The 283,823-nt window shown below is 46.1% G+C and overlaps 5 protein-coding genes and 1 long non-coding RNA gene across 18 annotated transcripts; 4 read left to right on the forward strand and 2 right to left on the reverse strand.

Annotated features, from left to right (window-relative positions):
- Window positions 1–29,530: 29,530 nt before the first annotated feature.
- On the forward strand, window positions 29,531–53,009 carry LOC112986669 (GDNF-inducible zinc finger protein 1-like). 10 transcript variants are annotated; one of them, XM_026106046.2, is made up of 9 exons: window positions 29,531–29,584; window positions 30,744–30,900; window positions 35,334–35,487; window positions 40,987–42,294; window positions 46,523–47,461; window positions 49,632–49,726; window positions 50,243–50,410; window positions 51,208–51,365; window positions 52,272–53,009. In XM_026106046.2, the coding sequence occupies exons 1-9, from the start codon at window positions 29,546–29,548 to the stop codon at window positions 52,515–52,517; spliced, it is 3,264 nt and encodes a 1,087-aa protein (XP_025961831.2). In that variant the 5' UTR covers window positions 29,531–29,545; the 3' UTR covers window positions 52,518–53,009. The 10 variants fall into 10 exon arrangements, with proteins under 10 accessions (XP_025961831.2, XP_025961833.2, XP_064365970.1 ...); XM_026106048.2 differs by lacking the exons at window positions 29,531–29,584; window positions 30,744–30,900 and adding an exon at window positions 31,652–31,895; XM_064509900.1 differs by lacking the exons at window positions 29,531–29,584; window positions 30,744–30,900 and adding an exon at window positions 31,652–31,895 and having other exon boundaries at window positions 35,334–35,371.
- Window positions 53,010–53,634: 625 nt separating this feature from the next.
- On the forward strand, window positions 53,635–67,182 carry GZF1 (GDNF inducible zinc finger protein 1). The gene is made up of 6 exons (XM_026106058.2): window positions 53,635–53,769; window positions 57,211–58,577; window positions 60,556–60,650; window positions 62,194–62,361; window positions 63,560–63,717; window positions 64,225–67,182. The coding sequence occupies exons 2-6, from the start codon at window positions 57,232–57,234 to the stop codon at window positions 64,579–64,581; spliced, it is 2,124 nt and encodes a 707-aa protein (XP_025961843.1). The 5' UTR covers window positions 53,635–53,769; window positions 57,211–57,231; the 3' UTR covers window positions 64,582–67,182.
- A 7,158-nt stretch (window positions 67,183–74,340) lies between these two features.
- LOC135327992 (maestro heat-like repeat-containing protein family member 2B) lies at window positions 74,341–90,057 on the forward strand. Its single transcript, XM_064510187.1, has 37 exons — window positions 74,341–74,518; window positions 75,097–75,218; window positions 75,397–75,699; window positions 75,942–76,107; window positions 76,499–76,597; window positions 77,335–77,453; window positions 77,906–78,049; window positions 78,185–78,349; window positions 78,553–78,622; window positions 78,735–78,848; window positions 79,025–79,098; window positions 79,333–79,464; window positions 79,661–79,768; window positions 80,398–80,557; window positions 80,959–80,999; window positions 81,292–81,436; window positions 81,645–81,697; window positions 82,152–82,259; window positions 82,590–82,709; window positions 82,912–83,007; window positions 83,169–83,321; window positions 83,704–83,826; window positions 84,187–84,257; window positions 84,443–84,578; window positions 84,708–84,803; window positions 85,296–85,400; window positions 85,573–85,696; window positions 85,965–86,074; window positions 86,303–86,361; window positions 86,422–86,578; window positions 86,697–86,906; window positions 87,520–87,686; window positions 88,306–88,443; window positions 88,637–88,748; window positions 88,849–88,995; window positions 89,296–89,478; window positions 89,629–90,057. Exons 1-37 carry the CDS (start codon window positions 74,341–74,343, stop codon window positions 90,055–90,057), a joined length of 5,037 nt encoding a protein of 1,678 aa, XP_064366257.1.
- A 7,103-nt stretch (window positions 90,058–97,160) lies between these two features.
- Window positions 97,161–111,077, reverse strand: LOC112986663 (uncharacterized). Its single transcript, XR_003260095.2, has 2 exons — window positions 110,730–111,077; window positions 97,161–110,454 (listed from the first exon to the last, which is right to left on the reverse strand). It is a non-coding gene; the product is annotated as an uncharacterized LOC112986663 (long non-coding RNA).
- Window positions 111,078–111,226: 149 nt separating this feature from the next.
- On the forward strand, window positions 111,227–186,367 carry FBXO11 (F-box protein 11). 3 transcript variants are annotated; one of them, XM_064509904.1, is made up of 23 exons: window positions 111,227–111,758; window positions 148,631–148,758; window positions 148,893–148,974; window positions 155,363–155,522; window positions 156,930–157,059; window positions 158,258–158,341; window positions 158,423–158,555; window positions 163,787–163,893; window positions 163,987–164,098; window positions 169,227–169,333; window positions 169,418–169,555; window positions 177,709–177,926; window positions 178,248–178,333; window positions 178,455–178,549; window positions 179,657–179,779; window positions 179,890–179,975; window positions 180,352–180,428; window positions 180,551–180,694; window positions 181,534–181,644; window positions 182,807–182,914; window positions 184,293–184,401; window positions 184,848–184,946; window positions 185,030–186,367. In XM_064509904.1, the coding sequence occupies exons 1-23, from the start codon at window positions 111,650–111,652 to the stop codon at window positions 185,157–185,159; spliced, it is 2,676 nt and encodes an 891-aa protein (XP_064365974.1). In that variant the 5' UTR covers window positions 111,227–111,649; the 3' UTR covers window positions 185,160–186,367. The 3 variants fall into 3 exon arrangements, with proteins under 3 accessions (XP_064365974.1, XP_064365975.1, XP_064365976.1); XM_064509905.1 differs by having other exon boundaries at window positions 155,378–155,522; XM_064509906.1 differs by having other exon boundaries at window positions 155,381–155,522.
- MSH6 (mutS homolog 6) lies at window positions 186,334–201,829 on the reverse strand. Of its 2 annotated transcripts, none has more exons than XM_064509903.1 (10): window positions 201,324–201,829; window positions 199,775–199,977; window positions 198,266–198,444; window positions 194,272–196,816; window positions 192,578–192,843; window positions 191,841–191,958; window positions 188,158–188,247; window positions 187,380–187,534; window positions 186,983–187,182; window positions 186,334–186,503 (listed from the first exon to the last, which is right to left on the reverse strand). In XM_064509903.1, the coding sequence occupies exons 1-10, from the start codon at window positions 201,566–201,568 to the stop codon at window positions 186,416–186,418; spliced, it is 4,089 nt and encodes a 1,362-aa protein (XP_064365973.1). In that variant the 5' UTR covers window positions 201,569–201,829; the 3' UTR covers window positions 186,334–186,415. The 2 variants fall into 2 exon arrangements, with proteins under 2 accessions (XP_064365973.1, XP_064365972.1); XM_064509902.1 differs by having other exon boundaries at window positions 194,272–196,819; window positions 201,324–201,828.
- Window positions 201,830–283,823: the final 81,994 nt, after the last annotated feature.

Consider the following 283,823-nt stretch of genomic DNA (forward strand, 5'->3'; position numbering starts at 1 on the left):
AAAGATTGGATGTTTCTTCCTACACTCTAACATTTTGCAGAGGAATAAAATTCCCACCCTCACTCTCATAATTCATGCCACCTTGCAGAATGACTGGTATTACACAGCTTCTATGCACCTTGTCCTGGTGCTGGCAGATCCGTAATGGGCTTATAAGTAGGAGAAAAAGGCAAGGAATGTTAGTGCAGTCTAAAAGTTGGTGTTTACTAATATGTGATTTCTTGGTTTATAAGTGGACGTTTGCTTATATCTCAGTTCTAGGTGTGTGTCTTGAATTCTCAACCTCTTGATCTAAAGAGAAAAGTGCTATTTGTAGAGTCACATTCATAAAGATTCAGTCATAAACTTTTCCTTAACTTCTGCCTATGAATGCACAATTCCCAAGAGGAGTTTTACATGTCATGTTTCACACCTGTAGCATCTCCTGACAGTACCCGAGAAGAGAAGGTTCACTATGGTCAGAGGCATCCTTTCTGTCTGTGAAGCCATGGGCAGCAACCTCTTAGCACATCCTTCTAAAGAGGCAGGAAAGAAATTGGACCAGAAGAGAGAAAGTCAGTTAATGAAAGAGAGAGAGAGAGGCCAAGGAGAAAAGGTGAAGCATATGAAATCCAGGAGAAAAGGAGAGCAAAAGGTGAAAACAGAAGAGAGGAAAAATAAAGAATGAAAACAGAAAACAGTAGAGAAAGAAAATATAAGATAAGAAGCTAGTCTTGTGCCAGCCACTGTACAGAATAACAGCCAGTCTCCAACTGAAATGTCCTCCACCCGATCTAGACAAGACACACTTTTTAAAAAATGGAAGGATGATGTCCAGGGAGCTTAAACAATTTGCCCAAGGCTATTAAGTCTTCAGCAGAGTAGAGTAGAGCATTTGTGTGCTTAAACTGCAGTGCCTCTGCTCCCAAAGCATTTCTCCCCCAACCCACTCTTCTCTGGGGGGCAGAGACAGCGTGTGCACCATGGTGACATTTTCCAGCAAGAACAAGGCAATCCAGGGCGAGCATGTTGGTTCATTAGGAAGCTAGCATATTGCTGGTCGTAAACAGTTAACGTCTAAGAGGCAGCCTGCCCTCTGGGGCTATGAATAAATGTAAAAAGAATCTGTGGGGAAAGATATTTCTTGGCACCATTATTTGTTCAAGACAATTATTTATTTACATCCTTTCATGTGGCTTCACTGAGGAGCACCTTGTAATTAACGTTTCTCCCTAACAAGTGGCTGCTTTCCCATCTTTGTAATGCCATCCTGCATCATGCAGATAATAATAGGATGCACATGACAGGTTCTAATTGAATGAAATGTAAAGGAAATCATAACCGTTTATTTGCCTTATTTGTTTAATCTTGCTGAAAAGCTGAGGAAGGATAGAGAGCAGATACTAAGACAATGAGAAACAGGAAGATGCAGCTTACTACAGCCTAGAAAATGTTTGCATTGTCTGTATGCTCAAAAACTAGCAGATTTGATATAATGAGGTACCATTTGCCCTGAGCAAGAAACTCTACTGAAGTTTACTTTAGCGTGGTTTCCCAGGTACTAAAGGCATTCTTTACTGCCATCTACAGACATGATGTTAGCAAAAATCAAAGACAGTGAAAGTAATGATGCCTAAAGTTAAGATTTTTTGGTGGCTTCCTTCCCAAGGCATCATTTTCTGTTGCTTTTAATTTTCCTCAATTTTAGCAACCTGGACAGGATTTTTCCATATTGGGTGTCTACCTCAGATAAATATTTTTTGAGTATTTCACCCAAATGAGTCAAATTCTTTTCTAAAATGAGATCAGGGAAAATGATACATCAGGAATGGTTGAGAAAATCTAGCACTACAAAGCCTTGGCAGAGAGACTTGAATCAAACGAGGATGTTTTCTACCTTCTTTGGCCAAGCTGTGATCTTCTAAAAAACTTCATCCACTCAGTTGTGGTTTGGTGACCAAGGAGCAGAAGAAAGAAAGCTTTGTCCAGGGCTACATGGCCCAAACAAATGTTTGAGAATATTGGCTCCTCTGGCCGTGACCATAGTGCCGAGAACAGGGATGGGGGGCAAAGACTTGATCTTTTCAGGGCTCTCTTTTCTCCTCCTGTCAGCTGCCTAGGAGAGAAGGAGGAAAGAGGCATCATGGTGGGATGCAGAAGACAACAGGAGGAAGAAGCCAGTGAAACAGAGCAGGCAACAAGGAAAGCAGAGACAAGGATGGCCACTTGAGATACAGCATTGAAAGGAGACATGGGCTGGCACTGCAAAGCCATTCAGAGCCGGCCATTTGTCAGAGGGACTGGAGCAAGGAGAAGCTTGGAGTGCCTACGGACAGATGGGACAGACTGGATGGGAGAGCAGCAAGCTCTGCAATTGCATACACACAGGGGTTCCCAAACTTTGGGGGCCAATAGACCAGGCAACCCTCAAAATTTCTCATTCTCATGCTTTGTCTTCTGCAGACAAGTGTGCAAACACTGCTGTTTAATACAGTCAGATCCTAACACTAATGTGTATACCCCTCACAACTTGGAATAACATCTAGAATCTCCTCTCAGCATTTCTGAGTTGTCATTTCCGTGACCTACCTTCACTCCCACTGCAGAAGGCCTTTATGAGATGGAAGGGAAAAGAAATCAACTTATAAGGAATAGGCCAAATCTGATTTATCCCATTTCTTTCAGAAAAATGTCAAGGGTCTCTCTAAAAGAAGCAAATTGATGTTCAAGAGCAGGGAATGCCATTCAAAATGAGTGAGTTGTCAGTTTTCTTTCCTATTCAGTTTACAGTGACTGTACTAACAGGACATGTATTTGCTGATTAGGAACTTAAATTTTGTGTCTTTAACATACTGCGACAAATTATGCTCTCACAAGTCCCTAGTTAAGCTGCATAAAATCATGGGATTGGCTTAAAAAATCAGTTTTGTGTCTTTTTCACTTCCTTTTGACTTCTGAGTCTTGGTAGGGCTTTTAGGTTTTTGCTAGATTTTTCTCTGAAATTTTATAGATATAACCTATCTTTTTTTAATGGATGGATTTTTCATGTCTTCACATGTCTCTGGAGATAAGGCTTAAAAATGCAGAACTATCAAGAACTTTCACATAAAAATTATGAAAGATCAAAGTTCTGCTATTGAAAGGATAAATATTAAGGAAAAACTATACCCTTAGCCACCTCAGCAAGACAAAACAACACTGTATCCCAAGTATACTTCTCCTTCCAGTCTCCACGTGTAGTCACACAGGAAGTCTGTGGCTGACCGAGGATTTAATGCAGAACTACATGATCCCAGTCCATTACTTCTTTCTCTGTTTTGTTTTCTCTTCATCTTATAAACGATGAATATACAGGAAAATGTTCCTTTCTCTGAAGTTGCCATCTGATCTCATAGTTTTTCCTGAATCCATAGTCGCAATCAGATCAGAACCTAGATCACGACAGGAGGATCTAGTCTGAAAGCAGGAGTCAAAATTTTCTGAGATCTTCATGAGCAGAATTGGGAACCAAATTAATTTCTGCTAAACCATTTTTAAAGCAACATAGCAGAAAGAAGGAAAAAAAAAAACCCACAGCATATGATACAAGAGCAAATTCTCCTGAGTACATTGCTATACATTTTATAAAAATAGTTGGTTAAGTGCTATACCAGCATTTGTACTCTTTCATCCCTAGCGACTGTGCAGGCATGGAAACACATGCACAACCAAAATGATCTATTTGCACAGGATGTTATCTCGCTCTCACTCACAAATGGAGTCTGGGGACTATGGAGCTGCACTGACCTGTGACAACAGAGATTTTGGCTAGTTGTGCATGCCAATAAGATGTATATTTACCCACCTCAGTGATTTGAAAAGCAGGGACCAGGTTTGCTAAATGGTCAGCGCAGCAAGGACAGCCCTTTACAGCAAGCTGTGCTTTGCTTGTGGTCTAAGGTTGGTGGGGAGGGCACACAAAGTCGCATTTTAAGACCTCAAGTCTCCAGACGAGAAAGAGGAAATGTGGATTGTTTAGAATAGTTGATCTGTCTCTGATTAGAGAAGTATTTTGTATATTCACCCTCCTGCAGCCCATGGGAAGCAGGGGAAGGCCACCCATCCCAAAGAATCAGGACACAGAGAGACCTGCCCAGAGTCACGCAGGAAGCCTGCAGCATGACTGGCACTCGCACCACCAGTCCACCCTTCCTCCCTTTGGATGTGTCTCACACAATGCCATTGTTCTCGTCCCTCATTGTCGGGGGTCCCCTGCAATTTGCAGCCAATTGCACACAAAGCAGTCCCTCTGACATCAGAGCAAAACTGACTGATAAACTAGCAGGGGACTTTGAAAAGGAAAATCCTTTAGCAGAACTCATAATGAATCCTTTTCCTTTCTGAAGTGAACATGCTAATTATTTCCTCTGCTTTCTAAAAGCAGTCCCTACCACCAGTGATCTTCAGAGATCCACTGCAGAATGATGAGGAATGGTAAAATATAAAGAAGCTTTGTTCGCTCAGAATGACACGGCTGTGGGGTTGCTGCTTGCAGCGCTTTCACCAAGACAGGGAAGCTGCAGCATTTCTCTGTGCCATTACACAGCATTTTAAAATATCTAGAGATGGTGAATTATAGATCACTCACTCCCAGATGGTTTTGGCCTGCTTTTATTTCCGCATGTGTAATGCATTATCCTACATTGAACTATACTGTATCTTTTTATAGGAACCCAGTAGTAGTCCAATTAGACCACACAAGGTCTAGAGCTGAGTCATTATGCTTTATCAGAACCAAAATTGCTACATAGCAACAGTGATAGTAAGTTTGAAAATCTTATATTAATTGTTTTATCTTCAACAAGTAAAATGTCTTCTGAGGCATCAGTATTAGTCAGCCCCAGGGTGGGTGGATAAGAGAAAACCTAGCAACTGAACACACAAGTGGGATTCATATCACCTCACTTGTCTTTCAGTAGTATACAAATCATCCAGGATCTGTCTTTGAAATGATATAACTCTGTGTAATGTGTTATTGCAAGTGGTGACAGCCTGTAATTGCTTCAGATATGTGGAAAACTCTTGTGATGCTAAAGCATTTTTGCAGTTCAGTCATACATACAGGAAGGTGACTAAGTTTCCCTTCTTTCCCAGCCAGTCATGGTTTTGAAGGGAATATCCATGTGCCAGATCTTTTTCCTCCATTGTCCTGTGAAGATGCCTCACTACGTTAGGCTGAACACTTTGGGGATGCTCACTGTGGCTCCAGACACAAGGGTATTTGTGCAAGCCCAGGACCAATTCTTCCTGAAAAATCTCTGTTGTCTAGAACAGTGATTTTGTAATGTTGTGTTGGTAACACATGGGTATTGCTGAATGACCTTCCTCGCTTGGCCTTTTACATGCCTCCTGTCACATCCCCAGCTGAACTCCTGCTAGATGCTCCAGAGTTTGGCTTTGTAGTCACATACTGGGCTGGATCTGGGCTGGATCTGGTCTTGGGCTCTTAGTTGTACTTTTGGGGTAAAAGCTACTGAGTATCATTTCTGGGGGACTGGATTCTGCAATCCAGCTCTCTTTGAGCTTAGATCCAAGAGGTGGAGATCTGTTTTTTTTTTTTGTATCAAGTAGTTCCTCAGATCATCCAGGAAACCTTAGATACTGCTCAGAGGAAACTCATGAACAAAATTCAGGAGAAGCACAGAAATAAATACATGTCTTAGACATTCTTCCACTTTATTTTCCTGTCCCTGGAAATGGCAAGTCCCTACCCCTGACCTGCTGGTTCAAATTTCTCTTTCAGGTCATGAATCCTTCTCCGCTTCTTCTAACAATCTCCCCCCAGATGGCTCAAGAACATCAGTCAAGAAGTTTCCACTACAAGCATGCCTCTTCTTAACAGCAGCTTCCAACACTTGCTCATTCATTCTCTCTTTTGTAGGCTTCAAACAGCAGCTATCACTGTCATTCATGGTCCAGCTGGGCAGGACTGATCTTCCCCAGGCTGCATGCGAATTGGTCTGAGATTCAGGACTCTCAGCTCCTGCTGTGGCACCTCCCTAGTCCAGGCTGGGGATGCATGTGGCACCATACACTGAACATGGACAAGCCTCCCAAATTGTCACAACCGCCCTTATTCTGAGTCACTAACCATCACTGGGCTAACATGAAGCATCCTCCCCATTTTGCGGGTAGCCAATCGAGACACTGAGTGTGAGTGGCTCTTTCAAAGTGACCCACAGGACTTTTTTTTGGCAGAACAGGGAACTAATTTGGGCCTCCTGGGTGTTAGGCCTGTGCAGTGGTCTCAAAAATGTTTTCTTAGAAACTACCTCTGTACAAACCAAAAAGAGTTTTTACCTTTGACACCCTCTTTTCTGGCTGCAATAGCAAAGGCCATGGAGGAAATCAGGGAAAGGATTGGTGGGTGATGTGCAATTTTCCCCTGCTTTTTAGATCATTTTCAGTCCAGCTTTTCCCAAATGAGAAGTGACTGGTATGTCTGCATGCTAAGTGATATGAAATGAATTGTTGCCTTTTTTTGGTGCTAAGGCAGGTGTGGTCCTGTGCCTTTAGAAAGACCGTATGTTGCCATTGGAAGAGAACAGAGTAATGTTTCACCCCTGCCCCCTCAGTTTGTTCTGAACATCCCAGACTAGGAAAGGGCCTGGGCAAGGTCATTGATCTCACAATGCTTCACCAGAGTGAGTTGCCTCATTTAAGGAAGGGCTGCTCATGCAAGGGAAGCTGCAAGACTGGTCTCAGAGCAGACAAGCTGCAATGAAGCATGCTTAGATCACCAGGCACCACATACCGGGAGAACATGCCTTTGCAGCAGGGAAACATGTCTCTGTGGCAGCTAACCCCTATGGACCTCATCCCCTGCCAGTGCAGCACTGCTTCCTGCACTGACCTGGGGAGCCCCACAGGGCAGCCCTGCAAACAGCAGGGCTCAGACCCCTTGGTGATCAGCACCCCCACTAAGGCCCCGGAGGGACTATGAAAGAGAAAGGCATGGCCGTAACTTATTGCCGCTCTTGGCATCTGCTAGCAGGAAGAAAAGAAGAGTGCCACACACAGGGGAGGGTGAGTGGAGAATTTTGTGCTAGAATGGAGCAAAGCACGAGCACTGCTGCATAGCAAGCACTCATGCCAGCAGGCAAGCACCTAGGCCAACAAGATGTGTCAGCAGGGAGAGACAGTTCTGGGACAACCGTCCAATATAGCAATAGCTTCTGACTCTGCCTTGCATTTTAGGTATAATCCTGCAACCCTAACTCCTGTCACATGAATTCAATCTGATCTGGACTCTCTGCAACACCGGCACGTCTTTTAAACAAATAATAATAGGGCTGCATATGTGGGAGGGGCAGGCATTCAGAAACACTCATTTCCTCAGGACATTTCATCGGGCTGGAAGATAAACAGGGCTTTGTAAATCTTTTTTGAATCCTTTGTGTAAGTGCATTTGAGATGCTTTGGTACATCCATAATAAATATAATTACATTAGCGGTAGGGGCCTTACCTACTTGAAGTGCTTTGCAAGCACGACCTAATTAATCTTCATTACATTTCAGTATCATAGGTGAAAATTTTCTTCCTCTACATAAAAATGTACTGCTTCCAAAACCTGGAGAACCTTCTGAAATAACAGCAGCTCAGTACCAACAGAGGCTAGTTGTTTATAGGGTGACAGCACTGTCTGGCAAATCTCCATTTTGATATTTGTTTGCTCCTGAAAGTACAGGTACATAGGGCCAGATCTCTAACTGGTAGAAAACATCATGTCCCCATGTATTTCTCTGAAGCTGAGGACTGGTCTCACAATTTCTGAGCAATGAAAACAGATGCACAAGGTTTCACCTACCTTTCTCCAACCTTTAAGACATTGGTGGGGACCTGATCTCTCTGTCAGTGGGATTATCTTCCAGAGAAGGAAAGTTTTTATATAAATACATATCTTTTGTCAGGCCTGTGTTACTCTGTAAGCCAGTATAAAACACATTTTTCCCCCTCCAGTGGTTTCACTGTATCGTCCAGCTTCTACAGGAACTGGTGATTCAAGCTGATTTGTATAAATTCTTAATGTAATTCTTACAACTTTCAAATAATGAGATAATTACATTCTCCAGGACTGTGTGGCAATTAAAAATAATTTTTTAAAATGACATGATTGCTCACAAAGCCTACCATTAATGTCAGAATAGTTGATTGTTTATGTGGCTAGAACATTGTCAGAGATTAGTGTTAGAAAAACAACCAAAGCTTAATAATATTTAATCAGAATCATCTGTATTTTCCCCAGTGTTGAATGAGCCCAGGCAAGGAGCTTTAGTGCCCGTGTGGCAAAGCACATCTGTTTCCATTCAGGTGTAGACAGGATCTATCGAGAGAGATGTAGGTGGTGCTCAGGGCCTAAACTTGGAGCAGGACCACTAAGGAGACTGAGGTATTTGTCTGGACCTATTTTCTTAGTAATTCTCTACAGCTTGAAACCACATCACAGCAGAGTCCTGAATGTTTTGGGGGCGGCAGCTCTGCTGTGCCGTTGGGCGTAGAGCACATGAAGGAATATGGGTTGGGGGAGAGGTGGACTCCAGCACCGTAGCCGCATTTTCCCCCGTCGTTGAGGGATGGAATGGATTTGCTCTAATCTCTGAGGTGGTTGTGAGGGGCCACTGGCAAAGAGAGAGCTGGTAAAGCACAGTACAAGCCTTTCACATTTGCGTCCTTTCCTGCTATTCCACTTCCCCAGGGCTGGCCAAAACCCAGCTGAGATGGCTCTCCACTGGTTGGGATTACTTCTCCAAGCTAGGAATGCTGCCCTGGCATAACATCCTAGGCACATCACCCTTTTCCAGCAACAAAGCAGCACAGCAGGGCCATGGTGCAGTGACAGAAGCTCCCGCTTTAATTGTTTGGTAGAGTTTTCCCTAGCTCAGTGTTTGAACATACTCTGAAAAGTAATTTTATTACCGTTTGAAACCATCCTACCTAGGATTCACGCCACTAATTTTAGGCACTTAACTATTCTTAGACATTGTGTGGTCATCCTGGTTCCTTCCACAGACAGAAAAACACCGGTTAATCCAGACAGCAATTTAAACCACTTAGATCTTTTTCTCTAAAACCACGGTTCTTAGGATATAAATTAAATTGAGCAAAGATGATGTTAACAGCCAAGATTTTTCTTGTGTTGCAAAAGCGAGCAGCTCCATTTGAACTGAGCTGACATAAATGTGGCAAAGCTGGAGAAGCAAATTGTTGATTACATGTGGGGGGCAGACGGGGGGGAGCATTTGCTGAACCAAAGTAATTGGGCACAGTTGAGATGGGGACTAGCGCTGGCCAACCTTGGCCAAAGGCTGCCCTCAACTGCACTCACTCCAGGTAAACTCTGTGTAGTTGGACAGTTTTCAGTGGTACAGAACTGGGGTCTGCAGGTCATCACAATTTTTGAGCATTTTCATTTTGCTCTGTGAGCTTATGTGAATAGTGTTCGTTATTGAAGGCGGTAACCAAAGGAGACAAACAGATCGCTTCAGCCTAAAATTATAAATGAGAGAGACAGTCTTTGCTTTATTTCATAACTTCTGGCAGGGAGCTTTATCTTTATTATTTTATGAGAACAATAATATAGAAATGAAATAAACCACAGTTATGAACAGCCACAAGGCCAAAGCTAATTTCTACCAGCACTCATATTAAAGAAAGTCTTTCCACACAGTAGTGTCTATCATGCTGCAGTAATGTTTCCTGTGTATATAAAAGGGATCATGTTCTCTCCCTGCCTTTTTGCTGATATCTTCAAGCAAGCTGTGCTGATATGTACATGCTCAGGAGTTACGTTCTGTGTTTCAGTTTTAAGGTGCAGTGCCTATTCTCAGAGTTAATTTCCAGAGATGAGAGTATCTTACAACAAATGGTAGACACATTACAGCTCACATGCAGCAATGGCTCTTTTAGGACCTGGCTGTCTGGTGATGACAGTTATTCTGAATGTAATCATAGGATGCCACATATCCCCAAGCAGGGAGCATTTCTAGAGTAGCACCACTGCAAGACTACTTAACTGTGATGCTTGTTCTTACCACGATTACAGAATATTTTCTCAGAAGTCAGAAACTTGAACAAAACAAAACACAGCTGCAGCAGCAGTACTTCAAGATGCATTAGTATGTCTTGCTTCTTAGCCACAAACTGTATCGTAAGAGGAAAAGCCTCAAACTCTGTGTGGGATTTTGTTTCACTGAATTATTTAATTTCTTGCTACCCATCACATAACACATTCCCATTCCCGGACAGAGTCAGTGTTAAGTTTTTAAAATGCATGGGTAAGTGTTGGCATTTTTTACAGGAAACAGGGCAAAAACCTCAGCTAGATGCAACCTAGTATTGTTCCATTTAGCCTCACCACAAACATGATTTATCTGTGTTTTTCTTGTATTAGTCAAAAAGTCACTAGATTCTAAGTAACGGTTGCTAGAGGATCAAGGCAAATTTAAGTCAGCATGGCAACTTGGGAGGGAAGTACTGCTACTTTGTGCTGCCATGACAGTCTGTTTTCAAAGCAGTGTGGGTTCCCCTCCCTGCACAGTGATGTGTGCCTTGTGCCAAAAGCTGGAAGCCAGACGATGGTAAATTTAAGGTTTGATTTCAAGCCGCCAAAGTTCCAGGCTTCTATTTTGTGGGGCTTTGATCCAGCTTACAATAGAAATGAGAAGGTTGTGCAGAAGTGATTCCAGAGGTAGATTTCTGTGCCAGCTTCCTGCACACCTGGAGCGGACAGGATGTAGGTGGGAGATCTGAAGACACTTGTCCCCATGCATCAGATGCAGAGAGGCAGCCGACTTCACCTGGTTGCTTGCAGCTTTCGTAGCAGGCTTCCCACTCACCACCAGCATCACACACATCTTCAGGCTGGGATGTGCGTCCACAAGAGCTATTTTTCCAAGAGGGCTTGGGCTCTTCTAACCAGGGTAGCTGGTGTGTTATAGAGAAGGAGCGATGCAATGTCACTGCCTGGCTGTGGATATTTGTGCTGTATGGCCACAACTGGAAGGGGACAGCTGTGTCACACCAGCAGTGGATAGACACTAATAACAAGACCTCAGAACATTCCAATCATATGGGGTATATTGATTTATTTTCCAACTGAGTAGAGCAGACTAACAAAATAATACATGTTATATATGTGATAGGGAACTTCTTGTTCATGACCTTGTTGGCCAGATTTCTAATCACTGGACAAAGGGAATTTCTGCAGTTTTTCTAATAGTTCTGCCTTCAGACCCTGCCTGTGCTCAGCCCCTCTTCTTGCTGGGTTTTGTTTCCAAATTACATTATCAATGTCCAGTTTACTGTATTTAAAGATCCTTATCATGGAAGAATGCAAGTAAAACTGGTTCTGTACGTTTTTTGACTTTTTTCCTGAAAAATACAGCATCTGCAATGTCATGTCTCCTGTCCATTGTCGCATCACTAATACCATTGTTTGACATTGTCTCACATCTGCTTGTTTGCAGTATCCCAGCCGTAGCAATCAAGAGACTGACTGAATTTACATCTTTTTGTATTTCTATGAGAGATTAAGAAAGAAACATAGGTAATGTAGTACTTAACTTGCTCAGTTATGCAAAATTTTTTGGGGGGGGGAGGTCTCTCACCTGGATGGTTCCTATTGCTCTCTGCTGCTGAACTTGGATTACAGCAGTGTAGTTCCTCTGGAAGGCTTAAGTTCTTGGCCAAGGCTAAAGTTTTCACAAAGCAACCATGAATTTTTTGATTCTGCTTTGTTTAGGCAGCCACTTCAAAAATTCACATTTTCTGAAACGCCATTAAGAGTCAGTGGCAACTGCAAGGGATGGGCACATCTCCCACCAAGCAAAAGCCATGCAACTGAACAGCAGCAAAAACACTGCTAGCAATCAGAGCATCTCACTCCCAGTTCTGCTCTAATCCTGCTTTTCCATATCAGCCCTTTTGGGGATCAAATCCTCACCTCAGACAGACAGGCTCCACTCCCCTTGCAATCCAGGGAAGCTGTAGTAAGCTGCACATATATAGGCAGAATTTCTCCCTCAGGTACAAAAGATTTACACTTTCATCACCATTCCTGTGATATTGTATGTGTGGTAACACTGTTTACTTCTTTCTCCGCAGTATTAGCTATTAGTCTTATAAAGAATAATGAAGTATGAATGAAAAAAAAACAGTGCACTACGGTCTGATATTTTAATTAAGGTGAAGTAAAATTTTGTAAACTTGAATTCTACCCAAAGGCATATTTTCATTTTCCACTTTGGGATTTCTATAGCCCTTTAATTTTCACATTTCTGGAGTTCTGCACTCCTTAAATATCCTCGAGTAAAAGCAGGTGCTTTTAATAAAGAATCCATGGCCTGAATGAAAATCACCGATTCTATAAAAAAAGGTGTATGGCTTGTTACTAGCCCAGTCACTATACTGGAATATATAGTGCAATTTTTTTATGGTACTTGGGGAAAAAAATCTTTTTCTAAAGTTCAGATAGTTGTCTGGAAATATTTCTATGTATTTATTTTGCATATCTGAAGAAAAAGGTGGCCATCATTCTGTAATGCAGAACAGCAGGTTTCAATCCTGCTTACACTTCATTCTGCTTCCCGCATTGAAAATTATCTCTGAGTTTTAGAACCAAGTAATTATTTGAAGTAAGCACAAAGCTGGCAAATCCTTGTGACCATCATGAAGAGCCTTACAGCCCTTCTCCTCTTTTTTCATCTGGACTTAATAAAACGCCAGCCTCAGACTTGGATTATTTTTGATTTTCACAATTTACAAAGCAAGCCGTATATTGACAAAAACAGATTTAAAAAACAGTCCTCAGTTCAAGTTGTCCTTCTGCCTGTTTTGTCTGTTAACTCATGCACAGACATTTCATTTCACTGACCTATGTTAATCTTCTTATACAGATCAACCCTCCTTTTCATTAATTATTCTTATGTTCAAGCTGTAAGAATATATCTCTATCTCACTGTATTTTCCATACCTGCCCCGCAAATATATTTTCCTACTTTCTGCTACCCCCTTCCACATAATCCCTTTCCACTTTCCTTCCTTACTCTGAAAATCCTATTCTGTTTTTTCTTTTCTCACTTTTCCCTTCCGTATGAAAGACCCCAAACGCTGTTACATGTTTTCCTCCATGCACCTGCTCCTGTAGATGTTGATCACAAATTTTGTAAGTGACTGGTAGGTTTGTGTGCACAAATACCTTAAAAATGACCAGAAAATACAGAGCATCTGCCTTCTGAAATGAAGGCTTCATTAGGGTATCTCATGTCAGGGTCCCAGATCTGAAATCTCAACACGCAGCTGTTTCAGAAGTCGTTGGTATCCTTGATATCAAACCCAGTTTGACACTGAAGGCCATATCCTCATCCTGGAGGTATGCCAGTTTATACCAGTCTCTAGATTTATCACTGGGGAGAAAAGGGAGTCTGCATATCTGTTGGATGTTTTACATTTCCCTTTTTATTTTTTCCCCAATTGGTTATTTCAAAATTTCTGAAGCTGATGTTGATATAACATGTATAACTCTGTTGATGGATGATGAGCAGCTATTCAAAAGCAGAGATAGAACATAGCAAGTTCTTGGCAAAGCAAGTGCCATTTGCTGACCTGTAAGATAAGCAGTTCTTCAGCCAAGGATATGAGCTGTAAAAACAATAGGAAAAGTGGTAAAATGAAAGCAGAGCTTGGAGAGACAAACAATTAGAGTTCCCTTTATAACCTACTCTTTTAACCCTGGAGTTGACATAATTCTCTCTGAGTTACAAAAGGATGCACCACTTTCAGGATACAGATGGAAAATGCTAGTCACAATCATTCTGCTTGTGTCGTCAGCAAATGTTTCAGTGGTGTTACTTTAACAAAGGTCAGTCTCTAGAAACAGGCAGTTTGACCTTCACAGAAAAGCAGTGTGCTGTCATACTTGTTAGAGGTCACCAGGAACGATTTTTTCCCCAAGTGCTCAGAGTGGGCTTGGGTCTTTTTGTTTTTTTTTTCCTTAAGGTATATAAGATCTACTGATTGCATTTGTCAGTGCCATTTGGAGGATTTTAATGTATTATTCCCGTTAGTTGTAATTATTAAATCTCCAGATTAGCTTCAAACACCTCAATCAATATACACATCCCATCTGGATTTAAACACAGTTTCATTCCCACGATGTGCTGCAGTCCTGAAAAACCTGGGGCAACACCCCTTGCCACCTCCTGGAAACTGTAATATAATTTAATATAATATAATATAATATAATACAATACAATACAATACAATACAATACAATACAATACAATATAAATCCTAGAAATGGCAGAGTTCAAAGGGACCTCCCAGGATCACCAGTCCCCTGCTTCCTGGTGTTTGAGATGTCTGCTGCATGTTCAGCCACCTTCCTCTTCTCCTGCACCTCACAGATTTGGGACACATTTGACCACCTCTAATCACTTTCTGTCTGAAGCACTGCTTTGGAGCAGGTGTGTTTTTAACTTTGGGGAAGACAGAGCAAGGCATTTATTCCAGAACTTATTGCTGGTAAGTATGGGTGCATTGGTTGGACAGATCCTAAAGTTTAAATATAGAGCCCTTTGGTAATATTTTGTAAAGCACTTTTCAAACAGAATAGCAAAATGTACTTTCAGATGGGAAGCTGGCAGGAAAATTTCAATCATGCCAATTCTTGTTTCCATTATATGTTGGGAAAACATGAATGACATATTTTGTTTGGGGCTCATGCACAAGGAGACATTTCAGTTCATTGAACCAATCCAAAACCACAGTGGTTTGCATGACCCTGGTTTTGTCTGCATGACCGTGATGCTCCGTGTGACTGTGTGATGTTCACCTTCTTTCTGACAGCCTGAGTTTGGTGATGTGGTGACACTGTCCTCAAAGTTCTTGGGATAACTTTTGCCTAGAGGGTACATGAATCAAGTTTCCATAAGGAAAATACAGCCGTAAGATGCTCAGACTATGCCTATACTAGCAATTTAAATATGCTTGAGACCCCTCCTAGGACTGAGGCATGGAGCGGCCTGCATCAATGTTGTTAAACTCTGTCTCCCAAACAGGTGGCCATTGTGGCACTTCTAAGCATCGTCTCCCTTTTTCTTTTTTTTTTTTAACCTTTTCTTGCAATGCAAGAAACATTTATTTCCTTTAGTCCTCTTCGCTGTTATTTTATGAGCTAAATAATTAATTATTTGCCATTCAAACATGGAGTCTTCAGGACTGGGAGAGAGGGCAGGCAGGGCTTAAAGGGAATGGAAAACTCTCTGGTATGAGTCCAAGAATAACTAATTTTTTAGCTTCCAGCACTTACCTCCTTAATTTCTGTGCTTAATGACTATGCAGGAAACAAATATTGATGGTTGAAAAGGGATTCATGCTATTTTTGATGAACTTTAACATCTCATTTGCACAGAAACTGATGTGTGCTGTGGGCTATGCAGAGATTGTGATGACCTATTAGTATTTCCTATTAGTGGTTACAAATATGTATCTTGGTATAGCAATTCACTGTGATCTTCATACAGGACAGCTGGATCTAAAGGAATGGCTAGAGGCAATTGAATTTTGAGATCACTCCTGGGAAAAGCTAGCAGAACTCAGTTAATGTCACTGAGAGTGGAGGCAACTAGCTAAGTGCTAAAATGTGAATACACCCAGGGAAGAGAAAGGGAAAAGGAGCTTGGGATGGGGGAAAAATCAAACAAACCTGTTTTCCAAAGGAGATAGATAAAATAATAGAGAGTACAAATGGTCTTATAATGAAGGTGCTGTGCTGGAATTCAAAAACAAGGATGAAGTGAAATGTATGTGTACAACTGGCTATAGCTGGAACAGTCTTAAAGAAAGAGTAATTGAAAACTTCTGAAAATTCCCCCTTCATTTCTGCCCAGCTTTGTTTGCCATCTGGAAACTGTGGTTAATATCTAGACCTAGCTACAAAAAAAATCACTTCAGAACATCTGGAAAAAAAAATCCTGAAGTCTTTGCTATGTGATGCCCATAGTAGTTATTATCATTAGGCAGGAAAAAGGCAATGGAGACAATCATACAATACACAACCACCATGTTTCCATTCCTTGTGTCTATACCAGGCTGCATTTCTTCTAGTGTGAAAAGACATCCTCCCTGGCATAGGGGGTTTCAGGCTGATAGCTGCAATGCATCATCAAAGAGTACTTCAGCAGCAGGTCCAAGTCATTATAGGGGAATGTTTCTCCCCGCCTACAGTTCCCTCATGACACTGCAGCCATAGACTACCATGTGGCAGTCAACTTAGCCACAGTGGCATTTCAGAACCAAAATACTGTAATTTGGGGACTTTCTGATACAAGAAAAAAAACCAAAATTTTCTGAGAAAGGCAGATACATTTTGTAGAAATATTTTGGGGGGGTCAAAGTTACCATTTCCCATTAACAAAATATTTAGTTATAGCCCAGTTCAAGCCCACCCTACTAGAATACTCTGTATTGCTCTGTCTCGACTATTTATTTACAATAAATAGCATCTTTTTCAAAGAACTACTAATCTCTGGAATGTGACTGTACAACCCTTGATACAAAGGAGACCAATTCACAGTGAACATCACTGATATGATGTTCATTCTAGTTATCAAGTGTTGAAGATGAAAAATCATACAAAACCAGATTTAAAGATAAAGGCTGTAGGATTTTTAGATGAAATGGAATTCACATCTTGAAAATATCAGCATTTTTTACTCTGATCTGAAAAGGCTGGGAAGGCTGATTCTGCATCTAGTAAATCTAAGTTAGATTTTTCATGTCAGTTAAGCATTGCAGATAGACTAAATGTGTAATATACTTCCGTTTATACTAGTCTACTAACCTAATAACCCTACAGGAAATATGAAACCAATATTATACAGGTTGTCTAAACAAGTTTTCATGTTTGTCTCTCCTTTTGCTGTTTGATATCTGCCAGATAATTATGCCCAGCGCTGTAGTGAGAGGTCTTCGTAGTATCAGAGAAGATTGCAAATTACAAAACCTAAATTATTAGACTCATTAGATAATGTGATGTATCATAGAAAACCAAAATAGAGGCTAAAAAGGTGTTAGCTGTTTGGTAACTATGTGAATCACATATATTTAAAAGATATGCTTCATTCCAAATCAAGTGGTGGTAAATGTGCTTCATGAGCAGCCACCACATGAAACAGCAATTTGTTACCAAGAGTTCCTATTTTCTTCTTGGTACTGTGACTGTAATTTGCTATAAAATTGAGACTCTGAAGTGAGAAACAATGTGAGAACTTGATTATCTGGAGGTTTACAACCAGCAAGAGCATCCTCTGTGTCTGACAGCAGATGTTTCTTATCTCCAGTTGCAGCTCTGAGATGATAGATTTATCTGACTCAAAAATGTCTCATGTCAACAAAAATTGGGGTAGGCCTGGTTTTCAGACTGCATCTCACTCATTCATATCTGGCTGAAACCCATAAGCCCCACCTACTACAGTTTTCCTGAGGCAGCAAATCCAGAGATGTTATTGGTGTATAAATGCAGAGTTTATTCCTTCAGATCAAGTTGCAGGTACCCTTGTTTGTCACCCCAAGGTGGCCGCTGTCACACATGCATGCAGCTATGTGCACACTCCTGTGCTGCAAGCTACTAGTTGTACCTAGGAAGCACTCATCCAAACTCTGATCAATCCAAATCAAGTTTTTTCTTTCACCCATGTACCAAAGACACAGGAGGAAATGGAGGTCAAATGAAAAACAGATCCAGTGCTTCCCTCTCCCCAGACAAACCAGCTGCATAAAAGATTCTCATCATAGTTTTGTGGTCCATGGTTCACAGAGTCACAGAATCGTTGAGGTTAGAAAGCAACTTTGGGGATCATCTAGTCCAACCTCCATGCTCAAAGCATGGTCAAATAGCACAGGTTGCTCAGAACCGTGTCCAATCAGGCTTTGAGCATCTTCAAGGATGGATACACCACAGCCTCTCTGGGTAAACTAATCCAGTGTTTGACCAACTTCACAGTAAGAAAAAAAAGGGTGGGGGTTGTTTAAAGGGAATTTCCTCCATTTAAATTTGTGCCCATTACCTCCTGTCCTTTTACTGGGCATCACTGAAAAAAATCTGGCTCTGTCTTCTTTATTTCCTCCCATCAGGTGTTTATACACATTGATAAAATACACTCCCTAGCCATACCTCAAGCCTCCTCTTCTCCACGCTGAAGAGTCTGAGGTCTCTCAGCCTCTCCTTGTATGTCAGATGGTCCAGTCCTCTATGCAACTTCATGGTCTTTTGCTGGACTCGCTCCAGTATGTCCATGTCTCTCTTGTACTGGCGAGCCCAGCACTGGACACAGCACTCCAGATGTGGTCTCATCATGCTGAGGAGTAGTCCATTGCCCTAATTTCTGTCTTTAAGATGTGCGCTCAGAAGAAATGACTGCGAGCACTCAGGCAGTACCTGTGTGGGGTACTATGGCAAATGCCATGTTCACCATTTGGTCCTACATGTTCAGTGCACATCTGCATTCAGTGCTTACCAGAGATGGCACTTCGTGATCTAACCTAACACCAAAGACTGCTGTAGGTTTAGCACCAAGAGTGCCTCATGTCATTTTGTATTTACCATAGGAAATGTTCCCAAAGATCAGCTCACATAGGGCAGGGTCAAGGATTGAGGTTGTATTCAGCAAGACATCCAGCACAACATGTTTAGAGAGGAGAGAAATGAAGGTTAGTTTGATAGCAGTGCAATACCTAAAGTGAAGACTTACATGACGATGTTGATCAGATGCTTTGGCTTTGTGTGTCTGCTTTTCCATAGGAACTGGGCTCAAGGGCAGCAGCAGGTGCCTTCCCTATTTCTTGCATGCAAAATTCCCCTGGAGCAGACTTTTGTTCCCCTTGGGAGCTAATTCTCCTGGAGAAGAAGCCAAAGGGTGCACACTGCGAATAGGAGTGTGTTCAAGAGAACATCCTCCCTCTGTATGGCCAGTCACTAGCTCTGTGCCTGGCTCTACTGTTTCCTGGTATCCCGTTTGCCTTTCCACAGATGTCACATGACTGAGACCAGGCTGACAGGAACGCCCAAGGCTCTCCTTGGAAAGCCTCAACATGGCTTACCATGAGGACAGCAGAGTACCCAGTGCCTCACAGCACCTACAAGACAGAGAAGCTGGAGTTCAGTGCATGGTGACATGACTCCAAAAGGTGGGGGGAAGGCATGGATCACCAGTGAAAGTTTTATCAGGGCAGTTTTCTTTTGAGTGTACTGGCTGAAATGTCTTGCTTTCAATTTATCCCTATCTTCCTGTTGTATCATCTTTTTCTCCTGTTACATCTCCTCTGTGTTGTCTCTTCCTTTCTTCTTCTTTCCCCTTCTATAGTGTTTCTGCTTGTTTATTTGTATTTCAAAGTTTATGTATCAGGTTTCTTGGATGAAATCTCAGAGCTCCACATGTGGCTACTTGTGCTGACTTTAAACCAGATTTCTGCCCAAATGAGATCCTGTTGCAGGAAGAACTTGCTGCTGCAGTATCCTGATAGTTATGAGAGGGGTTTGTCCAAGTAACTGAAAGGAGATAGGCACCCAAATTCCACTGACATGCCACAGGATTTAGTGATTGATCTTTTTATACTTCTGCAAAAATCCCAGCTTGAGTCTGCATCATTTGATGCTCTTGCTTCAGTTGCCAAAGCTTCTCTTCTTGACTGTACCTCCAGAGGAAGGTATCTCAGACATGCTGTAAGGTCCAGAAGTCATCTGCCTCCCAGGTCTCACAGGCCTTTGTCTGAAACAGATACCCTGGGAGATGTTGGATGAAACATTTAGCCCTGTTTTCTCTAAAATGGCAAAACAATCCTTCCTTTCCCCATCTGGTATCTCTGTTGCCCAAGGAAACTGGAAACTATTTAGGTCAGTGCTTCTATACAGCAGCTAAGAAAGGCTAAGATCTACCTTTGCATTCAGCTTGACTTGTGAGTACTTATATAAGCCACAAACAGCAAACAGGGGCTGATGGCCTGGGGTTTTATTCTAATTCAGTGACGTGTTTTCCTGGAAAGACAAATTACACCCACCAGCAGCACACTAATTACTGCTTCCAGCTCAGCATTTCTGACATCCATAGGAGTGTTACCACTCCCTTCAGAGGGAGCTACTCTGTATCCGAAGCAATCCCCAGATGACATTTCAGATATTTTTCAGCAGGTAAAGTTCATATCTGCCGTAGGGCTGTGAACTCTGATGTGCATCAGCAAGTTCTTAAGCATATGCTTAATTTTAAGATTGCAAGAAGCCCTACAAAGGATTCATGTGTTTTGAGTTAGCTGTACATTCAACACTAGTTCACTGGTACCTTACAGAATCAATCCTCACCTATTCCTGGGGATTCAAGAGCTGGGTAAATTGCTCACATGTAAATTTCTGCGTATCTGTTCCAACCAACAGAGTCAATCCATCAGTTCTAAACAAAGTGTTGCTTGTGATAATTTCTCCCCCAAAGCTATTACCAAATTATATAATAAAGGAACTTCTTTAGACCAGCATCCATGCTTGAGAAACAAGGTCACGCTACTGTATAAAACATGTTGACTAAAGATGCAGCTTCAGAAATGCCCTGCACGATACAAGTTAAGAAGCTGCAACATGACCTTCACAAAACACATAGACAATGACTAACCATGAAGTCTCAAAAAATATTTTGCCAGGTGTTTACTTCACAAGGCAGCTGTCTTTTGCATATTTACTCATCACACGCTAAGATTCCACACCCAATCTGGTAATAAAAAGGGCATTTTCTCATCACAGGCAAGGAATAAGCACTAGCTGTTGGAGTTACAAATAAGCCCAAGGCGAAAAGTTCAGAGCCAGATCATAGCTCCCTAAAGATACAGAGGTCCCACCCTCTCCAGAGAAGGAGACCAGATCCAAACTTGAATTCTCATCTTTTTTTTCCAAAGAATTTGGATTTCTAGATCATAATGAGGGCCCATCACCACAGAAAATACTGACTGTGATAAAGAAAGATTATCACTGTGAAGACAGGAAATACTAACACCAAAAAATGCATTAGCTAATTTAGGTATATAAAAGTCAATGGCCTTATCTAAGTTGATGTGGAGGGAGGAGGCCCTTCCCAGGTTGCGGGGTGGATTCTCTTCTTTCGAGTTGGGATACATTGTCCTCTGGTAATATATCCATCTGCTATACATGAAGCACCATTAGCTAGCTCAGGCTAGCACTGAGATGGTTATGTGAATATGAGATGAATCCCTTGATAAGTTAATGGATGTATATTCATTACACTGCATGCCAGCTCCTTTTGAAAATTTGTTCACTATTATTTCAGTGGAAACTGCTGGGATAACAGGCACAGAAGTATGGCAAAGCTTGAACTCCTTTGAAAATGTTGCTGCATGTGTCCGTCTTAGACTGTTCCTAGACTGTGGGCTTTTCAAACCAACGTCGAGTATATCTAATACCCAAATCCCAGTCCCTGCAGTAAGAATTTGGCTCCTTAATGCACACAACATGCACAGTATGATAGAAAATCATATGCATTCAAAGGTAATTGCTGTTTTTGGTGCCTAGTTTAGTATGAGTTAAAATATTTTGCTTCTCCCAAAGGTATAGGCAGAAACAGAAGTTTACAATGTGCCAACAGTTTAAATACATGTAATAAACAAGGGTATGTAACAAATGAGCTGTGCAGAGGATTTATTTGGTAACAAAGGGAAACCATCAGCTGATGCACTTCCTACATTTCATTTTCCATTGACCTAACACACCACTTATCAAGAGTATGGTGTCAAGATTGTAGTGAATCAACTCAAAAGCAATCCTCTCTGAAGCTTAGGGAATATATTGTATCACAAATGCCTAAACACAGGAATGAGCTAAAGAGAAAAATTATATAGAAAAGTGCTGCTCTGCATCAATAATTCACATACAAGAGCCAAAATTGCAGACGCTCTAATGCCAATCAGATGATGCTGTCCTGGCAAAGTTCATTTCTAAGAGATCTTGTCTGATAAAGGTCTTGCTCAGAGCCCCTTGACCTCAATGGGAGCCTTTCCAGTGACTTTTATGAGATTTGGATGAGTCCCCACACCAGTAACATTAGCTTAATATCAAAACTGTTAGCTCAGTTGCACAGGGGAATAAGAAGTGTTGAAAAGACCTTTTCACACCATTCCAGCACACCAGACCTTTTTTCACAAACCCTGTACAAAAGGTATGCAGTTGGATCATTTAGCAACTTTTTTTCAGCATCACTTGGTAGTTATTTTTCTTCCTTTGCATCCTTTTTTGCAACAGAACTCAAAACTTTTTCTTGCATTGGTCAAAGTAAGCAGCATGTCAGGTATAGGCACTCTTTGGGTACTCCAAAGTCGAAAGGCAATAAGCACGGTTATGTGTTCTAAGTGAAAACTTAGAAAATGAGTATTGATCATCTTGTTACAAGACCCAGGCAGAGCAGGAGGGCAGTGAGTTGAGGACATGAGCCTTGTAAAGCCCCAAGTTCTCATGGTGGAGCCAACAGCTATGGTAACAGGGATGAGCAAAGCAGCCAACAGGGACTGGACCCCCTGTACAGGGAGGTCAGGGATCCAGATTGCCAAGCCTCAGGCAGGAAGGGATTGCAATGTTAACCAGACAGATGAACTGACCCATCTGTATCACAGGCTTGGACAACGTCATAAATCTTATGCAATCTATATAATTTGTAGATTCATAGACTTTTAAAGGCAGAAGGGGCTGCTAATCCATCTAGTCTGATCTCTTGTATACCACAGACCATCTAATGTTATCCAGTTATTGAGTGCCGTTTCTTGTGGTTATCTATAGTTTCCCCTCTGGAAGGGCACTTGTAATCATCTGGAGATGAAGAAGCCACTAGTACCTTTTGGTTTGTTCCAGTGACCAGTCTCTCTCCAGAGGAACAAACTGCACCTTGCTGAGAATTAAATTGTGCTTTTCTGTAGTTTCTAGTATCTTCCTGCTTCAGATGAAGGTATGGCCCTGTTGAACTTAGAAACAGAATGTCTGTTCACAGCAGATGATGACTGGCAATTTTGTTAACAAATGTAAAGAAATTGATGTTTCAGTAGGATCTTATGCTAATCATTTTTCTACTGAAGTTATTTAATATATTTTTGTTGCCTTAATTTCAATATTGTAATATCTCCTTTTAAAGAAAACTGGAAGGGGAACTTCTATCAATTCATATATTTATCAAGTGACAGCAAGAGCTTGGAATTTTTTGCCAGAGTATATATAACTTCTGCTTCTTGAGACAAACATATAAGCAGTTTAAGAGGGAATGTGTATGGTATTTCTGATCTGTAGCAAAATCATATGCCAAAATATATTATGCAGAATTGCAATAGAGGCTAACCGGTATGCACCATTGACCTACAGACCAAGAGTCTGTTTTTTGTTTTTCATTAGGATTCTGTCTGGAATTTGCATTTTTAGACTATGCTGAAAGCTCTGTCTCTGTTTTGGGGACAGCAGTAAGGTTTGCTGGGTGGTGGCTTGGCTCTTATTCAGGAAAGCTTTCAAACTCTTCAGTTCCATCAGCTCCAAACTTGGGAAAAATGTGTTTTGAAGCCCCCTCCTCCTCAAAGGCTCTGCACAGAGCCACAAGGTCAGATTCCTCCTTGATGTAAGACTTGGCCTCTCAGTTAATAGCACTAGGGATGAATTTGTCCACCAAGAGAACTGTTCAAAGCAACTTTTTTTTCTTTTCTTTCCACTATATCTTCACTCCTGGCTCCTTAACCATTTAATTCATCGTTTTCCTTTTCCTTTCTTTTGAAAGGGGCAGCCCAGCACCGACAGACTGCTTTCCTAGTGAGAAGTTGCCATTTAAGGATACCCTTAATAGACCTTCTCCACTCTGCTCCATTCCCCTTCTCTATGCTAGGAATTTGGCAGGAACCCCCTGCCTTCCTGGGATTCTGACAAAGCCGACAGCACACCTGAGTGTTTGCCAAACTGTGGTAGAGGCCAAGCCAACAAATCACTGGGCAAAGGTCAGTGGGAAATGGCGGTAATCCTGAGCAAAACACCGAAGGTGAAAAACATTCCCCAGCATCAAGGTGAGCTTTTAATTGCCTGTGCACTAGACCGAAAATTCTTTCATCTCTCGTGTATTTAAATCTTGCACACAAGGAGGCTGAAATTATATGTCAGTGAGCAAACCGTTACAGGTTTCTAGCTCCTGAAAATGATGAGCAAAGCTGCAGTCCAGGCAAGGCTGAGCTGTGAGCTCTTTCCAAAGTCTACAGCATCCTCTAGTGGACCCACAAGGAAAAGATTGCCATCCAAGAGAGAGGCCTGGTGAGGTTTTGTCTTACATTATCAGGGCAGGGTTTGAGGCTTCTAGAAATGTATTCCAGCTTCACTCATTTACAACCTGACCGGGAAGAGTTTTGAGAACAGATCTTCTTTGGAAGATTTTCATGCAAGTGCTGGGTCTTGCCAAGCATGAAGGATCTTACAAATCACTTCTCGTGGCCAGTCCAGCATCTCTCCTTTCTGACAGATTCAGGAGCCCAGCTTTCTTCTTGTGCTCAACTTTGTTTATGGGGAGTTACTCCATGTGCTTCAGAGAGGAAGAGGCAGCCCAGCAATTAGCTGAGGATTTGGGAGATTATATTTCTATTCCTTGCTTTGCTACAGATATACAGGGTGGCCTTGAGCAAGCATCTACAAATGTCTAGCAGTTTAGTGTCTGCTCCAGGAGCAGAACCTGTATTCACAACAGGGTGGGGAATCATGTAACCCAGCTGGCAGAGATGGCCACAACTGAGCTGGTTCTTAGTCACTGAGATCAAAGCCCAAGGCATTTTTTCACTCCAGGGTGAAGAAAATACTCAGATAAAATCTGCATTCTCGGGCTGGAATTTTCTCCTGGACTTTGCAGGCAGTGTTTTGGCTTCTAAAGCAAGTAAGTTTTAAAGGGCAAAACAAGTTGTTGTGTTCTGTCTTATTACAACAGTCCAGCATCTAGATCACTTATCCCAAGCACAGGACGCTTGGGTTTAGTGTCTTCTTCCCCAGTCTGAGAGGATTCAGATACCCCTTCCCCACCTCCCAACTATTTCATCCCTCCTGTTGAAACTGAGCAGAAAACAACTCCTGATTCACCAAGCCAGAGAAAGAGAATAAGACACCCTGCCCTCCCTCTCTCGCCTCAGTAATTAGGGCACTGGTCAGGGAGGAGGGAAATAGTGCTTGATCTTCTGTTCTAAGAAGCTATGCAGAAAAATTCATGAGTAATCCTTGAAATGCAGCTTAGCACCCAGGACATTTGGAAAATCAAGTTCACTTCCTCTGGCCTGAGAAATCCACTCATGGCAGAGGGTAATATTGAATCCAGCCTTCCCTGTTCCCTGGAGGAGTCCTCTGACCACAGGCTACCAAATGGAAGATGAGCAGCAACTCTCAGTGCATACTGGAATAAATAATGCTGCTATATTTCATAGGAGCCAGCACCGACATGTGAAAGGAGAGTTCAGAGAATACCTTGTAAGTAGAGCCACAAAGACTGACACACAATACAATCCAGTGTAACAGTGTTGCCAAGTTTTTGCAGCAATTCATTCAATCTTTATGAAAGCAAGACTACATTGGATAGAAGTCTGCACTTTATCTTCTCTCCCAACTCCTCTGGGTGAAAATTGTTGAGTAGAACAGGTTTCAGATAAAGTAAAAGCAAACACCATTCCCTTGTGATAATATATAGGAATATTATCCTGACATTTTAGAATGAATCACTCATATTACCGTTCATTCTTTCTATTCCTAGAGCTTTGTCTTGACAATAGAAACGTTCTCTGAATATAAACCAAATAATCAGTGTCGAGAACCAAATTCTTGTGGAAGCATGCACTTCTCAATGGGAACTATCTGTCAAGCTAGATTTGGCTCTTGGTGTATACAAGTCTAAACAAGTTGAATCTGCACTAGTTATTTTTATTTTAACTATTTTTATTCTGTCTTTCCTACAGTAGCTTCATTTTCACATAACTGTGAGATTATTTATTTTATATATCTGGCGAGTAACCTGATAATTATAGGATCCAGGTTCAAATTTGTTTAATAAAACTACAGAGAAGAAAGGTAAACACCGTAATAACTTTAGATGATGTCTATCTCTTCTTGTTTTTTTTTTAACTGAGGAATTTCTTTTACTTCACTTTGGGGAATTACAACTATCATCCAAAATGTTTATAAGCCAGAAGTTAAAATTTTAAAAGATAAAACCTGCATTTAAATATAAATGCTTTCAAGAGGGGGTTTCTCATGTACTTGCCAGCCCACAGAGTGACTTGTCACATCCATCAACTGTTTAAAATCACTTCACATGATAAATTACAGTGTGCAATGTGAGTGCCTATCCAGGTGATAATAATACTGGGTTACTAATTTTGCTTCCTGGGAGAGAAACGGTGACTTATTTTGCAGGAACGGTGGTTCTTTGAGATGTAATGCCCATGTTTGTACTCCTCTTGAGCCCAGATTTAGACTGGAATTCCACCAATATTCGGACTGAACTTAAGTGAGGTGCTTGGTCACCTTAAACTCTGTCTAATCACTGGAAACTCTCTCTAATCACTTTCCAAAGGAAATGTCGATCTCAGATGGACTGAACAGTCCAAAAGGAGAGCTTGTCAGTCCACTGACTGTAGGGCAAAAGCTCAGGGAAATACATTCCTGAGTGAGGTTCCTCTTTTAGAGGGAAACTGGACTCTTACACACGCATGCTCTACAAATATACGCCTGGGTCCTTTGAGCCAAGACTGTAATCACAGCCCACACTAGTGCCTGGTATGTCCCTGTGCTCTGGTACTGGGAGATTTAAAGGCCAGGATATCCCTGCATCCCAGGATGGTCCCAGGCTGTGTAATAGTAAGGACAAGGAGAGGTTGTATGTTCACTGCTACATAATGATATTCATGCTTGAAGAGCTGTCCTTGTTTAACATATGGATAATTTCTTGGCCTTTGCTTTCCCACAGTGCCATATTTCTCAAGGTTCAAAACCATCCTACCAAATCAGATGTGTGAGTGAGGATAACTGTCAACCAGAAAGTAATTCTCTTCCAGCAAGTCAAGCTTATGGAGTCTCTTCTACAGTTGGCATTAATTTTTTTCATTTCAGGTGAGTGTATACCCTATCTGAGTGAAATCAGAAATCATTAGAGCCCAGAGCCACTTAACAAAGACACTGTCCTGGCGTCCTCTAGAGCCCAACCTGCAACTTGTTCAATGTGTTCTGTAGCATAGAGATATTTTGGATGGGCCTCAGGAGAGGAATCCGACTGTTGATGGTCACTTGTAAGCAGCCTTCTGACCTGGAACCACAAAACATTTTGTGAGTTAGTAAGAGAAGTGACCTGAAGTAATTTAGAGCAATACAGTGCTCTAAAGACTCCCAGCTTTCCCTAACAAAGGAGAAAGTGGGGAAGATGTGGATTTTTTTTCTCATTGTCTACTGATATACAGATCACTGTGATAATGGCCATCATGAATCACTGCTTTGCTGCAGTTCAGAGGGGGAAGAGATACAAGGTCAAGGAATAACCTGTTTGTCTGATTTGTTTATATACACCTCCAGCTCTTAGGAGTATATAGGTCAAGAATATTTGAAGAGGACCTCATGGTGAGCAAGGCTCAGACACTTCCAGAGTTTGACTCACAGCCATAAAGAAGCTGCCTATTTTCTAGAAAGAGAAATCTTTAGTCGCTGAAGTTACTGGTGGCAAAGAAAATCCAAAGTTGAATGCCCAGAGATCATGACAACCAGCAGCAAATATATATACATACAGACAAGTACTTGCATATGCACTAGAGATGTGAGTCCTGATCCTGGAAGCTGGCCGTATTGTCCAGAGCAGAAAATGTGTCTGGATCTTTGGTTTCAAATGCTTTAGCAGCTCTACTTGAGCTAAATAAATCCTTTTTGTTATGCACAGAGACAGCAGCCATCTCCTGAACAGCACTATGCAAGTAATTGTCTTTTCATGTGCCATTCCAAAAAAACAGACAGAAAAATAATTTGCTTAGGTGCTGGTTTTGAGTTTGCTGTGGTTTGTTTTGGATTTTTAAACAGTTTTAGGACTAATAGAATAAAATGGCAAATGCAATGTTTTGGATGTGTTTTGAGCAAAAACACTGAAACACTTTACACTTTTTTTTTTTTTTTTTTTTTTTGCAAATGTGAAAACGTTTTGCCTTGATTGGATTTCTTTTTTCAATTTTGTGGAAACAGGCAAAAGCTATATAAATTCATAGATTTTTTTCAGTCAGCCCTGTTAGTGAAGATATAGATTGATCACAGGAAAAAAAAAGTCACCACAGATATTCTTAATTTTGCTGTGGTTCAGCCGGTAGGCAGAGAGAGACAGCAATGCACCAAGTAACAATGAATTACAAACTGTTAGCCAGCTTGAATCAGTTTTCGGAACTAGGGCCCTGCAGCCTGATCCTGTGGAAGATTTTGATAAAGCTAGCTTTCTTTCTCAGAGGAACAAAACATTCAGCCCCTTTCATGCAACTTTCAGAAATACACTGCCCAGTTACCTGTAAGAGTAACAAAGTATTTTACAGTCCTGTATTTCCCCATTTCCCTACTGCCTATCCCCAAAGAGAGGAATCATCCATCTCTTGTCCTCTCTGAACAGGATGGTACAGGGCCACCTGAGGATCTTTCTCACATGAGGAAACAACAGTAAATGATGCATTTCTAGTTTCCCTGCAAAACAGCCAGTAAGTAAGCTCTGGCGCTCATAATCCCACCTCTGCCTGAAGTAGATACTCTTTGCAAAAGGGATCTACTGGTTGGTCTATATAATATGTAAGAGCAGGGATTGCCTCATACTCTGTGATATTCTTGATCATGGAGCTCTGCTTGTGGGGAAATCTTGCAGTTTCTTGAGCTCAAATATTTTAAAAGCACAGCAGGAGGCCTTCCACATATGTATGTAAAATAACAGGGAAAAAAATGACCCATGTCTGGAATTTTGAGGAATTCAGTGGGGTCATGCTTGGGATGCAGCTGGAGTATGTTACATTTGAGTTGAAACTGCAGAGCAAGAGACCTAACCATTTATCCTCTCTCCCACCAGCATATTTTTTCTCCCTATACCTGAAGAAATATTTGCAGGTCTTGGAATGAATGAGCATGGAAAGTTAATCTGCATCACAAGCTGCCTATTTCTGCTGATGGATGGCAAACTATTTGGCTGAGCTGTGTGCATTCCTGTTCCTGAGCTCCGTGACAACATTGCTGAAACATTTGTTGATCCAGTAGCCATGGAATTAAGAGGACACCTAAAGTAGGACTGTCTTTACAGATGCCAAAGTGCTGTTGAGAACTGCAGATGTACATGCAACTCCTTATTGTGCAGGCTTTGACCCTGGACTCTACGCACATCATTGGTTCTGAGACAGATAAAGCTCTTCTCAGCTTATTAACATCATTTTCCAGCAAGACTGACCTTAACCTGCTGTCTTCATCTATTTATAGATGTGTGAACTATGATGAATCATACAGTTTCCAGTTCTGGTTTACTGACGGTAAGCTAGCGCTCAGGGTCAGCTATTACCTTGAGGATAGCAAGCTCCATCCCCACCAGAACTTTTTAACATGCCATAAAATTATTTCCATCTTGCACTAAGTGCAGACGGCACACATGCCAGCACAGCAACACTATGGAGTAAGGAGTGTATAGTGGAATAGCAAGTATACTGCACCTGTCTCTTGAGATCCCCACCAGATTAAAAGCGTTAGAGCCACCATGTATGTTGGTCTCAGTCTGTAGAAAAGGCTCCCTCAGAAAAGTCACTGCAGGTTCAGCCAACCTCTGCTTTAATCTTGTTCCACATCTACGTAAGCATGACTCGTCTGACTACATTACAGCTCCCTGCTCGTCCTGGCATGTCTTTAAGGTTAGAGAGGAACTTAAACCCTCAATTCCCAGCTCTGGTTACTCACCCCCATCTAATCATTTCTGCTTTGCTCTGAAAAAAAGGGGTATTTCCAATCACATTCCTGTTCTCAGAGTTACATTAAAATTCTGAGTGATGGCCACACTTCCTAGAGACTCTGAGATCCTGCTGAACAGCCCTGTACTGAAAACCAGCTGATCATCAGAAATAATAATGTGGCACTTTGGGGAAGGTGAAAGGTTAATGCACTTTGGAGGAGTTGCTGAGTGGCAGGAAGATTCTGGTTGAGCTGATAACATAGTTGTATGTTAAACCAGACGTACGGGCTCCTTCCTGGCAGATAGGTCCTCTCTGAGCAGTGAGAAAGGTGCTAATGTGCACAGCTTATTGAATGGAAAGAGACCATGGCTGAGGCTTGGCAGATAATGGTTTTTGAGGGCCAGCTTTTAGGCCCTCAGAGCTGTCATTTCCATTCTCTGTAGCAACCAGAGTAAATGTACTGTAAACAGTGATGGTGCTCCACAATGTATGGAGGAAAAGCGTGTGCTGCTGCCTCTTCTATCTCTGAACAGTTTGGTCCCTTGCTCTGAAAATTTGCACTTGGGAAATAATTAGATATTTATTTGAAATGAACCCAAGACAGGGATTTTTTATTTCATACGTAATTTTTTCATCTAGTAAATATTGATGGTGATTAAAACAGAACAATTGTTCTTACTAAAAAAAAAAAGGCGGGGGGACAATTTCCTTCATGGGTTAGTTTTATAATGCTCTCTGTGTTTTTCAGGTTTATATTGCTTGGCTCTATTCCCTAGCCTGCAGGTTTCACATTACTCAAATACTAGCAGAAGACCTCTTCAAGAGAGGACCATCCTCTCCAGGGCTGAGTAGCATATCTCGTTATGGATCAGAAAGAATACTTGAAAATCCACATGAAAACAAAGGTATGCACACATACTCTGTGAAAGCAAGCTGCTGAGAAATAGTGCTTGGGGTCCTCAGTGAAATGCTGTTTACATCCATGTATTTGTGAAGGATGCAGCCTAATTTAAAGGACTAATTTAAATTTAAATGATCATGAAAATATATCAAAAAGTCAGTTTAGGCAAGGGGCCATCAAGCACTCATCTGAAGACAGAGGGGATAAATAAGGGCTAGGGCATTTTCCTTTTTCCAGGGACAGGGAATCCCTCTCCCTGCCAAGGGCTGTCCTAGCCCTTGAGGCAAAGGCTGCCAGCTGGAGGCCCCAGGGCTGGAGCTGGTGTTGGGGAAGGCTCTGGGGCTGGCATTGGGGAAAGCCCTAGGGAGGGTGTTGGCGTGGGAAAGGGAAACAGGGATCTGGTTGCCCTGTGCTGTCGGCATCAAAGAGGGGACGAGCAGGACCTGCTGACCGGGACATTTTGGTCAGATAGAGCCCCCTGGCAGAGGGCAGTGGGGGCACTGGCGTGGGGCAGCTCCCCAACACGCACCGCCAGGAAGACACCTCAGCCTTCACACATTGCAGGGCACCGTTTGGGGGCTGCCCTGCAGATGCGCAGTGTGGGAACCGCGGCACAAACGCCTCCAAGCTGAGCGCTGCCAATCTGCCAAGCACCCAGCTGCTGCGGCGCGCCGCGGGACACCGACGTGGCCCCACAAGAGCTCGGGGCGGGGGGCGCCCACATCCAAGATGGCTGCTGCCTATTGGCTCCCCTCACTCAAGATGGCCCCAAGAGAGGCGGGGCACGGAGTGAAGCGCTGAGGTGGCGAGGCCGAGACGGCCGTGTTGCTTTCGGGCGGGAGGCCGGGGGGCGGCCGACGCGCGAGCGCCAGCGCCAGGCGGGCCGTCCCCGAGCCGCGCCGCGAGCCCCAGGGGCGTCCCGCCGGCTGCCCGTGGCGCCCAGCCGGGAGGAGCGGGCGGCGGCGGCTCGCGCGGGAGCGGGGCGCCCCGCCCGGCATGGTAAGGCCGGCGCAGCCGCGGGGCGGGGCGGGGCGGGGCGCCCGTTGGAGGGGGGGTGGCGGTTGCTGCGGTGGGTCGGGGCCTGTGGGGTGGTGGTTTATATCCTTTTACCTTTGATTGATGCGGCTGTTTATCTTCTGGGCGTAAGATGGGCCTTTGCGGGTTGCAGAGGGTGGGTGTACACGTAAAGTTATGTCGACTGCATAGAAGTAAATAGTGTAAAATGGGGGGCAGGTCTCGTTAAAAGCGCTATGGTGCCTTGTTAGTGACTCGTGGAATAATCTGGGTACAGTATCATTGTTTGTGGGTATTAAAGAGTGTCCTTGAAATGTGAGTATTAATGCTGTTCCATCTATAAAGTGCTATCAGATATGATTTTCTCATAGGAAGACCATTTTGAATCAATTTCAAGTATTTCCAGTTGTGTCTCTAGTGTAGTGTACTTGGGGTTTTTTTGTTTTTGTTTTTTTAGAAAAAAGAATTTAAAGTTCTGTGCAGAAAATATTTTTTCATTACATGACCCTAATATCCAGCAGGATGTAAATAGGCCAGAAGCTGTGGCAGGAGAAGTGCAGTTGTTGTTTTTCCTGTTTACTAGGAGTTCTGATATACAGACACCTAACTTTTTATTTATCTGAATTGTGTGGGAGTTTACGTGAATAAAGTCAATTTTCCAGATGATAAATACAGCTGAATAACTCCAATGGTTATTTATGTCCTCTTTTACCACCATGGTAGCTCATAGTCATTAATATATTTTTATCATCACAATATCCCTGTAAGACAGGGAGATGTAATCTGATTTCACAGAAAAATAACTGAAGCAAAAATCAAAAAAAGAAATCATATGTAGTCTCTGGCCAGTCAGAGAACTGAAACTAGGTCTTATGAGTCTAGGACAGTGAGTCTTACTGCCCTCTATCATGGCAGTTTCTGTATTCTCAAATATTTTATCTACTGTACTACAGCTTTGACTGTATAATCTCATCCTTTCAGTGGTTCCTTTTATCAGTCAGAATTCGGGGGGGGGGGGGGGTTTGCATTGCTGTTATGATCTACCCATGTTGGTCTTATTTTGCAAAGTTGCAGAGGTATTTGGGCAGTTTCTGCATGATTTTTGTTCGCTTGTTTTCTTTTTTCCTAACACCATAAATATTTTCAGTGTTCCCATTTTGACTTTTGCCAGGGCCCTCCATTGCACATATACATGCAGCTATTGTGAGTTTAAAAGAACACTCCCTGGGAAAATGAGTCATGTTAAGGAAGAAGTGTCTTCTTTTCTCTGAAGAGAAACTTAAGATCTAATTGAAAAGGCTTAGGGGAGATGAAGCAACTAAAGATTATGTGCACTTTGCAAAAAGCAGGGCATATGTATGTGAAAGAAATTGAATTGCATATTTCTGAAGAATTCTGTTCTCTGATCTGTTGTGCTGCCGCCTCCTCCTCCTTCCTCCCCCCCACCCCCCCGGCCAGTACTTGGGTGTATAAAACCACTGCACTTCAACTGCCTTCATTTCAAAAGGGCTCTGGCTCATAGAAATTTGAAAGTAGATGTGAATAGCTAAAGTCCAAGAAAAAAGTCTATTTTAGAAGTATTTACTGTTCTTCTTATAAACCCCGTTTTCCTGTTTTCATTTACTGTGTTAATTATCTTGAATTACAGACTTGCTGTTGACTGCCTCCTTGTGTCATAAAAGAACTGTGCTCTTACAGCATAAATATAAATCACTTCTTAGAGATTGGAAGCCACTATTAGGCTTTCTTTTTGAAAAGAGCTGGACACATTCCAAAAGCTGTATTAAGTACTGTACTCGAATTGAAATATGCTTTGCCTTTTGCAGTGGTTCTGTTAGGCTAATTATGTTTTTCCATAAATCCTGCTTACACGAGAATTCTCTTAAATACGCAGGCAAAAAAGAGTTGAAAGAACTTACAAACAAAGCCATAAAATGCAACATTTGGAAAAAATGTTGTTCTTATACTTAAAACTTCCTGCTGAGGAGAAATTGCCTCAGAGAACTTGCTGCTTTATTTCAGAAGTAGCTTCAGGGTACAGCAGAATGTATTTATTAAGGTTGTTAACCCATAACCAATTCTTTTTTGCTAGCTGGTTTCATGAGCAATAACTGCTTCAAGATGATCCATGATGATTAGTGGTGTCTTTCTCACAGCAGGGTGTGAACTCTGCCACCTCTCTGGAGAGGCTCAGAGCCTCAGAGAGCCTTTTTGAGGCTGTGAGAAAATATCAAGAGAGAGTGTGGAGCAGCAGAGAGTACTTGTCTTGCTGCATTGCACTTTTTCTGCCTTCATAACCATCCTGAGTCACCACTAAGGAACTTGTTACGCCAGACTGCCAGATTAGGTTGGCATATTTGAAGAACAGCAGCCGAGAGAAGTGCTGATCATTATGAGATTGGGTCGGTTAGAGTGATGGAGGGCAAAAGAAACAGGGTGCAACTCTGGGAATGCTTGGTTTATGGATGAAGTTGAGCACCAAAGTTGGGTTTATGCAGTCCTGGTTGTCTTGTCTTTGGAGATGGAGGGACAGAATTAAGCCTTATACTGACAGCAATGTTACTGTTATTTTTCCTATTCAATTATTAGTTGTTATTTCAAGCCAAGATTGACCTGTAATTCTTCTTACAATAAAATACACCCTTCACTTTGGTTCAATAAGTAAATGATTTACTGCAACATTTGTCATCCTCCTTCCGGTTGCTCTGCTTTGGAATTCCTTGAGCATCTTTTCTTATCATTAAGTTTTAATGAAGTATAAAGAGCAAGGCAGAAACAGCTTTCCTAATCCACTGTGGGTATGAAGCTGTCCAATGCCCTGTTTCCCCTGCTCTTGAGTAGAGCAGAATTTGTATACTGAATATATCCAGAGTATTAACCTCTGGATCTACATTTCTTCCTGCAGCTTGCAAGTGTGCTGTAGCATCTGTTATGTCTCCCCATAGCTGGTGTGCACTGATTAGGAATAGTTGTCAGATCTTGAGTTGCAAGCATTTTGAAGATGCTGCTTAGTCTCTTGGAACAAAGTGGTCAATTCACTGTTTCCTTTTATAATATCTGACACATTCAGACTGTGATCTGCTGTCCCCTATATGCTTCTGCAGTGTAAATGATAAGTAACAGATACAGCTTACAGCAGTTTGCAAAAATTCCAGCCACAATGAGGTGCAAAATAAAAATGCTGTATGCATTTACTGAAAAGATTGTCCTTGTTCTCAAGAATATATAAGGTGACTGTGTTATTTATTGTACATTTGTAAGCATTTGGAAATGAGCAGTCATTGGTAGAATTTAGATAACGCTATTTTACAGGCTCTTCTCAATTTCTAGCTTCTATGGGATATTTCAACACGTCTCTTTATTCTTTTACTTACTTTTCTGAAGTTTTTTCTATAATAACATTTTTGTTTCCTTTTCTTTGAGTGAACATCTCTGAACTCACCAGCAGTGAGGAATATGGGGTAAGGAGGTTCTGTACCAATCAGATGAGAAGGCTGAGGTCCCAAGCAGTCCCACAGATTTGGGTGAGACTTCTCACAGGATCTCATAGGGAAGAGTACTCTGGATCAAACTCTGAGTTAAGTACAAATATTTAAGGTTCTGTATAACTCAAATTTACAGACATTTTATGTCTTGTGGAAGTCACACCTGTCTCCTATGAACATGTCATGTGTACTGCTAATGGTGTCATTAGAAAGCCTTAAAACCAAGAAGTGTGTACAGTTTTAAAACTTTAAATACAGTTTTAAAACACGATTTGGGATGTCACAAGTTATGAATTACTGATGTCTTGCAAATTAAAAGATGATTATCCTTTGTGGCACTTGCTGCAGTAGCTTGTAATAGGAAGAGTATTCTCAAAACTATCTTTTAAGCTTGCTCTTCAAACCTATTCACTCTATATTATGTATTGTATTGACTTTGTGGTACTGTAAGTTGAAGACAAATTTGTCTTCTCACTCACACAGTTTATATGTGCTTAGGAATGTTTGTAATATAATGTCAGACTTGTAATTCAGATGAGAAATGATGATATTGCCTGGTGTAATTCTCCATCACCTGTTACTAGTGTGAGGATGAAGTACAGCAAGTCAAGCTTAAACAGAGCCTTATGTAATAGCAAGCTACTTCGGCTGTTTATTTTAGCTTAATGTTCCTCCCTTGGTTACAGAACTGTTGTAAACATGTGCTAAATAACAGACATTTAAAATATTATGCTAGATCAGGAGTACCAGCTTTGGGGGAAAAAATTTTCTTTCTAATTATAGTATATAGAGTAGGTGTATATATTTAGGATTCCCTACTCCTCCCAGTCCTTAGTGACTCTCTCCCTGTTGTTAGTGGCAGATGAATACAGACAACACAGTCTGTTCCTAATGTAGTCACTAAATAATTTATGTATGACTTTTATTATTGAAGTGTTGTTCGTCAGTCACTGGATGGGAATATGCGAGTTTATCGTCAGGATTATCACAATTTCTGTCCTGCTCCCTTACTTTCTCAGTCCTCCTTTCTTTCAGCCTTTTCTTCTTCTTATGTCTTCTATTGTCATTTCTCTGTGTTTCCTCCCAATGTACATAAACAATAACGGGCCTTTCTGTGGTCATCATCTTCTCCTTCTTCTCTATGTTATATCAGTGTCATATGTGACAAAGTAATAAATGGTGAGTAAGGTATCATTACGTTCAAAGGTCAAACTCCCAATAAGATGAACAGCAGTGAAGAAATCTACACCTCTTAGTCATTGCTTCAGGTCTTTTGCACATTCACAAAAGTGGCCCTGAATCACCGATACAGGTTGGGGCTGCATCTGGACAGTTGATTTGGCAATGGGCTAGCAGTTCATGCTCATTTGTAACAAATACTTAGCCTGTGTGGAAATTAAGTATGGTGGAAAAGTAACATATGGTAAGTGGACCAAGCTTTGCCGTTAGGAGAACCCTTGTTGACTGAATTATCTTCTAGTCAGGAATTTGAAGTGGATAGGATGTTTTTTACATGCCATGGCTCATTATAGAGAAAGGGGTATGTTAGCCACAAGAGACACAAACCTAAAATTATCTGCCTTGGGATAGGATTTTTTATTTATCTAGCATGAGGAGTAAATGCGTTGCTGTAGGGAGGTAAAGTTTCAGATGATGACACACAGCTTCAGTAGTTCACTAAATTCTCCCAGACTTCAGTACACCATAGTGGACTAAAGGTTGTGAAATCATGTGTGGCTGAAGCTCCAGAAAGCCCAAAGAATATATGCTGTAGAAGACTGCCAAAATGCAGGCATTGTGTTACATTGCTCATATGTAATGGAAATACTCACAGAGTTATGCTGTTTAGGACTAGGTCATGATACGAAATCATGCTAGTTACTTCTATTGCTTTGTTGTTAGATTTAAAATGCTGTTCATTGTGCATAGACATATAAAAACTGATGCATCATTGTCTGCAGTTAGAATAGTTCAATGCTACAAACTACTCCTTGGAGGTTGTTGTGTGAATGGCATTAAGCCTGTTGAATGGGGAGGGAGATGTTGAAGGGCCATTACAGTACGGATCGGGTCACAGAATTCACAGTTTCTCCCTCAAATGAAAGTGATTATATGGATTAGAAAGTAAGCTATCAGAGCTTGATACATGATTTCCAACTTGTTCTGGAAGGGATTTGAGACAATAGAGGATGAAGTAAGAAGATGAAAATCAGATGGAAGTAAAAGAGTCGCAGTGGAATAAGTACATTTTTGTCTATATGTAGATCTTGGTCTACAAGCCAAATTCTGGTTCCTTCACAGTTGGTGTATATCAGGATACCATGGAAGTAACTGCAGGTATTCCAGACTTTTATTGATTTAATTATCAGAATACAAGCTCCTCTGGTAGCCACTTTCATTCCAGCTGGCATATGTAAAGTCTAAGAGAAATAACACAAAGGCTGATTCTGTACTTCATATAAAACATGCAGTGAAGAGGCAACATACCACCAGCTTACTGTGGTACTTTTTTACACTCATTTTGCGTGGAAATAACTCAGTAGCTACACAGGCTCCAAGGCAAAAGACAGTTGGGGCTTCACTGTTTGAATTCATGTAGGTTCCCTGTACATTTGCTAATGAAATGAAAGTCCCTCACACAGACCCATGGTCAAGTATTTTACTACCTACCTTTTTGGAACCCCAGAGAGCATGTGCGCACACAGCCTCTAGCTTAACCCCCTGCAGCACTGGGTTTCAAGTAGCTCTCCCTTAAGGGTGAGATCTTTGGTATGGAGAACAGTGCTCCCTGCAGCTGGTCTACATCTAAATCTGTAAGGGGTGAATATTTCCTAAAGATGGAGAGAAGGGTTTTCAATGAGCACTCATCCTTGAAACCTTGCCTTAGCAACTGCTAGGTTGGGTTGCTACTGTCCATTAAGCTCTTGGGCACTGTACTGTCTGGAGGAAGTAAGGTAATGCGAGGTTGTTATATGGATACAACATAGCATGTTGCAGCAACACAGCTGGATCATTGGGACCGTGCTGTGCCAAATAGTTAATTGCTTTTTTGATATACCTGAGTTACACAAATACACCATTGGCGTACCTTTACTTGCTGCAGCAGGAAAACATATTTGTGTGTCACTGTTTCACCGCACCAGCCTGTGCCGTGTTTTGCCAGTGTTATTTAAGTGACTGACAGCTGACTGGGGGGGGAGGAAGAGCGTGGCCCCTCTCAGATAATCTCTCCTTGTAGATTTTTAACTGAACAATGCACCAAAAACTTGCATCCTGTCTCAGGAAAGTGAGAAGCTAGGTTTACTAAAATAGCTTTTGAAGCAATGAGGAACAGAACAATATCTCTAATATTTGTTATTCTTAGGGTGGATGTGTTCCTAGCTAGTTGGTTTTGTTTTAAGGGAGGGATCTTCTAAAGTGCTCAGTGTTGTCTGTGTTGCTGCTGAAGTCAATCCAAGCCTGGCTGCATATCTCCAAGGCCTCTAGTTCATGTGGAGCTTGGGGCTGTTTCTGCTGTCTGTTTCTCAAGTATTAATCAGGAATATCTCTGCTCAGCTCATTGGAGTAAAGACTGTTTTGTGTTGCAGTAAGCAAACAATAGTCCCTAGCTGTGTATGCTTCACTCATGTCCTTAGCAAGATAGGGTGGGATTATCTGATTGAGTGTAGACAGTTTACATGTGACCTAGTCCCTGTAGCCTGACTTCATATAGAACAGCAGTTTAGTCAAAGGTGTGCAAGCATAATTCCTCTCATTCTACAGTAGATGTATAAAATACATTAGATGAATTGCACCTCAGAACTGCTCGTTTCTGTCCATTCACCATGGCAGGAGCCAGTAGCAATGAGCTTGGAGGTGAGTCATTTACATTGTAAATGATAAATATTTTGGAGAGTGGATCCTGTCCCAGGTAACCACAGAATGATTTAATACAGTTGCTTTGAACTTGGGTTAAAAGGAACTTGGGTTTTTAAAACAGCTTGCAGCAACTCGCTGGCCATTGCAGTGGAGATGTCTTTAGGATTTCTCTGAACAGCACACTGAGAAAAGCAGAATCTGCCGTGTGGTCTTGCTGTGGACCCCCTAGGAGACAGTGATTTTTCACCTTAGAGGTGCCAGTTTCTTCACATTACCTAAGAGGAATCAGGATGACTAGCTCAGGTGTATAGCTCTATCTACTATCACAAAAAAAAAAAATCCCCCCAATAAAAGTGCTGTGTGTCTCTGACTCCTACAGATGTTTCCCATGACAATGGTATCTGGAGTTTGAGCTTTCACTGTTTCCTTGTCTCCATTTTTTTTTGAGGCTGCAGCTCAGTAAAAAGCATCCCACCAACAGTGACTAGTTCGGTGTTTCTTTTGCTGAGATGTAGCATGCATTGACTGGATTTATATAAAATATTCTGCCTTGAAGAGGTAAAAGCCCCCATTTTATCATTTCTCCAAGCTCAGTTACCTAGTAGGAGCATACTTCTAATTCTTCATTAATAAAACTTCTTAGAGTGGAAGTATACTAAAGGAGCTGTTTGCTGCTGAATAATAATAAGAGACTTAAACAAAAAATTGGACAATATTAATAAGCATCTGTTATTATGGAAATGTCTAAAGGCATCAGTAGGGCTTATAGCATCATTGTGCTTTATAGGCAAGGATAAATGAGCCCTCTTGTTACAGAGGTATAGATGTCGTATATGTGTTGGGAGAGGAAAGCCACAGAGCTCTCAAGCATCTGTTTTCTTGGAATAATACTTAGTGTCTGTATCTAGAGCTGGCTAGAAAATGCAAATTTTTCTTTTGAAAATGTTTGGGGAAAAACTGGTTTTGGAAGTCAGAAGACCTTTGAGCCCTGTATTTGTTGATTGAAAATGAGCAAACAGTTTTGAAATATTTTTCAAATAAAATACTATTACCTCCTCAATAAATTCTAGCTATTTCTAGATATGTCTTTTATTCTTGTATATTATCTGCATTTCTTTAAGTGACCAAATACAATAGAAGCTTACTAAGTCGTCTTATTAGCCTCCAGGTATGATTGTTTTCATGGAAGAAAAGAAATAAAAATGAATGAGATTTATTCACCTATTCTGGCACAAGGGACAGCTTAGTGCAGTGAATAGAGCTTGGGTGCGAGACTGTGAAAACATAGGCTCTATTTCTAACACGAGCTTGGAAACAGCTGGAGGCAACATACTATGCTTCAGTTCCCCTATCAATACAAGAGGTATGGGGAAAGATGCTTGTTTTTACTATAAATTGTTGTGATCTTTACTGTTGAAAAGTGTTTATAGGAAGAGTGTTTTATTATTAAACTGGACCAATCGTGTTACATTTCATTACTGTTACCAGATGTGCTACAGAATATTCACTCTGAAGGATTATGCTAGAGTGTAAATCTAAATCTGTGACAGTAATAAAGTAGCTGCCTTCAACAAACACACTTTAATAGAAGTCTTTGCTATGGTTTGTAAATTTGAAATTAGGGCACAGATCTCCACTGAGCCTTTTAGATGAGTGATTGATGTTATATATGAATGAAAAGATAACTCATGGAAGATGGAGAACATTCAAAAATCTGTCTATTTTTCTGGCAGGATGGAGAAAAAGAAAATTCTAATGAAATCCAAGGTTGCTGCTTCAAACCTCTTACGGGCACTGCATTCTCTGTACCAGTTTGGTCACCTCTGTGATGTGACAGTTCACACAGAATATCTAGGAATTCAGGAGGAGTTTCTGGTGCACAAAGCTGTCTTGGCAGCTTCCAGCAATTATTTTAAGGGGCTTTTTCTGCATGATGAAATGTTGGATACTAAGAATTGCACAGTGACTCTACAAGACATTTACACGGAAGAGTTCACCTCCTTTCTGGAGTTTGTTTACACTGCAGAGGTAGAGATTGAAGCAGAAAAATTGCACCGGATGAAAGAAATAGCTGAAAGGCTGGAGTGCAAGGATTTGCTTGATATTTGTGAAGAAGTGAAGGCAGAGGGCAAGAAAGGTTTAGATTTTAGCCTCCACCTGAAAGGACAGCGATGTGAAAATGGTGGATCACAGTGGACTCGCATTCAGCAAGAGGAAGACCGCACACTAAGTAACTCTTCCCAAGTTGTGGCTATGCCCATGCAGAGGAAACTTTGGCATAGGCAGAAACATACAAAGTTGCTGGCTGGCTATGAACTCATTGAAGGCCAACCAGCAAATCTTGAGCAAGCAGGCACTGCTTTTCCAGAATCAAAACCTAGGACAGCAAAGTTACCAAAATGTAACAAGACAGATACCAAAAAGACAATCAACATGGACATCATTAGTCTTGAAAATGAGACTAGTCATTCTCTCTTAAGTCAGACTGACTCAAAGGAAGCCTGCATAGTAATTAGAAACACACTGCCTGAGCAGTGGGAAGATGAAAACAGTTTAATTTCCAAACTTGCCAGTAAAACTGGACATAGGAAATCATTGCGGCATGTGGCAAAAGTCTTGCCACAAATTGCATGTGAGAAGTGCAATGAATCATTCCATTTCATCAAGCAGTATCGGTCACACATGGAGCTCAAGCATGACATTAATCTTGCTGTCAAGTACAGCTGTAACGTATGTGAGCAGCTCTTCTCCAATCACCGGAACCTCAGGCAGCACCAGCTTACTGTTCACAGTGATGAGCGATGCTTCTCCTGCATGTGCTGTGACAAGAGGTTTAAGCGTCAGAAGGACATAAATGACCATATCCGGAGAGTGCATGAAAAGAGGCAGGATCCTCAGGCTTGCCCATACTGTGACAAAGTTATCAGTTCCAAGTGTGGCCTGACAGCCCATGTACGAACGCACACGGGAGAGAAACCTTATAAATGTGAACAGTGCCCTGCAAGCTTTGCTCAGAGATCTGCTTACAATACTCATGTAAGGTACAGCATTCTGTGTGTGTGTGTGTGTGTGTGCATGCAAGAAAATGTTTGTTCCTGGGCACCAGGATAAATGTGTTTTTGAAATCTTGATTGCTTCAGTTCCAGAAGTTCTTGGACCTGATCAGAAGTGTGTTGAAATCAACACAGATTTTTTCCACTGACTTCATCAAACTTTCAGTCCAGAATACTGTGCTGAGGTTTCCCAAACTGCATCTGGAATTTAGATGAGTATTTCCTGTTGAATCAGAGAGGACTTGTGCAACCAGAACTCTTGAGGTGATTTTTTGCAAGTCTCAGATTTCTGTTTTTAAATAGGGGCTTGAAAAGAATTGGCATCTGTTTAAAATGAACAAGAAAATGCCCCTTCCATAAATGAAAGGGCAGTCTGGTGCTTTTCAGTATGTTTTTCATGGGCCAAGTATCCTGCATGCCGTTTTGTTAGGTAGCATGAGCTTCTATATAGGCTTAACAAGTAATGCTTGCCTGAAAACAAGATGTTGAAATTGCACAGTGGTTTCCAGAGCTGCAAAAGCTACTGCACATGTCAAAAGCCTCAGTACCCTCCCTGTGTGGTATAGGAGATGTATGGCATTTTACTGGATTCCAGCTTCCCTTTTAAAAATGTCTAAAAATCATTGCTAGTTCATTTCAGTAGCCAAAAGAATCTTCCAGATATGTCTTGAGTGTAATGGATATAGCTCTGACTTTTTGCCTCATCTGTAGGCCAAGGTTTAAAAGTGAGAACTTACCTGTCCCCATTATTTTCACTGAGGCTTTAATATTTAGAAAAATGTCAGCATTAACTATTTGACTGGCAGCCACTGTGTTGTATGGAAGGCGTGAGACTTATTGCAGCAAAGACAATAGATAGAGAGTGTAAAGAGAGAGGGAAGGGATGGGGGAAAGGACAGGGGATGGATAGATTGGGAAGGAATATAGTGTCAGTATATAAAAATGACGACACTGGGTCAGACCACGGGTTCAGCTAGCTCAGCATCTTGACTGAATAGTGATTGAAGCCTGGAGAAAGAGCGTAGGAAACCAGGCATGTATACAGCAATATTTCCTGCCTTTCAAGGAACTAGCAAAAATGCAGAATGATCTGCACTGAAGATGCCTGTGAGTCTCCACTGTCTTCTCATTTGAATGAGTAAATCTAAGCAGTATCTTTCTGGATGCTGTTTTAGGCTGTGGCTGATTTTCACTCAAAGCAAAAATAAGGTCCATGTGGCATTTACTAAATCCCAGCATTGAGAAATAGCTTTACATCAGCTTTTTGTACCTTTGCAAACCATTCTTTCCTAAGGCCAGTTCAGGGCTAGTTTAGCCTCTTTCATTACTTAAAACAATTGGAGGTATCCTTGTGCTGTGTTGCATGAGAACAGCACCCCAAGGCTAATAGCAGTGGATCTAACGGCAGTGATTTAGCTGCCATTGTACGGCCAGGTTAGAGCAAAGGGAGCAAGATCTGAGGAACTCTTTGCAAAGCTAATAAGACATGACCCCCTCTCTCCCTCCAGTTCTCTAATTGGAACTTTATTAGCAGAAAGAAGTTCTTTGCTTTCCAAGACATTTTCAGAATATTGGGAGCTCAGGGGAAAGTAAATTAGGTTCCTTTCTTCCTTTATTTTCTTCTTGAGTTTTCTCCCCATAGTTTAGAGAGAATAAAACATTTCTTCCTTCCTGGAATGTGTGACCAGCTTCGGTAGCAGTTTCAAGGATTGCTTCTGTAATCTAGGTGATGTGTGTGAATTCTTGCTCACAATCTGCTGTAAAATACCCTTGTTTCATTTTGTGTAGATCCCCAAGGTGAAGCATGAAGGAATCTGAGTTTGCAGATTCCCTCTGCAGAGGCTGCACTGATCCCTGCTTCTTTAGCTGAGAATTGGCCCTGAGAGTGGCAGAGGACAGTGACCTTTTGCATTCATGAGTAGAGCTGTAAAAAGCTGCTTTGCTTAACAGCGTTTGAATTCTTGCAGTATCCAGCTAAGGGACCTCATTCCTGATGTGCTGCTTCTCTCATTCCTCTGCTCTTCCCTCCAGATCGCGATCTTATCCTCACATCATCTAGCTTCTTGAAGATTCATTCCCCAGAGGATGACCTTATTCTTATAATTGTATCTGATATTAGGGCTCCTTCTGACATTGAAGCTGCAGCCTTCAGCTTCCACAGCTGTGGGAAGAACTGTGGGAAGTGACTGCCCACATAATTAGGAGTGTTACTGAATGTGACTTTTAGACATGTGGTGATGCACTTAATTCAACTAAACACCAAGCAAACATGTATTTCCCAGACAAATTTCTCATCTTTTCACATTACTCTCAAGGTATTAAAGTTTATAATGAAGAGACGAAGCCCCAGCTTTGTCCTATACATAAGCACCCTTGTTTCTAGTGAGAAGAAGTTCTAGAGCTGAGCAGTGTCTGATACCTCCTGGAGAAATCACATGGTATGCAATGAAATCCCTAATATTTCAGTTAAAGAGACACATCTGTCTTTTTCTCAAGTAACTGCAGAATCTTGCCTGTAGTTAAGCAGTATTTGGTCCATTTCAAAAAAAAAAATCTTCACTTTGTGGCCCTCTTTGACCTGTAGTTCAAATCTGTGTTTTTCTTAGTTTGAGAGCTGTTTAAAAAAAAAAAAAAAAAAAAAGTGTTTCTAAATCAAAAGCAGAAAGTAGAATTGCTTGTTTAAGGAGTAACTAGAGATCAAAGACTGCATATGTAAAGCTGTGACACTCCTTATTTATTGATATCCTAGAATGGTTGAGGTTGGAAGGGACCTCTGGAGATCATCTAGTCCAACCCCCCTGCTCAAGCAGGGTCACCAAGAGCACATTGCCCAGGATTGCGTCCAGACGGCTTTTGAGGATCTCCAAGGATGGAGACTCCACAACCTCTCTGGGCAACTTGTTCCAGTGCTCAGTCACCCTCACAGTAAAGAAGTTTTTCCTCATGTTCAGACGGAGCTTCCTGTGTTTCAGTTTGTGCCCGTTGTCTCTTGTCCTATTGCCAGGCACCACTGACAAGAGTCTGACACCATCCTCTTTACACCCTCCCTTCAGGTACTTATACACACTGAAAAGATCCCCCCTCAGTCTTCTCTTCTCTCTCAGCCTTTCCTCATGTGAGAGATGCTCCAGTTCCTTGATCATCTTAGTAGCCCTTTGCTGGCCTTGCTCCTGTGGCTCCATGTCTCTCTTGTATTGGGGAGCCCGGAACTGGATACAGTATTCCAGATGTGGCCTCACCAGGGCTGAGGAGAGGGGGAGGATCACGCCCTTCAACCTGCTGGCAATGTTCTTCCTAATGCAACCCAGGATACCATTGGCTTTCTTGTCCACAAGGGTGCATTGCTGGCTCGTGGTCAACCTGTTGTCCACCAGGTCTCCAAGGTCTCTCTCTGCAGAGCTGCCTTCCAGCAGGTCAGCCCCCCAAATAATCAAAACCCCCTGATAATAATCTAATAATAATAATAATCAAAAGTTCACCAGTAGGACTTCAGCTGTATTTGGAAAAATGCATCTGTTAGTCTCCAATCACAGAAGCATAGAAATAAAGTCCATAAAAGGCCTATAAGAGGTTATACAGTGCATCCATATACACTGAGATGGTATCAGCTGTACCTATGTTATTCCCACAGATTTTTGTCTAACTTGTTCTTAAAACCTCTGCGGTGCATGTTCCACATCCTGACTAGTGGTAAGCATAGTTAACCAACATAGTAGATTGTTTATAAGGAATTCTGCTTTATTTTTCCAGGTAGATGTTTAATCTAAATTTCCCTTGTTTTAAGGCCTTAACTTCTTGTCCTGTCTACTGCAGTCTTGGAGGAAAATTTACAGTCTGTGCTATGTTATTAGTCAGATGATAAATATGTATACCTGAGAGTCTCCATCCTTGGTGAACTCAAAGACCTTAAAATTTTCTCTGCAGTCTTGTCAGCAAATGTCTAGTGTAACATTCATTGATGGCTGGAAAAAAGAGAAAACCACTCTTTGAGCAATGTTTTTACAAAATAATTTGCATAAGACATTTTAATTTTCTTTGTTTATCGGGGCCAACACTCTGCAAAATTTTCCTGGTGTTTGGTTCTCCAGACACACTCTTAATTCCCTAAGTGGCATGAGGAGCAATTAAAGAGAAACAACTCTTCCTCTGAGACGCACAGGTATGAAGCGAAACAATTAAACATATTAAAGTTGTTCTCTGTTGTTTGTTTTAACAGAAAAATCCATGAATCTGGGCAAGAAAGGAAACTTATGCCAGTCTATTGGATGGTAGTTCCACCTGCACATAGACCAACTGCAACAAACTGTGAAAAAGATTCTGGCAGAGACATGTGGGATAGGGCACTGGAGGCTGAACTACAAAGGTGTGCAAAGCACAGAGAGGCCACCAGTTGTGAGGAAGAACCTGCAGGTTCATCTGTCACTGAAGCAGATTGTAGCAATGATCAAGAAGAAAACAAGCTGAAATATAAGGAAGCTGAAGGAAGAAGGGGAAAAGGGAATGAAGAAGGGAAGGAAGATGAAGGTGAAATGAGTGTGAAGGGAGAGCAGGAGGGAGATTCTGAAGCAGGGTGTTCAGAAGTCGAAGACGGTAAAGACAATGAGGAGGTCTGTACTGAGGAGGAGGATGAGAATGATGAATATTCTAATGAGAAGGAAGCTGAAGAATATAAATCAGATGAAGACTTTAAAATAAAGAAGGTAATTAAAAGTGGGGTGAATAAGAAATCTGCCTATGTAATAACATGTGATAAATGTAATGAGCAATTTGTTTCCCGAAAAAAGTATGTGGATCACTGCAGAGATGTTCATCAGTGCTTGCCTGGTAAAGTTTATCGGTGTGACATCTGCAGCAAGTCATTTGCTAGTTACAACAGCTGGAAAGAGCACCGAGCCTGTGTCCACACTGAAGAAAGGCAGTTTGCCTGCACCCTTTGCAATGCTACTTTTAAAAGAAAGAGAGATGTGAGAACACATTATATGCGGAAGCATGAAGGCAGAGTCAAACGCCCTCTCTGTTCTGTCTGTGGGAAGATCCTCAGTTCCCGAACAGCACTAGTGTTTCATATGCGGACACATACAGGAGAAAAACCTTACGAATGTGGCATTTGTCATTCAAAATTTGCACAACCATCACAGCTTAAGATCCATACCAGGTCAGCCTGAAGTACTGCTTCTGCCCTTACTACATCCTGCATGCACAGTGTACTTCAGCACTTTTCTCCTCTTCTGACTTCCCAATTCTGAGTCATTCCCCTTGAATGTCCTTCTAACAGGAACTCTGGAATATAATTTGATCTGTCATATCTGTAATTAATTCTTTTATGTAAAGGCTTTGTCTGCATCTGGTCATTACATCAATTTTGGCAGGGATTTTGAAAAAGGCTCTCCATCCAAACTTATAAGCAAAAACCAACTGTTTGAAATTGAGACTTAAAAATAAGATGGTGGCCTTCACTGATGTAAAGCAGCACAGGCTGAAGAATTAGCCCAGGACCTCAGAGACCAAGGTTTAGAGCCCTGCTCTTTCTTTATCACTCTGAGCAAGTCATCGAGTGTGGGAATTCATTTCCCCTATTGTATTTAAAAGCCGGACATCTCATCTGGGCACCCTCTATAGTCATTGGAGCTAGATTGGATGTATTACTCTCTGGCAGTATTTATGTTAAATGCATCCTATCCCAGGAGAATATGAATCATACCATGGAATTTCCCATCTATCTCTAAACAGGGAGTCTCACAGATAGCTTAGAATAGGGCATTAACTGTTGGAGGGCTAAATCAGGTGAGAGAAATCCCATCATTAGACTGCAGACCCATAAAATGGGGACAGTAGTTTTTCTCTAGGTGTTCTTACAACGATTCAAAAAACCTGTGAGGTATGCTGATTCTGTAGTGGTAAAATGTCTGAAATATTAAGATACCTGTCAGCTGAAAAACAACAGAGCTATGCTCACTTACCTCACTGTAAAATGTGACCTGAAAATTCAGAATAACACCAACAAAGCAGTGACACATGGGTTTGTGTTCAGTAACTGGCTGTCTCCAATTTGCAGCATTTTGCCCAGCGATTCAAAATCATGCATTATTTTAAACATCGTACAATCTGGGTTGGAATAAGGAAAGTCAGCACAGTATGAAGATAAAATGTTAGGATCCCTGGCTCAGACTTTCCCTGGTTTGAGCTAGTTTAAAATCAGGTTTCCAGCATGCGTTCTGAAACACAGCTTACCTTTCTGTAGTGCCTGTAGTCTTAAAAATGGGAACATCATACTCTGCTGAAAATTGCAGGCCAAAGGGTATGGGGCTGAGGGATTTACAGAAGCCAATATGGCTCAGAATGTCTGAAGAGATCTGCTGTTGGCATCATGCCGGAGACAATCTGGATGTGCTTTCTGTCTTAACACAGCAGCAGCTTATTATCTTCCCCACTTATGCCTCCAATGCTTATGCTATGATCTATAGCCTTCAAAAGAAAAGATAGGTTTTGCAGGGCCTGAAAGTGAGGTAAAGTAGACCCTTAAATGGAAAACAGGGAGTGACAATGAATTTTTTGAAAGCCAATATTGCAGCCATGATCAGTCAGCTAGCTTAGGACTGTAACCAAAATTCACTGACAAAACTCTGCTGACCCTAAGAAGCTGTACTGGATTGCATTAGCTGAGAACAAATGCTGGGATTTTGTTTTGTGAGATCAGAAATATCCATCAAATGGATACCTGCTGATTTCAGTGGTTCATTTTTCTTTCAGAGGCAAGCCCAACAGTCTCTTGTGAGTACCTCTAAATTAATTGGTATCTGGAGTATCACAGACAAGTAGAATATGGGCCTCAGCTGACAGCCAGAATAGGACAGCGTTTACCATCTTTTGGCCATAGTTTGAGGCAGGAAGGGGAAAAAGGAATGGCTTGGAGCAAAGTGTGGCTTCACCAGTCCCCTTAGAGGACCCGTTCCTCAGTTGGTCTGACAATTTAATGGAGCTACCATCTTTCACTCCATTTGAAAACTAACATATTCAGTCCTAAGTAACTATCCATGCTAAAACTTCCCCTGCTTTTTTTAGTGAAGAGGAATGGCTTAGTTCTGTTATAAAGCAACAGAGAGTTACCCACTGGATCTGGGTCTGCAGAAATCGTTAGTGTAGCACATACAGCAGTAAACACTCCATTTCCTGACTGAGCAGAACATGATTTTTTGCAGTTCCTTCATTTAAAATATGCAAGTATGCTGCCCATAATGTGCAGAATATAATTTTAGATGCAGTATTTTAAGAACAGCATATAAGAACTATTTTCTCAATAGTCATTTGTGTTTCACTTCATTTAGGTCCCATACAGGGGAAAAGCCATATATTTGTGAGGAGTGTGGGGCTTGCTTTGCTGATAAAGGCAAACTCACCGGCCACAAAAGGACCCATACAGGTAGGCATTAAACATCCCTTTTTCTTCTGTCTGGTCCTATTGAGTACATCCACAGAGGAAAGAACCAACTTGATTCCTGTTACTGCCTGAAAAGAACTAACAGGGAGTTGAAGATACGTTTTCGTAACTCACAAGAGAGACTTCAGGTATCAGGAATGAACTTTCAGGGATAGAAAGACATTTGAAAGGCAACTTTGAAGTACAAAATTGAACAGAAAGATAGTATGGAGGACTGGAGAGTCCTGTGCACTGAAATAGTAATTATGGGGTGAGTGAGTGAGGTCACAAGGGACGCAGGGTACACAAGAGGGTTAAGGACAGAATCAAGGGATAAACAAAGCCATATGAAAGTCAAAAAATTAAAACTTGTATATAATTCTGGAGGAGAGAAATATTCAAATGTGTTAAAAACGAGGAGATAAACATGCAGGAAAGAACCTTTTAAAACTTGGTCAGGAAGAAGTTACAGGGAGAAACTAACGAAAGAATTTAGAATGCCTTTTCCTTTCTACTCAGGAGAACGCCTTTTTAAATGTGATGTGTGTGGAAAACACTTTGCTACCAATGAATACTTAAAATGCCACAAGCGATGCCACATGGGTGCGAAGCCATACAAATGTGAGGTTTGTGGGAAAACATTTGGATTGAGAGCCTCGCTAGCCCAGCACAGTAATGTCCATGCAGGTAATGAAACCAATTATGTTATGGAGAATATGGAGAATAAACAGCACTGGAAGTTTTGGATATGACAGTTTGGGTGCTAACTTTTTATTCCAGAACCACTTTATGAGCTCCTTGAATTAGGTGATGAGGAGAAGCAGGGTTCATACCAATCCTGACGTATTAAACCAGGACGTGATACCATCTTGTATCATATCATATCTTGTTTATATATAGGTAGATATTTTTATATATCAAACTGGATTGTCTCTTTTGATGCAGGGTGGAGAATACATGTTAACTGGACCAAATGTACAGTGAGGAAGATGACTTACAGACTGTGAATCCCCCTAGAAGGCCCTGATTCTGCAAATGTTTTTGTGCTTGTTCCCCTCAAAGCGTGGCTAAAACAGTCTGGGACCATAAACCCCTCCTGTTTCTCTCCTCCATGGCAGTCAGTGCCGGAAAGCATAATGTCAGAGCAGAAGTCAGATGACACTTGCCCAGAAGACTGAGGCCTGTTTTGTGCTGATAAAAGATGTTAGAGCAGACAGCTATTATAATTGCTGCTATTTGTCCTGAAAGATCAGGGAGCTGTTTTCAGGCTTTCCTTCACAGCCAAGGAAGACTAGGAACTTTTATCACGTAACTTTAGAAACCAAGGCCTCAAAGCATGGATCTTCCTATGTACACCACTTTATTCCAATACTGTTCTTTTCAAACTTCTTGTAGAAAGTTCAGTATACTGTTTTTGTCCATTGAAATCAGGACCAAAAGAACCTGTCTGAAAAGTCTGAGATTCATTCCCCTTTTGTTTTCAGAGACCCGTCCATACTTCTGTGAACAATGCGGAAAAACATTCACGCAACAAGGTGCTCTGCGACGCCACCAGCGTATTCACACTGGGGAAAAGCCATACAAATGCAGAGCTTGCGAGAGAACCTTCACAGATATGTCCACCTTGCGGAGACATGTGTCGGTAAGCTGCCTCCCAAATATCTTTTTGGCAATCAAAGTATGGTAGTGATGTTTAACTATGGGCTACACTGCTCTAGCTGAAAGAAGTTTCTTTGCTTACTGAGGGTTCATATGGGTGCTTAAGTTCTGATCTTTATGGAAAGGAAATTATAGGAGAATGAAGATTGGGGCTGAGAGATTAACCTACTAGCTAGGTATGGCTTTTAAAAATACATTTCTGAAGTGTGCAGAATTTTCCTCAGTGAAAGAGCACAGCAGTTCCTACAGTCAAACCAATCATTTCCAAAATAATTGTATCATTGTTTTCAAAGGAAAATCTAATCTTAGGAAAACATATGAGGAAGGACAGTGGCTATTTAAAATGTTTACTACTAATTTAACAAATAGGATACTATCACGTTTTGTATTACTAAGGTTTCTTCAGTCTTTTAAGCCTCCTATTGGAGATAGAAAGGTCGTAACGTGATGGTTTACAATGTCTTCATATTGTACATGAATATGATTTTACGTATTTTCAGAGTTCCAATACACCAAAAAATGGACTGCTGAGAATAGCTGTTTTCAGAGACCTTTGGATTCTTGAAGTGATTGCCAAGCGAGAACATACAGGTTTTTTTCCAAATGCAAGTTTTTAAGTCTAAGGTTTGCCCATATACTAAAAATCTACTTTCTTTTAGAAGTGCTTCCTGGCAACAGAGACAGAAAAGCAGGCCAGAATTAGTAAAACAAATCTGTTCTTATATTTCAAAGTTCAGCTTTTGCTTTGCTTGCGTTAGCACATTCAAGCACAGTATCAGAAAGTTAACATTAACACTGTTAGATTTTGAGCTTGATTAAATCCTCAGTTGTTAAGAATACTGTGAGAAAAATTTCATCCAAAATCTTTTCTTTTTCCCCTTTATCCTAGATTCACGACAGGAATGCTCACTGGAGAAGTTTCTTAATAGATCTTACAACCAAAAAAGACCATAATTGGTCTAAAATAGAAACATTATCAGAAGCCTGTATGGGTGAAGACTCAGCACCTGAAATTTGGTCAGTTGACCAAGGTAAACTTTATAAACCAGAAAGCATTATTCTTAAAAAAGTAGAACACACGCCATCTAGCGTTAATAATCCACAAGTCACTGATCATTCTGTTTTATACCTATAACATCAGTTTTTCACCAGAAAACTGTACAACCTCTCCATGTTATAATAGGCTAAACTATTTCAAATCTTTGTTTATTGTAACTGCCTCATTAAGCTATTAATATAGTGCAGTATCTTATTTATACAAGTGGTCTGAAATTATATACATTGTAGTCAGAGACAGGATTCATAATTCTTATGAAAAGAATGTCAGTTAAGATTTTAGATATATAATTTTATTTTTTACGAAGTCTTGAATACATCATATGATAAAATATGTTTATGAAAGCGTTTTGTGTTTGCATGTGTGCAAATATACACGTATTGTTCTGTTACTGCAAATTACTGTCTCTTTTAATAAAGCCATCTTCATAACATAAAATGACCATCCATCCTCTAATTTATTTGCATGTATTTGACTGTAGAATATTTTCCCTGATAAATATGAAACTTGCTAATGTTGCTGTGGAATGTTATAAACTGACTAGAAGTTAAATGCTTAACTGGTGATACAGCTGTGGTGTATATTGTTTCTGTTCACTTGAGTCAATATGGTGATCTTTTCATTTAGCTTTTAAACATAATTCCTGTGTATATTCATAATTCTTCAACATTATTTCTTAAAAATGGTGGACATACAGTACATCTACATGTATAATAAATAACAAATTACCAAATTATTGGCTTAGTCCTGCAATGCAAAACACTGAATTTACAAGTTTGATTTGGTCTGGATAGATGGCTGATGTCTAGTCAAGCATGGCTGCTAACTATGAACTACTAATGAGGGAAATAGGGTTCTCATGATTTACACTGTAGCTGATGTAGACTGTCAGCACCTCTGGAAAAGAAAAATCAGGGTTGCTGCCACGATTTGTGAAATACCCCCTCTCTGGCTGCGGTAACGCTCAGCCACTGGGTCAGCAGCCTGAGGCGGGCAGGCAGGCGCCCCTTCTGCCGCAGCTCAGCCGCGGAGCCGCCGGGCCCCGCCCAGGGGCCGCGGGGAAGTGGCGCCGCCGCGGCCCGCCCACTCGACCCCCACACACACACACACTCCGCGGCGCTGGGCCGCGTTGCCCGGCAACGCCCTTCCCGCAGGGCCCTGCTGCTGCGCGCCATTTCCGCCGCGCCGCGCGTGCGCTGTCGCCTCCCAAAGTCCCTTGTCGGAGAGGGCGGGGCGGGGCCAGTGCGCGTCAGCGCTTCCGGCCGCCGCCGCCCGGAGCTTCTGCGGTGAGGAGCGGCCCGGCCCCCTCGGGCGGGTGCGGGGCTGCCCGGTGAGTGCGGGGAAGGGGGGGGGGCGGGCCTTACCCCCACGCGTCGGGAGCCGGCCGTTAGCGGACGCCCCGCGCCGCCCCCCCCGGGGGTGTGCTTCCTCCCCTTCCTCGTGTGGGTGAGGGGAAGGGGGGACGGGGAGGGGGTCGGCCTGTAGCCTCGCTGCCCGTCCTTGCTGTTACGCCTTCGGGGTGCCGCTCTGTCCCGCGGCGGGGCGGGGGCGCGGGGTGGGTGGCTGCTGAGGAGGAGGGTGGCTGTGTCACGTGAGCTGCGGGAAGCCATGTGGCAGTGCCCCATCCTTGCTGCCTGCGGGAGTTTCCGGAGCCGGTGTCCGCGCACCGCGCCGAGTGCTCCTGCCCTCCCGGCGGGGCTGCCGGCTCTTCACAGAGCGCTCTTGCCCGTCGTCTCAAATGTCGCAGCGCGCCCTCCTTTGCATTATGGGTTTAACTTCTGTTTCCGCTCTGCGGAGCATGCGTGTGGCTTCTGTTGCTGTGGTACCGTTATCGCAGCTCCAGTAGTTGGAGCAATCCCAGGTAAGGCAGGTTGGTGCATAGCAGTGATTTCTCCTGTTAGACTGGATGGAACTGTTGGTGCAGAAAGAGAGACAAGTTTGGGGGTTTACAAGCACTTTTAAATCTAGCCGATTTAATTTATTTCTGTCTCTTCAGCTAGTTTTGCCTTTAGATGGGGACACTGCATCATGGCAGATGATGAGTGACACAATAAGCAAGAATCACTCTTATTCAAATGCCGGTTCTGCAGCTTGGTCCATGTGAGTAGGCTCAGTTTGCAGGTTTTCAGGCCTTGTCTTTTTTATGATGAGTATTTAAATAAAGATATTCTCTTGATGGGATTCTGCCAATCCAGTGCTCATCACTCTAGTATACTTGCCATTGGAGATAATTAGGATTAAAGAGTCTTCACAGTGTAATATATATCTCATTGTACATGTTGAATTGCTGTTTCTTCTTTGAACAAATCCCAAAACAGTGTAAGTCTAGTGATGCAAGCAAGTGATGTATTCTTACAGTGGCTTTTGCTGCTTTAAATATCTTGGTGGGAAGAACAGGAGGCTTCCGCTTTGCAGTGTTAATAAAAATGGACTGGCATAATGCATCTGTTATCACGTTTGTGGTCAGCTTCTGAAACAAATAGCCTGCTGAGTACAGTTAGGAAGTTCATTCACTCCAGTGAAAGAAGTTTGTGGTTTGGGTTCTCGTTTCCTGCTAGGGACCACTGTTGTCTATATCTAAACAGCTTTTGCTGTTTGTTCAAATAAAAAATAGATGGATATTATGAAATAACATGATAACTTGTTTTTTCAATACAATTACCTTAAACTATTTAAGTTCTGATATCATTAAATGCTTTATCTGAAATAATCAGTCTTGTCTTAATTCACCCTAAAATACATGGAGTGCTAATGTGTCATATGACTGGGAGGAAAAATGTCTGGGTAAATATAGAGAAAGGAAAATGAAGTTTAGACAGTGTTTTTTATACATATTAAGAAATGTCCAGCTTTCAATTAGGAGCCAAATCATGTCATTCTTGGTCATTGAAATTCCAGTCAGAACTGGGAGGTGTAGAATTGAGTTTTGTTTGTTTAAAAAAAAAAAAAAAAAGCAGATAATATTCTGAGATGCTTGTCATGCTCTGAGCTGGCACAGGCAAGAGGTGAATAGATTCATCTCCTCCCTGAAACTTTTATTTTAGGTGTGGTAAGTGTAACTCCGTAAGAGGGTGGGTTTTTTAATATTTGTTAGAATAATGTTAGCAGACCTACTTAAATCTTGCGTTAAGCTTACAGACATAAAGAATCAAAGGTTAGGAAATAGGAAAGTTTTGGTTCTGAGGCCGATCTTTTTCTATAGAATCTAAAATTGTGGTTTGGGTGCCTGAGGTGGATTGTGTTTACTGTTCTGTCACTTGCTTGTTGCACAACATTGGGAAAACCTTTCTTACTTCCCTCCTGTCTCGTCTGACTTTTCTTGTAAGCTCTTTAGGTCAGGGACTCCCTATGGCTTCTTGGCTTGTGTAGAATCAAGTCCATCAAGCATTCATTTTATATGACTGCTAATAATCTCTATGAAGTTGGGTATTTGTAGCTCTCCATTTTACAGCATAAATATTAGAATATTTTCAAGAAGCCCTATCAAAACTGTTTTAACAGAAAATTATATTAGGATGTGAGCTTGATTTTTGTTTTGTTGAAATGAGTATGGACTAAAACTTGAGTTTATAGCAATGTTGAGTATTGGGGGAGGGGGAAAGAATTTGTTGTTTCTGATGCTATGAACGTTATTCTCATGTCTCTTTCTCATACTTAAAATGGTTTCCTTAATGTTATATTAATATAAATTTTCTTCCATTTCTATACTACTTTTTGTTTTTATCTTTCTGATCAAGATTTCTAGTGTACCATGTATAAAAGGCTTCAAGTCTACCGTAGAAGAGATTGTATGAAGAAAAGAAACTCTAGTTGATTTTTTAGAAAGTGGAAAGAAATTCTTCAGATTCAAAATGGGTGTATATGTCGTTACTATGAACACAGTAAAACTGAATACGTTGCCAGGGAAAGGGTTTTGCTCGGAGCTTCCTCAAAGTCCCACAGAAATTTTTTTTTCTTTAATGTTTGATCCCAGAACAAACAATAACTTAGCTATGAGAGAGGTTTGTTTTGAAAACTTGGGAGTAACTTAAAACATCACTTGGAAGTACAACATAACCTGAACAGTAGTGAAAATGATGAAGACCTTGTAGGGTACAAATGGACATTCAAAAAGTTAGAGGCTATTAATTCATTTTGAGTGATGAATTAAAAAAAAAAAAACACTTTGGAGGAATTTTAGGTTTCTTAGGTTTGCAATTTGAGGATATAATTGTGCAGTCTCCTGTTTCTGCAAGTGAAACATTTAGAATTTTATCCAAGTCTTGTTTAAAAATCTTATCTCAAAAGCCTGTTTAAAAGAAGCGTTTATTTGGGCTTGTCAGTTTACCTTTACTTAATCTTCCCTTTCTCTTATCATCTGATTAGGAGAGAGAATAAATTCTTAATTCCGTATACCTTAATGAGAAATTTTTTTTATCTTCCTGTTGGCTTTGTTTCTATGACACTTTATAATAGTCTCTCTCTAGTGTCCTAGCTAAAACTACAGTTGAGATTTAAAATCAAACTAACTTCTGAGAAATTTATTCATACAACTGACAGCACATTTTTAAATATTACTGCATAGGGTGATGCTTCTGAAAATCTTTCCACACTTCTAGCCAGACTTTTCTCAGTACACCTTTGAAAGTCTGATCAGTTAAGCTCAAGCACCTTAAGTGCCTAAATGTCTAGTGAAGCACTCTTGAGAGTCTGGACATGACTTTTGGCTGCTAAAATCTTTGAGTTTTGCTAGCTTCCGTGGCAAATTACTAATGTGCAATGTTGTTAACAGTTTTTTGCAGGGAGAAGAAAGATGGAAAGTAATGCAGTTTTACTGGAATCCAAGTCCTCTCCCATCAACCTTCTGAATGAAATGCATCAGCTGCGTCTCCTCGGCCACCTTTGTGATGTGACAGTTAGTGTGGAATACCAAGGTGTCAGGGCAGAATTTGTTGCTCACAAAGCTGTATTGGCAGCAACAAGCAAATTTTTCAGGGAGGTGTTTCTTAATGAGAAGAGCATGGATGGCCCAAGAACCAACGTGTTCTTGAATGAGGTCCAGGTTGCTGATTTTGCTTCATTTCTTGAGTTTGTCTATACTGCTAAGGTAGAAGTGGAGGAAGACAGAGTGCAGCGTATGCTGGAAATAGCTGAAAAGCTGAAGTGCTTGGACCTCTCAGAAACCTGCTTTCAATTAAAGAAGCAGATGCTTGAATCGGTGCTGTTGGAGTTGCAAAATTTCTCTGAATCACAGAACTCTGAGGAAGAGAGTGCTACCCAGCCAAGCATTTTGCTCGAGACAAAAGCAACTGCTGTGGCAGAAGCTGACCAGGCAGACTGTCCTCTGGATCTCCCAGACTCCCCAGTAGACAGGCCTAGCAATGGAGTCGCTCTGGAGATGCCAGCTGACAAATCAAAAGAGAAAATAGACAAGAAGAAGGAGATGATGAAGCCTCCCTATGCCAAAATCAGAAGGGCAAGTGGGAGGCTGGCTGGGAGGAAAGTATTTGTGGAAATCCCTAAGAAGAAATACACAAGGCGTCTGAGAGAACAGCAGAAGAATGCAGAGGTTACTGTTGAAGAAAACAAATACCCACAATACCAGAGCATGTGTGATGCAGAGAGGGAGGAGGAGCAAGCAGAGAACAACATTAAACCAGAAAGTGAAGAATGTGATGGCAACTTTGAATCAGAAGAAAACCTGAAAAAATCTGAAGAGGATAAAAAGAAACGAGGCAGTAACTTCAAATGCAGCACGTGTGAGAAGGAATTCCTATATGAGAAAAGTTTTCTCAAGCACATAAAACACAGCCATGGCATTGCAGCCGAAATCATTTATCGATGTGAAACCTGCAGTCAGACCTTTGCCAACCGGTGCAACTTAAAAAGCCATCAGCGCCATGTCCACAGCAGCGAGCGCCACTTCCCTTGTGAACTCTGCGGTAAGAAGTTCAAGAGGAAGAAGGACGTCAAGAGGCACATTCTCCAGGTTCATGAGGGTGGTGGGGAGCGTCATCAGTGCCAACAGTGTGGAAAGGGGTTGAGCTCCAAAACTGCCTTGAGGCTTCATGAAAGGACGCATACAGGCGACAAGCCTTATGGGTGCACAGAGTGTGAGGCTAAATTTTCTCAGCCTTCTGCACTTAAAACACACATGAGGTATGAACAGACTTAACTGGCCTTGTTAGATTCTGGGGGGAGAAGCAGAATCCCCTGGAACACATCTTGAGCCTTCAAGTGAAGTGGGGATGTAAAACATGATTGACCAGAATGTTTCAGTATTTCCTTTTTCATAGCTTTTTTTTTTTTTTCTGCTTTTCAGGTTAAGGGAGTTGATGTATTTCCCTCTAAGCCAAAGTGAAGGTGCATGGGCCACAATCCTGCTAATGCTAAAGTGCACCGTTGACTTTTCTCATGGGAGTAGACCTACTGAGAATCAGTGGGACTGTTTACATGAGAAGGGCTGCCATGCTGAGCTATTTGTAGGATTGGGTCTGTAGTGATTTCAGCTAATTTGATACCTCTACATTTAATAGAAAAATGTTTTGCAATAAGTATGAAAATATTCTAAAAAGATTTGGCCACGTGTTGGATCCAGGAACACCAGATGTGGGGTGCTAAGCCTAGAAAACAGCTTAAATTTGGCTAGAAACAGACCTGCCTAGTGGAGGCAAGCGAAGCGCAGACAATACCCACAGCAGAACTGATGAATTTGATTGTAGCAGTTGTATTCCAGTGAGGCTTGAAGTTGGAAGTGCAAACACAAGATCTTGGAAGTTCATCAGAGAGACATTTTTATGAAGGCAAAAATCCTGCTCGTTAAGGGCTTGATCCTGCGGGTGTTGAGCAGTACTGGCTTCACTCTACCAAAGCAGTGCTTTGAAAACAAAGTTCAGACTGTAGACATGAAGTAAGCGTGGATAGAGAGGTATAGAACCAAATCTCAGACTATTACTTCTCAGATCCAAAAAGAGAATGCAGTAGTGTCAGCATATTCCTAGATGGCATTTCATGCAAGGTACAGAGAGTTCATTAAGCACTGCTTTGTCTCAGTAGCCCTTTTGAAGTCAATGGGTTTACTCCCAGTGGCAAAAAGCACGTCCAGAAGCAAACTTCTGCTGAAGTATTCATATATTATTGCTGATGCAGATACACGGAATCTCTTTTTCATCAAGTGTTCTTTTCTAAGCTGAAGTGATGCTTTGTGCTTCTTAAAAATAATTTATTGGCATAATTGAGGATACAGTTTCTCCTCCTTTGTGTACCACTATGAATATTTCATAAGCCTGTTCCTTAAATGCTAGATACTCAGTGCTGTTAACTTGCATATCATGACAGTTTGTGGTGAGAATTTCTCATCTTTTCCTATATATTTTTATATCTAAGCTCCTCTTCTTGACGTATTACCATGAAAACTGGCCTACTGTTGTCTGTGTCTGCAACACTATGTGAAAGATTCCTGAAGTTTGCATAGGCTGAAAAGTTATGATAGAGGAAACTGAAACACTGGTACAGACAACAGTTCAGTAAACTGTTCTTCATGTACACACAGTCTTCCCTAGGAGATCTCACTGCAAACTTGGGGTGAAAGTAAGAAAAATGTCTGTCTAAAAATGACATCTTTTTATTCTGCTCCTTGGGTGCCACTGCTTTAAAATGTAGCCACTGACTTATTTTTCTATTTGATGACCCTGCAGAAGAGATGCAGTAGTAGTGTGCCAGGGAACACAGCAGTCATATTCTGAGTGTGGAATACTTTATTGATAGTGTCAGCTATATAAAGATAATTGTTTTATTTCAGATGCCAAGATGGTTACATTTTTTTTTCAGTCTCTCTGTCCATGTGTAAGTTTTCTAAGCTCTACTCATTTTTTAGCTTAAAAAAGTCTTTTTCCCATTAAAAAAAAAATCTGTATCTGGGCCTTGATTATGCAGCACATTAAAATAAACCCAGCATTGCATAAACCATGATGCAGAAATGGGCCCAGCTGAAGTTATTTTTTTTTTAAAGACAAAAAAATCTTTTGCAGATGCATAGTCACTCTTCAGAGAACAGACACGAAGTAAAGATGACTTGCATTGTGCTGCAAGGGAGAGACATGTACCTTGGTATTTTATTGTTGCTTTCTTATTTCAGAATCCATACTGGTGAAAAACCTTTTGTCTGTGATGAATGTGGTGCCAGGTTTACTCAGAATCACATGCTTATATATCACAAAAGATGTCACACAGGTAAGACTTTGTTTTGCAGTGTACTGTGTGTAGGAGCAGGCCTGCTGTGAAACTAGATCCTTTTTTCATTCAGAAGCCAAATGCTCTTGATAGTTTTTGGTAGTAAAATGGTGTCTAGGAATAAGAAAATCTAATTTTATGAGAGAGGTTTTTTGCTGATCCAGGTTGCTAGATTTAAATAAAGTTGCAAGAATTATTTAGTTGGAATTTCCTTAAAAATATTAATTAGTTTTCAGTGAAATACCAGCTGTATCATTCACGGCACCCATATACCACTAGACCAGAGCTTCTGTATGAGGTAGATGTATTTTTTTTAGAAAATCCTGCTTTTCTGTAGCAGTACTCTGTACAGTAGAAAAATTCAAGCCGTTAATTAATGGTCTACTTAATTGACAGCTGTATGAGTATTTTTAAAAATAGGGTTGCAGATAACCACTACTTTTTTTCTTAATGTGCTGTCACTTTTTTAATAAACTAAAATGTGCTGTTTTTCAGAGGCCTAGGAAATCCTCTTTCTTTACTAGAGTTCTCAATCCTTTTAAAAAAAAAAAGACCTTTGTTATCATGGTTTCAATTATGCAGCACTTCATGCAGTCCTGTTGGCAGGGGGTTGGTTGGTTGGTTTTTAAGTCCTCCTCCATTGGGCTACTCAGATCTCAGCTTCTTATAGGTGGATAGGCAGATAGTAAAAAGAGCAAAAAGAGCTTATTCAAGAGAAAAGAAGTTTCCTTCTGAGTGAGATCCAGCATCTAAAGTGTGGGTTGAGGCTGCTTTGGAGCAGCTGCTTTTGGAGTTATTCAGTCAGTTCTATCATCAGCAGAAGTTCTAGTTGAAATCCTTAGAGAAGAATAATTTCTCTGTAAGCCTGAAATAGTTAACCCAATGAACATAAAAGTTTTCTTGGCTTATCCTGATTTGCAAAGAAACTTTTTTAAAGCACATCTCCTTCTTCAGAGTATACTTTGTAGTCTAAATAAGTATTTTGAATTGACTGTTCATGCCAGCCATATCATATGTGATACTTCCGCATTTTTAATTGAGCTGTCATAAAAGCGTCCACCTTATCCCTGTGTGACATGTAACTAAATGCAGCTGGTGGACAACTTTAAATTACAATGAAATACAATTATAAGAACACTGTTCCAGAGCCTTCTAACTAAAATTGGCTTCTTTCAGGTGGAGGCTTTTCATCAGAGGTGTGCAGTGTTGTATTCAGTATGACAGTGAGGCAGAATACCACAAATATACTGAGAAGACTCTGAAGATCTGGCCGGGCTTTTGCTCATACTATGTAGAGATATTACTCTACTTTTGGATAGTTATAGTTACCCTTGCAGTATGAGTGTTTTGTACAGATTTCTTGTAGGAAAATTCTGTGCCTTATGCAGAGGTCCTTGTCACTGTGTTCCATTCAAGTCCTTTTTTTGAAGTTGGCCTCTGGTTCGTTTGTATCTAATAATAGCTTTCAGCTTTTGCATCTGACTGTTTAATAGCATTCTCAAATGCTACTTTGTTTGAATTCTCCACTCCACCCTTGCTGCAGGGGAAAGGCCTTTTATGTGTGAAACATGCGGGAAGAGCTTTGCCTCTAAGGAGTACTTGAAACACCATAACAGAATACATACTGGATCCAAACCGTTTAAATGTGAAGTTTGCTTCAGAACATTTGCACAGAGAAATTCACTTTACCAGCATATTAAAGTTCACACAGGTAGGGGCCTTTTTTCTTTTTTCTTTTTTTTTTCTTTTTAAGCAAAACATCGTGATTTACAGACATGCATCTCTGTTTCATAACACAGACAAGGAATTTCTCGACTAGGATTTTCCATTTCTTTAACTCCTATTCTGTGTGCAAGTTTTTATTCTTGATGCAGTGTATTATTTCATGTACTTCTCTTAGTACTCCCTGTATTTCTTGCTGACTGTCACAGCAGTTCTTTGAAGTATTTCCAAGAGCTATGCCGATGTTGCTAATAATGTTGATGCATTATAAGAAATCGGAGGATTATTAGTGACTAAAAAACTATGTCCGTTTCAGCTCTGAGCAAAGCACTGCAGAGAGTTGCTCTCTTGTCTGTTTGTCCACCTTTCATGTTTGTATTCTCTCCCACTTAGATTTATTCTTCAGTCTCTGTTTCATTCCCACCTGCTGCTCTGTTTTTTGAACTGAAAACAGTGATCATAGGTGCAATAACACTGACTTCCAAGTAGTGCCACCTGGAGCATGTTAAGCATTGTGTCAATGCTGGAAGGAGGAGAGAACAGTCACTTTCACTATTTGAAACCCTAGCATTTCTACCCATTTTACATTTTCTCTTACCCTGTGCCTTTTAGAGAAATAGAACTCTGGTTTCTTCATAATGCTAGCTCTAAATTTCAGCCCTCCTGAAATCTTAGTTATGCTTTCTCTTTCAGTTTCCTTGTCTGCTCTCTCAAAGTCCACATTATTCAGCGCTACAATTTGTAAATATTCATGTCACTTTGATAATGTAAAAAATAGCTTGCTTTCTCATCCAGTGCTACTCAGTTTACAATATTTGGAGAGAATCTAGTGGCTATGAGAAGTTCTGATATTCCTGCTCACACAACATATCCTGTAAATTGGAAGACTTGTATTCTAAGACAGGAGTTCAGTTGCTGATGTAAAATATATGCAAAAAAATTTGGCAGCTTCAGCAGTTGCAAAGATTTATGTAGGCTGTGGATCTAGCCCTTAAGCTATAAGTAGCTGTTTATTCCAGATGTGCCAAAACTTATCCAACTGTGAGAGTTCTGAAAGCATCTCAGTGCTTTTTGAAGATGCTTGTGCTTGCCTTATCATTTAATGAAGTCTAGGAGTTACTTGAGGTTACCCTGTTACACTCTTAATACATCTATGCCATCACTTTAATGTTGTGCTTTGCTTTCAGGTGAACGACCCTATTGCTGTGACCAGTGTGGTAAACAGTTCACACAGCTCAATGCACTGCAGCGTCACCATCGAATACACACAGGGGAGAAGCCATTCATGTGCAATGCATGTGGGCGAACCTTTACTGACAAGTCCACCCTCCGACGACACACTTCAGTAAGAATCTGTAGCTCTAGAGCCTTGTTCCATGTCCAGGTACTGACGTGTAAACTTTGTCAGGCCTGAAAGGGAACTTTCTGTCCTGTTTCTGTTGGTTTTAGCACATAGTCCTTTGCCTAAGTTGGCATAAAAATATTGGAAGGGTTTTACATTCAGTCCTGCATCTACAGTGAAGCCATTCTTAATTCATTATGGCATAGCTCACATAGGTCATACCCAGAGACTGTTCAGTCACAGGTTTGTTCCTGATATAACTGGGAAATGATAGGAGGCTTCTCTTTCTGTGCCAGACTCTCTGCTGGGTCAGTTTGATGCTTTAGGAAAACAGAGGAAGGAAACCCACCAGGGATACTGATTAATGCCTTGATGCATACCAAACTAGTTCTGGGATTCTTATGTGGGATGGAAAGAGAGAGCTTTTCTTCAGCACGCCTGTATGAGCTGGGTTCCAGCTTTTGTCTGCCTAGTAGTCATTGTATGCTCAAACTTTTGTTTTGCTTTCAGATACATGATAAAAACACTCCATGGAAATCCTTCCTTGTCATTGTTGAAGGAGCATCTAAGAATGATGAAGGTCATAAAACAGAGCTTCCTGATGAAGAATATGATGTGTCACCTAAAATACCAGAGAAGCTGCTATCTTTCTCTGAAAATGGCCACTATCAAAACTTGACTGCTGTCCCAGGGAGTGTGACTGTACTGCATGATAATGGTTCTACTACAGGGACAGACTGTAAGTCAGATGGGACTCCGGGACCCCAGGAAGCCCTTATAGCTACCACTTTAAGTGAGCTGACAGTACTACATGCACAAACAGACTCTATTCAGCCGCAGCTTCATGCTTTGGTGAATATGGAATAATTTGATATTTACAAACCAATTTAAGCTGCACCCTTTGTATAGTCCTTTGACTTTGCCAGTAACCTACTGAGGGAACTAGGAGAAGCTATAAAAAGGAAACAAGGCTAGACATGAATGACATCCACAGGATTTTCCTGAATTTCTCCCCCAGATTCATTATCCATCTCCAGTGTGTACAGCTCCATCTCCTGAAGGCAGGGTAAAATAACACCAAATATAAATTGATTTTATCAGCTGATATAAGTTTAGATCCCCATAACGTAATGGTGGTGGAGGAGACAAAAATCCCAGTAAGTTTATTTCCTAGGAAAAGAAGGAGGTTGGAAGTTGGTGTAGTTCAGATCATGTGGCTTGCACTAGCTGTTCTGCAGGGAAAGGAAGCACCTATGTTAAAGACAGGTTATGAAGAAGGTATAAGTTTGCTTTGCGGTTGATTTGATTGCACACATGTACAATCAAGAGAAATAATGTTGTGTTTCTTGGCCCAGTAGTTAGATTAATTGCATTTTCCCTAGCAGAATTTGTACATAAAAAATTTCTGCTAAATTGCATTTCAGGAAATGTTGGTTTATCTCTGCTTTTGCCAAAGATCCAAGCAGTGAGCCAGCTCACTCTTTGGAAATAAAAGTGGGAGCAAGCTTTGGAAAGACTTAGAGTTTCATTCAATCAGTTCTGATTCTTTAGTAGCAAAAATGAGGCAAATGCAAGCAAAGCGCTGTGTCTGTACAGCTGATGGTATTACTACATTTTAGTAAAACTTGGTGCAGCTTGGCACTTATTCAGTCAGACATGCTTCATCTCTAACTGCCCTAGCCTACGTAAAACTTGGGAATTAGAGGCCAAAAATCTGTCTTGTAAAAGTGTTTTACCAAAAATAGTGCTTGAGCTCTCCCGAAAAAGCTAGAGTAACAAAGCCCCTTGTAGAAGACGACTTATCAGCATTTTCCTGTTAAAACATATCTAAAGAGCTTTCTGTTAGTCCACATGTATCAGCAGTGCTGTGTTCTCTACCATCACTTAAAAATCACTGTTGTTCAGAACTGCAGACCTCCTTTTAAATCAGTAATACTCTGGTGGGGAAAAGTTAATTGCTGTTTTGCTGTTGAGTTGCTACAGCTAGTTCCACTAGTACGAGTCTCCAGGGGTAGATTCTGTTGCAAATGGGAGATGATAGTGCTCATACGAGTAATGGAATAAAAATACGCGAGTAAGTGAGAAGTGTGCTGGACGGTTCAAGGGGTTTAGGCACCTAGTTCCCAAATTGTGATTACCTTGTCAAGAAGACTATGGTGGAACCTGAATGGCAGTTTTTGGCTAGTATCTTTTTAACTGTCCCAAGTGAGGCAGGTGTTAAGAACATAAGTTATGAATAAACTTAGTTCAAAGACTTTTCCTGATTAGCATCTGCTGTTAAATTTTAGTAGAATAACCTTTGTGTTATTGTTAATGTGCCTCTTTTTTTTTTTTCTTTAGTAAGGCGTGTGGCAAGGTGAGGCCCATGTTTTTTCAGGCACTGAGGGTCCTAAATATGACTTCTATTCAGCCCACGCTCTAAAACCTCTATTTTACACAGCCTTCTCCATCGTCCACTGGATTTGGATCCCCCCAAACACCGATCCTTAGGAGAATCCTGCTTCTATTTGGGCATTTCTCAGTGACACAAGATCTTCCCTGTACATATACCCGCCCTTCCCCAGGGAGAACATACCCTTGCTCTCCCCAGTCATGTCCAGTAGCTGAGAAAGCTGTTGTACAGGCAAAAACCTCTGAGGCAGTTTCTGCCCATGCTAAGCACTTTGTGCATTTCCTGAAGGTCAGCTGTCTGTCTTGTGTCAGTTCACCTCCAGTGTCAGCAAAGTTACTGTGGTTGACCCAAGGTCTAGCTGGAGTACTCATGAGAGTGTTGGGGTTTTTTTCCCATGGAAGAAATCAGGAGAGCTGTCTGTGAAATAATTTGCCTTGAGGAAAAAAACATTTGACTGGGCCAGCTCTTGCTTTTGGAAGCGGCTGTTAATCAAAAGCAACTTGCTGGTATAGTTAACTCTTCAGACTCAGGGCCAGTTTCCTAATGCCGCCATATGAAAATCTTGAGCCTTTCTGATTCATTTTTCTGTTTTGCTTTTCTCTTTCTCCTTATTTGAATATGAAAGTGGTATTTCCACAGAAACGTTCTCATCTGAAGCTTTGAGAAAAGCTTACTGAAAGATTGCTTGTAAAGGTAAGCACAATTGAGCCTTGTTATGGCCCGTTCTAAGGCTTAGGGGTTGGCAAAGCAATAAAGATACCTGAACTGTGGCACAGAGCTATTTTTGAACCTTGAAGGGATGTCTGATGTTACCATGGAATTATAACTTAATCTACAGAAAGGGATTTTTTTTTTTAAGAGAACATTTCCAGGAGGTTATATTTGAAATATTTATTCAAGCACGATGTTACTGTTGAAGCTCAGTATTCCCAATGACCAATGTAAAGAGTTTGTAGATATATTTAAGTCTGAGCATTAGTACTTATAGACAGGGAAGCTTTTGTACTCCATGAATGTATGGAAGTGAGTTACTTGTATGAATTGTTCTTATTAAAATATTGAAATCTTTACACTGACCCTGAAGTGACTTGATTATTGTGTCAAATGTTACTATATCCTGTGCTTTCCTCTATGGGCATTCACTCCAAGTGTGGGAGTCTTGTCTCATCTTAAAAGGTGTGCTAACATGGGGCTTTCAAGTTACAATACCTAGGATAGAGTCTATGGAAAATAAGTGATCAGTCAGAAAAGAAAAAAAAATTGGGAGCATACCAGGAAGATTACTTTTTGGTTTTGGGGGGTGTTTTTGGTAAGCAAGTGGTGAATAAAGTACCACTCTAATAGTACTGAAACACGTAAGGACTGTAAGCCAAACTGAGTTGTACTTCAAGTACTTAGATTAAAAACAAATTGAAGATGAGTGTGAAAGCCAGCATACCAACTTCTGGGGGCGTCAGCAGACCCACGTGATGTCTGTGGCAGTTACTGCCTGGGGGCTGCTCTGATTAGGGTGATCTGAAGGAGCAGAAAGATAGGAAGTGACAACTCCTGCTGCCAAATTGCATGGGACCCACTGTATATAAAAAGGTGGTAGGTAGCTTAATTATTTCTAGATAAACTAAGCATCACACAAAAGAGCCTGGGTTGTCAAATTCAAAACCTTGTTCTTGGACAGGAAACTTTGAAGTCTCTATGTTTTCAAAGCAAGCTGGACCTGTCGGTCACCCAGAGGGCCAAGGGTGCGCTCTGGCGGTGGGGCCCCTGCCTGGCCAGGGGGACGCAGTGGGGCAATGACAGCTCTGTGGGGCAATGATGGCTCTGTGGCACGCCCCCCCAGGGGTGCAGACATGTGACTGCACAGGAGCCATCCTCTGGCCCCTTTGTCCAGCCCTGCACAGCCCTGTTCCTGCAGCCCTGCTGTGACTCACTGTTGTTTGCTTCTGCTCCACATCTGAGAAACCTCCCCCAGCAGGGGCTGGGCTCCTCCAGAGTTGCTAGCACCAACAATGCTGGGGGAGCTCCAGCTGCTGCTGAAGGTGCCTGCAGCCTGCCCTGGGCAGGCAGTGGCTTTTACTGAAGGGAGAGGGGTGGTGGGAAGGAGCCTGACTGCCTAGTTTGGCCATTGGGATGGACTGCCAGGCCAGGCCAGAGCTGGATGCAGCAGGCTTGTGTCCTGCCCTAGCACTGCAGCCCTTCCTCTCCTCAAACCTTGTTCTCTTACACTCTGGCAGAGCTCTGCCACAGGCAAACTGGGTTTGGGGTCCCAGGAAACTCTCAGCTCCTAACATGGGCTTTCTGCTAGCTCAAGTGAAGGAGCAGGAAGACCACTGAGGCCTGTGAATGGCGCAAGGAAGAGGAGGAAAGAGGTGAAGATGACATGTTGGCTGTGATCCCTGGTCTGTTGGTGAAGGACAGACTCCCAGGGCCAGGCCCACAGGAGCCTCTCTGGGGAGCAGCGATCAATTGCTCAGGATCAATTGCTTCATGTGCTGGGGGCACCTGGAGCCCCAAGCCAGGCACCTGTGGCCTGCTCCCCTGCAGCTCCCCATGGATGCTGCACCAGCAAAGGCCATGGGTTCAAGCATCTTGAGCTGCCAGACCTGCCACATCCACCAGTGCCAGGAGAAGCTTTTGAGCTCACTGGAGGTGAAGCGGGTGCTCCTTCTGCATCAGGTGGGCGGGCTACAGTGCAGCAGCCAAGCCTGGCACTGCAATGCAGTGGGGCAAGCAGGGAGGGAAAAGGAGCACCTTGCAGCAAGGCTTCATGGCCTTTGGGATCTTGGGGTTGTTCTCTTGGGGTTTTAGCTATGGAGATACTGGAGCAAGTCTAGCAAAGGGCTACTAAGATGATCAAGGGACTGGAGCATCTCTCACATAAGGAAAGGCTGAGAGAGCCAGGACTGGTCAGCCTGGAGAAGAGAAGACTCGGGGGAATCTCATCAAGGTGTTGAAATATCTGCAGGGAGGGTGTAAAGAGGATGGTGTCAGACTCTTGTCAGTGGTGCCCAGTGAGAGGACAAGAGACAACGGGCGCAAACTGAAACACAGGAAGCTCCGTCTGAACATGAGGAAAGACTTCTTTACTGTGAGGGTGACTGAGCACTGGAACAGGTTGCCCAGAGAGGTTGTGGAGTCTCCAACAAGAGACAGGACAACAAGAAGTCTCTGCAGATCCTTGGAGATCTTCAAAAGCCGCCTGCACAGGGTCCCGGGCAAGCTGCTCTCAGTGACCCTGCTTGAGCAGTGGGGTTGGACTAGATGATCTACAGAGGTCACTTCCAACCTCAAACATTCTAGGATTCTCTGCCAGCAGGTGCTTTGTCTTGTGGTGCTTGCTTGTCTTCTGGCGCTAAAGGGCATAGTGCAGGTTAGAAAACTTGTTCCTGACATCAGTTCCTGGGTTTGTGATCTTTGTCCAAAAAGGATCCCTTGGGGGTACAGGCCTGCTGTTTTGGTGGCAGTGGGAAGCTCAGCTCACATCCGTGTTAGTTGGCTTAGAGCAGGGCTGTCCCTCTCCCAACAGAGCATTTCTTACCAGAGTGCTCCCCAGAACAAGCCTTGTAGGAGCCCATTTGTGCCTAACTGGAGCAGAAGTGGCAGCTGGCACCACGTGGGAGGGGCTGGGGCTCAACATCTGCCCCCTCCGCTTTGCAGGCTCTTACAGCACACAAGATGCTCCTGCCTTTCGCAGTATGCTCTGTCTGGGTGCCCTCCTGGTATCTGCCAAGACTTTACACAATACATCTAGGCTCTCCTGCCTGTGCTTCCAGTGCATGCTGGGCTATGGTGCCAGGAGCATGCGTTGCCGAGCTGAGCGCTGGCATGAGCCATCCCTCCAACGCTTGTCTTCCCCCTTGGGTCCCCATCAGGAGACTCTTGCTCAGCCATGATGGGGAGCAGGTGCCAGGCAGCCCACGAGCCTTGACACAGCTCCTTGCCATGGCCACACAAGAGTCAGCAGCATGGTGATCTCCAGGCTGATGTGGGCCCGGTCAGGGAGCACTGGCTCCCATGGTTGCATGTGCCGAGATCCGCTTTGGGGCCCAGAGAAATCTCCCCCCCCCCACCCCCACCCCTCCATGTCTCTCCAAAGCTGCCACCACTGCCACACCAGCTGGCAGCACGGCCTCAGTGCCTGGCACTGTCAGAGCACAGCCAGGCTGCAGCATGGCATGGCCCCAGTAGATGGGGCACCCCGGGGTGTGCCGGCACCAGGCCTCCCTCACACCACCCCTCCCCGTGGTGGCACATGAGCAAGCCCTGCCCTGCCTGCAGGTGCTGGCCACAGCCCCGCATTGCCCTCGCTGCAAAGCCTGGCCGTGCCCAGCCCACAAGCAGTGCGGGGGTCTGCTACGCTCAGGAAAAGGGCAGGAGGAGCTGGGACCCTGGTACAGCCCATGGGTGCCCGACAGCTGCCACACACAGGCTCTCATCTCCTCGTCTTTCTTGGTCTGGTAGTGGCCTTGCACACTCATTTTTAGGCCTGCTCAAGGACAGCAGTCCTTGGCCACACTGGGAGTCCAGGGAAGAGAGGCCATGAAGCCCTGCAGGGACCACAGGCACTGGTGGGGTCAGTGTGAAGTAGTGGGGAGGGGGAAAAGGACAAGGGGTTGGTGGGGACGATGGGGAGCAGGAAAGCTGCTATCCTGCTCCGTTTGGGCTGCAGCTGTGCCGGATGTCAGCTGTGGGCTGTGATTAACGCCCATCGGCTGGAGCAGGAGTGGGAGCCGAGTCTGGCCCTGCCCTGCCCCAAAAGCCCAGGCAGAGCACCAACAAAACCTGTCCTGCCAAAGCCTGTGGCCTTGGTTGTGGGTTTGGGGATACCTGGGCACTGATCCCTCTGCTTGCCTGGGCCTGCTCTGGGTCAGCATCTGGCTTGGCCCTCCTGGCTCTCTTCGGAGCCTGAAAAAGAGAAGTAGACTCTCTTTCGAGACCCTTGTCATCAACCACACCTAAGGACCAGAGCTGGGCTCAAGGTGTCATGCTGGAGAAGCCCCTTTCCTGGTCCTCAGCCTGCTCCCGACCAGAGCTGTGGCTTTCCAGCAGCAGCTGTGGCCCGAGCCACCCTCTTCAGCTACTATCTCCTGGCCAGCAAGCTCTTGAAGGGCCTCAGCCCATGTTTTGGCTGCAGATGCTAAAACGCCTCCTCCTGACAGACTACCCTGGCCCCCACCAGGATCCCTGGCTGTGCACTGAAACCTCCCCAGGAAATTAAAACAGGTACCTCCTCGGTCCCGTCCCACCAGCTGGGTCCAGCTGGTGTGGTGCCATGGGCAAACAGGAGCGCATTTTGGGCCCCAGTCGCCTTGATGTGGGCATCTCATCATCACTGCAGAGCTCAGGTGTGCCCCCCTGGCAGTGCAGTGGGACCTGCTGCACTCAACTCAGGGCCCTCACTCGGGGACCCCAGGAAAGGGGACAAGGGGCTCTTCCTGGCCCAGAGTAGGCAGCACTGCTGGCACATCGCTGCAATGCTCGGTGCTGGCGTGGGCATGGGTGGCCCTGCTGCCTGGTGGCTTCCGCTTGCCCCTGCCAGAAATCCCCCTCCCCAGGGCACATGGCACTTGGTCCCCCAGAGATCCCCAGCCCCATGCAAGCCCTGCACTGTCCTGTCCCAAGCCCTCACCAGTGCGGGGAGCTCGTGGGGTGCAGGTGATGCCTGTTGCTGCTTTGCAGGGAGACAGAGAGAAAGAGGGAGAAAGGGAGAAAAAGAGATATAGAGAGAAAAATAGAGAGGGAAAGAAAGAGTGAGACAGTGGGAAACAAACACAGAGAAAGAGAGACAGGGAAAGTGGAATGAAGAGGGAGAGAGAGAGAAAGAGGAAGGGAGAAACAGAATGAGAAAGAATGAGAAGAGAGGGAGAAAGAGGGAGAGCGAGAAAGAAGAGAGGAGAAAAGGAAAGGGGGAGAAGGAGAAAGGGGAAGAGGGAAAGAAAGAACAAGACAGGAAAAGAGAAGGAAAGCATGACAAAGAGAGGGGGAGAGAGAGGGAAAGAGGGAAAGGGAGAGGAAAAGGGAGAAGCAAAGGGAGAGGGAGCAAGAACAAGAGAGAAAGAGGGAAAGCATGATAGAGGGAGAGAGAGAAAAAAAGGAAAAGAGAGGGAAAGAGGAAGGGAGGAAGGGAGAGGAAGGAAAAGGAAGAAAGAACAAGAAAGAGAAAGGGAGAGCAAGAGGGGGTGAGAGAAAGGGAGAGAAACAGAGGGAAAAAAGATGAGGAGGGAGAAAGGAAGAAAGAAAGAAGGGGAGAGAGTATAAGAGAATGAAAGAGAAGAAGAGGCAGAGAGAGGCAAACAGAAAGAGACAGAGAGAAGGATGGGCAGATAGGAGAGAAAGAAGACAGAAAAGCAAGAGAAAGTGAGGTAGAGAAAGGAAGAGGGAGAGAGAGAAAGGGAGAGAAAAAGAGAGTGAAGGAGAAAAAAGTGAAACAGAGGGAAAGGGCATGAGACAAGAAGAAAAATGCAGAAGGACAGAGGAAGAGAAAGTAAGAGAAAGAGAAGGCAGACAGGAGACAGAGGGAGAAGAACAGGAAAGGAGGCAGGAGAGAGAAAGAGGAAGGTAGAGGGAGAAACAGAGGGAGGGAGACAAACGGGAAGAATAAGCGAGCAAGAGAAAGAAGGGGAGGCAGAGAGGCAAAGACAGGGAAAGAGATGGGGAGAGAAGGCAAGAGAGAAGAGAAAAGCAAGAGAGAGAGAAAGAGAAAGGAGAGAGGAAAGGCAGGAGAGAGAGAGGGAGGAGAGAAAAAGGGAGAGGAAGAAGGGAGGGGGCCATAGAGAGAGAGAGAGAAAGAGAAAGGGGGAAAGGAAGAGCAAGAGAGAAAGGGCGATAATGAAAAAGAGACAGAGAGGGGAAAGAGCAGATATGCTTTGTGCCAGTAGATTGACATTTACAACAGGGGTTTCTCTGGAAAACTGGGAGCGCTTCTGTAACTTGGGGAGCTGTCAAAAGGGTAGTACTGGCTGAGGGGGGGAAGGGGATGGACTAAAGACCTTGAAACCAACTCTATTGCATATCTCCTTTGGATCAACTCGTGGAGACAAGGAGGTGGTTTGGCAGCACGTTCAGTGGGACAGTTCCTGTACTTCTACACAAATCCTGGGAGTTGAAGAAACAAGAAGCAGAAAAGGCTTAAGAAGCCTTGTGTGCTTTTCTGGGAGCCTCCTGAGCAAACCCAGAGAGCAGGCAGATGGTGTCAAAGCTATCATGGCTCATCCTTGTAGACAGAAAAGAGCGCCTCAGTGGGGATGGTGTGAATCCCCGAACGGGTCCGTGGCCAGGAGCCCCTAGGAGGTTGCTCAGAAACATGCCTGGGACAGCAGCACTGCGGGCTGCATTGCTGGGAGGCGATAGGCAAAAGGGGCAGGTGATGGGGGTCTCAGGGCAACACAATCTGGGCAAAAGCTGCAGCCCTCCCTGACAGCTCGGGCTGCCCCCCATTCCCCCGCAGCAGCTGCTCGGGGCCAGCCCTGCTCTGTCTGCAGCGGTGATTCCCTTGGGACCACGTTCCCAGGGAAACACCGCCTCCCTGGAGAGCAGCTCCATGGCTGTTGGGTCCCAAACAGCCCCATCCACAGGTTTCCTATGTCTGGGTCTCCAGTGAGCCCCATGCTCAGTGCACACGTCCTCCTGCGTCTCCCCCCACGTACGGAGAGTGTGGCACCGTCGGACAGGGACCAGCTTTTCTTTGCCTTTGTCCAGCGCCGAGCCCAGTGACCCCCCAGGTCTTTCAGAAGGGCTCCTCAAAGCTACAGGAACACAACTTCTAAATCCAGGAGAGAAAGGTGATAATGTTGCCTTCCATCTGGCACCAGCTTTGATTCCACAACGTTGTAATGAATTAGTACTGCTACACTTAAAAAAATGCTTGTGTTCTCAGCTGGCCTGGGAACTGGAGAGCAGCTTTGCAGCCTGTGTGACCTGGCGACTCGTGGCCTCATGCTGTCAGGCCCCGGGTGCCAGCGAGGCTTCCTAGGCAGCCGAATGACCCGGTGCTTGTGTGAGCAGCGCCTGGCTCCCGGGGCCTCTCTGCTGAAGCAGTTCCCCGGGGGAGATAGCGGAACCTCCTTAGATTTTCCTTCAGGCTCTGGCCCAGGTCTCTCTCCTTCCCGTGTCATCGGTTTCAGGCCAGAGCTGGGATGGTGATGGGTTTGGGGTTTCTGCCCAGTTCTGTTCTGGCTGGAGAAGGGGAGCAAAAGTCCTTGGAGGAGAAAGAGGGAAGGGCACCCACAGGCACAGGCATGGGCCATGTGTCTGCAGCAACCTCCTTTTTTGGAGGAAACCAGGTGACGCACCAGAGAAAAGCCCCCGAGAACCCCCTGAGCCCCCTTCCCCTTGGGTCCCCGGAGGGGGCAACTGAGGGGAACGGGGCTGGGGAGATAGTCACCGCTCAAAATGGCTGGAGGTTGACGAGAGACCGTGAGTGCTGGAGCCTGGGGTAGTGCCACGTTTGGGGCATGGGGTGGGGGTGTGTGGGGGGGTCCCCGCTGCGGCTGTGCCTGGCTCCCCACCCCGCATTGCCGGCAGCCCTCTGTGAGGCGTCGGGGCCCCCTGCGGGTCACAGTGGCCCCCGCGGGTCCCTTCTCCCTCCCAGGGCTGGCACTGGCCCAGTGGCTCGCGGCTCCCGTGGAAGGAGGTGCTGGTGGAGCAGTGTGTCCGTCCAGGGAGCCCTGCCGCAATGGGGTTGCTGCGAGCGCTCCGAGGTGGGGGCTGGCACCGCGCTCGGCACCCTGCCTGCCGGCACGCTAGGTGGAGCTGACCTGCTGGCACCCGTGTTCCCGGCTCAGGGAGAGCCGGGGTCACATGCTTGGGGCCAGCCCCAAGCTGCCCCCGGGCTGCTCTTCTCCAGGCTGCGCAGAGCCGCCTCCGCCAGCCTCTCCTGTCGCCCCATGCTCCGGCTGGGGAGATGGTTGCCCCGACTCGGGGCCAACCCCCACGGCTGCCAGAGCGATGCAAACCCTCCGCTGCTTTCCTTCCAGGTTTCTTCACTTGTGTAGGTCCCCAGTCCGGACCTGCGCATGGTGAGGACGGCGGCAGGGTGGCTGGGTCTGTCCCTGCAGCCATTGCTACCTTTGCCGCCATCGTGACTTCTCTGTTGGACTGGCTGCAAGATGCCAAGGTGAGGCGCAGGCGCCCCATGGGGGTTTGAGGGCTCCCTGCAGCACCCTGGCTTCCCCAGGTGTCGCGGGCCGATCTCGCCCGACAGCGCCTCTGCCCTCCCGCTGCGCCTCATCCCAAAATGCGGATCCTGCCGGTGGCGATGGGCAGACACTACCGCACGCCCTCCCTTCCCGCAGGAGGTGGCAGCGTCCCCGGGGTTAGGGTTAGGGTTCAGGTTAGGAAATCCCAGCGCCAGATTCTTGCCTGCTCCCGATGGCTGTCCTGAGCGGTGCTGGCAGCTCGTCCCCGGTGTCAGCGTGGCGGAGCTGCTGTGGGGGCAGCAAGTCCCATCGCTGCCGTGTGCGCTGTGTCCGCAGGGTGGCAGAGCAGAGACCTACCGCGAGCTGGAGAGGGTCTTGTGGGGTGATGAGAGCCGTCTGCAGAGCTCTGTCGTGGACAGAGTGATAGCGGTGGCATCCAAGGACTTGCGAGCGGCCCAGGTGAGCTTGTTCTCTCTGGGGGTGACCCCGGACACCGGCACCCGGCACAGCAGGCTTCGGGACAGGTCATCGCGGGGGCTTGGGGCGGTGACCCAGAGCTGTGCAGACAGGGGGCTGCAGGGCTGTTTCTGAGTGAGAGACAGTTGGAGTCAAGTTACCGGTCCTTTGTCCTGCCTTAAGGCCGTGTCCCGTGGAGAGACATCCAGGCGTGCTCCTGCCACACAGGAACTGCTGTCTTTCAGGGTGTGACGGCCGCCATGAGGACGGCCGCTAGTGACGACCTGGTGGCGCTGGCCCGCTCCCACTTGCGCGACGTGGTGTCGGCGCTCCAGGGCCACCTGGAGGCCCTGGACGAGATGTCGGAGGAGGTCGTCCTCATCACCCTGCGCAACCTTGCCGCCCGCTATGGTACGGCCCCCCCCGGCCTGCTGCTCCGGGTTACAGTGGGTGACAGGCCGGAGACGGGACTTCTGCCCCTGCCCAAAACGGGCTGGGCTGGGCTGGGCTGGGCTGGAGGGAACCTGCCAGAGACCAAATGCGCCGGGCTCTGCCCTGCACCGTCCTCCCCATGCCGCAGGGCTTCCCCGTGCCCCTTGAGGAAGGCAGCCAGCACACGGGTGCCCTGGCAGGAGCCCTCCCTGCGCCGGGGCCTTCCCCAGCGCTGCAGCAGCTCTCCCGTCCCCCTGCCCTCTGGCACAGCGCCGCGGCCCTGCAGCCCTGGCCCGGCAGCGCTGCTGGGGGATGGAGCCTGCGGCCCGCGGCGGCTCTGGATGACTGTGGCCATCCGCCACCTCTGCAGCCCTGCAGTGCGTGCCCTTTGCGGAAACAACACTGTTGGCCCTGAGCCGCGTGCTGAGCATGGTGGGGAGCGGACGGACGCTGTGCGCCGTCTGTGGCGGTGAGTGTTGGCGCCGTGGCCAGGGCCTGTGGGGAGGGGAGGGGGCTGGGGCGGCCCTGGGCGCTTCACTGGGGTCTCGGGGTGGGCACGAAAGGGCTGAGCCCACGGCGAGCTCCGGCCTCGGCAGCCCCAAACTGCCCTGAACATGCAGGAGCTGCAGGTGCCACCAGGAGTGTCTGTGGGCAGGCTGGGACAGCACTCAGTGCAGCTGCCCCGAGGAGCTCCTGGGTCCCTTCCCGGCCTCTGCTCCCACGCTTGCCTCACGGTTTTATCTGCCTTTGGCGGAGCTCTGCCCAGTTTTGTTCCCCACCTTCTCCTCCCTTTCCCCCAGGCAGGGCAGCTTCGTTTTGTGTCTGTGGGCTTTAAGGGAGAGCACAGGAGAGAACTGCAAAAGCCTCCAAGCTTGTGCTGAAGGGCCAGTGTTTGGGAAGGAAGAGGCAGGGGCTGTGGTGGGCAACGGTGGAGGGAAGCAAGGCTGTGTGGAGGAAAAGGCGTGCTGGGGCAGAAGAGGGGAGAAACAAGGCATTGGCATTTCAATTCAGGCATCTAAGACCATGGCACAACATGCCCCTGAAGCCAGATCTCCTCCCAGCCTGAGCCCTGGCAAGCCTGGCCTGGGCTTAAAGCAGGCTTGGGGGCCGGTGCAAGGTCTCCTGCCGGCCAGAGACTTTGATGTGATCCCATTTCCCTTCCTGTGCTGCAGTTCTGGAGCAGTGGTGCAGAGGGATAAACATGTACTTCCGCCAGTGGGAGAAATGTGCCTTCCCTCGCCTGGGGGCAGCCCAGCTCTGCGCCCCCCGTTTACTCGCTCTTCTGCTACGTGAGCAGAAACTGGCAGGGCTGTGAGGAGGAAGAGGTGAGCATTGGTGCTCTTGCAGCCGTGGGCGGCAGCAGCACGGACGTCCGCGGGGGCCAGTGGTGCTGTGCATGGCACCGCGCGAGGAGCTGAAGGGAGCAGGCTGGCTGGCCGCGAAAGCACCCCGAGCCGGAAGCCTGCGGGCAGCATGCTGGGGTGAGCAGTGCCGGCCGGCAGGCAGGAGCGCAGCTGCCCCTGGCAGCCCCGAGCTGGGAGCCCGGAGGCTGGGGGCTCCCTGCCAGGAAGCGGCCAAATCCTGGGACCAAATCCGGGCAGGGCAGGCTGAGGGTGCCAGGAGGAAATGCTCTCCATGCTGGCGAGCAGGCCCTTCCCGCCAGGGGCGAAGGGGAAGGGAAAGCCCCCTGCGCGGGAAGGGCAGGGTGGTGTCTGGGAGAGGAGAGTGCTGGAGAGACCCTCAGCCTGCGACGTGACATGTCGCCGTCCCTCAGCAGGTCAAGCAGGCTGTTCTCAGGGCAGTGGGTGCCATGATGGGTGTCCTCCTGCACACGGAGGAGCACCGCGAGCACGCCTGGGAGCAGCTCCTCTGGCTCCTGCACCAGTACCGGGAAGTCCAGGACCCCTTTGGGGTGACCACGGTGAGGGGTTGCGAGGGGCACAGCGGGGCCAGGGGCTGTGGGGGGTGCTGCAAGGCACTGGGGAGCTGCGGAGTGCAGGCAGGAGCCGGGGCTCCTTTAAGCAGGAACAGGGGTTCAGGCGGTGACATGGCCCAGCAATGCCAGTTTCTCCCTTTCCGGGCGGCTCGCGGTGACAGCCCCCCTTCCCCACCCCACGTTCCCTTGCAGAGTCTCCGCTATTTCCTGGGGGCTGTGGTGGGCGTTCAGACCCGCGTGCCCTGGGCCAAGCTTCTGACCATCAATGCTGCTGTGCACCAGCAGGTAAGGCCTGACGCGGCATCGCTGGCCTGGGGCTCCTGGGCAGCCTCAGCTGCTGCAAAGCTCTGCGTGTGCCTGGGGCTCTGGGCTTTGGCCGTGGGTCCATGCCCAGAGCTGCCTGTGAGACGAGAGCTGACAGCGCAGTTTCTTCTCCGTCCCTCTCCATGCCAATCCGGCTTTCTCTGAAATGCACGTTGTTCCCACAGCTCTGTAACAAGATCGAGCCACCCAGCCCAGAGCACAGAGCAGAGCTGTGTCACTGCATCGTGCTGCAGGGTAAGGAGAGGAGAGCCAGCACCGCACCACCATGTGCCTGCAGCTCTCTCGCAAACCTGCCTGTGTGGGAAGACCCTGGTCACTAATGCCAAGCGTGATTTCTTCCCCACAGCCCAAATCTGCCCGGAGGAGATGATTGTCTTCCTATACTGCAAGCTGAGGAGTGGCAGCAAGGCCAATTGCGTGGCAGCCGTGGAAATGCTGCAAGCTCTGGTCTGCTCTGACGGTCAGTAACACGGGCCGGAGAAATGGAGTCCCTCTGGGATGCTGCTACTTCCTCTGACATCGCAATCTGGCCCCACTTTTCTGTCCCACTTGTGTACGAAAAGCCAGGCAGCTGTGACAAATCCCTTTGGAAATGGGGGCTCAGCCTCAGCACATGCCTCTCCTTGTCTCCTGTAGCCCCTGATGTGAGGGAGAAGCTGCCCCTGCTTGCAAAGCTCGCGCAGTCTGTGTGCCGCGACCCCATGGCCCAGGTGAGCTGGTTTGGGCAGGGCCGGTGCCGCCGCGGGGGGCAGAGCAGCCCTTTACCCGGGGCAGAGCCTGGTGAGGCCCTTCTAGTAGGCAAAGGCAGGGCCTGGGGCTAGAGGCCGGTGGCAGCCACAGAGCGAGGGCTGCTGCTGCACCCTCGTCATCTCCGCCTGGCCAGAGGGGCTGCAGCGCCGCAAAAGCGGCTCCCCTTGGGCTTTGGGACGGGGTTATAACTGCAGCCTCCCCGGCAGGTGAGAAGGGCAGTCCTGCGTTTCATCGGGGAGCTGCTGCACTCCGGCACCCCAGGCTGCTCGGCGTGGGACATGGTAGGCCACATCTTCAGCGAGTTCAGCCGGGCCTCGGACAGACTGGTAAGGGCAGAGAGCAGCGCTGGGGCTGTGCCCCATGCCCCAGCAGTGCCACACTGCCGCGTGCATCCCTGGTAGCGGGGAGCCCGGTGCAGCAGGATCAGTGGCGCCAGTGCCATGGTGGGAGCAGCCTCCCCGTCACTGTGCACCACGAGGTCTGGGAAGGGGCAGTGATGGATGTTTCCCACCTGTCTCGCAGGCCACGGGAAACCTTTGTGCAGTGGAAGCCCAGGAAGAAAGGGCTATTCAGCGCCTGTGTGCGCACATTGTGGGCACACTGGACGTCTCTGCCGGAGCAGTGGCCAAAGTAAGTCGTCTTCTGCCTGCTGCTGCTTCTTGTCTGGGGACACTTTTCCACACTTCCCCACGGCCCGAATCTCTCCCCTGACGGGCTGCAGAGCTCACGTGGCTCACAGAAATGCGCCTGTCCTTTCCGTCTGTGAGCTCCATGAGCCATGGGGTTGGCGGTGCCCGAGGCTTTCCTCTGTGCATGGGGACCCCCCATCTTAGCCACTAAAGCAGCCAAGAAGAGCTGGGGTTGAGCTCTGTGGGGCCGGACTTGCTCCTTCAGCGCATGCTATGGCTGAATTGAGCACCGCTGGGCACATAGCTTGGCTGCATCCCATAAATGAGATGTGGGGGCTGCTGGGGCCTTAGGGCTCCTGCATCCCCTTGCAGTGGGGAGGTGAACTGCCCCTGGGAGTGAGCTGTGCCGGCAGCTCTCACCAAAGAGGCAGCCAAAGGGAGGGTGGAAAGGGTATGAAGCAAGGTGGGTGAAAGGGAGAGACGGCGGAGGAGGAAGCCAGGGCGAGACTGAGTTAGGGAAGGAGCGAGGCCGAGGGGCTGGGCCGGTGCTGGAGAAGCACCAATGACAGGGGAACTGGGAGGGAGAGGTGGAAATGCCGGCGTGCCAAATGGCCTGGTTCTTGCCCACAGCTCCTGTGGCCGAGGCTGCTGCGGTATCTGGTGCCAGCCCAGTACACCGGCATGCTGGTCCCGCTCTGCCGCTGCCTGCGCACCATGGCTGAGAGACAGGAGAGAGCAGAGCACGAGGAAGAGGAGACGGCACCCAAGGCCCTGGAGTCCGAGGAGCAAGGTGGGGAGCAGAAAGTCCTGGCGTGCTGGGCTGGGCTGGGTGGGCCCAGGGCAGTATGTGTCCCTGTGTCCCCTGCCAGCCCCACGCAGGAGGCCCCGGGCAGCGCAGAGCAGAGCGGTGCCCTTTGCTGGGTGTGAGGGCTCTGCCCCCTGTGCCCCTTCCCCGGCGGAGCCGCCTGGTGCTGCTGTGCCCAGCTCTCGCCGGGGTCCGGGGGCTGGTTCCTGCCGTGCCGGGGCTGCCTTCATCGCTGGCCGTTCGGCCACGGGAGCCCAGCAGGGCCAGTGCGGAGGGACCCCCAGCGCGGCCGGGGTCCCCTTCAGCCTCCCGCGGTGTTGTGGGACATGGCGCAGGCAGGCACAGCGGGGCTGGGTGCCTCACACAGCCTTTTTTTCTGCCCGCAGCCGCTCTGCCGGCTCCCCAGGCCCTGCTGGCTCACCTGCTGGTGAGTAGCGGGGCCCTGGGGAAAGAGCTTTTGTGGCCGGGGTGAGGGCGGGAGAGATGGTGCCCAGGCCAGTGCCGGGCACCCCAGGAGGAGACAGGAGCGTGTCGGAGGGTGCCTGAGCCTCCCCTGCGTGTTGGGGGCTCCTACTCCTCCCGGGGGACGGCAGCGCCCGAGAGAAGCCGTCACTGCCTGCTGCGGCCAGGACAGCACCGACCTCCCTGCCTGCCAGCCTGCGGGGCAGCCATGGCTCCTGGGGCAGGTGTGAGCCCATCTCTTTCCTGCCCTGGCCTAGGTGGTGGCAGCGGTGGCTCCACACGCGGGCGGTGGCCGTGGAGCCACGGCCCTGCGGCTGCTGCAGGCACTCCCCGGCATGATCCACGGAGCTGTGGGGGCAAGGTGGGCCGCAGACATCCCCCTGATGCTGCAGCACCTGGCAGGTAAAGTGCTGGCAGGAGGGAGAGGCTGGGGGTGGAGGGGGCAGGAAAATGCCTTCGGCTCCCCAGCCTGGCAGAGGGCAATGGTCCTGGGGTTGCCAGCCCGATGGCCTGAGGCTTTGGGGAGTCAGACTCCAAAGGAGACAGCCGGGCTCTCCCGTGGTGCTCGCTGGGATAACAGCAAGGCCTTTTGCTTCCTCTGGCTTTGCAGGAACGACTGCAAGCTCCCTGGACGTGGCCGGGTGCGAGAGCCTCCTGCTGAAGGTACAGCGTCCCTGCAGGGGCCCCAGCTGGATGGGGTAAATGGGGAGCAGGAAAAGCGGTGGCAAAAACCTGGGGGCTCCCTGTTTGGGCACCAAGCAGTGCGGGCACTTCCCAAGCACCCTGTGCCTGTCCTGGCTGTGGCTGCTGCCCACTCAGAGGAGCCGCTCTTGGCACGTGGGGCACAGCTGAGCACCACGGCAGCTGCAGGCCAGGGCAGAGGCCTCCGACGCGGCCCTGTGCCATGGCACTGCCCGCTTCCAGCGAGTGCTGAGCCCAGGGGGCTCGAGTGGTGCGTTAGGGGAAGAGCGAGAGGCAGGTTGCAAGAGGGGCAGGCGGGGAGAGGGACTGTCGTCAGGGGGAGCTCTGCCCCAACAGTCTCCGGGGCCACTTGGATGCGCAAAAGGCCCTGGCCAAGGGCAGGGAGGCGTTTGCTTCATCTCCCGCTTCACCCTAGTTCCTGCAAACATCGCTGGAGCTCACTGAGGACAAGGCCTGGACCGTGGGCCTGAGCCGGGAGCTGAGCCAGCAGCTGGGCAGCTCTCCCCGCCTCTCCTGGGAGAAGGTTTGTTCCCTGCGTGGCGTCACTGCTGCTCGCACGCCCCAAGGGCTGCATCGGCAGAGCCCTGGGACACTCAGCCTGGGGCAAAGGCTGGCAGTGGCGCTCTGCCCCGCGGGCTGCTTTCCCTACTGCCTGCTCTCTTTCCCCAGGAGGGTGCTCGTGCTCCCCTCTGTGCTGAGCTGGCGGCGGGGCCAGGCTGGCCGCTGGCTGCTGTCGGGGCTGGTGCCGCAGGCGCCTCGGCAGGTCCTGGCACAGTGGGGTCTGCCGTGGCCTGGCCTTCTCCTGCCAGTTTGGGCTGTCACCACAGCTGGGGCTTGGCCTCTTCTCTTGCAGCGGTTCCTGTACAAGGCTCTCGGCACAGCCCTGGCAGCTTGTGGGTGTCTCCACCACGTGCAAGAGCAGACCCTGAAACATCTCAAAGCAGCCAACTTCCTGGAGCTGTGGGAGGCACAGGTGAGGTTTCCTTGTGGCGCCCTGCTTTCCTGAGTGCCACCTGCATGTCCCCTGGGTAGAGGGGCTCTGCGTGCCCTGCTCCAGCCCTTGCTGCTTTTCTGTTTGCTGCCGTTTCCCTCGGGAAAGGTCCTGCCTGGCTGGTGGAGATGGGCAGGGCTGGGCACTGGGGCCGGAGCGACTCCCCGTTTCTGCTGTGTTGCAGGGAATGATTTCAGTTGTGTCCCGCTGCGCCGAGAGCCACTTCCAGCTGGCCTTGTCCTTGGTGCAGGAGTTCACGTGGACTTTGAAACACCAGAAGGTAAAGGGCCCACGATGTCGTTGTGGGGAGCTGCCAGGAGGTGCGCGGGGAGCTGAGCCACCGGTCGGGTGCGGGGCAGCTCCCACCTTGGGAGCGCACAGAGTCCTGGGCACAGCGGGGCTGTGGGCTGACGTCTCGGTGCTTCTCCGGTGAACCCCCAGCAGAGCCACACGGTGAGCACCCGTGCTGCTCGCGCTGCGTTGATGGTGATCTACGGCAGGATGGCGCTGCGTGCCCCCAGGGAGCAGATGCTTGCCCACGTCGAGAGAGACGTCGTGGGGAATGTCCTGTGGCTCTACCGAGAGGGCTGCCAGGTGGGTGCTCGGGGCGCGGAGCAGAGCCGGCCAGGTGCCGCCAGCTCCAGCCTCTCCTTGCCCTTCCTGCGCGCACCTCTCCCGTCGCAGCCGCACCAGCAAACCAGCGGTTCGCCCTGCTCCCCTGGGCCGGGGTCTGCGGGGTCTTTCCAGCCAGCAGCCAAGGCAGCTGCTTCCCTCCCCGTGGCAGCCTCCTTCCCAGGAATGGAGAGGAGGTTACCTTCCTGGGGTGCAGGTGCCAAGCTGGGGTCCACTGGGCTCCCGGAGGGTGCAGTCTCCTCCCCACGCTGTGCTTGGAGGCAGATTCCCCCCAGCCCCACTGCTCTTTCTGCCCTCAGCCCTTCAAAGAGCTCAAAGGCGTGTTTGTCTCCCCTGCGATCAGGATGCACAGCTGAAGCTCTCCCTGGTGCAGAGCATCACTGAGATCAGCCTTGCCATCCAGGCTGTGGGCGCCTGCCCCAAGTTTGAGCTCTGCCGCAAGCGGGAGCTGCTGCAGACACTACTGGTGAGTGCCCGGAGCCGGCGCTGTCATGCAGGGGAGCTTTGGGCTCTGCCACAGGGTGGGTTTGCACTGAGGCGCGATGATCTTCCGGGGCGGTGCGAGAGCTCCCGAGGGCCCCGAGCCGTGTCCCCAGCCGGCAGGGCGCTTGGGTGCTGGCGCTCGGGGCTGTGGCGGGGCAGCGCAGTGCGTCCAGGCGCTGGGGAGCTGCTGCCTCATCCCACGGGACCCTAGTGGGAGCCATGGGGGTGGCGGGGCCAGTGCCTGCAGGGTCTGGCAGAAGAGCCTGTGGCCGGGGCGAGTGGGAAGGCTCTGCCGCAGCCCTGCCAGCTGCCTACTTTGCCTGTGTCTCTCTGTGACTTGCAGGAGGTGATTCACGAGGAGCCCCAGGAGTCCCCAGTGCACCCCCGGGCCATCGAGGCCATCAGGCAGTTGAGGTAGGGTCTGTCCCCTGGGGCTGTGGCAGTCGCTGCATGTCCCAGCCCAGCTGGCTGGTCTGGCTGGGGTTGCGGGCGTTGGATTTGGGGCTGTCGATTGGGACAAAGCCAGTCGTCCTCTGACTTGCTCTGGAGAGTGCTAGTAAGCCCCCTCTCTGCCTTTTCTCCCTTTTTTCTCCTGGCAGGAAGCTGAAGCCCCATCTGAGCAGGAAGGAAAACTGCAGCCTCCTGGCTCAGTGCTGCCAGGGCATTGTGTGCCTTCGTCGCCCGGAGCAGATGGAAGCGAGAGGGCAGATGGCAGCAGCTGCTCCACGCGCACCGGTACCTGCCGGCCCTTCTGGGCCGCCCCTCGGTGGGGGCCCAGCTCCAGGCGCCCTGCACTCTGGCAGCTGCTAGCTGCGCTGGCATCTGCTCGGGGTGCCCGGCCTCAGTCCCCCTTTCTGGTGTCAGGGTGTGCAGGCGCCGTCCCTGCGAGCGCTGGGCCAGCTCACGGCAGCCCTTCTCCACACAGAGCCGGCCCCCATCTGCCTCAAGGACATGGTGCAGGTGAGTGTCCCCAGGGTGGCGGGGAAAGCGTCACCACTGACAGAGCGGAGCAGAGCCATGGGGATCCCGCCTGTGAGGTGGGTCCAAGGAGGGGAGCTTCCCTGTAACTAGGTGCAACACCCACACTGGTGGACAGCAAAATGGTCCTAGTTTCAGGACCCCTTGTCCTAATTTCACATCCAAGCTTCTCCCATCGGCAGCAGCTTCCTTGCAGGCAGCTCGCAGTGTCCTGCAGCCACCCAGATCAGCCAGAGCATCTCCCCAGCTGCAGCTGAAAGCCAGGAGTGCTGCACTAGTCAATGCTGCCCACGGTGAGAGCAGCCTGGGCTGAGCCTGGAGCAGGGAGATCCCCGTGGGGAAGGGCTCGCTGACTGGGGCCGGCGTGCCCGGAGACACTGGGGCTGTGGAGGCAACGGGGCTAGGAAGGGAGGGGGCTGGCGAGGGCTGTTGGGGGGAAAGATGCCCGTGCTGAGACAGGTCCGCCCATGCCAGATCCTGCGGCGCTGGCTCACTTCAGCCCACACGTGCGAGCGGGAGAGGGCCCTGCAGGTGTGCATCCAGCTGTTGGGCACTTGCGAAGAGGGACACAAGCACAGGGTGAGTGGGACCCCATGCACAGAGAGCTCCGCATGGGCGGGCACTGAGCTTTGGGTCTCCGGGGCCACAGGGTGGCCCCTTATTCGCCCCAGCTTGGGGGCGGCATGGCTAGGAGAGGGCAAGCGGCCACGGAGCTGCCGGCGATCTTTTTGCCTGCCTCTTGCTCTTGCAGCAAGGCCGTGCCTGCGAGCAGTTCGGCTCCCTGGCGGGACTGCTGGGGCCTCTGACGTGCGATGCGTCGGCCGCATCCCGACAGCGGGCAGCAACCTGCCTCAGCCACCTGCTCCAAATAGGAGGTGAGGAGAGCGGCGCATGTCCCCCCCCCCCACACACACACTGCTGTTGGAGGGCAGGACGTCATCCCGGGCACCAGGGACCGTCCCCCTCCATGGCCGGCCCCTCGCCTGGCTAGCAAACCCACTGCACCATGTTCGGGGGGCCTGTGGAGGGGGGGGCGCTGGCTTCGTGTGGCCTCCACTGCCCTCCCTTGGACTCTCTTTTATGCACACGCGGGGCTAGAGGTTCGCTCCCCGCAAATGTGACTCTCCTTTCTCCTGGCTCCAGCTGAGGCCACGGATGTGGCACCCCAGACCAACGAGATCGGGTGCCTGCGTGAGAGGCTCAACGCCATCACCTCCGAGTCTCTGCTGGTGACCTCCGCCAACATCGCCAAAGTAACTGGCCCCTGAAAAGTGGGGTGGGGGCCTGGTGTCAGGCTCCTGCCCATCTCCCTGCTCCCTGCAGGGTCTCACGCCATTCCCTGAGCGAGCTGTCGCATGGGGACATGTGGCATGAGCATGGAGCAGCAGGCTGGAGACTTGTCTGTCCTTTCGGCCCACGGCAAAAGGAGCAGATGCCATGGTGTGTGTGTGTGTGTGTGTGTGTGTGTGTGTGTGTGTGAGAGAGAGAGAGAGAGAGAGAGAGAGAGAGAGAGAGAGAGAGAGCGCGCTGCTGTCAGGACGTGAGTTTTGCATCTGAGCAACCTGTGACATGGTCTCTCGTGTTTCTGATTTCTCCCCAGCTTGTTTGCAAATATTTCCCCCCGAGGCCAGGCCACAGACTTCATGAGCACTGTCATGGAGAGCTTGCTGTGCCCCAGGCCCGTGTGTGCACGGGCCGCTGGGCGGTGGACGCTCACCTTTCTGGGCGAGTGCGGAGAGCAAATATTCCAGGAGGAGGTGAGAGGGGCATTTTTTTGCGTTCGCTTTTGGCTGTTCTCTGTTGTTGGCTGTTGGCCCCGAAGAAGGATGGGGAAAGGGTGCACCAAGCCATTCTTTCTCACCGTCCTCCTTTCAGGTACCCAAGGTCGTGAGCAACCTTTACACCTGCCTGCAGAGCACCCAGCAGAGCACTCCCAGGCACTTCATGCTGCAGGCGATGCTCCTCCTGGCCCGCTCTCACCAACAGCTGGTGCTCAACAGCCTCCTCCAGAAATGCCTGCCCACAGACAGGTCTGTGCACTCGCCCTTCCCTCTGCCGTCAGACACAGCCCCAGGGCGCGCCTGCGTGGGGGGGAGGTCCCACTCGGAAGCAGGTGGTTTTTTTCCCCAGGAAAGGCTGAGCGCTGCAGGATCGTGGGCTCGTGTCTCTGTCCTGACCCGGGCATTGCCAGCCCCCTTGCAGACGAGGAGAGCGTTTGGCCTCCCGAGAGGACGTCGCAAGTACCCGAGGACAGGGGCTCACAGGCGAGCGTCTGTTCCCTTGCAGCAACACGATGGAGGTGTGGCGGAGCCTGGGGAGAAGTGCCCTGGGATGCCAAATCCTGGTGCGCTTAGCCGAAAAATTAAGAGCAGCTGGCAAGAGCAGCCACAGGAGCGACTGCTGTGTTCAGGAGCTGGACAGCAGTCAGGCTGCCCTGGAGCCTCGCACGATAAGGTCAGCAGCAGAGGTGTTAGTGCTGCTTCACATCTACTTTCCAACGCGTGCTTGAGCGTGAGAGAGTTTTGTGCCCTTTGCGAGCATGGGTGGAGCCTCACAGGGTGCTGTGCCCGAGCGGTGGCAGCGTTAGCGGTGTGGGGAACCAGGACAGTTTGCAGGCTGGTGGGGGGGGAGGGGGGGAGGGGGGTGGTGGTGAAAGCCCTTGTTCAACCAGGTGGTTCTTGGCTGAATTTCTCTGTAGATCACCTGCGCCCTCTCTGAGGTGGTGTCGGTCCTGCGGAGCAAGACGCTGGTCCAGCGCCTGCTTCCCTATCTGCTTCCCGGCCTCCTGGGGCAGGTCAGCGAGACGCTGGGGGAGGAGATGGCACTGTCTCTCGGGGAGCTGAGCAGCGATGACACACCGGGCAGGTGAGGAGCGGCAGGGGCAGGGGTTGGCCTGTGCCCCGGGTCTTTGCTCATGTGGTTGATGGCCTTGCAGGCGCGCACCTGACTGTCCCGCTGGCGCTGGGCTGCCTCCGTGGGGAGGCAGGACTGGTCACTGCAGGGCAGCACGCCTGGGGATCTGGCTGCAGCGTGGCCATTCCTGCCCGTAGACTCTGTGTCACCAGCCGGGGGACGTTGGGGAGCTCCCCATAGCGCCGTGCTCTGCCCGCGCTCCTGCTGCACAAGGGCAGGACCAAATCAGTGCAGTGTGTCGCCTGCAAGGCACTCTCCACAAAGTGCTGCTTAGCAGAGCCACTGGGGATTGCCTTGGGCGTCTGGCATGGAGTCAGCCAAGGGACACTGGGTTTTCTCCTGCCGTCCATGGGTTTGGGGCAGGACAAAGGATAAAAATGCCAGTTTTCGGTCAGCTTGAGACTTGGAGGCTGCGGAGTGTCATTTCAGGGGTACTTTGCCTCTCCCTCGGTGGCGTTTAGAATGAGTGAATGAACAGCTCCCGTAGTGGCTGAGCTGTTCCAGCTCTGCTAAAGAGAAATCTTCCCCCAAACTTCTGTGACTGGAGATTTCTCTGTGTTTTTTTCACCAGACTTTTTGTGGCAGCGTTGGAGCTGGTGCTGGCAAAGTGCCTGGAGGAGCGATGGCTGCGGCTGCTCCAGGAGCAGGGAGTGTGGGCATCCCTGGCAGACCCCCAGGCTCACACCACCGGCGTGTGTCTCCTGGCAAGGTGAGAGCCCCCAGGATGTGCCCTGCCTTGTTGCGGGGACTGTGCCTGGGAAAATGGCTGCTGAGACCTTCATGAGCACCTGGGAGCTCTGCTGCGCTGCAGAGCAGCATCTGCGTCAGAGCGGGAGAAGTTGGGAGTCGTGGCCTGTGGCCATCCCGTATGTGTCGCGAGCCTGCTTGTGCTTTGTGCGCAGTGTGCTGCTCCGCGCGGAGCTCGTCCCGCAGCGCTTGGTGCAGAACCTCTTCCCATGGCTGAATTCGCACTCGGTGAACCTGCGGCTCACGGCCACGGCTTGCTTTGCTGAGGTGAGGCAGGAAGCGGGGCAGAGAGGGCTTGGAGGGGTTCCTGCGTCTTGCCTGGCGTGAATCGCGTCCTGATGCTAGCGGCCACGTGGCTTTATTACAGCTGATGAAGGCCCACATGGTGGAGGAGAGCAAGCTCCTGAAGCCCCTCTTAGAGGCCTTAGTAGCAAGATCACACGACCCTGCCAGCGCCGTGCGGCAAATGGCCGTGAGAGGCATGGGCAACGTGGCCATTGGAGTGCCTGCAAAGGTGAGGCGGCCTTCCCTGGGCTTTGAGCACAGCCCGAACTCAAGAGCTGCCAGTGGAGAGCTGCCCAGGGCTTGAGCAGCCTGGAGAGACGAGCTGAGGCAGATGCGGGGCTGTGCTAAGGCCACGCTCCTCACTCTGACGTCAGCAGGGTGGCAAAGGGGACACTGGGTGTAAATCGGGGCTCCCTGGGCTGGGGTTTGCTCTGGGCTTGCTCTAGCAAGCACAGACCTTGGCACAGTGGTGAAGAGCAGTGGTGAGAGGCAGGAATAGTGAGCAGCTCGTGTGCCCGTCGCTTCACAGCTGCGGAGGAACAGGGCGGCCGTGGTGGAGGTGCTGCTCAGGGACCTGGAGGACGTGGCCAGCGCGGAGGTGGCTGCTGAGAGCCTGCTGGCACTGGCAAAGGTGCTGGGGCAGCTGAAGGCAAGAGCCATGGGCTCTGCCTTTGAAGAGATCGCCAGGTCCACCCAGGCGTTCTTGGGAGCGGTAAGTGAAGCCCCCCGCATTCTTCTGCTCAGCAGGCGAGAGCCGTCCTGGGGCCGCCATCCCGTGCGGGCAGCGCCCCGCTGGTGCTGAGCGGTTTGGATGCGGCGCCCTCCTTAGCAGCCTGCCCCATGGGCTCTCTCTCTATCGCAGGAGGAAGAGGTCCTGCGCTGCTCGGCCTTTGCCCTCTATGGCGCCCTGGCCTCCTCTGCCTCGGGCAGGAGGTCCGTTTTCAGCAGAGAGGTGGAGCAAGCATTTCCCAGCCTCGTGCTGCACCTCCGGGACCCGACCCCAGCCGTCTCCAACGTAAGAGCCCCCGGAGCTCCTTGCAGAGCCGCAGAAAGCCCCACAGTGCCAGCAGCGCCACGGTGCCGCTCCCACCTGCGCCGGCCTGCCGGTGTCTCACAGATCCTCGCTGACACTTGCATGGCAAGGTCTCTCCCTCAGCACGCCGGGCAGGTGAGCAGCATCCCCATGACAGCCCGACACTTTTCCAGGCGTGCAAGGTCGCTCTCCATCTGTGCGCCCCGTTTCTGGGGTCGAAGAGGGTGCGGTGGCGCATCGCCACAAGTGCCGGGCTGAGTGCGGCCGAGCTGCAGGACGAGGTCTGCAGTCACCTGGTGAGTGAGCTCTGTGCTGGGGCCCGTGTCCCTGCGACTGGCTGCCCACCTCGTGGCTCCCGCGCCACGGGGCCACCCGGCTGTGGGTGGGCGGAGGGGTGTTTGCAGCCGGAGACGAGCTCCCATGTCCCTGCTTTGCCCTAGGCCCAAGACTGCCCTACGCTGCTGGAGAGGCTCTTCAGCACGGTCCGGAGCTGCTGCACAGGGAGCTACCAGGCGTCGCAGGCAGCAGCCGTCATCGTCCTGGGTGAGAGGCAGTGCCAGGCTCTCGCGTTCCTCCCAGCTGCGTCCCCTGAGTCGGGGTCAGGGTCCAGGGCCAGGGTTGGGGTTTGGGGCTAGGGCCGCATCCTGATGGCTGCCTTTCCCCACGTGCCAGGCATTCTCCTGGACACTGCACCAGCCAAGTGGCTCCAGCAGCAGGACCTGGCATTCCTGTTGGGAGGTAGGTGGTGGCAGCCGAGCTCCCGCCCCAAGGGATGGGGAGGCGTCCGGAGGCCCTGTGGGCGCCAGGCTGGGGACGCTGGTGCCGAAAGCCGAGGAGGGCTTGGGGAGAGGGGACTCACGTGGCTCCCAGGCTCCTGGCCAAGGAAGCCCCCCTCCGGCTGGACACTGTGGGGCACTGGGGGCCATGGGGTAAATGGTCGCCAAGTGCCCACGGTGCCTCCCTGTGTTCTCGTTGCAGCTCAGCGGAGGTGGCAGCGTGAGGAGGCCCACCCCCCGCAGCTGGCAGCAGCCGCGGGGCCCCACGCCGGGGCGACCCGGCACCCCAGTGCAGGAGGGCAATAAAGCTCCATCCGCGCAGGGAAGGCGCCAGCCGTGTCTGGGCTCTGTGGGGGTCTCACGCTAGTCCCGGCCCTGCCACCCCCAGAACATGGCCCTGGTGCCCCCCGGCCCTGCCCTCCCCGGGGACACAGCCTGGGGCGAGCAGGGACACAGGGGAGTGGAGAGACCGGGGGTGAGCAGGGGGGGCACTAGGGGTGCTGGGGGCAGTGGGAGGTGCCTAAGGACACTGGAGCCACCAGGGGCTCTGGGGATGAGAGGGGCCCCGGTGACCGCGGCGGGAGCAGTGGGACCGGGGGGTAAGTGGGGGCCAGGGGGCCCCGGGAGTCACTGGGAGGCACCTGGGGGTGAGTGGGGACTCAGCGGGGGCAGGGGGCAGAGCTGCTCTCCAGGGCCGCGGCTGGGAGTGTGGGGCAGGGCCGCGAATGGGGCTGCTCAATTTGGCCCCTCGCAGCTGCCGTCCGTACCCTCCCTCTGTCCCTCTGTGGCGGCCCGGGCGCCGGGAGGGCGGCGGCGGCCTCAAGTAAGGAGCACGGTGGCTCGGTCACGGGGCCGCGGCAGGGAATAAAGCCCGAAGGGCCGGAGCCCGGCACCCCCTGCTCCCCCCCCCCGCCGCCCAGGCTGCCCCACACCCGGGGCCGGGCCCTCCCCTCGGGACCGCCCCCGCCGAGTTCCCAAGCACGGCCCAGAGCCGCCCCGGGCCGGCGCCGCGTGAGGCTGCTCCCCCGAGTCAGGGGGAGTACAAATCCCGGGACCAAATCCGGGCAGGGCAGGCTGAGGGTGCCAGGAGGAAATGCTCTCCATGCTGGCGAGCAGGCCCTTCCCGCCAGGGGCGAAGGGGAAGGGAAAGCCCCCTGCGCGGGAAGGGCAGGGTGGTGTCTGGGAGAGGAGAGTGCTGGAGAGACCCTCAGCCTGCGACGTGACATGTCGCCGTCCCTCGGCAGGTCAAGGAGGCTGTCCTCAGGGCAGTGGGTGCCATGATGGGTGTCCTCCTGCACACAGAGGAGCACCGCGAGCACGCCTGGGAGCAGCTCCTCTGGCTCCTGCACCAGTACCGGGAAGTCCAGGACCCCTTTGGGGTGACCACGGTGAGGGGTTGCAAGGGGCACAGCGGGGCCAGGGGCTGTGGGGGGTGCTGCAAGGCACTGGGGAGCTGCAGAGTGCAGGCAGGAGCCAGGGCTCCTTTAAGCAGGAACAGGGGTTCAGGCGGTGACATGGCCCAGCAATGCCAGTTTCTCCCTTTCCGGGCGGCTCGCGGTGACAGCCCCCCTTCCCCACCCCACGTTCCCTTGCAGAGTCTCCGCTATTTCCTGGGGGCTGTGGTGGGTGTTCAGACGCACACGTCCCAGGTTCCGGTGTTTCGCTCTGGGGCCACTATTCAACTTGGGAGCCATCAAAGGGCATCGATAGCAATCACTCTCAAGATCGAGCAGCATCGAGGCCTGTCCAATTCCAGGCCTATCGATAGGCTTCGATACAGATATCGAAGCCTATCGATAGGTCCCCAATCCGCTGCTTGGCCGCAGGCATGCATAGCTTTGGCTCTGGGGCCGATGTTGCTCTCAGGAGGCGACACCGACCACTGACACTGACCGTTTTTCATGCCGACGGGCCTGGAGGAGTATCGATGTGCCAACCTCTCGCGAGGGCACCACATCCATAGCTATCGATCCCTGGCACTACGCAGTGATGCCTCTCCATCTCGAGAGGCCGCGAGGCCATGCATTTCCATACCTACTTAGAGGCATCCATCGCACTAGGTGCCAATAGTTATCGGTAACTGTCAACATCCATCCCTGCCGAGAGCCATCGATACCTCTCGCTCGCGACAGCCAGCTGCGCTTTTCGCTCTGGCTCCCCTCTTGCACGTGGGAGCCATCCAAGGGCATTGATAGCCATCGCACTCAAGATCGAGCGGCATCAATGCCTGTCCAATTCCAGGCCTACCGATCCACTTCGATATCAAAGCCTATCGATAGGTCCCCAATCCGCTCCTTGGCTGCAGGCATGCATAGCTTTGGCTCTGGGGCAGACACTGCTCTCAGGAGGCGACACTGACCACTGACACTGACCGTTTTTCACACCGACGGGCCTGGAGGAGTATCGATGTGCCAACCTCTCGCGAGGGCACCACATCCATAGCTATCAATCCCTGGCACTATGCAGTCATCCCTCCCCATCTCGAGAGGCCACAAGTGCCTGGATTTCCATACCTACTTAGAGGCATCCATCGCACTAGGTGCCAATAGTTATCGGTAACTGTCGACATCCATCCCTGCCGAGAGCCATCGATACCTCTCGCTCGCGACAGCCAGCTGCGCCTTTTTGCTCTGGGGCCACTCTTCCACTTGGGAGCCATCCAAGGGCATCGATAGCCATCACTCTCAAGATCGAGCGGCATCAATACCTGTCCAATTGCAGGCCTATCGATAGGTCCCCAAACCGCTCCTTGGCCACAGGCATGCATAGCTTTGGCTCTGGGGCTGATGTTGCTCTCAGCAGGCAACGCCCACCATTGACACTGACTGTTTTTCACTGCAACGGGTCTTGAGCAGTATCGATGTGCCCACGTCTCGCGAGGGCACCACATCCATAGCTATCGATCCCTGGCACTACGCAGTCATCCCTCTCCATCTCAAGAGGCCGCGAGGCCATGCATTTCCATACCTACTTAGAGGCATCCATCGCACTAGGTGCCAATAGTTATCGGTAACTGTCAACATCCATCCCTGCCGAGAGCCATCGATACCTCTTGCTCGCGACAACTGTTAAAGAATAGCGAACTGAAACTGTCTAGAGGTAGCCACTTAGCAGAACTTAGATAAAACTTGCTTAGCATGAGTAGCTAAATTTGCTGTAGCCCTAGGCCGCACTTAGGTAAAATAATGAACTTTTACTTAGTCCAGTAAGAAAAGGGCGTCCGAGCTGGTTCAAGCTAGGAAGATAAGGAATTTACAAGCAGTCTGCATTCCTGCGTCTCACACTCTGAAAGGGAGGGTGTCTGCAGGAATGCGTCTCACACTCCGAAAGGGAGGGTGTCAAGCCTTTGAAATAAGACCAGTGCAGGGCATTAGGACCTTGAGGGACAAAGCCTTAGCTCACTGCTGGGGCAGTGTTCATTGTTATGATTTAGAATCACCTCCTCCTCAGGACCTTGAGACACAACAGTAAGACCCGACAAAAACAGAGGTACAACCATCATCAGAGACAGCAAAAAACAAAAATAAGGAGAAAAACAGCTTACCTCAGCATGACGATGAGACCCAATGAGGAGCAGGAGACTCCAGACCAAAAAATTACTATTGGTCTAACTACCACGTGAGGGGTGGGAAATGTAAGTTGAAAAAACTGTAATTGCCCAGGATTTGTTTATGTTAGGGTCCCTCTTTGGAGGCACCCAGCTCGAGCTTTAATTACTGCACATGCGTGATTAATATTTAATTATTTAATTTGTTTTGATTTGGCTCTGTAATTTTCTGCAGGAACCTAGGGTCAGGCCCTGTTATGGTGGCCGACAAGCCTAATTTCCATAACACAGCCAGCTGCGCCTTTTGCTCTGGGGCCACTCTTCCACTTGGGAGCCATCAAAGGGCATCCATAGCGATCACTCTCAAGATTGAGCGGCATCGATGCCTGTCCAATTCCAGGCCTATCGATAGGCTTCGATATCGATTCTCCACGTGCAGGCTCCTCGAGGAGTACCTTTGTCCTTACGGATGGCTTCGCAACAACATCTAGGGATGGCGATCCCTATTGAGAGCCATCGATCTTCTCTCTCCATGTCCAGATCTCTCTGGAGTGGTCCTATTGAGAGGCAATGAGGCCTCTCTGTCCCAGAACGCATCCACAGCTTTCGAGCTCTGGCCGAGTTTGTAAGCAGCATACAGCCACCGATGGCATCATCGCTCGCTCTCCATAGCGAGAGGCATGCATACCCGCCCATTTCCCAACCTCGCCACAGGAATAGACATCGAGGATGACAGCTAATGAAAACACAAATAGAGCTTGTCAGATAGTTTTGCTCTTTAAACTTGGCATTAATGATGCCAAGCTTTCCCCCTTTCTGCACTGAATTGCAACTATTTTTTTTGTGTAATAGTGTAATAGTAACTGTGTAATTGTGTAATAGTAACTACTATTGGCAGAGGTACCTGGAGATCTTAACTCAGGTCAGTCCTGTTGTGCTCCATACTTTGCAAACACCTAGTAAGAGGGAGCTTGCAGACCTGCCCTCCCTAGGAGCCTAGTCTAAAAAGATGAAGCAATCACACAGTAGAAGGAGAGCAGAGAGGTGGGAAGGGGATCATCCAAAGAGCAGATCTCAAAGTCAGAAGGGTACTGGGCTGGATGGCTGCCATCCCAATGCCTAATTCATAGTGCCAAGTTGTCCTAGCAGCAGTCTCTCACGGCCTGATGGATTTGCACTGATAACTGGGTGATACTTTGCCATAAACCTGAATCTGAGGAGGCTGACTCTTCTAAAACAAAACCCGCACAAAATCCCCAATGAGATTTCTCCACTTATGTTTTCATTTTGTGATACAGTTGTTTATGGCCCTCTAACAGATAGTAGGTTACCTAAACAACCTGATTAATTTTTTTAATCTGCATCTGTTAAAACATAACTGAGAAAACTGGGTCCTTCTTATCGTGAACTTAAACAGTTTGACCCTGACTCATGCATGCTTGATTCTCTCCTGTTATTCCTAGTTACTTGACACAGTCCAACAATAGTTAGTCTCATCAGCTCCAGCTGACAGCAACAAACATCCAGTGAGAAATACAAAAACTTGTTTGACAAGAGCGACTATAGTCTGAACACTAACCTTTCATGTGAAAATATCACAAAGCTAGAATTAAAAGATGCTTTCAGCTGCACTAAGTTGGAAGATGGCAGCCAGGCTGACAACCAGCCCAGAGTCAGTGCAGATGGATGGGGAGGTGGAAATTTTGATTGAGGATGTGAGCACAAATCCTGGTTGCTACTAAGAATCATAAAATCTGTAATAACCAATCAGGGGAGAACAAACAGGTTTTGCGGTTTTTTTTCTTCCCAAAGAGTATTTCAGCTGCTTCTTACATATGAGATACATGGAAATAAATTTAACCTCACAGGGACAAGGAAAAATAGACATATCTCAGAGACTCTAAATGCTACAACATTGCTAATCCCAAAAAACTAAAATATCATGAACTTTAAAGAAGAGTCAGGGTTTGGGAGGTTTTTTTGGCTTTTGCATTGCACTCAGTTTCTCAATTAATTGCACATAGTAGAACTTATTTTTTTCTGACAATAATTTAGTAACTTTTTTTAAAGTAGGAGATTAATAGAAACACCAACATTGAGACAAATGTCAATGCTGGTACAGTAGCAGTGATGCAAAAACCACTAAGCCATTTCATCTGATTAAAGAGCATAAAAAAGCCTCTGAATGGCTAACAAGTTAAATCACAAATTGTAGGTTTTAGTATTAAGTACTGTATACTGCAAGAAACTTTACTGCAAATGATTAGAACTGGCATTAATTTGTGCTTGGATTCCACTGTGGAAAGCCAAGCACACCCCTGAGAGGGGAAATCCTTCTTGTGCCTGTGGAAAATAACCGTGAACTTTGCTCTGTGGTAAGTTTGCAAGAGGCTGATACAGGGAAAAAAAGAAGTGAGTGAAAAGTATCTGACTCAAAACACAATGGAAGACTTAAAAGGGACTCATAAGTGAAAAGACATTGCAAGATCAGGGTCTCATTCAAAAAAATAACATTTACATTTGCTGGTATGTGGCTGAAAATAGATGCCATATGAAAATGCTTAATAGAGCTTAGCAATATTTTTCATTCTCAGCCCTCTGAATAAATGCAGCATATTCTAAAATTAAAATGGCATTTTAAAAAACTTCCTGGAATTTAGATGGGGAAGCTACACAATTAATGTTTTCATTTTTCAAACCAATACTGCAGTTTGGAAGATTTTGATATTGCAATTCCTTCGCACTTTTTTTCCCTTCCATCTGTCTGATCTTGTCCTCACTTCTTGTAAAAATACAAGTGAAGAGGAAGAAAACAACTTTCCTTGCCTGAAAACTGAAATGACTTGGGGTTCATTTATCTAATTCAAATGTTCCAGAAGCTTTTTGGAAAATATAGAGAAAGCATTGAGAAGTGTTTACCATTTTCAGACCATCTCTAGCACTCAATTAATCTCTTTTATCAGGACACACCTAAGATTTTGAACTCTGTAAAGGCTTGTTGCAGACAGAATTTGTTTTTATAAGAAAAACTGACAGAATGAAACTAAAATGCAATTTTAAAATGGCAATGCAAATGAAAGAAGCTAAAGTTCTTTAATCACATTTGTAATGTGCAAGTCTTCTCACGTTGTCCAACATCAGTTAATGGTATAGTGTATAAAATATATGCAATAAATTCAGCTGTTTAACAGTAAAAACACATATGGAAAATAAATCATTATCTCAATAACATTAGATATTAAAGCCTTGCAACACATAATTAAACAGCTTGTAAGTACAGGCACTACCAAAGTTTCTTACAGAGCACACGCACGTGGGAGCAGAAGTGATCATAAATGGCACATAGACAACCTTCAGGAATCTTTCAAGACAACCTTTCAGGAATCTCAGCCAAAAAATAATACCCAGGCTCCCTAGAACAATTTTACTCTAAAAATTCACTCTAGTCCAAATGAGCAAGAGATCTTTTTTTCTAGCTTAATAACTCCCATAGTTTCCTTCCAAAATAAACTCCAGCTGAAAACTTAGTTTCAGCCACTCACACTCTGAAAAAAGGAATGTAGCAGACTATGTATGACAGCACCACCTAGTGACTAATACCACAATAATATAACTGGTGAAAACCACAATTAAAAAAAATACAAAACTTAATAACAGTATGCCATGCCCAGTTTACTTTTATATTTTTGATGCTCTGTCCTTGGAGATGTCTTAGTTTGAGCAAATACAATTGTAATTCAGGAGGCAATTTAGTTTAAATTCAAAACATTGTTTTTTGGTAAAACATCTGTGTTTTAAAATAGGTAGCTTTTCTATTAGAATTTGCACTTTAAACATCATAGATACTCATTGTAAGAATCTGGGAATCTAAAACACCAAAAAAATCAATTCTGCAACCATGACTCAAGTGAATAATCATGAGACATCTGTGGGACTACTTCCAAGAGTAGGAAAAGCAGCATATGTCTCTGGTAGAGCAGTGCAACTCTGCCAATTTTATCATGAATCCCATATCTGCTGGTATAAGCCTCAGCTTCTGGAGTCAAGTGCTTCCATGAGAATCTGAGTTTTTACCTAAAAAGAAAAAACATTTCTAACTCTTAAGTTCAGAGAAAAGCTTGGGGAAACATGAGACACATGAGTCCCCAAAACACTGAATCAAAATGATCAATGAAGTAGTGCATTTTAAAATCTCATTTGAAAGCCACTAACAGGGCGTGGGCATGGGCAACCAGCACAGACACAGTTAATGTGTGACGCAGTCAACACCGACCAAACTCTGAACCTTGCTCTTGGGTATGACAGCTCAGTTCAGCCTTTCTTGAAAGACCACTGCCTCCCAGTCTCTACAGGCTTGCTCTACTGCTGCTATTTCTGAGTGACACTACAAAAGAGCTGGAAGACAATTCTGCGTTGCTTGGGGGAGGGAGGAGGAGGACAGGGGATACTGACAGATTTTATTTATTTTCCCAGATCAAATGTGGCAACTGCAGGTAATTACAGTTGTATTAACTTACAACTACAGTGCATCTTTCCCAGCAGTGAAGTAGCCTAAACACATATGCAGCCACAAGATTACCATGCATCATCTCACTTACATGTTGTATTGCTCCTCATTGTGCTTGTAGTAAAAATATAAAATAACAAATCTATTTCATGATTTTGTTTATGCCCATTTCCACAATGATTCCAGGCTTTGAGATAGCAGAACAAACCAACCTGGTATAGCACAAGTATCTTCTTCATTGCTTGGAGTCCAGCAGGTAGCACGCTCCTAATATGCCATGGGAAACTCACGTTTTTGTGGTTCTGTTCCTATTCTCAACATCAAATGAACTTTTGGTTACTGTTCATGCCCATTTGGATTCTTTAGCTGGACATCAACATTAGCACCTAGCCTACATCATCAAGCAAAAGGCTTTTCACAAGGTGATGCCCGCAGGGGCTGTTTTCAGGTTTGCTCTTGTGTGGGGAACAGGCAGTTCTTCCTCATTCCTTCTGGTTGCTTCTGAAAGCATCTTTCTTCCCTGCATTTTCGACCTACTCTGCATTCTCTTTTGTCTGCCATTAAAGTCAGGTCTCTATGTGTGTTTTTTCTGTGTCGCATTAGTAGCACTCAAAGTTAAGACTTTCTCTAGATGGGAAATGTTTGGTGAATTTTCAAATGCCATTATTGATTTCACATTAATTCTCTTTATGAAGCTGGAAAAGCTCTTATGCAAGGTTGTAATAGCCAAGAAATATATGACAAGTTATTTAAAAACTGCCTGGAAGCAGTCTGATAAATCAACTTATTTTCTTCTTTTTAAACATATTCCTTAAACATACTATTTCTTCATTGATTAATTTTATTCATCCTGAAGCATACAGCATAAAAGCAATTGCATTTACCCTGCAGCAGAAGAGCCGACTACCTCTCTTGGACTTCTGCTACAACAGGTATGGATACTTTGCCAAAATTTCCCCCACCCCTCCTTCCTTGAATGGCCCATGATTAGAACAATGATTTTGCCTCTGCATCAGCCAACAACACTTCTGTAGCTTCTGTTTTAGGACACTGAATCCAGGTGATTCTTTTAGATAAGCAAACTTTTTGCCTGTTGCGTAAGTTTATTTCATTTCCCACTGGTCTCCTTTCAGATTCAGATTACTGACTGCCGTTCAGTGAATAACTTTTTAGTCATACTTTGGCCTTAGAAAATTACCTTTGAAATGTTTTATACAAGAGTATGCATTATGAGCAACTAATGTACTGAAAATATCAGCACCTCAAAAAGGCATTATATAAGAGATGAGTACATTTATGTACACTCATCATTCAAACTTCTTGTACTTTTCATTCATCTAAAATGTGTATCTTACACTGTAGTACAATAGCTTATATGAATTTAATGACATGAAAGGAATAATGTCAGAACTGCCTTACGGTATATTTTAGAAAAGAAAAGCAATCAATTAAGAGTTTTCCTTCCTCTACCATTATTTTTAGATAAGACATCTGCCAGCTTAATAGTTACTCAAAGTATTTACCCTGGAACATCCCTTTGTATGGTTTTTAGTCAGAGGCCAAAAAAAAATTGGTTTTGAAGGAGCTACAGTCTACACATTCATGTAAAGTGAAAAAAGTCTTTTGTATCAATTGAGGGTGGAAGGGTTACTCACACACTTTCCTGATATTTAATGAGTTTTTAAATGTAGAATGATCTTAATTTAAATTTCTTTTCCCCTTCAAATGAGGAAAGATCTCAGATTGTTTTGCTTCACTTAAACTTTAACCCTTAAAAATGCTGCACGCTTCATGTTACAGTGAAAACGCTCTAGAAGGTATTCATTTTAAAGATACTGTCAGCTAACTAAAATCCAAGAGCAGCAGATTCTAATCTAATTTACAGTAACACATGAAGTAAGACCATCAGTCACTTCCGCTGGTTTGCAATGCTGGAAATGAGAACAGAGCACAGGTCACTTTACATGACTAACAACAGTCAAGGTAGCACATACCTCTCTTGTCATGTCAGAGCACCACACCTATGAGCAGATGAGCAGTAAATCTCAGCAGCTGGTTACTCCTTGGCAAGAGGGGACAAAGAAGGGAAACCCCCCCCCCCCCAAAAAAAAAAAAACAAAAAAAAAAACAGAAGAACCTTCAGCCCTGAGCTCTCCAAGTTGTCAATGCCCTTCAGTGGTTTACAAGATTCTCTCTTACAAGCCACAATGTAAGTCCTATCTTTTTACTTCGGGTTTCTGTAAGGGCAAAGGTACAAGAAGGCTCGTGTTCATTAGAGAAAAGTTTACTGATTGGGCTTGATTTGGTTTTTGGCTGACAGAAATAAACACTGGTTTTGATTTTGAATCAGCAGTATTATGAATTTCAGACAAAGGTCATTAGACAGACTAGAATTAAATGTAATGCCAGTTGTGTATATCTCATACATTACGATAAGGGAAATACACTTGTGTTGTATTCAATTCTATTCTATTAGGCAGGTCAATTAGAATTACTCAATAACTATAATACAAATAATTTCTCTTTGTACATATGCTACAGTAATGGATATTTTTCCCTTTTTATCTCATGATATGGGTGATAAACAGAATGGTTTGAATGAAAAGCAAGCCAAAACATTCTATTCTCCTATCATCTTTTTATGTTCCTTCATTGTTTACTCTTCCACACCTCCAAAAATTTGACTTATAAAGCAAACTGGTAGCTTCTTCCAGACTTCACAGGTTGAGTATGGAAATGCTGAAGGTGTGTGTATATTATCCACTATAGTGTCTTGCAAAAGAACGCAGCTAACTGTCAAGATGCTCATGCAGGCTGAGGAAACTGATTACGCTAGCTGGACCTCCGCTATCCACCCAAGCACGCTCAGAGCAATGCAGGATAGCTCTGCACATGCCACTGTACGGCACTGCCCAACATTGACTATTACAAGTAACATCACATTGAAAAACAGTTTATTTAAAGAATATTTCATGTTTTTTCTTCTCATGTTCTGTGCATCAGATCATAAAAAAGTAAAATAAATTGCTGAAAAAGTAAAATAAAATGCTCAACTCTGTTGTGAACAAACATAATGCTAGTTCACACTGAAAGTGGTTCACAGAAGTAATACTATCTACATAAATGTAAAGCTAAAAAAATACATTTGCATCAAAATGCACCTAGTTTTTGCTAAGCTACATTACAAGACAAAGTCATACAATCAATCACACATAATCAATTCACCAGTAAAATAAAAAGGCAAGCGAGACAAAGATCAGATTTTAAGAAATGGAAATTACAAAAGAAACAATAAAGGCTGAACATTTATAAATTTCTAGAATGATAGCTAGTCTACCCATCCCAACATGCACTTGCATTGACTGTCAATAACCTGTCTACACAAAACAGCAGAGAAATATTATTTTTATATCCTATTCCAAATAGGAAAATTCTGTAAAATGTGAGTGATGTTGTCTTACTCAGGTTTTCCTTATCGTCTTAGTTATTTGAGACTTAAAAATACATGAGAATCTCAGTTTTCCATTTTCCTCTTCTGCTTTGCAGTGAAGACAAACGTAACTTAAGCTGAGGAACCAGGGGGTGTAAGATTTTCAGCGCCTCAGAAAACCTGGGTTTGTAGTACTACATACAAACAAGCAGAGGAAAATAGAGTTTATACAACATATTTAAGCCAGCTGTTATCCTTACAGTGAATATGCATTTACTATATCATGTAAATTTCTTCAAGGGCTAGATTACACTGATGCTCATCAGCAGCAGTCAGTAGAGAGGATTTTACAGTGTTATTGATCTCATTTACACAGTCTTGCAAATGGATGGCCTCTTCTCTATCTCTGCTTGTCAGCATAAAACTGATGAGAACCTGAGACATTAGTCATAGGCAAATGAGAGAGAGTAGACCATTTTCCATACACAGTGTACTTTTTATCAGTTAATTTGGGTAAATTCCTGTTTTTATGCCCTTTGCATAATGAAAGGTTGTGTGTCTCCTGGTATTTACATTCACGTGTGGGGGATGACAAACAGCAAAGACCAGATAATACAGTACCTACAGGGCATACCACATACTGAAGTAAGGAGGCAATGCAAGCACTCAGTTCTCTTCAACTGCAAAATCCTTGAAAATCTCCCAGTGATGCAATCCACCATTCACCTTGGCAAGTATACATTAAACACCCATCATCTCCAGAATAGTTAGTGGCAAGTAAACATTCAATATCCTTCAAGATTCCTTACAAGGACTGTCACCCTAAAAGTGACACAGATGGACAGAGATCAAAGGACCATACTTCAACCAGGGACATCAGAGTGAAAGGCACTGATAATTGTATATTTGGAGAAAGTGAGGGCTGATCCACTGAGGATGAGAGGAGAGAGTTCAGATCTCACTAGAGAAACCGTGCCATCGGGGAGACAAAAAGACCACAATCAGCCTTTGACTGGGATGGGAAAACCTTCTAGCTCTAGAATAACCTTGGATGACAAATAAGGGAGGATTCAAAAGAAAACGCTTGCAGCATCTTAGGCTGAAAATCTGTTAAATTTGATCAGTTGTCCCTAGCAAAATACTTCCTGCTGTTGATTAGTTCACCCTAAGCGTAGAAATGTTTACATGTAAAACAGAGTACACATAGGAAGCCATGTGTCCTGAACGCAAGGATTACTGGAAAAACCATGCAGCACTGGAAAAAGTCATCCCTCATTACTGACCAGTAAAACACCCCTTGTCAACATTACATGCTACTTGCCCTCAACAGTGCAAGTCCAAAGCTCCTTGAAGACAACAATCAACATCTCCACCAAGTGGCAAGAGAAATGAACTCCTTAAAGTCACAGCTATACACATTGTGTGATCTCACCGTTGTCACCTTTTAAGCACATGATGCTGCACACTTAAATGGACAGACCAGTCAAGAAATGTAATTTGTTGCTTCAGCAGCAGCACAGAGAGATCCTAGAGCAGGGGGCTATGGCTGAGAGGGATTCCAGTATTCCTGTGTAATGTACCTAATTAAAGGTAACTTTTGAATATTCACCCAAAGGCCTTGGGAATTTGCTAATGGTGTGATTCCAGGATTGCAGTAAATCAATCTGTGTGCAAGCTTCCTTCACCACACCAGGCCATGCTTTCCCACCACTTCTCAGTGCACAGGGCCTGAAAACTATCTGCCCCTTCAGCTGGATTAGTTTCCAGACAGATTACCTCCCTGATCTGCTTCACTGTGCTGCTGCATAAACACCAGTGCTGACAAAAGAGGGGACAGGGTAGGAACAGCAAAAAGATGCCTGTGGAGAGCAGGACTGCTTTTCAACAGCAATGACAGTTTAAACCCTAATTCCAGAATACTCTCCAGAACATTCAAACACCCTTTCTGAGGAAATACCTTTCATGAAGCAGTCATAAGGATTGATAACTAGACATTTTCCCCCACTCATTAGATAAGCCATAATTCACAGATGCAACAGAGGCTGCAAGATGGAGAATAAGGACCTAGACTCCTCTCTTCTAGCTGCCCAACCCAAAGCCTGCTTCAGAGAAGGAACAAACAGGCAAGACGCACATGGAGGACCTGCAGCACTGATTTTTTTTTTTTTTTTCTGGTCATTGTTAGACTCATGGTAATTCCAGGGATCCTTATCATTTCACAACCCTTCTACATTTAAAGAATTTCTCTGCAGAAAAGGATGATGTTTTTGAGCAGATCTGAAATAACACTGGTCCAGCAGGCTGCAAACAACAACAGTCACGTTCCTCATAGTCCCTCTTAGCATAAAAAAACACAACCAGTTGTTGATAGGGTAAAATCATACCACACTCCACAGCTACCTGCTCTCAAGATCTGATGTGAAGATAACTGCACCACATGTATTCATAATGTGTTGACAGTGAGACTACAGACACCTTCAGTTTCTTGTCTCCAGGACTGAAACAGGTATCATCCCTCACTGCTGAGGTGTACAGGGATCCTGAATGCCGTTTAAGAACCACCTGTTGGATGCTCCAGAATATTGCCAACAATTGAACAAGTTGAAAATGAAGCATTAGATTTCTAGTACTTATTTCAGATTTGCTCACAACAAGGAGGAAACAAAGTGTCTTCTACCACTCCTGGCAGTCTATCTTTGATGAGCATCAAGAGTGCAAGCGCTTTGTAAAAATGGGGAGCTCAGGCTTCCCCTGCTAGATTTTGGGGGAGAATTATTCCCCAAACTAGCAAGAGCTTGCCTAAAGAAGCCATTTTTTCCCCCTTCAGCAGTTCTAAATCTGGAGACAGGCTCTCATAACTCCAGCCTCCTTCTATCAAATGATTGATTCTTCCAGCTGATACTAGTGAAGGTGCTTCCTGTAATTCTTCCTCACTCAGGGCCTGACTCTCATAGTGAAAGATTTGTTCAGGGTATACCCTCTCAAAGGCAATATAAACAACAGATATACCTGTCAGATGAGGGAAAAACCCAGCTGTAAAGACAGATCTTGTCATATGTATGTGATGCTGATGTAATGAGTGAAACAAAAGTAGCTTCCAAAAATGGAGACAGAGTCCAAGACAAATCTGAAATTAGGAATTGACAGAAAGATCTAGCAAAAGCTTCTCTGATTTGAGCCACAGACTTTAGATGACCTATGGATGTAATGTACAGCCCACACCTTTTTATCACTGTGCATTCATGCTTGAGTGGGACAGTGAGAAGCAAATCTTGAATGACGTTGCTAAGTCAAAATGTCTTTTGATCTCAGCATTAAATACCTAGACAGATAATTTTGGAGAACTGTGCTATTTTGATGGGTCACCCTTAAAAACTACATTGTTTACATCCAAAGTATTTTAAATTGGAAGCTGCATATTGATTCAGACTATCCGTAACATGTAAAACCAGTGCAATCGAAAGGACGAAGCTCAGGCACTTCAGTCAATGGAGGGCAGTAGGTGTCACCGGGAAAACAAGGCTGAAAATGTAGATTAGGTGGTTGAAGCAGTTCAATCTTCACATACAAATGTTAAGCATTACATTGAAGCATGGCTCTAACTTTGACTCTGCGATTCCTTGCAACTGATAAGAATCTGACAGCGTTGCTGCTTCTGGAGGATTTTAACTGCGCTCCTTATTCATGATTAGGTAAAAATAGGTCCTGTTCCACTGCAGCCAACACATTTGGCTTTAACCAGGATACCACCCATTTTAACTACCTGCTTAATGTAAACTCCTATCATTTGAGACAAGGCTGGTCTGCACAGAGATACCTCTCCCCTAATGCTACTTTAGAATCGTCATTTAGGCCTCTCTGAATACATATCTAGTACAAGTCTTTGCTCCTTTCACTCTGCACTCCAGATCTCTCATGCTCCTGATTTACAGCGGGAACCGAACATACCAATTTGTTGAAACAGAAGCAGCTATTGAATGAATTTTGCAAGCATTCCCAGACACAGAATGCAAAACTGTACAAGTGACTGCAATACTGAGCCCTGCTACGAGCCTGCTCATCTCTCAACAGGGACTTTGGCTTCATCCACCTCTGCCAGCCCTGCCTGCAGGCACTGCTGGGGCTCAGGCTTGGGCCAATCCCCAGAGCTCTGCAGCTGTTGGGGCAGCCCACAGAAACACACCTAGATTTCCCTCTGCTACTGGCCCGGCAGCACTTGATAGAAAACTGGGTGCTTTTATGTCCGTGGACATCATTCAGAGAAAAGAGCACCACACCTGCTCTCCCTCCCCTGGAAGTAGTCCCAAGAAAACCCTGAAGCCAGGTGATGTATGAGGATCATACAACACCTACAAGGGCAGTTCTGATGATACTTTAAAGCTTAAGCACCATCCCTCCAGACCTTCTGGCAGTTGCTTTTATTAAAAAACATTAATGAGAATTGGTAGCATTCAGGTTTCCAGAAAGCCTTTGCTAGGGCAGAATCAAAATTAGGAGGTTAGATGAACATGGTGCCACAGTCACATGTGCTTATATGTAACAGCATGCATGTTTTTCTTTTCCTGGGGTCTTCATTTTTTCTTCTATTTTGAAAACCACACTGATACAGCAAGAGACTCTCAGCCACAGACATTCACTCAGAAGCTAACCCACTAAGGTCAGCTAAAAGTCAAGCCATATGATGTAAGAGACATGGATTCCAGATAAATTGCGGAGATTTTTAAGAATCTTTTGCTATAAGAGCTGTAAGATTTAGCTGCATTACTTGGGATAGAAAATGCACTAAGAGGAATTGGGATGGGGTAGGGGAAGAGAAATTGCAAAGGAACTACATTAATATTTTCAGCTGTAGAGCAAGCAGGTTAAATCAGTTCTAGATATTACTACTTCTGAAAGGCTCACTTCTTCCAAGCTTACGAGAAACAACCCTTTAGGTTTAAAGATGATCAACTCAGTAGCCCACACTGGGTCATTCCAAAGTCTTCAATACAGGATTTTTAGTCAGGGATAAATTAATGGCTTATGAGACAGTTAGAAATAATAGGCAAATCCTATGCTTCTGAAAGCGGTAACGTGACACTAGAGAGAGCCTTAGATAAGGACTCCTGTACCCCGGGTTCTATTCCCAGCCCTGTTAATAGCCTGTAAATGCTCTTGGGCAAGTCATTCCAGCTCTTTGTGCCTCACTTTCATTTGTAAGAAGGAGGATAGATATATGGCTCCTTTGCAAAGCCATGTGAAGTGATTAAAAAGCATGATAAAAATCGACTACTTATATTTCCTGTTCAAATCCAGGAGTTGTAGCAAAAGGCTTTATGGCAGGCTTGTGTAACAAACTAACAGTGCTGTCAAAATATTTCTGGCTCTCTCACAAATATTAGGAAGCAAAATCTAGTTAAAACAGTTATTCTATATTTTCTGAGGAACAAATATGAATTGCAAATCAGTAATTTAGTGGAGGGCTTTTTCTTCAATTTGCAGATTCCTATCAGTTTTTAAATAAAGATTTAGGCCTGTATATAGAAGTTTAAGTCTGTTCTTACGTACCTTTTGTGAGCCCCTTAAAAACAGCCCACAGCCTACCACGCACTGAAATCTGTTATCCTAGACTTGTTTTGATCAACTGTTAGAGCAATACTCACATCGTCAGGGCAAGTAAGGATTGCAACATCTTACATGAATCTGTCCCACAATTCAGAGCATTTCCAACAGTTTCTGAAGCAAGGCTTTTCAGGCTGCTAGTGAATAGATGCATTAAAGGGAATAAAATAGTGGGGATCCCTGCAGATCACCCCAGCCTCAATCAGCCTTGCTGACTTAAGCTTGCACTGCTTCACCCATTTTGAATCCAGCTTATTCTGTGGCCCCACCATTTTCAGTCTCCCCTCTATTCTCAACTGAGATATCAGAAAAGGAATACATAAGTGTTCAATTATCTTGAGCTGATCTTCAAGTTGTTTTGAACCTTTTCTTTCATTTCAGAGTTAGCTGAACCAAAGTCACTCCTGTCTCCGCATTTAATCCGCACAATTAAAGTCCTGTATCAGTACTTCCTTCACTACTTCTTGCATTACTTTTCTATGAAAGCTGCCTCATTAGCTACACAGCTCTAACTGTTCTATGTTAACACATAATTAACAAGTTACTGTCATTATCACACTAAGCACCCTACTTTGTGGCATCTCTTTCTTCACTCAGGAATCAGATCTCTTCAAAGCAGCAGCCAACTCTTCATGTACATACAGAGAACCAAATAATATCAACATTTAAATACACTGAATATCCAGTGCAACTTGGAGGACGGTCTCCTATGATTAGCTAGCACGTGATGAGTCTGTTCAAACTGCCTATGCTGTAAACAGTGTAAGTAAACTCTTCACCTGAGTCTTGTGCCCTGCTTTCATACAAAGTTGTTCACAGGTCACCAAAAGGTGATTGGTGGCTAACATAACCAGTCTAACAAGCATTTATGTTGCAGACAATTATGCAAAAAAAATCATGGTATAGTTTATTTAAATTGGGAAGAGAGGGAATGGAAAGTGGAACCAAAGAAAAAGCTGTCTTGGCAAAGTCCCAATTATCTTGCCAGTATAAATTGCATCCACATTCAGGAGTGGGTTATTAGCAAAGCATGCAGGATGGCTTAAAGCATCTGCACAGTGGTCAGTACAATGAAGCCTTAGTATTAGTTTGGACTTGCAGTGTCATTTGCATCACAGAACTATGTTTTTCCTCTCAGAGACCAAACAGCAGCAATGGAGGCAAGAGTATAACATCTTGAAGACTGACATAGAAAAGTGAAATTGTGATGATCAAGTTCCAGTCACCAAGAATCAGACAGAACAGACTTTTTTGTTTAAATGCAGAGATGCATAATTCTAGTTAAAACTGTTCTGATGGATTTTCAGGCTTTCTAATGTCTGATCTTCTAAAGCATAGCCAAGGATGTACTAGAAAAGCACTGGTCAACTGATTTTTATAACCATTTCTCTACTCCATGCCTCATAAGTTACCAAAGAACACTTACAGATATCATCTTTTTCGGCACCTGTCTTTTGTTTAGTAACTTTATACAGTTTGTCCTACTCAGCAGATGAATTTTATCCTACTTGCACGTGAGGTTCTCAGTATCTCCTACTCAGAGCATTTTTCAAACTTCTATATAGCCAAAATAGATTGAGGGCAACCTACAGGTTAAGTCAGTAAGACCACATATTGGAACTGCTTATAAACAGTGTCAGAAAAGTTTTACCATACACAATAAGCTTTACCAGACTCTTACCATCATATCCTTAGCATGAGTTATCACCTTGAACACTGATACTGAACAATTTCAGGTAGCTTTGAGACACTAAAAATCCATATGCTAGATCTAGGTGTACAGAAAGCATAATTAGAACAGTTTAACCATTTAATACAGTTGAACTGAAGTGCTAGATTTTAAAGATTACAACAGGCTTTTAATGATGTCAAAATCCTTACATCACAGCAAGTTAGGTACAGCTCTTTGGTATGGATCATTCTCTCCATTGAAAAGCTATAGTACAGTTTCACAGGGCTGATCTCAGGAGGAAAAAAAATATTCACATGATACAAGTATGTAATTGGATAGGTCTATTCTAATAAATGCTTGACTACACTAGCCTAATAATTATTATAACAGAAACTAGCCGCAGACAAGGAACGGCCACTATTCTCTCTCCTGTGAAGTCCTTTTCACAAAAGCTAAGCTTTATTATTTCTTCCCATATTTTTTAGAGAAGGTAGCAAGAACTACCTTTTTCAGGCATGGGAAACAATCCTCCACTGCTTCTTCAGTCATTCATCAAAGCAACAAAATTCTAAGCCCAAGAAATGCTCCTTAATAGCATAAGCTCCGTAAGATTTTTTCATATATTTGATTTCTGGGCAGATATGAACTTCAAAGTCAAATTTCACCATCATTTAATTTAGAAGCACACTAGAGAAGCATTTTTAAAGAATGGGGGTTTTGTTGTTGTTTATAGAGTAGTCTTTCCTAAAGTTCCATTATACCTTCCTTTGTTGGCTTTGAACAAGGTTCTGCCCAATGTGCTTTTAATTGCAACTATTTATTTACATTTTACAGGAGATAACACACTTTCATTATTGAGTCTCTGACACAGGCCCTGATTTTGCAGAGACTTGAAGTGCTTAGTTTAAATAGCACTACAAACAAACCCACCTTTGCAGATTCCTGAGTACCTGTAGAGAGAACATATCCCTTACCGGTAGGATTTTACTATCTCTTTTATTATATCTCTCCCAAAAAAGTGAAAAAAGCATAACTGACTTCAATCATTTCTTGTGATCGCAGGCCATCTGCGGAGTGCCAAAACCATGGCAGACACCTCATGCACTGCCCGAGCTGCCAGCCCTAGGATAAACAGCATATCGTTACATGAGCAAAAGGTAACACAAACAACAGCGCGTACGCAGAAAAGGAATATATAATACATCCCCTGAGCCAAGAGGTGGTTGACGACCAGTCAGGAAAGAAGCCGTATGTGAAAAAAAATCAAAAAACTTTTAAAAACCACAAAAACCCCAGTGCAAGCCACACGAGGGCTAAGCCCACACCCAGCACTGGGTTACCAAGGCACGCAGTACACGCAACACGGCACTTCAGGCAGGCGCTGCCTCCCTACCTACCATTTTACACATGACTTTAGCAGAGGGCCGCGAGCGCCTAGGCCCCTCCGAGCTTCCTCTCTACCTGCTCTTCCACCTCGATGTCAAAGAGCGGAGGTTTCGGGGCAGTCCAGGCCTGCTGCGCACGCGGCCCCGCTTCCCCCGCGGGCCAGGCCCGGCCGCCGCCCGGTCCGCGCGCACCAGCACCAACGCCCACGCCCACGCCCGCCCCCGCGCAGCACGGCGCGACGGCGCGACGCCCCGACCCCCCAGGCCCCCCCCTCCCCCAGGGCTCCTGCGTCCTGCCGCCTGCGCGCAAGCGTGCGCACGCGCTGCACTCCGCTCCATTCCCCCCCCCCTTCCCCGCGCGCAAGCGCCGCGCTCGCTTCCCCGCGCCTTATATCCTGCTCCAGCCACCCCACCCCACCCCGCTCCGCTCCGCTCCCTCCCCCTCCCCGCCGCGCCTCCTCATAGAAGCGGCGCCGCCATTGGCAGCGCCGCCGCCGGCCCTCTGTGTGGGAGGCGGCGATTGGCGGAGCGCGGCCGCCAGCGGCTGCCTCCCCGCGAGTGTGTGTCTCTGGCAGTGTCAATGGCTCCTCCTGCCACGGAGCAGCGACGGGCTTGAGACGGGCAGGATCGCGGGGCTCCTTTAAGAGGGGGATTTGGGGGGGGCTGGGGAGGGGGGCAGCGGAGCGAACATCCCCCACAGCCAGCGCTCGGGAGACCCAGGCGGCCGGCGGCTCCTCTGCCTCTCGAGCGAGCCGGGCAGGAGGCGGCGGCGGCGGCGGGACCCGCACCTGGAGACCCCCCTCCCTCCCTTCCCGCCCGCTGCTGCGAGGCGGCCGCCCCGGGGCTCCCGCCTGCCCTCCCCCGCCGAGAGGCGCCGGTTGCCGGAGGATCGACCCCCCCCCTCCCCTCCCGCCACCCACACGAGCCGGCAAATGAACTCGGTCCGAGCCGCCAACAGGAGACCCAGGCGAGTGTCCAGGCCGCGCCCGGTGCAGCAGCAGCAGGAGAGGAACAACGCCGCCGCCGCCGCCGGGGATCGGGGTAAGCGAGACGCCGCCGCCGCCGCGCGGGGCCTGCGCGGGGCGCCGCGGCGGTGGGCCCTGCCGCGCCCGGCCGGGCACCGGCAGGAAAAGACGAGGCTGCTTCACCCTTGGCTCTCGCTCAGGCCGCGCTTTGTTTGGCTTGGGCTCTGCCCGGTTCGGGGCCGTGGAGCCCTGCCGCCGGGCGGGAGGGAGGCGGGGGCCCGGCGCGGCCCTGCCGCGCTCCCACGCCCGCCGCCGCGGGGCCCGCGGGGGGTGGATCGCGGCCAGACCGCGGGGACGGAGCGGGGCGAGACCCTCCTCTCCCGGCGGGGCTGCGGGGGCCGAGCCGCCTGGGCCCGGGGGAGCCAGTGCCTCCCCGCGGAGAGCGGCGGGCTGGGCCCCGCGCCGGCGGAGGGCAGCTGGCCGCTGCCGAGGTGACGGCGGGGAGCGGCGCCGGCCCGGGGGGCTGCGGGGGGGGAGGCGGGCGGCCGAGCCGCTTGCGCCCACACCTTCCCCACCGCCGCCGCCGAAATGGTGGCGGCGGCCTGGGGCGCGCCGCGGCCGCCGGCCCCTGCGCAGCGCCGCGCAATGTTTGCTGCGCAGTTGGGCGCCGCGCTTCGGTTACGCGGGGGGGGGGCGCGTGGGGCGCCGGGCGGCCATTTATTTACCTCGGCCGCGCGCCCCCCCGCGGCGCCGCGCTGGCCGCCGAACGGGGGGCGCCGCGGCCCTGCCTGCGCCCCCGCGGCCGGGGTCTGACGTTGAAAACGGTGCCGATGAGGAGCCAAGCGGGGAAGCACCATTGTCTAAAGCGATGAGAAATCGCCGAGGTGCGATCCCTCCTCGCACGGAGCCCGGGGCAGAGCCGCCAGCGCGGGGAGGGGGGAAAATTGGGGACGAGGGGGGTCCCTGGGCCCCCGAAAACGGTGCCACAATCATGGCTGGAGGTGCGAGTGTGTGTGCTGTGCGTGCGGGGTGGCTGCCTCGCTCGCTCGCTCTTTTTTTTTTTTTTTTTTTTTTTTTTTTTTTTTTTAAGCCGAGATGGGGGTGGGATTGAAGGAGACATTTTGCATGTCTTATCTGGTGGATTCGATTTTAATTTTTTATGCATTGGCTGTCACAACTCTTGCGTGATGAAGGACACTGATCTGCGGTGCAGTTTTAGATGCACAAACGTCTTTTTAAAATAATAATAAAAAAAGAGAAACCCTTCATTGTCAGCTGAACGTCTTTTGTTTGAGTGTCTAGAATATTGCATTAAGAACAAGGTATTTCAACGCGGAGATGCATCGCGATAAATATTTCGGGGCATTTTATGCAATCAAAACATCTTAAACAAACGAAGTGAGGAAAATTTAATCTGAGGAAGTATTTTTAATTCTCCATTCCTCCCCCTCTCCCTCCCCTTCCTTCCCCCGCCCCCCCCCACACACATTGGTCAGAGCAAAGAATGTTACCCAGACCAGATTGCTGTGTATATAACCAGAGGATGTGATGTCTTATGCCCAATTATGGGTCTTGTGTAAACCTTCCAAAATCTTCAGTAATTATATAATTAAAATGACTTCTTTGGTTAAACTGACATTTAAAAAACCCCCAAAAAACACTTCCTCCTTTCAGTGACACGCACTGAAGATTTTCATCATCTCTGTTCCATATGCATAATACATGGTTTTTTTCAACTCGACTTTTTTCCTTTTTTTTATACAGATGAAAACGTATTATCAGGCACGTTTATAGATTAATGCTGTGATTATTCAGTTTTACGTTGGACTGACTGTCTCAAACTGTTCACGTGTTACTGATTTGCTAAAAATACAGGGAGAAACTTTTTCTGTTAAAATACAAAGCTGCGATTTATTGCATTACTTTGCTCTTTTTGGGAGCTCTTCATTAACCTAAATTTTTTTAAATTGTTCATTGCTGTCTATCACTTCATGGTGGTAGAATTCTAACAAAATTAAGTTCCACAGTTTGCTGAAATTACTGTTCCATATGGATCATTGCTAGCTTTTTCCTTCCATTTTTGAAGGTCAGTGGTGAGGCCTGGCTTGCCCAAAAACTTATTAATTGTATATTAGTTTTACATTTAGGGTGTCTCTACTGCACTTCCTTTTCCGTTTCCAGAACTTCTGAGGTCTGATCCAGTATCTCTGGAAGCTAATGCCAGTGTTAGCCGTGACTTTCATGGGCTTTGTACAGGGCTGTTACTATTAAGGACAATGCATAATGTTGCTAAGTTATCAGGCAATATTCTAAGGTTAGACTAGTCAGTGGTGACTTTTTTTCACCTTTATTCCTATTCAGTGCAGGTCACCTTAAGAAAGGCTGTACGAAAGAGGCAGTACAAGTTATTAGTCAAGAATTTCTATTAAATTCAAACTTAGATTCGTTTTAAAAAAATATTAGGTAATGTGAGCATGGCTGTGATTAAATGAAAATCATTCTTTGTTACAATTAATTTCTCCCTTTATATCACAGTTAGGAAGATCTTATAAGTACACATAACATGGAACAGTTTTAATATAGCACATAGTTAATCTTTGGAACTTCTTGGTGTTTCATATCATTAAAGTAGATTGCGTAGTAGAATGTGCTAGATCTTGAACTTTATTTAATGCTACATAAATACACAGTGTTTTGCAACTGTGTAGCAGCTGTTGCATTTTCATTATTGGGTAAAAATCAAGAGTTCTGTTTGCTGTTGTTAATAAATGGATCACTAGAAAACACTGGTCTTAAAAAATCTCCCATCAGATGTTCCCTGTAAAGGTTTAAAAATCATATAAAGGTGTGCTTCTTAATGTTTAGTTATTCTTATTTTAATGATTTTATATGTTCAATATGAATAGATCTAATGAATGTGGAATCAGGTTATCTATACTATGCATTGATAAACAATGGTTGTGCGTACCTGTATTCTGATTACAGTGGGAAAGAAATATTGTAAATGCTTGCAGATAAAATTTTTTCTCTCCAAAACTTAGTGTTGTATGGCCAAGATAAGATGTCATCAGGATATACTTCCCAAGATGTTTTTGCCTTATGTTCTGCTGTTCACTCCTCCCTCTGTCTAAATGAGGCACTCTGGCTACACTATGCTACTTCTATTTTGCCTTCTTCCTCTTGATCTCTCCTCAGTCAGCTTTGGGATTGCCAGTGGTTTACCCTGTGCTTTTGGAATTCTGTATTAATGTTGTAGAATAGATGGGCCCTTGCATTTTCTTTAGGACAACGGTCTGCCCAAAAGGAAGGGAAAGTGATGTCTGTGTTTAAATATGTCTGGGTTTGCTTATAGTGCTGTGTTTGTTTGTTTGTTTGTTTGTTTTTCTTGAGGGTATAGGTTTGGCTACAGTTTTAGGAAGAAAACAAGGTGAAACAGGTATCTCAAAAATCTTGGCCAGAATGCAACTAAGACAGTTAACCTAAGAGCTATCACACATGAGAGTTTTTTTCTTGTTTTCGTTTTCTTAAAATAATAAGTACATTAGTGGATATGTGCTTCTTTATAACGTCAACAAATTACTGGATATGGTACTAATGAGGTTCTAAGGTTTATGTCCAGTATTAAGTGCTTTCAGGGTTGGATCCTGTATGTTGTTAAGTACCAAACTTGTAGCTCCATGGCAGCTGGAGCTGCCCCAATCCTACTCTTTCCTTTTATATGGTAATGGTGTCCATGTGACAGTGCAGTGAGCTGGCTCAGGAGCCGGCTGGCCCAAAAACTAATAACTTTTTTTCTCCAGGTTGATTTTTGGCACCAGTGCCAGTACAAGGGAAGGGATAACACTACGTGCCTGTGGGTGTGGTGGGACTGTGGCAGCTCTGATTTAGTTTGGGTTAAACTGGTAGAGAACTGCACCCTGAAAACATGTACAGTTGGGACATATATAATACCACCTGTAAACCTGCCTTGCAAGTCTTTTTTTTTTTTTTAATCGATTTTCCAAAGGAAATAAGGCTTATACACCCATACGGTCTATCTGTTTGTCAACCTGCAACTTCTGAACTTGCTAGCTCATTTCAACCACGTTTGATAAAGGGGTGTGAAGTTCTTAAGTTTTTTGGAAACCGTTGATTGTTGAAGAAGACAATGAGGAAAAGACAGTTATAACTTATCCCTCTCTACCCTTGCCAAGAAGCAACAACCAGCTGGCCTGTCAGCATACACGGTAATTGAATTAGTCATTTGTATGGGGGACATGAGTGCTTGAAGTACTGGGAGAAGGAGTAGGTTAGGCTTTGGAAGCATGTAGAAACTAAGCTCCATTAGATGTCTTGTTCACAGAGCTTGATTTTTTTTTTTTTAACATTAAGGTAAATAAGTCAGGAAAGTTGAGTCTTTATTTGGCCCTGTTTCAAGTGCGTGTGTGGGTTTTGTGGGGGGGGAGAAATATGCACTGATACTGTTGTATTGGTGTGTGCTGGGCTGTACAGTAGCTAAATTAAGTGACTTTTATTCTGAACCAAATGTCCATACTCAGACTTGCATCAAAATAACTAAATTGGTTTCAGTTTAGGATCATCCCTTATGGCAAGAAGTCAAGAAGTCAGGCATCACTTACTCCAGGTGGAAAGAAATCTAATACAGGCTTCCTGTTTTCCCTAAAAGAGAGTCTTAGGCTGTGAAAAGATACCTGTATATGGATCTGCATTCCTTGTTTCTGCAATGAAAATTCTCCAAAGTTGACCTTACAGATAAAAATTTAGAATTTATAAAGTTAGTACTGCAAGTACAACTTCTATTTCTCAAATCCTAATTCTGCATCACAGGTACGTAGGAGAATGCAGGCACCTCTGTTGTTCTTAATGTAGGACAAGCACCTAAATTATGTTAAAATTAAAATTTTTTGTTGTTCAAATACACAGCAATGTTCATTGTTCACAGTTTTAGTATATTTTGGTCATTTGTGGGAATACTAACTTCTGTTATAGTTTTCCGGAAATCTCTCTCTTTTTTTTTTTTTTTTTAATTTTGATTCTGGGTTGCAAAAACTTTGAGCTAAATGGTTTAAATAAAGAAGTATACAGTCTTCTTTATCAGTTAGTCTGCTTGATGTCCTTCCATTTTGGGAGAAGGTTATACTCTGCAGCCTACTCCATTTTCTGATACTACCTGGGAGCATCGTATTTGTGGAGTAGACCAAAACTGTCCAGAGCACGTCAGGCTTTTATTGCAGGTGTGCATGGCATTAAGCACAATAAACATCATGTGCCCTGGATATGGAGGATTAAATGTATATATGAATAACTGGAGTACTGCAAAGACACTGTCAGTCTAGCAGCTGTTTGGGATAGTAAGGCTTCCTAGCTTCCAGCTAGGCAATTCAGTCTTTCCTTACCAGCATGGTAAATCTGGTGTGCCCTGGAAGTGCTGAATGTACAGTGTATGTATAGAGCAACTGCTGTACATGTATGTTTATTCTGCACATGAAGTGTGTTTATTCTGCACATGCATGACAGCATAATTGAGGAGACCAAGCAGCAGCCAGAAGAGGGCTGCCACAGCTATGAGGACAACTCACTGGGCCCACAGTTAATTCTGGGTTACTTCTGTAAAGGAAGTTGTTCGGAATGAATATGCGCCAGGTGCGTTGCAATGCACGTCACCTGTGGCACAGCTTAAACTTCCTTTCACAGATTGTGGCTCTGAACTGTTGTATCTGCAATGAAGGGGAGGTAGTGTGTTTCTGTAAGCTTTCTCAATTGTGCTGATTAAATATCTTTAGCATTAAATGCTATAACAGATAATGTAGGAAAAGTGAGTCAGAACTGCATGGTGAGTTGATAGTAAAAAGGAAAGAAGGAAAGAAGACATGACTGAACTAATAGCACTTGAGAAAAGGCAAGGTTTGTTTTTCAGTTGATTTTTGTCATTACTTAATCCTCTGATATTTTCTGGTTGTTTAGTACTTCTGTTTATTTCTTGTTTGTGTGCTATTTCTCTATTTGGCATTTGAATAGGAGGGGAAATATACTTGGTGATTTTTATTACTGTAGTTAAGTGCTGTGAACAGTATTTGGTGAATATAGTCTATAGAATTTTGAGTGCTTCATTTCTCAATGAAATGAGCTTCTGGAGGGAAGGTGGGGGAGAAAGCAAACTAGAATATTTAGTGAAATTATGGAAGATCTGTCAAAAACTCTGCTTTATAATATGTTACTGTTTTAAAGAAGACTTTTAAATTGTTGCAAAGGAGTAAAATAAGACAAGATCTAGATGTAGATTCTGAGGTAAATAAAGACCCTCGTATAGGAATCCTCTGTCATTAAATTGTGCTTACTACTATATAGTTTAGTGAATTCTTTTTGAGGAAACAAAATTTCTCAATCTGGAATACTTCTGAAAAGGTAACTGTTGTGTAGCCAAGTATGGTTCTTCTCAATAAATAAGTTTTCTTAGTTGCAGTGGTGCCTGTTTTTTAAAATGACATTGTTTATCTGTATGTACAAGATGATAGGATGTGGACAAGCAACAAACGAACATCTTCTAAACATGCAGTTGTTTTGGTAAGCTTTTAGAAATCAATTCTTAATTCTCTCCTCTGAGGTACTTCCTTTAGTATTTTGATAAGATGGCTAAGTTATTCTAGCACCCACTTGCTAGAGCAAGGGGTCATCCTGCTCTTCTGTTCTGCCTTGTGTTGGCCTTGGTCTGATTTCTGCCCGCTTAGCTCTCTGAACCAGCTCACCATGGAGGCTAACCCTCCAGAAAAACCTGATCAGTTATCTGCTGGTTTAGTGCTCTAAACTAACTAACTGTGGAGTTAGGTGAGTGTGTATGAGAAGTGGATAACGAGCAGGTGGCTGGGAGTGGGAGGGAGGAAGCAGGACTGCCCCTTTCTGCCACAGCTCACCATTAGATCAGTTTAGCTGTCTGTCGTGTGAAACTGTAGCCTTCCACAGCAAATGGCAGTAGTCCATTGACGGGAGCTGTAGAAACGCTGCTGTGGCTTTACTCTGTATGTGCTATGATATACACAGTGAAACCAGAATAGAAGTCACTGTTTATGTAACAGAAACCTGCGGTTTGCATCCCATTACTAGGTTCATCAGGTCTTCCTGGTGTCTTAGATGTGTGAGGTGGCACGGGTTTACGTGAGGAGTGCTAAGTGGCGTGTAGTTGCTTTCTATCTAGAAATGGCATCGCTGCAGCTCCTAGCTGTTTCCAATAAGCAGTACTATTTCCTTAGTTCTGCTTGGTTTATTCAGCAAAAGTGTATATTGATATTATTCTAATATATACTGGCTATTACTGATATTACTCCAATATCAAAATAATACTATTATTATTTACTACTAATACAGCTGGTTCTGTGTTCCAAAACTGATCCCATTGTAAATCTCTACCATGTGAGTATCAGTCTGATGTCGTTAGAGGACATAGTTTTTCCTCTGATTTTCTGTCTGGCTTGACTTCATTGAGCCTGTTAGATGCTTGAATTAGGGCTGTTAATTGATGGTTGTTTTTCCAATTATTAGGGCAGACTGACTTTAAAATGAACTAAGCCTCTTATTGGACACTTCTGCGGAGGCTGGGAGAGACGCGAGAAAAGCCTTGGGAAATATTTGGGGAGTGGGGGAAGGGTTTCCATGTGCGCTATTCTAGCTGTAGTATCCTAGGCCATTGGAACGATAGTGCTTTTTAACGGTATGGAGAACATCTTAGTTTCTAGTTCCTGAACGCAGCACAGAGAAATGAGTGCTCCTGGGAATTAGGCTGGGCAACAAAAGATTGTCCTTTGCTCCTGCCATGAATTGCCATTACAAGACAAAACTAACAACTGTAGTTTGGATTAGTAGACTTGTTTTGAATAACTAGTATCCAGGCTAACAGAAGAGCTGAATTTGCAGTCTCATGGTTGTCATGTTGTATGCATGCTTATAACAAGGGACTGGTTAGTGTGAGTAGGTCATGTTACAGTAACTATTTCCTTTTGGTAGTCCAGTTCATGGTGTTGGAAACGGCTTGTTAGCCTTAAGGGCTCTGATTTGTGGGTTCTGTTCTGTTGCTTGTTTTCTGCAAATATATCTAGAAGCAAAGGTTTGAGGGTTTAGTTTCTGTTACTTTCAGAATAGGGTAAAGTTTGTAGCTGTACAGCCAGTATAGATTTCAAGCTATCTTTGTATTTGGACAGGTTATTGCAGGATGACAGGTTACCTGCCATATGTCAGCTGATCTGTGGTATCTGATTCACAGTAATTGTTCATGTGTATGCTCTTAGCCCATGGCAAAAGCAAGGTAATATGAGTTAGCTTGACCCTCTTTCATTATGCTCTTTCAAGGCGCTCCCTTCTCCACGTGGATTGTTAGACCTGCTGGAATGCCTTGCTAAAACAATAATGCAGTTTCTGTCTCCAAGCTAGTTTGGGTGTATCTGTACAACAGTAAGATGTGGACCTCACCACCATTTCCTGTGTTGCTGCTGTTTTGAGATCACACCTTGCTGAAGGAGTGAGTGCTACAAAGAGGCTACCCTGAAAATTGGTCAGATGCTATAATTATCAGGTGCGTTTTTCTGTAGTAAAACTTATGAAAGGTTTATTAGCACACTCTGAAACACTAGATATATTGCTTATTTCATAGTATCTTGGAATGCTTCTTTCATGTATTTAAAGTAGTAGTTTTTACTTCTATTTTTTTCAGAAGATAGTTTATAGTTGAAATTATTCCAATACTGCAGTAATATTTTTTGACTGTTCAGTGTTGCCCACTTGAAATTTGACTAACTGAAAGATTCCCATTGATCACAAACAGCACCTGAAATGACACAAAAGGTAAAAGTCAACACCCCTCCCCCATTTTTTGAGCTTAGATCTTACTTGAAATTTGGGTTTGCAACAGTAAACACAACTATCCAGTCTGTTTCATCAACAATTATTAAAAATATAGAATAATATTACTTGAAAAATATTTTCCAATGTGTTTTTGGTAGTTGGATTTCAATAACCTTGTCTTGCTGCCTCACTGAATTTCTAGGACTCCCAAAGAAACTCTGAACTGCCTCTTGAGCTTGCCTCATTCCTCCTCCATGAGACAGGTCTGGTTAGTTAATTACTCCACTACTGATCCTGGGTGTATATGGCCAGCAAATTAACCCTCCTTCCCATTTTCTAGTCTGATTTAGCCAATGAGAACTTTCTTCAAAATTGGATAAAATATGCAGTTTGTGCTTTTTTGCACTTGGAAAAGTGGGGGGGGAAAGTGTGACTTTTTTTCTTAAGACATAAGCCTTGGGGTAGACTTACTGTAGTCCTCTGAGAAATAAAATAGTCGTGCAGGTAGTCTATCAACATACCTTCAGAGAATGCTGCAATTCTAAAAGAAGCTTTATGCTGCAGAAGCACAGTGCAGCTTCCAATTTGAATCATTTTTCCAAGAGCTGAGGACAAAATGGATGCTATTTAGCTGAATCAGAGTATTTCCTGACTACCAGGAAAGCAAGAGACCAGGAACATAGCTTTTGGGGCATCAGTTAAACTATGTGCAATAACTGTTTAAATGAATATATGTGTCATTTCCTCGATTTCTTGCAGTCTTGAAGAGGGAAGCCAGTAACTTTCTTTAGGATAGTTATGTAAAGCATTTGGCATCTTACTCTGGAGATGATAAGATCTATTGTCATCTTTTTCTGGCAGAAAGGTTCTGCACCTTCACATTCTTGAAAAGTTGTTCAGGGCTCAGTAAGTAAACCAGAGTTTACTTTGGAATTTCACTTGCTCTGTTATTTGACCTGTATTGACTGCAACTGTACTGCTCTAGATCATGGATAGGGAGAGGAGATAGCCAAGCTCAGTCCCTTATTACCTGGGAAAACAGACTGAAGGTCTGAAGTGGCTGTAGTATGTGAAAATAAGTAACAGGTTTTTCATCATGGAGGAACCATTTTGTTCTGATCCATTTAGAGCTCTCTTTCTGGCTCCATTTTTAAGTCTCTACGAGGCTATGCAGTAATTGAGCCTCTAAGGCATGTGTTTAAGATCATTGTAGCGAGAACCTCCTTCAACACAAATTGTACAGTTTGGCTAGCTAAACATTAGTGAGAAGGCAGTCGACAAATGCTTTTGGCTACTGTTGTTTGGATGATTAGAAGAATTGGCATGATTGTGATAATGGGCTATATCTGAATGACTTCAGGTGGCCTTTGATAATGAGTTTAGACCTCTTCAGATCTTGCCAAATTTCTTAGTGTCAGCAGCAGCTCATGATCGATAAGCTACTGACAGAGCTAACAGCATTAGTATGGATGTTTGCCATTGTCAATTTTTACCTCAAATTAAAAGATTTATAAGCAATTGAGAAAGGCATACCTGAGTAGGTTCAGTAGGTACCTAATGAAGCTGTGTTCCGAAGATAAAGTTGTCATGCTCTGTGTCAGTGGGCTGCTGCTTTTCCCATTTTGTTTAAGTGAAGTTTGAACATCTGAGCTTGAATGAAACTCACTTTTAACATTAACAAGAAATAATGTTTTCTGACAGCTCCATCTCACCTAAACCTATTTCCTATTTTTCTTTTGTAATGCCACAGAAGAGGACATGAAATTGTTCTGATGTTCAGTTATAGACAAATTAACAGCCTTAATATGTAATTTCAAAGGAAAAAAATACTGCCCATGCTAATGTTGAAACAAATGCTTTATGTTTTTGGACTTCTTGGTTTAGCATAGCTATTAGTTGTAGTTTCATAGTTAGAAGGTCTTAAAATTTGTTTGGGAAAAAAAAAACAAATCTTGATAAGGTGGGGAAATAATGGAATAATTCAAATGATCAAAACTTTAATATTTCAATACTCCTTGAGGTTAAACTTTTTTTACTATATAGTAGTCCAGTTTAAGATCAGTTTTCAAATACCATCCCTGAATTTCTCTTTCTGTGTTTTTTGGGGTAGCTTTTTCAAGAAACTGAGTGTGTGCTCTGTGCTATGGGTTGCTTTTTTATGCTGATTAATACAGTGGAAGCTAAAAATAGTTAGTAATTTCTCCATCTGAAAGAAATGTACCAAGCAATACCTGCCAGCCACTGATGCTGTAAGAGTGGATTCATTGCTGTTGTCTTGGGTAGATCCCAACAGACTGACTGCATTATTTATTCTATCATTTTTTTGCAGTTGTCTTAATGACCAAGATCACAAAGAGCACTATGAGCTGCACCTGTATCTTTTGTATAAGATAGTGTGCTGGGCACAGTGCGTGTGTGGTTTTCTGAGGGGAATGATTATGCTTGGGATGCGATCTCTGTCCACTCAGTAGTTTCCTCCCAGAGGTGGGGCTGGATCTCTAGCATTCGTCTGTAGTACTGCTGTTGAGCAAACAGGTATGTAATCCACTGAAGTAGTACTCTAATGGCCAGGGAAAAATAGAAATTAAATATTCTTGCCACCTGAGTGGTGGAGATAATTACTAAAAACTTGCTTGTTGTGAAAGTGGTAGTAAGAAAAACTGAAAAAATTCTCTGGTTTAGTATTTTTGATGTGATGTTCTGATGCAGATGTGGTAGTCACTAAAGGGGTGTGTGTGTGTATTCTGTATTAAACACTTACTGTGATTATTTTCCTTAATGTTTGTATGTACAGTCACATTGACAAAAGTTTATGTTTACAGTAATATAAATACTATGTATGCATTATGGTGATAGTGGCTGTGGGAGCTGCTTGAGCCTGCTTCGGTGTTACTGCGTAATATTTCGGGGAATATAGAGAAGATGTTTTTGTTTGATCTTTCCCCTGAATCTGTGGTATTGTAGAGGTGGCTGAATGTTAGTAAGAGTCTATATATAAGACTTAATGATTTTAGGGGTTCAACTTATAAAATTTACATTCTCTTTAAAGTTTTTTTTCTCTTTGCAGTGAGCCTCTATTCTTAAGTTTATGCATGTGTGCATATTTAACTTTTTTTGTTTAAACCAAGAGGAGTAACTGTGGTTGTTTAGTCTTTCAGTATTTATAGTAATAGCAATGTTGCATTAGAGGGAGTTAGCCTAAGTAGCAGTTTCTAGTCCAGAAGGTTTCTGATTTTTCTAATCTTTTCACAGAAATTCTTATTTTTGTATATTCCAAGAGCTTGTTTAGGAAAGAGCTATCAAGCCTTCGGTGGTGTAAAAAAGGATTCTAATCAGCGCACTCAACTTTACTCCTCTGCTTCCTTTAAGGTTTTGCCTTGGAGCTGCAGTGAATGTGGAGGGATGTCTCTTATCCCACCATTTCTTATGGTGATTCTAGTGATTGCCTAGAGTAATTTTAGGTTCTGGTAAAGAATCTCTTTTGTATAATTATTTTGGTTATTTATGTATCTTGCACTGCTCTTGTGTTGCAGGCTCTGCAGTCTTTGCTGTAGCTGTCCTCCTAACACACCTGGGATATAGGGAGGTACTGTTGTTCAGAGTTCAACATTAGGAATCAAAAGCATAAAGAAATGACGCAACCTGACTTGCCCAAAGATGCTAGGGAAGTCTGTAGGTACAGTCCCACCATTGGCTTAGGTAGTCTAATTGCAGATGGCCATCAAAAGGGATTTTCTCAGTGGTGCTTTGCCTCCTCCTTCCTTCATTAATACTAGTGACAATGTGTCTGTACAGTCCCTAGCCATTATGCAAAAGATGGGAGATGGAGACTGGTGTGGAAAAGGGCTGTACTGTCCTTTCTGGCAGCATTATAGTCTTAAATTGCTTTAACCTGATGATGGAACCACATCTGTGGCGAAGCAGAAAATTGAACTTGATGTTCCCAGGTCCCTGTAGTTGATAGTCTAGTTTTTGAACTGTACTCTCTCTCCTGGTACAGTACCCATCTTCTTTCTGGACTTATTTTAGTGCTTAGCTTGTTCCATGTAATACAGGATGAAAAGTGAATGGTTGAAGAGGGGGTTGTTGCTCTCAGCTGTAATTTGTCCTGTGCTCCCAGCTGATCCCTGTTCAAGGCAGGGATCACTGAGCAGTTCAAAACATGGTTCCTGTGGTGCTTTGATTTTTTCAGAACAGTATATTAAGGTAAAGGGAAATTGCAGTTAGTTTACTTAATTATGCTAGGTTGAAAACTGGAGCTGCTCTTGAATTGCCATGTGAACTGTAGAGCCATCTGTCATTGGGGCAACAAGTTCTAAGGGGCAGCTGGCAGGATTGAGAATTGCTTCAGCTGGCAGACTTTTCTAATTTGCCACTGGGTGTTAGTCAGAGCCCTTATTTGTGGGTAAGGGAGAGTAGGGGTTGCCTTAATTGTGCAATTAAGTTAAAAAATCCCAAGAGGAACAGCGGGCACTTCTGGGAGAATAAACTACATTTATAAGTTGTGCTCTGTGTTCTTATAGACTCTTTTTTTTTTGCAGTTTCAAGATATAACAACAATATGGCAGTTCTGAAGTCATAGGTATGTGTGCAGGTGTGATGAACCATACATATGGTATGGGAAAATTATATATTCTTACTAAAATACAGTGCTATGTTGTGAAAACACAAATACTGAAGGAAATTAGTTGAGAGACAACCTACAGAAAGGATCTTGTGGAGAGTTCAAACACTTTAGATTTTGCACTAGTTCTTCAGGAAGCTATTTTAAGTAGTTATCTTATGTGCTTCTGAGGAAAGACTTGGAAAACTTCAATGTTATTAATCCATCTGAACACGTTGTTAGTAGAGAAATAAAAATGCGCTAATATCCTGAATTTTATTTGAGCAAGAGTATGTAGGTTTATGGAAGGTGACTGTTAGGAAAATATGTATTTGGGGGAACACATTGCAGTCCACAGTCGAACAATATATGGCTTTTAATTTGAAATGCTTTGAATATTTTTATCAAGAGAGGAGGTACTACCTCTTCCTCCTTTCTTTGTGCAAGTCCAGGAGTGAGTTGATAGCTCACTGGGTTCGGGAAGTCTAGGGGAGCCTGGGGCAGCGTTTTACGTTGGCTCTTGCATGAACCTTTGTGGCTGCTGTTTGTCCATCCCATACAACTGGCTGATATGCTGGGGGGAAAGGGTAGGTAAGGGAGTAACTTTGCTAATGGATTCTTAGTCCTCAATTATAACCCGGACTGGTGTAGATGATACTCTGCTTTAATTTAGACTAGCTGCTGTTTGCTCTCAGAAGAACCTTTATAAAGCTATCGGTAGCTGGAATACATGTATTCCATCCACATCTCCTCCCGCTTCTCTAGTGTGCCCAGTACTCCAGAGACCATTAAAGGTGGATTTATGGACTTTGTACTGGGAAGGAACATTTGGGTTGGTCCCCGAATCTGTTTCAAAATGTTGATTGTACCTTTACAATGTTTAGAAATAATTGGTAGGGCCTACAAACTGTTAAGTTTGGAGTCTTTTGAATACGTAGTACAACATGTCTGGAGCATCTCCTTCTTACTACATGCAGCTTAGAAAATGGTCTGGAATTAAAACTTTCTGTAGAGCTGTCCTACTAAATCATGTCATTTGTCAGGTGAAAGTAAATTTTTGACAGGAAGCTTCCCCCCAACCTCCTTTCAGATAGTGGAAGCATTTATCTTTAATAATTGATTCAAGAATTCCCAGGAAATTATATTTTATTCTTTGTATTTTTCAGTCTGGAAAATATAGGTTTTACTTTTTTCAAGATGTTATAATGATTTTAAAAAATTGTTAAAATTGCAAGTACTGGAAAGGACACTGACAAACTACTGTACTCCATTTATATTGGCAAAATGAGGTTCAGTGCCATTTTCAAAATTATTTTCTGTGTAATTATTTCTGTTAAAGGATTTGCCTAATACTGTCTGGAGTTTAGGATGTTCAAGGCCGTGAATTAGCTGTTGTGATTTTGATCTCTGTACAAATACCATGCTTCCTATGGATATATTAGTGATGACTTTATGTTGGCAGCCATCCTGTTTTGTCTGAGGCTGTCCCATTTTAAAAAAAGAAAAAGTGGAATCCTAGTATTTTCTTAAAATGATGTTTAATTTTGGTTTTTATTACAGTATTGGCCTCCTATCTCTAACACCATTCATGATGATGAGTGGGGGAGAGAAGCTGGTGATAGGGCAGGTTTTCTCCTCCTCTTCTCATCTTGGGCTTTTCTGTCTTGGGAATCCAAAACTCTTCTGTGTTTACAGTGAGCAACTAAATTGCAGTACGGGTTTGCTTTACAGCAGATGAAAGTTAATTTTGACCTGTTCTTTATGTGAAGTGTCTGCAGCTCTGTATTTGTCCACTAAGGGCACCAAAACATGCTTTTTTTTCTTTATAGTATTTCTCTCAACAGTCATGGGCAGTTTTGTAGAAGTTTTCAGTTTGTGTGATTCTCTTCCATTTTGACATCTGAGCATTTGCAGATCTTTAACGGTATCTATGACTTTCTTTTTGTTAAAGGACAGCTTCTCTCCTTGTGTTATATAGGACACAAAAGATATCTTTACAAAGCTTCTCTTTTGCCTGAAAATCTAAGCCGAAGTAGCCAAACTTGGTTTCACTTTCAAAATGCATGGGGCTTAAAAAAAAAAAAAAAAAAAAAAAAAAAAAAAAAAAAAGGGGGGGGGGGGTGGAGTTTGAGGACGCCAGGTCTGGGCTAGGAAAGGTGATTGACAGATTTTTCCAAACTTGTTGTGTTATGTAGCTGCTCTTCCCTTTCTGTTGGTTGCAGGGATGCTGGCATTTTCTGACTAATAGATGGCATTGCGATAGAGTAAACGGTTCTCACACTTGCAGTATAGAAAAAAATCACTGAAGTAAAGGGTGTTTTTAGTCTTTCACCGAACTGCTGCTCTTTAAAGTTTTGTTACATAATACTGTTTTGTGTATGCTTAATTATATGTATTCAGCAGTCTATTGCCTGGCAGGAAATCTAGTCTGAGCTCTAAATATATGACTTTTTCTCTCAAAGTCTAGCTTATAATAAATAGTTTTAGGGGTTTTTTTCTTTCTGGTAACTGCATTTAACTAGTGCATGTTACTGTTGTATGTTTTACGTAGTACCAGATGGGAACCCCAATATATGTTAACTGCTTGTCTGTACAGTTTAATTAAAAATAATGGGTGTATATTGCTTAGGGAACTGTCTGTCTCCTGCCTATATGCAAGGCCTAGAGTTGCTGCTGCAGAAACTAGTGATTGTACCAAAGTTTTGTGAACTTTAATTTATGTTATTGTGAGGTGTTTCTCATGTGTGCTGCCTGTGTATGTACATTCCCTGTTGAGTGGTAGGGACTGCTGTGCTGCCTGCAACTCAGTTAAGACCTTCTTAGTATGCAATACAGCTGTTACATAGCACGAGCAAATCCTCTTTTGGGGGAGTGGCATGTGGGGGAGAAGAGATGAACAGCAGTTCCTTCAGCTGAAACTATAGGAGAAGATGGCAATTTCTAGGCTCACAGGGAAGAATTCTTCCCCCTGCCCTTCCCCCTGGCAGGTCTCTGCTCAGGAGAATCCCAGAGTAGGTTGGGTTAACTGTGGTGTTGGGGTGGGTTTTCTCTCTCTCCTTCTCCCCCCTCCCTCCTTACAGAATTTTATTTTTAACTGTAATAGGTAAAGAGGTCCAAAATTGGGTTTTTATTATAACTTAAACTCTATGAATGGCTATTCTTTTTCAACCTCCAGGTTCCTCAGTAGGAAAGGAAGCATTACAGCACTTGCACTGATGGTGGAGCTGCATGAGTGTGTTGGGTTGGGTACCTGACTGGTCTCCCTCCCATTTCATCCCCTGCCCCACCCTTGCACTAGCTTCTCTTGGCAGTTGGTTTTCTTGTCTCTGTAGTTACAGCTGTCTGTTTCATATACCATATGTGGTCACTCAGGTAATAAAAAGTAGGTGGAAATTTTGCTGCTCAAAGCTCCAAATACTTGATGCAAGTGAGGCAGATAATTTTACTGCTGAAAAAAAAGATGTATAGTATCTATTCCCTGCCATGTGTAAAGAGACTAGTCTGCTACTGGAAGGAAGGAAATGCTCATAGCTTTGTGACTAAGGATGGTAGGAGTAGAGGAGAATTGAGAGCATGCAAGTATCTTGACTTGAGGTAGGTGTCTTGGAACCTCTTTTAGCATTTAAAATGAAATTCCTACATCTTATACTTCCATCTCACTTGGACACTTGCTTTGTGGTCAAAAAGTGGAGGTAACTCGGTAACACCCAGTGGAGTACAGAGATCCAAAGGAAATGTGTGATGAAAAGAAAATGGCAGCGAAGATCTCTGCAGTGTTTTATATTGCTGCTGATGGGTGTGTGAAGGCTAAATGTATCAAACTTTCATAAGAAGGAACTGGAGGTATAAAATTTTAGAAATTGGAGGATATTCTCTTGAAGGTTATTTCTTTGACTGGGAGGTAGTGTATGGTGGAGAATTATGCTGTGAAATCTTCCTCTTACATGTTGCTTTATTCCTTAGAAACTTGAAATATTTGGGAAAACAGCCACTGTGGTCTATCACTTTCATGTGTACAGATTAATAGGTTTTGGATTCCTCTTTTGCTGCCTTCTGTGTTTTTCTACAGGCAAAAATTTGTAGTCCAGGATATTGAAACCTCAAATTTTACAGAAACTGTTAGATAAAAATCTCTTCTTGTATTAATAAATCTGTACTAGTCTGTACTAGTCCATTATTATTTTTAAAAACTGTAAAATATATTTCAGGTTTATAAAACAAATGATGGGACTCTTCTTTTGCTGTTTCCTGTTATGGTAGGAGTAAGCAAAAAATGAAGAAAATGTGGACTAGAACTTGTGATGGTGGAAAGGTGTTGTTTTTCATGCGAATAAGAAGTCTCCCTTCTGGGAAGGGATTTGTGGCTCTTAGTAAATTAATATTAGTTATCTATCTTTGACTGACACAGAAAGTTCTTAGAAGAAATGCTTTGTTTTACCAAGGTACTGGTTTTTAAAGTTGGGAACAAAAAAACCTACCACACTTAAGAAAACTAACCTAAGTGCCAAAATTATAGCATGTGGAAGATATGGCGGATGTTGATGTATGTGGGAGGAAAAAGGTAAAGATTGCTCCTGGGTTAATTTCTGGACTTTGAGGCCAGATGCATGATCAAGGTTAATATTTTAAAGGAATTTAAAATCTGTTTTCTGTGTGAAATAGTCATTAAAAATTACTTGTGAACAAATATTACTTCAGTAAATAAGCCTGCATTTTAATACAAAATGTTTATTTGTTCATTCTATTTTTAGAGGTTTTTTTAATGAAACATAGCTTGAGAATGAGCATTTTAAGAATTCAATCTGATGGTTGCTTTGGAGTGCATTTTAGACTTTTTTTTGTGGTCGGGGGGCTATGTTAAGCATGAATATAACAAAGATGGTTAATATTCTGTGTGCTCAAACAAAGGGTAATGGAAAAAATTGCAAAGTTTGGTGTACCCCTTGCAAGTTATCTTTTGATATGTATTAGAACACTTCTATGTTATTCCAGTTTTGCTAGCAAAACCAAAAAATAATGAACAGGGATCTAAAGATACTGTTCTGGATTGAGTGTGATTAATAGTTTTAAGTATTTAGCTCAGCAGTGAAAGATATGCAGTTATTTAGTAGGCTGCTTTTTACTGTGTGTGACCCTTGTGGCATGTGTACATATTATGCACTCAGTGGTCATGATTTAAGAAGAACTCATGAAGGATTCTTTCCTTGCAAGTATTCAGCAATATTGAATCTGCTTATGGCTATGCTTATGCTTCAAACCCAACAGACTGAGTGAATCTATTTGAGTAACAGTGGCTTTTTATGCTTCCAAAAAGGCAGTGTCCTGTGCATTTTTGTCCAGGTAGAAATTTAAGCTTATATTTATTGTGATCTTTTGTACTGAGGTTGAACTCTCTACTCTTGCTCTGCTAGGATAGGCATTGGTGTGACAGGGAGGTGGACGCAGCATGTGGAATGGCCATGTAAAAGATAGTATCGCTCTTTCGTAGATGTTTTGTCTGTAGGTTTTTCTGCCAGGAAGACTTGCAGCCTCTGGAGAGGCTTTCTTCAAGATAAATATGTTCAATGGTCAATGAAAGGTGCCCTGGTCTGGAAGTGATGGTTGATACTGGAATGGGGCTGAACGTTCCCTGAAGCAACATAGTTCTCCCGGATCAAATTGTGGAAGAAAGGTGAAGGGACTGGAGCTGAATGGAGTCTGACTTTCGTCAGCATTTAAGAAGGGTTTTTATTACCTAGCATCTGTGTGCACACATAGTTCTGCTTTGCTATAAGGGGTTTTGAACTTTCCTTCACCAAAGACAGACTCCTATAAGTCCTTTATGAGAGCCAGCAATATAAAAGGGGAATCCTTATGGCCTGGAAGTGTGTGGGGTTTTTTTCAGGTTTTTTTGTTTGTTTTTTTTACGCTTTGAGAAGATGTCCATTAGTGGAAACAAATCTCTATGGAAACTTCTCACTGTTCTGTTCACTTGTTCACTTCTGGTTATAACTGGCCGCTTCCTACTGCCATAACCTTCTCCCCCCAGTATCATTTTATCATCTGTCTGTTTCCAGGGTCCGTTGTGCCTATCGACTGAAAGTAAAGATTCATTCCATTGTAGTTCAGGCACGAGCATGTTTCTTACCTTGTACCGGTATCAAAAAATCCACGCAGTGCTAACTTAAAGTAATTCACTGACTTAAGCATGATGCTTCAAAAATAGCAGCTCGAATTGACATCAGGTATTAGTTTTTCAGTCATGGCTTGACTGAGGCACCCCAAATTCTTTGTGCTTGTTAGTCATCAATGGTGGGATGCGCCCTGACATCTCTAGGGGGTGGAGTGGGGGGGGGGGGGGGGGAAATACTGTCAGCGAGCTACCACCATACAGTGATACGGTTCTTCAAGTTGAAATCAGTATTTCAAAGTAGCCTGCCATCTATCCTTGCTTTTTGGAAACATTCGATTTTGTAAGTCTGGAATAGTATGTACTACTTCAGTCCCTGTTTGGGAGCACAGAGGGAATTTGCACTGCGCATGTTCTTGAAAAGTTTAACTGCTATATGAAGACTTGTTTGGGGATAGGGCAATCCTGCAAGACCTGTAGGCTTATATGGCATCAAGATGTTATTGTTATCTTGCGGAAAAGAACAGTTCCTTTAAGAAGTGGCCATTCTGTCAAAAATTTCAGTTATGCATTAATGAACATGATTGTTTTTGTGCAATTTGGAAGTTTAGTGAAGAAAAACATGGGGTAAATGTGGTTAACAAAATGAAGAACTCTGCTGAATCTCCCAGGCATTAGCACAAGGTAAACTGATTCACAACAAACATTGGAAATGATAATCCACTAGATCCTTCATTGTTGCCATCATTTTTCACAGTGGTATTTAAATTCTAAGTAAATGAGAGAAAATACTAGTTCTCCACCTGTTGTATGGCAGTGATGTTTGAAAGAAGGAACAGTTGAAGGAGTGCTAGCAGCAATGTCTTTCAGACCCTGCCATCGTACTTTGGGAAGGCATTAATCATTCATGCGCTCATGAATCAGGTAAAGCATTGTGAGATGGCAGCAGTCAGTTCTTAAACTGTCTCCCTCAGTCTCAAATAGGGTACAGTTCTGAGGGTACGATTTTTGAACAGTGCGGCCATCGACCCAAATACTCAACCAGGAGAAAACGTGGCTGTAAGCAAACCAGCAGCAACAGAAATCTGAATGCTGTTCACGTAACCCCAAAACACTGTGCATTCAACATGAAGGTATATGCCTGCACAAGAAGAAATTCAACGTGATGACTTTGTGTGCCTTGCATTCTCCTGTTCAAGTCCTCAGTTTTAACTTGCTTTTAAGCACATCCACAAGCTCTTTAAAGTACTTTTTTTCTTTTTCTTTCTTTTTTTTTTTTTTTTTTTTCCTCCTGTTACAAGTGCTTGAAGTGACTAGCTTGACTGGGTCCCTAGGTGCTACTGTAAAATAACTGTGTAACAGTTAAGTAGATTACAGGTATGTTAGACTGGAAAGTTAACAAGAGGTGAAATTGTGACAGGATCACTTGATGGAGGAAACTTAAAACAAAGAGGATGATTATAAAGACTAGCAGAAAATAGACAGGGCCAGGAAAATTGACTTTGCTGATGTTATATAACCATCTTAGTGAAGCCTCTAGATTCATTAATTTTGAGAATATACTTTATAAGGGAGAGAGGTTGTGTGTGGTTTTACTTTTAGCAAATTGACTGTAATTTAGAGTGGAGGTGTAGGAGGTTGAATGTATTATTACTTCAGTTGATCTAGTTTGTATGATCCTGTCTAGCAGATGAGGGTTTTTTACAGTGTGTTGAGCTGTTGTGTTCTAGGACACTTGTTTTTGTGGATCTCTGCAACAGTCAACACATGAATTGGTACAGTAGCATTTTTTGAGTTTAGTCACTGAGATTAAAACAATGTGGAAAAAATTAGTTATTTCTCTTGTACCAGAGGATATCTAGAGTTGTACAGAGATGATAATAGTGTAAGTATTTCTTTCCTGATGAAAGAGACAGGGCAGGAGAAAAATGATCTTCTTATTAAAAGAACCCTTAAATAGGTGGTACTTGTGAGTCAAGTATCTCCCCCATCCCAGCACCAAGAAATATGACCTAAAGAGCTTATGAGATGGGAACGGGAGCAGAGCCAGGAGAGTGGAGCTTGCTGGTCTGATGGGTGCCTCTCCCCTCTCGAGGGAGAGCTCAGCAGATGCAGCCCGGTGGTATGCGTGTGACTCTGAGCATCTGCTCAGTTCTCTGTGCATGAACAGGCTTCACTTCTGAACAGCGGTGGGAGGTTGTTATGGTTGTGTTTCCATCCTGACCCCTAATTTTGAAATTGTACTTATTATAAAGGAAGATCTGTTGGAGAACTCAGACTTTGTATTACTGTCTCTGAACTCTAGTAGTGGGGGATAAATCTTCTGTTAGTGTAAACACAAACATTTTCTACCCAACACAGCCCTTTTCTGTATTTTTCTCTAAACTGAGTTAAATTGAAAGGTGTTGTGATCAGTTATTAACTTAACATACAATTTTATCAAAGATCTCATATCACTTCTACTACAAAATAGTTTTTTGTTACAAAAGCCTCCTCAGCTGCTGGCCCTGTAGCCTTGTGTTGATGATGCCAGCTAGCACCACCTTAGAGGCTTCCTGATGTTCCACTCGCCTGGTCAACCGTGCAGAGAAATGCTTTATGCTGACTTGCAGCCAAACTTCCTGACAAAATGCTTGGAGGTCTTTTCCCAAAATTCTGGCCCAGGAAGATGCTGTGAAACTGAGTCTAACAATGGGGAAGGAACAAGATAATATGTAGATTCTGGACATCTCTAAGGAGGAGATTCCTACAACTGCAGAACTTGTTTTAAAAGTTCTAATTTTTCTGTACCATATATCAAAAACTTAAATTACTGTGCTAAGGATGTTTTGGTCTAACCTGAAACATTGTATGTAATCCTTTATAAGGGACTGCTTGCTGACAAAATATATTCTGATTTATAGAGATTCTCTGATTGCTTAACATAGTACTACTTGCTAGTTTAGAAAATGTACATATTTATGTAGCTACATCGCAAATGTGTAAGGCTGAAAAAATATGGTCTCTTCTCCGATCCTAGTGTCCAAATGTCTGGGATTTTTGGATCTGTTTATAGTACTCTATACAGTGTAAATGATTGAGGTTTTTGAGATGCCAATATACTATAAACCTTATATAACTTTTAAGTAAAATATTTCTTGGATAATAGCAGTTGGATTAAAGCTTCAGTGTTCTAGCTAGGTGAAATCTAGAGGTTCTTTGGAAGTAGGTATATACATTATTTATAAATCCTACAGGAGTGGGGGAGTTGTTACCCAACACTTCAGAGTATTGAAGTAAAGCACTGCTACGTAGGTCATGATTCGTTCTCTGACAGTGCTTTTTCTCCTTGCTGACTACAAGAGGCATCTGGGCTCCTAACTTAGGGCATCCTTCAGAAATGCCTTTTGAGCTGTTCATGTGATTATTCCCTTAGCTCAAATGAGCCAAAGACATGCAGTTACTGGCTTGCTTAGAAAGGACTTGAGATGGGGATTTCTACAGAGTCTTGGTGTTGGTGCATGCCAGGCAGATTGGTGATGGAGGGTTTAGATGTTATGGGGTTGTAAGGCATGGTTTCACTGAATTATCTAAGGCAGTATGTCTGCTAGCCAGTCACATGCAAATCTGATGTCTTCGTGGGGGGGGGGGTTGAGAGGTAATTAGCACAATACGGATATGAGTAGTCTTTTTAGGTACTTTGATTTGGTGATGCAGGATGCTAAGAAATCTCAAAATTAGTGAACTTGCTTCAGCTGAGGTTTTATATATGCTGTTAGAGAGGGGACAAGGGAACACTGAAGTGCTGAAATTTTTTTTTTTTTTTTTTTTTTTTTAATAATGTCCTTCCATTAGTTAAGTGCTCTGCCTTCCTTATTTGTGTAGAGCTGTAAGTTAAGTAAAGCTTTGTAGTGCTTTGGACCAAAGAAATCTTTGTTTTTATTTTTAGATAGCATTTGAACAGTTTGTCTTCCAAAAGAGAAGTTCTGTATGACAAATCTTCTTATAGATATCTATCTGAAGGGTTTTTAGCCATCCACCTTGTCTGTGATATAATGTTCCTTCTTAAGGTTAATGCTGTTTTTCCTGCAGCCTTTTAAGGATATAGTCAGATGACCTAGAAACCACAATAAATTCATACTGTGAAGTTGCTGCCCTCTGCAACTGAGACATTGCAACTGACCTAGTAGACTGGTGTACCAAGTAAAATTAGTTTGGCTAAATCAGAGGTGGTGGACCTGTGTATTTGGAACTGTTCCAAGGCTATATGCCTGTGGCTTTTTCCCTCTGATGTATTTTTGAGTATATATCAGAACAGCATACAGAAAAACACCTGGAGAGCTATGTGTATGCAAACAGCTGTATTTTTAGTGTAGATGTATTTGTTTAATAGTATTTAGCGTTTCCCAAAAGTTAGAGTCAAGGTGAGATTGTGTAGGTTTGTGGAGCTAGAAGAGTTGGGAATAGGGGGGCGGCAAGTGGAGGGAGGGAGGGAGTCCACGCAAGGTCTGGAGCAGAGGGAGCCTCAGCTGTGGAGCAACTGCCAAAAGGCATCTTGGTGTCTCTTACTACTCACTCCTAAGGTTTCTTCCACAGAAACCATTCTTTGGGAAATGCAGGTAAAATAATCAGAAAAGGAGTTTAATTTTTTTTCTTTCCCTCCTCCTTGGGAGATTTAGTACACAGAGCTCAAGTATTTTGGTCTGCAAATACTGCGCTTTGTGTGGGCAAGAAAGCAGGTGAGGCAGGCGGGTGGCGGTGGTTTGCTGAGACATGGGAGCGGGGAGAGGCCTACCAAGTTGATGAGTTTTCTAGATCTTCAATTTTTTGGCCCAGAGACAAAGAATACTACTACTTCCCCCTTCAAGCCTGTTCCAGGTCTTCTGTGGTCTTCTGGTATACGGATTAGTTATTTCTGACACTGTTTCTGTGTTCTTATTAGATTAAATGAAAGGCTATTTCAGTCTTTATTTTAACGGCTCACAACTACAGGCTTACTTTATTTATAGTGAAAGCCTTTGAGTCTGGAAAGTTCCTTTTTGTTACGTGTGTTCAAACAGCTTTTACAGTTCATACACATTATTTTTAGGTAGTTTTTAAATGGAAATCTACCAGCTCCTAATGCATGACAAATTGTAGGGAGCTTGTAGGAGGTATGGTAGGTCAGGACTCCAGAATGTACATGGAATAAGTGACAGAGCGCCATATCTGGTCTTAAAATGGAAAGATTTCATCAGTTGTATGGAGGGGGAGAGTTTCTAAAACTGTGGAAATGAAACAAAATGGGAGGTGGGGTGCAGGAGAGCGAATGAGTGAAGAGCTGTTTAACCCCCCCACCCCACCCCCCCCCCCCAAAAAAAAGGGATGTAGGTATGCAAAAGACTGAACGTAAAAATCAGTGGAGGGACAAGAAACAAACTTTTGCATGCAGAAACCTGTTGAAAACTTTGAGCAGTTACTTCTGGACATTTTAGACTGAAAAGTTAGTAGTTCGTTTCTGTTCTGCAACTTGCTGTCAGATAACCAGGTTTGCACTGGCTGCTTGAACCCAATTGTCACTTTATATTGGTAAGAGTAAATTTGAAGTAACAAGCATCTCTTTATTTGAAAAATAAAAATCTACATTGCGGCTTTTGGTTTTATTTCAGATGGTGTTTACATAGTGCTTAGTATAACAGGGCTTTGACCAAACTGAGTCTATTAGAAAAGCAATGGAGAAATACTGAGAAAATGAAAGTAGGCTATGTGTATTTCTTTTTAATGAAACCATCAGTTGTTGAAAATAGTTAACTTCATTGAGATATGGAGTATCATCTATAAAGTTTAAACTTGAGATAATTCATTGCACGTGTGTCAGTTTAGAAACTAAAAAAAAAAAGAAGCTGCAATAACATCTTCAGCATTTCTCAAAAATATCTGTAATTAGTTGCCAAAAGCCATAATTATCAGCTAGATACACTCCTGGATTTCTGTTCCTTTTCACCCCCACCCCAAGAGCAGTTACAGCTGCATTTGAATTAGTCTCTGAAGTTTTACTGAAAACTGAGTTCCTGTGTCAAAATGAGTCGAATTAAATGCTGCCTAATCTCCTATGTATTAAAAATGTAACTCTTCTGAAGTTTGAATACACTTAAACACCTATGTAAACCCATATGTAGAAGTTGATCACAATTTCTGATAACATTAATAGAAAATAATGTTGTTTTAATAACTACTTACAAAAAGCTTTTAGAAGTTTGTCTAGCCTGCATTTCATGTGTAGTATTAGTGAAAATGTGATCATTAGTCAGCATCTGACAACGTGCTTGGTTTTACTATAGTTCCACACACTGTTTTCATGCAGTCACTTCCTGAAGCTAAGCAGAGCCGTGCTTGCCTGCTGTCGTCAGGCACTTCGGAGTTTGTAATTCAAGGAATAAAGTAATAGGGACAGTGGTGCTGAGAAGTTTTCGGAGAAAATAGCATGCAGGTAAGTCTGACTTGGAGTATGCAAACCTTGCTACGGTTAGGAGCAAGTCTTGTAAGGCTGAGGCTTATTACAAAGTACATTAGATACCACCACACATGTTCAACTGATCTGAGAATAACGAATGTTTTCTTTTGTGTGTGTGTGTTGCTGGCCTAGTTGTCACTGAATGGCCTTTCCGAAAGTCAGTTTGAAAATAAATATATACTCTAGTGGTGTTTCTTCTTTTGGTGAATAAAAGAACAGTGATTTCTGGGATTAATACTATATTTTTTTTCAGTTTGAAGTGTTTTTAGTATACTGTTGCTGGTCATGTTGTTCAAATAGTGGTATTTCATGTTTTTCATTTAAACTGCAGCATTTTGAACACTTACATAAATGTTGATTGTAGTACTTTTGGCCTGGAGTGGGGAAGGAAAGTGGTATGTATGTATGTATGTATGTATCTGTATTATCATTGCAATAATAAGTTTGGGAAAATAGCCAGAAGAGGTAGCAGAGTTCACATCTGTTGTCTTTGAGAGAACTTCTTCTACCTTTTATGGTTCATGCTCTTAGCTTCTTCTATGCTGCTGGATACCCAGAATTATGAATACTAGCTTATGGTGTTTTTCTCACAGCTATGTGTCAAAGTTACAGGGTCCAGCCTTTTGTCTCTGGCACCATTTGCAGTCCCCATGCTTCTTCCTAGACTAATGGTTTGTGTAAATTTGCAACTACATCTGAAGATGACTTGGAAACTTTGCCAGGTATAGTGAGTATTTTCCCATCTATACCAGTAGGTATTTCTCTAGAAAACTATGCTTCATAGTCTGGCTTGTATTCTGTTGTTGAAGGCTATGACAGAATGCTATTTGGGATCTATAAAAAGCCAAGAAGCAAGCCATGTGTTTTTCTTGGTGATCCTCTATTTTCCTATAGTGGTATATTAAATCATACAAAGTACGTGGTGGTTCCCATTTCCTAATTTCTTCTGACCTAGCACAATACTAGGATGTAGTGAGGGAAGAATGGCAACCAAAACGAGTAGGTTTTAAAGTTACTACTAGTATGAGTGTTGCCCCTTGCTAAAGGAGGAAAAAGTATTATGGAGTGTACCTGCACCCCTGGCACCCTTTCCTCAGTACAGACGGAGCTTTCTGATCGTTCATTTTGGTTGCCTTTTGGCGTTGTCATCATGCTTATGTGCATATATATGCACACCTCCAGGCATATTCACATCACTTCCTGATTTGTTTACTTTTTTCCTCTTTCTGGACTTAGGATGGATGAGCATATGCCTCTAAGTTCTTTAGAAAAGGCCAAACCTACGTTGTCACTGGACACTTTCTATTTATTGTAATTATAAAAAGATATAGTGTTGCTCAAAAAGTAGTCCCTTGTACTAAAAAGCCTTCTCGGCTGTACTATGCTGGTAGTCTAAGAATGCTAAACAGACTGAAAAATATTTATGCATCTTCCCAAATTTTTCCAATGAAAAATAAAATTTCTTCAGTAGCTTTATTCAGGAAAAAGAGTAGAATTTCTCCAAGGACTAGAGGTGGGTCCCAGAAAACTCCTTTATTTGTAATCTGTTCTTAGGTCCAGCTACTTGTCAGACTTGTCAGATTCTGAAATACTTTTGCTCCTTGCAGTCCTTGACCTTTTTCCTTAGCTTGGTTCTCACTGCAAGGCAGGTCCGTGCCTGCCTTTTCTTGTCATGATAGGCATTTCAAAAACACTTTTATTCTGAAGAACCTTAGGAAATTCCTAGCTTGGTGCATCAAAACTGCTCCCTGACGTCACTAGGTTCCAGCTGAGCCAATGTATTGATAGATGCCAGTCACTTCTGGTACGGAGTCCATGTAAGGCAGATGGCTTTGCACGACAAGTGTCTCTAAATCCACTACTACTGCTAGTAGCAGGAGATTTTTTCCCCTCTGTTATAAAAGTGCTCCGCAGATGCGGCTTATGGCAAAGGAATCTGTGGGAGGCTTTCATTTTGTGAAAATTTGGTAAAACGATTGTGCCTTGAGATGATGTTTTACAGGAGTTCTGCTTGAATAGTTGCAGTAGTGTTTAGTCATAATGGGATTTCGAGCTGTGTGGATTGTTTCATTATGCAAACTTCCCTATCATTTCAAGGGGAGCGGTGTTTCTCCGAGCCAGGTTTCTCTAGCTTCCCATACATTGCGGAAAAGCTCTGCAAATGGATCAATTATGGGCTATAGAAAATTTGAAATTTAAAATGTAGATGTGTTAAGTGAAATCTCTACATTTTCACTGAATTACTACTCAGTTCCTATCCTGTGGGTTCCCACCACCACCCCCGTCTTTTAAAGATACCAGAAACACAAAAGAATAAGGAGTTAAATGTCATGTTCATTCTTAAATTTCAGTGGTGTTAAAGCTGGTTATTCGTACAGTAGGAGATTAGGCTGGAAATAATTGCGACTAGAAGCTAGTAAAACCAGTAATTTACAAACTTCTCATTCTTTCTTTTTTGAGTTCAGGGGTATCAAGAATATCCAGATTCCTGCTAATTAAAGCATGTAGCCTTTGTGCTTCATAGCTCAGCTACTCAGGTTATTAAAGTAATCTACCCCCACAAAGATCTCATCTTAATTTTAGATATGTCTGCTATGAGACTGTGGTCAACAAAATCTCGTCTAGCCCAAGTTGGGCTGTTGGACAAGATGGGCATACTGGTTTGGTTCCCTTGCGGCCCTTCGGCAAAACTGGCTTAGTTGAGTGTCCCTGCTGCCCCCAGCCAGTTTTCTCTCTTCCTAATACGTTCCTTTTAGGGACTGATTTTTGTCCCCTCAATCTCCAGCAGTTTTACTAGGAGCATAGCTTAAGAGAAATGAGTTTTTAAGTACCAGTAGCTGTTTGCTTCAGCCGTTCCTCTGCTCTGAGTAGTTTGGTGCCCATGCTTGAAAATGTATCTCCCCCACCCCCTTCTGAGATAGCATCTCATGGGAAGGTGGGATCTTTGGGAGGAGGAGGAAGGTTTTTGCCTCACAGCAGCTCTGAGGGTGTGGTGATGGGTTCTTGCCTGTGCTTGGGCCAGCTGAGGAAAACTTCCTGCAGTTAAAATATGGTGGTTGATCAGAGCTATTGTTCTGGTCAATTGTAGTGCGGAATAAAAAGGGATTACTTGAACCTCTTTCAGTGTGGGGTTCTTTTTTTTTGGGGGGGGGGGGGTGGCGGGGGGGTGTTATTATTTATTGCTTTTACTGGCTATGCTTTTCTAGTGAGTTTTAAGTTAGGCATTTCAGCTGAAGAGGGGATGACCTCCAGGACTGGTAACTTTACTGCTCTAACACTTGCAGCCATATAACTGGATAAAAATTTTAATTAAACTGTTCCAAGTTGGAAACTCAATTTAGTAGGCAAAAAAAAAAACGCTTGGAGTAATCAAACAAGTCTCTTTAGTACGACTCAGAAATGTAATGAGGAAAGACTCTTAAACTCTACATATTCCTGAACCTTTAAAATCACTTGGTCAGTGGGTGGGGTTTTTTTTTTCTTTTTTTTTTTTTTTTTTTTTTTTTCTTTTACTGTAGCATCAAGGAACCATGCAGCAAGGCTGCAGCTTTGAAAGTATTGCTTTATTAATGAGGAATGCATCCAGAAAGGGATCCTTGTCCCTTCTCAATGAAAGCTTGTGAGAGCAGGAGTCAGACTGCCTATTAAGCAGGAAGGGAAAGTCTCTTAATAAAATACTTGCAAAGCAGCCACCTGGAGATGTGTTTATTACTTTGCTAAATGTTATAGGCTGTGCTGTAGTACGGTTATCGTTTTGGGAAAATAGTATAACTTAAGGAGATATGTTTTTCCTTTGGTATTTTTATTCTGGCTTGTTGGTGCTATTGTTTGAAACTAACTGGCACTGGTTGTTAGAGCTCCTTGTTCTGAGGAAAGAAGTTTTCCTTCCCTCTCCAAAGTGAGTTATTTGACAAGGAGCTCAAGTGTGGAGGTACTTGCAGTTATTCTCTATGTCTAATATAAATGTGCATATTAATGCATTTCTTCAGAAATTCTGTCTTGAGAACCTGGCGGTAGTACCTTTTGGGGGTTTCTTTTGGAGAGAAACTAGGATTTGTCATCAAATTGTAGCTATCTCCTCCTGCTCCTGGCTTCTGAAAAGGAAAATATTCTTCATAGCATTTGGAGGGTCTTTACTGATATTTATACGTGTTTTTGTGCTAGATAGTTTTAGATCATGAACTAGTGAACAAGGTTCAAAGATGTGAGTAGCTGCTAGTGACTATTGATAACATTTAAAGAAACAGAGCTGGGGACAAGGTTTGCACCCAGGTTGTCTTCCCCTGCTGTCTCCTCTCACATGCTGCCTGCTTTGTGCCAGCTCTAAGAACTTGTCTATGCATGATACAAGTTATGTTTTGGTAGGTAGCATTTTGGTAGCATTTTGATGGCATTAGTTGACCTAATGGACCCTTGTGATGAGGTCGTTTCTTTCCCATCTGGTTTGGATGGCCTGTGTAAGGATTGCCGAAATGGGGCTTCACACTAAACTAAGGAGGAGGAAAGATAAGATACTTGGAAGTTAATTTGTTTTATATCGTAAAAGCAACACAAAATACCTTCTGAGTGTTAAGAAGGTTATATAAATATTAAAAATAGTTATTTTCCTCCTTGTAAGAAATATATTTAGATAGATGTATTGTAAAACTAATGTGAGCTTTTGAGAAAATAAAAATAGATTTGAGTATCTGATCTATTCTTATTCTTTTTAGGCCATGATGTTATCTATTGCACGACCTATTTCCAAAGAGTAATAAGCTGTATCATTTGGGGACTGATGTTTGAAAGTTTAAAATGTAAATTCCAAAAAGTTGCTATTTGACTTTTATATTGGGAGGTGGAGGGGAGTTTCTGTTTTGCTCTATGCAAGTACCAAGATCTTTAGCTTAATATTTTGGATTTTTCCCCTCGGTTTAAGAATACTAATTTCTATGCGGGAAAATATCTAGATGCTCCACATCCATTAAGACTTTGGATGGGGGCAGGGTTAAACAAAGAAATTGTTACCAATTAAAATAAGCTTGGATATTGTCATGTAATAAAATATCTTCAGTATAATATTCTGTAAGGAATTGTATATGTATATTTAAAATATCCTAGCAATCAGTAATAGTTATTTTGTCTAGCTGTTGCTTTCTAGAAGGCAAAAATCTCTCTATTCCATATGGTGTTCAGTAAGTATGATCTTTCTGTAGTCTTTCTGACAGAGTATGTTTTTAATGTTAGATCTGTCCCCTTTACAAACTGAAAGCCTGCTACTCTGAGCTGAGATCTGTCCCCAAATTGTTTCTTGCTGGGTCTCTTCCAGCTCAAAATAACATTAACTCCTGTCAGAGATGAATCCCTGTAGTTGACCTGTGTCATCAGGAGCTACAAAAATACCACATCTTAAACTTTATGTAAGCCAGGTTGCTTTGGAATTGCTTGGAAGATACTGCAGGGTTTATATAACGAAATGAAAATGGATTACAGTATTTACCGAGGTCTTAACTTTTTGTTAGTAGCAAATGAGTTTGCAGCTATTTCTTATTTTAACATTAACATTTTAATGTTAGATATAACTTTTTTTTGGTCCACTGTGGAGAAGTGGAACATTACAAAATGTTGACATTGGTCTTTAAAATATTGTGCATGTGGTCTCAGTTAACTTTGCACTTCATTTTCCTTAGTTTTTGAGATTTTTGTGGTGGTGTACCCAGCTAGTGGCTTGCTCTTTGGAGACAAATTGGGTATTTGAATAACTCTCCCAAGACAGCTGTCTCCCATTTTTAAAGCAATCTACAGTTCATAATTTCGACTTATCCTTAAATGTTATCCTAAATCGATGGGAAAGCTTCCCCTGGTTTAAGAATTTTTGCTCTGAGATGTGGAGTGGAATATACTGTTTCTGTATTCAGTCATCCCTCAGTTTTTGGTACTGTATCCTCTGTTCTCTGAGAGTTATTTTGCCTTTACTAACATCCCTTTTTGTTTGTATCTTCCCTTTGTACTCCTTAAACTTCAGTCCTGCTTTCTTTTTGTTTGCAATACTAAACTAATACAATATCTAGCAGGTTGCCTGGAGGTCTTATCCATGACATTTTGTGTCAAGTGCATGGGAAGATGCACTCTACCCAAAGCACTGAACTGTATCAGTTTACATTTTATTTTTATTTCTCAGGCTTGCTTCTAATTATAAAGAAAAACCTTTTTTTGTGGTCTTACTTGATGGCTTATGTCATTCCAAAATGACATCAGTTCTACTTCATGCTGTGTATGATTGACTTGTGTTACTTTTGTAGTTTGTCTGATAGGTCAGATAAATCATCACTCCCTTCAAATAGCTTCAGTATGGGTTATCTTATTTTCAGAGGTGTTCTTTTAGGACCTACTGCCAAGTTAATGCAGATTTCTCTATTTTAAAGCTACTTGGTTATCTTCCTCACTACTTCACAATGCCTAGGAACAATTTCAGTGCTGCGTCTGTTTGGAAAAACTTACTTCCCCTCTGTCCTCCCATGCCAGCATTTTGCCTTTGACCACAAATCTTTTTTTTTTCCTCACTTGAAGATATGGAACAACATCACAAAAAAGTGAAGTTCAGTGTTATATGTGTTGAACTAAATGAAAAACAGTACAAATTAGGGCATTAACTTCCTTCCCTAGCATCCGGCATTAACTTCCTTCCCTAGCATCCCTCCTTTTTTCTAGTAAGACTTTTTGTTGTTTGGTTGTTTTTTTGAATATTTATGAAAAACCTTCATCAGCTTCCCTCTTTCTTCCTGAAAGTTGTGTTTGGTATTTAAGATGACTGTTGGAACTATTATCTGAACACATGTAAGGCAGATGTGAAACCATATTGATATCTTTTTGTGAAGAAAATAACAGCATGTTTGTGCTAAACTTTTTCTAGAAAAAGTTATCTGTATATTTTTAAACTATTTTGACAGTCCTTACTCACTTTTCTGTAACTTACTTTTTCTTCCTGCAGACATTGACTATGTACTTTAAGTAGTACACACTTTGGTAAAATATAAGGGTAAAGGACTGTCTGAGAGCAAACTCAGCTTAATTTAATCTCTTAAAAAGTGCAAATGCATTGACTTTGTTAAAAATTAGTGACAGCATCTGGCATTCATTTCAGCAGGTGTCTGTAAAAGGGCATTAATGTTGCACATGCACTCCTCGGAATTTGTTCAATGACTCTTAAAGGATAGGCATTTCTACAAGCAACAAATGTAATTATGCTTTTTATTTATGCCATTAGATGCAGTAATGGATACTGTTGCACCTTAAATTTTGGGTTTCTCAAAAAATACTTTGGAGGCATTGTAGCTCCACTTTAAAATCAAGCTTTCTTCTTCACAGGAGTGTGTCATGCAAGTACTTAGGGGGGGATTTTCAAAATGGATTTGCATAGCACCTAGCACAAAGAGTTCCCAGTCCAAGTTATCAGTGGTGTAGTGTTGCTTGTGTATGGAAGAGTAATGCGTAGTCTTCAGAAAACAGCAGTACTTTCTAAGAATTATTTCTCTGAAAACTTGCACTATAGCTGGTTTAGTCTGTTTGGAATTTAAGATGGAGCATGTGGGAAGCTTAAAAATGAGCACTGAGACTACTCCAGTAACAGGCCACCAAAGACTTCCAGGTTTCCTTACATTTGCTGGTAAGTGAAGGAGTACATACTCTGTGTGCACTTGGAAAAATGTTACCAGCTATTGTTTCTAAATAGTAAAAATCTTTACAGAAGCTGGTCAGCCCTTCCGAAGTGTCACCAAAAACTTGTCAGGAGCAACTCATCTGTGTTGTCTCATTTTCTCCATCCTGCGGCCAGTGTGTTACAGGAGCACAAGGAGCAGAATTGCAGCAGGAAGATGGGGGGGGCCCTGAGCCAGAGGCTCTTGCTCGGGTTTGGAAGTGCCCTCCTTCCCCCGAAAGCTCTTCTCAGTGTTTAAGGCTAACTCCGCATTGCTGCTTGAAATTGTGGGGGAGGTGAAGTTAAGGGTGAGCACAGAAACTGCTCCCGAGTGCCTGAGGTCCCAGGCAGCCCCTTCCCCAAGGAGCAGCCACCTTCCTGCTGCGAGAGCTTTCCTGTGGGGCCGCTCAGCCATCTGCACTCAGTGGGCTTGCGCCTTCTGCTCGTGCCTGTCTCATCTTCCTCATTGCCTTCCTTGTCCATCTGATGAAACGGGAAGGTTTTCGTTCTGTTAATAACTCTTATGAATACTAGTGAATGTGTGCATCTCGATGTCATCTGTGCTGAAAAGTAATCTTGAGCAGGGAAAAATCCACTAAATCCACTGCAAGAAAATGAGTATATTTCTCTTCTTCTTAGTCAGTCTTCCAGTGTTTCAGCCAAACTGGCCTTTATTTCTCTTCTCTCCAATGGCTTCTTTCTTCTCTTTCCAGCAGTAATATCTTTTGTCCTTATTGGCCTCTACTGGTTTATTTCTAAGAACCTAACCACCAACAGAAAGATCAAATTCTGTTCTTTTATTTTTTCTCCTATTCCCCCCTTTTCTATTTTCTTTGCTTATTATGCTATTGTTATGTTCCATGTGGCAATTTTGAACTATTATATTGTTCATTAAGAAGGGGGGGAGGGGGAGGAAGAACTCCTGCAGTTCTGACAGGTGTTTTTGTGTGTTCAGTGCAAAGTGCAGAAATGGGTTTAGAAGAAGATGCATGGAGTCCCTCAGTAGCATGCTGCTCAGGGAGTGGGAGCAACCGAATTCCTAATTACTGGTTTGGATTTTAAATTGATAAAGAAGATATGGGTGCAAGTCGTTACATACTGAGGAAGCGTTGGAGTACTTTCGGGAGCAAGGGTTCAGCTATACAAGAATTGTGCTCTTGGCTTTAGCTGCCCAACTCCCTCCTAAGGCAGCTCGGGTGCAGGACTGCTGCTGTCCTAGCTCCGGAAGGCAGGCCGGGAGCTTGTTGCTTCTCTGCAGCAGGTCGTCTTTTCCCGCTCTTGATATCTTATCAACATGACAGTGCTGGTCTCCATCAGGGATGATACAGAAATGTATAAAATTAGGTGACTGAATCTGAATGATGAGTAAGCAATGGATCTCTGTTTTGGGGTCAATAACCTCCAGCAGGTACATGATGCCAAAGCTGGGTGCAGATTTATTCACAGTAACCTGGACTGTAGCTGATCTGTTGTTGTCCTTTAGTTTTTCTGTGTAATGGGTAAATCCTGCCTTTGTAGAAACGCTGAGGTGCTAGCGAGGTGCCCCACATAAGGAGCAGATGGGGAGAGAGGGAGCTAGAGTCTAGCTGAAGCTTTGGAAGTTTTCTTTGAGTGAAATTTCACAGTTCATTTATAGACTTTAAAACATGTGTTGCTGCTGCAAGAGGAGTGGTTCTTCTGGTTGTCTCCTCACGGCTGCGCTGGGCTGGATCAGCTGCTGCTCTGGCTGAGGACTAGCTGTGGCAGCCCTTTCTGCAGGGCTTGTTTTGAGCTGGTTCCTGAGCTGGCGGTGCTCTGCTGGCCTGGCTTCAGCTGGCTGCAGTCGTGCCCTTGTCAGCTGGTTTCAGAGAAGTAGTGGGCAGAGGCTGGAAAGAAGGTGTCCTAGCATTGCTGTGGTCTATTTGTGATGTATGGCAAGGTGTACAATTCATAAATATCTACCTAAATAGAGCCAAGAGTGGATCAGAAGAGAGCAGGAAAACACTGACAGGATCTTTTTCTTCAAAATTTTTTTGGTTAGTTATTACCGAGTTTTAAAGTAACTTGGACTACGGTGGCATACATAGTTCTATATAAATATTTTGTAATTTATTTTAAAAAAACTTGCAAAAATCATGAAGATCTTGAATTGCAGAGAAGGAATCTTGTTTTAGGATAGCTTTTTTTAATTGGTTTTCTTTTGATTTGTGTGTTGAGCTGGTTTTAATACATTTTTTTCATCTATTTTTGTTACCCTTCCTTAACATCAGTGTCTCTTCACCCTAATTTAAAAACTGCTTACTCTACAGTATTGCTTTTTTGCTATCACTTTTATGTCATGTTTTATCCAGTTTAAAATGAGAAAGTAGTTGAAACTAATAGTAAGTCCAAAACTCTTTTCTCATAGTTAAGTGAAAGGTGTACCTCCTGCAGATACTTAAGAGAAACTGATTTTCTAGATGTTCTTGTTCTGACCACTTTTAAGTTCTTGCAATTTTTTGTGCGTGATGCTAGTTGTAGGACATGTACTGATACATATTTATTCCTTGCTTGCTTTGTGTGTATTCCATAATTATGTGGACATGGAAAATTGAAAGTAAGCACTCAAAAATCTTTCAGATAACATTGATCACGCATTCTGCTTTGCTTTGTTTTTAAGGATGTGGAGAGAATAGACTTGGTGTCTTTCACGCAAACACAATGTATGCAATTAAAGATACTTACAGCTTTCTTCTCTATTTTACAGAAGGATTTGTATGCTGGCCTGGGCTATCCTTGAGACATTTTGAGGAAATCCTGTCTTGAGTTTTGTACTGAACAGTGTATTTACTGAAGGGTTTCTTGATAACATCTGGTTAAGGATTAAAACTCCAGTGTTCCCCATTATAAAGATGGTGTTAGGGAGAGGTGGAAAAATTGAAGTAACCTTAAAAATGGAATTAGTGCAGTGAACATATTTGCAAAGAAACTGAAAGAAGTTTTTTTTAAAAAAAAGTTACACACACGTGTATTTTTAACGTGACTGTTCAGTATAACTGCTGTGTAAATACAAGGAATATACGTTATTATATAAAATAACATGAAAAAGTACAAATGTATGCTGTGCATATTCTCATTTTTCACAAAATGTTCTCTTAACAGTTTTTTTTTTCTTTTTTCTGACTGGATATATTTAGATAATATCTAGGTGGTGGTAGTAAATATTTCTGTAGTATTTTTTGGCAAAGAACAGAACTGCAGTGTGCAAACTTCCTTTTTGTTGTTGTTGTTTTTAACAGATGATGATGTACCTGCAGATATGGTTGCAGAAGAATCGGGTCCTGGTGCACAAAATAGTCCATACCAACTTCGCAGAAAAACTCTTCTACCTAAAAGAACAGCTTGCCCTACAAAGAGCAGTATGGAGGTAGGTGGTGGCTTTTTTAATGTATTGTTGTTGTTTATAAAATAAATCTTCCTATCTCAGGAATCGGCAGCTAATTGGTGTGCTTTTCTTAAGTTACCTGATGACTGAACTAATTCTTTCTTATTTGTTTAAAGGGTGCCTCCACTTCAGCTACAGAAAACTTTGGTCATCGAGCTAAACGTGCTAGAGTATCTGGAAAATCCCAAGATTTATCAGGTAATTTTTTTTTTTTTTTTCCCCTTTAGGACAAGGAAAGATGGGGAGGACGTTACAGTTTTTCCAAGTTTATTTTTCCCATCTGTTTTCCAGCCAAGAATCTGAAATGAGAAAGCAGCTACTAACTTGTTCTGAACTTCAAATGTAGAACCTTGGTGTTAGTCTGGCCTTTAGAAGCTGGTGCTTTAGTCTACCTGCTACTGGCTCTGCTCTAGACTTAAATTTTTATGAAAGTGCTGAACACTTGTATACAAGCTAATGGTAGAAGCTCTAATGCTGCAATAGTGCAGCACTCTGACCAGGCTTATTTACCATTTCTCATATTGATATTGCTGTAGTCTTCCAGTATATTGTTCAGAGATAGTTCTGGTATAGTATTATGATACTTCATTGTGGAGTGTGTGTGTGTGTAAACACACACATCCAAACTTTTCTTCCTTCTACATCCCTTCTCAGTGTCTCTCTCTCTCTCTCTCTCTCTCTCTCTTTTTTTTTTCTTTTTTTTTTCTCTCCTGACACACTTCAGTTTCATGAGACCTGCTGTCACTTTATTTCTAGGAAATCAGCACCAACACTTGCCATCTCCCATTCCCTTTTGCCACTTCCCCAGGCAGGGGGATGTCTTTTCTGTCTATAAGAAACACACATTGATCTGGCCGTGGGAGAGGGGGGATGTTTGGTGTTTTGTTTTTGTTTTAATACCTTACCAGATCTGGTTTATTCCCAGTGATTTGGCTTCTTTTGCTTTTCTTGGGCTCTTACACTCTTGTGTCTCTTATCCTTCTGAATTAAAACTGAAGAGCTGGCAGAAGCCCTTGGCCACTTGTCTTTCCTTCTGTTGAAGTCTGTTCCTTTTGGCTTCTCAACTTTTTCCTTAGTGTGGATTTTATCCTTTGAGCCCTCTGTCTCTTCTCACTCTGTTTTATTCCCCCTGCTGATTTTGATGATCTTTTTTTAATTCAGTAGCTGTTTAAAAATCATTTAACCTCAAATATCTGTCCTTGAAATGGCCAGGACCAATTGAATGTCAACTTGTGTCATTCTGCTTTCCAGGTTCATATCCTGACTTGATTGCACAAAGCTCTAGGTATCAGTCGTCTTTTTTTTCTTTTTTTTGGACTCGGTTAGTTTCTCTTGCCAGTTCTTATTTTTTGTTCAAGGTCATTCACTTTTGATGTGTTCTTCATAAGGCTGGTACCCACCTTCTTGCTTTATGTAAGGTGTATGTTTATAATCTCAAATCCTCTGATGCAAATTAAATTATGCTATGAGTGGCACAAACTTCCAAATAAATTCTTGTGCTTTTGCTGCACATGCCTGTTGTCACGTTACTGAGCTTATTTGGGAAGGTATGAGGATTGTGGAGGCTACTCCAGTACAGAATTATCATCAGAGCAAGTGTAAACAATGATTTTTATAATGGTACTCTTATGCTTGTATTCCAACCAGTTACAATCTGACCTTTCAAACTACTGAAAAAGAATGTCCTTGGGAACTTGTTCTCTCTCTCTCTCTCTCTCTCTCTCTCTCTCTCTCTCTCTCTCTCTTTTTCTCTCTCCCCCTTTTCTTTTTCTCTCCCCTTCCCCCCCCCCCCCCAACGTAAACTTTGAGGTTTCCGGATTTTTTTCTAATTGTGTAGATGTATCTATTGCTGGGCATTTATTTATTTAGAGGCTAGTTAGTGGTAGCTGTTGTGCCTGGCAGTAGGCATGAGCTTTTCTGGACCGGGGCGTGTGGAGCTGGTATGTTGTCATTTGGAACGTACAGCTGTTTATTTTAGAAGCGGAGATGAAATGGAGGCTTGGGGCTACTGACATTACACTATGTCTCAGTAGAGGCCATTCCTTGTTGTAAGGACTCTGAATAGAGGAAAACCTGAGGAAGATGAAAGGAGAAATACCAGTCGGTGCCCACAACTGGAGTGGAGGCAGTACGTGTGTGGGGGCGGGGGGGACAGGGACAGAAAACTGTTCGTTATTCTAATACTTATTTCAGAATCAGCGCTGCTGTGAAAGAGTTGCTCTTTCAAAACTTTAACATGTTCCTCTTGACAGTATCTCAGACTGTGTTTCAAATAGTCAGGAAAAAATACTGACATGCTTTTTTCTTACCTACAACCCTGTCCTCTGGTAGTCTGTGTAATGGACAATGTCGCTCTCAATCCTGAGGCAAAGATTAATGAATATACAAGAGGCTTAATGAGAAATCAACACACTAAAGTACTGATTTTTTTTTTCACCCTATTTAAATACAGCAACCTCTTAAGTAGGCTACTAAAAATTGAAGAAAACAAAAGTTTAGGTAAGAAAGGCACGATTGAGCTATGTTGCTTATACTTCAAATTACTGGTGAACCTACAAATTCAGCATTTGTAAAACATCTTTATAAAATGTTTACAACTTTTAGAGCTTACAGGGGCAAATATTTGTATCAAATGGTGATCTTCATAGTACTTCTGATTCACAGGAGGATTTAAATTAACTACATTTTTGACTAGTTCCTTATATCAGCTGAACTGTAATTACACACCTCTTACTGTGATCTCTTACCCTCTTCAGTACCACTTTTCTCATTGAAACAGTGGATTAAACTGATACAATCATTTAACACATTCTTTCTTTTTGCTTACTCTGCAGGTTTTTTCCTCTAACATCCCTACATTTGCATATTCAATTTATACTGGGCAGTTCTTACTGACTTTTAACCATCTTTGGAAGACTTGAGTTCAGAGACAACTAATTTCTTTAACTCTTTCTGTTCACTGAACTGTGGAGTTGCCATAGATACTGAAACTGTTCTGTGTGTTATGTTATGTTTGTTATGCTTATATTGTTACATTGCAGTTGTGAAGCTTGTGTCGATTATGTCATCTCATAGCTTATAGTTCGCATAACTTGCTGTATTTTTTGTTTTTAGTCTTTAAGATTTCTTTTTTCCAAGATCACTGTTTGCCAAGTTTTCTGTCATATTTCTACTACTTAAGAAGAAAATATTTTTACCAAATGACACCTTACTGAGCAAAAGCTATTTGTCTCCATCTTCTCCACTAAAATAGACAAAAAGTATCCATGCAAGATGTTAATATTACAACTTGGGTTTCACAGAATGGCATTCTTCATCTTCGTACAAAGACTCTTTCTCAGGCAGTTCTCCCTGTGCTGCTTGGTGTTGCACTAATTTGTCTGCTGAATGATCAAATCTGAAACTGAGTTAGCTTCATCTGTGTACTGTGGAAACAGAGCAACTTAACTAGCTGTGTTTCTAATCTTCATTGGTCTAGTATATTGAACACTTTATTCAAATCTTTTTTTAAATATATATATAAATAAAATGAGTATGCATTTCTTAACCTTCATTTTGTCGATAGGAGTAAAACTGTTAGTGGTCAAGCCAAAATCATTTGTGTGTCACTACTCCTAAAGAAACCTTTAAAATTGTGGCAGCCTTTTTTTGTGAATTGGGGGGAAGAACACTTCAAATTGAAAGCATCTGTGCTTTGACAGATTACTAAACAAAGTATGAATTCACAAAAAAAACCATGGAGTTCTTTCTCTTGGACCCAGAGGATATTTAAGTATCCACATTAAAAATTGGACTACTTTTTATAAGTTATACTGTAGAATTTCAGCTAGTAATCACTAGCTCGGTGATTTGAGTGGAGAAATCTTAAATCAATGTCAATTGTGCAGAAGGGCAACCTAATTTAAATCTTCCACTGTTACCTCAAATCCTTTAGAAGTGCGTTAGGACAGCAAGTACCTGTAAAATCATCTCCTCCTCCATTTTGCAAATAGTGCCTAAGCTCCCTAGTAATTGCAGTCTGAAAAACTGCAGTTTTGCTTATTGCAAAAAAAAAAAAAAAAAAAAAATTTTTTTTTTGACACTTGCAAAGTTGGTCCCTGCCTCTTGCAGTGAGGTAACGCATCTGGATTTCAACATTCATTATGAGACATGGCCTAGGGAGGAAAATGGAATATGAGCTGTTGCACGACAGGAGCCCCTACACTAGTGAACTTCCCCCTTCAGTACAAAATTAGTCAAGGTCCTGACATATGTAAATTGGAAGAAAGACAAAACTCTCCAGGTTGTTTATGGAAGTAATAGATTGTCTTGGGAAGAAGGTGCCTCAGGGTTTTGCATGTCGAAGGGAGAAGGCAGGTTGTGGAAGGCTGGTAGGGATTTACTTCCCTGCCTTCGCAGCATCACATTTTGGCTTGTAAGCTGGTAAGAAGGCTTTATCCTGCACCTAGCTGGAAAGCTACTAGAAAAAGATGAATTCAAAAGCCATGTCCAGTTATTCTGTGGTGGATTTCAAGGATAATTAGGACTTAAGAATAGATTGCTCCTGCCTGCTTGATGCAGGAAAAAAATCTTTGTCTCCCTTGGAAAAATATGTTCTTAAAGACTTGCATGGATACAGGTCACCTTTGGTGTTTCCTAACTCTGCTGACCTTGTGGATTGTCAGTATGCATTTCCCATACTTTGGGCTCTGCAAATGCCTCTCCAGGACAAAAACCCTTTGAGGCTGTTGTCTGCTTTATGCTAGCTTCTGTAGTTTACTGGCTTCAGCCTGGATCATAGGCTTTTGACTAAAAATAATTTCTTTATCTAGCACTGCTGCTGAAAGGATCTGCCTTGCCTTGCTTCTGGGTGCTCATTCCTGCCTCCTTCCTTGTGCCCATGGTAGCTTTTCTGTGGCTCACAATGAGCTACATCAAAGAACTGATCCAGCAAAAAATGAACTGAGGAAGTGTAGGGGAGGCATTTTGGTTTATTCTATCCATGATCAATACTACCAAACTAAAGGATATCTTGGGAGCAGGTAGCTATGGACATGGAGAATGGTGTCCGTTTTGTACAGCATAGAATTTTATTAGATTAAAGTGGCATGTGCCTATGGTTTGTGAATGTAAGCTGTATTACTGTTAAGAACAGCAATTACTCAGTTGGATAAATGCCCTCTTAGCATCTCGGAGGAAAATCTGTATTTGTGAATCACTTGAGTAAGGTTCGTGTAATGGTGCAACAAAGAACAGGTTTAGGGGAAGTCACTGCAATGTCAGTGCTATTTCAGAATTTCTGCTAACTGGTCTGACCATGAATGTAAGCATAACACCCTGGAAAAACAAGTGTACTGAAGCTTTTATCAGTTCCGTGATAGTACAGATAGTTCAACATCTTCATAAAGCCATAGTTTCGATTCTGGCAATTCATGTATTTTATCTCTTCTTGATGAAAATAACTTGGCAACTTGTGCTTCTTTGACTAGGGAGGACTTGGAGCTTGGCTTATTTTTGTGGAATCTCATGTGGGAATTATTTTTCCCTGCTGTTATACCCTCAAGTTTAGCAGGCCTTCTTTCTGAGGATTGCTTTACTGTTCTTTCTCTAATAGTCAAAATCATGATCTTACTGCTACCTAGGTTCAGATGTTCTAGGAAAAATTAATAATGCAAGGGGAGTTGCATGGATTTTTATGAAAGTAGTAGGAGCTTTTAAAACCTTGCATACAAATCCTCTAAACTTTAGGAGTTGCTCTGTGTCATTATTCCTAAGAAAAGAGCCTAAAGACAATGATGCAAACAAATGACCTTTGCAAGCAGAGAACCATCCTACTCTGAGGACACCTGCCACAAAGTTCTTGCAAGAACACAGAGCACAAGTGGCATTTCCAACATAAACTCTTGTATTTAGAGTGCACACATGCACAAGAGCAGAAGCATAACAAATATACTCACTTCTCCCCACAGGGATAGAGGAAAGTCACTTCTCAAACCTCTGGCATTTTTAAGAAATACAACTCTTTGCTATTTCTTTTGACTTGTTTTTCATTGTCAAACCAAATTCAGGAAAAGAGCGTAAGTGGGAGTAAATAGAAGGAGGAAATGTTGGAATTATTGCTGGCTGCAGGTCTCCCACATCTTAAACATACTTTTTTTTTCTTAATGTCTTTATGGGGGGGGGGGGGGAGAGAAGAAAGTAGCTGTTTTCAGACAGTGACTATTTCTGAGTAAATTATTTTCTGTGTCTGAAAATATTTGAAAAAAAACTCTTGGCTTTGAAATTGAATTGTTTTTGTATAGGTAGTGTGGGGTAATTGAGCCATGATAAACCTAATTGCAGTGAAGAGTCAGTGCATCTGGAGCATCCGTGGTAGCCTATTATGTCTGCAATTGAATGCAGGTTGATTCCTCCAACAGGAAAGGTGAAATACAGAGGTTCAAAAGAGGACTTCTATTCTTAACACTAGTCAACCATTTTTTTAAATATTTTTTTTAATGGTAGGTTTGCGATAATTGGAATTAAGTAGTAATCTTTAATATGGCAAGATGGTGATCTGTTTTAATCAGGGTTTCGATTGGTTAAATCTATCAATAATCTTATATAGATTACTATTTAATAGCAGCGCCTGCAGAACAATATCTTCAGGAAAAATTGCCAGATGAAGTGGTTCTAAAGATCTTTTCCTACCTGCTGGAGCAGGATCTCTGTAGAGCAGCTTGTGTGTGTAAACGCTTCAGTGAGCTGGCTAATGATCCAATTTTGTGGTAAGTGAAAAGCTATTCCTCATTATCTTGAGAAATATTAGATGTGCTGCACAAGATGCCAAGTACAATAGGAAAAATTGAAATATTGGTTAGGAATTGCAATTAGCTGAATTAAAACCAATTGTTTCTTAACATGGCCAGTTTGCATGAGTATTTGTGGTTATTTATGAATATCTGATTATAGACATTAACAGTAAAACTTCTGATTTTGTAGCATATCCTAGTTAAATAATAGCTGTCAGTGGCCGTTCCTTTCTTCCTTCCCCTCTTTATCCTTTTTCAAGTTTCTGTGAGAATTGTACTCCTTTACACAGAACAGTAAATGCATTTTGTAGAATGTGAAGTGCAAGTGGGTTTTTGGGTTTTTTTGGTTTTTTTCCTCAAAAGTTTGTACTGAATTTCCAAAAATTTTTTTAATGGTGTTTGTATACCTTAGGTTCCCTCTTATGAATCCACCTCCCTCTCCTACCCCTGGGTTGTTGACAGCTAGGATAAATGTGATCTAAATAATTAGTATTTTATAGGCAAAAAATTGCATGCAAGTCTTCATGCTGCTTTTTTAAAAATAAGGATTAAGACCATAATCTAGACCAAGGAACAAGAAAGAAATTTGAGCATAATATCACAAAGCACTGCTCTTTCTGTCCTGAAAGGCAATCTTGGGGATGTCTTGTCAGATGAATTACTATTTCTGATATTAAGTCCAGCTTTACAGGATGATGCTAAATATCAGCAGGATAGACTCTGAAATTATTTGTATTTTAGCACTAATCAAAAGAATCCAGTTGGTCTGTGCTTGTGGTATTTCTCCCTCCCACTCCCCCTTTTTAAGCCATTGTAATTTATCCAATAATGCACATTATACATTTTTTGAAATACAGTTCTTCTTTTGTTCCTCTATGAATGCATTTTTCAGCCACCTTTTTAGCAAGGTGAGGCACACTTTATTTTAGTTAAATTTTGTTATTCTTATGTTGTTAGCTTTTTCCTAAGCATTAAAACACTGCTTAAGCTATATTCATATACAATTGGGCTCTGACTCCACAAGCCACATAATAATAAATTGCTTAATTTCCACCCCCAGATGGAGGTTACATGTTAAGGACATGGTTACTTGGACTCTTAAACATATGTCAAATCCTGTATTACCACAGAGTTCAGTCCTAACCAATTTTAACAGATAAGATGCTCTGAAAAGAATTACTAATTTTGAAGATGATGAGTTTTTTCAGAAGATTTTTTTGAAGCATTTTAGTGTTTGATACTGGTCTTGGTCAAATTCACTGTTACTGACTATGGCAAATGCTGTTGAAAAATCCTATCTCTAATATTTAAGGCATATTAAAATGGAAGAGTAATCAGTGTTTGGGTTTTTTTGTTTTTTCTCCCCTGAATGACACTTCTCAGGAAAAGATTGTATATGGAAGTATTTGAATACACACGTCCAATGATGCATCCTGAACCTGGTAAATTTTATCAGATTAATCCAGAAGAATATGAACATCCAAATCCCTGGAAAGAAAGCTTTCAGCAACTGGTAATAGTATTCATTTATATTCCAATCTAACGATGGCTTATAAAAGTAAAAACCCAAACCTCTGAAACATAGTCAGCATGTGCAGCTCCCAACCAGAAGATTTTTTTTTTTTTTTCCCCCCCCCCTCCAGAATTTAAGGTAGGTAGACTCATGGAGTAAGTAGGATAAGGGAAGATCTCTGTATTGTTTTACGTAATAGTGGACTATCTTAAATTATTTCCTGTTTTGAGGTACTGTTTAGAGAGAAGCATCATGTCAAAGTGGAGTGTTAGTGCCTACTCTTCTATCTTTAGGTTTTCCTCAGGTTTTGCATCACTGAAATCCTGTGGAAGATTATTGTAGTCTGTGGCTTGCAAATCACTTTCAGACAGCTTGTTGTCATCACGCATATTATTTAACCAATATGCACACTGGTTATCAAATTCGTATGCGTCCTCCTTCAGTAAACTGAGCAGTATGTTGATAATATCACTTGGGCTTAAGTAGTGATTTACAGCTAACATGATGGGAGCTAAGCAGGTTATGTGTTAAGGTATGTTCATGACTGAACCTCTAATCCAAAGTATCAAAGTTATTGTAAGAGAGGCTGGGCATGGTGTTTGAAAACTGTAGGTAAAGGAGTTAAATAGCAAGGTGTATGTGTTATAATTATATAATGCTGTATATATTAGTTAATGAAAAAGTATGAAGCTTGTTGAATACAAATGCTTGATTTCGCTGCTTACTCAGTACTGAAAATTGGGTGCCAGGTTGCAATGGTAGAGGGTGTGTTGTTGTGTTTTTTGTGTGGTTTTTTTTTTTTTTTCCCTTCCTCCTCACCAAATAAAATGCTGTCCCTTTTGGCAAGCAGCTACAAAATCAAAAGGTGGAAATAACATCTTTTGTGGAGTGAATAAGAAACAAAGAGCTCGTTGCCAACTTTTCAGTTGCTTCAGAGGCTTCTGGCTGCGTAAGTTAGGCTCTTGGCGTAGTTGATCACTCTTATGACACTATCAGAGTTTTTGGTGTTACCATTCCAAATGGAGTGCCTAATGTGCGAGGTTGGAATGTGATCCTTTGTTCTTGCAGCTAGCTGACACCAGTGAATGGCTTGTTAATTAGGGGATTAGTAGATCTCTTGTCTGTGCGTTCAGATGTCTGTCTGTGCATTCAGATCCACTTACTTGCAAGTTTATCATAAAATTTTTCCCTGTTTCAGTACAAAGGAGCACATGTAAAGCCAGGTTTTGCTGAACACTTCTACAGTAATCCTGCAAGATATAAAGGAAGAGAAAATATGTTGGTATGTTTCTAAAGCAGTTCTTAAGACTACTTATACTTGTGCATCTTTGCATCTGTCTAAACTTGTCTCTTTTGCTTCTAGTATTATGATACCATTGAGGATGCTCTTGGTGGAGTTCAAGAAGCTCATTTTGATGGACTTATCTTTGTTCACTCTGGAATATATACTGATGAATGGATATATATAGAATCTCCAATCACCATGATCGGTGCAGGTATTTACATTGAAAAAGCATCTTTATCTCAGTGTCATTAGTGTTCATTACCACCTCCTTTACAAAAATACTCCAGTATATGAAATATCCTGTGTAAATCTCCTTTTTTCTTCATGAGCCTAGTCGATAGCTGTTTTCTGTGCAAGTGTCACTAACCAAAAACTGACTGCTTCATACTGAAGTACTGTTCTCTACTTGTTAGTTCTTGGAATAACTAACTTTTTATTTCACTAGGAGAAAAAAATTAAACTTGTCAGAAAGTGTATTCAGTTACATGACTGCATTTGAGATTTTTCAGGTGGTTATTATGAAATTTGTTTATATATAACCTGTCCCTGGAGTAGAATCCAGCAGTGGGAGCAAGCCCAAATTAGTATCTGTCCCATTTTCTTTAACATCATAATTCTGTCTCGAGGAAGGAAATGAGAGCACCTGGCAGGAAGATTCTGAGACTGGAGGATCCTTCTCTGTTCATCTCCCAACTGTTCCTCTAAAGGAGATTGCTCTATGGAGAAGGATTTAAACCTTTCCTATTCTGAAATAGGGTCTGAAAGTTTTAGGAAGTTAAATTAAGATAATACACCTGGCTGCAAATTGTGATGTCTGAGGAGCTGTTTGCTTCTCCTGTCCCTGCTGTGGGTGTGCTAACCCCCAGTAGCACAGGAAAATGGCAAGAATTTAGTGCGTCTTAACAAAGCCTGTTAGAAATTGTGGTTAAGAGGTCTTGGACCTCTTGCCCCTTTGGGAACCCAGAGGTGGAATGGTAGCTCTCTGCTCTGTGTGTGTGTGTGTGTGTGTGTGTGTTTGTGTGGGTGTGTTTTTCTTCCCTGTTTTCAGATATCTATTTATTCTGGACACCAGAAGTATTTCAGCTGTTTTGTTCTTGAGTAAAGTTCTGGCATTTCTTGCCTGGATTTTACAGTCTTGGCACTGAAAACAGTTTTGACCCATTAAGTGAGGTGGTTCCAGTGTTAGTCTTTAAAACCTGGTCCTGCAGATTTGTACGGTGCCTTTGCATTAGTGTTTTAATTTGTCAGGTCATGACTGCACTTCTGAAGCTGCTGTCCTGATCATTCCCATTTTCTATGCTTTGGTTTGTGTCTTGGAGCACAAACTGGATTCCTTTTAGATGATACTAAGCTAAGACAAGTTCCTGAAATACACTTAATGTACTGTAATAGCCGGTGTGCATTCAGTCAAGAGGAACAGACTAGAACTAGTCCCAAGTCATGGTCCCTTTCCTCTGCCACCCTGCAGCACATGTGGTTTGGATGTCTTATCCTCAGCACTGTTTCGTTCTGTACTGTAACAGAAGTGGTGCTACAGCGCTTGCTAATACAGACATAGCCTTAGACAAAAAAACAAATACTCTCTTAGCTTCTGTTTCAGACAGAGGATGACAATTATAGATCCTAATACAAATAGGGCAAGAGACATTCAAGTGTGTAAAACCTAGAAGAAGCTGTATCAGAACTGTTCTAAGGTACAAAATGTCTCAATTATCTCATGAAATTTGAGATGACGTCTGTGATATCTGATTGGACTTCTGCATACTTTCTGGCTCCTTTGAAGCAGAGGGTCTTTCAAAACTTAAGTAGTTCCCTTCCACTGGCATTGCCTGTGTTATTCAGAAAAAAGTCATCTTAAGTATCGTTCTTTAAAAGCAAGAGATCTGCATTGTGTATTTCTGTAATAGAATAGCTGTCTCAGGGAACAGAATTTCCAAGAGTAATCCAGAAAAACTAGATATGTTTATATTTCAGTTCTTGGCACTGTGATCTTTTCGCTTCCTCAGACCTTCTCCACTGAACAGTCAGTTATGTTGTAGAAGGAGTCAATTTTCATTTGTCTGGAAAAAACAGGAATTGAAGTGAACCACTAGGCCTTGGAGGACTCTTTGCTGTTCAGTCTGGCACGCTTTTCAGAATGGTAGGATTAAGGCAGCACCAAATCCCTTTGCACTTCTGCTAGAATTTCTGTAATGGTTCCTTTTGCTGACTTCAGAAGAAGCACAGGGTAATTAGAAAGTCAGCTTTATGTCTCTCTAGCTTTCCAGAAGTTTCTGTGTTCTCATGTAAGAAATTTTCTTACAGAAAAGCACTTGGCCCTCTAGGTTTGTACTTGTGTTAATTTTAAGGTTATTTCTTTTCTTAGACCTAGGGAAAAGAGTCAAGTTTAGAGAGATGCCATTAGAGGCACTACTGCTCGTGTGGCTTATCCAAGCTGTCAAATTGGAGGCAAGATCCTGTAAGGGAGCTGATGCATCTGGTTCAGTGGGCTGAAGTACATGCAGGCTTAAAAAAAAAATTTTTTTTTTGTTAATAACAAACTTTTTCCAGGGTGTTAGGTGAAGGAAAAAAAGTGGAGGGGGGGGGAGGGCAGGCTTATGCAGGAGTATAGACCTTCCATGGAGTTATGTTACTCAAGACAACAAAGACGTCTTGTCTTATTACCTGAGTTTCAGCGGTCATACTGACATGTATCAAATGTGAGAATCTTCACTGAATATGTTTTTTTCTGTATTTTGAGATATCTAGCTTCCATTTTCTTCCCTTTATTTTTCCCCTTGACTTAAATAATGTGCAAGTAAGTGGAAAAGGGATTACCAAAGGCTTTTGCAATACAGAAAAAAATAAGTGATAACAAGGGAGGAAGGAGGGAAGTAGGTAATAACATGAGAATAATTTTAAGGGTAGCAAAACCTAAAATGATAAAGGCTTTGTCAGAATAAGGCACTTCTTTTTTTTTTTTTTTTTTTCTCCCTTCCTCTTTCCCAGACAGAAGTAAACATTCATATGCCAGTTCTGCATCTCTGGATTGAAAATGATAATTAAAATAAGTTTTGAGCTGTGTTCTTTACCATAGATCTTACTGATTGTAAGACCTAAAAGGACCCCTATATTTTTGTGTGATACAATTGAACAAAGTCGCAACAATTATTTCCTACAGTCTAGCTTTTTTTTAAACTGAAAAGTAAAATTGTTTTTAACTCCTTTGAGGAATAACGGAATTGTTCGTCAAGGTCCAGTTAATTTTTAACTCCTCTAGGCAGCCCCTTGTCTTATGCTTCCTGTTAAAATACCTCTAAATGGTCTCATATTGGTTTGTATACTGAGCACACCCTCTGATCCCCATAGATTGTGACTCCCTTAGACTTTGGAAGATGGACTTTCTAGGAGCATTAACTGTATTTTTGCTTAAAATTTACAAAATTAGTGGCACTTTTCTTTCCCTTTGATGGATATGTGTTGAAGGCTAGATAAGTACCAGGTGAATAGATAAGGGTGTGGGTTCCCCCCCCCCCGCCCGTTTTGTATTATTTACTCTCTTTAGAGTGGTTTGAGCAAAAAGCTGAAATCAAGATGCATTTAGAACGCAACCAATGCTTGAGCAAGTCACCTTCCCTTTTCAGCCTTTTCTGGGGGGAAGAATCTAAATTTCCCCCAAATGCACTTATCTTGCTAATTGGTATGTTCCATAATGGTATCTTTGGGTGTATCCCAAACTCAGAGGCCCCTGATGGAGCTCTTGTGCTGAGGGGAAAGAGAAACCTGTAGACAATATTGTACAAGTACATGGCAAACGCCTCCACGCACAAGTCCACAAAGCTGTCTGCTTCACTTAGATAGTCTTTCAGAGTATCTGTCCAGTGTGAAGTACAAATATTCCCTGCCTCCTAGGAGGAAACGTATTCTGGTGTTAGTTTATGGCTCCTTTATTTCCTCCCAGGGACTCCATTTGTTTCCTGGTTTCAGTTTGGCTGCAGTACTGTGGGGCTGTTCTTGCCAGGCTAGTGAAGCATACTGATGTGTGGATGCCAGTGGCATTTGTGCCATGGAGGAAAAACAGTAAATTTGATACAAGTGTTATCAGGCAGTGGAAATATGTTTCTTACGATGATGCAAGTCCTCATCAAAGGCTCCTACAGTTACTGCCCAGTACTTAGGGAATAGTGGTATGAAGAAGAGCTAGACTACCTTAAAATATTTGCAGCTTTGCAGTAATGAAAGCAGAGATCTGGCTTTTAGATAGTGAGAACAAGCTGGATAATGATGCAAATGTTGCTTCATTCTGACTGGCACCTTTCTGCCTGAGTGATAAAGAACAGGACATACTGCTTGTCTGTGCTAGTGTCAACAGACAAGAGGAAAAAGATCTGCTGGTGAGAAACCCTGTGCATTGGCTCTTCAATGTAAAACCGAATTTAGGGGAAATATCTGGCCACGCTTGTGTGTCTCTTGTTACGTAGCTCGCAATGGCTTAGAGCTGCAATCATATAATTTGATCTGCTATTATAATTATGAAACTTGAATCTTTCTGTTTCATGTATTGAGGAGGGCTGCTTCTAGCTTGCATATTTAATGTCCTATTTTGAATCAGATGGACAGTCCTGCTTGTGAATGAGTATCACTGAATTTACACCAATGTTAAGATGGTTGTTAACTTGTGCTCCCTCTGCTGGCTCTTGCAATAGTTGTCATTTTCTCCCCCTAAATTAAGGATAAAGACTATTTGCACTGGAAATCAAATTGCAGATTATAGGAATTTCTAAATTAACTGTTTTGAAACCTTCACTACATACATTCAAAAGTCTGGTTCAATTTTAATTACACAAGTCTGTCTTGTAAATAATAATGAGGATATTGCTGCAAAACTGAATCTTTCATTCAGGAGTGTGGAGAGGTCACTCTTAGGTCATGAGCAGATTACTAAGTAGATGTTTAAGTTGGTTCAAATAGGTGATGGAATGTATGTATTTAGCTTTAATAAAAGGGTTTAGAATACCAAAATAAACTGTACTTCATAACGGAATTACAAGTGCTGCTAGAGTGGAAACCCAGTTTGTTAAACCGTTTCTTTAATTTGTGTTCGGAAAATGCAGTTGACATTTTGTAGCTATTGTTTTCTTGCACAGATTTTCAGTTTGTAGTTTAGTTTAATGGGGGGACCATTTTCTTAGAATTTGGAATAAGAAACTAGAAGTCAAAAAAATGAGCTCTGCACAAGAGACTTGCTCGTGGTACTAGATACTAAGGTAGTTCAAGTTTGTATTAGCTGAAGATTAGTTTCTTGATTGTCTCTGAAATTCTGTTTTAAGATTCTTTCATCAGTAAGGTGGGGTTTTTTACATGCTGAGAATCGTCTTTTGTTGTTGGTTTGAAAAGAATTCTGTAAGTCTGTGAGGACTTTTCATTGGCATAAATGAAGATTAATTTTTTTGTTGTTTACAGCACCTGGAAAAGTAGCAGATAAAGTCATAATAGAAAACACTAGAGATTCTACCTTCGTTTTTATGGAGGGTTCTGAAGATGCTTATGTTGGATATATGACAATCAGGGTAAGAATTTTAACTCCAGCAGAGCTTTTAATATTTTTCATTTAATGCCTCTCAAATGAAATATTACATTTATATTTTGTGTTCCTTTTTCAGTTCAATCCTGATGACAAATCTGCTCAGCACCATAATGCACACCACTGCTTAGAGATTACCGTGAACTGCAGTCCAATTATAGATCACTGTATTATTCGAAGTACTTGTACGGGTTAGTGCGTTTTTTATTGTTTGAAATTAACACTGTGCTTAAAGCAGGCTATTTTAACCTGGAACATGGAAGCAGCACAAAAATTGGTTATGATCACTGTTCCCACACTTCTTTTTTGATGCAAGTGTTTAATACAGGTCTGTAAGCCTTACTACCTTGAAATGGCATTATTACAGTGATCTCTTTGTGTCTAAGACCAGTGTGATTATGTCTTAGTCTTCTATTTGAATCAGTTTGAACTCTCTGGGCAGTTACTTTAAAACCTGGTAAGTGACAGGAATGTGACTATATAAAATGTGTATCTGTTTCTTGGTGTATATATAATTGTAGCTAGCAGGAGAGAGGGTATATGAAAAGGGCATAAGGGACTTTTACATTAGGTTCAGTGCTACATGCAGTTATTGGGATTGACAGCATTAAAACAGTCGAGCTGTAGCTGGTATGCTAAGTTCACTTTCCATCAAGAGTGGAAGGAATTTCCTGTAGACAAAGGAGGAGTCATTAGCTATAGTGGCAGAAGAGATGCATGATGTGGAAGACTGAATACTTATTTCACCACCAGAGATCATCAGGAATAATTATACCACCTGATTTGGGAAACTTTGGTAGTCTGGATTCAGGAAAAAGGATCAGAAGTAGTGGCAACCAGAGAGGATATATGGCAGTTCACAAGCACTAGAGATGTGGCAAGTTCGAAGTGTTTGCAGAACAAGTAGATGAAATGGAGCATCAGAAAGGGGAGGTCAAGGAGAACTAAAATGCTCAGTCTTTGCATGGAAATCCTAACACAGACTTCACATATCTAAATTCATCTAGTGAAATGAATTTATACAGCAGGCTGTGCGTAATGGTTGTGCAGCCTAAAGGCAGGGAAACAAGGAAGATCTTCAACTAGACATAGAAACTACACTTTACTGCTAGGGATTATATAGGAGGGAATTCTTCAGGGAGCTCTAATAAGGAGAGTGTAAGTATTCCTTGTCTGCATCTTACAGAGGGAGACATGCTCTTTCTTGGAGGTTTCAGGCTGTCAAACACTTTCTCTTCTGGTCAAAGCAGCTGGGCCCTTCTCATCACCTCAGTTTTGTTGGAGACAGATCAGCTAACACGTAGGGTTGTTAAAAAAGAACAAAGGACAGCTAGCTGCTCTCAGTATTTTTTTTTTTTTACCCTTTTTTGTGCTAAGTACTAGGAAAACAAAGTTTATGAAGAAAACTTGTTCTTTAAGCTCCTACATAAAATGTTGGGGACCTGATATTGAATGAGAAGAACTGGATTAATTTCTAGGACCACATTCAACTTGATTACAAAAGTAGTTTGAAGATCTGCATGGCTTTATGTTAAAACATGTGCTTATATATAAGCTAGTAGAAGCACTTGCTATTTCTGTGAAAATTGTTTATTACAACCAAGCTTTGATTTCCATGGTTACTGTTTATTATGAAATATTATTTCTGATCAATTGCAGACTCTTGCCCTCTTTAATCCTCTGGATAGCTGATTTTTTTGTTTGGTGTTTTTCCTTCCTGCATTGTATTTTTGCTTCTGAGTGCTTCAAAGTCAAAATTTCTGGTCAATTTTAGAGGCTGTAGGTAGGCTGTACTACCAACATATATCAATTATTGATTTTTATTGACTTTTTTAATCCTACCAAGCCTTATTATAACCTCCACAGGAAGTACTGAGTGTGTGTAAAAAGGGAGGAAGTATGGCAGTCTGTCAGAAAAGACTTGTCCTGTTTCCAAGTCACTGACATCTCTGAAGTATTGATCCATGAGCATTCAAAATCGTACTTTTAGCACATGCTTGATACCCTGTCTGTAGACATCCTCATTACGTTAAAGCATATTTCTTTAATATGTTATATGTAAAGTTTTTGTTGTATGCAATATGTAAAGGTGGAAGCTGTGTGAGTGATTTAGGCTGGAGGTCTCTTGCTACCAGAGCAAAGAATCTTTGAAATTTTAAAATAAAATTTAAATGGCAAGATCCTGACTCTAGATGTTCTATTGCATCCATCATATAGGAAATCTGTATTAGTCATCATCTTCATAGATAAAACAAGAAGTTTATGGCAATGTGTGTGGGTGGCTTTTTTCTTCCCTGTATTGCTTAAGTGTGTGCAATCATTATGAGTAAACAAAATAAAGCCCACACCAGTAATGTGTACTTGGTACTTTAGAAGGACCAATTTCACACAACAAAAAATGAAGCGAGTTGGAATAAAGAACTTAAAACAAAATGAAAACACAAATCATGACAGAGGTATGTTTTTTGGAACATCCTACTGGGTTCCCAAAAGTTTACAGTTCCTGAATGTCCCCAAGAGGAGGAGGAGGAAAGGGGAATGAAACTACTTATGGAATATAGGAAATGAAAGTATTAGTTAATATGAATCAGAAGCTAGGAATTGCAGGAAACTGCAACTGGATGCCCCACCTCCACTGCCCCCACCCCAAAAAAGGACCCTGAAAAACAAAGACAAGATCTAACAAGATCTGGCTGGAAGAGACAGTGACAAAGCCTTAGCTTGGGGAACAAAGGGAGTTTTAACAGTGATACTTATCCATCATAGATATGGAAGAATTTGAATGGCAAAGTATTGTGTAATTTTTGTTCCATATTTAATGAGAATAGGCAGGAATGATAAATGTGTTCCTACCCTAGAGGGATAATGAAATACGTTCCACTCTGACAGTAACTGTGGATGAGGTTAAACAGCTGTAAAAATAGACATTCTAAAATCATGCAAGAGGTTTAAAAAGAACCGGCCAAGAAATCTTCTGGACTCTATTATTATATATCAGCAGTAACTTGAAACCTGGGTGAAATCAGGGACGGGATGACTAAACAAGATGATAGATGGCAACTAGTACTGCCCATTGATCCCCGGTAGAATAATGAGGTAGTCAATGCAGGGGTTTGATCAATCAAGAATTAGGATTTATAGCTGAAGCAAATTAATGTGTATTTACAGAAAGTTGTAATGGTTACATTACACTTAGCATTTTTGATGACCTTATTTGACTTTAAAAAAAAAAAAAGGGGGGGGGGGAAGGAGGGGCAGCACTCCTGGTATAATTAAGTAGATCCTTGAAAGATATTTGACTTGGCCCTGCAGTGCCTTGATTAAGACATTAGAATGTTACAGAATTAACGCAGCATGTATTAAATAGATTTAAAATAACTTGCAGTTTGGTTATAAATGGTTTTATTTGTGTCAGAGTATTCCAAAGATCACTTCTTGACTATAAGCCACTTTAACATTATCAATGACTTGTAGAGAAGATATAAAATGCATACTGATGAAATTTGTAGATGACTTGTAGACGATTAAGGTGTTTGTAAATAACCAAGAGGTTATTTACAAAGAGGTTGCCACATCCTGTTTGTAAGGTGGGTTCCGGTGAACAATATTCACTTCAGTATGGGCAAATGCAGAGTTACACCACTAGGCACAAAAAGCCAGTTGTATGTGCTTGATAGACCTCTATGACAGGAAGCTGTATTGCTGGAAAAGGTGAAGAGTCACTGTAGGTACACAGCTCAATATGAGCCCTTATGTGATAAAGTAGCCAAAAGAACTAACATGATCCTTAGGTGAACCTATGGGAACATTGAATAGAAGTGGAGAGACTGTTACTCCTTTGCTTAGTCCTGCTTCAGAATAAAGTGCTCTTTCCTGGTGTCCATAGCTTAAAGCAGTATGTTAAAAACTTAACGGTTCAGTGAAAAGTTGTAAAGGGCAAAGTGGAAAACTTGATTCATAATGAAAAATGTTCCAGCCACAGCTCATTAAGTTTTCAAGGAGAAGACTGAAGGGATAACTTGCATTAGATAAGTATATGCATTGAGTATAGCATATGCTGGTCTAAGGGGAACAAGTAACTGGATTCTGAAACTAGAGAAACTGATAGGAGAAACTAAAATGTCAATTAGCAGCATAAAAACTCTATAACAAACTTTATGGTAGTTCCTCAACTATTGGGAATCTTTAAATCAAATCTGTTTCTAAAAGATATATGCTGAAGTCCCTGCCAGTGGAATTGAAGCAGTATTAATTCAGGAAATTCTTATGGCCTGTGTTTATTCATAAGGTCAGACTAGACAATAGAAATGACTTTTTTTTTTTTCCCCCAGGATTAAAAAAAAAAAAAAAAACCCGCTATGAATGAATCTGAATTACTAAAACATAGGCTATGTGGTACTGTGCTTAAAGGTGATACGAGAGCTTACTAATGGGCATGTATACCAGCTTGCTGCTTTAGTGACGCATAATTGAAAGGAAGGTGTTTGTTATGTAGGCCAGATACCCTTGAGATGAAACCTGGCCATTTTGAAATCAGTGTGCATCTGGCATTGATTTTAGTGGGCACAGACCATCATGCTTTCATCGTGTCCTGCAGTTTGGGGATTTGAGCTCATCTGATGAAGTCCTGAATGGTTTGAGTCTGAGCTGCCTGAAGAGTTTGGGTTGGGGATAGTATAATAGTTGAAATCATCCAAGGGGATTGCAGCAAGGAGCTTTGTAATTCAGCTGGAAAAAGACCTATGGATTTCTGGTGTGTGAAGTTCTTTACTCCAGATCATGCTATTAATCTTCTGCTCATCTTTAGTTAGACAATGCATCTTTGTTCTGGAATGCTACAAAATTATTTGTTTGGGCTCTTTGAAGGGTTGGGTTATAAATAGTTTAAAGGAGTTAGTCAAGGAATAATTAGTATAGGATTTTATTACATTTTTGTTATCCTTTGTTGTGAATTGTCAGTATACAGTATGCCTAATGTAGAGAAATAAATGAGCAAAAACTTTCATAAGCATGAATTATTATAAACTGTTGTCTTCTGGCAGTCATATGCAGCTGTGTAACCCTAGAAGAGGGTGGGAGGGTGGGTGTTTGGGGTGTGGTGTTTTTTTTTCTTTTAAGTAACTTCCACCTTAGTTTTTCACAACTACAAAATGATGACATTAGTGGTTTTCTGACTTTGGTTTGCAATGCTTTGGCACTGTGCGTGCCAGAACTCTTTTAAATACCAGTTCACACTGATTTCTCTTGCAAGAGCACTGCCAGACTATTTATAAACACACTGTGCTTTGAAGCTATGGTAACTGTGCTGCTTTCTTCCAGTTGGCTCTGCTGTATGTGTTAGTGGCCAGGGAGCTTGTCCTACTATTAAACACTGTAACATCAGCGACTGTGAAAATGTTGGACTTTATATTACAGACCATGCACAGGTATTTTCTATATCAATTTCTTTATTTTGGTGAACTTGCTTACTGTTATTGATTGCCATCATAACTTACCACTTCGTTTCCTAGGGAATATATGAGGACAATGAGATCTCCAATAATGCGTTAGCAGGGATTTGGGTTAAAAACCATGGAAATCCCATTATCAGACGGAATCATATTCACCATGGACGTGATGTTGGCGTTTTCACTTTTGACCATGGCATGGTAATGTATACGTTTTCTTTGAGGAAAGAAACGTAGATGTTGCATAGCTGAACAAAGTTTACTGCCTATCATTGGAGTGTGTTTAAAAGCCCTGCTTTTACTTGTGAACAGATATTTTAGAATACATTTAATGTTTCTTCTCTTGCCCTTCTGTGGGCAATTTCACTGTAGCTTAAAGACAAGTTTAGCTGAAAAAGGTTTAAGCAAGCATTTTGCAGTTGATTGACAGCCTGTTACATTGAATTATATTGCAGTGATAAAATAACCCTTGAAATAGGAAATAAATGGTAGGTTTACATTTATGCTATAACTTGACTCTTTTCTTTGAAACAGAACAAAAAAAAGTTTTCTGTAGGATTCTGCACCTTTATCAAGGTGCCTGGAAGATTTGAAAATGTAACAGAAAGTTGTATGGAGACTTAGTCTTTCTTTAATGTTACATCTCTGAAACAGGGTATGCCCACCTTCCCTGGGAAGAAGCCTTTTTTTTTTAACATGGACTTAGTTGTGGGATCGTAACACAATATTTTGCTTCAGAGTCTAAGCCTTCTTTCAACATAATGTTTGTTTCTATAAGTCAAAAGTGATGATTGCTGTGTTACGTGTAAACTAAGGCCATAATGAGTGTGCATAGCACTTGAAACAAAAAAACAGAATGGATTTTTGCTACTGAAATAGAAGATTATTTGCTGGTTTGTTTCAGCAAAATACTCTGCGTGTCTTCCAAACAATGCCAAACCATTGTTTTTGCCTGCTTGAATGCCAAAGTCCCAATTCTCTCCACCCAGCTGGCAAAACTAGAAGTTTTCTTCCGTTCACTCCTTTGCTGTAGTTAAGAACACAAATGTGCACAGCACCTCAGAAATGCAAAATGTGATCAAAGTATGGTGAACTAAAGGTCAAACTAAATAAAGGCTACTGAAGTTAATGTTACTCATTTTTGGATTTAATGTAGTAAAAATCAGCATTCAAAACCTGTAAGATTTCAGCTTCCCTCTTACCTTTACAAGGGTACCACAGAATTTGATGATTTTGCTGTAGGATTTGGCTTATATTCTGAAAGAATTGTGTGCAACTTGAGTTAAGCTATAAAGCCAGTTCCTCTGGGCTGTCGTTTTTAAAGGTGTTATAGATGAATAGGAACCTCTTCTTTGTTGTTGTACAGCTATTTTAATAAAAGCCTCACTGTAACAAACTTGGTTCCAGAAAGCTGCCCAAGAATGAGGTCAGCCAAACCCAGTGTTCGCTTGATGCACTGTGGAATGCTATTGCACGTCCCCTTCGGTACATCTTGTTCCTAGCCTTACCACCTGACATGCTTCTTGACTAGCTTTGGCTAAATATGTGTTAGGCCTGTTCTTCAATTAGAAGAATTAGATCTCCTATGTTATATCAGCATGTTCGCTGCAAGTAAGTGTCTTCTATCATCAAATAGTTGGCTTGCTGGCAGACCTTACTCAGTCCCTGAGAAGGCGGAACAAAACTTGTAAAAATGCGAGCATTGAAACTAATGGCTCCAACTAGCAGAGAGATATGTCCCAAGTCACACTTCTGCAAACATAGCTTGGGTGTAGACTGGACCTCTGTTCTCTCACTTTATTTCCCTCACTTTATCTTCTAACCTTTGGATCCACTGTTCCTTCAATATTCTTTCTTATGTATAACCTCTTGATGTTCTCTTCTTCCCCCTACCCCGTTCATCATTTTCAGATAGGTAATTACAGTAGACATTTATTTTTATTAAGTTATCACCTTCACTCAGTGGTCATTCTATCCAACCAATAGCCAAGCTTTTTAAAGTAATCTCACTCCTGTATTTGAAATCTAAATGTTTATCAATTCAGGCACTAAACTGCTTTATTTTTCCTGCTGAACTTCTACTTGAGGTTTTTCTGTACTGTTCTGTACTTCCCCTTGTTAGGGAGGAATGCTTTGTTCCCTTGTAAGTGGTTGTTCTGTTGCTTTAATTCTAACCCCAAATTGGTTGGGTTTTTGATTAGTATTGGCAGTCAGAAAATAGTATTAATAGAAGATCTACTGGATAAAAGATAGTGAGGATTTTCTTCATCCCATTCCTGCTTCTGGGGGAGCAGGGCGTAAAGGAGCAATGCCATACTAGTCGCAGCTGATTGATCTGCAGTTTCCTGGTCTCGATGTAAACTAAATAGGACATGCGCTGCTGTTGTTTTGCCATTGGCATAAAATCTTCTTGCCAATGGAAGGTCAAATGTAGGATTCTGCTGCGATAGGTTCATCTTCTCTGCTCTTAATTACATCTGAAGGAGCGTATTTGCACTGTTTTGGGCAGGATTACACCTGCCTGGAAGAATGCCTTGCAATAGTGGTCTGGCAGATTTTTGTTATTTCTTATGTAGATTCTTATGTAGAGAGCAGCAACAAGCTAAGAAGTTATGCCTTTGTTTTATACTGCCTTGGCGCTGCAGGTTGCCACTGCCTGATCTAAGCTGTATTAACATGTCGTATAAGTACTCCTAATCTGCTTCAGTGGATACATATATACATACATCCCTCCAAGACTTAAACAGGTTCTGAAATGTGTAATGAAGTGAATTCAGCTATAGGAAAGCTGGCAAAGGAGAATGCTTCAGTAACTCCTGAAAGGGAGGTGTATATGTGTAGGCTTCAGGGTTAATTGGAAAGCCTGGCTAGGAGCCACTTCTGGTTTAAGTATTGAAGTATTATGTACATGAGTATTAAAGTATTAAAGAATAATAAAACTAGACTGTATTTGCTTGACTCATTTGAAATCAAAAGTGTATTTGATCTATTTTCTTACAGGTAGAAAGCCTATTCCAGTTCTGTATTTCAATTATTCTGTATTCTAGCGCTGTAACCAGTGTGGTATCACAAGCAAAACATAGTACAAAGAAATTGTTCTTTGTTATTGAAAAGAACAAGAGCACATTAAAGGAAACATGAATAACGTTTATCTTAGCTGCAGACATTAGAGTTGATCTCCTGTCTTATACTTGTGGTTCCAGGTTTGGAAATCTTACATGCAAAATTGATGCAGTCTTTGTGATACCTTAGGTTTAAAAAAAAAAAAAAAAAAAAACCAAAAAAACTACAAAATAACTTCCCCCCAACCCCTCTCCAATGCAATAACACTGGTGTATGTGTTTGGGAGGTATTTTGATAAGTAGGAGGGAAAATAGGGCAAATTATAGAATATACTATCTTTAAGAATGTCCCAGTTCCAGTATTGAGATGTTTCTTAGTTACAAACTTTTTGAAAGATTTTTTTTTTTCCTCCCCCTCATCTCAGTCTGTTTTTGGCAAAAAGTACTCTTTGTTCTGTCTCACACTAGTGATAGTCGATGGGGTGACATCATTGGGAAAGTACAAATATCCTTTAAGTGACATTATATTTTTCAGTTACAAATCCTACATATACTTAAACAAATTAATGAATTTTTTCTGTACCCTCCTCTTGCTTCTGTTCTGTTATTTTTGAATAGATCTATATTTTTCATTGCTTGTACCCCACTGAAGTGGGAAAAGTACATTCCAGTACTGAATTCCTACCCTACACATTCCTTTCCCGTGGGTTTGCTGTGCTGGAGTGCTGGTTGAGAAAGGTTCAAGAGTGCTTTGTTTTTCAGTTTTGTGTTCTCAGACTATTCTTTGTGTTTTGATACTTGTGGAAACTTAACCTCTTATTACTAAAGTGGCAATATTCTGACATTTGCCTTAGTGCTTGTGCCAACCATTTAACAAGCAGGCATTAAAAATGCAGCGTGGCATTGGCAGTGTCCTGCATTGCAATGTCCTGCGTTGGCCTCTCTGCCAGGTGCATGAGACAAGTTGCCAGACATTCGCCATAAATCATATTTAGCCATTGTATGCAAGCAAAAAAAAAAAGTCAATTTACTGTAAGAATAAGCTACCATAATTTTATTTAAATTTGAGGTTTGGGCACATAGTCTCTATTTTCCTTGCTCCCAAATGAGAAATGTAGCACTGTTGCTTGTTTTTTCTGCTTACTGAAATAGTAGCATGTGACTCAGTAGAGTAATTAGGACTAGTTGGCAGCTCATTCTTTTAAATATTACAAATTTTAAAGAAATGTATGTACAGTTAGGAAAATATAAATGAAACTTCTGCCAGTTGCTACATAGAGTACCCCAAAACTCAATTGGCCTTTTGCTGCAATAACAATTTTCTTCTGTGTGCTAAAAATAAAGGGTTTGTTTTGTACCTTGAACATAGTCTTCTTTATGCTGCATTTGGATTTTTACATCAACACGAACCCTCAAATAGAGACTGTTCCCGGCTTTAGAAGGCAGATTTTTATAAAGATGTCTCTTTTTGTTATCAGTCGTGCTATATCTGTTTGTTTAAAATGATACAGAGTCAGATACTCTTTAGCAATTTGTTTTTCTGTCTTGATCTGCTGGTAGTTTTTCCTTGTCCTTTTGGGGACACTAGCTTCAATAAATTACTCTTCAAATAATGAGATAAAATACCTCTGTATGTCTGTAATGTCACCTTTTTATAAATGCAAAATAAGTTTAGTTACTGAATTAGTCTTGATGTAAAGAAGTCTCCTGAACCTGCCCAGTTGCGCAGGACCTGTTTCTTCGTTATCACGTGAACTTTTTTGGTATGTTAAGTGGTGTGTGAAAGCATCAGCATTAGAATTACTATGGTATTTATTCATTTGTAATTATTTTGTCTGGTCAGCATAACATGTTACAGTGGTATTTTCCTGCCCACATAGCAGCTTTTCTGTGGTTGTAACTGTCATTTTGTGTCCATAGCTAATGCTTTGCCTGGTGTTTTAAGTAAATTTGGTGTAGAGAGCTGCTTTGTAATACCTTAGCAGTAGCTTCTGCTTCAAAAATCTTAAGTATTTTAAATCTCCTTACACTTTGTATTTTTGTGTGAGGTTGTAATCTTTTTTCACATGCATGCTGTATTCCTGCCTCCTTAACAACCATAGTGGCCCTTTCTTATTAAGGGATCTTGACACTTCAGGATGCTGAATTCTCCAGGTTCTTATGCTGTTAGTTGATAAGCTATAACCAAAACGGGTCAAAAAAGAGTACCAAAATACCCAGCATGCTCAAAAATCATACTTAAAAGGATATGGAGGCAACATAAGATTTGCGATTCCTCTGTGCAGAGGAGGAGCGCTGGCCTTCCTGACCTTAATAGCTGCTCTCTAAATCTTTGTAAAGGATCTGTGCTTGAGCTGGTTGTCAGCTGCACGTGGCTTAAGGATTGCAGGTTGGCCAGCCCCATATATATGGGTGTTTAATAGGGTTTAATGCAGTTTCTCTTTATAGTTTTTGAACGTTGTAGGATCTTGCCTAACAGAAAGCCCTGACTTTCTGCTGCAGCAATCTGTTAAGGAGTCTGAGATCTAGATTTTTTTTTTCGTTTACAAGGAGCTCTCTTTTTTTACCAGTCACAAAGGCTTTTACAGCAGTTTCTCAGCTTCTTCTGAATAAGTGGTCCTACCTCTTGGAGCCTTTAGGAGAGCAATGACACTTGTATTCTGCTCTCTTGAGTGATATAAAGGTGTTTTAGGACATAGTGAGCAGGATACTATTAATTTGTAGGCCCCTCTTCTGATGCCATCTGTGAAATTGCATATTATGTGGATACATTGAAACAGAAGTGTACAAGTGAGAGGAGCCTTCTCTTTCACTCATTTTCCAAAAAAGTTCTAAAATTACAGTGTATCTGATATGGTTTTCAAGAACTAAGTCATCTTATCAGAATTTCCATACTATTGAATAAATACTTGCTGAGATTCACAAAGATACCGCTGACTATGTGATAAAGGCTCTGCTTGTTTGCAGCTTCTACATGACACTTGAAATGGTTGTGAGTAAGTGCATCTAAAATACCTTTTTTTCCTTCATCCAGGCAGTTGCTGTAGTCACAATACATTTGGTACTCAAAAGGAAGATAATCCTTGAAGTAATTAAAAAGACACCAGATCATAAATTAATATCTTAATTGAAATAATATTTTTCATTAAGAGGCTTAAGCCTTGTTTTATACTAAATTATCATCTTAAGTTTCACTTGTGGCTTTGTTTTAAGCAAAAATGAGAAGTCTGTGTTCCCTTTTGGGATAAGAAGTTCAGAAGACTGCCTGTTGGCATGAAGGTGTATTTCTAAGGAGATCTCTCTTAGATTCCTTTGTCAGTTTTTGTGTAGCTTTTTGACTCAGTACAAAGAAATTTTATCCTAAATCCTTGAAAAATATTCTGAATACTTTAAAGAAGTAATGTCTTTCCCTTTTTTGGCTTTTTTTTATTTATCTGTGAGACTGGGAGCTTGGGAGCCAAGCTGCACATACTGACTATTTTCTTTGGAGCCTGTTTAATTAGTGCAGTGCCCTTCCTGGCTGCAAGCCTTGAAGTAGGGAGAAGTGCATGTTTTCTTGATTTCCTCCTTGAACTGTGCATGTCTCTGCTTTTTTGTAATTAAACCATGTTAGATGAAGTCTCTCAGCAGCTCGCAGTACGTGAGTAAGAAAACAGTAAAACAGAGCACTTTCTGTATAGGTATGCTTAGTAATAACTTCTTCAGTAATTTTCATATGGTAGGTAGAAACACCAGAACAGAGGTACTCAGGTCTGAAATGATGTGAATAAAAGCATTGTGCAATCTAGTTACACAGAGCAGTAGGAGAAATTGTGCTTTTTTGTAATTTTCTAGTAAAACAAGTCTTCCTAATTGTATAACTAACTCTGGATAGCTATAGGAAAAAATGTATTTGGACCAGGTGCCTATGAGGGCAACTGATGTTTAAGAACAAGCCCCTTTCCATTTGGACTGAATGTTTTAACTATATATAGATGTATCAGCTCCTTGAACAGGTAATTCTTTGCACGAAGGGGCTGATACCGCTAAAACTATAGTTGGCATTTTGTAGATTGTTTATAGTATAGATGGCTTTGGAGGGCCATAGAGAGCTAGCCAAGAGAAAAGGAGGAGTCAAGATGTGTTCACATTATCTTTCAACCACGCGTTCTTGGATGTAAGGGATGGTGCAGCTTTGGTTGTCTGTCAGCAGTAGTACTGCTCTGAATGTCAAATACACTGTTTTTAGTATTGCCCTCTGCAGCTCTCCACTGGAGATAGCCTGAGTTAGAGCTTGCAAGACCCATCCACAGAGTAAACCATCATCGCCTTAGGATTGTCTCCCATTCACAATAAGTGATACTTCCTCTCTCCTGTTGTATAGTTTTAGTTCTTTTAGTTGGGCAAAACACACATATGTAACATCATTAAAATTCACCTCAAAGAACAAGTTGAATTCATTATCTAAATCTTTTAAAATTGTGTCAGAAGAAGTGCTCTGAAAGGATCGATACAGTTACTCTGCGTGACCCTGGAATGAACGGAACTGGAGAAAGGACGGGGCAGAAAACAACCTTTGTGCTGGGCTAATTTTCGCATGGATATGTTGATCGTGCTGCCGCAAAAGTGCTTGTGGGTATAGCAGAAGGAGCAGGAGTAAGCATGCCTGGGTGTTGTTGGGTAGCTTTTTTTCATGGCTATGCTGTTTTTAAAGCATTTGTTGTATTTACATTTTCGTTTTAGGCCTACTGCTACTGTAGTGTTCAGATGGAAGTGTGCACCCTTAAAAAAAAAAAAAAAAACAACAACAAAAACAACAAAAAAAAAAACCCCACCTCATTGGCAGCTTAGACCAGAAGAAAGGGAAAGGAGGATGCTATTCAGCCCTGGAAAAATTACTACTTTTCTGTGTTCATATGCATTTATTCTGACCAGTCATTTCGAAGAAATATAGGACACTACTTAAATAACTTCTGTTCTTCTCATGTTGTTCTGGTTCTAAAAACGAGCAGGTAGTCTTCTCTGTAGCACTGCACTGTTGATAGTGGATCTGTGGGCTTTAGGGCCTTTAAAAGGCGTTTTACCCTTGGGAGGAGCTGCTGAACAAACCTGGAATTCAGTCCTCTTTGAAATGCATATCCAAAGCAATACAAACAGTTTCTTGATACGGTATTCTAAGTTGTTTTACTGTTTTCTCTTTAAATGACCACATTGTTTGGAGGGAAGGGAGGGTAGGGAATAGCGTCTTAGAATGTTCTGCCTTCACATAAAAAAGGACTTTTACAGGAAACTTTGCATGTTTTGTGTCTTAAGGGTTATTTTGAAAGCTGCAACATACATAGAAACAGGATAGCAGGCTTTGAAGTGAAAGCATATGCCAATCCTACAGTAGTGCGGTGTGAAATCCATCATGGCCAGACTGGAGGCATCTATGTTCATGAAAAAGGAAGAGGACAATTCATAGAGAACAAAATCTATGCAAACAATTTTGCAGGTGTTTGGATTACCTCAAACAGTGACCCAACAATAAGGTATCAGTTTCCTCACTGATATTTTACTGATATTTAGAAGCAGATTTGATGGGGAGGGGAAAAATGCAACTTTAATTCATTTATTTATAATGAAGTGTAAATATTCCTGTTTATAGAAAAATGAAATTGCTGTCTGTGTTCAGCTGAACTATGTTTTTAACTTGCATATATTCTTGGAAATGTGTATTTCTCAAACCACAGAACTGCTGTTAAGTTCTGTTTCAGATATGAGCGCTGCATAATCCTAAGCACTACATATTTTGTGTAGTATTGTACGGTGTATTGTAATCATTTTGTAACATGCATACATTTGTTTCTTAGGGGCAATGCAATTTTTAATGGGAATCAAGGTGGTGTTTATATCTTCGGTGATGGAAGAGGCCTTATTGAAGGAAATGACATTTATGGTAAACGAATTCACTTACTGCACCTTGAACTTGGAACAATTGAAAATTTGAACATTTTACCTATATAACAATTGAAAAATGAACATATAACTTACATATTAAATACGATTTCTGCTAACAGGTAATGCATTAGCAGGAATACAGATTCGAACAAATAGCTGTCCCATAGTTCGACACAACAAGATTCACGATGGTCAACATGGTGGAATTTATGTGGTAAGTATTACCTACAAACAGGCATGCAGATCTGTTTTATATTCATATGAGTGTTGGAAAAGGGTACTGTATATGAAGTGTTTGATTATACTTATAATGGCTGATGAGACTGAATTTCTTATGTTATAAAATAGGTTATTTGTAGTACATTGAAGCTGGTGTTAATATTTAAAAGATGGAAGACTCTTACAAATGTAACAATTATTTCTTTTACAAAGTAAAATGGCATTGCTGGCATAAATTCACCACTTTTTAGGAAAAAAACACCTTTTAAAAGGCTTAACTTTGATAATAGCTTATAGTCATTTAAAAAAAAAACAGTTTTTAAATTTAGAAATCCGTTGAGCTTTTGGGGAGCATAATGCATTTACTCTTAACCTAAATAAATATTTTTTTTTCCTCCAGGTTGGTATGTGTTGCACTTGCTGTACAGTTGTGTATTATAAAACTGAGGAATAAAGTGTAGATTTCAGCGTGTGCAGCCAAGGACTCTGCTAATTGAACTGACGGAGCAGTCGGGTTGCCTTAAGCCATATCAGATTTTGTATAGAGAAAGATTTGCATATCTTTCTACCAAGAGTTACCTAAGGTTAAGCTTATGCTGCAAATGTAGAGTTCTGTTTACTTGAGCTACAAGTGTAAGTCTAATCATAACAGCTTCCCTGCCTGAGAATACTTTTGTACTGTTGTTTTTAGTTTTATGCATAAACATGCTGGCTACCTTAAGTAACATGCCAATTGCTGCCAGTCGGGTGGACAGCAGTGGGTGTAGTTTGAAGTGGCAGATGCCGTAGCTCTTGTCTGGGTGCATGGAGCCGGGGGAGAATACCTCTTCTAGCAACAACTAGCAGAGGTTTGCAAATACTACTGTAGAGCTTGGAAATGCAAAGTAATGATTTACCTGCAGAGTATTCTTAATTTTATGACAAACATTCAAAATCATGATGCAGTATTAATAATAAAATAGTGAAAATAAGTACTAAATCTAATAGATAAGAATTCCTTTCCTGCAGTAAAAATACTGTCTTGGAGGGGAATAGGTGCAGCCAGAAAAACAGTTTTTGCAATTAGCAGTTTTGCTCAACTCTTAAATTGTCTTGTATTTAGCATGAAAAAGGACAAGGTGTGATTGAGGAAAACGAAGTTTACAGCAATACTTTGGCTGGAGTCTGGGTGACAACAGGAAGCACTCCAGTGTTGAGGAGAAATAGAATACATAGTGGGAAACAGGTGAGTTTTGCTTTGCATGTTAGAAAGGAGCCAAAAAAGAAGAAAGCTCTTCCATGTGTTTTTTTTATTATTATTACCTTGAAACTAATAATTTATTTTTGATGTGTTAGGTTGGAGTTTATTTTTATGACAATGGACATGGCGTGTTAGAAGACAATGACATTTATAATCACATGTACTCAGGGGTTCAAATAAGGTAAAGTGTATTCTGATTTCATGTCTGAACAGATAGAGCTTGTGTTGTGCTCTTTTGTGTGCTTTTTTTTTTTTTAACAGTGTTCTTGTCATTTTGTTTCTAAAACTAACTTTTTTGAAATCTGGTATGTCTGAATAGCCTCAGCTTCAAGTTACAAGGAGTAGTTTCCGGTACAGCCTGGATGCTGACTAGAATGTTTGGCTATTGAGAAGTGCATAAAGCTAAAATCTGGTTGCATATCTGGATGTGAAGTATTTTATTAAGGTTTGCAAGCAGTGAGATCTACTGGCCACTTACTGCTGGTGTGTGTTAAATGTTTGGCCTTGGGAAATTGTAAACTGTTTTATCAGACTTCTTTGCTTATGTTTCGCTCTAGAACTGGAAGCAACCCCAAAATCAGACGCAACAAGATCTGGGGAGGTCAGAATGGTGGTATTCTTGTTTATAATTCCGGTAGGTCTGTTTTTCTCATTTATCCAGAATTGTTTATGTTTTGCAATATTATTGCTTTCCTTTTTTTTACCCTTTCGATTTTTTTCCTCATCCCCCCCCCCCCCCCCCCCCCCCAATTTTAGGGCTTGGATTTATAGAAGACAATGAGATTTTTGATAATGCAATGGCTGGTGTATGGATTAAAACAGACAGTAATCCCACACTAAGAAGAAACAAAATCCATGATGGAAGAGATGGCGGCATCTGTATATTTAATGGGGGAAGAGGTATTTCTTTCCCTTACTAGTGTATACTGAATACTCTGGATAAGAGTTTAATTTCAGATTAAGCTATGTCCTTTTTACACTGCCCTTTAGAAATCTAGCTCTTCTCTTCTGAAGTAATAAAATAGTTATTATGAATATACACTGATGCTTTTTAACCTCAATTACATCAGTAATACTGAACTCTGTGGGAGACAGAGAGGTAATTAATCTCATCCAAGAAGACTGTTGGATTGCTGCTTAGGACAGTCCTTTTATCTCAACTGCTTTTGTAAGCTTTGCCATTTGACTGAAGGACAAATATTTAATTAAATTCATCTAAGCAAATCTTGCACCTAAATATTTCAGGTTTTGCTGATGTCAAAAGATTTAAGAAAAGACCCAGATTTTTAAGGGTTCTTTTCAACAGCTATAAATTTTGAAATGGTCCTCCTCTGAAATCCTCTGACTGTTTTATATCGTGGTATCAGCTTCTGATACTTGGTAGTTAGTCACTTGCTGTTTTTAAAAAAAAAAAAAAAAAAAAAAAAAAAATTGGAAGGTCAAAAACTTGGCATTTCCTCAAATATAAAATGGGGTTTAGAGGGATCACTTGTGGGTTTGCTGTAACGGCACATATGTTCCCAAACTGTATTCCACATATTGGAAAAAAAAATACCCTTAGATGATTTTTAGACTGAGAATGACTTTAAACTTGTATTACTAGTAACTTCAGTGCTGTTGATGAGTATTCTCCAGATGAAAGAATTAACAGGATGATGATGCATGAGATCTTTTGGAAATGTTTCACAGATGGATAGGGTTAACAAGCTGAAATGTCATGTGTGTTGATTCTGTTATAGGTCTTCTGGAAGAGAATGATATCTTCAGGAACGCTCAAGCTGGTGTTCTTATCAGCACCAACAGCCATCCTGTGTTAAGGAAAAATCGAATATTTGATGGGTTTGCTGCAGGTTTGTATTGTTTAAATAAAATTCTGAAGTGTTAGAGCTTAGAGAAAGCCCTTCACATAAGTTAACTTTGATTTTTTTTTTTTTCTTTATCCCACAGTATTTAGAAATTCTTAACAGAGATTGGGATGTTCTTTAATGTCTGCTAGAACTCATTTGAGAATTCAGAACTGTAGCCAGAATATCTTGATAGCAATCTTTGGAATTGCTAGCCTGTTGAGAAACAGCACATACTCTGCCTTCTCTTCTTTTCTGTGAAGTACTTTTTCGTAATTTTATTTTAGAAGTAATGGAAAAAGTTGTCTAGTTGATCTGCTGGATGCTGGTTTGAATATTCTATCACTGGTCCCATTTTAAAACCAAGGCAACATAGTGCAATATGTTTTAAGGATATTTGAATTGCATCTCAAATGTAACCGTCTCACAAACATGAAAAATTATTGAAATGAGCATTTCTGTTGACTCCAAAAGAGATGAAGAATGAATTAGTAGTGATTTTTGTGCAATTTATTGTTTAATGATCACACTTGCATAAGTCTTGCATTCCATTCCATTTCAACTAAAATTGCATTCTTGAGTTTTCTCCCATCTTTCTTTCAGAAGAAGCAAGTGTTCTGAGAAGAGCCTCTAAAGGTGTAGTTTCTGTGTGTGGTGGGGGGGGAAGGATAGGTTGCTGTCAAGAGCAGTCCTGGAGAAATGACTTGGAAGACCCCTGTTAATGATAAAAGCCAAGATTTAAAGAAATGATTTTTAGGTGCCCATCTCAAACTTCTTTTAAAAGATCTTTTAAAAGAGGGTAAGGTACGTGCGCAAGAACTCTCAAATATACATGAAGATGACAGGTTAAGCACCCAAAAATCATGTCCCTCTTGAAAATCAAAGTACTATTTTATCAGAGAACTATATTATCAGATAAATTAATAGCTTGTTACTACCAGAAACCATTTATGCCAGCTGTAGCTTTTTGAAAGGATTCAATACCAGTATTTGAACTTGAGTTTTGTAGCAGGTTACAATGCAATTTCTAATAATGTGATTTTACACTTTTTTCCCTGAGTAGTTTATTTAAAATAATAATAATAATGAGAGGTACAAATGCACAATGACCAAGAACTTAATCTTTCCCGCTCTCTTTTCTCTTTCCTATTTCCCTGACCCAAAAAAGGTATTGAAATAACAAATCATGCAACTGCAACATTAGAAGGCAATCAGATTTTTAACAACCGATTTGGAGGTTTATTTCTAGCATCTGGTGTCAATGTAACAATGAAAGGTGAGTCTGAGTTCTGCTGCGTATGTGTGTTCATTTTGCATTTTTTGATTTGGTGGTGGTTTTGGTGGTCTAGAGTTTATCATACCTTATCTCCCACCCCACCCCACCCCACCCCTGCATTTTTGGCTCGGTTATACTAACTTTTTAAGCCGCATTAAAATTAAGGCGTTTGACTGGAGGGAGTAAGACAAGCTAAGACATTTCAGTTTTTTAGACTAGTAGCCAGAAGCTTTCAAAGGTTACTTAAGGTTTTCTTGTCATATTAAAGGTCCTTTATTAGCTTTTCTGTCTCATACTTGTTTGCAAACTGGTTACCTCTTTGATTGGCCCATCTCAAATTCACATTGTAAGTTAGCATAATGGGAAGTCTTTTCTCAGGTATCTGAAAACAAGTGTCTAGTAAAGAAATGTGATTTACTTTGCTTTAGGATCTAAAAGCATGACTATTCACAATCCCTAATCACTTTTTTGGAAAATAATACAGTTTACATAAAATTTTCATATATACTGAGGAAGTGTGCATGAAACAAGATCCTCTTGTTGGAGCTTGGAGTGATGGTTTGAATGGCAGACAGCACAGGAGTTTTTTTCTGGAAGAAAGAGGTTAATTTTGCGAGAAGCTTTTTACCTGCTTGGATGTACTGGTTATATCCTTTCCTGTATAGTTCTTTAGATCAACTGAAAACTCAACCTCACAGCCTCTGCTTCACAGCTGGGGCTTGCTGACTGTATCAGTCAGTGCTGTGACACTACTGGGGACAGGCAAAAAAGTTTGAGGTGTACTTTGGGACTTGACAGAAGAACAACCTGTATTTGAGTAACTGTAGCCAAAGAGGGGATAACCAAATTCAGTAAGGCCTTGGACACATCTTTTAAATGTTGGAGGTGGCTGGGAACTAATTCCAGCTTCAGTTCTGTTGGAAGATGCCTTATTCTTAGATGAGTAAAGAGTTGTCCTTGTCTGCTTTTTAAGAGGGACATGTAAAACTCCTTATGGTCAAGGGCTGGCAGACTAGTGGCTTTCAACTGTTTTGTTTTCAGACTTTTTTCAGTAGAAAACTTAAGCCTGATAGGAAGGCTTGCTTCTATACCATCTTTCAACAATTCACAAGAAGTATTTAAATGAAGGAGGGGTCTGGTTTATCAGATGTTTCATGAAAGGATCAGATAGAAGAGCAGTCTTTTTGGTCTGAGGAATGCACTGCACTGTCCGGGCATCTGCCTTGTAATCTAGCATCCAGGATTTGATATACTTAAATGCCAAAACTAAAATTCTGGCATGTAACTAAATGTTCATAATGGTTCTAATTCTAATAAATAAATAAAGATTATTGACCCAGGTGTGATTAAGTACTGTGGGTTTTTGTTCCCCCAATAGATAACAAAATAATGAACAATCAAGATGCTATAGAGAAAGCTGTCAGTAGAGGCCAGTGTTTGTATAAGATATCGAGTTACACCAGCTATCCGATGCATGACTTCTACAGGTAACAAGTTCTTCTGCAACAAGATTTTTGGTGGGGGAGTCACCTACAGCAAGTTTTTTTTGTTTGTTTTTTTTTGTTGTTTTTTTTTTAAATAAACTCCCACAGTGTTTCTTTTTGTAAGTCCCCTAAAACAACTGCAATGTGTCAGTTAAAGCACACATGAATGCTCTTCCTCACCCACAACAGAAGAGGATTAAACAAGTTCCCTTGCGTTGACATCACTATGAGCTTGAAAATGCATGGTATGGGATTACATGGGAGAGCTGCCCTTTCAAAGGACAAAAGCAGAAGTATGCTATGAAAATTCAAGTTCACTATTCATGTAAAATCCTAAAGTTTTCCAATCCTGTGCAAATCTCTTTACTGCCATTCTGCCCCCTCCCCCAAGCACTTTTCACAGCTCATCAGTGTTTGATTCATGCCTAATGTGATGCATTTTACTTCAGATGTCACACCTGTAACACCACAGACCGCAATGCCATATGTGTGAACTGCATTAAGAAGTGCCATCAAGGACATGATGTAGAATTCATTAGACATGATAGGTATGTTTCAAATGAGTATGTCAGGCAATTTAAACAAAGCAATTTAAGCAGAAGAACTAAAGCGTGCTTTTTTTTTTTTGTAGGTTTTTCTGTGACTGTGGTGCTGGAACACTGTCTAATCCCTGTACGCTTGCTGGAGAGCCTACACATGATACAGATACACTATATGACTCTGCTCCACCTATAGAATCTAATACATTGCAGCACAACTGAATTCCTTTCAGAAAGAAAGTCCTGCCATTCTAATATCATAACTGTTAAAACTTTTTTTTTGGAGGAAGTTATACTTGCCCATTTCTGCAGAAAGAGACTGTATTAAAGTGGATATGTGAGGTGTTGACACTATGGAGCTCAACCTACCAAAAAAGAAAGTGGCAATATGTTGACTCAGGATAACAGAACTGGGCGTTTTAGCATTACTGTGTAAACAAAGACTTTGAAGGGACAGAAGTGAAGAAAAATAAGCTGCAATTTTGTACAGATACCAACTTCTGAAAGCTGGTGTTTTTACAAGTAGCATTGAAACGCAGTCCAATTTGCAGTAGTACTATTCTGTAGACAAGCAGCATTCTTTGTTGCTGCCTTTATGGACATGGGTACCAATTGCTTTTGTAACATGGTAAAAAAAAAAAATGTGAGCTAGCACTTCTGCATTTCTTTTGATTTTTTAACATTTATTCAGATTGAGAAATATGATTTTAATGCTTTACTCTCATGTAGTTTGTTTCTAATTTCAAGCAAAAAAACTTATTGTACTTGAATGTGTCCTGTTTTGTTAGCACACCTAGACTTGCTGTAACTGTACTCATGTCCCAGTATGTACGTTCTTTCTATGAAAGAGAAAACACTAATCTTAAATTATATCCAGCAATTTTTCTGGTGTCCTCTGAAGTTAGAATAATCTCCTTCCCTGCCCCAGCAATAGTCTGTACTCAAACCACCCTAACAAAAAAAAGCGAGTGTTTTAATGAGACTTCCTAGACTATAATGCACTATAAAACAAAGTACCCATGTAACTAAGTTTTGTGAATGAAATTTTACTATGTTTTAAAGTACACAGTAGAAAGTCTCCTCAAAACAGTCTTGTATTTTACTCTGTTCATAGTTTTTTTTGAACAGTCTTGACATTACTTACATAACCTGCTGGAAATCAGCAATTTCCTGCTCTAATGAAGCTGAGACAAGTATATATACAGCCCTATACAGTTTCATAGCTTTTTTTCCATTTATGTGTATTGGTGACAGTGGGTAATCAACAGCCTGAAAGTGTATGCATGTACCATAACATCTAGACTTAATATATTGTGGAGTACTCAATAACCATTATGTAGAGGGTAGGTAAGAATTAAAAGGGTTTAATTTCCTAGGAAAGACAATGGAAAAATGGTCATTTTTAAAAAATAAAGTTTATTAGATCATAATGTTGTCTCATACCACCTTTTTGAGAAACCGCCACTACAACTATATTATTATTCATAAAGATGACTGATCATAGTGGTAAGTTTCTGAATAGCATTTGTGTCACTTGTTGCATCATCCATCACCAAGCAGAGATACCTATGGAGAATAATGAATTCATTTTATTAAACATGGACACAAAGGGGCCTTCATGTAAACTTCCCCATACTTGCACAACTTTAGAAGTATACATGTCACTTTGTATGTATCTTAAAGGAGGATGCTGTCAGCCTTTAGTGCCTGATGCAAAGGTAGCCAAATTGCATTCCAGTACTGTGACCCCCAGCATTGTGAAGCAGCAGGCAGCAAGGGCTTAATCAGACATCCCCTTGATTTAGCTCAGCTCAAATCCAGTCCTTAGCCCTAGAGACTAGCACAAGGACCCAGGCTTAAAATGCATTACTCATCTACTTGCCTCCCTCAATGCCTGTGAAGGACAGTTACTATTCACAACAGTAGCTTCTTCCCTCCCTCCCCACCTAAGACTTAGCTCCTAAGCAAAAGCCCCTGCCTGTATTTTCAAATAGCTGCATATTAAATGGCCTGTAATTAAATGAAAAAGGAAATCAAAGCCTTACCTAAATATTCTCAGTGAAACTGTCATTTTTTCAAACTCTTTTGCTTTTCTGTGTCCCTTCTGAACAACCTCCTCTGGAATATTAGCAAGTCTTGCTGCATTGAAGCCATAGCTTTTTGGGCATACTCCTTCAATGAATTTGTACAGGAATGTAATAGTTTCCTGGCTTGGATCTTCACTCTCATTTTCAACCATACATGCCTAGGAAAAGCAAGTTACCACAAGTTAGTATATGTTAGACTACAGAATACATGAAACATCACACCTTTTCTCAGGACATCTTTGTGACTAGAGGCAGAAGATCGCAGAAAACATGAACATCATGAGATCTACTAGCTCTGAGGGGGAGAAAACATTACCTTGATGCTCTCAATGCATGCACTGCAGCTTATACATACCATGTGACCAAGCCGCACAGCAGCACTGTGTGAATAATCCTCTACTAGTGAATGGTAATGTGTGGAAAATAAAGTTCGACACTTGATTTTCTCTGCAAGTTCTTTAACAACTGCACTTGCTATAGCTGTTCCATCAAAAGTAGCTGTGCCTCTACCTGGAGAAAAAATTTGAAAAGTTTTAGCATACTCAAGAACAGAAGTGGTACTGAAGTAAATTCAATCCATATTTTACTTATTACTGGAAAAAACACATTCCCCAAGTGCAAAGATTAACAAACACAAGCAAAGATGCTTTTCTGGAGACAACTGCCAAATGTAATTCATTGTTTCCCATGTGTTAATTCATTTTGTTTGTTAGTCTTCCACACAGCAAGGCAGAAAAAACCCAGCAGTGACAGGTAAGAGCTGTCAGGATCTGTGTAAAGTGACTATTTGTCCCACAACAATCATGATCTCTTCCACACTACATAAAAGAAACATTTCTGCTTTCTTGAGTCTTGCTACTGGCCTGGTCAAGGTCTGCTGCAAGTTACCATGCAAAGGACATTGTGGGAAAAATAAGCTAGAAATAGATTGCAGGGGGTGTGCTGCATTGGTTCTGGGACGCCTAAGAAATACATGTTTTAGGAAGACAATTACATTGATATTAACTAGTTAGCAGCATTATGCTGAAACCACCTTGGTGTACTCAGTCATAGGTTAGACAGTCGTAACAGCCTTACGGCTAGGTCTTTAATCTTAGATTTACTTTCAGTCTGTTACTAAATGGACTAATTACCTAGTTCATCCACAAGAACAAGGGAATGCTCTGTTGCATGCTGGAGTATGCTGGAAGTCTCGCTCAACTCAACAAAGAAGGTACTTTCACCTTAAAGACAAAAAACCATGAAGTAGTCAAAATTCTCTGAAAATACAACTAAAACCCTCTTCAACCTGCACTGGAGTTGACATGAAAAAGGTGGGGCTCCATTTGCCAGAGAAACCATATTCTAGTTCCTAAGGAATACACACCCAAGTACAGTTGAGTAAATAAAAGTGGACAAATACAGCAGCCTAAAAGCTAATAGCACCAGTTAGATGTACCAGCTGGACAAAAAGAGAAGGGGCACAAAGGAAACAAGATGGAGGAGAATCTTTTGCCCCTTTGCACTCCTACATGCAGGCCAAAGGTGCATGTGACTTTTCTATGTGAAAAAGCAAGCAGAAACCCTTAAAATGACTAAGAAACTAGACTTACCAGTTTGGTTTTTGATGTTACCAATTAAGTGACTTGTTCAAATAGGTAAAAGGCTATACTCAAACATACCTTTCCAGAGTGAAGTCTACAAAAATGATACCTCTGCTAAAAACTGAACAACTGACGGAATATCAACCTAGCATTAAGTCTTGTCCAGGTTGCTGGAACTTCTTTTTAGCAGATTGGAAGCAGAAGTAGACACAGAAATATTTAGACCCTTGCACACTATAAATCCGAGGGTATGAAGTCCAGATTTACCTCTGTAGTGTTTAATTGAAATAATCACATTCAACAGCATGTCAAAGATAACAAGCATTTACTGCCAGTACTCATTTGGTTAAAATTCTAACTATAACCCACACTGCTGTGCGCCAACATAAATTTCTCACATGCATTACTAAATGGTGCCTAGCAAATTTGATTTTCTGTACCTGCAGAGAACAAAACCCGCTGAATTATTTAACAAAAGTTCAGGGTTTTAGTACATTTTTAACTGTGTATTTTGTGGGGGACAGGAAGATAATCCTTTATTCACTTCAGAAATAAAATTCCTAGAATTACACAGGCAATTTTAAAATAATTCTATTACTTAAAAGTTCTTACTTCATTGAGTAAGAATATTACTTCATATAAGTCCTATTGACATCCATTATTAAATGACTGCCACAAAAAAAAGCTTTCATTTTGCTTTCATTTCTACTCAGACTGTGGAAACTGGTCTGTCAAAACCAAAACTTTAAAGCTAGCTTTTTTGTGCAGTGTTTATTTCACTTCATGGGGAAATATTAACATGCTTCTACATATATATGGAAGACAGAAGAGTAGCTCATAGTCGATAGAAGAAAGTGTAAAATGCTACATTTTTCTAGACCACATCTCTCTATTGCTAAAAATGCATTTTTGTTTCCTACCATAAGCACTCTTCCATTTTCAAGATTTCTTGTCCTACTGAAGTTAAATAAAAATGGAAAATAGCTGGGCAAAAAAAAGCCTTAATAAATTCTCTAATTGCAAAAAACAAAATACCCCACATTTATTTTTGGGAGGAGCACAAAGTTTTTCTTCATTTTTTAATTAAGAACTGCAACAGAATATGACTGAGGAACATTATTTGTTCAACTCTCAAGAAGAAACATAAGAATCTGTATACAGTCATGGACATGCAGCATTTAATCTTGAAGTGTTGAGGCTTTTTAGCCCTCCTGCCCCCCCATTTCTGAAAAGCAAGTTACAGAAAGAAATTCAGTAATTTGTCTATTAACTATGCTTTCTGTAAACCAGAGTTAGAAAGAGGCAGTATCTCTGTTTAAATGAAAAAAGTCTTAGGTGGGCTGAACTCATCTTTCCCAGCTGGTTTTACTTTGTATGGGTTCACTGCTACTGTGCTAAGTTCCACTTAGTTCCTTAGATTGCCTTTTGATTCCAAAGGAGTAGCAGACAAGCTTGTATTACTGAAAGCACTAAAAATTCTTTAGACTTATCCCCAGAAAGATTTTGGCATCAAAATGGATATAAAACACAAACTTGCCACAATATAAACGTGAAGAAATAGATCAGTGGAGCCCAGCAAGACCCAGCATAGCTAGAACTCCATACTGTCACAACACATAGGGAAGTATTCTTCCTAAAATGGTGTGAATTTTAAGCTGAAGAGGCCTACCCCACTTCTCAAAAAAGTCTGACTTTTTTTTTTTTTATTTCCTTCCTCTAACCCCAAGAAAATTCTGATTAACATTTTCTCTTGGAGAAGAATAAACAAATTTTCCTCTTAGCAGCAGACCTTAGAATCCACTGGAATCAATGTGGTTCTCAACACCTTTGCTGCCACGTGTAATCTGTGTGGATTCTGCATCCCGCATGGGCAGCCCCTTACAGAACTCCCATTTGACTGATTCCCACTAGATGCAGACTACAGATTAAAAGTCTATCAGCAGGAACTACAGTAACAATCTGTAAAGCGTCAAGAAGTATGGGATCTTCTGTCATAGAAAAAATATGCCATGTTCCGCTGTTCTCTCTGTGAAAGACATCGTCCATCCTGGATCTTGGTGAGACTGAGGTAAAGCGTACTTAAGGTTCATACTGAAACAAGTCCACCATTCAAGTAACTCCATACTAGTTCAGAATTTAAAGTCAGTTCAAAAAAACCAAACACATCTGCACACAAGTAGATGCTCTGTTGGACTTACACTCTAGAGTAGGTTTTGAGAAGTAACTGCACCAGCTCTGCTGGAAGCCTAGATCTTTTTTCCACTTCTTCCTTGTAGCCTACCAGCACAAAGAGATTCTAGCAGTATCTCAATGATAGTCACTTAAAGATTAAAAAAAAAATCTCATAGAGGAAGGAAAGCAAACTCCTATTGGGATATGCAGCCACTACTGTTTTCTACTGAAAGCATTTCTTTCCAAATTCCTCATGTGTAACAACTTCAATACACTAATTCCTTTCATATTCACTGACCCACATTATTCCATCTGAAGATCACAGAAAAACTGTGCCCTCCTTAAATGAGTTATGATACTACTTTTATTACCACAAAAATACTCATTTCTTCTAGCCCCATACCATACTGCATACCACCAAAAGCAGCCTTTCCCATTCCACTTGTTGTATCACCCTCTCTGTGGAAGAAGTGAAATGTTCCGAGAAGTGACAGCTACTTCTTCCAAGGGAGGCCTAGCTTTCTCTTCATCTGAAGAAACTAGACTTCAGACATGAGGAAGGCATTTTAATGGAAACAAAGGACATTCTGTCCTTAACAGAAGGTAGAAAAACATCTCCTCTAAAACAGATACCTGAACATCACTTTTCTATTCCAGGACATTAAAAAAAAAAAAAAATCCATGTAAGTAGAACAGTAATCAACTGTACAACATCCAAGAAGATACTGCTCGGATTTGCAACCGGTTTTAAGACAGGCTTTAATATAAAGGTCACTAAAAACTGATCCTAAGTGTCCGTCAAAAATAATGGAGGACAAGCATATTAAACAGATAAGCCTAACTACAGCCCTGCTTCTGCTCTACAACTCACAACCCTCAGTTCTCCAATAGGAGACAGGAGACTAGAAGAACTAGTTGCCCAGCTCTCAATAAAAACACAAGACTATCCATTTGCAATTTGCCACTCAAAGCACAAAGGAAGCATCCAAAATGCACAGAGAGAAGGAACTCACTTACTTAGTTGTAAAAGCACTTTAAACAGTTGGATTTCAGAAACTCACCTGACATAATTCTGTCTGAGGCACCCAGTCTTGTAAATACTCTGTCGATAGGTGTAAGCCTGCAGACTTCAGCAGGTACATAACATCCCAATTGAGCCATTATAACCAAGAGACCAGCCTGAAAAACAAACATTAAAACATTTAATTTTTTATTATGTGCTTGGAGTTTCAGTTTCACACAGAGAACAGGGGAATTAAACTGTATCTCCTCTAAACAAAGGCTAGAATATGTAAAACTTCCTACTGTTTTAACAGCTCCAAGCTACAGCATCATAACCTTAAGTAGGATTAAACTACTCTAAAAACCTTCAAAACACAAGTTATCACAGCAAGTACCGTTCATAAAGCAATGCTTTCCATGCAGCCTCAACCTCTTCTTTTCATCTTGTTCAACCCGCAGAAGCATCTTTTGCAAGCTGAGCCCAAATCACAGATAAGAACACTCAAGAAAGATAAAAGCTACTCTATCACTTTTTCCAACTATCTCTCATAAGAGTAATAAAACTTATTCCTCACTAAATTAAGTGCAAATAGGAAATCTACTATCTACACCTATAGGGCATTTTCTACCAGATTATATTTTTTCATTATAGTATAATTGTCATACTATTGCAGCATACCCTGAAGGACATCATTGGGTTCTCCTTTGAAGTTAAAAACAGTTTAGTCATTTAATCCCCTTACGTGATATACTGAGGTACTATAGAGAATGCCATCTTATGTAGAAAGTCAATCACCTGTCTCATGAGTGTAGATTTGCCACCCATGTTTGGGCCAGTTACTAACACACAGGAAGCTTCACTACTGCTATCTTCATCTTTGCAGCCTACCATGATGTCATTAGGAATAAAATCATCTCCAAAAAAAGTTTTTGTAATACATGGATGGCGTGAACTTTTAAGTTCCAGGAATGGAGGAGTACTATCCACAGGCAGCAGAATTACAGGTCGGCACAGGGGTCCATCACCATCTTGACTGTAGTTAGCAAGGGACATCAAGACATCTATAAAATTAAAGGAAATTCCAGTTAAGTCCTGCCTTATTTTTCTTCATTCATTCACTGATCTGCATTTACTCATTGACAGCATTTTGGGGAACACAATTTTTCATTTTCCTGTGAAGTGCAATACCCTAAGAAGTACACAAGACAGCACAAGTAAGAGCTGAAGACATTCATAACTTCTTTCCTCATTTCTTCAAGATTTCTACTGATGTCAAATTACAAAATAATCCCCTCCAGTTTTTAGTTTAGAAGTGTTCAACATCTGCATTACTTCAGTTAGAAAGCCAATACTTATTTTTATACACCTGTATAAATGCTATTTTTCCCATGTTGGGTTTCTGATTTGGTGACTAGAGTGATGAGGAAATCTGCTTCCACAACAGTGAATTACTTTAAGAACCATAATACTGGCAGAAAGTTGCCAGAATAAATTCATATAAGTAGTAAAAAATTCTGTTGTCTTAGCAGAAGGCAGAGACAAAATCCCACTGAATTAGCACAGCTCTGATGTTCTAAAAACGGTTGCAAGTAGCACGTTCCTACAAAATAAAATCATTTAGGCCATTTTAATGACTTTAAGCATTGCAGTTACCGCAGTTGTGAAACAGGCCTGAAACCTCAATCTCCCCAACTTTAATTACTTGCCCTGACACTAAGGTATAACTTCTCTAATTTCTTCCCAACCCACTCAGAGAACTGGCTCCCAGAGTATGCTCACTGCCTGTCTGTCCTCCCTTCTCTGCTACAGTGGGATTTAGAGAGTTCTTTCACTTTCCCCTGGAGCAAAGGTATCCCACAGTGCCTCATGCTAACCAAAAATTCACGGTACAATAGAAAGAGTACATCAGTTGGGAAAATATGTAAAGGGCATACAGCAGACTGTTCCTCCCCAGAAACTTAAGGAAGATTTGGGGAAGTACACCTATTGCACTGCCTTCTTCAAGGTAATGAAGATGACCACTATTTTTATTTTTAAAGGCTGCTGAGATAACAGTGTGCTCAAAGGGAAAGGAGAATGACTAGCTGGTTAGATTTTTCTACCTCCACCTGCATCATGGTCTTCATTAAATGAGAAGCTACTGAGGTACAAACAAGAATCCTAGACGCAGACAGAGACCAACCACACTGCACTGAACTGTGAGAAACATTCAACTGGTCACATGCACAGCCACAATCTCACAACACGAATGAAGAAAGAGCTTGCAAATGTCACGATGCAGCACTTCATCTGTTATAGCCTGTTTCCATTCTGACAGTAAATGGCAGAACTGTTAAATTTCAACAGTAGCACTATTATCACATCCAGAGGTTTTAAACTACAAATTAAAAGCTTGCCATGAGCCTCTTCTGCTTGTCCTGAGCAGATTTCACCATTTACTGTGTAAGAGTACTTTTACTAGGGATCAAAGCTACAAGAAAACCCCTTACCTAACACAGCAATGCATCCTACTGCTGTTTGCCAGTCTTCGCTATTTTTATCGAAGTTGTAAAACAAACGCCTCATACAGTCTTTCAGTGCCGCATCTCTCCGCTCTTCAGCGTTAACCATCGCAGCCAACATCTTCTCAATCTCTTTGGTCCAGTAACGTTTATATCCCTTCCTGGTCGACTTCAACTCATATTCCTCAGGCAAATTACGTGATACTACACTTTCTGGTATTTCTATTTGGTATCGATTTTTGCCTGCCCCCCAGTACAGCATGGATTTGAATCCAAGCAGTTTGCGCTGTTTATCTAGGTACTCATGCAGATCTTCCTCTACAGCTTTAATATCCTGTAGTGCTTTATCATAATCGGGGTCAAAGCCCGTCTTTGGAGTAATCACTCCTGTCTTTCGAGCCTGGTTATGATCAAAAGCAGTATCCCACCTTTTAAGTTCTGCATTTAAGTCCGGAAAGCGGCCCTCTGGATTTTTGGCTTTGCGGGTGACTAGCTGCTTAAGTATTTTAGATTTGAAGTCGCCGGCAATTTCTTCCATGGCATCTACAATTTCATTCATTACTTTAAACCCCTCCAGTGCAGACAAAAAATCAGCAATTTTTTTTTTGCTATACTTGATTTCTTCATAAAAGATGGCCCTGCTGTCAGGATGGTTCTGACTTTTAAGTGGTGATCCAATACTGTGAATTTTGCTGAGTAGTCTTTCAAGGTCAGGAAGTTTCTTCAGGTGCTCACTAACTTCAGACATTTTATCTGGCACTGCCAGAAGGTCTTCAACAGCATCTAAACGATCATTGATGGATTTAGGATTACAGAGAGGAGCGCACAGCCACTGTTTCAGGAGCCGCTTTCCAAATGGTGTACAACAAGAGTCAATCCTTTCCAACAAAGTACCTTCTGTGGTTCCATTAGTTCCGTTCTGCAGGACTTCCAAGTTCATTAGGGTGACTCCATCCAGCACCATCCGTTGGCCAGTTTTGGCAAAGAAACTACTTGAACTTGTAGTTTTTGCAATAGCAACATCCACAGGGACATACTCCTCAAAGTTTCCCAATGATAACAGCTCCTGATCAATCAAACATCTTTTGAGATAGAAGATACATCCCCCAAGAGCTGACAGAGCTAATTCACTATTTTCACCAGGAGTTAATCCCAGTGAGTCACTCTCTGAAGTCATAAATTTGATTACAGAGGGCAGAGAACATCCATTATCAGAGTTCTGTTTCTCCTTGAAATATTCTTCTTCAAGAAGAACTTTTAGTGTTTTAGATGCGTTCCAGAACTGGGAACCAGAAATCAACCCTTCTTGAATGCAAGAAACAAGTGAGCCTTTCAGTATCTTCTGTGTGTCCACAGAAAGGTTGCCTTTCTCAAACAGTACCTGCACAGGAGCATAATGCGCTACTAAAGTTCTAAACCTCGAACAGTGCCGGTCATCTGAGAATTGGCCCACATAAAACTTCCCTACTGATGTGTCAACAAAACAAACCCCATATACATGATGTCCAGAGGAGTCTTCTTTTTCTTTAATGCACAGAAGGTATTTGTTATGGTTCTCAGATGGATCACAATCCAGAACACTGTAAGTCTGAGTCCCTTTAGTAATGATTCTACATATTTCTCGGCGTACAACCTTGTCAAATTTTGTTGGGTGAGCCATTGATTTACAGCGTGCTTCCATCATTTCAGGGGTTTCCGTTTGCTCAACACGGGCTACCTTGTAGCCTTTCTGTACTAGAACATCTGAAAACCTGCCAAATGCAGTTTCTGGAAAACCTGAATGGGCCCAAGTGCCTTTCATGAATATCAGGCCCAACTCATTTACAGCAGTGACTGCATCCATATGATACAGCTCATAGAATTTTCCAACTTTGTAGAAAATCACAGCATCAAAGTTTTGACTTTTCAGCTGCCACCACCTCCGCATTCCAGGTGTACACTTGTTAAGATAGTCCTCGGGTACATAAAGAGTACATGGGTCATAATCAGGATCACCCTGTCGTCTCCTGCGTGCATCTTTCCTTTTCCCTTCCTGCAGCCAGTCAAGCTTTTCATGTTCCCATACTGCAAAGCCACCAATTCCTCCAGTGCAAGCATTTGCTTGAGATTCAAAATTTTCAGGTGCTGCAAAAGATGTTAGCTTAGACTTAGCTTCTAAAGAAACTACCGCTGCTCGTTTGGGTGTTTCAGAATGTTCGTTTCCTAAGCTATTCTTTTTAGCAGGCTTGCTTGTGTCTCTTCGTTTTCGTTTAGAAGGGACTTTAATGGGACTTTCTGCAATGCTCTCTGCATCTGTCTCTGTGTCAGTAGATTCATTTTCATCCACCCCACTACTAGCTTCCTCACTGCTTGCTGCTTCTTTCACATCAGGCTTGAACTCTACATCAGAACCATCATGATCACTGTCAGAATCCAACACTCTTCTTCTTTTGGCTTTTACAGCACTTCTCCCTCTATTCGCTACTCGCTTATTGGTCTTCACATCCTCCTCACTATTGCAGTCATCACTGTTGCCTGATGCACTTTCACTCATCTGCTGGAAAATAAGTTATTTAACATATTAAAAGTTCTGGCTACAAGATAAAAAGTAAAATATCACAGTTGCAAAAAGAAGTCTGAAAATTCAGTATGATGCAGTAACTATGATACTTAAAGAAACAGAAAGGAGAGTCACAGCCAACTCAATTTATCTTTATAAAATGTAGTTTTTTTCTGAAGAGTTGATTGCTACCTGCCAGCAGTGTAATTACTGTTCTTTGTATTCTTTACTGCATCATTCATAACTTGCATAAGTGATGCCAATGAAGAAAGCACTCAAGAAGGTATATGCTATATGAAATTCAGCACAAAGGAGAAATGTTTCCATAAGCCAACTCTGTATTATAAACCTTTTCCTATTGCCCTCTGTCAGAAACGTGACTGGTCATGGCAACCTTTCAGTACTAGCATAAGAGGGTTTTGGCAGTGTTCTTTATTTTTCTGAGGTAACTACCTATTCCACCTACAAACAGAACAGCAAAGACTACCAACTTAGAGTTACCCTCAAGCAGATCGTGCTTGTCTAGTAGAAAGAAAAGAAACTGTGTTATTAGTATTTTCAACTTGTGATTTCAAGAACTCCAGTGCCTGTGTTGGAAGAGCGAAGGGAGTAAGAAGTGGCAGTGTCCACTGCATTGTTGCCACCAATTTATGATGCTTGGAGTGACAGCTGGCCCTGGTGGCAATGTCATGCTGGAGAAAGAACAGGTGGGTTACACTGACAGAAAAGGTAGTATAAATCACTATCCCACCAGCAGTTTCCTCATACCACTCCCTTCCAAAGAAGTTTATTCCAGTGCCTGTGGCGGTACTGAGATATTAACTGAATCATTCACAATACTGATAAAAGATCTCCTTTTAGTTACCCAACAGAAGGAAGAAACAGTACAAGAATTTGTATTTAGTGCTACTCCACAAAGTGAGACCAGCCTCCAAAATCCAATCTAATACCTTAAAATGAGCTCTCAAGAAGTTAGGAATTTCTACATTAATAGAAACAAAAACCTCAGAGTGAAGCTAGGGGAACTTGGAATATGAATAGTAGATAAGGAAGATAAAGAGATGCACAAGGAAAAAAAGCACTTCATGAGCAAGAAACTGGGTCAACTGGGCTCCTGGTGTGTGATCAGTTAAGAGGGATAATACACTTTAGAGAAGTTAAGTAACTTCTCTGAAGCCAGTCTTTATCAAAGGAAACAGGTACTGGAGGTACGAAGAGATACTGGGCTTCACCCTTCCTACTGGAAAAGATGAGACACCAGCATATTACCTGACAACACACAGGTAGCACAGAAAAGACCAGAGGATACACGCATGAGTTTAATAACGAGCAGATGGGCAGTGTTTATTATACCAGAGAATATTCCAGGCTTAGCTTCAAGAGACAACTTCTACACTCTTGCATTATTTCTGGAAACGACAGTAAGAAAGGAAAACAACTTACCTCCATTTCCTCCTCCTCCTCCTCCTCCTCAGTGTCCGAAGGTTCACTGCATACTGCAAGCTCAAGCCGCTTAGTTTTATCTTTACTCATTGCATCATCGGCTAGCACCATTGCTCTTTTAATTTCAGGCTTTGTACTATAAAAAGTACCTCCCTTCAGTGCCTCCTCATCTGATGAACCTGTAAAATCACAAATAATTCATCAGAAACTGAAGTGAGCCTAGCATTTAGCCAGTCCTTTACTTAGCATTCATCCTTTACTCTTAAATAAGTGTATTCAGACTACTAGTATAATTATCTAACATTCCAAATGACCAGTCAGTCCTGCTTCCGGGTGTAAACTGTAAACTGCTAAAAATATATTTGATTCTTATAAAAAACCTTCAGGGAGGATGTATAGAATGGACAAACTCACATTAAATTATGCTAATACTTATGGCACTTGCATTGTCACTTTAATTTAAAAGTAACCATGGCTTTAGGGCACAATACACTTCGGTTTAATAAACAAAAAACATCCCCCCCACACGCCAAAGATGACTCTGTGATCACATTAGAGGGGATCTTGACTCTTAAAAGGGTAGAAACTGTTTAAATCCAAAATTGTCTCACTAAGCTCACAGGCAAATCCTACAGGCTACCAAAAATACTGTATTATACTCAAACTACACGTTCAGCAAACAGAAAGACACACACCAATGATTTGCAGATTTCAGCAAAAGTAGAATTATAAAACAAGGGAAAAACAGATTATAATTGTTACTAAAGGGAGATTATACAACATGTTGTTTTAATTCTTGATTTTGTTTTATTTTACATTAGTTAGACAAGTCATCTCTCCAACATCGCAAATACCAACTCTGGTCTGTAACTACTAGTACTACCCTAACACTCTCAAATTAGACAAGTCATCTCTCCAACATCGCAAATACCAACTCTGGTCTGTAACTACTAGTACTACCCTAACACTCTCAAATTATACATTTTACTAACAAAACTACTTCAGCCACTCGAAAGAAGTAAAATCACAGTAGAATTAATTTCAGTTACCTAACCAACATCCTGTGTCTAATCTTTTGATTCTGGACAAACTGCAACTCCCAAACACCTGCTTAAAAACTGGGCTCTACATTCTTAATATTTTCAGGATTTCAGGGCTAAAACCTTAGATACTGGATTATCATTTTAGATCTTCTTTATATACATGAGAGAAAAAAAATTAAAAAAAACTTGCTTATATTTTAAAGTTAATTTTGCATTCTAATCTAACAAACAGAGGGCTTAGTGTTTTATGTTCAAAGAACTGTATAACCATGAACACAGCTGTAACCTGTACACCTGTAACTTGTTTTCTCCAACTTACAAAGTACAAAACATGCCTTCTAGCTCAGTACTAACCCTGGTTCTGCTTCTCGTTTGCTATGGAGAATACTAAACCCTACATTCCTTACCCATGCTTCCAAAACAAGGGGCATATTTTCCTTTTAAATATTTTATTTAGATCTCTTACCTTTATATGGCTTCAGGTATTTAATATTGACCCAGCCCCTTGTGGGACTGTCATCAAAAAACTGTACATGGATACGAGCAGATTTCCCTTTTCCTCTGACTATTGTTCCTTCAGTTGGGTGGTTGTATATGAGACATGGCCACCAAGGGTAACCTTCCATCTTGGCCCAAACTAAGTCACCAGGTGAAAAATCACAGGAGACACTGCAAAAACAACACATGTATTGTTTAAGTAACACAACATAAATAGCCTCTGTCTACTAATCTCCTCATAAATTTAACCGCACACTGCTTCTGAGCAGCTTGCCTACAGAAGGTCTTGAATGCTCTTAAGTAGCGTGACCTGGATTATATAGTCTTTTCCTAGAACCATCAAGACTTCTTTTAAAACTATTTTTCTGGTTTGCTCCCCCAAGTTCTGCTGGACCCCTATGATAACAGAGGTTTATATTCCATATGTAATCAAACTCCTACTGGATTTCTTCAGGGGAGAGAGTAACTGAGTCCAACCAGATATTTGCTAAAAGAAGAAGACAGCAGATCATGTATTATGAGTGTTCAGCCTCCATAACTAAGACAAGCTTTCCTAAAGGGACTGAAACCTAAAGGAAACGAGTAAGACTTTCAAAAAAGCCTTAACCTACCAGCCCTTCCCCCAAAACAGAACAAAGAACTCCAACACAGACGGTCTCCACTGAAAAACACAATGCACTCTCCTCTTTGGTTGCGCTCTCCTCTTCTTGTGCAAGATAATGACACGGCAAATGCCATAATCCAGTGCTGATAAAGGCAGATTCTCTTGCAGGTTGTACCCAAGCAAGCAGCAACGTTTAGTTAGGGGAGAATCTGAGGATTTTACCACTGATTCTACAAGCCACAGAAGGAATTCGTGTGCAATCAAGAAAACGTGTTTCAAAACAGTAAAAAATAAAACAAAAAGTTATTCCCTCTCTCTGAAAATGGCAGCTTTATCGCAGCAGAAGCACTATCCAAGCCCTCCAAATCTCCGCTCAGCATCACGCTGCTGACTGCCATGATCCCAAGTCAGCTGCACCGACATGCTTCGCATTAAGCGGTTACACACTCGGACTCGAGCAAGGGGGGAAAGAAGGTGACGCACATTTTCCGGTATTTACTAACAAACACCTTGCTTTGAACCGGAAAAAATACTGCCAGCAGCAACAGCGAAACGGCCGCGAACTAGAGCATCTCACAAACCCCTAAAAATCCCGACGGACCGACCGAAAACGGGCTCCTCAAGCAGCTTAAGGTTTCAACCGAGAGGCAGCCCGGGGGGTAGGAGGACCGCCCCTCCCGCGCCGCGGCAAGCGCCCGAGACGGAGCCGGCGGCCCGGGGGCACCGCCATGTCCCCCCCACCCCATCAGCTGCCACCGACGGTAACGGCCGCCCCGCTCCCCCCTCCCCTTCCCTCCCCCGCCCCGCGCGCGGTAACGGCCCCGGCCCCCGCCCCCCCCTCCCTCCCTCCCTCCCCGCGGCGCGCGCTGCCGCTGCCGCCCCGCCGCCCGCGCTCCCGGCCCCCGCCGGTTACCTGGGGGCCCGGGCGGCCGCTCCGTCCCCTCCGCCTTTCTCCCCCGCATCTTTGCGCCGGGCCGCGGGTCTGCCCAAGGCGCCGTTGGTCATCGCCGCCGCCGCGCCGGCGCGGCTCGCGGCGGCCTCGCGCCCGTTCTGCTCGCCTGAGGAGCGGCGGCGGGTGCCCGCGGCGGGCGGCGTTGCGGCAGCGGCGGCCGCGGGGGCCTTGGGGAAGAAGCGGAGCAAGGTGCTCTGCCGCGACATGGCCACGGCGGGAAGCGCCGCCAGCGCGCGCCAAACCCGCCGCGCGCTCCGCCTGCGCCCCGCCTCGCGCCTGCGCGCGCACGGGCTGTCCAGGCTCCTCCCCGCCTTCCCGCGCGCGCCATTAACCGCCGCCGGCGGGCGGCGCCATGTCCGCTCGGTCGCTGCCTGACGCTGGCTGGCTCCCTGCTGCGCCCCGCCGCCTGCACCTGCTCTGGCACTCGTTTCCCCTGCGCACCCCCGCGCCGCTGCCGGCTCGGGCCGCGGCGGTGCTGCCCCCGCTCCGCCCCCGCCGCCCGGCCGCGCCCAGCATGTTCGCTCCGCCCCGCCCTCCCGGGCGCCTCGGGCCGGGACCGCCCGGGCGCCTCGCCGATGGCCGGCGGCGGCGGGGGGGGGCGGGCTGCTCCTGGCGTTTCAGGCCTCTGAGACATTTCCCGAGTTCAGCAGCACGTAGCAAGTTTTTCTTCTTCTTTTTTTTTTTTTTTTTTTTTTTTAATAACTAGAGCCGTTCAAACCATGCTGCTTATTTTACAGTGAAGCTGGGAGAATCCTGTGTCGATCACTGTCGCCATTGAGGTGGGATTTGGGATGAGCTTTGTCCTTCCAGTAAAATAATCCTGAGGCAGAGGGAAGCTGTGAGATCTGCCTTGGTGGACTTCCTTCCAGGCTCTGCTGCAGAGGGCACGGGTAGGAGTGCGGTGGTGAGAAAGCTGGTACATGTCCAGGGGAGAAGCTGGGACAGCTGCCAACTTACAGTTATGGTGCTTCTCAGATGCATTTACTGGCAGAAAACTGGCATATGCGCAGTAGAGCAAAGAAAAGATTACTGCATAACAGGAGTTGCTTTTTCCTTTGCTTTTCCTACATGTATTTACGTGTTCACAGAGGAGGCCATGTGCTTTGAAACGAGTATTTTGATGCACTAGAATACAGTGCATTTCATGGTGCTTAAATGTGCTACAGTTACAATGCTACAAAGAATATAAAATTAGTAAGAACTTATTTTCATCATCATAAATTAAAAGAACGACTATCTAATGTAGATGTCTTTTAGCATAGCTTTTTCTTTCATCAAAATTGCCATTTAATACTGCATGTCAAAATCTCTCCTAATGTTCAACACAACTGTAGCCAGAGAACATCCTAAGTGCAACGCACTACCACCAGAGTAAAAAGTTTGGACTGCAAGGTGGGCATTTTACCACAAGAGGCCACAACAAACCTAAACAATACCAATATATTCTAAAAGCATATTCCTTCTGAAGGAATTATTTCAGTTTAATTGCAGTGCACAATTTCTGCTTAAATTGTCATGTATTGCTTCCGTGTATTGCTTCTGCTGTGTCATCAGCTACACACATCTCAAAATTGAATAGAAAGATGACTACATTTGATTTCCTGAGAATAGTACGGGGGATTCCAAGCTGCATGTGCTTTAAAGCACTTTTAAGTGGAGTGTGCTGCAGTGTAACCCCCTCAGCAGATACTGCTGTTCCTGTCAAAAACACTCACCAGGACTGGTACCTGCAAAATGTTTCTGAAGCGCACTTTGTAAATTATTTGCAGAAAATCTGCTGTAAGGACAACCCTATTTAAATTTCTAAATCTTTGGAAAATGTACACACTGATCAGCCATCTGGCAGGTGGAGGCAGGGAAGGTAGTTTGAGATAGGGAAGGAAAAAACTTGGGAGAATGCTAAAAGCATGGCTCAGCCCTTAAAGAAGAGGCCCTTTTTAGGCAGACTCCTGAAAGCACTGGGAGCAGCTTCCCTGTGGAGGTGACTGTTTCCAGTTCATATGAGGAATGGAGAAGACAGCAAAACATGAAGGGTATTCTGAATTTGACAGCCTCCTGAGCCAGCGTGGTATGACCCCAGCAGAAGTTGCTTTGATGTTGGGGTCATTTTTGGTAGCCCTGGGATATCTGCTTGCAGGCTGGTCGGAGCACCTGAATCAGCCCTGGTAACGTTGCTGACTTTGTCTGACTGGGAAGGTCTCGAAAAGAGCAGGCCCACGATCACTGGCATTCGTGGACTGCATAGTCCAGAAGCTTGACACTCAGGGGGGCTGGAGTATGCAGCTTTGAGAAGATTAATGTTTAGGTTTGCAGTTTTTTAATTTGTCCCATGCAGCAGTATGAATTCTCGGGGTCTGTGGTGCCTCTGTCTGGAATTTCATCAGGGCGTTACAGTGACAGCCACTCAAGAAATGTCACATAGGAAACTTATCTAGGTCCATATTTTAGAAAGTCTGGATCCCATATCAGGTACCCTCCCCAAGCCTGTGTAGCTCTGCACCTTGATATCAGCAAAAACTTAGGAGTTAGCTTCCACATTGCAATATCAGATTCTTCTACATTTCCTTTTCTCTGACAGGGGATCAGGTCAGGGGAAATACAGCTCACAGCCAATATTTGTCAGAACACTTTTTATTAAGCTATTATTAATAGAATCAAGCTGTTACTATTACGAGCAAGTCGTTCTAATCACACACTACATTCACTTATTCCCTCAAACAGTTCACTCACACACACACACTCACTCATAGTTACCTGGTTGGAGCAACACTTGGACCAGCCCCAGCAGTTTACTTAGACGCAGAGGCATGTACTGATGCACCAGTGGCTTCTAGGTAGGGGTTCAGGAAGTCCCTCAAGATCGTTAGTTTTAGCGTATATATACATATGTGTGTATATATTATACATGTGTATAATTTTGCAGTTTTGCATATAGAAATCTCCTTGGAGGTGGTCTTGGTTATACAACCCATGGCTGACACTAGTGTATGCTAATGGCCTTGGCTATTGATGTTCAGGGTTTATCAGTTTTTGTGGATTCTGCAGGATTCTGTGGAGTTTATCAGTTCCTGGGAGACTTCACACGAGCTACCTCTCAGCACACACTTTTCCTCTCTATTTTCAGGTAGCTATTTCCACAGACATTGGTACCTACAGAGCCATTCACATAAATGCACACAGAGGGGCCTTTTATGACATGGTCTTCAGTTTCCCCCTAGTAAAATATGTAGTTCTATTAGACTTTCTATCAGTCTCAGAGGGGCAGAGTATGGAATAATCAATGCATGAAAGTCTTTGAAGTTGTTTGATAGGAGGTTTTAATGAAATGTATGTGACATTAGTAAAAACTTTTATCTTACTAAAAACATCTCTCTTTGTCCTTCCTCCTTTTCTAAATGCTCTCCTTTTACAGAGAAAACCATAGGGAATTTTTAAGGTGCTGTAATGCAGACCTTACACCAACCTCAGCTGAATACCAAAAATTGCTGTATTTATCTTCTTTCCCTCCCTTTCCCCATGCCAGTGCGTATGCAAATACTCCCACACAGCCTTCAACTGTGCTTTTTAACTCCCTAAGTGGTTCTGAACAATTTCCTTTCTAGTTTAATTGGAAATGGCAGGAATGTGGCATTTTTCAAGATAATGACTCAAGGTGTTTGAAACAATTTTGGACATATCTTGCTTTACTGGATTATACAGCACCTGCTTTACCGTTGATACAGAAAGGATGATGGACTTGTTAAGAGCCGAGCAGGACCTAAGAGCCAGCTTGCAGTGCAGTGACTCTCGCCTGCACCAAGGCTTCACCCTAGAGTCTGGAACTGATCATTTCTATCTTGTTAGCTGCTGGAATAAGCAAAATGCTAACCAGCTGATTCTGAGATATTCCTGGGAAAATGAAATAATGTAGATCAAGAAGGATACCTAAAACAGCAACAGCAATAGAAAACTAAAGCACGCTTGTGATCATATGCCCCATTTTTAATTTTATGTAGTGTTTGTTACCTCAGATATTCTTTGGAAAAAAATGTTTGATAGACAGGAAGGGTCATTGCTTAGCTGAGGAGTCACACAGTTCTCAAAGTTGCTGGGTACAGGCAAGAGCAAACCGGTAAGGCATTGGGGAGCAGCGAAAGCCGGGGTGCTCTGCGAGGGGGCGAGCTGAGTGTGATCCCAGCACATGCAGCACCCTCACCAACCGGGATGCAGACCCACAGCATCTGAACAGGCTGGGCAGAACGGGGTGCTGATAACTGGGTCCAGCAAGAGCCCTAGACAAAGCGAGAGACAGGGCTGGAGCCTGGCACCCGTGCGCTGCGTCACAGGGATTGATGGCCCCAGGCAGGGCTGAAATGGGGCCCTGGGGCTGGGCAGGGTGGAGGGAGGTCCCAGGTGGGTCTGGGCAGGGACCCTAAGGCCAGTTAGTGCCCTTGGGAGGCCTAAGCCTGAAGTCTTACATCTCACAAAATATTAATGTTTGATAACATTCAACATATGCTACTGTTAAGTAGTTACGAATTGTACTTGCAGAACTATCTTAAACTTCTTTTTACCTGAAGGCCTATGCACAAGAAACAAGTTGTTGATAACAAATTGTTGAAACTCTTCAGGAAAAATTTGCTAAAACATCAGCAAAAGTGTTGTATTTATGATAGTTAACGTTAAGAGCAGTCTACAAAATTTCACTTTGATGGATGTTTCAAGGAAGAGATATAAGCACTATTACTTTTTTAGGTCTCCTGAGCAAAGTAACAAGTTTTTCTTCCAGAGCTAACAGAAAGGTTCTTAAAAAGAGAGAAGAAATCTTCCTATTATAGGTGGGATTTTTTGTTTTTGAACAAAACTTAAGATTCTCTCATTTGAATGTTCTGGAGTTGTCCTATTGGGACACATATAGCAATCCCCACTTTTCGTCTTTAACATAAATGTATTTCATGGAGATTTTCTAGTATGTTTTATTTTTACTCTTTGGCACAAGACATTACTAAGGAGGAAGATAGTGAGTCTTGACAGTGCTTTTAATAGTGCTTCTGCAACCAGCCAGTAATTCTATCATAGCCAAGTGAAATAACCTGGCATGCAAATAGCTTAAGGGCAAGTGGAAAGAAGATCCATTGCTTCATGTAATTAATGTGTCCTTTTCCTTAGACTGTTTTTATACCTGTAGAGGTGAGATGATCAGAAGTAGCCTTAAAGCACCACTAAATGCTGTATATGCCTTACGTTGGTGACGAAGGGTGCCAAAACAATCTAATAGTAATGAGATATTCTTAGCTTGTGAGGTGGAACAACTTACAGAAATACTTTAATTAAGCTAATGCAAACAGGACTGAAGACAATGTTGAACTTACTGACTTTTTCAGCTTTCCAGAAACCCCCCAAAGGAGAATTTAACATGAGAAGTCTATATATTATGTAAGCTATGAATAATGTGTTATACAGCAATACCCCTATTACTCTAAGACTGCAAGTGATTTTATTGGTAAATTAGGAAAGCAAAAACCTGGAGACCGTACATCTATGCAGTTTTGTAAAACTACAATGTTTTGCAGTTGAGTTTGATTAGTAATTGGCATAAGATTAAATTTTAATAACAATATGACCACAACAAAATGTTAACGAGTACTGATGTGATTCTGACCTAAATACCACTGGTCTGGTAGGACAGTAAGAATTAGGTGTCCTAGTATACTATTTTCGTACAGGCTTGGAAAAATGAGTATGTAAGGGGTTCGTAAAATCATATTTAAAGGGTATTTTTCTGACATTTCCCCAGGGAAAAGTTTATTACTTCTCAGTATCCTCTTCAACATCCAGCATACTTAAACGGATGTAACAACATAAATGGCCTGTTGCCGAGGCCATTGTCAGCGTTGCCCGGGGTGTCGGCGAGTTCTGTGTTCTGGCTGGCGTGGAGGCAGGCTGCCCCAGCCGCAGGCTTGGTGTGCTGGTGGCAGCCGGGGGCTGGCGTGGGGCCCGGCACCGTCATCGGCCTGGGGTAGTGTGTGTGGGGGGCCGCGAGCTGTCTCTGGGCATTGGTGCAGAGGGAGCTGTGGGGACTTGTTGAGGGCACGGGTGCTGGCAGCAGCCGCTGACTCCTTCTCTCCTCCTTTGCTTTGCGCGGCGGCCGAGCGTGGTGCTGAGCAGCTCCCGAGGACATGCCGGGCCCATGCGGTACAGGCGAGCACGCCGGCGTTGGCGTGTGGAGGGGGCCTGTGCTGTGTCGGAGGTAAGGAGGCGCGTGTCAGGCCCCGGGGAGTTGGGGGTCCTTGGGAGGGGTGGGAGAGAGCCCAGGACCCTTCTGGGTGCTCCTGCCTGGTGCCTCGGGGGTCTCGATGGAGTCCTCCACAGCGGTGGGAGGAGGGTCCTCTTGAGCCGTGGGGCCATGGGGCTGCACGGGGCTTGTTTCTTGGGGGGCTGTGGCCCGGCGGCAGCCGCTGATGGCCTCGCTCCTCCTTTTTCTCTGCCCGCCGGCCGAGCGTGGCTGTGAGCAGCTCCCGAGGACGTCCCGGGCTGGTGCGGTGCAGTGTGCAGGCGAGCACGTCAGCAGTGGTGTGCGGAGGGCGGCCTTCGCCACAGCGCAGGTCAGCGGCCGCGTGCGGAGACCCGGGGGGCAGGGGGTGCTGGGGAGGTTGGGGAGAGGGGCCAGGGCTCTTTGGGTGGTGCCGCCTGGTGCCTTGGGGATCTCAGTGGAGTGCCCCAGGGCAGCGGGAAGGTAATCCCCTGGGGCCGGGGAATCTGGCTCCCGCGGGGCTTGTTTCTTGGCGGGCTGGCATTGGCATCATCCACTGATGGCCTCACTCCTCCTTTTGCTTTGCCCGGCGGCCGAGCACGGTGCTGAGCAGCTCCCGACGGCATCCCAGGGCGCTGCGTCTCGGCGGTGGAGGCGAGCGCACCGGCAGCAGCTGGCGGCATTCGCACTCAGCAGGAGCAACTCGTGTCTTGTCACCCGGTTTCAAAGCAGGAAAGACTGTATTAAAGAAATGCTGCTAGCTGAGTGCCTCTTTGTGTTTGCCTATTGCGTTGTGCAAGGGAGCGCAGTGGTGTGCCTAGCAAGGGACCTGCTCCAGAGCAAAAAGAGCAAGCCAAGAAACACCTCCTCATGCAACTCCTCCACCTCTCCTTGGGGACTTGCTGTCAGCAAGTCGGGTGGGTGTTGGGGAAGGTTTGCTCTTGCAAGCACAGGCAGGCATTTCCGTACTTGATGCTGGCCCTGCAAAGGCAGCAGCAGCTGCTTGGCATCTTGCAGCATGCATCTGCTGATGTAGCTGTCAGGTTCAGCAGCAGCAGAATAGCCTGCGGAAGGTGCCAGCAAAGAGCGAGAGCCAAGGAGCAGCAGGCTGCCAAGCTGCTCTCCTGAGGCTGTTCAAGCCAAGGCCATTTCCAGCCAGCTGAGGCAGGGAAAAGGAAAGCCTGCCAAGAGCTATGCCTTCGACTGCTGCTGCTGCTGCTGCGGCTGCTGCTGCTGGGGGTACCTTTCAGAAAGGAGATTCCTCCAGGCTGCCCTCCTCTATACCCTTGTAAGAAGGCCTTGCAGCGGAGAAGACGACCTGCTGCGAGGTCGCTCAAGACCTCTGAGCGAGTGCCTGTGTTGGGTTTTGAGCTTTTTAAGGATGCTTGTGAGAGCTTGGCTTCTGAGACCTCACAGCAGCAGCATCTCTTTCAGAAGGCACTGTAGGCCTGGAAGATGCAGAGGCTTCTGCCTGCGCCAGGCCCTTTCCCAAGGCGGGGAGTTGCTCACCCCTTTCTCTTGATGCTCTGCCAAAGGTGGGCTAGCCCCCACACAGGCACATTCTGCATGCCATGTGGCAGCATGCTGGCAAAGCCAAAAACCTCCCTGGCGCTTCCGCAATCATTCACCCCATTTTTGGCCCAAGACCACTGGTGGCTCTTTTGCCCACGGGAAACTGCCACGGCTGCTGTTTTTCCCGCTCAGGAAATCCCTGAGCACTTGCCCGCGGGAAGGCTGTGGTGCTGGGACAGGCCGCTCTCCAGCTAGGCCTTGCTCTTCTGCTCGGCACTGGCCCTCTGCTGCTGGCCACCGCCAGAGAGGCACTGCTTGAGCACAGCTCTCCTTACCTCACGAGCCTGTTAACCCAAGGGCTTAGCCTACTGACATGGCTGCCGAGTGTGCCAGCACTCTGGCCTTTCTCTGTTTTTTCTAACTTTTGGCCTGTAGCTTTTGCCCAGAACTGATTCCGTCACCAAGGAGCAGGCAGGCGTGCCAAGAACGTCGGAAGTGTGTGAGGGGGAAGGAGGGACAGGTGCCCCAGGACAAATCCCTGGAGACACTGCCTGAGGGTGCAGGGCTGGCGTTAGGAAAGCTAAAGGCCCCCTGGAGCTGAAGCTGGCAAGGGCCAGGAAAGGCAACCGGCAAGGCTCCTAGAAGTGCGCCAGCAGCAAAAGGAAGGCGAGGGCAAAGGGCAGCCTGCTGCTAAAGGTGGGGGGCAGGGGCCCTGGGGACAAAGGACACTGAAAACGCACATGTCCGGAAGGCTTTCTTCACTAGCTGACCGTGAGCCAGCAATGTGCCCTTGTGGCCACGAAGGCCACTGGTATCCTGGGAAGCCTCAGGAAGAGCATTGCCAGTGGGCCGCTGGGGAGGGAGGGGGTGGGAGTCAGGGGCAGGCTCCTTCCGCCAGGACAACATCCGCACGGACAGAGTGGAGCGAGGCCTGCAAAGGGCCACCAAGAGGAGGAAGGGACTGGAGCAGCTCTCCTGCCAGGAGAGGCTGAGCGAGCTGGGCCTCTTCAGCCTGGGCAGGAGAAGGCGGAGGCGGGGGCATCTCAGCAAGCTCTTCTCTGGCTCTGCGATAGGCCTCTGCCTAGCACTGCCTGAGGGGATGCATCGGAGGGGCCCAAGACAGCTGTTCTGCGACTACGGGATGGTGCGTGAGCCACGTGAGGGGCATGGCGATTTTGTGCCAGTGTCTGCGTGGGCATGGTGTGGGTTTGGGAGGCACAAGTGGAAGCGTGGAGGGCAGTTCTCCTGAGGCTGCACCTGGCATGCCACTGCTCCAGTGGGGGCTGAAGAGGGCTCCTCGGCAAGCCCTTGCTGGTGGCGGAGCCACTGCAGAAGAGCTTGTATGCTGCGTGCACCTCTCCTTTGGTAAGGGGAAAGTTTGGCAAGAGTCGGGAAGTGCAGAGGGGCAGTTTGGTGGAGGCCGGAATAGGCAGGACTGCCAGTGGAGGCACGGGAGAGCACTAGTGTGCGAGCACGTGGAGGTGGGGAGCCGTTACAGCAGCGCGGCACTTTTTGTCGGCATTTGTCGTTAGGCACGGTGTCAGCCTGGGAAGAGCGAGGAAGCGCAGCGGCGCAGTTCTTGTTTGACTGGACTAGGCCTGCAAGAACAGCGGAGGAGCCCAAGAGAAGCTGTGGGCGCTTCCTTGATGGTGCGTGAGCCTTGTCAGGTGCATGGTGATTTTTGTGCCAATGTCTGAGGAGGCACGGTGCCGGTTTGTGAAAAGAGGGAGTGCCGCAGGGCAGGTATTGTTTGCTGGTCTAGGCATGCAAGAGAAGCGGAGGGGCTGCAGAGAACTTCTCTGCAAGAGCAAATGTGGAGTGCTGGGGAGGCCTGGCGAGGTGGGGCTGAGGCGGGAGCGGTGTCCGAGTTTCTGAGCGAGGGCTCGTGCCTGCCCGCGGCCCTTGGGCCATGCTTGTTGGCGTGCCGGTGCACGGTGGGAGTGTTTGGGGCTGGGGCACTTGTGCCTCTTGCCGGGCAGTTGGTGCCTGTTGCCGAGGCCATTGTCAGCGTTGCCCGGGGTGTCGGCGAGTTCTGTGTTCTGGCTGGCGTGGAGGCAGGCTGCCCCAGCCGCAGGCTTGGTGTGCTGGTGGCAGCCGGGGGCTGGCGTGGGGCCCGGCACCGTCATCGGCCTGGGGTAGTGTGTGTGGGGGGCCGCGAGCTGTCTCTGGGCATTGGTGCAGAGGGAGCTGTGGGGACTTGTTGAGGGCACGGGTGCTGGCAGCAGCCGCTGACTCCTTCTCTCCTCCTTTGCTTTGCGCGGCGGCCGAGCGTGGTGCTGAGCAGCTCCCGAGGACATGCCGGGCCCATGCGGTACAGGCGAGCACGCCGGCGTTGGCGTGTGGAGGGGGCCTGTGCTGTGTCGGAGGTAAGGAGGCGCGTGTCAGGCCCCGGGGAGTTGGGGGTCCTTGGGAGGGGTGGGAGAGAGCCCAGGACCCTTCTGGGTGCTCCTGCCTGGTGCCTCGGGGGTCTCGATGGAGTCCTCCACAGCGGTGGGAGGAGGGTCCTCTTGAGCCGTGGGGCCATGGGGCTGCACGGGGCTTGTTTCTTGGGGGGCTGTGGCCCGGCGGCAGCCGCTGATGGCCTCGCTCCTCCTTTTTCTCTGCCCGCCGGCCGAGCGTGGCTGTGAGCAGCTCCCGAGGACGTCCCGGGCTGGTGCGGTGCAGTGTGCAGGCGAGCACGTCAGCAGTGGTGTGCGGAGGGCGGCCTTCGCCACAGCGCAGGTCAGCGGCCGCGTGCGGAGACCCGGGGGGCAGGGGGTGCTGGGGAGGTTGGGGAGAGGGGCCAGGGCTCTTTGGGTGGTGCCGCCTGGTGCCTTGGGGATCTCAGTGGAGTGCCCCAGGGCAGCGGGAAGGTAATGCCCTGGGGCCGGGGAATCTGGCTCCCGCGGGGCTTGTTTCTTGGCGGGCTGGCACTGGCATCATCCACTGATGGCCTCACTCCTCCTTTTGCTTTGCCCGGCGGCCGAGCACGGTGCTGAGCAGCTCCCGACGGCATCCCAGGGCGCTGCGTCTCGGCGGTGGAGGCGAGCGCACCGGCAGCAGCTGGCGGCATTCGCACTCAGCAGGAGCAACTCGTGTCTTGTCACCCGGTTTCAAAGCAGGAAAGACTGTATTAAAGAAATGCTGCTAGCTGAGTGCCTCTTTGTGTTTGCCTATTGCGTTGTGCAAGGGAGCGCAGTGGTGTGCCTAGCAAGGGACCTGCTCCAGAGCAAAAAGAGCAAGCCAAGAAACACCTCCTCATGCAACTCCTCCACCTCTCCTTGGGGACTTGCTGTCAGCAAGTCGGGTGGGTGTTGGGGAAGGTTTGCTCTTGCAAGCACAGGCAGGCATTTCCGTACTTGATGCTGGCCCTGCGAAGGCAGCAGCAGCTGCTTGGCATCTTGCAGCATGCATCTGCTGATGTAGCTGTCAGGTTCAGCAGCAGCAGAATAGCCTGCGGAAGGTGCCAGCAAAGAGCGAGAGCCAAGGAGCAGCAGGCTGCCAAGCTGCTCTCCTGAGGCTGTTCAAGCCAAGGCCATTTCCAGCCAGCTGAGGCAGGGAAAAGGAAAGCCTGCCAAGAGCTATGCCTTCGACTGCTGCTGCTGCTGCTGCTGCTGCTGCGGCTGCTGCTGCTGGGGGTACCTTTCAGAAAGGAGATTCCTCCAGGCTGCCCTCCTCTATACCCTTGTAAGAAGGCCTTGCAGCGGAGAAGACGACCTGCTGCGAGGTCGCTCAAGACCTCTGAGCGAGTGCCTGTGTTGGGTTTTGAGCTTTTTAAGGATGCTTGTGAGAGCTTGGCTTCTGAGACCTCACAGCAGCAGCATCTCTTTCAGAAGGCACTGTAGGCCTGGAAGATGCAGAGGCTTCTGCCTGCGCCAGGCCCTTTCCCAAGGCGGGGAGTTGCTCACCCCTTTCTCTTGATGCTCTGCCAAAGGTGGGCTAGCCCCCACACAGGCACATTCTGCATGCCATGTGGCAGCATGCTGGCAAAGCCAAAAACCTCCCTGGCGCTTCCAAAATCATTCACCCCGTTTTTGGCCCAAGACCACTGGTGGCTCTTTTGCCCACGGGAAACTGCCACGGCTGCTGTTTTTCCCGCTCAGGAAATCCCTGAGCACTTGCCCGCGGGAAGGCTGTGGTGCTGGGACAGGCCGCTCTCCAGCTAGGCCTTGCTCTTCTGCTCGGCACTGGCCCTCTGCTGCTGGCCACCGCCAGAGAGGCACTGCTTGAGCACAGCTCTCCTTACCTCACGAGCCTGTTAACCCAAGGGCTTAGCCTACTGACATGGCTGCCGAGTGTGCCAGCACTCTGGCCTTTCTCTGTTTTTTCTAACTTTTGGCCTGTAGCTTTTGCCCAGAACTGATTCCGTCACCAAGGAGCAGGCAGGTGTGCCAAGAACGTCGGAAGTGTGTGAGGGGGAAGGAGGGACAGGTGCCCCAGGACAAATCCCTGGAGACACTGCCTGAGGGTGCAGGGCTGGCGTTAGGAAAGCTAAAGGCCCCCTGGAGCTGAAGCTGGCAAGGGCCAGGAAAGGCAACCGGCAAGGCTCCTAGAAGTGCGCCAGCAGCAAAAGGAAGGCGAGGGCAAAGGGCAGCCTGCTGCTAAAGGTGGGGGGCAGGGGCCCTGGGGACAAAGGACACTGAAAACGCACATGTCCGGAAGGCTTTCTTCACTAGCTGACCGTGAGCCAGCAATGTGCCCTTGTGGCCACGAAGGCCACTGGTATCCTGGGAAGCCTCAGGAAGAGCATTGCCAGTGGGCCGCTGGGGAGGGAGGGGGTGGGAGTCAGGGGCAGGCTCCTTCCGCCAGGACAACATCCGCACGGACAGAGTGGAGCGAGGCCTGCAAAGGGCCACCAAGAGGAGGAAGGGACTGGAGCAGCTCTCCTGCCAGGAGAGGCTGAGCGAGCTGGGCCTCTTCAGCCTGGGCAGGAGAAGGCGGAGGCGGGGGCATCTCAGCAAGCTCTTCTCTGGCTCTGCGATAGGCCTCTGCCTAGCACTGCCTGAGGGGATGCATCGGAGGGGCCCAAGACAGCTGTTCTGCGACTACGGGATGGTGCGTGAGCCACGTGAGGGGCATGGCGATTTTGTGCCAGTGTCTGCGTGGGCATGGTGTGGGTTTGGGAGGCACAAGTGGAAGCGTGGAGGGCAGTTCTCCTGAGGCTGCACCTGGCATGCCACTGCTCCAGTGGGGGCTGAAGAGGGCTCCTCGGCAAGCCCTTGCTGGTGGCGGAGCCACTGCAGAAGAGCTTGTATGCTGCGCGCACCTCTCCTTTGGTAAGGGGAAAGTTTGGCAAGAGTCGGGAAGTGCAGAGGGGCAGTTTGGTGGAGGCCGGAATAGGCAGGACTGCCAGTGGAGGCACGGGAGAGCACTAGTGTGCGAGCACGTGGAGGTGGGGAGCCGTTACAGCAGCGCGGCACTTTTTGTCGGCATTTGTCGTTAGGCACGGTGTCAGCCTGGGAAGAGCGAGGAAGCGCAGCGGCGCAGTTCTTGTTTGACTGGACTAGGCCTGCAAGAACAGCGGAGGAGCCCAAGAGAAGCTGTGGGCGCTTCCTTGATGGTGCGTGAGCCTTGTCAGGTGCATGGTGATTTTTGTGCCAATGTCTGAGGAGGCACGGTGCCGGTTTGTGAAAAGAGGGAGTGCCGCAGGGCAGGTATTGTTTGCTGGTCTAGGCATGCAAGAGAAGCGGAGGGGCTGCAGAGAACTTCTCTGCAAGAGCAAATGTGGAGTGCTGGAGAGGCCTGGCGAGGTGGGGCTGAGGCGGGAGCGGTGTCCGAGTTTCTGAGCGAGGGCTCGTGCCTGCCCGCGGCCCTTGGGCCATGCTTGTTGGCGTGCCGGTGCACGGTGGGAGTGTTTGGGGCTGGGGCACTTGTGCCTCTTGCCGGGCAGTTGGTGCCTGTTGCCGAGGCCATTGTCAGCGTTGCCCGGGGTGTCGTCGAGTTCTGTGTTCTGGCTGGCGTGGAGGCAGGCTGCCCCAGCCGCAGGCTTGGTGTGCTGGTGGCAGCCGGGGGCTGGCGTGGGGCCCGGCACCGTCATCGGCCTGGGGTAGTGTGTGTGGGGGGCCGCGAGCTGTCTCTGGGCATTGGTGCAGAGGGAGCTGTGGGGACTTGTTGAGGGCACGGGTGCTGGCAGCAGCCGCTGACTCCTTCTCTCCTCCTTTGCTTTGCGCGGCGGCCGAGCGTGGTGCTGAGCAGCTCCCGAGGACATGCCGGGCCCATGCGGTACAGGCGAGCACGCCGGCGTTGGCGTGTGGAGGGGGCCTGTGCTGTGTCGGAGGTAAGGAGGCGCGTGTCAGGCCCCGGGGAGTTGGGGGTCCTTGGGAGGGGTGGGAGAGAGCCCAGGACCCTTCTGGGTGCTCCTGCCTGGTGCCTCGGGGGTCTCGATGGAGTCCTCCACAGCGGTGGGAGGAGGGTCCTCTTGAGCCGTGGGGCCATGGGGCTGCACGGGGCTTGTTTCTTGGGGGGCTGTGGCCCGGCGGCAGCCGCTGATGGCCTCGCTCCTCCTTTTTCTCTGCCCGCCGGCCGAGCGTGGCTGTGAGCAGCTCCCGAGGACGTCCCGGGCTGGTGCGGTGCAGTGTGCAGGCGAGCACGTCAGCAGTGGTGTGCGGAGGGCGGCCTTCGCCACAGCGCAGGTCAGCGGCCGCGTGCGGAGACCCGGGGGGCAGGGGGTGCTGGGGAGGTTGGGGAGAGGGGCCAGGGCTCTTTGGGTGGTGCCGCCTGGTGCCTTGGGGATCTCAGTGGAGTGCCCCAGGGCAGCGGGAAGGTAATCCCCTGGGGCCGGGGAATCTGGCTCCCGCGGGGCTTGTTTCTTGGCGGGCTGGCACTGGCATCATCCACTGATGGCCTCACTCCTCCTTTTGCTTTGCCCGGCGGCCGAGCACGGTGCTGAGCAGCTCCCGACGGCATCCCAGGGCGCTGCGTCTCGGCGGTGGAGGCGAGCGCACCGGCAGCAGCTGGCGGCATTCGCACTCAGCAGGAGCAACTCGTGTCTTGTCACCCGGTTTCAAAGCAGGAAAGACTGTATTAAAGAAATGCTGCTAGCTGAGTGCCTCTTTGTGTTTGCCTATTGCGTTGTGCAAGGGAGCGCAGTGGTGTGCCTAGCAAGGGACCTGCTCCAGAGCAAAAAGAGCAAGCCAAGAAACACCTCCTCATGCAACTCCTCCACCTCTCCTTGGGGACTTGCTGTCAGCAAGTCGGGTGGGTGTTGGGGAAGGTTTGCTCTTGCAAGCACAGGCAGGCATTTCCGTACTTGATGCTGGCCCTGCGAAGGCAGCAGCAGCTGCTTGGCATCTTGCAGCATGCATCTGCTGATGTAGCTGTCAGGTTCAGCAGCAGCAGAATAGCCTGCGGAAGGTGCCAGCAAAGAGCGAGAGCCAAGGAGCAGCAGGCTGCCAAGCTGCTCTCCTGAGGCTGTTCAAGCCAAGGCCATTTCCAGCCAGCTGAGGCAGGGAAAAGGAAAGCCTGCCAAGAGCTATGCCTTCGACTGCTGTCACGGCTGCTGCTGCTGCTGCTGCTGCTGCTGCGGCTGCGGCTGCTGCTGCTGGGGGTACCTTTCAGAAAGGAGATTCCTCCAGGCTGCCCTCCTCTATACCCTTGTAAGAAGGCCTTGCAGCGGAGAAGACGACCTGCTGCGAGGTCGCTCAAGACCTCTGAGCGAGTGCCTGTGTTGGGTTTTGAGCTTTTTAAGGATGCTTGTGATAGGTTGGCTTCTGAGACCTCACAGCAGCAGCATCTCTTTCAGAAGGCACTGTAGGCCTGGAAGATGCAGAGGCTTCTGCCTGCGCCAGGCCCTTTCCCAAGGCGGGGAGTTGCTCACCCCTTTCTCTTGATGCTCTGCCAAAGGTGGGCTAGCCCCCACACAGGCACATTCTGCATGCCATGTGGCAGCATGCTGGCAAAGCCAAAAACCTCCCTGGCGCTTCCGCAATCATTCACCCCATTTTTGGCCCAAGACCACTGGTGGCTCTTTTGCCCACGGGAAACTGCCACGGCTGCTGTTTTTCCCGCTCAGGAAATCCCTGAGCACTTGCCCGCGGGAAGGCTGTGGTGCTGGGACAGGCCGCTCTCCAGCTAGGCCTTGCTCTTCTGCTCGGCACTGGCCCTCTGCTGCTGGCCACCGCCAGAGAGGCACTGCTTGAGCACAGCTCTCCTTACCTCACGAGCCTGTTAACCCAAGGGCTTAGCCTACTGACATGGCTGCCGAGTGTGCCAGCACTCTGGCCTTTCTCTGTTTTTTCTAACTTTTGGCCTGTAGCTTTTGCCCAGAACTGATTCCGTCACCAAGGAGCAGGCAGGCGTGCCAAGAACGTCGGAAGTGTGTGAGGGGGAAGGAGGGACAGGTGCCCCAGGACAAATCCCTGGAGACACTGCCTGAGGGTGCAGGGCTGGCGTTAGGAAAGCTAAAGGCCCCCTGGAGCTGAAGCTGGCAAGGGCCAGGAAAGGCAACCGGCAAGGCTCCTAGAAGTGCGCCAGCAGCAAAAGGAAGGCGAGGGCAAAGGGCAGCCTGCTGCTAAAGGTGGGGGGCAGGGGCCCTGGGGACAAAGGACACTGAAAACGCACATGTCCGGAAGGCTTTCTTCACTAGCTGACCGTGAGCCAGCAATGTGCCCTTGTGGCCACGAAGGCCACTGGTATCCTGGGAAGCCTCAGGAAGAGCATTGCCAGTGGGCCGCTGGGGAGGGAGGGGGTGGGAGTCAGGGGCAGGCTCCTTCCGCCAGGACAACATCCGCACGGACAGAGTGGAGCGAGGCCTGCAAAGGGCCACCAAGAGGAGGAAGGGACTGGAGCAGCTCTCCTGCCAGGAGAGGCTGAGCGAGCTGGGCCTCTTCAGCCTGGGCAGGAGAAGGCGGAGGCGGGGGCATCTCAGCAAGCTCTTCTCTGGCTCTGCGATAGGCCTCTGCCTAGCACTGCCTGAGGGGATGCATCGGAGGGGCCCAAGACAGCTGTTCTGCGACTACGGGATGGTGCGTGAGCCACGTGAGGGGCATGGCGATTTTGTGCCAGTGTCTGCGTGGGCATGGTGTGGGTTTGGGAGGCACAAGTGGAAGCGTGGAGGGCAGTTCTCCTGAGGCTGCACCTGGCATGCCACTGCTCCAGTGGGGGCTGAAGAGGGCTCCTCGGCAAGCCCTTGCTGGTGGCGGAGCCACTGCAGAAGAGCTTGTATGCTGCGTGCACCTCTCCTTTGGTAAGGGGAAAGTTTGGCAAGAGTCGGGAAGTGCAGAGGGGCAGTTTGGTGGAGGCCGGAATAGGCAGGACTGCCAGTGGAGGCACGGGAGAGCACTAGTGTGCGAGCACGTGGAGGTGGGGAGCCGTTACAGCAGCGCGGCACTTTTTGTCGGCATTTGTCGTTAGGCACGGTGTCAGCCTGGGAAGAGCGAGGAAGCGCAGCGGCGCAGTTCTTGTTTGACTGGACTAGGCCTGCAAGAACAGCGGAGGAGCCCAAGAGAAGCTGTGGGCGCTTCCTTGATGGTGCGTGAGCCTTGTCAGGTGCATGGTGATTTTTGTGCCAATGTCTGAGGAGGCACGGTGCCGGTTTGTGAAAAGAGGGAGTGCCGCAGGGCAGGTATTGTTTGCTGGTCTAGGCATGCAAGAGAAGCGGAGGGGCTGCAGAGAACTTCTCTGCAAGAGCAAATGTGGAGTGCTGGAGAGGCCTGGCGAGGTGGGGCTGAGGCGGGAGCGGTGTCCGAGTTTCTGAGCGAGGGCTCGTGCCTGCCCGCGGCCCTTGGGCCATGCTTGTTGGCGTGCCGGTGCACGGTGGGAGTGTTTGGGGCTGGGGCACTTGTGCCTCTTGCCGGGCAGTTGGTGCCTGTTGCCGAGGCCATTGTCAGCGTTGCCCGGGGTGTCGGCGAGTTCTGTGTTCTGGCTGGCGTGGAGGCAGGCTGCCCCAGCCGCAGGCTTGGTGTGCTGGTGGCAGCCGGGGGCTGGCGTGGGGCCCGGCACCGTCATCGGCCTGGGGTAGTGTGTGTGGGGGGCCGCGAGCTGTCTCTGGGCATTGGTGCAGAGGGAGCTGTGGGGACTTGTTGAGGGCACGGGTGCTGGCAGCAGCCGCTGACTCCTTCTCTCCTCCTTTGCTTTGCGCGGCGGCCGAGCGTGGTGCTGAGCAGCTCCCGAGGACATGCCGGGCCCATGCGGTACAGGCGAGCACGCCGGCGTTGGCGTGTGGAGGGGGCCTGTGCTGTGTCGGAGGTAAGGAGGCGCGTGTCAGGCCCCGGGGAGTTGGGGGTCCTTGGGAGGGGTGGGAGAGAGCCCAGGACCCTTCTGGGTGCTCCTGCCTGGTGCCTCGGGGGTCTCGATGGAGTCCTCCACAGCGGTGGGAGGAGGGTCCTCTTGAGCCGTGGGGCCATGGGGCTGCACGGGGCTTGTTTCTTGGGGGGCTGTGGCCCGGCGGCAGCCGCTGATGGCCTCGCTCCTCCTTTTTCTCTGCCCGCCGGCCGAGCGTGGCTGTGAGCAGCTCCCGAGGACGTCCCGGGCTGGTGCGGTGCAGTGTGCAGGCGAGCACGTCAGCAGTGGTGTGCGGAGGGCGGCCTTCGCCACAGCGCAGGTCAGCGGCCGCGTGCGGAGACCCGGGGGGCAGGGGGTGCTGGGGAGGTTGGGGAGAGGGGCCAGGGCTCTTTGGGTGGTGCCGCCTGGTGCCTTGGGGATCTCAGTGGAGTGCCCCAGGGCAGCGGGAAGGTAATGCCCTGGGGCCGGGGAATCTGGCTCCCGCGGGGCTTGTTTCTTGGCGGGCTGGCACTGGCATCATCCACTGATGGCCTCACTCCTCCTTTTGCTTTGCCCGGCGGCCGAGCACAGTGCTGAGCAGCTCCCGACGGCATCCCAGGGCGCTGCGTCTCGGCGGTGGAGGCGAGCGCACCGGCAGCAGCTGGCGGCATTCGCACTCAGCAGGAGCAACTCGTGTCTTGTCACCCGGTTTCAAAGCAGGAAAGACTGTATTAAAGAAATGCTGCTAGCTGAGTGCCTCTTTGTGTTTGCCTATTGCGTTGTGCAAGGGAGCGCAGTGGTGTGCCTAGCAAGGGACCTGCTCCAGAGCAAAAAGAGCAAGCCAAGAAACACCTCCTCATGCAACTCCTCCACCTCTCCTTGGGGACTTGCTGTCAGCAAGTCGGGTGGGTGTTGGGGAAGGTTTGCTCTTGCAAGCACAGGCAGGCATTTCCGTACTTGATGCTGGCCCTGCAAAGGCAGCAGCAGCTGCTTGGCATCTTGCAGCATGCATCTGCTGATGTAGCTGTCAGGTTCAGCAGCAGCAGAATAGCCTGCGGAAGGTGCCAGCAAAGAGCGAGAGCCAAGGAGCAGCAGGCTGCCAAGCTGCTCTCCTGAGGCTGTTCAAGCCAAGGCCATTTCCAGCCAGCTGAGGCAGGGAAAAGGAAAGCCTGCCAAGAGCTATGCCTTCGACTGCTGCTGCTGCTGCTGCTGCTGCTGCGGCTGCTGCTGCTGGGGGTACCTTTCAGAAAGGAGATTCCTCCAGGCTGCCCTCCTCTATACCCTTGTAAGAAGGCCTTGCAGCGGAGAAGACGACCTGCTGCGAGGTCGCTCAAGACCTCTGAGCGAGTGCCTGTGTTGGGTTTTGAGCTTTTTAAGGATGCTTGTGAGAGCTTGGCTTCTGAGACCTCACAGCAGCAGCATCTCTTTCAGAAGGCCCTGTAGGCCTGGAAGATGCAGAGGCTTCTGCCTGCGCCAGGCCCTTTCCCAAGGCGGGGAGTTGCTCACCCCTTTCTCTTGATGCTCTGCCAAAGGTGGGCTAGCCCCCACACAGGCACATTCTGCATGCCATGTGGCAGCATGCTGGCAAAGCCAAAAACCTCCCTGGCGCTTCCAAAATCATTCACCCCGTTTTTGGCCCAAGACCACTGGTGGCTCTTTTGCCCACGGGAAACTGCCACGGCTGCTGTTTTTCCCGCTCAGGAAATCCCTGAGCACTTGCCCGCGGGAAGGCTGTGGTGCTGGGACAGGCCGCTCTCCAGCTAGGCCTTGCTCTTCTGCTCGGCACTGGCCCTCTGCTGCTGGCCACCGCCAGAGAGGCACTGCTTGAGCACAGCTCTCCTTACCTCACGAGCCTGTTAACCCAAGGGCTTAGCCTACTGACATGGCTGCCGAGTGTGCCAGCACTCTGGCCTTTCTCTGTTTTTTCTAACTTTTGGCCTGTAGCTTTTGCCCAGAACTGATTCCGTCACCAAGGAGCAGGCAGGTGTGCCAAGAACGTCGGAAGTGTGTGAGGGGGAAGGAGGGACAGGTGCCCCAGGACAAATCCCTGGAGACACTGCCTGAGGGTGCAGGGCTGGCGTTAGGAAAGCTAAAGGCCCCCTGGAGCTGAAGCTGGCAAGGGCCAGGAAAGGCAACCGGCAAGGCTCCTAGAAGTGCGCCAGCAGCAAAAGGAAGGCGAGGGCAAAGGGCAGCCTGCTGCTAAAGGTGGGGGGCAGGGGCCCTGGGGACAAAGGACACTGAAAACGCACATGTCCGGAAGGCTTTCTTCACTAGCTGACCGTGAGCCAGCAATGTGCCCTTGTGGCCACGAAGGCCACTGGTATCCTGGGAAGCCTCAGGAAGAGCATTGCCAGTGGGCCGCTGGGGAGGGAGGGGGTGGGAGTCAGGGGCAGGCTCCTTCCGCCAGGACAACATCCGCACGGACAGAGTGGAGCGAGGCCTGCAAAGGGCCACCAAGAGGAGGAAGGGACTGGAGCAGCTCTCCTGCCAGGAGAGGCTGAGCGAGCTGGGCCTCTTCAGCCTGGGCAGGAGAAGGCGGAGGCGGGGGCATCTCAGCAAGCTCTTCTCTGGCTCTGCGATAGGCCTCTGCCTAGCACTGCCTGAGGGGATGCATCGGAGGGGCCCAAGACAGCTGTTCTGCGACTACGGGATGGTGCGTGAGCCACGTGAGGGGCATGGCGATTTTGTGCCAGTGTCTGCGTGGGCATGGTGTGGGTTTGGGAGGCACAAGTGGAAGCGTGGAGGGCAGTTCTCCTGAGGCTGCACCTGGCATGCCACTGCTCCAGTGGGGGCTGAAGAGGGCTCCTCGGCAAGCCCTTGCTGGTGGCGGAGCCACTGCAGAAGAGCTTGTATGCTGCGCGCACCTCTCCTTTGGTAAGGGGAAAGTTTGGCAAGAGTCGGGAAGTGCAGAGGGGCAGTTTGGTGGAGGCCGGAATAGGCAGGACTGCCAGTGGAGGCACGGGAGAGCACTAGTGTGCGAGCACGTGGAGGTGGGGAGCCGTTACAGCAGCGCGGCACTTTTTGTCGGCATTTGTCGTTAGGCACGGTGTCAGCCTGGGAAGAGCGAGGAAGCGCAGCGGCGCAGTTCTTGTTTGACTGGACTAGGCCTGCAAGAACAGCGGAGGAGCCCAAGAGAAGCTGTGGGCGCTTCCTTGATGGTGCGTGAGCCTTGTCAGGTGCATGGTGATTTTTGTGCCAATGTCTGAGGAGGCACGGTGCCGGTTTGTGAAAAGAGGGAGTGCCGCAGGGCAGGTATTGTTTGCTGGTCTAGGCATGCAAGAGAAGCGGAGGGGCTGCAGAGAACTTCTCTGCAAGAGCAAATGTGGAGTGCTGGAGAGGCCTGGCGAGGTGGGGCTGAGGCGGGAGCGGTGTCCGAGTTTCTGAGCGAGGGCTCGTGCCTGCCCGCGGCCCTTGGGCCATGCTTGTTGGCGTGCCGGTGCACGGTGGGAGTGTTTGGGGCTGGGGCACTGTCGCGGCCCGAAAGGAGTCGTTCAGGACGACCTCCCTCCCCTTGGGGCCAAACGACCAAGTTCGTGATGCCCTTGGACTGAATTAAGGTGAAACGACACCAGCCAACCGGTTTTAAGATTTATTAACACAAAGATAAGGCATGTGGTCAAATAGGATAATTCAATGGCGAATACTGCAACTAGCTAGACAAAAACAGATCTTACCAACATTCAACAAAAGAGAGGGGGAAAGAGAGAGAGAGAGAGAGAAAGATATCACCACCCGTGGATCCAGCGGCGTCCTGTTGGTCCTCTTCCTTTGGGAGTCTCGGCAGTGGGGGGGCTCCCGTCTGGTGGTAGGTGGGTCCTCTTCACCCTGGGTGTAAGTTTTGGTGGTGCGCGTGCAGTAATTACAACTCGAGTTGGGTCCGACCCTAGGTTAGCTCGGAATGACACGCGTGCAGTGGTTACAGCTCGAGTTGGGTACCTCCAAAGAGGGACCCTGAACAAAGAGATCCCTGGGCAATTATAGCTTTTTCAAATTAAGTTTCCCACCCCCCCACGTGGTAGTTCAGACCAATAGTAATTTTTGAGTCTGGGGTCTCCTGCTCCTTATTGGATCTCATCGTTGTTCCTAGGCAGGCTGTTTCTTTTCTCCCTTATCTTTTCTGTTGCAGTTTCTGCCGACAGGTGTGTCTTCCATCCTATAGGTGTGTCTTCCTTCCTCGGGTCCCACCATCATCTCTCAAGGTCTTGACAAAGAGGTGGTAACTCCAGCAATTAGCACTGTTTCAGCAGTGCACAGGAATGCAAATTGCTGGTAACTCCCTTATCGTTCCCGCCTGCACCAGGTCTGGGGCCCTTTCTCACCAAACTAGGGAGTGCGGCCTAAGGCTTCAGCAAATTTAGCCACTCATGCCAAGCAAGTTTTATAGAAGTTGTGCTAAAAACGGATCCCAAAGTCTCTGCCCGACTGTGGTCTCGTTCAGTGCAGGCTCGGTGTGTTCCGGGTGGTCGCAGGGAGACCATCTCAGGGGTTGCAGCAGCCCAGTCCTGTTTCCGCCAGGGACAGATGGCTTGTTCGGGGTTATGGCCTGCCTGCACCCCATGCACCAAGAAATGTTTAAGGCAAAAAATTCATTCATCTGTCCGCCACACCACCCCGTGACTTAAACATTGATTGGTACGTCTCCTTCCTGAAGTCTTCATCCACAGTGGTGATATGAGATAGAGAGAGATATCAGAAAGAAGTATAGAAAGGGTAGAACAAGTCATGGGAAGAGTAAAAGGAACGATACAGGTTCAGGTAAAAGGTGCTTAACAGTGGTTACACAGAGGTGTTGCCCAATGCAAGCTCATGCTTTAACAATTTTAGCAACTTTTAACTTCACAGAACACACATCAAAATTGAGTTAACGAAGGTAAGTGATTGTTACAACAGGTATAACAGCTGGCAAATGCGGTATGGATGTCAATATGCAATTTCCTCCTTCAGGGTAAACTGGGAATGGGTTTAAATGATGGGTACTGTGGTTGGCTGTGGCCAATAGATGGCACGGATTTTCTTTATGCCGTCGGGTGAGGTGGTAGGAACAAATTGCATGTCGGATTAATTGAACAAAGCAAGGAATTGTACAAGGTAAAAACATTAAAGCGGCAACTGCACCTAACAAATACAATATTAACTGTTTCACCCACGGTGCCCCCGGTAACCAGGACCACAAATTGCCACTCCAGCCGTTCCAGGTTTGGACGGGGACATGGGCTATTTTTCTGATATCTTTGGTTAACTGGAGAACTACCTCCCCTACATCATCTATTTCTAAACAACAGTTGGAAATATTTAATTTCCCACACACCTCTCCCTCTTCAGCTAACAGATAGTCTAAAACCATGCGGTGCTGAAGGATTGCCGTGCGCATCTGTTGGGACTGCAGAATTAAAAGATCTTTTGCATCAGCGGTTTTGTTGGTAATAATTTCTAGAGCCACTTTTAGGTTGTAAATTGGTTCTCTTGCCCCCGATATTAGTTCATTAGGATTCCAGGTTGCAGGCCCGTAATGTTGAACTATTCGTTCAGGAGGCCACTCATTATTTCCCCATTTTTGCATCTCACCCAAATCTACCTTAATGGATCGCGTCTTACGGGCAACCCTTCTGTCTCCGAGGTTATCATATACTTTTATGCCTAACCAAGGTCCGCCTGTTTCTGGTAAAAGGAAAAACAAAGGTCTGATAATCCCTGTATAACAAATTCCCGACCACCCCGCGGGTAAAAATTTATATGCTGTGTGTCTGCAGATCCAATAATGCCCCTTCTTAGCTCCAATGCCCTGAGCAAATGGCCCGTTTATCCCTGGTGGGAATTGAAAGTAAGTTGTGTCTCTGTCGCCCAGAGGGCTGAAAAATGTGGTTGCCCCATCACCTATTTGGCCGGTATAATACCAAGCCCCAGAAGTGCCTTCCCATTTGCAGGTTTGCTTGTAAGGGGGATAATTGGGTCGTTGGAGAGTTAAAGTTTTGTTTTTGTTTGACCAGTATCCCTCAAGTCCCTGATGACACCCCGTTTCATTGAGCCACATCCATAGGTGGAGATTCCTGTTTTTGTCGAGCGGCTTATGAGTGAGTGTCCATCGACATTTACTTTCCCCCACTTCGATCCCTCCCTCCTGGGTACGAATTAAACAATATTGCTCCATGGCTGGAAACTGAATTGGCCAGGTCCCACTGTCGTCCCACATGTCGTCCACGGTTTCGCTGTAATTGCTTACGATCTGGTCTGGGGTGAGGGATGTGGATGTCCACGGCCAGCTTGATAACCCTAGCGGTCCTCCGCAAACCCAGCAGTGGCTTAAATTGAAAGTTTGGCTTACTGCTTTCACCAGCAACACGAACTCGTTGTTCTCGAAGAGATTAAATGAGTTGGGGGAAGGTAGAGGGAGTGGTCGTTCGTTGCCCTCGTGGATGCATCCTTGAATCAGGATGGTCCAGAGTAGTAGGTGCATCTTGGTCAGACCACCACCCTTGAAAACATAAATAAGAACAAACTCGCTCCTCAGGTCAGAAGGAGGGAATAATCCATTTTGTGTGAATCTTGTGGGTTTTCCCACTAGCATCTTTTGCTCTCCAAGTATATTTATTATTCTATTAACCTCCCAGCAGTTTTGCTCCCAAAAAGGAAGCCATTCCGGGCAGCCTTTGAACACCATATATGAGTCCAAGTAGATGTGTACAGGGGAGGTAGCCTGGCCTTTGCATTGGGATACGCTCCACACTGCAGCCAGCTCTCCCACCTGCGCACTGCCCTCTCCCTCTGTAATGATCTGCTCCTTAGTCCCCACTTGCAGCGCCACAGCCTGGTATCTCCAGGTTTTCCCTTTCTGCTTTGAGGAAGCATTTAGGATCTGATTGGAAAATGGGGGAGCTACTAGAATTACAGAGGGGAGTTGGGGGGTTTCTTTATTCAAGTCTGCCTCATCTTGTATATTTAAAACTTTAGCAGCTCCCTCTGTTACGGAGAAGACTTTGCAATAGTGCTGTATTTGTGTGTACCATTTTCGTACAGAGGCTCTCTGAGCCACCCCGTCAGGGGGCGGGGTCCCTGCCAGGACCGCTTTGGTCACCTTGAACGGACCTTGGAGAACTATGGGTTGCTTTCGAATAGTTCGTTCAGCCTCCCTTAGGGTGAGGCTGACTACAAACATCCCCTTCTCCCACGTAGTGTACTGTTTTTCAGCGTCATATAATGGTCTGGCAATAATTGAAAAATCAGGAATGTGCTTCCTCCAAAATACCAGCAGGCCTAGGGCACGTTGTAATTCCTTCTTATTTCCAGGCATCTTTACTTGTTCAAGGGAGGTTAAAGTCTCAGGGGGAATACATACTGCTCCTCCCCTCCACCAAATGCCTAGGAATTTCACCTCAGAAGAGGGAGGCTGTATCTTTTCTGTCGGAATTTGGAGTCCTAAACTTTCCAAATGGCTAATTATTTCAGATTGGGTTTTTCCCACCGCAGTGGCATCAGAGCCGCCAACCAATATATCATCAATATATTGATATACTTTGACCCCTTTTTCAGGCGTGATTTGAGCAAGCTCTTGTGCCAGTGCGTAGTGGGCAATGGTTGGTGAGTGGCGGTATCCCTGGGGGAGACGTGTAAAAGTGAATTGCATACCCTCCCATGTAAAAGCAAAACGATCTCTATCTATTTCCTGCAAGGGGACCATAAAAAACATGTCTTTAACATCGATGGTTGCTAAAATTTGATGGGCTTGCTCCCGTATAGTTGCAATCAGTTCAGCTATATTAGGCACAGCAGCTGTTAAAGGACCTGTATTGGCATTCAGACGCCGATAATCAATTGTCAGTCTCCACTTTCCGTTTGGTTTACGGACTGGCCATACAGGGGAGTTATAAGGTGAGTGAGTGGGAATAATTATCCCCTGTTCTCGTAATTCAGTTATTACAGGGGCAATTCCCTCCCTTGCTCCTAATGGCAGAGCATAGGGTTTGACATTGGTTATTTTTGAAGGAGGAAGTGCGGGTGCTGACTGAAGCAGCCTCATCGAGGCTACAGGGAGCCCAAACGTCCATTCTTTTCCTCCCGAGTCTACCCAGGCACGGCCTTTTAGTAGGTCAAGTCCCATAATATTTGTTGGCAAATCTCCTAGTATCATTGTGGTTTCAACTGGAGATTCATCACCTGGCAGCCAGCATTTAATTCGGGCTGTCGGTTGTGGCTTAGAATTGCCAAAAACATCAGTGACCCAGATCGGTTTCTTATCAGCCACTATCCCATTGTTATCAGCAATATCCTTCCGAAGAGCTGATATCTGGGCCCCAGTGTCTACTAAGAAAGTAACTGGAGTTTTAAAGGGCCCTAGTGGGAAAGTTATCAACAAGTCTCCTCTGCTGTTTTCTGTGAGCCTCCTTAAGTGGACCCACTGGCCGTTCCCCCGCTCACTTAAAAGGGACAGCTTGGGGGGTTTTCCCGACTCCGGGCTTTTAAAATCAATCAGATCAATTTCCTGGGGTGCAGACGGGGTTACTACTCTAGGTTCTTGGGATAAGGGAGCAGGATCTTTGGGATTTGAGGAAGATGGGGTTCCCCTTATCCTGTCCCAACTTCTTACCAAACTTTCCAGGTTGGGAGTTGGTAACCTATCCATGACTTCTCTGGGAATTCCCTTTGAAATGCCTTCTGCCCACAATAATTGTCTCCTGCTACCCGACACCCGTACCGGTTTCCCAGGATGTGGGGGTCGCGGCGATTTATGTTGCCTCCCACTTTCCTCAACTCTTCTTATTTCTGCTTTATGCTTTGTTTCCCCCTGGCCAGTGAACCCCATACGCCTTCCATAATTAATTAGTTCCTGTGCCACTTCCCCCCAAGTCATGTCAGGGGAGCCTCCCCTTTGCCTCGGTCGAGGAGTTCGTAATCGGTCTTGCAGCTGAACAGCATATAGCTTTAAAGCATCAGGAAGTCCCCTGATCAGAGGATGTAACCTCTCGGGGTCTGCCACACACTGCATAGGGGAGGGCTGCTGCGGAAGCAGCAAACGGTCATGCATCAATTGGAGGCAAGCAGTTTTCTGCACGCTTTCCAAAATGTGGCCCGCTGTGGGTGTTTTAATAGAAAAAGGGTCTCCTCTTTCCATTGGGTCTAATCCTCCTGCCCAGTAGGCTACCCTCTGGGTCAAGGACCATGGTTCCCTATTATCATTTGTGGTTAGGAAGACTCCGGGTCCCCAGTATCCTCTAGCCTCATCTTCGCTCAGCAGAATGCGATCCCCCCCAGTGAGGGAGACTCTCCACACATACTCAGTTTCAGTTTCCCGGGAGCCCCGGGAGTATTTTTCCTGTATTTTAGCCAAGTCCTGAGGGGAATAGGGGATAATACGCGTGGTATGTTGTTGAATACCCCTTTGACCATTATCAATGGTTTCAGTTTTAATCAAGGGTCTCATTACTACGTTCCCATCTCCAGGATAAAAGAGGTTCCTGCTCTCTTCTAATTCTTTAATTGGATATATGGATTTTAGATCAGATGCCTGTTTTCCGTCTAGTTTTGCCAAATTCGAGAATCCCAGTTCACTATCATCAAACCCCCGCCTGTTTTCTTCCAGTTCAGACCGCAGGATTCTCTCTCGGTCTAATGAGTCCGATAAGATTGTTTGAAGCCGCTGAGTATGGTTGCGCTCAGCAGCGAGTTGACTTTGCAAGTTTCTCACCTGTTCTTGCAAAGACTCAATTGTCTCTTTGTCTCGACTCTGCGAGTTTCTTATCTGTTCTTGCAAGGACTCAATTGTCTCTTTATCACCTTGCCTCTCCCTCTGGGCAGCAATTAGTGCCGCCCCTAAAACAGCACAAACTGTTGCTTTTCCTTTCCCGGTTTGTAGTTTTCGTTCCTTTGCCAAAAGAGTGATCCTATCTGCCACCGCCTTTGAGTCATGCCAATTGTTTTGGGCCCAAGCCATGCCAGGAAGAGAGGGCAGGGCTTTATAGCCCTTCAATTTTTCAAAGAGAGGATTATCCTCCATTGTCGGATCCTCAAATCGATCCCGACAACAACTATCACACAACACAAAAGGAGACTACTCCAAATTATTCAGCCTACTGTGGGTTCACGTACCCAGTGTGGATCTTTACAACAAGATCCTCTGTACTCCAAATTATTCAGCCTACTGTGGGTTCACGTACCCAGTGTGGATCTTTACAACAAGATCCTCTGTACTCCAAATTATTCAGCCTACTGTGGGTTCACGTACCCAGTGTGGATCTTTACAACAAGATCCTCTGTCCCCGCTCCTGGCAGGCACTTCCCAAGGAAGGGGCCACGCTAAGGGCCCTGGTCCCTTCTGGTAGGTTCAGTATCTCAAGGGCATCCTGCCGACTACGCCAATTATGTCGCGGCCCGAAAGGAGTCGTTCAGGACGACCTCCCTCCCCTTGGGGCCAAACGACCAAGTTCGTGATGCCCTTGGACTGAATTAAGGTGAAACGACACCAGCCAACCGGTTTTAAGATTTATTAACACAAAGATAAGGCATGTGGTCAAATAGGATAATTCAATGGCGAATACTGCAACTAGCTAGACAAAAACAGATCTTACCAACATTCAACAAAAGAGAGGGGGAAAGAGAGAGAGAGAGAGAGAAAGATATCACCACCCGTGGATCCAGCGGCGTCCTGTTGGTCCTCTTCCTTTGGGAGTCTCGGCAGTGGGGGGGCTCCCGTCTGGTGGTAGGTGGGTCCTCTTCACCCTGGGTGTAAGTTTTGGTGGTGCGCGTGCAGTAATTACAACTCGAGTTGGGTCCGACCCTAGGTTAGCTCGGAATGACACGCGTGCAGTGGTTACAGCTCGAGTTGGGTACCTCCAAAGAGGGACCCTGAACAAAGAGATCCCTGGGCAATTATAGCTTTTTCAAATTAAGTTTCCCACCCCCCCACGTGGTAGTTCAGACCAATAGTAATTTTTGAGTCTGGGGTCTCCTGCTCCTTATTGGATCTCATCGTTGTTCCTAGGCAGGCTGTTTCTTTTCTCCCTTATCTTTTCTGTTGCAGTTTCTGCCGACAGGTGTGTCTTCCATCCTATAGGTGTGTCTTCCTTCCTCGGGTCCCACCATCATCTCTCAAGGTCTTGACAAAGAGGTGGTAACTCCAGCAATTAGCACTGTTTCAGCAGTGCACAGGAATGCAAATTGCTGGTAACTCCCTTATCGTTCCCGCCTGCACCAGGTCTGGGGCCCTTTCTCACCAAACTAGGGAGTGCGGCCTAAGGCTTCAGCAAATTTAGCCACTCATGCCAAGCAAGTTTTATAGAAGTTGTGCTAAAAACGGATCCCAAAGTCTCTGCCCGACTGTGGTCTCGTTCAGTGCAGGCTCGGTGTGTTCCGGGTGGTCGCAGGGAGACCATCTCAGGGGTTGCAGCAGCCCAGTCCTGTTTCCGCCAGGGACAGATGGCTTGTTCGGGGTTATGGCCTGCCTGCACCCCATGCACCAAGAAATGTTTAAGGCAAAAAATTCATTCATCTGTCCGCCACAGGCACTTGTGCCTCTTGCCGGGCAGTTGGTGCCTGTTGCCGAGGCCATTGTCAGCGTTGCCCGGGGTGTCGTCGAGTTCTGTGTTCTGGCTGGCGTGGAGGCAGGCTGCCCCAGCCGCAGGCTTGGTGTGCTGGTGGCAGCCGGGGGCTGGCGTGGGGCCCGGCACCGTCATCGGCCTGGGGTAGTGTGTGTGGGGGGCCGCGAGCTGTCTCTGGGCATTGGTGCAGAGGGAGCTGTGGGGACTTGTTGAGGGCACGGGTGCTGGCAGCAGCCGCTGACTCCTTCTCTCCTCCTTTGCTTTGCGCGGCGGCCGAGCGTGGTGCTGAGCAGCTCCCGAGGACATGCCGGGCCCATGCGGTACAGGCGAGCACGCCGGCGTTGGCGTGTGGAGGGGGCCTGTGCTGTGTCGGAGGTAAGGAGGCGCGTGTCAGGCCCCGGGGAGTTGGGGGTCCTTGGGAGGGGTGGGAGAGAGCCCAGGACCCTTCTGGGTGCTCCTGCCTGGTGCCTCGGGGGTCTCGATGGAGTCCTCCACAGCGGTGGGAGGAGGGTCCTCTTGAGCCGTGGGGCCATGGGGCTGCACGGGGCTTGTTTCTTGGGGGGCTGTGGCCCGGCGGCAGCCGCTGATGGCCTCGCTCCTCCTTTTTCTCTGCCCGCCGGCCGAGCGTGGCTGTGAGCAGCTCCCGAGGACGTCCCGGGCTGGTGCGGTGCAGTGTGCAGGCGAGCACGTCAGCAGTGGTGTGCGGAGGGCGGCCTTCGCCACAGCGCAGGTCAGCGGCCGCGTGCGGAGACCCGGGGGGCAGGGGGTGCTGGGGAGGTTGGGGAGAGGGGCCAGGGCTCTTTGGGTGGTGCCGCCTGGTGCCTTGGGGATCTCAGTGGAGTGCCCCAGGGCAGCGGGAAGGTAATGCCCTGGGGCCGGGGAATCTGGCTCCCGCGGGGCTTGTTTCTTGGCGGGCTGGCACTGGCATCATCCACTGATGGCCTCACTCCTCCTTTTGCTTTGCCCGGCGGCCGAGCACGGTGCTGAGCAGCTCCCGACGGCATCCCAGGGCGCTGCGTCTCGGCGGTGGAGGCGAGCGCACCGGCAGCAGCTGGCGGCATTCGCACTCAGCAGGAGCAACTCGTGTCTTGTCACCCGGTTTCAAAGCAGGAAAGACTGTATTAAAGAAATGCTGCTAGCTGAGTGCCTCTTTGTGTTTGCCTATTGCGTTGTGCAAGGGAGCGCAGTGGTGTGCCTAGCAAGGGACCTGCTCCAGAGCAAAAAGAGCAAGCCAAGAAACACCTCCTCATGCAACTCCTCCACCTCTCCTTGGGGACTTGCTGTCAGCAAGTCGGGTGGGTGTTGGGGAAGGTTTGCTCTTGCAAGCACAGGCAGGCATTTCCGTACTTGATGCTGGCCCTGCGAAGGCAGCAGCAGCTGCTTGGCATCTTGCAGCATGCATCTGCTGATGTAGCTGTCAGGTTCAGCAGCAGCAGAATAGCCTGCGGAAGGTGCCAGCAAAGAGCGAGAGCCAAGGAGCAGCAGGCTGCCAAGCTGCTCTCCTGAGGCTGTTCAAGCCAAGGCCATTTCCAGCCAGCTGAGGCAGGGAAAAGGAAAGCCTGCCAAGAGCTATGCCTTCGACTGCTGTCACGGCTGCTGCTGCTGCTGCTGCTGCTGCTGCGGCTGCGGCTGCTGCTGCTGGGGGTACCTTTCAGAAAGGAGATTCCTCCAGGCTGCCCTCCTCTATACCCTTGTAAGAAGGCCTTGCAGCGGAGAAGACGACCTGCTGCGAGGTCGCTCAAGACCTCTGAGCGAGTGCCTGTGTTGGGTTTTGAGCTTTTTAAGGATGCTTGTGATAGGTTGGCTTCTGAGACCTCACAGCAGCAGCATCTCTTTCAGAAGGCACTGTAGGCCTGGAAGATGCAGAGGCTTCTGCCTGCGCCAGGCCCTTTCCCAAGGCGGGGAGTTGCTCACCCCTTTCTCTTGATGCTCTGCCAAAGGTGGGCTAGCCCCCACACAGGCACATTCTGCATGCCATGTGGCAGCATGCTGGCAAAGCCAAAAACCTCCCTGGCGCTTCCGCAATCATTCACCCCATTTTTGGCCCAAGACCACTGGTGGCTCTTTTGCCCACGGGAAACTGCCACGGCTGCTGTTTTTCCCGCTCAGGAAATCCCTGAGCACTTGCCCGCGGGAAGGCTGTGGTGCTGGGACAGGCCGCTCTCCAGCTAGGCCTTGCTCTTCTGCTCGGCACTGGCCCTCTGCTGCTGGCCACCGCCAGAGAGGCACTGCTTGAGCACAGCTCTCCTTACCTCACGAGCCTGTTAACCCAAGGGCTTAGCCTACTGACATGGCTGCCGAGTGTGCCAGCACTCTGGCCTTTCTCTGTTTTTTCTAACTTTTGGCCTGTAGCTTTTGCCCAGAACTGATTCCGTCACCAAGGAGCAGGCAGGCGTGCCAAGAACGTCGGAAGTGTGTGAGGGGGAAGGAGGGACAGGTGCCCCAGGACAAATCCCTGGAGACACTGCCTGAGGGTGCAGGGCTGGCGTTAGGAAAGCTAAAGGCCCCCTGGAGCTGAAGCTGGCAAGGGCCAGGAAAGGCAACCGGCAAGGCTCCTAGAAGTGCGCCAGCAGCAAAAGGAAGGCGAGGGCAAAGGGCAGCCTGCTGCTAAAGGTGGGGGGCAGGGGCCCTGGGGACAAAGGACACTGAAAACGCACATGTCCGGAAGGCTTTCTTCACTAGCTGACCGTGAGCCAGCAATGTGCCCTTGTGGCCACGAAGGCCACTGGTATCCTGGGAAGCCTCAGGAAGAGCATTGCCAGTGGGCCGCTGGGGAGGGAGGGGGTGGGAGTCAGGGGCAGGCTCCTTCCGCCAGGACAACATCCGCACGGACAGAGTGGAGCGAGGCCTGCAAAGGGCCACCAAGAGGAGGAAGGGACTGGAGCAGCTCTCCTGCCAGGAGAGGCTGAGCGAGCTGGGCCTCTTCAGCCTGGGCAGGAGAAGGCGGAGGCGGGGGCATCTCAGCAAGCTCTTCTCTGGCTCTGCGATAGGCCTCTGCCTAGCACTGCCTGAGGGGATGCATCGGAGGGGCCCAAGACAGCTGTTCTGCGACTACGGGATGGTGCGTGAGCCACGTGAGGGGCATGGCGATTTTGTGCCAGTGTCTGCGTGGGCATGGTGTGGGTTTGGGAGGCACAAGTGGAAGCGTGGAGGGCAGTTCTCCTGAGGCTGCACCTGGCATGCCACTGCTCCAGTGGGGGCTGAAGAGGGCTCCTTGGCAAGCCCTTGCTGGTGGCGGAGCCACTGCAGAAGAGCTTGTATGCTGCGCGCACCTCTCCTTTGGTAAGGGGAAAGTTTGGCAAGAGTCGGGAAGTGCAGAGGGGCACTTTGGTGGAGGCCGGAATAGGCAGGACTGCCAGTGGAGGCACGGGAGAGCACTAGTGTGCGAGCACGTGGAGGTGGGGAGCCGTTACAGCAGCGCGGCACTTTTTGTCGGCATTTGTCGTTAGGCACGGTGTCAGCCTGGGAAGAGCGAGGAAGCGCAGCGGCGCAGTTCTTGTTTGACTGGACTAGGCCTGCAAGAACAGCGGAGGAGCCCAAGAGAAGCTGTGGGCGCTTCCTTGATGGTGCGTGAGCCTTGTCAGGTGCATGGTGATTTTTGTGCCAATGTCTGAGGAGGCACGGTGCCGGTTTGTGAAAAGAGGGAGTGCCGCAGGGCAGGTATTGTTTGCTGGTCTAGGCATGCAAGAGAAGCGGAGGGGCTGCAGAGAACTTCTCTGCAAGAGCAAATGTGGAGTGCTGGAGAGGCCTGGCGAGGTGGGGCTGAGGCGGGAGCGGTGTCCGAGTTTCTGAGCGAGGGCTCGTGCCTGCCCGCGGCCCTTGGGCCATGCTTGTTGGCGTGCCGGTGCACGGTGGGAGTGTTTGGGGCTGGGGCACTTGTGCCTCTTGCGGGGCAGTTGGTGCCTGTTGCCGAGGCCATTGTCAGCGTTGCCCGGGGTGTCGTCGAGTTCTGTGTTCTGGCTGGCGTGGAGGCAGGCTGCCCCAGCCGCAGGCTTGGTGTGCTGGTGGCAGCCGGGGGCTGGCGTGGGGCCCGGCACCGTCATCGGCCTGGGGTAGTGTGTGTGGGGGGCCGCGAGCTGTCTCTGGGCATTGGTGCAGAGGGAGCTGTGGGGACTTGTTGAGGGCACGGGTGCTGGCAGCAGCCGCTGACTCCTTCTCTCCTCCTTTGCTTTGCGCGGCGGCCGAGCGTGGTGCTGAGCAGCTCCCGAGGACATGCCGGGCCCATGCGGTACAGGCGAGCACGCCGGCGTTGGCGTGTGGAGGGGGCCTGTGCTGTGTCGGAGGTAAGGAGGCGCGTGTCAGGCCCCGGGGAGTTGGGGGTCCTTGGGAGGGGTGGGAGAGAGCCCAGGACCCTTCTGGGTGCTCCTGCCTGGTGCCTCGGGGGTCTCGATGGAGTCCTCCACAGCGGTGGGAGGAGGGTCCTCTTGAGCCGTGGGGCCATGGGGCTGCACGGGGCTTGTTTCTTGGGGGGCTGTGGCCCGGCGGCAGCCGCTGATGGCCTCGCTCCTCCTTTTTCTCTGCCCGCCGGCCGAGCGTGGCTGTGAGCAGCTCCCGAGGACGTCCCGGGCTGGTGCGGTGCAGTGTGCAGGCGAGCACGTCAGCAGTGGTGTGCGGAGGGCGGCCTTCGCCACAGCGCAGGTCAGCGGCCGCGTGCGGAGACCCGGGGGGCAGGGGGTGCTGGGGAGGTTGGGGAGAGGGGCCAGGGCTCTTTGGGTGGTGCCGCCTGGTGCCTTGGGGATCTCAGTGGAGTGCCCCAGGGCAGCGGGAAGGTAATCCCCTGGGGCCGGGGAATCTGGCTCCCGCGGGGCTTGTTTCTTGGCGGGCTGGCATTGGCATCATCCACTGATGGCCTCACTCCTCCTTTTGCTTTGCCCGGCGGCCGAGCACGGTGCTGAGCAGCTCCCGACGGCATCCCAGGGCGCTGCGTCTCGGCGGTGGAGGCGAGCGCACCGGCAGCAGCTGGCGGCATTCGCACTCAGCAGGAGCAACTCGTGTCTTGTCACCCGGTTTCAAAGCAGGAAAGACTGTATTAAAGAAATGCTGCTAGCTGAGTGCCTCTTTGTGTTTGCCTATTGCGTTGTGCAAGGGAGCGCAGTGGTGTGCCTAGCAAGGGACCTGCTCCAGAGCAAAAAGAGCAAGCCAAGAAACACCTCCTCATGCAACTCCTCCACCTCTCCTTGGGGACTTGCTGTCAGCAAGTCGGGTGGGTGTTGGGGAAGGTTTGCTCTTGCAAGCACAGGCAGGCATTTCCGTACTTGATGCTGGCCCTGCGAAGGCAGCAGCAGCTGCTTGGCATCTTGCAGCATGCATCTGCTGATGTAGCTGTCAGGTTCAGCAGCAGCAGAATAGCCTGCGGAAGGTGCCAGCAAAGAGCGAGAGCCAAGGAGCAGCAGGCTGCCAAGCTGCTCTCCTGAGGCTGTTCAAGCCAAGGCCATTTCCAGCCAGCTGAGGCAGGGAAAAGGAAAGCCTGCCAAGAGCTATGCCTTCGACTGCTGCTGCTGCTGCTGCGGCTGCTGCTGCTGGGGGTACCTTTCAGAAAGGAGATTCCTCCAGGCTGCCCTCCTCTATACCCTTGTAAGAAGGCCTTGCAGCGGAGAAGACGACCTGCTGCGAGGTCGCTCAAGACCTCTGAGCGAGTGCCTGTGTTGGGTTTTGAGCTTTTTAAGGATGCTTGTGAGAGCTTGGCTTCTGAGACCTCACAGCAGCAGCATCTCTTTCAGAAGGCACTGTAGGCCTGGAAGATGCAGAGGCTTCTGCCTGCGCCAGGCCCTTTCCCAAGGCGGGGAGTTGCTCACCCCTTTCTCTTGATGCTCTGCCAAAGGTGGGCTAGCCCCCACACAGGCACATTCTGCATGCCATGTGGCAGCATGCTGGCAAAGCCAAAAACCTCCCTGGCGCTTCCGCAATCATTCACCCCATTTTTGGCCCAAGACCACTGGTGGCTCTTTTGCCCACGGGAAACTGCCACGGCTGCTGTTTTTCCCGCTCAGGAAATCCCTGAGCACTTGCCCGCGGGAAGGCTGTGGTGCTGGGACAGGCCGCTCTCCAGCTAGGCCTTGCTCTTCTGCTCGGCACTGGCCCTCTGCTGCTGGCCACCGCCAGAGAGGCACTGCTTGAGCACAGCTCTCCTTACCTCACGAGCCTGTTAACCCAAGGGCTTAGCCTACTGACATGGCTGCCGAGTGTGCCAGCACTCTGGCCTTTCTCTGTTTTTTCTAACTTTTGGCCTGTAGCTTTTGCCCAGAACTGATTCCGTCACCAAGGAGCAGGCAGGCGTGCCAAGAACGTCGGAAGTGTGTGAGGGGGAAGGAGGGACAGGTGCCCCAGGACAAATCCCTGGAGACACTGCCTGAGGGTGCAGGGCTGGCGTTAGGAAAGCTAAAGGCCCCCTGGAGCTGAAGCTGGCAAGGGCCAGGAAAGGCAACCGGCAAGGCTCCTAGAAGTGCGCCAGCAGCAAAAGGAAGGCGAGGGCAAAGGGCAGCCTGCTGCTAAAGGTGGGGGGCAGGGGCCCTGGGGACAAAGGACACTGAAAACGCACATGTCCGGAAGGCTTTCTTCACTAGCTGACCGTGAGCCAGCAATGTGCCCTTGTGGCCACGAAGGCCACTGGTATCCTGGGAAGCCTCAGGAAGAGCATTGCCAGTGGGCCGCTGGGGAGGGAGGGGGTGGGAGTCAGGGGCAGGCTCCTTCCGCCAGGACAACATCCGCACGGACAGAGTGGAGCGAGGCCTGCAAAGGGCCACCAAGAGGAGGAAGGGACTGGAGCAGCTCTCCTGCCAGGAGAGGCTGAGCGAGCTGGGCCTCTTCAGCCTGGGCAGGAGAAGGCGGAGGCGGGGGCATCTCAGCAAGCTCTTCTCTGGCTCTGCGATAGGCCTCTGCCTAGCACTGCCTGAGGGGATGCATCGGAGGGGCCCAAGACAGCTGTTCTGCGACTACGGGATGGTGCGTGAGCCACGTGAGGGGCATGGCGATTTTGTGCCAGTGTCTGCGTGGGCATGGTGTGGGTTTGGGAGGCACAAGTGGAAGCGTGGAGGGCAGTTCTCCTGAGGCTGCACCTGGCATGCCACTGCTCCAGTGGGGGCTGAAGAGGGCTCCTCGGCAAGCCCTTGCTGGTGGCGGAGCCACTGCAGAAGAGCTTGTATGCTGCGCGCACCTCTCCTTTGGTAAGGGGAAAGTTTGGCAAGAGTCGGGAAGTGCAGAGGGGCAGTTTGGTGGAGGCCGGAATAGGCAGGACTGCCAGTGGAGGCACGGGAGAGCACTAGTGTGCGAGCACGTGGAGGTGGGGAGCCGTTACAGCAGCGCGGCACTTTTTGTCGGCATTTGTCGTTAGGCACGGTGTCAGCCTGGGAAGAGCGAGGAAGCGCAGCGGCGCAGTTCTTGTTTGACTGGACTAGGCCTGCAAGAACAGCGGAGGAGCCCAAGAGAAGCTGTGGGCGCTTCCTTGATGGTGCGTGAGCCTTGTCAGGTGCATGGTGATTTTTGTGCCAATGTCTGAGGAGGCACGGTGCCGGTTTGTGAAAAGAGGGAGTGCTGCAGGGCAGGTATTGTTTGCTGGTCTAGGCATGCAAGAGAAGCGGAGGGGCTGCAGAGAACTTCTCTGCAAGAGCAAATGTGGAGTGCTGGAGAGGCCTGGCGAGGTGGGGCTGAGGCGGGAGCGGTGTCCGAGTTTCTGAGCGAGGGCTCGTGCCTGCCCGCGGCCCTTGGGCCATGCTTGTTGGCGTGCCGGTGCACGGTGGGAGTGTTTGGGGCTGGGGCACTTGTGCCTCTTGCCGGGCAGTTGGTGCCTGTTGCCGAGGCCATTGTCAGCGTTGCCCGGGGTGTCGGCGAGTTCTGTGTTCTGGCTGGCGTGGAGGCAGGCTGCCCCAGCCGCAGGCTTGGTGTGCTGGTGGCAGCCGGGGGCTGGCGTGGGGCCCGGCACCGTCATCGGCCTGGGGTAGTGTGTGTGGGGGGCCGCGAGCTGTCTCTGGGCATTGGTGCAGAGGGAGCTGTGGGGACTTGTTGAGGGCACGGGTGCTGGCAGCAGCCGCTGACTCCTTCTCTCCTCCTTTGCTTTGCGCGGCGGCCGAGCGTGGTGCTGAGCAGCTCCCGAGGACATGCCGGGCCCATGCGGTACAGGCGAGCACGCCGGCGTTGGCGTGTGGAGGGGGCCTGTGCTGTGTCGGAGGTAAGGAGGCGCGTGTCAGGCCCCGGGGAGTTGGGGGTCCTTGGGAGGGGTGGGAGAGAGCCCAGGACCCTTCTGGGTGCTCCTGCCTGGTGCCTCGGGGGTCTCGATGGAGTCCTCCACAGCGGTGGGAGGAGGGTCCTCTTGAGCCGTGGGGCCATGGGGCTGCACGGGGCTTGTTTCTTGGGGGGCTGTGGCCCGGCGGCAGCCGCTGATGGCCTCGCTCCTCCTTTTTCTCTGCCCGCCGGCCGAGCGTGGCTGTGAGCAGCTCCCGAGGACGTCCCGGGCTGGTGCGGTGCAGTGTGCAGGCGAGCACGTCAGCAGTGGTGTGCGGAGGGCGGCCTTCGCCACAGCGCAGGTCAGCGGCCGCGTGCGGAGACCCGGGGGGCAGGGGGTGCTGGGGAGGTTGGGGAGAGGGGCCAGGGCTCTTTGGGTGGTGCCGCCTGGTGCCTTGGGGATCTCAGTGGAGTGCCCCAGGGCAGCGGGAAGGTAATGCCCTGGGGCCGGGGAATCTGGCTCCCGCGGGGCTTGTTTCTTGGCGGGCTGGCACTGGCATCATCCACTGATGGCCTCACTCCTCCTTTTGCTTTGCCCGGCGGCCGAGCACGGTGCTGAGCAGCTCCCGACGGCATCCCAGGGCGCTGCGTCTCGGCGGTGGAGGCGAGCGCACCGGCAGCAGCTGGCGGCATTCGCACTCAGCAGGAGCAACTCGTGTCTTGTCACCCGGTTTCAAAGCAGGAAAGACTGTATTAAAGAAATGCTGCTAGCTGAGTGCCTCTTTGTGTTTGCCTATTGCGTTGTGCAAGGGAGCGCAGTGGTGTGCCTAGCAAGGGACCTGCTCCAGAGCAAAAAGAGCAAGCCAAGAAACACCTCCTCATGCAACTCCTCCACCTCTCCTTGGGGACTTGCTGTCAGCAAGTCGGGTGGGTGTTGGGGAAGGTTTGCTCTTGCAAGCACAGGCAGGCATTTCCGTACTTGATGCTGGCCCTGCAAAGGCAGCAGCAGCTGCTTGGCATCTTGCAGCATGCATCTGCTGATGTAGCTGTCAGGTTCAGCAGCAGCAGAATAGCCTGCGGAAGGTGCCAGCAAAGAGCGAGAGCCAAGGAGCAGCAGGCTGCCAAGCTGCTCTCCTGAGGCTGTTCAAGCCAAGGCCATTTCCAGCCAGCTGAGGCAGGGAAAAGGAAAGCCTGCCAAGAGCTATGCCTTCGACTGCTGCTGCTGCTGCTGCTGCGGCTGCGGCTGCTGCTGCTGGGGGTACCTTTCAGAAAGGAGATTCCTCCAGGCTGCCCTCCTCTATACCCTTGTAAGAAGGCCTTGCAGCGGAGAAGACGACCTGCTGCGAGGTCGCTCAAGACCTCTGAGCGAGTGCCTGTGTTGGGTTTTGAGCTTTTTAAGGATGCTTGTGAGAGCTTGGCTTCTGAGACCTCACAGCAGCAGCATCTCTTTCAGAAGGCACTGTAGGCCTGGAAGATGCAGAGGCTTCTGCCTGCGCCAGGCCCTTTCCCAAGGCGGGGAGTTGCTCACCCCTTTCTCTTGATGCTCTGCCAAAGGTGGGCTAGCCCCCACACAGGCACATTCTGCATGCCATGTGGCAGCATGCTGGCAAAGCCAAAAACCTCCCTGGCGCTTCCGCAATCATTCACCCCGTTTTTGGCCCAAGACCACTGGTGGCTCTTTTGCCCACGGGAAACTGCCACGGCTGCTGTTTTTCCCGCTCAGGAAATCCCTGAGCACTTGCCCGCGGGAAGGCTGTGGTGCTGGGACAGGCCGCTCTCCAGCTAGGCCTTGCTCTTCTGCTCGGCACTGGCCCTCTGCTGCTGGCCACCGCCAGAGAGGCACTGCTTGAGCACAGCTCTCCTTACCTCACGAGCCTGTTAACCCAAGGGCTTAGCCTACTGACATGGCTGCCGAGTGTGCCAGCACTCTGGCCTTTCTCTGTTTTTTCTAACTTTTGGCCTGTAGCTTTTGCCCAGAACTGATTCCGTCACCAAGGAGCAGGCAGGCGTGCCAAGAACGTCGGAAGTGTGTGAGGGGGAAGGAGGGACAGGTGCCCCAGGACAAATCCCTGGAGACACTGCCTGAGGGTGCAGGGCTGGCGTTAGGAAAGCTAAAGGCCCCCTGGAGCTGAAGCTGGCAAGGGCCAGGAAAGGCAACCGGCAAGGCTCCTAGAAGTGCGCCAGCAGCAAAAGGAAGGCGAGGGCAAAGGGCAGCCTGCTGCTAAAGGTGGGGGGCAGGGGCCCTGGGGACAAAGGACACTGAAAACGCACATGTCCGGAAGGCTTTCTTCACTAGCTGACCGTGAGCCAGCAATGTGCCCTTGTGGCCACGAAGGCCACTGGTATCCTGGGAAGCCTCAGGAAGAGCATTGCCAGTGGGCCGCTGGGGAGGGAGGGGGTGGGAGTCAGGGGCAGGCTCCTTCCGCCAGGACAACATCCGCACGGACAGAGTGGAGCGAGGCCTGCAAAGGGCCACCAAGAGGAGGAAGGGACTGGAGCAGCTCTCCTGCCAGGAGAGGCTGAGCGAGCTGGGCCTCTTCAGCCTGGGCAGGAGAAGGCGGAGGCGGGGGCATCTCAGCAAGCTCTTCTCTGGCTCTGCGATAGGCCTCTGCCTAGCACTGCCTGAGGGGATGCATCGGAGGGGCCCAAGACAGCTGTTCTGCGACTACGGGATGGTGCGTGAGCCACGTGAGGGGCATGGCGATTTTGTGCCAGTGTCTGCGTGGGCATGGTGTGGGTTTGGGAGGCACAAGTGGAAGCGTGGAGGGCAGTTCTCCTGAGGCTGCACCTGGCATGCCACTGCTCCAGTGGGGGCTGAAGAGGGCTCCTCGGCAAGCCCTTGCTGGTGGCGGAGCCACTGCAGAAGAGCTTGTATGCTGCGCGCACCTCTCCTTTGGTAAGGGGAAAGTTTGGCAAGAGTCGGGAAGTGCAGAGGGGCACTTTGGTGGAGGCCGGAATAGGCAGGACTGCCAGTGGAGGCACGGGAGAGCACTAGTGTGCGAGCACGTGGAGGTGGGGAGCCGTTACAGCAGCGCGGCACTTTTTGTCGGCATTTGTCGTTAGGCACGGTGTCAGCCTGGGAAGAGCGAGGAAGCGCAGCGGCGCAGTTCTTGTTTGACTGGACTAGGCCTGCAAGAACAGCGGAGGAGCCCAAGAGAAGCTGTGGGCGCTTCCTTGATGGTGCGTGAGCCTTGTCAGGTGCATGGTGATTTTTGTGCCAATGTCTGAGGAGGCACGGTGCCGGTTTGTGAAAAGAGGGAGTGCCGCAGGGCAGGTATTGTTTGCTGGTCTAGGCATGCAAGAGAAGCGGAGGGGCTGCAGAGAACTTCTCTGCAAGAGCAAATGTGGAGTGCTGGAGAGGCCTGGCGAGGTGGGGCTGAGGCGGGAGCGGTGTCCGAGTTTCTGAGCGAGGGCTCGTGCCTGCCCGCGGCCCTTGGGCCATGCTTGTTGGCGTGCCGGTGCACGGTGGGAGTGTTTGGGGCTGGGGCACTTGTGCCTCTTGCCGGGCAGTTGGTGCCTGTTGCCGAGGCCATTGTCAGCGTTGCCCGGGGTGTCGTCGAGTTCTGTGTTCTGGCTGGCGTGGAGGCAGGCTGCCCCAGCCGCAGGCTTGGTGTGCTGGTGGCAGCCGGGGGCTGGCGTGGGGCCCGGCACCGTCATCGGCCTGGGGTAGTGTGTGTGGGGGGCCGCGAGCTGTCTCTGGGCATTGGTGCAGAGGGAGCTGTGGGGACTTGTTGAGGGCACGGGTGCTGGCAGCAGCCGCTGACTCCTTCTCTCCTCCTTTGCTTTGCGCGGCGGCCGAGCGTGGTGCTGAGCAGCTCCCGAGGACATGCCGGGCCCATGCGGTACAGGCGAGCACGCCGGCGTTGGCGTGTGGAGGGGGCCTGTGCTGTGTCGGAGGTAAGGAGGCGCGTGTCAGGCCCCGGGGAGTTGGGGGTCCTTGGGAGGGGTGGGAGAGAGCCCAGGACCCTTCTGGGTGCTCCTGCCTGGTGCCTCGGGGGTCTCGATGGAGTCCTCCACAGCGGTGGGAGGAGGGTCCTCTTGAGCCGTGGGGCCATGGGGCTGCACGGGGCTTGTTTCTTGGGGGGCTGTGGCCCGGCGGCAGCCGCTGATGGCCTCGCTCCTCCTTTTTCTCTGCCCGCCGGCCGAGCGTGGCTGTGAGCAGCTCCCGAGGACGTCCCGGGCTGGTGCGGTGCAGTGTGCAGGCGAGCACGTCAGCAGTGGTGTGCGGAGGGCGGCCTTCGCCACAGCGCAGGTCAGCGGCCGCGTGCGGAGACCCGGGGGGCAGGGGGTGCTGGGGAGGTTGGGGAGAGGGGCCAGGGCTCTTTGGGTGGTGCCGCCTGGTGCCTTGGGGATCTCAGTGGAGTGCCCCAGGGCAGCGGGAAGGTAATCCCCTGGGGCCGGGGAATCTGGCTCCCGCGGGGCTTGTTTCTTGGCGGGCTGGCACTGGCATCATCCACTGATGGCCTCACTCCTCCTTTTGCTTTGCCCGGTGGCCGAGCACGGTGCTGAGCAGCTCCCGACGGCATCCCAGGGCGCTGCGTCTCGGCGGTGGAGGCGAGCGCACCGGCAGCAGCTGGCGGCATTCGCACTCAGCAGGAGCAACTCGTGTCTTGTCACCCGGTTTCAAAGCAGGAAAGACTGTATTAAAGAAATGCTGCTAGCTGAGTGCCTCTTTGTGTTTGCCTATTGCGTTGTGCAAGGGAGCGCAGTGGTGTGCCTAGCAAGGGACCTGCTCCAGAGCAAAAAGAGCAAGCCAAGAAACACCTCCTCATGCAACTCCTCCACCTCTCCTTGGGGACTTGCTGTCAGCAAGTCGGGTGGGTGTTGGGGAAGGTTTGCTCTTGCAAGCACAGGCAGGCATTTCCGTACTTGATGCTGGCCCTGCAAAGGCAGCAGCAGCTGCTTGGCATCTTGCAGCATGCATCTGCTGATGTAGCTGTCAGGTTCAGCAGCAGCAGAATAGCCTGCGGAAGGTGCCAGCAAAGAGCGAGAGCCAAGGAGCAGCAGGCTGCCAAGCTGCTCTCCTGAGGCTGTTCAAGCCAAGGCCATTTCCAGCCAGCTGAGGCAGGGAAAAGGAAAGCCTGCCAAGAGCTATGCCTTCGACTGCTGTCACGGCTGCTGCTGCTGCTGCTGCTGCTGCTGCGGCTGCGGCTGCTGCTGCTGGGGGTACCTTTCAGAAAGGAGATTCCTCCAGGCTGCCCTCCTCTATACCCTTGTAAGAAGGCCTTGCAGCGGAGAAGACGACCTGCTGCGAGGTCGCTCAAGACCTCTGAGCGAGTGCCTGTGTTGGGTTTTGAGCTTTTTAAGGATGCTTGTGATAGGTTGGCTTCTGAGACCTCACAGCAGCAGCATCTCTTTCAGAAGGCACTGTAGGCCTGGAAGATGCAGAGGCTTCTGCCTGCGCCAGGCCCTTTCCCAAGGCGGGGAGTTGCTCACCCCTTTCTCTTGATGCTCTGCCAAAGGTGGGCTAGCCCCCACACAGGCACATTCTGCATGCCATGTGGCAGCATGCTGGCAAAGCCAAAAACCTCCCTGGCGCTTCCGCAATCATTCACCCCATTTTTGGCCCAAGACCACTGGTGGCTCTTTTGCCCACGGGAAACTGCCACGGCTGCTGTTTTTCCCGCTCAGGAAATCCCTGAGCACTTGCCCGCGGGAAGGCTGTGGTGCTGGGACAGGCCGCTCTCCAGCTAGGCCTTGCTCTTCTGCTCGGCACTGGCCCTCTGCTGCTGGCCACCGCCAGAGAGGCACTGCTTGAGCACAGCTCTCCTTACCTCACGAGCCTGTTAACCCAAGGGCTTAGCCTACTGACATGGCTGCCGAGTGTGCCAGCACTCTGGCCTTTCTCTGTTTTTTCTAACTTTTGGCCTGTAGCTTTTGCCCAGAACTGATTCCGTCACCAAGGAGCAGGCAGGCGTGCCAAGAACGTCGGAAGTGTGTGAGGGGGAAGGAGGGACAGGTGCCCCAGGACAAATCCCTGGAGACACTGCCTGAGGGTGCAGGGCTGGCGTTAGGAAAGCTAAAGGCCCCCTGGAGCTGAAGCTGGCAAGGGCCAGGAAAGGCAACCGGCAAGGCTCCTAGAAGTGCGCCAGCAGCAAAAGGAAGGCGAGGGCAAAGGGCAGCCTGCTGCTAAAGGTGGGGGGCAGGGGCCCTGGGGACAAAGGACACTGAAAACGCACATGTCCGGAAGGCTTTCTTCACTAGCTGACCGTGAGCCAGCAATGTGCCCTTGTGGCCACGAAGGCCACTGGTATCCTGGGAAGCCTCAGGAAGAGCATTGCCAGTGGGCCGCTGGGGAGGGAGGGGGTGGGAGTCAGGGGCAGGCTCCTTCCGCCAGGACAACATCCGCACGGACAGAGTGGAGCGAGGCCTGCAAAGGGCCACCAAGAGGAGGAAGGGACTGGAGCAGCTCTCCTGCCAGGAGAGGCTGAGCGAGCTGGGCCTCTTCAGCCTGGGCAGGAGAAGGCGGAGGCGGGGGCATCTCAGCAAGCTCTTCTCTGGCTCTGCGATAGGCCTCTGCCTAGCACTGCCTGAGGGGATGCATCGGAGGGGCCCAAGACAGCTGTTCTGCGACTACGGGATGGTGCGTGAGCCACGTGAGGGGCATGGCGATTTTGTGCCAGTGTCTGCGTGGGCATGGTGTGGGTTTGGGAGGCACAAGTGGAAGCGTGGAGGGCAGTTCTCCTGAGGCTGCACCTGGCATGCCACTGCTCCAGTGGGGGCTGAAGAGGGCTCCTCGGCAAGCCCTTGCTGGTGGCGGAGCCACTGCAGAAGAGCTTGTATGCTGCGTGCACCTCTCCTTTGGTAAGGGGAAAGTTTGGCAAGAGTCGGGAAGTGCAGAGGGGCAGTTTGGTGGAGGCCGGAATAGGCAGGACTGCCAGTGGAGGCACGGGAGAGCACTAGTGTGCGAGCACGTGGAGGTGGGGAGCCGTTACAGCAGCGCGGCACTTTTTGTCGGCATTTGTCGTTAGGCACGGTGTCAGCCTGGGAAGAGCGAGGAAGCGCAGCGGCGCAGTTCTTGTTTGACTGGACTAGGCCTGCAAGAACAGCGGAGGAGCCCAAGAGAAGCTGTGGGCGCTTCCTTGATGGTGCGTGAGCCTTGTCAGGTGCATGGTGATTTTTGTGCCAATGTCTGAGGAGGCACGGTGCCGGTTTGTGAAAAGAGGGAGTGCCGCAGGGCAGGTATTGTTTGCTGGTCTAGGCATGCAAGAGAAGCGGAGGGGCTGCAGAGAACTTCTCTGCAAGAGCAAATGTGGAGTGCTGGAGAGGCCTGGCGAGGTGGGGCTGAGGCGGGAGCGGTGTCCGAGTTTCTGAGCGAGGGCTCGTGCCTGCCCGCGGCCCTTGGGCCATGCTTGTTGGCGTGCCGGTGCACGGTGGGAGTGTTTGGGGCTGGGGCACTTGTGCCTCTTGCGGGGCAGTTGGTGCCTGTTGCCGAGGCCATTGTCAGCGTTGCCCGGGGTGTCGTCGAGTTCTGTGTTCTGGCTGGCGTGGAGGCAGGCTGCCCCAGCCGCAGGCTTGGTGTGCTGGTGGCAGCCGGGGGCTGGCGTGGGGCCCGGCACCGTCATCGGCCTGGGGTAGTGTGTGTGGGGGGCCGCGAGCTGTCTCTGGGCATTGGTGCAGAGGGAGCTGTGGGGACTTGTTGAGGGCACGGGTGCTGGCAGCAGCCGCTGACTCCTTCTCTCCTCCTTTGCTTTGCGCGGCGGCCGAGCGTGGTGCTGAGCAGCTCCCGAGGACATGCCGGGCCCATGCGGTACAGGCGAGCACGCCGGCGTTGGCGTGTGGAGGGGGCCTGTGCTGTGTCGGAGGTAAGGAGGCGCGTGTCAGGCCCCGGGGAGTTGGGGGTCCTTGGGAGGGGTGGGAGAGAGCCCAGGACCCTTCTGGGTGCTCCTGCCTGGTGCCTCGGGGGTCTCGATGGAGTCCTCCACAGCGGTGGGAGGAGGGTCCTCTTGAGCCGTGGGGCCATGGGGCTGCACGGGGCTTGTTTCTTGGGGGGCTGTGGCCCGGCGGCAGCCGCTGATGGCCTCGCTCCTCCTTTTTCTCTGCCCGCCGGCCGAGCGTGGCTGTGAGCAGCTCCCGAGGACGTCCCGGGCTGGTGCGGTGCAGTGTGCAGGCGAGCACGTCAGCAGTGGTGTGCGGAGGGCGGCCTTCGCCACAGCGCAGGTCAGCGGCCGCGTGCGGAGACCCGGGGGGCAGGGGGTGCTGGGGAGGTTGGGGAGAGGGGCCAGGGCTCTTTGGGTGGTGCCGCCTGGTGCCTTGGGGATCTCAGTGGAGTGCCCCAGGGCAGCGGGAAGGTAATGCCCTGGGGCCGGGGAATCTGGCTCCCGCGGGGCTTGTTTCTTGGCGGGCTGGCACTGGCATCATCCACTGATGGCCTCACTCCTCCTTTTGCTTTGCCCGGCGGCCGAGCACGGTGCTGAGCAGCTCCCGACGGCATCCCAGGGCGCTGCGTCTCGGCGGTGGAGGCGAGCGCACCGGCAGCAGCTGGCGGCATTCGCACTCAGCAGGAGCAACTCGTGTCTTGTCACCCGGTTTCAAAGCAGGAAAGACTGTATTAAAGAAATGCTGCTAGCTGAGTGCCTCTTTGTGTTTGCCTATTGCGTTGTGCAAGGGAGCGCAGTGGTGTGCCTAGCAAGGGACCTGCTCCAGAGCAAAAAGAGCAAGCCAAGAAACACCTCCTCATGCAACTCCTCCACCTCTCCTTGGGGACTTGCTGTCAGCAAGTCGGGTGGGTGTTGGGGAAGGTTTGCTCTTGCAAGCACAGGCAGGCATTTCCGTACTTGATGCTGGCCCTGCAAAGGCAGCAGCAGCTGCTTGGCATCTTGCAGCATGCATCTGCTGATGTAGCTGTCAGGTTCAGCAGCAGCAGAATAGCCTGCGGAAGGTGCCAGCAAAGAGCGAGAGCCAAGGAGCAGCAGGCTGCCAAGCTGCTCTCCTGAGGCTGTTCAAGCCAAGGCCATTTCCAGCCAGCTGAGGCAGGGAAAAGGAAAGCCTGCCAAGAGCTATGCCTTCGACTGCTGCTGCTGCTGCTGCTGCTGCTGCGGCTGCTGCTGCTGGGGGTACCTTTCAGAAAGGAGATTCCTCCAGGCTGCCCTCCTCTATACCCTTGTAAGAAGGCCTTGCAGCGGAGAAGACGACCTGCTGCGAGGTCGCTCAAGACCTCTGAGCGAGTGCCTGTGTTGGGTTTTGAGCTTTTTAAGGATGCTTGTGAGAGCTTGGCTTCTGAGACCTCACAGCAGCAGCATCTCTTTCAGAAGGCACTGTAGGCCTGGAAGATGCAGAGGCTTCTGCCTGCGCCAGGCCCTTTCCCAAGGCGGGGAGTTGCTCACCCCTTTCTCTTGATGCTCTGCCAAAGGTGGGCTAGCCCCCACACAGGCACATTCTGCATGCCATGTGGCAGCATGCTGGCAAAGCCAAAAACCTCCCTGGCGCTTCCAAAATCATTCACCCCGTTTTTGGCCCAAGACCACTGGTGGCTCTTTTGCCCACGGGAAACTGCCACGGCTGCTGTTTTTCCCGCTCAGGAAATCCCTGAGCACTTGCCCGCGGGAAGGCTGTGGTGCTGGGACAGGCCGCTCTCCAGCTAGGCCTTGCTCTTCTGCTCGGCACTGGCCCTCTGCTGCTGGCCACCGCCAGAGAGGCACTGCTTGAGCACAGCTCTCCTTACCTCACGAGCCTGTTAACCCAAGGGCTTAGCCTACTGACATGGCTGCCGAGTGTGCCAGCACTCTGGCCTTTCTCTGTTTTTTCTAACTTTTGGCCTGTAGCTTTTGCCCAGAACTGATTCCGTCACCAAGGAGCAGGCAGGCGTGCCAAGAACGTCGGAAGTGTGTGAGGGGGAAGGAGGGACAGGTGCCCCAGGACAAATCCCTGGAGACACTGCCTGAGGGTGCAGGGCTGGCGTTAGGAAAGCTAAAGGCCCCCTGGAGCTGAAGCTGGCAAGGGCCAGGAAAGGCAACCGGCAAGGCTCCTAGAAGTGCGCCAGCAGCAAAAGGAAGGCGAGGGCAAAGGGCAGCCTGCTGCTAAAGGTGGGGGGCAGGGGCCCTGGGGACAAAGGACACTGAAAACGCACATGTCCGGAAGGCTTTCTTCACTAGCTGACCGTGAGCCAGCAATGTGCCCTTGTGGCCACGAAGGCCACTGGTATCCTGGGAAGCCTCAGGAAGAGCATTGCCAGTGGGCCGCTGGGGAGGGAGGGGGTGGGAGTCAGGGGCAGGCTCCTTCCGCCAGGACAACATCCGCACGGACAGAGTGGAGCGAGGCCTGCAAAGGGCCACCAAGAGGAGGAAGGGACTGGAGCAGCTCTCCTGCCAGGAGAGGCTGAGCGAGCTGGGCCTCTTCAGCCTGGGCAGGAGAAGGCGGAGGCGGGGGCATCTCAGCAAGCTCTTCTCTGGCTCTGCGATAGGCCTCTGCCTAGCACTGCCTGAGGGGATGCATCGGAGGGGCCCAAGACAGCTGTTCTGCGACTACGGGATGGTGCGTGAGCCACGTGAGGGGCATGGCGATTTTGTGCCAGTGTCTGCGTGGGCATGGTGTGGGTTTGGGAGGCACAAGTGGAAGCGTGGAGGGCAGTTCTCCTGAGGCTGCACCTGGCATGCCACTGCTCCAGTGGGGGCTGAAGAGGGCTCCTTGGCAAGCCCTTGCTGGTGGCGGAGCCACTGCAGAAGAGCTTGTATGCTGCGCGCACCTCTCCTTTGGTAAGGGGAAAGTTTGGCAAGAGTCGGGAAGTGCAGAGGGGCAGTTTGGTGGAGGCCGGAATAGGCAGGACTGCCAGTGGAGGCACGGGAGAGCACTAGTGTGCGAGCACGTGGAGGTGGGGAGCCGTTACAGCAGCGCGGCACTTTTTGTCGGCATTTGTCGTTAGGCACGGTGTCAGCCTGGGAAGAGCGAGGAAGCGCAGCGGCGCAGTTCTTGTTTGACTGGACTAGGCCTGCAAGAACAGCGGAGGAGCCCAAGAGAAGCTGTGGGCGCTTCCTTGATGGTGCGTGAGCCTTGTCAGGTGCATGGTGATTTTTGTGCCAATGTCTGAGGAGGCACGGTGCCGGTTTGTGAAAAGAGGGAGTGCCGCAGGGCAGGTATTGTTTGCTGGTCTAGGCATGCAAGAGAAGCGGAGGGGCTGCAGAGAACTTCTCTGCAAGAGCAAATGTGGAGTGCTGGAGAGGCCTGGCGAGGTGGGGCTGAGGCGGGAGCGGTGTCCGAGTTTCTGAGCGAGGGCTCGTGCCTGCCCGCGGCCCTTGGGCCATGCTTGTTGGCGTGCCGGTGCACGGTGGGAGTGTTTGGGGCTGGGGCACTTGTGCCTCTTGCCGGGCAGTTGGTGCCTGTTGCCGAGGCCATTGTCAGCGTTGCCCGGGGTGTCGTCGAGTTCTGTGTTCTGGCTGGCGTGGAGGCAGGCTGCCCCAGCCGCAGGCTTGGTGTGCTGGTGGCAGCCGGGGGCTGGCGTGGGGCCCGGCACCGTCATCGGCCTGGGGTAGTGTGTGTGGGGGGCCGCGAGCTGTCTCTGGGCATTGGTGCAGAGGGAGCTGTGGGGACTTGTTGAGGGCACGGGTGCTGGCAGCAGCCGCTGACTCCTTCTCTCCTCCTTTGCTTTGCGCGGCGGCCGAGCGTGGTGCTGAGCAGCTCCCGAGGACATGCCGGGCCCATGCGGTACAGGCGAGCACGCCGGCGTTGGCGTGTGGAGGGGGCCTGTGCTGTGTCGGAGGTAAGGAGGCGCGTGTCAGGCCCCGGGGAGTTGGGGGTCCTTGGGAGGGGTGGGAGAGAGCCCAGGACCCTTCTGGGTGCTCCTGCCTGGTGCCTCGGGGGTCTCGATGGAGTCCTCCACAGCGGTGGGAGGAGGGTCCTCTTGAGCCGTGGGGCCATGGGGCTGCACGGGGCTTGTTTCTTGGGGGGCTGTGGCCCGGCGGCAGCCGCTGATGGCCTCGCTCCTCCTTTTTCTCTGCCCGCCGGCCGAGCGTGGCTGTGAGCAGCTCCCGAGGACGTCCCGGGCTGGTGCGGTGCAGTGTGCAGGCGAGCACGTCAGCAGTGGTGTGCGGAGGGCGGCCTTCGCCACAGCGCAGGTCAGCGGCCGCGTGCGGAGACCCGGGGGGCAGGGGGTGCTGGGGAGGTTGGGGAGAGGGGCCAGGGCTCTTTGGGTGGTGCCGCCTGGTGCCTTGGGGATCTCAGTGGAGTGCCCCAGGGCAGCGGGAAGGTAATCCCCTGGGGCCGGGGAATCTGGCTCCCGCGGGGCTTGTTTCTTGGCGGGCTGGCACTGGCATCATCCACTGATGGCCTCACTCCTCCTTTTGCTTTGCCCGGCGGCCGAGCACGGTGCTGAGCAGCTCCCGACGGCATCCCAGGGCGCTGCGTCTCGGCGGTGGAGGCGAGCGCACCGGCAGCAGCTGGCGGCATTCGCACTCAGCAGGAGCAACTCGTGTCTTGTCACCCGGTTTCAAAGCAGGAAAGACTGTATTAAAGAAATGCTGCTAGCTGAGTGCCTCTTTGTGTTTGCCTATTGCGTTGTGCAAGGGAGCGCAGTGGTGTGCCTAGCAAGGGACCTGCTCCAGAGCAAAAAGAGCAAGCCAAGAAACACCTCCTCATGCAACTCCTCCACCTCTCCTTGGGGACTTGCTGTCAGCAAGTCGGGTGGGTGTTGGGGAAGGTTTGCTCTTGCAAGCACAGGCAGGCATTTCCGTACTTGATGCTGGCCCTGCGAAGGCAGCAGCAGCTGCTTGGCATCTTGCAGCATGCATCTGCTGATGTAGCTGTCAGGTTCAGCAGCAGCAGAATAGCCTGCGGAAGGTGCCAGCAAAGAGCGAGAGCCAAGGAGCAGCAGGCTGCCAAGCTGCTCTCCTGAGGCTGTTCAAGCCAAGGCCATTTCCAGCCAGCTGAGGCAGGGAAAAGGAAAGCCTGCCAAGAGCTATGCCTTCGACTGCTGTCACGGCTGCTGCTGCTGCTGCTGCTGCTGCTGCGGCTGCGGCTGCTGCTGCTGGGGGTACCTTTCAGAAAGGAGATTCCTCCAGGCTGCCCTCCTCTATACCCTTGTAAGAAGGCCTTGCAGCGGAGAAGACGACCTGCTGCGAGGTCGCTCAAGACCTCTGAGCGAGTGCCTGTGTTGGGTTTTGAGCTTTTTAAGGATGCTTGTGATAGGTTGGCTTCTGAGACCTCACAGCAGCAGCATCTCTTTCAGAAGGCACTGTAGGCCTGGAAGATGCAGAGGCTTCTGCCTGCGCCAGGCCCTTTCCCAAGGCGGGGAGTTGCTCACCCCTTTCTCTTGATGCTCTGCCAAAGGTGGGCTAGCCCCCACACAGGCACATTCTGCATGCCATGTGGCAGCATGCTGGCAAAGCCAAAAACCTCCCTGGCGCTTCCGCAATCATTCACCCCATTTTTGGCCCAAGACCACTGGTGGCTCTTTTGCCCACGGGAAACTGCCACGGCTGCTGTTTTTCCCGCTCAGGAAATCCCTGAGCACTTGCCCGCGGGAAGGCTGTGGTGCTGGGACAGGCCGCTCTCCAGCTAGGCCTTGCTCTTCTGCTCGGCACTGGCCCTCTGCTGCTGGCCACCGCCAGAGAGGCACTGCTTGAGCACAGCTCTCCTTACCTCACGAGCCTGTTAACCCAAGGGCTTAGCCTACTGACATGGCTGCCGAGTGTGCCAGCACTCTGGCCTTTCTCTGTTTTTTCTAACTTTTGGCCTGTAGCTTTTGCCCAGAACTGATTCCGTCACCAAGGAGCAGGCAGGCGTGCCAAGAACGTCGGAAGTGTGTGAGGGGGAAGGAGGGACAGGTGCCCCAGGACAAATCCCTGGAGACACTGCCTGAGGGTGCAGGGCTGGCGTTAGGAAAGCTAAAGGCCCCCTGGAGCTGAAGCTGGCAAGGGCCAGGAAAGGCAACCGGCAAGGCTCCTAGAAGTGCGCCAGCAGCAAAAGGAAGGCGAGGGCAAAGGGCAGCCTGCTGCTAAAGGTGGGGGGCAGGGGCCCTGGGGACAAAGGACACTGAAAACGCACATGTCCGGAAGGCTTTCTTCACTAGCTGACCGTGAGCCAGCAATGTGCCCTTGTGGCCACGAAGGCCACTGGTATCCTGGGAAGCCTCAGGAAGAGCATTGCCAGTGGGCCGCTGGGGAGGGAGGGGGTGGGAGTCAGGGGCAGGCTCCTTCCGCCAGGACAACATCCGCACGGACAGAGTGGAGCGAGGCCTGCAAAGGGCCACCAAGAGGAGGAAGGGACTGGAGCAGCTCTCCTGCCAGGAGAGGCTGAGCGAGCTGGGCCTCTTCAGCCTGGGCAGGAGAAGGCGGAGGCGGGGGCATCTCAGCAAGCTCTTCTCTGGCTCTGCGATAGGCCTCTGCCTAGCACTGCCTGAGGGGATGCATCGGAGGGGCCCAAGACAGCTGTTCTGCGACTACGGGATGGTGCGTGAGCCACGTGAGGGGCATGGCGATTTTGTGCCAGTGTCTGCGTGGGCATGGTGTGGGTTTGGGAGGCACAAGTGGAAGCGTGGAGGGCAGTTCTCCTGAGGCTGCACCTGGCATGCCACTGCTCCAGTGGGGGCTGAAGAGGGCTCCTCGGCAAGCCCTTGCTGGTGGCGGAGCCACTGCAGAAGAGCTTGTATGCTGCGTGCACCTCTCCTTTGGTAAGGGGAAAGTTTGGCAAGAGTCGGGAAGTGCAGAGGGGCACTTTGGTGGAGGCCGGAATAGGCAGGACTGCCAGTGGAGGCACGGGAGAGCACTAGTGTGCGAGCACGTGGAGGTGGGGAGCCGTTACAGCAGCGCGGCACTTTTTGTCGGCATTTGTCGTTAGGCACGGTGTCAGCCTGGGAAGAGCGAGGAAGCGCAGCGGCGCAGTTCTTGTTTGACTGGACTAGGCCTGCAAGAACAGCGGAGGAGCCCAAGAGAAGCTGTGGGCGCTTCCTTGATGGTGCGTGAGCCTTGTCAGGTGCATGGTGATTTTTGTGCCAATGTCTGAGGAGGCACGGTGCCGGTTTGTGAAAAGAGGGAGTGCCGCAGGGCAGGTATTGTTTGCTGGTCTAGGCATGCAAGAGAAGCGGAGGGGCTGCAGAGAACTTCTCTGCAAGAGCAAATGTGGAGTGCTGGAGAGGCCTGGCGAGGTGGGGCTGAGGCGGGAGCGGTGTCCGAGTTTCTGAGCGAGGGCTCGTGCCTGCCCGCGGCCCTTGGGCCATGCTTGTTGGCGTGCCGGTGCACGGTGGGAGTGTTTGGGGCTGGGGCACTTGTGCCTCTTGCGGGGCAGTTGGTGCCTGTTGCCGAGGCCATTGTCAGCGTTGCCCGGGGTGTCGTCGAGTTCTGTGTTCTGGCTGGCGTGGAGGCAGGCTGCCCCAGCCGCAGGCTTGGTGTGCTGGTGGCAGCCGGGGGCTGGCGTGGGGCCCGGCACCGTCATCGGCCTGGGGTAGTGTGTGTGGGGGGCCGCGAGCTGTCTCTGGGCATTGGTGCAGAGGGAGCTGTGGGGACTTGTTGAGGGCACGGGTGCTGGCAGCAGCCGCTGACTCCTTCTCTCCTCCTTTGCTTTGCGCGGCGGCCGAGCGTGGTGCTGAGCAGCTCCCGAGGACATGCCGGGCCCATGCGGTACAGGCGAGCACGCCGGCGTTGGCGTGTGGAGGGGGCCTGTGCTGTGTCGGAGGTAAGGAGGCGCGTGTCAGGCCCCGGGGAGTTGGGGGTCCTTGGGAGGGGTGGGAGAGAGCCCAGGACCCTTCTGGGTGCTCCTGCCTGGTGCCTCGGGGGTCTCGATGGAGTCCTCCACAGCGGTGGGAGGAGGGTCCTCTTGAGCCGTGGGGCCATGGGGCTGCACGGGGCTTGTTTCTTGGGGGGCTGTGGCCCGGCGGCAGCCGCTGATGGCCTCGCTCCTCCTTTTTCTCTGCCCGCCGGCCGAGCGTGGCTGTGAGCAGCTCCCGAGGACGTCCCGGGCTGGTGCGGTGCAGTGTGCAGGCGAGCACGTCAGCAGTGGTGTGCGGAGGGCGGCCTTCGCCACAGCGCAGGTCAGCGGCCGCGTGCGGAGACCCGGGGGGCAGGGGGTGCTGGGGAGGTTGGGGAGAGGGGCCAGGGCTCTTTGGGTGGTGCCGCCTGGTGCCTTGGGGATCTCAGTGGAGTGCCCCAGGGCAGCGGGAAGGTAATGCCCTGGGGCCGGGGAATCTGGCTCCCGCGGGGCTTGTTTCTTGGCGGGCTGGCACTGGCATCATCCACTGATGGCCTCACTCCTCCTTTTGCTTTGCCCGGCGGCCGAGCACGGTGCTGAGCAGCTCCCGACGGCATCCCAGGGCGCTGCGTCTCGGCGGTGGAGGCGAGCGCACCGGCAGCAGCTGGCGGCATTCGCACTCAGCAGGAGCAACTCGTGTCTTGTCACCCGGTTTCAAAGCAGGAAAGACTGTATTAAAGAAATGCTGCTAGCTGAGTGCCTCTTTGTGTTTGCCTATTGCGTTGTGCAAGGGAGCGCAGTGGTGTGCCTAGCAAGGGACCTGCTCCAGAGCAAAAAGAGCAAGCCAAGAAACACCTCCTCATGCAACTCCTCCACCTCTCCTTGGGGACTTGCTGTCAGCAAGTCGGGTGGGTGTTGGGGAAGGTTTGCTCTTGCAAGCACAGGCAGGCATTTCCGTACTTGATGCTGGCCCTGCGAAGGCAGCAGCAGCTGCTTGGCATCTTGCAGCATGCATCTGCTGATGTAGCTGTCAGGTTCAGCAGCAGCAGAATAGCCTGCGGAAGGTGCCAGCAAAGAGCGAGAGCCAAGGAGCAGCAGGCTGCCAAGCTGCTCTCCTGAGGCTGTTCAAGCCAAGGCCATTTCCAGCCAGCTGAGGCAGGGAAAAGGAAAGCCTGCCAAGAGCTATGCCTTCGACTGCTGTCACGGCTGCTGCTGCTGCTGCTGCTGCTGCTGCGGCTGCGGCTGCTGCTGCTGGGGGTACCTTTCAGAAAGGAGATTCCTCCAGGCTGCCCTCCTCTATACCCTTGTAAGAAGGCCTTGCAGCGGAGAAGACGACCTGCTGCGAGGTCGCTCAAGACCTCTGAGCGAGTGCCTGTGTTGGGTTTTGAGCTTTTTAAGGATGCTTGTGATAGGTTGGCTTCTGAGACCTCACAGCAGCAGCATCTCTTTCAGAAGGCACTGTAGGCCTGGAAGATGCAGAGGCTTCTGCCTGCGCCAGGCCCTTTCCCAAGGCGGGGAGTTGCTCACCCCTTTCTCTTGATGCTCTGCCAAAGGTGGGCTAGCCCCCACACAGGCACATTCTGCATGCCATGTGGCAGCATGCTGGCAAAGCCAAAAACCTCCCTGGCGCTTCCAAAATCATTCACCCCGTTTTTGGCCCAAGACCACTGGTGGCTCTTTTGCCCACGGGAAACTGCCACGGCTGCTGTTTTTCCCGCTCAGGAAATCCCTGAGCACTTGCCCGCGGGAAGGCTGTGGTGCTGGGACAGGCCGCTCTCCAGCTAGGCCTTGCTCTTCTGCTCGGCACTGGCCCTCTGCTGCTGGCCACCGCCAGAGAGGCACTGCTTGAGCACAGCTCTCCTTACCTCACGAGCCTGTTAACCCAAGGGCTTAGCCTACTGACATGGCTGCCGAGTGTGCCAGCACTCTGGCCTTTCTCTGTTTTTTCTAACTTTTGGCCTGTAGCTTTTGCCCAGAACTGATTCCGTCACCAAGGAGCAGGCAGGCGTGCCAAGAACGTCGGAAGTGTGTGAGGGGGAAGGAGGGACAGGTGCCCCAGGACAAATCCCTGGAGACACTGCCTGAGGGTGCAGGGCTGGCGTTAGGAAAGCTAAAGGCCCCCTGGAGCTGAAGCTGGCAAGGGCCAGGAAAGGCAACCGGCAAGGCTCCTAGAAGTGCGCCAGCAGCAAAAGGAAGGCGAGGGCAAAGGGCAGCCTGCTGCTAAAGGTGGGGGGCAGGGGCCCTGGGGACAAAGGACACTGAAAACGCACATGTCCGGAAGGCTTTCTTCACTAGCTGACCGTGAGCCAGCAATGTGCCCTTGTGGCCACGAAGGCCACTGGTATCCTGGGAAGCCTCAGGAAGAGCATTGCCAGTGGGCCGCTGGGGAGGGAAGGGGGGGGAGTCAGGGGCAGGCTCCTTCCGCCAGGACAACATCCGCACGGACAGAGTGGAGCGAGGCCTGCAAAGGGCCACCAAGAGGAGGAAGGGACTGGAGCAGCTCTCCTGCCAGGAGAGGCTGAGCGAGCTGGGCCTCTTCAGCCTGGGCAGGAGAAGGCGGAGGCGGGGGCATCTCAGCAAGCTCTTCTCTGGCTCTGCGATAGGCCTCTGCCTAGCACTGCCTGAGGGGATGCATCGGAGGGGCCCAAGACAGCTGTTCTGCGACTACGGGATGGTGCGTGAGCCACGTGAGGGGCATGGCGATTTTGTGCCAGTGTCTGCGTGGGCATGGTGTGGGTTTGGGAGGCACAAGTGGAAGCGTGGAGGGCAGTTCTCCTGAGGCTGCACCTGGCATGCCACTGCTCCAGTGGGGGCTGAAGAGGGCTCCTCGGCAAGCCCTTGCTGGTGGCGGAGCCACTGCAGAAGAGCTTGTATGCTGCGCGCACCTCTCCTTTGGTAAGGGGAAAGTTTGGCAAGAGTCGGGAAGTGCAGAGGGGCAGTTTGGTGGAGGCCGGAATAGGCAGGACTGCCAGTGGAGGCACGGGAGAGCACTAGTGTGCGAGCACGTGGAGGTGGGGAGCCGTTACAGCAGCGCGGCACTTTTTGTCGGCATTTGTCGTTAGGCACGGTGTCAGCCTGGGAAGAGCGAGGAAGCGCAGCGGCGCAGTTCTTGTTTGACTGGACTAGGCCTGCAAGAACAGCGGAGGAGCCCAAGAGAAGCTGTGGGCGCTTCCTTGATGGTGCGTGAGCCTTGTCAGGTGCATGGTGATTTTTGTGCCAATGTCTGAGGAGGCACGGTGCCGGTTTGTGAAAAGAGGGAGTGCCGCAGGGCAGGTATTGTTTGCTGGTCTAGGCATGCAAGAGAAGCGGAGGGGCTGCAGAGAACTTCTCTGCAAGAGCAAATGTGGAGTGCTGGAGAGGCCTGGCGAGGTGGGGCTGAGGCGGGAGCGGTGTCCGAGTTTCTGAGCGAGGGCTCGTGCCTGCCCGCGGCCCTTGGGCCATGCTTGTTGGCGTGCCGGTGCACGGTGGGAGTGTTTGGGGCTGGGGCACTTGTGCCTCTTGCGGGGCAGTTGGTGCCTGTTGCCGAGGCCATTGTCAGCGTTGCCCGGGGTGTCGTCGAGTTCTGTGTTCTGGCTGGCGTGGAGGCAGGCTGCCCCAGCCGCAGGCTTGGTGTGCTGGTGGCAGCCGGGGGCTGGCGTGGGGCCCGGCACCGTCATCGGCCTGGGGTAGTGTGTGTGGGGGGCCGCGAGCTGTCTCTGGGCATTGGTGCAGAGGGAGCTGTGGGGACTTGTTGAGGGCACGGGTGCTGGCAGCAGCCGCTGACTCCTTCTCTCCTCCTTTGCTTTGCGCGGCGGCCGAGCGTGGTGCTGAGCAGCTCCCGAGGACATGCCGGGCCCATGCGGTACAGGCGAGCACGCCGGCGTTGGCGTGTGGAGGGGGCCTGTGCTGTGTCGGAGGTAAGGAGGCGCGTGTCAGGCCCCGGGGAGTTGGGGGTCCTTGGGAGGGGTGGGAGAGAGCCCAGGACCCTTCTGGGTGCTCCTGCCTGGTGCCTCGGGGGTCTCGATGGAGTCCTCCACAGCGGTGGGAGGAGGGTCCTCTTGAGCCGTGGGGCCATGGGGCTGCACGGGGCTTGTTTCTTGGGGGGCTGTGGCCCGGCGGCAGCCGCTGATGGCCTCGCTCCTCCTTTTTCTCTGCCCGCCGGCCGAGCGTGGCTGTGAGCAGCTCCCGAGGACGTCCCGGGCTGGTGCGGTGCAGTGTGCAGGCGAGCACGTCAGCAGTGGTGTGCGGAGGGCGGCCTTCGCCACAGCGCAGGTCAGCGGCCGCGTGCGGAGACCCGGGGGGCAGGGGGTGCTGGGGAGGTTGGGGAGAGGGGCCAGGGCTCTTTGGGTGGTGCCGCCTGGTGCCTTGGGGATCTCAGTGGAGTGCCCCAGGGCAGCGGGAAGGTAATCCCCTGGGGCCGGGGAATCTGGCTCCCGCGGGGCTTGTTTCTTGGCGGGCTGGCACTGGCATCATCCACTGATGGCCTCACTCCTCCTTTTGCTTTGCCCGGCGGCCGAGCACGGTGCTGAGCAGCTCCCGACGGCATCCCAGGGCGCTGCGTCTCGGCGGTGGAGGCGAGCGCACCGGCAGCAGCTGGCGGCATTCGCACTCAGCAGGAGCAACTCGTGTCTTGTCACCCGGTTTCAAAGCAGGAAAGACTGTATTAAAGAAATGCTGCTAGCTGAGTGCCTCTTTGTGTTTGCCTATTGCGTTGTGCAAGGGAGCGCAGTGGTGTGCCTAGCAAGGGACCTGCTCCAGAGCAAAAAGAGCAAGCCAAGAAACACCTCCTCATGCAACTCCTCCACCTCTCCTTGGGGACTTGCTGTCAGCAAGTCGGGTGGGTGTTGGGGAAGGTTTGCTCTTGCAAGCACAGGCAGGCATTTCCGTACTTGATGCTGGCCCTGCGAAGGCAGCAGCAGCTGCTTGGCATCTTGCAGCATGCATCTGCTGATGTAGCTGTCAGGTTCAGCAGCAGCAGAATAGCCTGCGGAAGGTGCCAGCAAAGAGCGAGAGCCAAGGAGCAGCAGGCTGCCAAGCTGCTCTCCTGAGGCTGTTCAAGCCAAGGCCATTTCCAGCCAGCTGAGGCAGGGAAAAGGAAAGCCTGCCAAGAGCTATGCCTTCGACTGCTGCTGCTGCTGCTGCTGCTGCTGCGGCTGCTGCTGCTGGGGGTACCTTTCAGAAAGGAGATTCCTCCAGGCTGCCCTCCTCTATACCCTTGTAAGAAGGCCTTGCAGCGGAGAAGACGACCTGCTGCGAGGTCGCTCAAGACCTCTGAGCGAGCGCCTGTGTTGGGTTTTGAGCTTTTTAAGGATGCTTGTGATAGCTTGGCTTCTGAGACCTCACAGCAGCAGCATCTCTTTCAGAAGGCACTGTAGGCCTGGAAGATGCAGAGGCTTCTGCCTGCGCCAGGCCCTTTCCCAAGGCGGGGAGTTGCTCACCCCTTTCTCTTGATGCTCTGCCAAAGGTGGGCTAGCCCCCACACAGGCACATTCTGCATGCCATGTGGCAGCATGCTGGCAAAGCCAAAAGGACAGTAAGAATTAGATGTCCTAGTATACTATTTTCGTACAGGCTTGGAAAAATGAGTATGTAAGGGGTTCGTAAAATCATATTTAAAGGGTATTTTTCTGACATTTCCCCAGGGAAAAGTTTATTACTTCTCAGTATCCTCTTCAACATCCAGCATACTTAAACGGATGTAACAACATAAATGGCCTGTTGCCGAGGCCATTGTCAGCGTTGCCCGGGGTGTCGGCGAGTTCTGTGTTCTGGCTGGCATGGAGGCAGGCTGCCCCAGCCGCAGGCTTGGTGTGCTGGTGGCAGCCGGGGGCTGGCGTGGGGCCCGGCACCGTCATCGGCCTGGGGTAGTGTGTGTGGGGGGCCGCGAGCTGTCTCTGGGCATTGGTGCAGAGGGAGCTGTGGGGACTTGTTGAGGGCACGGGTGCTGGCAGCAGCCGCTGACTCCTTCTCTCCTCCTTTGCTTTGCGCGGCGGCCGAGCGTGGTGCTGAGCAGCTCCCGAGGACATGCCGGGCCCATGCGGTACAGGCGAGCACGCCGGCGTTGGCGTGTGGAGGGGGCCTGTGCTGTGTCGGAGGTAAGGAGGCGCGTGTCAGGCCCCGGGGAGTTGGGGGTCCTTGGGAGGGGTGGGAGAGAGCCCAGGACCCTTCTGTGCGCTCCTTCCCAGAAAACTGATTATTCAGTAGGTCTGTGTTTTGTAATTGAGTTGAGAAACCATAGAAGAGAAATTGATTTCCTTTTTGCTTGATTTTTGCATGTCTGCTGACATGCAGCTTCCTTGTACCAGTTTTAGGGGGGCTTGTTCAGTGGCAAGAAATGAAGCAAGAAATAAATGTTTAAGGGTCCATCTAATTACACAGTCTGGGACTGAAACCTTTTCACTGTTATGCTTAAATGACAAAGCAGCAGAAAAAGAGATTTAACTGTAAGTTTTCTGAATAAGTGACTTTCGGGTGTTTTGTTCACATTATGCCTTGTTTTAGATGCAGGTCTGAAGTCAGATTAGAGCTGCTGGAATGGCATGTAGCAGGACTGCCAGAAACAAGAGTTCAAAAATCGTAAGAAAAGCATATTACCCATGGAACTGATTTGCAACCAAAAATGCAGACAAACTGCATCTCTAATTCATATGTGTCTCTCATTTGATACAGTGTAACCCCCTGGATAATACCATATCAAAAATAAATAATAATAATGATAATAATAATAATAATAATAATATATTCTAAAAAATAAAAAGAAAAAGAAAACTGTTCTTGATAGTTCCATCCTGCTCCCACAGAATCAAGCAGGGACATTTATCTGCTGATTTCATTGAGATCAAGATGTATATCTTAGCTCCTGCTTTTTAAAATTGTAGTAGCCACCCACAGTTATCCTGCTTCCTGCCTTCTGTTTCATTGTGCTTCTATTAATAGTATAAACACTTGCAATTTATTTAATAAGATAGCTTAATAATTGCAAGTTGCAAAGAAAAAATAACCCATAAATCCAGAAAACCAACTGTGATCAAACAATCTGACCTGCATAGCACAGGGCATTGGATTTCCCTGAATCAATCCTGTTTAAATCAGACTGTCTTCTGTGAAAAACAAACAGTTTTGATTTACAGATTTTCAAAGATAGATCATGGCAATGGTTTGTTAATTAGGTAGCAAGACACATCTGCAGCTCTTGAGGCAGGGAACATAATCTGAGCTGGCTGGATAGAGTTAAACAAGTTCTAGTTGTTTCCCCACACTGAATTAGCAAATCAGTGTTGCAAAAAAGGAGGGATGTGTATTTTGCATAACTGCTATTCTTGTGCTTCAGAGAAATCACCTGCCAGTGTTGATGATGAGTGAGAGGGGCAAAGGGAAAGCAGCCCACTGTTGAAGAATGAGTATGGTCACTGCTTGGAGAATTAAATATTTCAATTCAGCATCCCTGCCAGATACTGCTCAGAGAGCCAAAGGAAGATTGGTTCCTACTAATTAAAATTCACCAAAAAAAAAGAAGAGGCTTCTTGATTTCCTCCTTAAATCTATAACTTCATTCCTTGTGGAAAGCTAATCTGCTGCCAAGTGACATTGGCACTAAATCCAGGAAATGTTGTCCAAAAGTTGTTTTTCTGATGAATGTCAGGAGGTGCAGGTTGGGGCAAGGATGAGGTGCCGTGGGGCAAGTTGATCTGTTTTTGTGTGACAGATGCTTTGTGTTTCACAGTGGAGAAATGTCATGCCCACTGAGCAGCACCGTTTCCACACTGGGTCCATCCCTGCCTCAGACCTCAGCTGGCAACTGGTTTTCATAGTGACAGACATGTGGTTTAACTATCATCCTTTGCTGAATGAGGGAGAGAAGTACCCCGCATTTACTGGGAAATAAGACCAGTTAGCTTACTGGGAATTAATAGCTTATTAGAACTACTCTGAGTCCTTATTTGCAGTCTTCTCCTTAATACAGATCCTCTGAGAAGTCTCTTTCCTGAAGTTTCTGCTTTGTCAGAGCAGCTTTATATTTACATGGACTTATTTTTAAAGTGTGCATTTGCTGAGGATTTGACATTCAACAGTTTATTGGTTCTAATGCGACTAACAATTCATTTCTCCTGTAATGATTAGGTTAGTGCTTGTAATGTGTAGCACAAAGGGCAAAAAGCCTGAGGAACTCAGAATTCAGATGAATTCATGAACGCAAATGTTTGCCAGGAGTTCCTCTTCATCAAAATCACTGGCTGTATGCTTGTTGCTAGACTAGAAAGCTAGTTCAATACACATTTCTCTGACACAGTAGTTCAGTAAGTAAGATGCTTTATTTTTAGAACACTGCTTTTTTAACGTGGCTTGGTTTTCACTGTCACTTTATATTTCAGCAGCCAGGCTTATTGCTTAGGAGCCACATAACATGGCGCTTCCAGGGAAACAGGGGCTGTGATCACAGAGACAGCCTCTCCTTACCCTCAGAGAAATAACTCATGCTTGGCCCAAGGTAGAGCAGGGATCACTGCCCAGTATGTACGTTTGAATGTAAACCAGGGAAAATGCAGAGATTGAGAGCTCTCAATGGAGTTGCTGGGGCTCTCAGCCTGCTCCTCCCCATCGTGGCTAGGACTCTCTGTGCCATGCGATTTCCTTCCCCGCACATGGCAGTGGCTCTGCGTCACCTCATTTGCTTCTCTCCATACCATTTTTCACATCCCTCACAAGCTGCAGACCTTCTCTGTCCTTATTTTCTGCTCTGTGTACCATATCTCTCTTTACATGCTGGGGGCATAAGTCTCCCTGTTCTACTTTTTTCTGTAAACCTTCCTTTTTCCTCTAGGCTTCTCCACTCCCTGCCAAGAGCTCCGCTAGATCCTGCTCTGTGCCAGTTTTCTTTTCTTTGTCTTTGAGAAGGAAGCAATGCAGAGTGGTAATATTATATGTTTCACCAAGCAGCTGTTCAGAACTGAGATAAGGGCAATGTTATGCTGTAAGGTCTTGGTATGTAGGTGGCTATCTGTCAATAGTCTTTTTTCCCCTCCATTTTTTTGCAAAGACTTTGACCACTATAACTGAATGGCTACAGCATCAAACCTTGCAGACAAATACCATGACATTTGGATATAATGTCCGGTTCATTATTTTTGGATATTACTTTAAAGTTAGGGCAAAATATCATGAAATCATCAACTAATATGACTGGTACTGGTATTCTAGTGGATACGCGATCATTTTTATTGAAATCAGTTACTAATATAATTGTCTTGGTACACAGTTAGCTTGCTGATAAGTTCTATTCTAACCTGCAGTCGATTTAGTAATTTCCTATTGTAACTGATAAAAGAAAAATTAAAAATACATTAAATATATCTGGATGACATTCTGTTTCATGACACAATACGGCAATTGAGCGCGTCAGGGAACTGATCAGGCAAGGAGTGATACAGACCATATAGGCAATTTGCCTACAGTACAATATGATTAGATATATTTGTGCAGCTGGCAACCATTCCTTAGAGAGGCCAAGGATTTAAAAATAAATTCAGGTAAGGACAAAGGTTTATCTTCACAAATTGAACATGGTGCCAAATACACTAATTCTTTTTATACATCAGAATAATTTTGTTTCTCAAGCAAGTTTCTATTTCAGTTGAAAAAAAAAAAACTTCAAGATTTATGGATGTCTGAAGTAGGCAAGTATATAAAGTTGTCCTTATTTATCCCTTCCCTTACTTGCCTGCTAAAGCCAACGATTCAGTCATGATCCCCAGCGCATTAGCGTAGATTCATGCAGTTCTGCACTACTGAGTGCAGTGGGATTTAATGCAACCCTGGTGGCCTGTGCTAATCAAACACATGACATAAAACTTCATCTTTAGGATTACTACAGCAGTTTCTTCTCTATTTTTCTATGTAGCACATGGAACAGATGTGCCCAAGGTTTCCGCTGGAACAGACCAATTTTTCATTTGTGGCCATCATACCCGCAGACCCCCACACACGCTTTACCCTCACACTTGAGCAATTGCCCCACGTGATATGGCAAAGCACTTGGTACCTGCCAACACAATGTGTCCAAGAGAGATCCCACTGGGGACACCAATAAAATGTCACGGTTTGTTGTGATCTCTCGAATTTACAGGACAACATCCTGTGTGAAAGAAACTTAACAAGCTGATTAGGTAAAAGCAAACCAGAGGTTAATCCTTTCTCTATCGACTAGCCTGAATTGTTAATGCACTAGTTACTTAATTCGCTAGTTCACTAATTTGTGCATTTATGAGCACAATAGTTACCTAACTGACGGTGAGAGTGCTTATCCTTCCTCCTCCATCACGTTGTGGACATTCCTGAATTGCCCCGGAAGCATGAGAGCCTCAGCAGTCCAGCAGCTGGTGGATCCTCTTGAAGTGCTGTTTGGGTGAGCTGATGTATTTGTATAGATGCCTGTTGAGACGAGCTGGATGATGGGACAGAGCGCACTCTCAGCAAGTTTGCTGATGATACAAAACTGGGAGGAGTGGCCGATACACCAGACAGCTGCACTGCCATTCAGAGGTACCTTGACAGGCTGGAGAGATGGGCAGAGGGAACCTCATGCAGTTCAATAAAGGCAAGTACAGAGTCCTGCAACTGGGGAGGAACAGCCCCATGCACCAGTGCAGGCTGGGGCTGACCTGCTGGGAAGCAGCTGCACAGAGAAGGACCTGGGAGTCCTGGTGGACATCAAGTTGCCCATGAGCCAGCAATGTGCCCTTGTGGCAAAAAAAGGCCAGCAGCATCCTGGGCTGCATGAGGCAGAGCATTGCCAGCAAGCTGAGAGATGTGATCCTTCCCCTCTACTCAGCCCTGGTGAGGCCACATCTGGAGTGCTGGGTCCACTGTGCCTCACCTACTGTGAAGGGCCGCAAAGATGACTGAGGTACTGGAGCATCTCTCATGTGAGAAAAGGCTGAGAGAGCTGGCACTGCCATTTTCACAAATCTTATATTGAGCAGTGAAGTGGTTAGAGTGGCTGCATGACAAGTCTGCTATCAGTGCTGCGTGGACTTCAAAAAATCAATCTTTGTATCTGTGACTTTCATTCATGCAAGCCACAGGTGTTACCAGGAGACAAAGTCTCATTTTATATGCTACCTTTTCATTACTGTTTTTGTGTTTCACATTTAATGGTCTTCCATTTGACACATTCTCTTTTCTTCATATTTTCAGGAAGGCAACTTCACCAGGAAGACTTCTGGAATCATTGCCTGATGCATCTATTAGCTTGTATCATATAATAATAATAATACAGCTCAGCTTTTGTACTAATAGAAGTACACCTAGATAATTTTTGTTTGTCTTGGAGCATCTGTTATCTCTTCCCACATTCTTCCTTAAATCTTAATGCAGGGTCTCTTAAAGAAAAATCCTGCTTCATAGTTAAACCAGCTGATCCAATTGGTGCACTTTTTGTAACAGATTTATTTCTCTGTGAATGGAAAACGTAATTAATCAGTTTGAAACACTTTTGCACTGGAAAAATGACTAAACCTCTGAAGTATAGTTTGTTAATCTTCTGGATAAAGTTTCTGCTCACTCTCTTTCTCTTCCCTCAGGCAGTGGCTTACTTACCTCTCAGCCAGTTGCAGCTGGGCAGCACTCACAACAAGGATTCATAATTTTAGAAGAAACTCATGGAAACAGATGGCCCTGTATTTTTTCAGTGAGGACTGCTGAACTCTTTTATCATCTAATTAAGTAAAATCTGTGAGCTGGCAGCAGGACAGGACTTATGCTATATTGCCAGCCTCAACCATTAGAAAATAACAAGATTTTTTAAATGTAATAAGCTTTTAAATTTGCCTTCTGATTTTTGAAGTTTTGAGGGTTCTCATTTCCAAACACTTCTACAGAAGGAAGCAAGCTAAAAACTTGACTTCCTTTCAAATCAAAATTTAAATTCTCATATAATCCTAGGGGTTTAGACCCTGGGGTTTCACAAAAAGTATCAAATATTGTGAGATTCACAAGAAAAAAACTAGAACTTTCAACTGTGCAGCTAATGATATGCAACAGGGCACCATCACTAGAGCGCACCTGTATATACATGTGCACATGTTTATGGGTATGCATATACACACAGACAAATGATGCTAAATTCAGAAAGCTGTCTTTCCAGAAGTGATTATTTTCCCAGTAGTATATGAAAGTATAGTCCATTTTCTGAAGTGTCCACTGTGGAGGAGAAAGTACCTATTAGTAGGCTGGAGGAGGCTTGAGTGGTAGCTGTGCACCTTTTAATAGGTCTAGCTGGGGTGGTTGAAGATGGCACAATAGCTGGGTGCTTACAGCCATCTACCAGCTGTACACTGCCTTCCTTATCTGCTTCAGATGGGGGAGACCACATGAAAACTTCAGCACCAATTAATTTCACTGCAAGGTTAGGCATGAGCTCAGATCACACACATTCACTGACTTTGCAAAATTGTGAAAGAAGAATGCTTACCCGGTGTCATCTCCTGGCTCTGCTGCTGAGTGACCAGAGGTGTAGTGACCTTCTGCACAAGCACAACAACGGTCATTCCAAATGTCTGCAAAATAGATGTGTGTTTACATCTTGCTTAGAAAAAGTGCAAATTGCTGTTCAAGTGCCTTCTGTATCAGTTCTGAATGTGGTCCTCAGTAATTTGTTTCTACCCAGTTACTTGAGAACAGATCAGCAGCTTTGTGTACCGCAGGGATGGCAGACCATGCTGTCACCCAACCACACTGAGACCAGGTGCATGTAGAAACACAGATCTGCTCAATCATCCACAGCATACTTCCTCTCCTGGTTGTGTGGATGGCAGCAGGTGGTTGACTCCTGGTTTTCATGGTGCTGGGGCTCTGCAATTTCTGCAGCACCAGGAAGCATCCTGCTGGATCAGTTTCTTCTTGGGCTTCCACTGCATTTTTCTCCACTGTAAGAATTTTGTGACCATGCTCCATGCTACTGTCAGAAGAAAAAGCAACTCCTCCAAGCAGTTTGCCTTATAAAGAAGTGGTGGGACAAAGAGCGAAAAGGGAAAATAACCCCAAAAGAATAAAGAGAGAAAAAGACAAAAGGGGAAGATGAGGATGAGAGAGTGGAGAGAAGAAGGAAAAGGACTGAAAAAAAGGAGAAGTCAATGGTAGCAGGAGGATAAGGAACCTTAAGAAAGGCAAAGCTGTATCTGGAGCCCTTACTGGAGAAACACCCCATATCTCACAGCCTGGCTAGCACTTTCCTGCCATCATGAGCTACAAGGCTCCCACTGCACCTAAATCTCTTTCAGTGCAACGTTTTGCCTTTCAGACAGTTCAGCTACCTGAAATGAAGCATGTCTTCATGACTTTCTCTAGTGAATCATAAGGCTATTTCTTAGTGGGATACATGTATTAGTGTAATCCTGTTGGGGGGGCTGGTTTGTTTGTTTTTATTTGAAAGGATTTTTTTTTTCTCTTAGCCAAGCTTGGCTAGGAGAAATGCTGAACTGGAACCAGCAACAGCATCTCGTATACTGCAGTAGAGGGAGCTACATCATCACCATCCATAAGCAGGACTTACACTGCACTTACCTTGCTGCATTGCTCAGCAAAGTGAATTCTCATTCCTGTATGAAATGATGTGTATAAAGAAACATGTTTTGTATACTGAATGCTCAGGCCTCCTCCATCCCTTCCAAGGACTTCACCAGTTACAAAATCAGAGCTGTCTAAGTAGGAAACATCACCAAAGAAGAAAATCAATAAACAGACCTTCCCCCCTGCAAAAAAAGTTTATTCTATCAGATGGTTGTGTGTTGCTTTGTCTTAACTATAGAGCTAGATACATTTTCCAACTACATTCTTGCAATGTTGTTTTACCTAAATATGCATTCATGGGTCTTCTGCAGTGACCGGAAGAAAAACGAGTAATTGCAAGAGTGCTTCATACTGATTTCATGATAGAGATTTCTCTGTTAATCTCTTATCTTCCAGTGACACGGTGTTCTGCTTGCTAGGCAACTGGATACCTCTATGTGCTTCATGCAGTAAGGTAAGTTAAAGGAAATAACCTAATTATACACAACTCCCAACTCCAGGTGCTAGTAGTTTATTACTTCCAGCCAGCATTATTGTCTTTAAATGCAACTGCAATGATTTAAGATAGTTAATACAATATTAATTGTGGCATTGTTACCACAGACAGACAAAATTAAGTTCAGCTTTGTCAGTCGCTGGATCTTGACCTGATAGAATAGGGATCATTTTCAGAATTAAAAGTCATTTTTTTAAAAAATGCTCAGCAGCCAGACTTCTAAAGGCATTTAAAGCTCTAAGGATGCAAACATTATTTTATTATTATTATTATAATGTTTTATGTAATTGCTGCTCGGTTCTTATTTTTGCTTAATCTACACCATGGAGTAATTTGTTACTTTATCAAAGGGATGGAGGAAGTATAGTTTCCTAACATTCAAAGTATAATCAGATCCTGATGGCTTCAGCTTTCTGGTTCTTCTTTTTGAACATCAGAGAAACTGGACCCAGGATACTTGTTTTACTTTTGAAGGAAAAAGAAAATAGTTTGTTTTTAAAAAATTAAATAAAACCAACAGATTATAACTGTATCTTAGATGGTGTCTCATGTATATAAATGAAGAACTAAAGTCATTGGGAGTCACACTGCAGATTCAGGATATAATGAGTTTATACTTTGATGATATTGTTATCATTTTTTAAATTAAATTAAAAATCCAGTAATATTGCAGAAGATTTTGTAACTTTCGGGATCATTTTTAAAGTTGTACAGAGCTCTAATATCAGATCACTTTTTAGGAAAATGTCAAGTTAACGCCATATTCTAAAGAAATAAGCAGATTTTTTTTCCTGTTGCAGTTGGTAGTATTTTTAAATGCTGTCAGTAAGTACAGTCAGTAGTGGGTTCTCAAGAAATGTTTTTCACTTTGTGCCAGCTGAAATTGCCTTTTTCCCTATGTATACATTTTGGCCCTCTAACTTTTTTTCCCTGCTTTCCCTAGACTTTATTGCTCTTGGTGAAATGCAGTCCAGTTCATATTTGTGTTGTTCAGCAGATGTTTAAATTCTGTGTGAGAAACAAGAGCTCCCCTGCCAACAATAAAGATCTTATTGTAATTATCTCTGAAATATATGCTCTAGTCTTATTAAGTGAAAGTTAGATGATTATTTTTTCTGAATTTTAGAGCAAGGTAGCAGGAAAAAAAATGAAGCTATGAGAAATTGGGTTTGACTGATAACCGATATTCCCTAGGTTTGCTAAGTAGCACATTACCGCTGCCTGCGCGTTATTAAATTCCAGAGAGAACATCCCTGGCATGTCAATGCCCTGGAGGCATGTGCTTAGAGCACCAAGTATCTACATTCATCTTTTGAAAAAGGGATTCATCCAGAGTTGATCACGATTTCATATCGGATTTATACCCTGTGCAGTTTCACCTCCTGACTGATTTTGTGGTCTCTATGTTGATAATAACCTTTTGTACCTTGGGCGTTAATGGGTTATAACTAAAACTTAGCAGAAGATGGATAGACTACAAGGCATATTCAGAGGCAACTCTCTTGTAATTTACAGATGTAAGGACAGGAGAAGAGGTATGACACAAAATCTTTTTTACTTTTAAGAGGACTGCTACATAAAAAAGAATTACAGCAAATTACCAAGTTAGATTCCTGTTTAGATCAATTTAATAGTATGGAAACAGTATGAGTGGTATTTCAGTAAGCATGTGAGTCAAAAGCAGTTTGAAAGTCTAACTTTATGTAATTTAGAGAGGAACAAATGTGAATTATTCTCAGACTAGACTTATTTGTGCATTTGATCCATTCCCTATTAACTACAAGGTTCTACTCTGATATGTAGTCAAGTAATGTAATACATGATATTGCTGTGCAAATCATTTTGCTTAAAATTGCAAATGGAGAGATTCTTATATAAAGTTGCTGCAATTTTTCAGATGAATAATTTATTTGCTGATAATGCAATTTTGGATCAACTGAAACTACTCACAGTTTCACATGGGAATTTGGATAGTAGTTTCGGCCAACAAATACAGAAAACCTCCTAAAATGTAAAACAGTTTGTTTTAATATTATATTTTATAATGAGATGCATCACCTTTTCATTTTAAAATAATGTTTTATGTCAAAATTAACTATTTAAAATGGCATAAAAATACATGAGAATCTAATGAAATAATAGTATTGGATTTCAGAACCATTTACTTTGTCCTAATAATCATTATTTTCCATTTTGATGAAGATAAAACTGCAGACTTTTTTTTGAAGTAGACCTAAAACAATTTGGTTTTAAAAATCAGTTATTTGTTCAGCTGCTTTATTTAAATGAAGAATATATTTCATCCTTCAGATTTAGTTTTAGAAAAAGTTCTGAGTTATCAGTGTTACCAGTTACCACAGTTACCAGTGTATGAAATGCAGCTTGAATTAATCTCTATTACTTACCTCCTGCTAGCAGATACATTACTTGGGATGCAGGATATGGGATATAGCTTGCATAATACAGTTGAGGAATAAAAGCCTATGACAAAGTGCTTCTAATTCTGAAGCTAAGTGATAACTGCTCAGTTCTTGTGTGCTAACTCTATATACTGATGATCTGGAAAGACAAGGAGGATTTCATGAATTATAGGAAGGATTGCCAGTGGACACAATACACTTGGATTTTGGAAGGCCTTTGACAAGACTCCTCACCAAAACCTATTAACGAAATTAAATTTCCATGGGATTGGAGGAAAGGCCCATCCATGGTCTGAAAGCTGGTCACAGGGTAGGAAGCAAAAGGAAAGGCATAATTGTCGCTTTTCAGGCAGAGGAGAGGCAACAGCAGGTTCAGAGTGAGCGGGGGCACTCCCCATACCAAAGGACACCAGGGGTTTTACAGGTTGGGAGGAGACCAGAGCCAGTAATTGCTGTCTTCACAAGGCTTCCTTACAGAAGTTGGACAGACTCGTATTTTCTCATGTTGCCTGTATTTTATAGGGGAGAGGACAAGCGTTTAGCTGAGACTCTTATTCCATTCCTGTCACATACAGTGAGCACTTGGATTATATTCATTTTCACAGTTTAGGGTAAATCTTTTTGTTTCTTCTGAAGTCCCTTCTCAGAGACAGCAGCAGGCCCTTCTCTAGTGCTGTCTTTCAATTAAGGAATAAACTGAAAACTCAGAAAGACACACTCCTGTCTGAGTCACCAGCCCTGTCCAAATGATAACTCAGAGCTATACTCGCTGGCAAGGCTCATAACTGTGGAAGCCAACTTGAAAAGTTCTCATTCCTGGGCAGATAGCGGTGAGTAACTTTGGTGGGACAGGACTGGGCTGGCATACAGACACCTCCCCTCTGGCTATAAAAGCTGTCCCACAATGTCAGATGCTTTGACTGGCTATGGGATGCCAATACTGCCTGTAGGAGATAAAATGCAAGCATCGAGGGCACAATAATATGGGAAACTAAGCCACAGATTCTTCTTGTGAGCAAGTCACCTGAAACTAATCCGCAAGCCTATAGAAAACTACAAAAAATGATATCAGCGCTTATGATGAGAAATACATGTCAGAGGCTTAGAAATCTAATATCCCTCACTCTTCCTCTGCAAAGCATTTTGTGAGATTTCTGGAACTTGAAGCCAGCCGATGCTGCCACATCTGCAGCCACAGGGGGCTCCCAAGTCATAAAATAGGCTGAAAAGCTGTTTATTCCATTAACTTCTTTGGATTTATAGGATTATTACGGTGAAAAGATTGGCTTGATGATAAGCACCCTGCCATAATTCAACTGACTGTTGAGACAACAGTCCCTGGTTGTTTTTCCCCGCAGAAGCAGATATCTCTGCGAACATCACAAGTGTAAGACTTCCAACTCCCATCCTCTCTTACTGTCTCACCACAGCACCTTCATTCACGTTCCTCTGTGCTGAGTGAAATGAGGGATTTCACAGTTCGCCTGCAAATTGGCGCAATCCAAGCTCCAGCAGACAAAAGCCAGGGTTACTTTGTAGACTGGAGCTACAGCTTAGGGTGCAAGTTTTGATCTGGCAAAAGGAGTAAGATTATAGCTATAGAAGTCAAAAAAAACCCTATTCCTGAATTGCACCTGGAGACTCACTACCAGCCTGGGCAGCACAGCTCACTGTGAAAGGCTCCTCTGGGCCAGGTCCTCCTCAATAAGCAAACCACTGCGTTTTGCAGTCAGTCACTGCATCTTCCAAGTGGCCTCAAAGCCCGTACTGCTGTAGATCATTGTTGCACCACTGATAGGCAGTACAGATGGTTTACACAGAGCGCGAGCCAGATTCTGCCTCATTTCCTTTTTTCTTTTTTTATACTTATTCTTCTTCATTTCCTATTCCCTCGGGCTGATGCACTTTCCCTCCCATTCTGTTTGCAGCCTCCGTGAGTCACGTTCTGCTCCTAGTCACAGCAGTGAAAAGCTGGCGCACTTGGGTTTACACAAACATAGCCCCTCGGGGTTACTGTCACCAGCTGGGCCCTCGAATGCAAGCTACTGCCCCAGCAATATTGCTGACTTGGGTGCTGATGGCAGGGCTGCACGTTCAGTGACTCCCAAAAGCCGGGTACCTCAGCTGACACATCATTCGGACCTGCATGTTCTGTTACGCCTGCAGAGCTGCGATAACAACATCCAGTGGGAGACAGCTGTGAGCAGCTTGGACAGTAACCTCTTATCGAACTGCAACTGGAGCAGCAAACCTGGCTATAGCCTGCACCAGTCTTTCCCTTTGTCCTGCTTTATTGTTTGCCAGTTGCCTCCCTCATTACTTACAAGAAGTTCTGAATATCGTCCTTTCTTTCAGCTCCTCCTTTTTTTCAGAAATACAGCCACAGAAATGGGGTTAGTGAGAGAGAAGTGAAAATTTTCAGAAACACACACACACACACACATTTCTTTTTATATTTGTGTCCAGATGCTATACCATCACTTCTTTCTTCAATTCTATTTTCCTTAAGGTTTTCTTTATTCTGTAGACCAAAGGTTATACTAAGTTCAGTGTGGGATGGGGACCTCAGTCAGTTAAATGTCATGGTTACCTCTGTTAAGTCAGGCACAAATTTTTAGTCCCTTAAGAATATGCTGTCAGATCACAAGTACTCATACCAGCTACTGTTAGCTCATTAGCAGCTGACCAATTAAAACAGCTTTGCCCAAAGAGGAAAAAACACTTTAAAAGCCTTCATTAATTAAGAAAGTATTTAAATTATTTAACAAATGAAAATAGTAACAAATAGCAAAAAGGCCAGATGATGCCTCCAGTTACACGACAAAAACGAGTTAAAAAATGGAGATGAGCCAATTCTATAAGCCGAGAGCAAAGCAGGCTGACAGTGTTGTGGCTCAAAGGGAACAACGGGCTTCATTAATTTCAGTTTTCTGCAGAGTCCCAGCTTTTTTCTGCTTCTAGCCCTAACTACGTAATTGTTCAACACAGTTTCCTGACAGATTCAGCTCTTTCCCTTATCCCCACGTGTACTTCCAGGGCTCTTTACACAGAAAAATAATAGTTTACCAACCTATGCAACATTCACGAACATTCAACATTACTTTGCATTACATCCTCTTATTAGATGACATTCCCATTACAGGATGACTGGAATAAGGGAATTTATAGCCCACATATATTGCCAGTGAGAGAGAGCCTGCCATGGCCTCATATTCAGTAATCTTTTGCCATAGTTCTACTTTAGCAGTGAAAGTAACAGTGGAAAATAGGAACCCTTGCCTTCAATGAAACAGTAAGCAAGAGCAGCAGGAGAACCTGAAATATCTTCATTAATTTGCACTGAGCTAGTGAGCAGGCAGGGCTTGCCACAGTTGTCTGTTCCTGCCTTTGTACAGTTCTTCGCAAGAGTGGTTGTTGTGAGGAACCACAGATTCAGGGAGAAATACCAAATGAACATGTATATTGGAGTACACACACATTAGAGCTCTTGTTTCAGGCTCTCAAGCAGATGACATGGCATCAATTTCGTATTTTAAAGCTTTTCTTCTTCCTTTAAAGCTTCTTGTAAGAGAAAGAAACTTGTCTTTTCTTTTTATGAAAAATTTAGATTCTGATGTAATCTCATGGCATCATGAGCTGGAGCCCAAAATACCTGCATTATACTGCCTGCCTGTGAAATTACTGAAGGATTTACAGTATTCCCTAAATGTTCCTACAGAGAAACAGCACAAGAGCTGATGTTATTGTAACCCATCAAAACAGTACAGGAATTGTGAGACTGGATAAAAGCTCTTCTCTGCATTGCAATGTCCATGAAAGGCCAGCCGAAACGCTTTGGAAGCATTTCAGCTGGAGGTATTCACTGCATGCTCACAGGTGTCAGGAGTGCAAGCTGCCTGTCTCGTTCAGTGAAGCAAGAGAGCAAAGGTTTCTAGGGGCACAAATTTCACTCTCCTTTGTTTTTTGCATGATGCTCACAAATGCTATCCTCCATCAAGGAGAAACTGCCTTAGGGCCACCAGAAATACATTTGTTAATTTTTTTAAAATAGAAGGACTCTCCAGCTCTTCCAGATTCACACCCAGTATTAAAGAGTGCTGACAGTCTCACTTAGCCAAAACTGGTGTTCAAATTCTTGAGCTACCATCTTTATTTTCCATTGCATTGCTCAGGGTGATTTCAGTTTAATTATTTGCAGGATGTGGGTTCAAGAACTTTGCAGGGGTATGTATCAACCAAAATGTATATTGCTTATTGTCTAACAAAAGAAATAGCAACTATTCAGGTGGGGAAATAATTGCTTTTAATATTTTGCACAACAGAATGGCTCAAACTCACTTAGTACTTTGCACTTGTAGAAGAAGCTTTGAAATAATCATTTCCCTCGGTAGAAAAACGTTGATATTTGTTTATGTTTTTCTACTAGGAAGGAATTATTGGTTAGGGTTTTTTAAGGGTTTATTTTATAATGTGGCTTTCTGTACGGGTGCTGCTCTATTTTTGCAAAAATAATTTGGAGTCAGAGCTGGTAGCCAATCTACATGCCAGACAAAGAGAATAGATGTAGGTAACATATACAAAGAACTCATTCAATGACTTGAATTATGTACCTTAAAGGTTGCATCTCTAGATAGTATTTCTCACGGCCCGATTCTGTTTTCGGGTAACTCTCACTGGATAAAGAGCATTCTCCACTGGCTGGATTCACTAGGCCTCACTCATCTTCTGTGAAGAGAGTTTAAACAGCCTCATAATAAAACAGAATTTGCCAGTTGGATAGAACAGAAAGTATGATGTGAATTAATTATGAAAAAACAAAGAGTGAGCACCAGGAGATAACAAATTTGAAAATAGTCTCTGAGCGTCTCTCATTTATTAATATGAATTACTAGATCAGGAGAATATGATTGCATACATTTGATGCTTTTTAGTCCTTAATTGCATTTAATTAAAACTTATTTAAAAGCTCACTGTATGTTCTCGGATTCTCATGTAGCTCTTGCATGAGTTCTGATAAGCCTCAGTTCATAGGCAACTTATTAAGGTTAGTCTTGCTCTCGCCAAAAGCTTCAGCACTTGTACAAAATATTCTGGTAGATATTTTCTAGCTGTGGGAAACAGTTCGCTCTCTGAAACATCTTCTGTGGTAGTTAGTATCTGTTGTAATTGGTGTGCCCATCAGCACTGTATTTGTTTTTCTTGCCCAGCTGGGTCTTTTTCCAATCTGTAAATTGACTGAGATTCAGAGAAAAATTTTTTCCAGCGGCACTGGGAAAAAAGCACCTATTTTTGGCAGCATCAAGGTCTAGGTGATCAAAACAGACCAGGGAACTGTATAACCATGATTCCTCTCCCTCAGGCTTTGTTTCATAGTATTTCCAGTGCTAGAACTGGAACTTGTGCAGCTGGAGCTGGAGGAAATAGTCCCTGCTGCTCGTGGGGGACTGCAGGGCCCCGGCAGCTTAGGGCCGGCAAGGAAGCAGTGTGCCTTACGTAGCTAGAGTTTAAAATAAATAAATAAATAAAAAGTGTTCAAAAACAGTTCTGTCATTTGATAAATCTTTTGAATCAAATGGGTGATTAGTTTTAGCACTTGATAAATACTATATCATTTGGTATGCATCAGTCTTAGCATTTGGTAGATCGTAAGTCAAAACGCATTTGATCAGAAATCCTGCAAGAGGTTACCATTTGTTGGAACTGTTTCTATCTTGCTCCAGCAAATCTTGTGATTTTTAGGGAAGTCTTGCTTCACTTCACCCAGTGAATTATTTTCCTGTAAATCATCATGGAATGAAGCCACATATTTCCCTGGTTTTCAGTGTCTTACTATTCCTCATTCCAATTACTTCTGGTGTTTTCAGCACTAACTGCTTTAAGAAAAGAGTGGTGGTACTGTTGGCACCAAGCACCAAGGGTGATAAGGAGAAAAAATATGTTTTATTAGAAGACCTGGAAAATCAGATATCTTTCAGGTGATTAAAAAATTACTGAGTGTTTTAATGAAATAATGTTTTAGGTCTCCCACAAGAACGTAGGATGACTTGAAATAAAGCTGTGCTTTTGGTCATTCATGAATTTAAACAGCATAAAGAGGCTTTAAGTAGTCCTAACACAGTAGCCCCTCTCACCCCAAACCTTCTTTTTCCACTGCAGGATGATTATTATCCTTTTTACTCCTCCATGTACATTCATCTAGTACCTGGTATATTTTCCACATGGCTCTATCCTCTTTACCCTGCTCTGCTTCATAGAATGAGTCTGGTAAAAGCATACTTCGTGTGTTCAATAAATTATTTTTAAGAAACATTATTTGCCTTTACATTTTTAAATGGTGTTCATAAATGTACCACCGTACTGCTTTAATTTCTCTTGCCTTTATTCTCTCCTTGCCAGTCCCTATTCACCTCTTAGGTCAGTGGGTTTTCTTCACATGGCTTGGCCTGCCTGCCTGTCACACTGTGTAACATAATGTACTACTGCCTTTCAACAGCCTCAGACCTACATTTTACATTTTGAAATCCTGAACTTCTCAGAGGTACAGAACAACATTCACTAAGAGAAATATCAGCGGCAGCTGAAGATTTCCGTCTACAGAAAAGCAGCAGGTAGGAATCTGCAGCTCATGGACTGCATGGTAACGCTGGATTTTCCCGGGGTGACTGTCTCATGGCCAACTCCAGGAACCACCCAGTCTCTCAACCTTTACAAGGGCAAATGGCTCAAGGAGACCTGACTTCCAGCTCTAGGAATAAGATATTTTGAACCACTGCCTTTCTTGTCTGTTCACACTGTTTCCTCCTATCAATTAAATGTACCTCCATTAATCAGCGAAACACACAGGATGACAAATGGTTATTTATCCTCCTGCTTCTTTTGCAGAAGCAAGTCCATTTGTCTCATGCTTGCAGACTCTGGGAAGTTTTGTGCAGTGTTGACACATACTGTGATAGAGAACTACAGCACTTCTGTTGGCTGGGTTACTGTTTCTGCACTTCAGATAGAGGAGATCAATTTAAGATTAATTTAGCTAAGAAATTAACTTAGCAAAGTTTTGAACTATTGCAGGCAAAATACAGACATTTTGAAGCAAACTTTGTGCAGAGGTTTTGTGCACTAGGAAAAATGAAATGAATATACTACAGAGATTTCACATGTTTTGACAACACAAAATTGACCATCCTTGATGACCAGCAGCAATGAGTATATGAGGCAATAGGTGTCTGCAGTGCTTTACAGGGGAGTTACGAAAAAATCAGTTGAAGTTCTAAGGTTTTCTCAGTCTGATTCAACTTTTCCACAGCCTGTTTTGCAGAGCTCTGCCATCTGTGCTGTCACAAGAGCCACAATGAAAATGTGTTATAAACATAATACAGATGATTATCAAAATAAAAAAAATGGATGGACTAAATTATCTTGCTCTCCATAGCTGCAAATGGAACAGATAGCAGCCCCAAACTTGCATAAACTCCCCGACGCACAAAGACCAGGCAAAGACAGTTGTTTGGATGAATGTTGAAAAAATCTAGACTAGAAAGAGATAGCATTTTTGGCCAAGAAGTTATACAAGAATTCATTTGTCAGATTCAATTTTATATGAAAAATTCAATTTTTTTCAGTTGACTAAAAATTTGCTAAAGTAAAATGACAGCTCCTTGGAGCTATTTCAGTAGCATGTAACATGGGCTTATTTTGAGAAGTAGGAGTTAGCTGGAGATCTGTGTTAATAACCTTTTAGGAAGCTGTCTAAGATTTTCTCTGCATAGAACTGCCCAAAGGAAGCAGACTGCTTTTAAAAGAACTGCGCCCTGCCGGGAAAATGCTTATGCTCAGATCACAATGCTTGGATTATGCAAGAAGACAAATTTAAAGCTCTGAGTCATATGAAGAGGCTTTATGTCCCTGCGTGTTTCCTTCTTGCCATGGATATTTGTGAAGAGTGAAAACTCGATAGCCTACCCACAACAAGGTTATTCAGGACTACCACGTACATTTCCATTTTTTTTTTAATTTGGGAGTATCTTTGCCTCCAGCAGAGTATGTGTCTTGGAGGCGATTATCAGCAGTCATGGACACCTAGCATGCAAATATCATTTGAATCTGCCAGGGGTGAAGCAGCCTTGGCCTCTTGGTCTGCTGCCAGGGAAGGTTTTGCTTACCCTCCCACTCTGGAAACCAGACCAAATTGACTTGTAAGGTGAAGGATTTGGAATGACCAAGAGAAAAAGATACTACTCAGCTGGATTTGCTTTACCAGATCTATCACCAGAGGAGTCAAAAGTAAGCTAGTTAGATACAGCAAATGATGCTCTAAATAGGATGTGGAAAAAGTCCATGCCCGCGACTGTGTTACTACCATGGGGATGGAGTGACCCATCTCCCCCAAACCCAGGAGCTCTGTCCTCGTGGAATTGACCAGGAGGGCAGAAATTTGGGAAGAAGATACGATAACCGGTCAAATGTCTTTGCAGGAAGCTCTGCCCTGTCTTTCTGATGCTCTGCATTTACAAGATGATGGTATTCATTAAAAGGAAATCAAAAAGGAGGTCGAGTACTTCACCATACTGCAGAGGTGGCACAAGTTAGTTATGCAAGAGACAGAGCATACACAAACTTACAGCAGCAGCAGCTCTGCAAATATTGTACACTCTTCCTCTTCTAGGAATCAACATTATACCTGACAGTAAATACAAATGCCCTCCCCCTCAGCTACTCCTCCATATCTGCTCTCCTACTGTGAGTTCTCTTCTTCCTTTCTGTCTTTTCCCCTAATTGTAGAATTCTTTTCCTATCCTCACAAAAACCAAAAGTCTATGTCATATACAAAGCTGACCTGCTTCAGTGCCTTCTCAATGAAACTTAAAGACCCTCAGGACAATATTAGAACTTTTAGAAAGTTTCAAAAAAGCTAGTTATAATGCAATTGCAATATAATACTTAATTGTCTGATACCTTCCTCAGGGCTCCTCGCCCAGGACATACTTGACAGATGAGATACAATACAGTAAACATGTCTTTCCAGAGAAACTTTATGCATGATGGGCACTGAGAAATTACCTACTTATTCAGTGTGATGTACCTTCTAGCTGCCTTGCTCCTAGTTTGCATTTGTTCACTTTAACAACTGTTAATTTCCTTAGTGGGAAAGATGGTCATACTTTCTCCTTCCCCAGTTTTTCCAGCACTGAGCAGGATTTGGTGTGGAATCCGCCAATAGCGATTTAAGGCTTTGACCTGCAGAGGATGACTTCAGCGGATGCCTGCTGTGGGGCCTCCTGCTCTCTTGAGGATATGTGGCCAAGGGGCGTTGAGTCAAGCAGGCTTTTGCCTTACTTCTCTCCTTGCTGCCTGCCGAAGGTATTTTTAGCAATATGTCTCTCTGGCCCTGCCAACTTCATTCTCAGCGAGATCCTGATAAATGCTGGCTATTGCTCTGGGATGGCAGTTTCTGCTTTCAGGATGATACTGCATGTCTGCCAGAGCCAGGCTAAGGGGAAATGCATCATGCTCTCTCAATGGCAGGTTGACAGTTTTTTAAGCACTTCTTGAACCTGGTTCTGACACAGCTTACCAGTGGGACAGCTCACACTGCTCCTGCCAGCAAGAAGAATCCAACACACGTCTTGCACCCTGGGCCACATGTCTCACGGGCATTCAGCTCCTGCACGGCAAAGTCCTGCTGCTTTCCTCTGGGCAGGCCAATGGTAGGGCCATAGCCAGAGCAAGGTGAGAAGGGTGTGCACCCTGCAGCCATGTCAGGGGTATCAGAGGAGGCAAGTATGCCAGAAATTCTTTAATATCTGCTAGTGCTGCTGTCCACACAGCAGGCTGAGCAGGCAGTAATGGCAGCGAAAAAGTGGGAACAGCCAGGGGCCAGAAAGAGGGAGGGGAGGAAAAAGGGAAAATGAGGGATGTGGAAGTGCTGCATCTTCTTCCCCATGCTCAGGTCCTGTTCCCACACCCCATCCATCCTTACATCTTCCCACTGCAGGTGAATATGGTGCATCCAGGCTGCACAGCCTGAATGCGGCTCACTCTAGCTGGCTGCTTTTTCAGCTCCGTGCCCAGCCAAGGATGCAGTATGCCCTTCCTGCCACCACGTGCTTGTGCTCATGTCCACGCTGAGCTGAGGGATGCCACCAGCTGGGTCAGGCAGCTCAAGACAAGCCCAGGACAGCCACGTGGTTTCATCCTAGCTCTTTCATGAGGCTTAGGTATTGTACTTATTTCAAGAAATGCACAAAGTGGTAAATGATAATTATTAGAGTATGAGTGGTAGTTTAGCATCTAGAAGTAACCATTAAAGGCAGCTCAGGTCAACTTTGGTTTAGTTAGACTAACTAGAAGTTATGGGATCCAAAAACATCAGAGGCACAAGACAGAGAAGAACTGGGGCCTCCATGGGCAGAAGGCTAGGAAAAACAACCCAAGTACCAAGTAGCTGACAGACACGAAATTTTGTCTTATATCCAAATACCTCATTCAGTTTGAGCTATTTTATAGCCTTGAGTAAGATAATGAGAGAGAGGTCTGGCACCCTGACTGTACCCTGCTGGCCTTGCAGGGTTCATGCGGAAATCCCTATCCACAAATCTCCAAACCCTTCCTGAAATATAGTCACAGAACTTGGATAAGACAAGACTTTGTCCGAATAGGTAATTTCTTTGGCATAATTCCCTTGACAGCTCTTTGACATAATCTCTACTCTTGATTTTATGTGCCTACCTTCTTTCTTCTACCTTTGCCTTTATTTTCTTTCTGTATTCACAGAATCATAATTTGCAGTGCATGACTGCCAATGTCACATCTGTATTGCACTGTACTTTATTTACCCATTCTGCTGCGTGATTAGACAGCAGAGTACAATTTTTTTCCATCCGTTACCATGAAAACCTCATCTTTGGGGATGACGCCCTGAACTCTTGAATTTCCAACAAGGGCCTGGAGGTTAACACTGAGACTAGCAGGGGCTCCAATGGTTCCTGATCTAATGCATTACAGAACAGATGGGCTTTCAGGGGTGGGGAAGTACCCAGTCCATCCACCTATTTAATACTTACAGGAGCTTAGGAGAGAGTTCATTTCATTCCTTTTTTTTTCTACTGGGTTTTCAGTGCATTAGTGCTGCTGTCCTGTGCACAGAGATTCTTTCTGCTAGGAGGCTTTATATCTTGAATCATAAGGCAAGTCTTCAAAAACTGCCTTACTGACCTTTCCCAGGCCAGGGCTGTGGTGTGCTTCCCCTGTTTGCTCATCAGGTTCTTTCAGAGCCAAAGGAAATGTGTGCATCCTTTGCAGTCCTTTTAGCTAGTATCTAAATGATCAAACCATACCTGGTAATTTCCTGGGACATGGTGGACCTCACAAAGTCCTCAGCAGAGCAGTCATTTCCCCTTGCTGAGGCTGCAGCTGCAATAAGCCCTCCTGGGATTAATTCTGTGGGTGGTGCTCCCCAGCCTTAGCTCTGTCTGCTGGATGAAGACCCAGAAGCAACCTGCAGTAATGGCCACCTGCAGAAAGAGCACTGAATCCTCTCTGAAAATCTATACTCCTTGTATTTCTGGATTGTGTTTTCCTTGCCAATATTCTCATAGCTTCAGTGCTACGACACTGGCTCCTGGACTGTTTACAGGGATGTGTTAACTACATTTTCTGTAACATTCATCATGGGTTGCTGCCAGCTCTGTTGTTTTTGCCTACCGGCACAGATGTTCACTGAGCTTATCAGGAAAGCACTTATTATTTCCTGACTGCCCTCTGCTTGCTTATAGCAACTCCTTCTTGTACTAAGTCCTTCTTTTAGTCTTTTATCAGTCGTACTGGGGAGACTGTTTGACTGCCTACAAAATTTGGATTTGCGTCCATTTTACAATGCCATGTTTTCTTGGCTGCAAATCCGTGGACAGGTGACTTGCATGGAAAGGTAGGTCCTGGAAGGGGATTCTAGTCACCCCTTGCCTTACTGTGAAGCTTTCCATGTCAAAAGGCAGTGGTCTCTGTTACACCCCTCCAGAAGGTGTGTTTGTCCCTGGGTTATGAGGATGTACCCCAGAGTGATTTAGCTGAAACTGTCTCAGAATGACATCGAGTATCCCAACTCTGCATTCAGATCTTGTATCTCCTCCTTTATTAAGCTCATCCTTATCGGGAGGCGATATACCTCTTCCCACTATTAACACGCATCTTTGTTGCAGACTGTTGGGAAATTGTGGTGTCTGCGTGCCATGCGGTCACCACCTGAGCTGTCACAGGTGGAGGAGGAGTGGAAATGCTAGTTGCAAGGCATTTAGCTCCCTGCCTACAGCCTCCTATTTGTCAAAGGAAGTTACATATTTGCAAAAGTGAGTCTAAGCTACAGGACTAAAACAGGTGGTGGCTGAAGGTACCTTCAGATAATACTTCTTTCTCTATGCCCAAAGCTTTCTCAGAGTTCCCCAGTTTTGACTTTGCTGTCAACAGCTTCGCAGTTTGATGTCAGGCCTGGTGAAACAAGCAAATCAAGGAGAATCAGCAGAGCTCTGGAAACCTGAGGTTGCAAAGCTGGAAGTCTGAGTCTCATGAACGACTGGGCAAAGCAGGTCAAGAAAAAGGGGAGGAAGAAGGGGAGAAATACCATCCTTAGTTTGGCATCTCTGTCTGACTTCCGTATGCAAGAAGCATAGTCAAGACTTAGACCCACAAGCAGCCTGCTGACTGCCAGAATATGTGTATTTGAGCACTGACCAACCTCCCCAGAGCTCAGGATAAAGCTAGAGGCCCTTTAGGGTGGATGCTGAT

The sequence above is a fragment of the Dromaius novaehollandiae genome, chromosome 3, assembly GCF_036370855.1.
Source record: "Dromaius novaehollandiae isolate bDroNov1 chromosome 3, bDroNov1.hap1, whole genome shotgun sequence".
In the NCBI taxonomy this organism is placed as follows: Eukaryota; Metazoa; Chordata; class Aves; order Casuariiformes; family Dromaiidae; genus Dromaius; species Dromaius novaehollandiae.

What these genes read in the sequence shown, in the direction of transcription:
- LOC112986669 (XM_026106046.2), top strand. Translation starts at nt 29,546, where the DNA reads ATGATGAATCATACAGTTTCCAGTTCTGGTTTACTGACG. An exon ending in GCACAGTAATGTCCATGCAG is followed by an intron (nt 50,411 to 51,207) that starts GTAATGAAACCA and finishes TTTTGTTTTCAG; the next exon opens with AGACCCGTCCATACTTCTGT. An exon ending in CCTTGCGGAGACATGTGTCG is followed by an intron (nt 51,366 to 52,271) that starts GTAAGCTGCCTC and finishes CCTTTATCCTAG; the next exon opens with ATTCACGACAGGAATGCTCA.
- GZF1 (XM_026106058.2), top strand. Translation starts at nt 57,232, where the DNA reads ATGGAAAGTAATGCAGTTTTACTGGAATCCAAGTCCTCTCCCATCAAC. An exon ending in GCACTTAAAACACACATGAG is followed by an intron (nt 58,578 to 60,555) that starts GTATGAACAGAC and finishes TTCTTATTTCAG; the next exon opens with AATCCATACTGGTGAAAAAC. An exon ending in TCACAAAAGATGTCACACAG is followed by an intron (nt 60,651 to 62,193) that starts GTAAGACTTTGT and finishes CCCTTGCTGCAG; the next exon opens with GGGAAAGGCCTTTTATGTGT.
- LOC135327992 (XM_064510187.1), top strand. Translation starts at nt 74,341, where the DNA reads ATGGGCCATGTGTCTGCAGCAACCTCCTTTTTTGGAGGAAACCAGGTG. An exon ending in CTGGAGGTTGACGAGAGACC is followed by an intron (nt 74,519 to 75,096) that starts GTGAGTGCTGGA and finishes TCACTTGTGTAG; the next exon opens with GTCCCCAGTCCGGACCTGCG. An exon ending in AGCAAATATTCCAGGAGGAG is followed by an intron (nt 86,579 to 86,696) that starts GTGAGAGGGGCA and finishes TCCTCCTTTCAG; the next exon opens with GTACCCAAGGTCGTGAGCAA.
- FBXO11 (XM_064509904.1), top strand. Translation starts at nt 111,650, where the DNA reads ATGAACTCGGTCCGAGCCGCCAACAGGAGACCCAGGCGAGTGTCCAGG. An exon ending in CGCCGCCGCCGGGGATCGGG is followed by an intron (nt 111,759 to 148,630) that starts GTAAGCGAGACG and finishes TGTTTTTAACAG; the next exon opens with ATGATGATGTACCTGCAGAT. An exon ending in TGAAGGAAATGACATTTATG is followed by an intron (nt 178,334 to 178,454) that starts GTAAACGAATTC and finishes TTCTGCTAACAG; the next exon opens with GTAATGCATTAGCAGGAATA.
- MSH6 (XM_064509902.1), bottom strand. Translation starts at nt 201,568, where the DNA reads ATGTCGCGGCAGAGCACCTTGCTCCGCTTCTTCCCCAAGGCCCCCGCG. An exon ending in ATACCTGAAGCCATATAAAG is followed by an intron (nt 198,445 to 199,774) that starts GTAAGAGATCTA and finishes GTGATTTTACAG; the next exon opens with GTTCATCAGATGAGGAGGCA. An exon ending in GTTTCACTGAGAATATTTAG is followed by an intron (nt 186,504 to 186,982) that starts GTAAGGCTTTGA and finishes TATTCTCCATAG; the next exon opens with GTATCTCTGCTTGGTGATGG.